General features: G+C 51.8%; 83 protein-coding genes across 90 annotated transcripts; 41 read left to right on the forward strand and 42 right to left on the reverse strand.

Moving 5' to 3' along the window:
• The first annotated feature begins 3462 nt into the window (after positions 1–3462).
• Positions 3463–7658, forward strand: PV06_05595. 2 transcript variants are annotated; one of them, XM_016406617.1, is made up of 4 exons: positions 3463–3869; positions 3937–4146; positions 4209–7543; positions 7596–7658. In XM_016406617.1, exons 1-3 carry the CDS (start codon positions 3767–3769, stop codon positions 6125–6127), a joined length of 2232 nt encoding a protein of 743 aa, XP_016262221.1. In that variant the 5' UTR covers positions 3463–3766; the 3' UTR covers positions 6128–7543; positions 7596–7658. The 2 variants fall into 2 exon arrangements, with proteins under 2 accessions (XP_016262221.1, XP_016262220.1); XM_016406616.1 differs by having other exon boundaries at positions 4209–7658.
• A 7720-nt stretch (positions 7659–15378) lies between these two features.
• On the forward strand, positions 15379–15899 carry PV06_05596 (uncharacterized protein; the record flags this gene model as incomplete). Its single annotated transcript, XM_016406618.1, has 2 exons — positions 15379–15395; positions 15509–15899. 2 exons carry the CDS (start codon positions 15379–15381, stop codon positions 15897–15899), a joined length of 408 nt encoding a protein of 135 aa, XP_016262222.1.
• An 896-nt stretch (positions 15900–16795) lies between these two features.
• Positions 16796–18058, reverse strand: PV06_05597 (uncharacterized protein; the record flags this gene model as incomplete). Its single annotated transcript, XM_016406619.1, has 1 exon — positions 16796–18058. The coding sequence occupies exon 1, from the start codon at positions 18032–18034 to the stop codon at positions 16796–16798; it is 1239 nt and encodes a 412-aa protein (XP_016262223.1). The 5' UTR covers positions 18035–18058.
• A 228-nt stretch (positions 18059–18286) lies between these two features.
• Positions 18287–19818, reverse strand: PV06_05598 (uncharacterized protein). Its single transcript, XM_016406620.1, has one exon. It carries the CDS (start codon positions 19720–19722, stop codon positions 18367–18369), a length of 1356 nt encoding a protein of 451 aa, XP_016262224.1. The 5' UTR covers positions 19723–19818; the 3' UTR covers positions 18287–18366.
• A 677-nt stretch (positions 19819–20495) lies between these two features.
• PV06_05599 (uncharacterized protein) lies at positions 20496–22565 on the forward strand. The gene is made up of 5 exons (XM_016406621.1): positions 20496–20820; positions 20906–21102; positions 21177–21286; positions 21367–21515; positions 21687–22565. The coding sequence occupies exons 1-5, from the start codon at positions 20521–20523 to the stop codon at positions 22413–22415; spliced, it is 1485 nt and encodes a 494-aa protein (XP_016262225.1). The 5' UTR covers positions 20496–20520; the 3' UTR covers positions 22416–22565.
• A 262-nt stretch (positions 22566–22827) lies between these two features.
• On the reverse strand, positions 22828–23910 carry PV06_05600 (uncharacterized protein; the record flags this gene model as incomplete). The annotated part of the gene is made up of 1 exon (XM_016406622.1): positions 22828–23910. The coding sequence occupies one exon, from the start codon at positions 23908–23910 to the stop codon at positions 22828–22830; it is 1083 nt and encodes a 360-aa protein (XP_016262226.1).
• Positions 23911–24313: 403 nt separating this feature from the next.
• PV06_05601 (uncharacterized protein) lies at positions 24314–24851 on the reverse strand (the record flags this gene model as incomplete). The annotated part of the gene is made up of 2 exons (XM_016406623.1): positions 24314–24589; positions 24651–24851. 2 exons carry the CDS (start codon positions 24849–24851, stop codon positions 24314–24316), a joined length of 477 nt encoding a protein of 158 aa, XP_016262227.1.
• Positions 24852–25163: 312 nt separating this feature from the next.
• Positions 25164–28862, forward strand: PV06_05602 (diphthamide biosynthesis protein 2). Its single transcript, XM_016406624.1, has one exon. It carries the CDS (start codon positions 25219–25221, stop codon positions 26938–26940), a length of 1722 nt encoding a protein of 573 aa, XP_016262228.1. The 5' UTR covers positions 25164–25218; the 3' UTR covers positions 26941–28862.
• Positions 26978–30445, reverse strand: PV06_05603. 2 transcript variants are annotated; one of them, XM_016406626.1, is made up of 3 exons: positions 28813–30445; positions 28025–28746; positions 26978–27932 (listed from the first exon to the last, which is right to left on the reverse strand). In XM_016406626.1, the coding sequence occupies exons 2-3, from the start codon at positions 28513–28515 to the stop codon at positions 26999–27001; spliced, it is 1425 nt and encodes a 474-aa protein (XP_016262230.1). In that variant the 5' UTR covers positions 28516–28746; positions 28813–30445; the 3' UTR covers positions 26978–26998. The 2 variants fall into 2 exon arrangements, with proteins under 2 accessions (XP_016262230.1, XP_016262229.1); XM_016406625.1 differs by having other exon boundaries at positions 28025–30445.
• PV06_05604 (uncharacterized protein) lies at positions 29221–30255 on the forward strand (the record flags this gene model as incomplete). Its single annotated transcript, XM_016406627.1, has 1 exon — positions 29221–30255. Exon 1 carries the CDS (start codon positions 29299–29301, stop codon positions 30253–30255), a length of 957 nt encoding a protein of 318 aa, XP_016262231.1. The 5' UTR covers positions 29221–29298.
• Positions 30446–30955: 510 nt separating the features above from the next.
• PV06_05605 (uncharacterized protein) lies at positions 30956–33960 on the forward strand. Its single transcript, XM_016406628.1, has 2 exons — positions 30956–31275; positions 31343–33960. The coding sequence occupies exons 1-2, from the start codon at positions 31221–31223 to the stop codon at positions 33223–33225; spliced, it is 1938 nt and encodes a 645-aa protein (XP_016262232.1). The 5' UTR covers positions 30956–31220; the 3' UTR covers positions 33226–33960.
• Positions 33961–34149: 189 nt separating this feature from the next.
• Positions 34150–36744, forward strand: PV06_05606 (uncharacterized protein). Its single transcript, XM_016406629.1, has one exon. The coding sequence runs from the start codon at positions 34630–34632 to the stop codon at positions 36523–36525; it is 1896 nt and encodes a 631-aa protein (XP_016262233.1). The 5' UTR covers positions 34150–34629; the 3' UTR covers positions 36526–36744.
• On the reverse strand, positions 36700–38174 carry PV06_05607 (uncharacterized protein). The gene is made up of 4 exons (XM_016406630.1): positions 37977–38174; positions 37716–37914; positions 37339–37626; positions 36700–37241 (listed from the first exon to the last, which is right to left on the reverse strand). The coding sequence occupies exons 1-4, from the start codon at positions 38120–38122 to the stop codon at positions 37002–37004; spliced, it is 873 nt and encodes a 290-aa protein (XP_016262234.1). The 5' UTR covers positions 38123–38174; the 3' UTR covers positions 36700–37001.
• Positions 38175–38459: 285 nt separating this feature from the next.
• On the forward strand, positions 38460–40428 carry PV06_05608 (uncharacterized protein). Its single transcript, XM_016406631.1, has 2 exons — positions 38460–39158; positions 39221–40428. The coding sequence occupies exons 1-2, from the start codon at positions 38616–38618 to the stop codon at positions 40361–40363; spliced, it is 1686 nt and encodes a 561-aa protein (XP_016262235.1). The 5' UTR covers positions 38460–38615; the 3' UTR covers positions 40364–40428.
• A 161-nt stretch (positions 40429–40589) lies between these two features.
• Positions 40590–42191, forward strand: PV06_05609 (uncharacterized protein). Its single transcript, XM_016406632.1, has 3 exons — positions 40590–40779; positions 40828–41053; positions 41107–42191. Exons 1-3 carry the CDS (start codon positions 40712–40714, stop codon positions 41398–41400), a joined length of 588 nt encoding a protein of 195 aa, XP_016262236.1. The 5' UTR covers positions 40590–40711; the 3' UTR covers positions 41401–42191.
• A 388-nt stretch (positions 42192–42579) lies between these two features.
• Positions 42580–43581, forward strand: PV06_05610 (uncharacterized protein). Its single transcript, XM_016406633.1, has 2 exons — positions 42580–42728; positions 42786–43581. The coding sequence occupies exons 1-2, from the start codon at positions 42693–42695 to the stop codon at positions 43293–43295; spliced, it is 546 nt and encodes a 181-aa protein (XP_016262237.1). The 5' UTR covers positions 42580–42692; the 3' UTR covers positions 43296–43581.
• A 616-nt stretch (positions 43582–44197) lies between these two features.
• PV06_05611 (uncharacterized protein) lies at positions 44198–45464 on the forward strand. Its single transcript, XM_016406634.1, has 3 exons — positions 44198–44337; positions 44389–44536; positions 44593–45464. Exons 1-3 carry the CDS (start codon positions 44308–44310, stop codon positions 45201–45203), a joined length of 789 nt encoding a protein of 262 aa, XP_016262238.1. The 5' UTR covers positions 44198–44307; the 3' UTR covers positions 45204–45464.
• Positions 45465–45773: 309 nt separating this feature from the next.
• PV06_05612 (uncharacterized protein) lies at positions 45774–49004 on the forward strand (the record flags this gene model as incomplete). The annotated part of the gene is made up of 1 exon (XM_016406635.1): positions 45774–49004. One exon carries the CDS (start codon positions 45774–45776, stop codon positions 49002–49004), a length of 3231 nt encoding a protein of 1076 aa, XP_016262239.1.
• Positions 49005–49812: 808 nt separating this feature from the next.
• On the forward strand, positions 49813–50315 carry PV06_05613 (uncharacterized protein; the record flags this gene model as incomplete). Its single annotated transcript, XM_016406636.1, has 3 exons — positions 49813–50008; positions 50089–50196; positions 50269–50315. 3 exons carry the CDS (start codon positions 49813–49815, stop codon positions 50313–50315), a joined length of 351 nt encoding a protein of 116 aa, XP_016262240.1.
• A 928-nt stretch (positions 50316–51243) lies between these two features.
• On the forward strand, positions 51244–52411 carry PV06_05614 (uncharacterized protein; the record flags this gene model as incomplete). Its single annotated transcript, XM_016406637.1, has 2 exons — positions 51244–51584; positions 51785–52411. The coding sequence occupies exons 1-2, from the start codon at positions 51495–51497 to the stop codon at positions 52409–52411; spliced, it is 717 nt and encodes a 238-aa protein (XP_016262241.1). The 5' UTR covers positions 51244–51494.
• A 230-nt stretch (positions 52412–52641) lies between these two features.
• On the reverse strand, positions 52642–55741 carry PV06_05615 (uncharacterized protein; the record flags this gene model as incomplete). The annotated part of the gene is made up of 5 exons (XM_016406638.1): positions 52642–54191; positions 54254–54363; positions 54424–54552; positions 54622–55496; positions 55555–55741. The coding sequence occupies 5 exons, from the start codon at positions 55739–55741 to the stop codon at positions 53873–53875; spliced, it is 1620 nt and encodes a 539-aa protein (XP_016262242.1). The 3' UTR covers positions 52642–53872.
• Positions 55742–55894: 153 nt separating this feature from the next.
• PV06_05616 (uncharacterized protein) lies at positions 55895–57572 on the reverse strand. Its single transcript, XM_016406639.1, has 2 exons — positions 57264–57572; positions 55895–57153 (listed from the first exon to the last, which is right to left on the reverse strand). Exons 1-2 carry the CDS (start codon positions 57360–57362, stop codon positions 56116–56118), a joined length of 1137 nt encoding a protein of 378 aa, XP_016262243.1. The 5' UTR covers positions 57363–57572; the 3' UTR covers positions 55895–56115.
• A 460-nt stretch (positions 57573–58032) lies between these two features.
• Positions 58033–59402, reverse strand: PV06_05617 (uncharacterized protein; the record flags this gene model as incomplete). The annotated part of the gene is made up of 2 exons (XM_016406640.1): positions 58033–59057; positions 59111–59402. 2 exons carry the CDS (start codon positions 59400–59402, stop codon positions 58033–58035), a joined length of 1317 nt encoding a protein of 438 aa, XP_016262244.1.
• Positions 59403–60229: 827 nt separating this feature from the next.
• PV06_05618 (uncharacterized protein) lies at positions 60230–61402 on the reverse strand (the record flags this gene model as incomplete). The annotated part of the gene is made up of 2 exons (XM_016406641.1): positions 60878–61402; positions 60230–60833 (listed from the first exon to the last, which is right to left on the reverse strand). The coding sequence occupies exons 1-2, from the start codon at positions 61336–61338 to the stop codon at positions 60230–60232; spliced, it is 1065 nt and encodes a 354-aa protein (XP_016262245.1). The 5' UTR covers positions 61339–61402.
• Positions 61403–61565: 163 nt separating this feature from the next.
• Positions 61566–63190, forward strand: PV06_05619 (uncharacterized protein). Its single transcript, XM_016406642.1, has one exon. The coding sequence runs from the start codon at positions 61750–61752 to the stop codon at positions 63010–63012; it is 1263 nt and encodes a 420-aa protein (XP_016262246.1). The 5' UTR covers positions 61566–61749; the 3' UTR covers positions 63013–63190.
• A 178-nt stretch (positions 63191–63368) lies between these two features.
• Positions 63369–65907, forward strand: PV06_05620 (uncharacterized protein). The gene is made up of 5 exons (XM_016406643.1): positions 63369–64143; positions 64201–64343; positions 64396–64630; positions 64687–64796; positions 64865–65907. Exons 1-5 carry the CDS (start codon positions 63559–63561, stop codon positions 65598–65600), a joined length of 1809 nt encoding a protein of 602 aa, XP_016262247.1. The 5' UTR covers positions 63369–63558; the 3' UTR covers positions 65601–65907.
• Positions 65878–68631, reverse strand: PV06_05621 (uncharacterized protein). The gene has a single exon (XM_016406644.1). It carries the CDS (start codon positions 68552–68554, stop codon positions 65957–65959), a length of 2598 nt encoding a protein of 865 aa, XP_016262248.1. The 5' UTR covers positions 68555–68631; the 3' UTR covers positions 65878–65956.
• An 874-nt stretch (positions 68632–69505) lies between these two features.
• Positions 69506–72752, reverse strand: PV06_05622. Of its 2 annotated transcripts, XM_016406645.1 has the most exons (3): positions 72470–72752; positions 72305–72413; positions 69506–72254 (listed from the first exon to the last, which is right to left on the reverse strand). In XM_016406645.1, the coding sequence occupies exons 1-3, from the start codon at positions 72685–72687 to the stop codon at positions 70173–70175; spliced, it is 2409 nt and encodes an 802-aa protein (XP_016262249.1). In that variant the 5' UTR covers positions 72688–72752; the 3' UTR covers positions 69506–70172. The 2 variants fall into 2 exon arrangements, with proteins under 2 accessions (XP_016262249.1, XP_016262250.1); XM_016406646.1 differs by having other exon boundaries at positions 72305–72752.
• A 335-nt stretch (positions 72753–73087) lies between these two features.
• PV06_05623 (uncharacterized protein) lies at positions 73088–75457 on the reverse strand. The gene has a single exon (XM_016406647.1). It carries the CDS (start codon positions 75310–75312, stop codon positions 73183–73185), a length of 2130 nt encoding a protein of 709 aa, XP_016262251.1. The 5' UTR covers positions 75313–75457; the 3' UTR covers positions 73088–73182.
• A 156-nt stretch (positions 75458–75613) lies between these two features.
• Positions 75614–76885, forward strand: PV06_05624 (GTP-binding protein ypt5). Its single transcript, XM_016406648.1, has 4 exons — positions 75614–75831; positions 75884–75903; positions 75953–76171; positions 76226–76885. The coding sequence occupies exons 1-4, from the start codon at positions 75759–75761 to the stop codon at positions 76571–76573; spliced, it is 660 nt and encodes a 219-aa protein (XP_016262252.1). The 5' UTR covers positions 75614–75758; the 3' UTR covers positions 76574–76885.
• PV06_05625 (uncharacterized protein) lies at positions 76784–78997 on the reverse strand. Its single transcript, XM_016406649.1, has 2 exons — positions 78912–78997; positions 76784–78848 (listed from the first exon to the last, which is right to left on the reverse strand). The coding sequence occupies exons 1-2, from the start codon at positions 78955–78957 to the stop codon at positions 76990–76992; spliced, it is 1905 nt and encodes a 634-aa protein (XP_016262253.1). The 5' UTR covers positions 78958–78997; the 3' UTR covers positions 76784–76989.
• A 150-nt stretch (positions 78998–79147) lies between these two features.
• On the forward strand, positions 79148–81342 carry PV06_05626. 2 transcript variants are annotated; one of them, XM_016406650.1, is made up of 3 exons: positions 79148–79310; positions 79365–79496; positions 79564–81342. In XM_016406650.1, exons 1-3 carry the CDS (start codon positions 79215–79217, stop codon positions 80941–80943), a joined length of 1608 nt encoding a protein of 535 aa, XP_016262254.1. In that variant the 5' UTR covers positions 79148–79214; the 3' UTR covers positions 80944–81342. The 2 variants fall into 2 exon arrangements, with proteins under 2 accessions (XP_016262254.1, XP_016262255.1); XM_016406651.1 differs by having other exon boundaries at positions 79148–79496.
• A 1850-nt stretch (positions 81343–83192) lies between these two features.
• PV06_05627 (uncharacterized protein) lies at positions 83193–85926 on the reverse strand (the record flags this gene model as incomplete). Its single annotated transcript, XM_016406652.1, has 2 exons — positions 85374–85926; positions 83193–85323 (listed from the first exon to the last, which is right to left on the reverse strand). Exons 1-2 carry the CDS (start codon positions 85754–85756, stop codon positions 83193–83195), a joined length of 2514 nt encoding a protein of 837 aa, XP_016262256.1. The 5' UTR covers positions 85757–85926.
• Positions 85927–86535: 609 nt separating this feature from the next.
• Positions 86536–89299, forward strand: PV06_05628 (uncharacterized protein). Its single transcript, XM_016406653.1, has 3 exons — positions 86536–87497; positions 87551–87840; positions 87950–89299. The coding sequence occupies exons 1-3, from the start codon at positions 87174–87176 to the stop codon at positions 89073–89075; spliced, it is 1740 nt and encodes a 579-aa protein (XP_016262257.1). The 5' UTR covers positions 86536–87173; the 3' UTR covers positions 89076–89299.
• PV06_05629 (uncharacterized protein) lies at positions 89266–91130 on the reverse strand. The gene has a single exon (XM_016406654.1). The coding sequence runs from the start codon at positions 90533–90535 to the stop codon at positions 89771–89773; it is 765 nt and encodes a 254-aa protein (XP_016262258.1). The 5' UTR covers positions 90536–91130; the 3' UTR covers positions 89266–89770.
• Positions 91131–91324: 194 nt separating this feature from the next.
• Positions 91325–93860, forward strand: PV06_05630 (uncharacterized protein). Its single transcript, XM_016406655.1, has one exon. It carries the CDS (start codon positions 92977–92979, stop codon positions 93436–93438), a length of 462 nt encoding a protein of 153 aa, XP_016262259.1. The 5' UTR covers positions 91325–92976; the 3' UTR covers positions 93439–93860.
• On the reverse strand, positions 91510–92768 carry PV06_05631 (uncharacterized protein). Its single transcript, XM_016406656.1, has one exon. The coding sequence runs from the start codon at positions 92713–92715 to the stop codon at positions 91729–91731; it is 987 nt and encodes a 328-aa protein (XP_016262260.1). The 5' UTR covers positions 92716–92768; the 3' UTR covers positions 91510–91728.
• PV06_05632 (uncharacterized protein) lies at positions 93582–94923 on the reverse strand (the record flags this gene model as incomplete). The annotated part of the gene is made up of 1 exon (XM_016406657.1): positions 93582–94923. One exon carries the CDS (start codon positions 94921–94923, stop codon positions 93985–93987), a length of 939 nt encoding a protein of 312 aa, XP_016262261.1. The 3' UTR covers positions 93582–93984.
• Positions 94924–96605: 1682 nt separating this feature from the next.
• Positions 96606–98615, reverse strand: PV06_05633 (uncharacterized protein). Its single transcript, XM_016406658.1, has 2 exons — positions 97046–98615; positions 96606–96992 (listed from the first exon to the last, which is right to left on the reverse strand). The coding sequence occupies exons 1-2, from the start codon at positions 98483–98485 to the stop codon at positions 96795–96797; spliced, it is 1638 nt and encodes a 545-aa protein (XP_016262262.1). The 5' UTR covers positions 98486–98615; the 3' UTR covers positions 96606–96794.
• A 2308-nt stretch (positions 98616–100923) lies between these two features.
• PV06_05634 lies at positions 100924–102952 on the reverse strand. 2 transcript variants are annotated; one of them, XM_016406659.1, is made up of 7 exons: positions 102910–102952; positions 102648–102840; positions 102507–102536; positions 102316–102410; positions 101553–102179; positions 101376–101427; positions 100924–101256 (listed from the first exon to the last, which is right to left on the reverse strand). In XM_016406659.1, exons 2-7 carry the CDS (start codon positions 102739–102741, stop codon positions 101075–101077), a joined length of 1080 nt encoding a protein of 359 aa, XP_016262263.1. In that variant the 5' UTR covers positions 102742–102840; positions 102910–102952; the 3' UTR covers positions 100924–101074. The 2 variants fall into 2 exon arrangements, with proteins under 2 accessions (XP_016262263.1, XP_016262264.1); XM_016406660.1 differs by lacking the exons at positions 102648–102840; positions 102910–102952 and having other exon boundaries at positions 102507–102569.
• Positions 102953–103682: 730 nt separating this feature from the next.
• On the reverse strand, positions 103683–105246 carry PV06_05635 (uncharacterized protein; the record flags this gene model as incomplete). The annotated part of the gene is made up of 2 exons (XM_016406661.1): positions 103683–105183; positions 105239–105246. The coding sequence occupies 2 exons, from the start codon at positions 105244–105246 to the stop codon at positions 103683–103685; spliced, it is 1509 nt and encodes a 502-aa protein (XP_016262265.1).
• Positions 105247–107961: 2715 nt separating this feature from the next.
• PV06_05636 (uncharacterized protein) lies at positions 107962–111408 on the reverse strand. The gene is made up of 3 exons (XM_016406662.1): positions 111198–111408; positions 108342–111135; positions 107962–108287 (listed from the first exon to the last, which is right to left on the reverse strand). Exons 2-3 carry the CDS (start codon positions 109677–109679, stop codon positions 108057–108059), a joined length of 1569 nt encoding a protein of 522 aa, XP_016262266.1. The 5' UTR covers positions 109680–111135; positions 111198–111408; the 3' UTR covers positions 107962–108056.
• On the forward strand, positions 110132–111160 carry PV06_05637 (uncharacterized protein; the record flags this gene model as incomplete). Its single annotated transcript, XM_016406663.1, has 3 exons — positions 110132–110444; positions 110492–110932; positions 110979–111160. 3 exons carry the CDS (start codon positions 110132–110134, stop codon positions 111158–111160), a joined length of 936 nt encoding a protein of 311 aa, XP_016262267.1.
• A 508-nt stretch (positions 111409–111916) lies between the features above and the next one.
• On the forward strand, positions 111917–113423 carry PV06_05638 (uncharacterized protein; the record flags this gene model as incomplete). The annotated part of the gene is made up of 4 exons (XM_016406664.1): positions 111917–112493; positions 112544–112972; positions 113040–113228; positions 113281–113423. The coding sequence occupies 4 exons, from the start codon at positions 111917–111919 to the stop codon at positions 113421–113423; spliced, it is 1338 nt and encodes a 445-aa protein (XP_016262268.1).
• A 427-nt stretch (positions 113424–113850) lies between these two features.
• PV06_05639 (uncharacterized protein) lies at positions 113851–114215 on the reverse strand (the record flags this gene model as incomplete). The annotated part of the gene is made up of 2 exons (XM_016406665.1): positions 113851–113939; positions 114005–114215. The coding sequence occupies 2 exons, from the start codon at positions 114213–114215 to the stop codon at positions 113851–113853; spliced, it is 300 nt and encodes a 99-aa protein (XP_016262269.1).
• Positions 114216–115086: 871 nt separating this feature from the next.
• On the reverse strand, positions 115087–116769 carry PV06_05640. 2 transcript variants are annotated; one of them, XM_016406667.1, is made up of 4 exons: positions 116630–116769; positions 116147–116369; positions 116017–116093; positions 115087–115961 (listed from the first exon to the last, which is right to left on the reverse strand). In XM_016406667.1, exons 2-4 carry the CDS (start codon positions 116316–116318, stop codon positions 115551–115553), a joined length of 660 nt encoding a protein of 219 aa, XP_016262271.1. In that variant the 5' UTR covers positions 116319–116369; positions 116630–116769; the 3' UTR covers positions 115087–115550. The 2 variants fall into 2 exon arrangements, with proteins under 2 accessions (XP_016262271.1, XP_016262270.1); XM_016406666.1 differs by having other exon boundaries at positions 116147–116769.
• A 592-nt stretch (positions 116770–117361) lies between these two features.
• On the forward strand, positions 117362–118647 carry PV06_05641 (uncharacterized protein). Its single transcript, XM_016406668.1, has one exon. It carries the CDS (start codon positions 117498–117500, stop codon positions 118164–118166), a length of 669 nt encoding a protein of 222 aa, XP_016262272.1. The 5' UTR covers positions 117362–117497; the 3' UTR covers positions 118167–118647.
• A 217-nt stretch (positions 118648–118864) lies between these two features.
• On the reverse strand, positions 118865–122367 carry PV06_05642 (uncharacterized protein). Its single transcript, XM_016406669.1, has 2 exons — positions 122094–122367; positions 118865–121881 (listed from the first exon to the last, which is right to left on the reverse strand). The coding sequence occupies exons 1-2, from the start codon at positions 122186–122188 to the stop codon at positions 118986–118988; spliced, it is 2991 nt and encodes a 996-aa protein (XP_016262273.1). The 5' UTR covers positions 122189–122367; the 3' UTR covers positions 118865–118985.
• Positions 122368–122598: 231 nt separating this feature from the next.
• Positions 122599–127257, reverse strand: PV06_05643 (uncharacterized protein). The gene is made up of 3 exons (XM_016406670.1): positions 124502–127257; positions 123911–124453; positions 122599–123864 (listed from the first exon to the last, which is right to left on the reverse strand). The coding sequence occupies exons 1-3, from the start codon at positions 127156–127158 to the stop codon at positions 122700–122702; spliced, it is 4365 nt and encodes a 1454-aa protein (XP_016262274.1). The 5' UTR covers positions 127159–127257; the 3' UTR covers positions 122599–122699.
• A 171-nt stretch (positions 127258–127428) lies between these two features.
• PV06_05644 (uncharacterized protein) lies at positions 127429–129444 on the reverse strand. The gene is made up of 5 exons (XM_016406671.1): positions 128609–129444; positions 128274–128519; positions 128091–128149; positions 127932–128041; positions 127429–127876 (listed from the first exon to the last, which is right to left on the reverse strand). The coding sequence occupies exons 1-5, from the start codon at positions 128788–128790 to the stop codon at positions 127691–127693; spliced, it is 783 nt and encodes a 260-aa protein (XP_016262275.1). The 5' UTR covers positions 128791–129444; the 3' UTR covers positions 127429–127690.
• A 155-nt stretch (positions 129445–129599) lies between these two features.
• Positions 129600–131032, forward strand: PV06_05645 (uncharacterized protein). The gene has a single exon (XM_016406672.1). It carries the CDS (start codon positions 129937–129939, stop codon positions 130993–130995), a length of 1059 nt encoding a protein of 352 aa, XP_016262276.1. The 5' UTR covers positions 129600–129936; the 3' UTR covers positions 130996–131032.
• A 1263-nt stretch (positions 131033–132295) lies between these two features.
• Positions 132296–134019, reverse strand: PV06_05646 (uncharacterized protein). The gene has a single exon (XM_016406673.1). It carries the CDS (start codon positions 133700–133702, stop codon positions 132434–132436), a length of 1269 nt encoding a protein of 422 aa, XP_016262277.1. The 5' UTR covers positions 133703–134019; the 3' UTR covers positions 132296–132433.
• Positions 134020–134480: 461 nt separating this feature from the next.
• Positions 134481–135849, reverse strand: PV06_05647 (uncharacterized protein). The gene has a single exon (XM_016406674.1). It carries the CDS (start codon positions 135749–135751, stop codon positions 134507–134509), a length of 1245 nt encoding a protein of 414 aa, XP_016262278.1. The 5' UTR covers positions 135752–135849; the 3' UTR covers positions 134481–134506.
• Positions 135850–136601: 752 nt separating this feature from the next.
• PV06_05648 (uncharacterized protein) lies at positions 136602–138677 on the forward strand (the record flags this gene model as incomplete). The annotated part of the gene is made up of 3 exons (XM_016406675.1): positions 136602–137380; positions 137441–138196; positions 138308–138677. 3 exons carry the CDS (start codon positions 136602–136604, stop codon positions 138675–138677), a joined length of 1905 nt encoding a protein of 634 aa, XP_016262279.1.
• A 5849-nt stretch (positions 138678–144526) lies between these two features.
• On the reverse strand, positions 144527–146880 carry PV06_05649 (uncharacterized protein; the record flags this gene model as incomplete). The annotated part of the gene is made up of 2 exons (XM_016406676.1): positions 144527–145238; positions 145319–146880. The coding sequence occupies 2 exons, from the start codon at positions 146878–146880 to the stop codon at positions 144527–144529; spliced, it is 2274 nt and encodes a 757-aa protein (XP_016262280.1).
• A 3695-nt stretch (positions 146881–150575) lies between these two features.
• On the forward strand, positions 150576–151520 carry PV06_05650 (uncharacterized protein; the record flags this gene model as incomplete). The annotated part of the gene is made up of 1 exon (XM_016406677.1): positions 150576–151520. One exon carries the CDS (start codon positions 150576–150578, stop codon positions 151518–151520), a length of 945 nt encoding a protein of 314 aa, XP_016262281.1.
• PV06_05651 (uncharacterized protein) lies at positions 150898–153059 on the reverse strand. Its single transcript, XM_016406678.1, has one exon. The coding sequence runs from the start codon at positions 152967–152969 to the stop codon at positions 151773–151775; it is 1197 nt and encodes a 398-aa protein (XP_016262282.1). The 5' UTR covers positions 152970–153059; the 3' UTR covers positions 150898–151772.
• Positions 153060–153729: 670 nt separating this feature from the next.
• PV06_05652 lies at positions 153730–157984 on the forward strand. Of its 2 annotated transcripts, XM_016406680.1 has the most exons (5): positions 153730–154856; positions 154910–155102; positions 155181–156671; positions 156735–157502; positions 157593–157984. In XM_016406680.1, the coding sequence occupies exons 1-5, from the start codon at positions 154363–154365 to the stop codon at positions 157803–157805; spliced, it is 3159 nt and encodes a 1052-aa protein (XP_016262284.1). In that variant the 5' UTR covers positions 153730–154362; the 3' UTR covers positions 157806–157984. The 2 variants fall into 2 exon arrangements, with proteins under 2 accessions (XP_016262284.1, XP_016262283.1); XM_016406679.1 differs by having other exon boundaries at positions 156735–157984.
• Positions 157985–161339: 3355 nt separating this feature from the next.
• Positions 161340–161911, forward strand: PV06_05653 (uncharacterized protein; the record flags this gene model as incomplete). Its single annotated transcript, XM_016406681.1, has 3 exons — positions 161340–161482; positions 161551–161662; positions 161724–161911. The coding sequence occupies exons 1-3, from the start codon at positions 161423–161425 to the stop codon at positions 161909–161911; spliced, it is 360 nt and encodes a 119-aa protein (XP_016262285.1). The 5' UTR covers positions 161340–161422.
• Positions 161912–161947: 36 nt separating this feature from the next.
• On the reverse strand, positions 161948–165962 carry PV06_05654 (uncharacterized protein; the record flags this gene model as incomplete). Its single annotated transcript, XM_016406682.1, has 3 exons — positions 161948–162153; positions 162236–165787; positions 165871–165962. The coding sequence occupies 3 exons, from the start codon at positions 165960–165962 to the stop codon at positions 162117–162119; spliced, it is 3681 nt and encodes a 1226-aa protein (XP_016262286.1). The 3' UTR covers positions 161948–162116.
• Positions 165963–166258: 296 nt separating this feature from the next.
• PV06_05655 (uncharacterized protein) lies at positions 166259–174074 on the forward strand. Its single transcript, XM_016406683.1, has one exon. The coding sequence runs from the start codon at positions 166413–166415 to the stop codon at positions 173784–173786; it is 7374 nt and encodes a 2457-aa protein (XP_016262287.1). The 5' UTR covers positions 166259–166412; the 3' UTR covers positions 173787–174074.
• PV06_05656 (uncharacterized protein) lies at positions 174040–175818 on the reverse strand. Its single transcript, XM_016406684.1, has 2 exons — positions 175602–175818; positions 174040–175536 (listed from the first exon to the last, which is right to left on the reverse strand). Exons 1-2 carry the CDS (start codon positions 175708–175710, stop codon positions 174170–174172), a joined length of 1476 nt encoding a protein of 491 aa, XP_016262288.1. The 5' UTR covers positions 175711–175818; the 3' UTR covers positions 174040–174169.
• A 148-nt stretch (positions 175819–175966) lies between these two features.
• On the forward strand, positions 175967–178461 carry PV06_05657 (uncharacterized protein). Its single transcript, XM_016406685.1, has one exon. It carries the CDS (start codon positions 176280–176282, stop codon positions 177165–177167), a length of 888 nt encoding a protein of 295 aa, XP_016262289.1. The 5' UTR covers positions 175967–176279; the 3' UTR covers positions 177168–178461.
• Positions 177398–179467, reverse strand: PV06_05658 (uncharacterized protein; the record flags this gene model as incomplete). Its single annotated transcript, XM_016406686.1, has 5 exons — positions 177398–177571; positions 177634–177721; positions 177866–178423; positions 178589–178897; positions 178995–179467. 5 exons carry the CDS (start codon positions 179465–179467, stop codon positions 177398–177400), a joined length of 1602 nt encoding a protein of 533 aa, XP_016262290.1.
• Positions 179468–179880: 413 nt separating this feature from the next.
• On the reverse strand, positions 179881–182309 carry PV06_05659 (uncharacterized protein). Its single transcript, XM_016406687.1, has 3 exons — positions 182102–182309; positions 181762–182004; positions 179881–181714 (listed from the first exon to the last, which is right to left on the reverse strand). Exons 2-3 carry the CDS (start codon positions 181877–181879, stop codon positions 180564–180566), a joined length of 1269 nt encoding a protein of 422 aa, XP_016262291.1. The 5' UTR covers positions 181880–182004; positions 182102–182309; the 3' UTR covers positions 179881–180563.
• Positions 182310–182693: 384 nt separating this feature from the next.
• Positions 182694–184462, reverse strand: PV06_05660 (uncharacterized protein). The gene is made up of 2 exons (XM_016406688.1): positions 184316–184462; positions 182694–184267 (listed from the first exon to the last, which is right to left on the reverse strand). The coding sequence occupies exons 1-2, from the start codon at positions 184374–184376 to the stop codon at positions 182781–182783; spliced, it is 1548 nt and encodes a 515-aa protein (XP_016262292.1). The 5' UTR covers positions 184377–184462; the 3' UTR covers positions 182694–182780.
• Positions 184463–184682: 220 nt separating this feature from the next.
• Positions 184683–188654, forward strand: PV06_05661 (uncharacterized protein). Its single transcript, XM_016406689.1, has 2 exons — positions 184683–187315; positions 187363–188654. The coding sequence occupies exons 1-2, from the start codon at positions 184751–184753 to the stop codon at positions 188434–188436; spliced, it is 3639 nt and encodes a 1212-aa protein (XP_016262293.1). The 5' UTR covers positions 184683–184750; the 3' UTR covers positions 188437–188654.
• A 297-nt stretch (positions 188655–188951) lies between these two features.
• PV06_05662 (uncharacterized protein) lies at positions 188952–190234 on the forward strand. Its single transcript, XM_016406690.1, has 2 exons — positions 188952–189189; positions 189386–190234. Exons 1-2 carry the CDS (start codon positions 189073–189075, stop codon positions 190124–190126), a joined length of 858 nt encoding a protein of 285 aa, XP_016262294.1. The 5' UTR covers positions 188952–189072; the 3' UTR covers positions 190127–190234.
• PV06_05663 (uncharacterized protein) lies at positions 190142–192667 on the reverse strand (the record flags this gene model as incomplete). The annotated part of the gene is made up of 4 exons (XM_016406691.1): positions 190142–191058; positions 191218–192123; positions 192268–192390; positions 192443–192667. 4 exons carry the CDS (start codon positions 192665–192667, stop codon positions 190468–190470), a joined length of 1845 nt encoding a protein of 614 aa, XP_016262295.1. The 3' UTR covers positions 190142–190467.
• A 1602-nt stretch (positions 192668–194269) lies between these two features.
• Positions 194270–195445, forward strand: PV06_05664 (uncharacterized protein). Its single transcript, XM_016406692.1, has one exon. It carries the CDS (start codon positions 194689–194691, stop codon positions 195025–195027), a length of 339 nt encoding a protein of 112 aa, XP_016262296.1. The 5' UTR covers positions 194270–194688; the 3' UTR covers positions 195028–195445.
• PV06_05665 (uncharacterized protein) lies at positions 195062–196085 on the reverse strand. Its single transcript, XM_016406693.1, has 3 exons — positions 195612–196085; positions 195358–195561; positions 195062–195309 (listed from the first exon to the last, which is right to left on the reverse strand). The coding sequence occupies exons 1-3, from the start codon at positions 195795–195797 to the stop codon at positions 195220–195222; spliced, it is 480 nt and encodes a 159-aa protein (XP_016262297.1). The 5' UTR covers positions 195798–196085; the 3' UTR covers positions 195062–195219.
• Positions 196086–196181: 96 nt separating this feature from the next.
• Positions 196182–197733, forward strand: PV06_05666 (uncharacterized protein). The gene is made up of 4 exons (XM_016406694.1): positions 196182–196702; positions 196793–196893; positions 196946–196969; positions 197084–197733. The coding sequence occupies exons 1-4, from the start codon at positions 196683–196685 to the stop codon at positions 197620–197622; spliced, it is 684 nt and encodes a 227-aa protein (XP_016262298.1). The 5' UTR covers positions 196182–196682; the 3' UTR covers positions 197623–197733.
• Positions 197734–197911: 178 nt separating this feature from the next.
• On the forward strand, positions 197912–202084 carry PV06_05667 (uncharacterized protein). Its single transcript, XM_016406695.1, has 2 exons — positions 197912–198320; positions 198646–202084. The coding sequence occupies exon 2, from the start codon at positions 199220–199222 to the stop codon at positions 201851–201853; it is 2634 nt and encodes an 877-aa protein (XP_016262299.1). The 5' UTR covers positions 197912–198320; positions 198646–199219; the 3' UTR covers positions 201854–202084.
• A 424-nt stretch (positions 202085–202508) lies between these two features.
• On the forward strand, positions 202509–204824 carry PV06_05668 (uncharacterized protein). The gene is made up of 6 exons (XM_016406696.1): positions 202509–202867; positions 202920–202931; positions 202995–203290; positions 203345–203850; positions 203910–204142; positions 204205–204824. Exons 1-6 carry the CDS (start codon positions 202753–202755, stop codon positions 204696–204698), a joined length of 1656 nt encoding a protein of 551 aa, XP_016262300.1. The 5' UTR covers positions 202509–202752; the 3' UTR covers positions 204699–204824.
• Positions 204825–205234: 410 nt separating this feature from the next.
• Positions 205235–206918, forward strand: PV06_05669 (uncharacterized protein). Its single transcript, XM_016406697.1, has 2 exons — positions 205235–206279; positions 206351–206918. The coding sequence occupies exons 1-2, from the start codon at positions 205683–205685 to the stop codon at positions 206666–206668; spliced, it is 915 nt and encodes a 304-aa protein (XP_016262301.1). The 5' UTR covers positions 205235–205682; the 3' UTR covers positions 206669–206918.
• Positions 206919–207037: 119 nt separating this feature from the next.
• Positions 207038–212528, forward strand: PV06_05670 (uncharacterized protein; the record flags this gene model as incomplete). The annotated part of the gene is made up of 1 exon (XM_016406698.1): positions 207038–212528. Exon 1 carries the CDS (start codon positions 207294–207296, stop codon positions 212526–212528), a length of 5235 nt encoding a protein of 1744 aa, XP_016262302.1. The 5' UTR covers positions 207038–207293.
• Positions 212529–212943: 415 nt separating this feature from the next.
• PV06_05671 (uncharacterized protein) lies at positions 212944–217400 on the reverse strand. Its single transcript, XM_016406699.1, has one exon. It carries the CDS (start codon positions 217156–217158, stop codon positions 213196–213198), a length of 3963 nt encoding a protein of 1320 aa, XP_016262303.1. The 5' UTR covers positions 217159–217400; the 3' UTR covers positions 212944–213195.
• A 359-nt stretch (positions 217401–217759) lies between these two features.
• PV06_05672 (uncharacterized protein) lies at positions 217760–219029 on the reverse strand (the record flags this gene model as incomplete). The annotated part of the gene is made up of 1 exon (XM_016406700.1): positions 217760–219029. Exon 1 carries the CDS (start codon positions 218933–218935, stop codon positions 217760–217762), a length of 1176 nt encoding a protein of 391 aa, XP_016262304.1. The 5' UTR covers positions 218936–219029.
• Positions 219030–219178: 149 nt separating this feature from the next.
• On the forward strand, positions 219179–221385 carry PV06_05673 (uncharacterized protein). The gene has a single exon (XM_016406701.1). The coding sequence runs from the start codon at positions 219221–219223 to the stop codon at positions 221141–221143; it is 1923 nt and encodes a 640-aa protein (XP_016262305.1). The 5' UTR covers positions 219179–219220; the 3' UTR covers positions 221144–221385.
• Positions 221386–222533: 1148 nt separating this feature from the next.
• Positions 222534–226287, forward strand: PV06_05674 (uncharacterized protein). The gene is made up of 2 exons (XM_016406702.1): positions 222534–222887; positions 223046–226287. The coding sequence occupies exons 1-2, from the start codon at positions 222702–222704 to the stop codon at positions 225752–225754; spliced, it is 2895 nt and encodes a 964-aa protein (XP_016262306.1). The 5' UTR covers positions 222534–222701; the 3' UTR covers positions 225755–226287.
• Positions 226288–226809: 522 nt separating this feature from the next.
• On the reverse strand, positions 226810–228089 carry PV06_05675 (uncharacterized protein). The gene is made up of 2 exons (XM_016406703.1): positions 227366–228089; positions 226810–227261 (listed from the first exon to the last, which is right to left on the reverse strand). The coding sequence occupies exons 1-2, from the start codon at positions 227722–227724 to the stop codon at positions 227189–227191; spliced, it is 432 nt and encodes a 143-aa protein (XP_016262307.1). The 5' UTR covers positions 227725–228089; the 3' UTR covers positions 226810–227188.
• Positions 228090–228630: 541 nt separating this feature from the next.
• PV06_05676 (uncharacterized protein) lies at positions 228631–229599 on the reverse strand (the record flags this gene model as incomplete). The annotated part of the gene is made up of 1 exon (XM_016406704.1): positions 228631–229599. The coding sequence occupies one exon, from the start codon at positions 229597–229599 to the stop codon at positions 228631–228633; it is 969 nt and encodes a 322-aa protein (XP_016262308.1).
• A 4708-nt stretch (positions 229600–234307) lies between these two features.
• PV06_05677 (uncharacterized protein) lies at positions 234308–236200 on the forward strand (the record flags this gene model as incomplete). The annotated part of the gene is made up of 3 exons (XM_016406705.1): positions 234308–235617; positions 235686–235816; positions 235875–236200. 3 exons carry the CDS (start codon positions 234308–234310, stop codon positions 236198–236200), a joined length of 1767 nt encoding a protein of 588 aa, XP_016262309.1.
• Positions 236201–243046: the final 6846 nt, after the last annotated feature.

The following is a 243046-nucleotide window of genomic DNA, read 5'->3' on the forward strand; positions in this document are numbered from 1 at the left end:
TAGCGGTGAAGTGCGTCCAGATTGGCTGCTCTTGTCGAAGTCTTATCGACTCTAGCGTGGGCCGTCCGGGGCGAGTTCAACAAGTCAAATCCACTTCCCTTCTCAGGCTTTTTTTTTCGTCTCGCAGATGATACTTGTAACCGAGCCTGTCGTCTCGCTTGTAGGTGACTATTGGAGATTGTTCAACCAGTCGGAACGACGCTGCTCGTGGAAACGCATATGCAAGCAAGACTTTGCGAGCTTTCCTACCTACCCGTGTGCGGCCAGAACGATCGTTTCGGCACTAAATGGCATGCTCAATTGACAGGAGAGAGCGAGCGGGATCACACACTCACACACTGTTGTTGCATGTGGTGACAAGCATGCCATACCATGGCGGCGTGACTTGTGACAATGGATGGAGATATCGTGGCAGCACGACATTGTACACATGGCCGCCACCTATGCGTATTGGCCTAGCGGTGGACTCACCGCCGTTCATCAAGAGTACCTACCATGGCACAAGGACCGTACCGGATAGGTATCTTTGCTTATCCTAGTCGCACACACACGCAGAGGTCCCGTACTTTGTGTTATAGTGATTGACAATCTGGTACATCTTTGGCGTACATACGGAATACCATGCACGACTAAGTTTACATGTCAAAGTGCGGGTCACGTTCCAACGACTTCTCGACTCCGTCTTGAATTTACAACGTCCGTCCCCTGCAAGAAAACAAACACAGCATTCGTTCGAGCGTAAAGCATTGTTTTCCCTAATCCTGTTCCCTGCATCTTGCCGACCATGACTCTTTAGACTCCCAACACGGGAAGTTGCATTATCGCACATGCGAAGAGTCGATCCTGTCCCATGTGGCGGCGGCAAGTTTCCAGGGTGAGTGAGAGAGTTCAAGCTTCCCAGCCGCGACTCATCGCCATGGTTGCAGGGGAAGATTGAAGCGAGCGACATGGGCAGGCCGCGTTCATCTTGTTATACGGAGTAGCATTTTCCAGACTACCGCCCGCAATTTCTGCCAAAGGTGACATGATGTCGGAGCTGGTGGAATGTGACTGTGATGATGTTCAAATTTCCATGTATGGAATGCTGGGGGAGGTAAAGCCAGTCAGAGGAGGCTGGCGGGGATCACCGACACCCCGACTCGCTAACCTGGAGGTGTGGAGGGTAACGTCCAGGTTTTCGGCCATAGTGTCACATCGCGAGCATTCAACATGAGTGTCATGACGCGCAATCGGGTCAGTAGGCGAGCACAATCGTAGACAGTTGAGGGATGTTTTACTCTCTGAATTGCACTGGGGTCAGAACTGCAGGAACAGTCGCAAGATGATCAGCGATCGGGGGCACAAGTCAATGTCGCCCGAACGTCGCCGAGGTTCTGATGATCCATGTCCGTTTGATCGCCTTGTGGATTACATGCGAGTAAGTACGGATATCTAAGTACAGAGTAGGAGATGTATGTATAGTACGTATGAACATGAGCATTGTCTGTAATCAACTAGTGTGGATATCATTGAAGCGATAATGGCCATCCCCAAAGCTCTCCAGCGTCTTCAGACACTTACTTAGATGTCTAGAACTAAAAAAAGCATACATCGTTATGCACAAGGCCAGAAGCGAGCAAGATCATAAAGCAGAGAGAAATAATGAGGGGAACCAGTACGAGAGAATAGGCAGTACTCGTCCACTACAGTACAGTGCTTGCATGGATCGAGACAAGGGCCATGCAGGGAGGATGAAGTATTCGACCACTTGACCTCGAGAGGGATACCCGGTATCCACATGTCTAATGCACGAGAGCCTCCTTGGCGTCACCGTTGGTCCCCGTCGCTCCCGCGTCCTTCTCGCACCCAGATTGAACTTCACTCATCCTGGGAAGAATCACCAGGCACAACAAGGGTAGCTTCAGCACTAGCCATTCACTTCGGACAATCACCATCCAATCGTTGCTGTTAGTCCAACATTTCCCAACACACCATCGGCTGGCTTTCCTGCCCTCTTTTCGCTCCCACTTGCCCCTCCACTGAGAAGCTCTGCTGCGACCCCCATGCCTACAGCAGTTTTGCCCTGGCCAGACCGTCGTTGGTCTTCGGAGGTCGAGAACAGCCCCCAAGACAGACCATGAGTAACGACTGACACATCTGACACTTGAGAGGGAAGACTTTGAAGGCCGTGGCAAGCCTTGCTTGGGAAGCACCTTGGATGGCAGAAACACAAAAAGTGTTTCCACTGAACTTCACCAATGGAGTCGTAAACACTGTACGGAATACTTGCAATTGCGCCAGTTAACGAAAAAAGTCGAATCATAATGCACTGGAGATCCCACGAGCCTAATGCCGTACTACTGCATCTAACCAGTGGAGCTTTTTGGGCTGGCGATGTGTTGGGTAAGCGAGTCCTCTCTCTCTCTCCCCGCTTTCAACCATGAGGTATACGAGGACATTCCCCCAGCGCAATAAAGTAGGGAAATCCAGCCCAAGTACAGTACACACGGACCATTGCAAGGTGACCTGCATATGAGTGTCTGTGCGTGGAACATGACCTTGGTTCTGGTAACCCTCGTGAATGGGAAAGCCTTTTCCTGGAGATCGGTACCGGCCGGGTACAACCGCCATGGGCATGTTGAGAACCAAACCATAAAGTCGCTTTCTACGACCGGAGAAGTACACCGAATCCACCTCGTGACTTTGTCATGCGAAATGATGGGTCCAGGCCACAACCACTGACGAAGAGAAAAAAGTCATGCTTTGATGCCTGGTGGCTTGCTCTCACTTCCTTGATTAGCCACTACATGGAATCATGTTGAACCGGCCATTCAGAGGTCGGGACTCGTCGGGGGTTGGTATTACATCCCATGGCGATCAACCATCCCACGACCACACACGGCAAAGGGTGGCTTGACCAGGGGGTACATGTTGTACAGGGGGGCAGCATGCATGCTGTTCGAGGTTCGGCGCTAACTGCCCTGTCGTTCAGTACTCGTTGAAGCTGTCGAGTCCTAATCTTAGCCTCGAAGCGCCAGCCCACATGAGGTCGTCCAATCATCTATTCAGCCTCCCACACTTCATGCTCATTCATTCTTGCATGCGATGCACACTATCGGTCGACCGAATTGCCTTGAGGATTGTCGACTTACCACTGACCATGGCTCATTCGACAAGCCCTGCTCATTGTTCAATCAATGCCAAACGACCCTCTCTCCTCCACACTTTTCTATCCCGACCAATCCACGAAGGGTGCCTTCAGACGCAGATGGGATATTCATAGATACAAACCTCCTCCAGCATGCAATCGCCTGTTTCCCTCATTCGCTCTCCGAACCAAAACAATTGTTTCCTTCCCCCATACTGGATCTTTGCCTCGAAGTATTTCAGATGCTCATCTTGAACCTGCATATCACTCAACCCTCCAAGTTCCAAATATAGAATCATTCGTCGTGCCGAGAAGTTTTTCGAGGACCTCTCATAAAACAACATCCTCGGCCAATGTCACCGTGAATCTCCTCCAAGGCAGACCGTTGCCCTCGCTGTTGCTCCCCTTCACAAACCTCGTCGACGGTACCCTCGGAGACGGCTTCGTGCGAACACTGCTGGACAGTATTCGCGACCATTCCCTAGTAAATAATACCTACCTCAACAACAACAGCGCAGCAGTACACGGTTGTGTGTCCTCGTCGTCATCAATCATCTCCCGCCGGCCGAGCGACAATTGTACAGTCAGAACGACAGAATCTCCCCTTGACTCTCTCTCACACACTCTCTAGAGACAACAATGGCTCCCGCGAAGGAGAAAAGGGCTGCGCCCATGGCCAAAGCCTCGCCGTCTGTGGATACGAAGTCGTCGTCGTCAAGGATGCACAGAAGGTCGAGGTCGGGTGAGCTACTCTCCACAATGATTATCGAATCTTTGCTAACGAGTTTTGTTCTTCCTCTCTGCAACAGGTTGCTTTACGTGTCGACTAAGACGGAAGAAGTGTGACGAAGCAAAGCCCAAGTGCAAGGCATGTCGAAACCTGGGCCTCGATTGTGAGTATAAACGGCCTCACTGGTGGATTAACAACGAAAACCGGAGGCAACAGAAAGAGCACATCAAGACCGTCATCAAGACTACCAAGACGAACGAAAAGACCATGGCTGCTGCTCAGAGCGCTTGTACGTCGTCCAGGGCACGTCCTTCTTCTATTTCTGTCTAGCTTGCTGACACAACACTGCAGATGGTACTCGAGGGTCTTCCGACACTTCACCAGATGCATCATCATATGATCCAAACTTTGATCCTTCCTTCGCGACCACGCCTGGGATATTCACTCCGTTCGGACCGGACATGTACATGACCCACGACCCTTACAGCCAAGGTTTCCCATGGGAGGTCGACGTCAAGACCGAGATGCACACGTACGTCAACGATGAACTCACACGTCGGGACTCTTCGATATCGACCTTTAGCACCTGGGTGCCTCCTCCACCTCAGGCCATGTTGCCGTCGTCATCTTACCCCAGTGATGACTTTGCTGCTGCCCAGGCCACCGCCGACCTCTACGAGCAGCAGAGACAAGACTCATGGACGGCCGAGGATCCTGTCTCGTTCAACGTCTTCGACTTCCACCACCTGGGTCGTCAACCCGGGCCTCAATGCTCCATGATCCAGCTCGACGACTGTGACCGTCCGCTCTTCAACCACCTACTCGACAACGTGCTCCCGCTGCTCTTCCCGGTCCTCGAGGCCAACCAGCCTGGGTCCGTCAGGGCGGACGCGGTCTTGCCCGCTCTCGAGAACAACAAGGCCTACCTCCACTCTTGCCTACTCGCCGCCGCCACTCACATGAAGGACACCCGGACGGCGACGACGTACCTCGGCGGCTCGCTACTCGGCGTCGACGACGAGACCATGCGGCACCGGCTCGCGTTCGTGACCATCGTGGTCGACGCTCTCAACAGCGACACCCACCACAACGAGATCCTCGACGCCCTCCTGGGCATGATCTCGCTGCAGGGGTGCGTCGGGTTGACCAGCAACCCGGAAAAGGAGCTGATCCCTTGGCACCAACACTTCCAGACCGCGGCCGACATTGTCCAAAAGCTCGAGCTCCCGACCGTGCTCGAAGGACTGCACGTCACGGGGGGCCACCCTTCCTTCAACATGACCCTGACGGCTTGGATCGACATCCTCGGTGCCACGATGCAGGGTAAAGCCCCCCGCTTCTCCAACACCTACCGCAACATGTTCTTCGCCCAGGCCACTTCGGGGCTCGAGGACCTGATGGGGTGCAACGACCTGGTCATGTACCTGCTCTCCGAGGTGGCCTGCCTCGACTCGCTCAAGACCGACGGCCGACTGGACGACATCTCCCTGTGCAGTCACATCACCTCGCTCGCCCAGACCCTGGACCAGATCGAGCCCGCCGATCCCCCGGAGATCCCTTACTCCAAGGCCGGGGTACTCCGGCCCAAACAACTCACCAAGAACGTCACCGCCGTCTTCCGCAAGGCCGCCCGGGTCTACCTCTGCTCCCTGGTCCCCGAGTACAACCGGCACCAGCCCGCGACCGTCAACCTGATCGCCCAGGTGTCGGACCTGGTGACCCACTTCGTCCCCTCCGGCCCCAACGGCTTCGACCGCAGCCTCGTCTGGCCCTTGCTGATCTGCGGCGTCAACTCGATCCCCGCCTCCCCCTTCCGACGCATGCTCGCCGAACGTTGCGAGATGTTGGGCGAGGCCGCCGACCACGGGTCCTTCGGGAGGATGGTCCACCTCCTTCACGAGGTCTGGCGCCGCAACGACGACATGATCTTGTCCGCTGGCGTCTGTGAAGCCACTCCAGTCACGGCGGGGAGTCCGGGAGGTTCGATCTCGACACCAATCACTGCTTCTGCTGCGACGGCAACAACCACCACCACAACCGGCGGCGTCAATACCGGCCCTGCTCCGGCATCAGGGGCGTCAACGTCGACCTCGACATCGACATCCACAAACTCAGTACCACTACCGCCACCAACAACAACACAACCCTCGTCTTCAACGACGACAACAACAACAACAACAAGCGCAACAAGCACAACAGTACCAAGGAACCAGAACGTCCACTGGAGGGACGTGATGCAACAGATCGGATGGGAATATCTCCTGATATGATGATAAAGGGTATTTTCTCACAATTACATTTCGTCTTGGGGGAAGATACACGGACACAACCCTCCACAATCCTCCTCCCTCACTTCGCGCCCAACGCCCAAGCCCCCCAATGTCGGGTCAACATAAGCTCGCCGGTGGGGAACCCCCGGTCTCTTGACGGAGTATCATCCGCCCCGAACAGAAAAGGTCTTGATGGCCCTTCTTCTCTCTTCACCCGCACGTAGCGGTTCGGCGGATGATACCGAGACCCACTCCACCCCCTTGAGCGATCGACAGAGGCGACGAAGAACGAAGTGAGAGGTGTCTTCCTCTCCCCTTTCCAGGCGAAGCCTATCATCACAGGATGACGACATTCATTTTCTTCTTCTGTTTCTTATCATTAATTCAATCGTTCGTCATCACCACTCATCTGGTCCGACTACTCTCAAGACGACGATGACGATGCTCGGTCGCCCCCGGGGCATTATGCGCCCATTTAGTATGGTATTGTTTAATCTTTTCTGGAAAAGGGTTAATATAATACTACGACGACAACAACAGCAGCAGCAGCTACCACGCAGCTAGCTACCTATCATTACCCATCCATCAATCTCAATCTTGCATCCTGGTCTGGTAACACAAAAGTTTTGTTCGAAACAAAACAAACACCACACTATAGGTACCTAGGTATATATGTACTCCGGGAGTACAGTGCCTTAGGGCAGTGGTTCTTTTTCCTTGGGTACCTGTGGCGCTTGAAAGAAAAAGGCGAGGCCTCTTCCCTTGTTTTTCCCTTTTTTCTTGAAATCTATCGGGGGATCTCGAGAACCCCAGTGTCGTGGGAGGACTTGGTGTTGTCATGTCCCAATTTCCTCGTGACGGCAACGGTGGTGATGGTAACGACGTACGTATGTAGTCTGTCTTCATGTTCGAAATCCCTAATCGACAGGTTCGGACCAGACAAGAGAGAAAGAGATGCGAATATTTTCCTTACACCAACAACTCCCTCCTTATTGAGAATCTTGATACCTAGGATAATGGAGGCTGAAATCTCCAAGGTTTTGCACGAATCTCCTTTCTTTTCCAATGTGGATTGCGTGGATTCTAGCATATGAGAGGGTGGAAGAGTTGTTACTGCGTGAGTAGTGATGATGAGAGAAGGAATGAGACAAGAGAAAGAAGGTCCGATGACTTGATCCAGAGCTCGTTTAGGAGGAGGCTATTCGTTGAGAGTTGATGAGAGATGTGTTTGAAATGAAGCCGGTCAAACATTTACACGACCATCGTAACGGTCCAGAGTGTGCCAGATGAGATATGTGAAACAGTGAGAGCTGTTCGTACTGAGCGAGAGGGCAAGACGAGGCAGAGCAAGGCGGGCCCTGACCGGCCAAACTTTGAAGTGGATGTTAATGTCATGCATGAACCTGGGGAAACGATGTAAGAGTGTTTTGGAGCTGAAATTACGTTACAAGTCCTAATTTAAGGACAGAGCGGAGAAAACCATAGCATAGAACCATCAGAACAATGGTTTCCGAAGCCGGGATGTTCCAGGTACGAAAGAGCCACAGAAAGGATCGTCAGGCGGCGCAGGTGACTCCTGTTTGGTATTGGGCTGACCTAGGCTTCTGCTTTCATGATCGCTGTGGTCATATCTCCGTCTAATTCAGTAAACCTTGTTAGGTCCCTTGTAATAGTCCGAACGCGCTCGCTTGCGGATCACGTCCCGCCGGTAGGAACGAGTATACCTCAGCTCGGCGAGGTCTGCAAGACTTCGATCGTGGCCTGGAGCGATCAGCAGAGGAAGTCGCCTTGGAGCCACTAGAGACACCATTAAGCCCATGTGGAGGGGGTGTTCCACTCTCGGAGTCGTCAATGATAGGAATGCAAGTTGTACAACACAGCAAGCCGTCGCTGCAGAGGTGGTTATGGTGGACTCCCATGACAGCATCAGGGTAATTCCGTGCCTCAAGTCTCAGGCATTGTGTTTTCATGGGTGCCGAATGCTCCGTACGAGGTACCATGGATCGGAAATGATCTTTTCCTTGGACATGCGGCTTTTGTGTTTCATGTGAGCGGGCGACATTGAACTACTGCACGGTATACGAGGCAGAGAGACCGCACGATGAGGAGCAGAGTGACGAGTGTCGGAGGATTAGGACCAACAAAGTATCTCGAAAACCGATGCACGCCCTCGAGGTGGATGCCAATATTGAACAAAGTTGCCCCGGGGCTGATTTTCGGCGGCAGAATCATCAACTAAGTTGATCAGCTGCAGTATCTGAAACGTCGCCCGGGCCGCATGGGAGACGAAGACATGGACTTTGGGATGTTGGATTTTGGAGAGGTAGATGCAAGTATAGGTCAATACGGGCCTTGCGATATTGCCACAGCTTGTTGGTCTGCAGGCCTGGTGAAAAGAAAAAAAGAGGCAACCACTAACCGCTTGTGGCTTTCTCTTGTAGAAAAGGGTGGGCAAGTGCAAGGCATCCAAATAAGAATAGAAGAGCCCAAGTCGTGACGTGCAATGCAGCCGGGACTCTGGGTATCGGAGCAAGACCTGAGACAATCTCCATTGTCGAATATCTCTCGTCTCCTTCCCCCAGAAGTCGCCTTCTGGGGCCCGACTTGACAGTCTCCTTCTCGTCGTAAGATTTAGTGCAGGGATCTCAGCTCGTACGTGCATCCCCACGCCGGTCAATCGAACTCATCCGGAAAATTCTGGTCTGACCTCGAGACGCTCGTCATCCTCTCCGGTAGTTGAGTAAGCACCCGGTCGGCACTACTTGAATATTCGCATACTGGGCGTCCAGTTGAAGTGGCACACTCGACCTGGGACGGCCTATTTGAGGAGACCTAAATAGGCAATGCACACAATTCGTATACCTTGCCGAACACGGGCCTGTGTGAGTATCACCACAGCCCGGATTCCCTTCTTCCACTTAGATCTTCTGCTTGTCACCTACCGCTACGGCTCGACGGCAGAGGCTGTCCGTAATCGTAACCATTGTCCCAGCATGGCCAGGGTTTCCATACGAAGCAGTTAAGCGGTATTTGTTCCAGGGCCGACACTCGTTTATGACTTCTCGTGGCAGCCAAAGTCTGCATCGAGTCTAGTGTGTTGTTCTGTTTTACGATGTTCCTCAAGCCATAATTGCCTGCTCTCGAGCCCGCGGGTCTCGCTTGCATCCTAATGCACGTTACACCGAGGATTCGTCATAACGTCCCGTCCAGGCGTGGTTAAGCTGGTGGTAAGTGAGATAAATCTAGGCGGCAAAAGTCACGGTCGACTGACCAAAAAGCCTTGCATGAAACCCACACTGCATGTCAATGAGAGACAGTAACTTCTGTCTAAAATTGCCACCTTGTGGTCTGCCAAATCGAGGCTAGTACCGGGTCACGGCTGCTGCTTCGGTGGCGAGTTGACCACTTTTGATGAACGCGCGAAATGGATACCCAGTTTCTTCGATGATTGCCTCTATCGATGGTTGTCTGTCTGAGACCTAGAATAAAAGTTATAAATAGGAACGTCTCTCCGTGATAGTTTTGAGTTGGACTCCTTGTCTTCTCATCACCGTAGGATCGTGCATTGTCTTCTTTCGAGGCCTTTGAATTCGCGCGTGATTATCTCCCTGCAAAGCGCTGTCAGATATCTGCTCGACAAGAATCCCGCGATCTCTTCAAACTCATATTGTCTCCTATTCGTTGGTGGGTTGATTCAGCCTCTTCTACCACAATCACCAGTCCTTCGCTGGGGTGACTGGACCACTACCACCCAAATCTGTGCTCGAGACTCTGTCACCCGGTCGCACTGCCAATACTCTATAACTGTCCAGCACGACAGATCTCACCCCACCCTACCTTTGTAATTGTTGTTACTTTTCTCCGTATGTCTGTCGGTTTCATTCCTCTAGTTCCTTGCTTGTCCCTCGAACGCCGCAAATAGGTCACCAGTCCCTCGTCTTTTCCCTTGCACAGTGCAAGGTAGTCACTTACAGGGTAACTGTTCTCTGCGGGCTGACACGGTGCAATTGCGAGAAGCAACTCGGTCGACTTCAGGACTTTCTAAAACCGTTCACCTCCTAGCACCACCATGCCTGGCAAAAGTAAAACGCCGAGCGGCATGCTTGATTCTTACCTTTATCAGACCAACACCTTCACCGACCGCCTAGCTCAACATGGGCATGTCTTAGGACTCGCGACGTCATCAGAAAATGACGCCGCCGCTCTTCGTAGGGCGAAGAACGATATGACAGCAATGACAGACCCAGTGTTGCTGCGACGGGCTCGAGAAGATCAGCAAGGTATGGCATCCATTGTCCATTAAAAGGTTGTTCTTTCTGATACGTATAGGTCTTATGGACGGCTCGCGATCCTACACTTAGATTAACTGGTGGAGCAGAAAGAGGCTCTCGCAGTGATGCAGCCATTTCTCGCTTCTAACGGTCTGGGTTCTTGGGTTAGCGAAGGTTTCAGAGGGTTTCGGCTTGTACGCTGCTAGTTGATCGAACGTGCTTATCACGGCATGTCGTTTCCGTAATGTAAGGAGTTTTTCATTGAGGGCCGGACAGTGTTGAGCAACTTCGCAATGAAATCAACGCGTTCAAGACCACAAAAAGACGTGACGCGTCTGGATAGAGTAAACGCGTAATGCGTCATTCCACGTGACCGTCCTAAAGAGTGTGCTTCCTGTTGGCCTCAATGGGCAACATCATTGAAAATATTCGTATGGCTCTTCAACAATGTTTCATGATTCGACCAATATTCCGTTCGACTGTGAGGCCCAGCTAGACATTATGTGCCAGATCTTCTGAATAACAGAGAATTCATCAGACAATTCGCTGTTGCTTAGGCCCTTCAAAGTCGTCGTTGATCGGCATTACCGGCAATTAGGTACATACAGACTCACTTCTCGAAGAAATGCATTACCGGCTTGGCGTATATGAGAAGTCTCCAAGTACATATCTGACCCTCGAATCAGTCCACCGAACGGAGTACGAGACGAGTATGTGGTAAGCTCTTGGCAGTCTCTCTACAAGGGATCGTTTGTAGGACTCACCGCTTCCCTCTAGCAGGAACTCTAGCTATGAATGTTTCCAGAGGAATCATGCCCGCCATTTTTTCTCTATATGCAGAGATAGCATCCATCGCAGACGAGTCATCAGCTGGCTGCCGTCTCGCATGTCTCAACGAGTATCTGTCAATCACGCAACCATTGACCCCAACCGAAATCCCCGGGAAGCGACCTATATTGCCAGATCTGCATATTATTGTGGAGACCTTATCCAATATGTCCCGCTTGCTATACTCGATCAATGCTCGAATGTCGCCGACGTCCAAGATAGCGGACGATTCTACTGGCTCGCCTTCACAACTCGTCCCACAAGGACAGTACTTGAGAGAATCTGCTCCTGTACTCGTTTGTACTCCACGATCCCACCCTCAATACTCCGTACAACTTGGAGAATTTGTGGAGGTTTATGACAATCTGGAGGACTCGGCGATACTTGGAGAAAGACCTAAGAGGTGTCCTTCATAGCCTATATGTTCCCATCAAAAGTAGGAAGTACCTCTCGATGAACTGCCTACCCTAAAGTCCACTCGCCCTCCTCTCCCGTTCTGCCTCTTCACATATACCTAGGCCTTGACACCCGACAACCATCTCGATCTCTAACGATCAGCCATGACGGATCTCACACACATAGATACCGTCACAAAAGTCGAAGTCGCCGCTCAAGAAGATGTCGAAAAGATATCCCAAACGGATGCTGGGTTCGACAAACAAGCTACAACGAAACTCCTTCGGAAGATCGACCTCGCCGTAATTCCCCTGGTCACGATTTTGTACCTGCTTAGTTTTCTAGACAGGGCGAACATCGGCAATGCTCGCCTGGCAGGACTCGAGGAAGATCTGGGCATGAAAGGTCTCGACTACAATGTGAGTATATGCCTGGCCTCAATGATATACCTACTCACCTTGTACAGATCGCCGTCGTCGCTTTCTATCCGCTTTACATCATTTCCGAAGTGCCTTCCAATCTCATTTTAAAGAAATTGAAGCCTTCGACATGGATTCCCACAATCATGATCGCCTGGTCAATTTGTAACACCTTGATGGGCATCGTACACAACTTCGGCGGCCTCATCGCCGCACGTATATTCTTGGGTCTGACCGAGGGCGGCTTGTTTCCCGGCGTGGCATTCTACATCACTGTAAGTGCTCCTTCACCCAAGAATGTGACATGGAGAGACCTCACATACCACAAAAGCCAACCCGGATCTGACAAGATTACTTAGATGTGGTATAAGCGTCACGAGTGCGGATACCGCATTTCCCTCGTCTACTCGGCTGCTACTGTCGCCGGCGCTTTTGGAGGCCTCCTTGCGCGTGGGATAATGGAGATGGGAGGCGTGGCTGGCAGGCCGGGATGGTCTTGGATCTTCATCCTCGAAGGCTCAGCTACTTTCCTCGTCGCCGTCGCGGCATACTTGCTGATGACGGATTACCCGTCCGAAGCGAAATTCCTGACACCAGCGGAACGAGTCGAGGTGGCCCGAAGACTGGCAGAGGATCGAAATGTGCTCGCCGAAGAGTTCGACATCAAGTATTTCTACCATGCCATTCAAGATTGGAAGATCTGGCTACATGTGTTAATTACGATATGGTGAGTCACATCCCCCCACCCCATGGCGTTTCCTCTTGGCTCATTGCCCCTTGAAGCACGTTCACGCCGGTCTATTCGATCGCGCTCTTCCTCCCGACTATCGTCAGTACGCTTGGCTACGCGAATGAAAAGGCACAACTCATGTCGGTGCCTCCTTATGTGGTGGCTTGCTTCTTCTGCATAAGTAGCGGCATCTTGGCCGATAGGCTACGCACTCGGGGTGTCTTCATGCTCGGTGCCTCGGCCTTGGGAATTTGGGGTATTATTATGACCGTGGCGTCGACAAACTATCACGTCAAATATGCAGGTTGCGTGCTGGCCGCGGCGGGCTGTTACTCGACGGTTCCGCAGGGCGTCGCTTGGAACAGTGGCAACGTGGGCGGTGCGGTCAAGCGGAGTGTGGCGATTGCCTTGCATGTCGGATGGTAAGCCTCTTTCGTAACTCATGCCGATAAGAACGCGAACGGAAAGTTCTTGAGCTAACGAACTTTACGTCTCCCAGTGGTAATATTGGAGGCGTCATCTCCTCGTTCATATTCCTGCCCAAGGATTCGCCTCGTTTTGTCCCTGGGTTCTGCATACTCATCGCTCTTTTGTCCGTGGCATTTCTGGGATCCCTGGTCATGACAATTTACCTGAGACAAGAAAATGCCAGGCGGGATCGGGAGTACAAGGCGCCCGAGGACTACACGGAAGCGGAGAAGCGGTTGGAAAGAGCAAAGGGCGATTCTGCTACCTTTTTCAGATACACTGTGTAGTAGCAGGGCCATCCATGTAAATCTGGAAACTTCACGCTACTTTCTTGTTCCCTGGAAACGCCAGCATCCCAAGGATTATCCCTGCCTCCTTTCGACGACGACATAACGATACCCAATATCGAGCAAAAAGGGAAGGTCGTCAGCCCTGTGTCAATTGTCGGCGACGTTCGGACGACAAGGACGCCCTGTCTAGTCGTTTTGTCTGTAAGGAATTGCATGCATCAACCCCGGACGAGGCACTTCGGGATGGTGTCTAGGTCCTTCAGATACATACATGATTAAGTGCCGTGTTCAGGGGGATGATGAAAAGTGAGGCGATTCTGACACTCCTTAGCTTGAGGTTACTCCTACTCGTATGATACTTGATTGCTCCTCCCATGGTTCACCTCGTCAGTCGTCACGATTTTTTACTTCTCACCCACGGGCGAGTTTGACAGACTCTAGGCATTCGGACGATGGATATGGAGTTGTGTCATGAAATAAATGATAACGGAGGTCGCCTGGGGAATGTCCGCCCGAAAGTACTTGGCAGCTGGGGTTTTGATTTCGATCTCTCAGCCAGCCAGACGTTTATGTTCCACAGAGTATCGAGGAGTGACATGCCATGTCCCATGCTTAGAGCCTACGTGACGCAGTGCGACTCATCAAATCGAGATGAAGTTTGAAGACATACGTCCTTTTCCCGAAGATATGGATTTTGCCAAACAAAAATTCTCCGTATCCCTACGGATGACACCCACCGACTCCCTAATAAGGATAGGATTGCTAGGCGATACCTACCTAGCCACCGCACGGGCGGTCGAGCGGTGACAGCGCCCGATCAAATACTACTACAATACTACCGTACTTACTTGCAGAAAGTACCATTGTCCCCCTGGTCCCTGTTCCCAGAGCAGGGTTTTGGGAGCGTCTCGGTCGTGCATCCCCATACGCGCGCCTTGTCAATCACTTTGACCACATTCGGTGTGTCGCCGTCGAATGACCATTTAGGCTTGCTTTGGGGTTCGTCCCGTTCCGCCCGCGACCAACTGGAGGTAAACTATCGACTTTTCTACGAGTACCAGCAGAAGGATCGTATTTCTTTCGTCGGATGCAAACCAAGCTAATTCGGTCTCGTACAAGTCTCGTGTGTTTGTTTCTTGTCCCGGGAGTGGTGTTGACGCCTTTTTTTGTCCCTTCTCCCTCTGCCGTTGGCCCACGCGGGCGTGGGGGTTATGTCTCCTAGACATCGAATCCAAACGTTTCCCGACGAGCCGTGACGAGGTGGACGGCGGTCGGAACTCACAGTCATGATTCGTTTTCCCCGATGGATGAGGGCCCTTCCTGTATCTTCGACATGACAGTCCCGAAAAGGGGACCGTTCAAGGCTACTGATCACGATGATGATGGTGATGATGATGATTTGGTCATTATTTGACCTTCCACCGTGTACCAGGCCTGGATCTTGGTATAAATAAGACCAAAGCCCTTGGACATGTGCCACGTTTTTGGGATCAGGACATACGTGACATACATGCTCGATACTGAGTACCTACTGGACGGTACATGCGCTTTTCAGCATTCATTGATCTACATTGTACTTCTTGCATGGGTAGGGATTGTACCTAACCTATCATATTCCACGTACCCAAATTCCAGAACGGAAAATCGATAAACAAAGTACTCGGTAAGATACCTCTAGATCACCAAGTCACTTACTTGTTTTAGGTACACCGTATTCAGGTATACGATACCGTTCCTAAACAAGTCTCGAAGACTCGAACCTCCCAACCAACCCCCGTCGGTCACTCGCCTCGCGGTCCACGATCGTCAAGAAACCTCTCAGGAAAAAAGAACGAAAGAAAGAGAAACGATGTCTCAAATCACCAGGTACATATACCACTCGAGTACTCATACATCCCCTTTTTTGGTCATTTAGGTCGTTTTATCATTTTGGTTCCTACAACCTTCCCAATTTGGTCTGATATACCCACTTTCTTCAGGACCGACAGTACTGAAGTGTCATGCGAATATCGACATGCCGCCCACAACAACGACGGCCACGGCGACGGCGACAGCCAAGGCATGTTGAACTCATACATCTACACCACCAGCACCACCGTCTTAGACTTTATCCTCCTTGGGAGACGCAGCACGCGATCCTACTCACGTTCACACGCACGCATACTCGATGCGATGATGACAATGCAACCACAACACCTACGACAACACTCACGACCACTTGACAACGACACCAACGACACCAACAGACACCAGATCGGACGATGCACCAACGTCTCGGAACTCATGACTTTCATGGATCGAATCACGGACGCCAAAATCGTCAGAGAGGCAATCGTCTTTCGTCCCTTGCTTGTCGACAGGGACTATTGACATCTCGACAACACAAAGGGCGCGGAGTATTATCGACAAGAAAACCCTGAAACTGCTTACCCTGGACCCTACGGTACATAAAGTACCTTGCATGCCAGGTACGGGAGGAGTATACCTTTTGGTAGCAAGCAAAACAATCCCCGGTGCTACGAAGGACCAGATGGGAGTTCACGATGATGAAAGATGATGACGATGAAGAATTGATGCTGTGGAATTGCAACGAGTCAAGGGCGAGGGGGGGAAAAGGACCAGGCATACATACAGACTGCACAATTCCAGGGCAGCGCGGGAACAGGGCTGCAGTTGGCTGTTTCATCGTTGTACCCAATAACCATACGCCCAAAAGGACCGCTAAACAATTTTTTTTTAGCCACGCGCGCCCATGTCAGTACTCCGTATTCGTCAAGTACCTACTGTAGGTAAATGGCAGGGGGGCGGAGGAGGGGAGACCGAAAAAATCGCCTATTGGGTCACCGTCAAGGCTACTTCCCTCCTAAAGTAAAAGTAGTTCTCCATTACAAAGGGACGGCAGAATGCACAGCATGGGCACCTTCGGACCCGGCGGTATATACCTGTAGGAAAACAAGGTGCACCACATGACCGAGTAAAAGATACCATGCATACCTTGGCCTACTTTCCTAGGTACCTATCTACGAACGACCCAACCAAAGTGAGGGCAAGAGTAGAGAAATGGGAATGACGATATCCAGTACTCCTATATTCGGTAAGCCCAGAAAAACATTCCAATCTATGTACTTTGTATCTATAGTAAGTAAAGTTTCTACTCTTATTTACCGGTAAAGTCACAAATCTATCAAGAGGCATGGCATGTGTGTGTGTGTGTGTGTGTGTGTGTGTGTGTGTGTGTGTGTGTGTGTCTCCGACAGTACTGCGTACTAATCGGTCCTTTTCCAAAAGTCAAGTATGGAGTCCACTACTTGACTGCCCATGACGATTGGCACATCATGGGCCGCGTCAAAGACTGCAAACTCGACATTCTCAGGTCCCAACAGGGCGGTGGCGTCTTCCTCGACCTCTTGCCTGATGATGATGGGGTCCTTGGCTCCGAGGACGATGAGAACCTTTTTCTGCTTGCCTCCTCCTTCCCCTTCTTCTTGCTTGTTTTGTCGCCGCAGACGTTCGCCCACGATACGCCAACGGTCATGCTCGGTCCTTATGGGCCCGTGTCGGATGCTCGAAATGAAGGCTGGCACGAACCCAGGGTGATTGTCGAGCTGGTGACTGACCGCCTTCTCCACCGTGACATGAGGACGGGCTTTCGATATGATCGCCCGAGAGTTGGATTCGATGTTGACCTCCGCCTGGACGGCTTGAGTCGCGTCAACGGCGACGACGTTTGTTCTGGCGGCGGTGGTCTTGTCCGAACCTTCCTCCGGCGGTGGAGGGGGTGCCAGAGGCGTACGAAGTCGTCGCTTCACGAGACGCTGTAGCAGGGTCTCCGGGATGATGCCCTCGGAGTAGATGATCCGACTCTGGCGGCTGATGTGGTAAGGTCGGAGTAATCCGGCTGGGGCAAACAGGATGAGACTGTCGACGAGATCGCCAAAGTACGAAGTGAAGGTCGTGGCTATGCCGCCGCCGAGGGAGTACCCGACGAGCGCAAACTTGCCGGAGCCCTTGCCCGTCCAGGAGAGTGGTGAAGACGCCAGGACCAGCAGGATCTGCGTCGTGAACAATCTGACGTCGTGTCGGACGTCGTTGGCGGTGTCGGAATAGCCCCTTCCGAAAAGATCAAACAGCATGACCCGACAGCCGTGCTTGTCCACGAGTGCGTTGGCGACCGCGCCCAGGCTCACGGCGGGCGTGCTGATGCCGTGGACGAGAAGTACCTTGCGTCCGTCCTCCGGGCCGAACTCGTAGACCCTGATCGAGCCGTAGGGAGTGTCGACGTCTCTCGCCCCCGGTAAGACGTCGGGCGGGTAGGGTAACTCTCCTTTCTCGGCATCGGACAATCTGGGTAACAATGTCGACCGTGGTGAACGGTATATGTAGCTTTCGTGGGAGCTGCCGAAGAGCCTCGCCGTCAACGCGCCAGCAGCAAAAAAACACGTCCCGGCCAAGAAGAGCCTCCAGTCCGGGAGGCTCGTGGACTTGCTAAGACTCATCATCCTCATGCATCATCCAACAGGAAAGAAAAGAGTACTCTTTTAAGAACTATGTATTCAATAATGTTCCCTTATCAGCCGGGTTCATGTGGAAAAATAATCACGGAGATCTCAGACCTCGGCTAAACTAATTAGCCCAACGATTAAACACTCCATTGGGAAAACCAACGAGTCACGCGAAATCTGGACGAAGTAGTTCGTATAGCTACGACAAGTGATATACTGACAAAGACACCAGAGAGCTTTTACACAAGAGGATGGCTGGTTGGCATGTATGTACAAAACCCTGGGTATCATTATTCACAACACAGCATTATTGCCCTTCCCGTCAGACTCCATTATCACAGCGAGAAATCAAGTGCTTTTCCACCAGACTTGTCCTTGCCTTTACCTCGCTTTCGCTTTTTCCGTTTACCTTTGGGATGAGATTCTTCATCGCTACTGTCTCCCATGTCGGAGTCGTCCCCATCTGTACCGTCTTCGTCGTCATCAGAGGACAGATCATGTTTGGTGCCTGCGGCCCTACCTCCCCCGGGAAGGCCCTTCGCTTCAGTCCATACCTTCACCGTCTGTCCACCTCCGCTGAGCATTCTCCCTTCGATGTCGAAGCCGAGGGCAACAACGCCATCGATATCGTCATGTTTGATGTCCAATTCATTCAAAACGCCATTACGGCCGATCCGCAGGAAGCGGACTCGACCGTCCTCCAGTCCTGCAGCCACAAGCTTCTCGTTCATCTTGAGTTTGCCCTTTCCGTAGCCAAATGGTACTTCGGTCAGGCTTTCAACACCGAGGCCACTTCGGTCCACGACAATCCGCTCATCGAGATCATCCCAGACACCTTTCTCCCAAAGGCTAACCACGCCATCGCCCTGACCGACAAGAATCTTCTCACCGACACTTGTACCACCTTTCTTCAAGCCTTGAATGAGCGTAACACTGGTAAGTTCGATCTCTTGGTCTTCGCTCGTAGCGATCGTACCCTTTCGGAGATCCGTTACCGCAAGGGTCGAACCTCCTACAGTCACCCACTGTTTTGGGAACCCGCTCGTGCTGGTCTCACTGGCGGGCAGAGGTACCAGGGCGTTGACGTGTTCTCCCCCATGTGGTTCCCATATTTGACTCGCCTTTGCCACGATTTCTCTTCCACCCTGCCGTAAGTCTTGCAGGTATAGCTTGCCCGAGTCCGTCCCAAGAAGGAGAGTCTGTGGTGTCAAGGCATGAAGAACCGACGGCTCGTCCAGTTCCGGCAGACCGCGAACCTCTGGTATTGCTATCTTCCCGACGACTTTACCAGTCTCTGTTACGAAGGACTTGACCAACCCATCGGTTCCTGCAGAGTAGCACATCTCGCCATCATGACTGAACGTCAGACATCGACATGAGCCCTTGTGTCTTTTTGTACTCCAGACGGTATCTATTGCGCCAAGTCCACTTTCTGAAGCACTCGCCGAAGACGATCTGCGCAGCGACGAGGATATCGGGGTTGAACCATGGCCATTTACGGGATTTGTAGTGTTGGGTGTAGGTTCGGAACTGTCTTGAGAGGCGCTCTCAATCACATCTGAGTCGGAGGGAAGTTTGTACGCTTGGACATGTCCTGAGGACAAGCCAACCGCGAAAATAGGTTCTGAAGGATGAATGACCTGAGCGAAGAGGTCCGATTGAAGAGGCAAGGTGCAGATCGTGTCGAACATGACGAATAAAGGTGAGGATCACCTCATGATAGATCGTAGGTTTGGACTATCTACTGTAGGTCGTCAGTCAATCAACAGTTGAAGCTTGAACCTTCAATTCTTTGTGTATTGGAGATTGTCGCGTGGGTGAAAAAAATTGGAGATGTTAGGCGGGCAAATGGGGGGCTTGAGCTGCCAAGAATGGGTGCCACAGGCCACAGCTTTTAAGTATAAGCTTAACTAGAGGAGCCTCCATCGACGTCCCTGAAATGGATTTTTTTATTGGTTGTGATGACGGAGTGTGGCCCAAATCGGTGAGCCTTGAGCACCCGATTTAGGTCTCCTACTCCGTGAGCAGGACCCCCGATCACTTACCATGTCTTCAATCCCCCAATGATAGATATATTGTACTGTACATGTTCATCACCAGCGACAGGAACAAGATGTCTTAAGACGTAATCGTTTCTGAGGACGTTCTCCGTTGCCGGATGATCCATTCGCCGTGGATTCAAGTCAAGGTAACACTGCAGACTACGTACGTTTCATCCGATCTCACACGATCTTGTCTCTTCTGGAGCAACTAGTTACTTAGGCGACAGTGGCACCTACGAGTACTCGTTCTTGTCCGCTTACGACGAGCTGGTCGCCTGAGGCACTCTCAGCCAAAACAGAAAACAAATCTCTAACACCTCCATACAGCACTGCACCACCGAGCACAGAGTACGAAGTACCAGCACAGAATATGTTTTGGATGATTGATCACTTTACATCCTGATTTCGACAACCACCCATCCCTCTCTGCATACGGGATTGTCAGCCATGACTTCACCAGAGATTGTCGAAGATGGAGCGATCGATCCTCGAATCGACGAGACTACAGCATTACTCGCCGCTCCATCCACAGCCTCACCTACACAAGGGCAGGCGGAGAACGGCACAATCAACAATAATAAAGATGTCGACGAGGACAAACCCTTACCCAAGGAACAGATCTTCTTCCTCTGCGTTGCGAGGGTCGTCGAGCCCATCGCCTTTTTCAGTATCTTTCCCTTCATCAATCAGATGATTCGCGATACTGGAGTTGCCGAACAAGACGTCGGGTTTTACAGTGGCTTGATTGTAAGGCCCTGCCTCTCTTTCTGCTCTCTTACTGTTGTCTCGATGTCTCTCAAATCCCAAACTAATACATGTCTCTACGCTTTAGGAATCATTATTCTCTTTGACGCAAATGTTTTGCATGATCCCTTGGGGTCGAGCGTCCGACTACTTTGGACGCAAGCCCATCCTGGTCTCGTCGCTGGCGGGCGTCTCTTTCGCAACAGCAATCTTTGGTTTCGCCGGGACTATCTGGGCCATGATCTTGATCCGGTGCTTCGAGGGACTTTTCGCGGGAACCATTGTGTGAGTGCTCCTTATGTAACTCACTGTGTAGGATTCTTGCCAGCCAAAGACTAATACGAGAGCTTCAATTGCAGGACGATCCGAACCATGATCAGCGAAAACAGCACGGCCAAAACCCAAGCTCGTGCATTCTCCTTCTTTGCATTCTCGGGCAACTTGGGAATCTTCCTGGGCCCTATTATAGGTACGTCCTTGACATACTGAGTAGTGTCGAACTCGTTTTGAGATATGAGATCAAGAACTGACATGATCATGGTCATCAAGGCGGTGCTCTGGCAAAACCTGCCACCGTCTTCCCGTCCATTTTTGGCCGTATACAATTCTTCCACGACTTCCCGTATGCCCTGCCCACCATTGTGACCGGTGGGATCGGTGTCATTGCTACCATCACGAGTGGGATTTTTATCAAAGAGGTACGTCTTCGCTCTCGGCCATTACACTTTGCGTTCTCTCCACGGTCGACCCTGGCACCATGCACATGTTCCCCAAGCACAATCTCCCAATCTTCTCTTCCTTCTCTCATGTTGCCATCGACAATCTCAGAAATAAAGCTTAACCCTCTAATTCGGTTGTGTTGATTTCAGACGCTCGTCCGCCATCCCAAATCCTCGTCCGACAAGTCCAAGGAGATGTCGACCCTCGAACTCCTCCGGTCCCCCAACGTGCCCATGACGCTCTACCTCTACGCGCACATCATGGTGCTGGCCTTCTCCTACACGGCCATCATCCCCGTCTTCTTCTTCACGCCCGTCCACCTGGGCGGGTTCGGGTTCTCGCCGCTCCGGATCAGCATCTTCATGATGATCGGCGGCCTCTCGCAGTCCCTGTACCTCCTGATCGTGTTCCCCTGGCTCCAGGCGCGCGTCGGCACCGCGGGCGTCATGCGCCTCTGCGCCCACGCCTACCCCTTCTTCTTCGCCTTCCTGCCCGTGTGCAACGTGTTCCTGCGCAGGGGCATGACGGCGGCCTTCTGGGCCGTCGCGCCGGCCGCGCTGGTGGTGGGCAGCGGCGTCGCCATGAGTTTCACCGCCATCCAACTCGTGTTGAACGACGTGAGCCCGAGTCCGGCCGTGCTGGGCACCTTGAACGCCGTCTCGCTCACCCTGGTCAGCGGCATAAGGGCCTTCAGTCCCGCCTTGTTCTCGAGTCTGTTCGCCACCAGCGTCGGGAGCGGCGTCCTCGACGGGCATCTCATCTGGGTCCTCATGATCGCGTTGGCCCTCGGGTTCGCGGTTGTCAGCCACTGGACGCCGGAGCCGGACAAGGAGGTCAAGAACGGCGCGGAAAACGGGGAGGAAGAACAGCAACAATAAGCCAGTAAAAGATGCATATAATTATTTTCGATTCGATTGCACGGGTATATATATATATATAGTGGGTATGGGTATAACCGTGGCGAGGCCAACGGTACGACAGAGGAAAAGGGAAAAAGGGGCGACTCTGGTACCCGGCTTACTTCGAGATATTACTTTCAAAAATACCACAGTGTGTCTAGGTAGGGTCAAGCACGCGTAGGATTGATAGAAGACAGGCATAAGGAAAGAGAACAATCAAAAGGGTGTTGCGGGTATTCGCCATGGCATACATACAACTTTTCAAAAGCGTGAAACTCTGTCTAGGTACACATCCACCTGTATTCATCTTGCGATGTGGAGTATCAAGCATATACATGTGTTCCATATAAAACCTGTACAGTTCTTCGTCTTAACACTGTCCCTGTCTGACTTATAAATTGGCACGTGCTGGCTCACCAGCCCACGCTCTTCGGATGAGTTCACGAATGGGCTCCTTCTCAACGCTTCTCGGGTTGGGGTATTGATTGCTCACGGCAATCTCGGCGGCCTTGTCGACATCTTCCTCCTTCATACCATAATCCTTCAAGGCACGCTTGACCTTGAGTTTCTCGAGGAGGATGTTGAGACCTTTGGTGGCATCGCCTTCGCTACCGGGTAGGACAGAGGCTAATCTCTCCATGGCGTCTGGGATGGCTGGCGCATTGTATGACAGCGCATGTGGCAGGACGATCGTATGGGTCTCTGCGTGAGGGAGATTGAAAGAACCACCGAGAGTGTGGCAGAGTTTATGGTGCAGAGCCATTGACGAGGACCCGAGACAGACACCGCAGAGCCAGGCGCCGTACTGTGCCTTCTCGCGTGCTGGTTGGGATTGAGGGTTCTGGATGATTTCGGGGAGAGATTCGGCGAGAGCCTTTGTGCCTTCGAGTGCCAATAGCGAGATAATTGGGTTCTTGTTCTTCGCGTACAATGCTTCGACGGCATGGGCGATGGCATTGACTCCCGATGTGGCGCTGAGTCCGACTGGGAGAGTCATGGTCAAGTTGACGTCGTAGATGACTGTCCCGGGTAGGATTTTGGGATCTGACCGCGTGGTTTTGCGCCCATCTTGGGTCTCTCCCAGGATCGGGGTCATCTCACTTCCTGCGTATGTGGTGGGGATGCAAATGTGAGGCAGACCAGTTCTTATTGAGATCGCCTTGCCCAGACCGATTGTAGAACCTCCTCCTATTGACACGACGCAGTCTGCAGACTTGGATTTGAGGAAAGTCATGGCTTCTTCGGTGATGTGGGAGGGCGTGTGCATGGTGGCATTAGTGTAGGTGCCTGCTGGCTCGATGGATCCGGACTTGAGGATCTTTGCGAGGTCTTCTGCTTGACTGACTTGCTGGGGCGTGGAGAGGAGAAGAGGTGACTTGAGGCCGAGCCGCTTTACTTCGTCAGGGAGTTTGTTGATACTGCCAGGTCCGAAGACTACTCGGCCTGGGTTGGCGTTGTACTCGAATGGGTCCATTGTCGTCTTGTTAGGTTGGCTTATGCAGCGAGGATTGCTCGAGTAGTTGAAAAAGGGATGTGGGAGAAGAGAGACAAGAAGTGCGGCGGGTGCGAATATGGAAAGGAAGAGACGAAGATTGTTGGCGGCGGTGGTGGTATGAGTAGAGGGTATTTAGGACCCCGCACAGTGCATCATCGGATGAGGGTTTCTTGCCCGCGCTGCTAAAGTCCAGGCGCCGTGGGGCTCAAGGCACCGGCAAAGACACCTAGAGTCATTGCCTGTGCTCTCACCATGACCCCAGCATTTATCCGAAGCCTGGAGCATTCCGAGAAGACTTCGAGCATGGGGCTGACAAAGCTGGGTCTAGCTTCGTTTCGTTTCCGCACTCAACCTGTAGAATCCTATTCCACACATGATTCTTTTATTGAAAAGAAAAGCCTGGCCAGAGATACAAGACAATCGCAAGGGCCCAGGTACCGGCCAGGATCTGAAATGCTTGTATCATCCTATTCGAGGCGGTAATGCCTTCGTTGTAGTCGTGGATGAAGGGGACTTTGGCCTTGTTCTTCCAGAATTCCGCCATATGTCGATACGCCAGGGCAATACCGACTGCATTCAAGACACTCAGAAACAATGGGAACTTTCTACCTCCTGTGCCGATAGCAAGAATGATAGACGAGACCACAGAGGAGATCGTCTGGTGGTTAAGTCAGTACATGGGATACAGAAATGAGAGGTGGGCAAAGGGGCCAGCGTACCGCCACAGCTCCGCTCGTTTGTGTCGTTCTAGTCTTGTGCAATTGATTAGCCGCCGTTGTCGAATACTGCGCTGCTCGTTCAGTTTGCTCTTCTCTTTGCTTGAGATTGTAGATGGCCATGGCAGAAAATAAACCAGTGTAGGCGCCGACACAGGTTTGAACTGCGTGGTACATGGAAAAGATGATTGCAGTTGCCGTCATCTTGACTTTTTATACCGAGATTGTAGGTTCGAGAATCGAGACTCCAAAGGTAAGTACTGAGGGCTCCCAGCAGCTAAAGACCAATTTTTTGAAAGGACAAGTAGTTGAGATGAATCCGATGCACACCGAAGAGATTGAAGCTCATCTTCGTCATCTCATGGCCAGCCAGGCTTCTTCTAGGTACGAGTAGCGGGCCAATGAAACGTGATCTCAGACCGCTGACTAAAATTCAACGCCAAGCGGTGGCCAGTCTTCAAGTATCGTCGAGTGGCATGCGACCAAAATTTTGCGTCGTGAGATACTCTGCTGGAACTTCAGGGCGAGATCAACAGGTATATTGGGTTTTGACCCTGTAGGCTCCTCAGACATGGCAGAAGAACTCACTGCTCCCCCAGTGCTCTCGACACCGGACACGTACATCCTGAACGAAGGCATCCCAGAGGCTGTGCGAAACAATGCCTCAGAAAGTCTGTCTGATGAGGAAGTCAATGTCAGATATGAAATCGACAGAACGATCCAAGAAATTCGCGGCAGGAAATGGCGACGAGTAGCTTTGCAATTCCCCGATCATATGCTTCCACACTCTGCTCGGGTCTACCAACTCCTCTCGCGGGGATTGCAAGCACCAGCACCGGCACCGACAGGGAACATCGCCACGGAGCGCCCCGAGCCACTCGAGACTGATATGGGAAGTTTGAGTGTCCACGAGCACAACGGGCCCGTGAAATTGACTATCCTCGGCGACACCTCATACGGATCTTGCTGTGTGGATGAGATCGCGGCCGAGCACGTCGATGCTGACGCTGTCGTTCACTACGGCCGAGCCTGCCTTTCGCCAACAGCAAGGCTACCAGTTCTGCACATCTACACCACCATGCCCCTGGACTACGACGACGTCGTGGCCAAATTTCAACAATCCTACCCAGATCCGAACACAAAGGTCATTTTGACCGCAGACGTACCCTATTCGGCGCATGTATCTCCATTGACCCAGAAACTACAAGCCTCAGGCTACTTGGACGTCTTCGCGGCTTCCATCGTCCACGACCCGTCATCTGCTATACCCAATAGAACACTTCCTCCGGCCGTGTCGGAAGACCAAACACGATTATCCGAATGGAGTCTCTTCCACATATCCGATCCGCCGACCTCTCTTTTGCTCACGCTGACATCTCGCCTGTCTCATGTGGGGATCTATAGCACCCAAGGCTCTGGGTCCAACAACAACGCCACCACCACAGCATCAACAACTCTAGAAAACTCTACTCGCCTTCTCCTCCGCCGTCGATACGCCCTGATCACTTCCCTGACAACGGTACCGATTTGGGGCATCTTGATCAACACCTTGAGCGTCAAGAACTACTTGAACATGTTGACACACATCCAACGACAAATCGCCGCTGCTGGAAAGAGATCCTACCTCTTCGTCGTGGGCAAACTCAACTCTGCCAAGATTGCCAACTTTTCTGAAATAGGTGGATGGGTGGTGATCGGATGTTGGGAGAGCTCCCTCGTCGACAGTAAAGACTTTTACAGACCAATCATCACCCCGTTCGAATTAGACTTGGCTCTCCAACCCGATGACAAACGCGTGTGGACGGGCGAGTGGAGGGCCGACTTTGATTCCGTTCTCGAGGATGCCGCGAGGCGTGAAGTAGCGGAGGATCAATCTGAAGAGCCAGCGGACGACCAGCATGGAGATGTCGGGATCTCGTCCGACGGTTCTGAATCAGAATCTGAGCCTCCCGAGTTCGATTTTCGAACAGGTCGGTACGTATCTCGATCTAGGCCTATGCACAAGACGACGGCGACCCGACGCTCGGTGGCTTCGTCATCCGCTGCTGCTAATGGTGGTGCACCTTCGACGGCGCTGACGAAGCGATCAAAAGGCGACGTCATCTCGGCCAACGGCATTGTCTCCCCTGCCGCCGAATACCTGAAGGAGAAGCGAGGCTGGACGGGTTTGGGGAGTGATTTCGTAATCAAATACGAGGAAGACGGAGACGAAGCTGTGGAAGGTGGTCTCGTTGAAGAAGGTCGAACGGGGATCGCGCGCGGCTACACGGTCGGAGAGTCGACTCGAACGTGAATTAGTTTTGCGTGAAAAGGAAAAAAATGATAATGTGCACTGAGGAAGATTCGATATTTCAAGGTACGAGCAGTCTCGCCAGGTGCACTATGTCCTCTGTATCCTCAAGTTTCCAGCACGACTCGATGACAGCCTTGGTCTTTTGAGCGCCAATGACAGGAGCTGCCTGGTCAGAGAACTTCTTCTCGAGCTGTTCGATGGTCATTGGTCGCGCCACAGACCCTGTCGCATGTTCAACGTGGAACGACTTCTCTGCCAGTCCCGCGCCTTGAGCCGGTTTATACTTGAACGTCAAGTACGCCTCGTCGTCCCTCACCTTGTCGTCCGTCGTGACATTGATCTTGTCTCTTACTGCTCTGACCGTCGCGTCTTGAGCGGCCACTTCGTCCGAGAACTCGGCTGGGCCGGCCGCTCCGTGAACCAGGCCTACCGCGCAACCGTGGTACAAGGAAAAGATGGTCTGGAGTTGGGTCTGGGGATGTCTGACTGAACATAACCGTACGCATTGCGGGTTAACCACGGCCTCGATCGATGCCAGCTTCATATGGAACGGTTCTTTCCCGCCTGCTGCGACGGCGTCTTGGGAAAAGTACCGATGTGCCTCTAGACAACCGTCGATGAGCGGGTGGATTACAATACCACACGGGTACGGCTTGAATGTGTTCTCGAGGATCTGCCATGATTTGCCCCCTTCCTCGGCAAGGGCCGACACTCGACTTTCATCCACAGTCGTCGAAACCAGTTTGAGCCACGATTCGATCGGTCTCGTACAGCTCCCGAACCCTTGGGCCGCCAATCTCGCTGCGAGGATTCCGTTCTGCGCTCCTCGGCCCATGTGTAACGTCTTGCTGTCTACACCGAACATTGCGCGCAGACCCCCTGCCATGGTCGAGGCATGACCCAGGGCTGCAGCGAATTGCGCCGAATCGAGCTTCATTGCTTTTGAGATGGCAGCCGCCGCTGCAAAGTGTCCAGTTGTACCTGTGATGTGCCTGTTTGAGAAGGGGGGTTTTTCGGTCAGCTATAATGGATCTACGCACAACCATTTTATCCGTGCGAAGGAGCGACGACGGCTTGTACTCACCAACCATCTTTATAATGACTGGGCCCTAAAGCGTTGCCCACGGCGCACTGCGTCTCCAAGCCGGCGACGAATGCTAGGATAAAGTCTTTGCCTGACATGGGATGCATTTCAGCCCACGACAAGAGCGCGGCGAGGGGTGTCCCCGAAGGATGAATGACGGTGCGTAGATGGGTGTCGTCGTAATCCGCGGTCGTTATGGAGATGCCGTTGACCATGACCGCGGTGTCGAAACTGGTTCGTTCACGGTGACCTAGTATCGTGCATTCTTCGTTTGTTTGGGTGGTGGTATTGGACGACAAAAGTGCCTTGATCGCTTTGGTCGCAGGTGAGGCGTGGCATGAGCCCAAGCCGCATCCGAGGGCGTTCAGAACGGACCGTTTCGCCTGCTCGATGACCTCTCGTGGCAGTTGATCATAATTCAGTCGTGCCAGGAAGTCGGCCAACTTGAAAGTGTGGTCTACGCTGTCCATGGTTTTTGTTTTGTTGTCCATGGGTCGACTTCTCAACTAAATTTCCCGACGCAAACTTACCGCAGAACTTTTTCCATCGAGACCCTAAATGCGAAATATATTCGAATAAACGGAGACGACACCCACACGTATGTTTTCTGATTTATGGGTGTAAAAAGTACCAGAGGTCGACAGCTGCCACCACTTCCATTTCGGACAACCTCCACTTTCCCCAATCGTGAGAAGTGGATTTGGAGGTACGGAGTAGTTACACTACAATATCCCGAACGAGTTGCGCTGTCAGAGGACTCTTTTGAAATGGGGGTTGATATTTCGTACCAATGTCGAAGGTATTTTATGTGTTGAGATATCGAATTATATAATAAAAGGTGCCATTTTAAAAAATCTTCCAATGAGGTGTTCACTGGCAAGATCCTCCTTCATGACTCGTTGTGTACTTCTTATACCCCACGAGGCTTTTGATGTCATGCTTTCTCGGGTATGAATTCCCGCGAGGCTCATTGATCCTTGTCTCCTCACGGTGAGTAGTTACTATCTTGAATAGATTGGGTCGATCGTCGAGCTATGAACTCATGTCTGGGTCTTGGGAACGTGGAAAGACCGTTGTAATACAGAATGGCTGATGTCACCCATGTCCATCGTACTCGTAGACGGATCCAACAAATGCTCGTTGAGGTCGCGATTCTCGCAGTTGTTTCTTCGCCTGTCTATACCGCAACAACCTCCACGACTTACCGTCTAATCCTCTAGTTGAATCTTTGTAAAGATACAGAAAAAAAACATCAACTTCTCAAGACCAAACAAATGGCTTCAAAGGCGGTCAGCAATCTCATCTCTACAGCCGCTCGACCGACCTCCCGCATCCAACTCGCACGGAGCCACCGTCTTCTGTCGTCGGGTCCGATACAAAACCAAGCACAAACCCTTCTTCAGGACAAAGAGAATGGCTTTGGGTTCATCCGTCACAATCCTCGCACACCGAAGCCACGGACGAGAGGCGTGACCGAGATTCGGGGCCCGTACTACTCTGCCTACGGCAAGCGTCACTTGCAAGACGTGCTCGAGACGATGGGGTACCACATTGACGGCCTCAAGTTCGCCGGCGGAAGTTTCTCCATGATGCCCGAGCACGCCGTGCGTGAACTGGTCGACCTCGCACATCAACACGAAGTCTATGTGAGCACGGGTGGGTGGATGGAACACATCTTGACCCAGCCCGACGCCCAGACGGCCGTCGACAGGTACCTGAAAAAGTCCAAGGACGTCGGCTTCGACGTGATCGAACTGTCTTCGGGGTTCCTGTCGTTCCCACCGGACGACTGGTTGCGGCTCGTGGACAAAGTCCACGGCATGGGCCTCAAGGCGAAGCCGGAGCTGGGCATTCAGTTCGGAGCCGGCGGTGACACGGCGGCGGAGGATCTGGAAGCCACCGGCACCTCAGACCCCGGCAAAGTGATCAACCTGGGCAAGAAGTTCATCGAAGCGGGCGTCGAACGCATGATGATCGAGAGCGAGGGCATCACCGAGAACGTCAAGAGCTGGCGGACGGACGTCATCCAAGCCATCCTTCGAGATCTGCCACAGGAAAAGGTCATGTTCGAGGCCGCCGACCCTCCCGTCTTCAATTGGTATGTTCGCGAGTTTGGCATCGATGTCAATTTGTTCGTGGATCATTCTCAGATCGTGCAGTTGACCTGCCTGCGGAGCGGAATCTGGGGCATGGCCGATACCTTTGGGAAGATTGTTAGCTATCGCGATTGAGCGGTAATGACAGTATCTCGTGATATGAATGGGATTGATCAATCATGCCTGCCGAGACGTTGTTTAGTCACCCAGGTAGTGAATAAATTATGAAATGAATCCTTCCTGTTATAGTCAGCGCTTCGTTTTACCTTATACGAACGAGGTCCGCGTCATCAGTTGCTAAGCCCTGTGACACTGCATTGAATTTTTGCCCGGAAGAGTAAATGCGGCTGATGCGGGATTCTTTGAGTGCTGAGAAGATTGTTGGACGGATGCAACCCAAGACGGTTGTTTACCATGCATAGGTATTGCAGGTGCCTAGGTTAATAAAGTAAAAACTGTACTCTGTAAGATGACAGAGGAATCCAGGAAATTATGCAGAGCCTTGTGCATTTCTGGAGGGTCTGGACGGAGTACGTAGACACACCACCAGGCTGTGTACTGCAAGAGTATGTACAGCAGGTGGCCAAAGGGTCCCTCTAACTCGTAATCTCCGTTAACCATTCTCTATTGCTACAGGTTCTTCAAGTGTCAGTGCCACCTCGTTGGCTTCTCAACGGATCGCCCGGATGGACGAATATGAACAAAATACGAGGATTAAACAGCAATTTTCTCCACCCCGTCGGCTTCAACGCGAGAGAATTGACATCATCGTCCTTGGAGCTGAATCTTTTCCTCGTACTCGGAAACTATTTTTGCCATGTCAATCACAAGCACGAGATACACAATTCGATGGAGTCCTGACTGAGCCTTCACTTCCAGGCACTTCCGCATCATGATTCGACAGGCCCTCACAGCACTTGGATATATCCATCTTTTAATGCTCAGTGTACAGCCTCACTGCTCAACGGTAATATACCAGTACTCGCATTCAGGTGTTTATTCATAAGTGGTGTTTTCTTTTCACTGTTACTTTTCCTACTCTTCTCATCCCAGCCCACGTAGACTATCGTGCGGTAGCTTCGATAGGAACCTTGGCCACTATGAAAATCACCCTTCTAACAGCAGTCCTGAGTGGTATATTTGCTACCACGAATGGTAAGTGACATCCGAGGATCCCTTTGCTTCTCGAAGAGTGCCGCCTACTGACACTTTGGGCTCGCAGGGTATGTACTAGATGTCGAAGAGGCCGCCATCGAAACATTCCAGAATGCTCGTCGAGCGCTGCCCAACTCTCCCAAGGGATACACCCCGTCTCGAGTAGATTGCCCTCGAGATGCACCTTCAGTACGGGCCGCTTCGTCACTATCTCCGAACGAGACGGCGTGGCTGGAAAAGAGAAGAAACAATACCGTGACACCCATGCGGGCCTTGTTGAGCCGATTGAATATCACAAATTTTGATGCGGGCCAATATATCGACAACCATGCTAAGAATGCTTCTGCCCTTCCGAATATTGGTATCGCCGTGTCCGGAGGTGGCTGGCGAGCGTTGATGAATGGCGCAGGCGCACTGAAAGCGTTTGACTCTCGGACGCCAAATAACACGGGGGACGGGAAACTCGGTGGTCTGCTACAGTCCGCTACATATCTCGCGGGGCTAAGTGGCGGAGGTTGGCTTGTTGGGTCCTTGTTCATGAACAATTACTCAACGGTCGGTGATTTGCAGACAGACACCAGTGGCTCGGTGTGGGAGTTTGGGAACTCCGTCTTCAAAGGACCCGACACTGGGGGCATTCAGCTTTTTGACACGGCCGAATACTATGGTCATCTGGCCAGCGACGTCGACGGCAAAAAGGATGCGGGATTCGACCTTTCTCTCACCGATGTTTGGGGACGAGCTTTGTCCTTCCAGCTCATCAATGCCACCGACGGTGGACCGAGCTACACCTTCTCCTCGATCGCCATTTCGCAGCCATTCATAGATGCGGATTCCCCATTCCCTATCCTGGTTTCCGATGCTCGAGCTCCCGGGGAAAAGTTGATATCTGGAAATGCGACCATCTACGAGTTTAATCCATTCGAGATGGGCTCATGGGATCCGACCTCCTACGGCTTCGTTCCCACCCAGTATCTGGGTACCAACTTCACAGCCGGCCGTGTTCCAGACAATGATCAATGTGTGATTGGATTCGACAATGGTGGTTATATCATGGGGACTTCATCGTCCTTGTTCAACCAGTTTATTCTCAATTTGAACCAGACTGACATCCCCGCAAGCCTGAAGGGTTTACTCGCCGACGTCCTAGGGGACATTGGCCAGGACAACAACGACATCGCAGACTACACGCCCAACCCGTTCTTCCACTACAACCCCGAAACCAACCCTTCGGCAAACTCGACTCGCCTGACTCTTGTCGATGGAGGTGAAGATCTGCAGAATGTCCCACTACATCCATTGATCCAGCCTAACCGACATGTTGATGTTATCTTCGCCGTCGACTCATCCGCCGACACCAGCAACAGTTGGCCCAATGCCACAGCCTTGGTCGCCACCTACGAACGATCTCTGTCAGATATTGCGAACAACACCGTCTTTCCCAGTGTTCCCGACCAGAACACCATTGTCAATCTCGGTCTCAACACGCACCCGACCTTCTTTGGCTGCAATGTGTCCAATTTTACGGAAGGATCTAATATTCCACCATTGATCGTCTACATTCCCAATTCGCCATACATCACATTTAGCAACGAATCTACATTTACCTTCACCACCAACAACACGTACCGAGACGCCATCATCCTCAATGGTCAAGATGTGGCCACCATGGGCAACGGGACGGTGGATGAGACGTGGCCTACATGCGTCGGCTGTGCTATTTTGAGTCGAAGTCTACACCGCACAGGTACCGACGTTCCGGACGTTTGCCAGCAATGCTTCAACCACTTTTGCTGGAACGGTACGATTGACTCTTCTGACCCGCGACCTTATGAGCCGACACCCATACTTGCCAAGTTGGATATTTCGAGCAAGGGGGTGTCGTCCAAGTTGTTCAATCGCTGGACCGCGGCAGTCGCTGCAGTGATGGCCGTTGCTCCCTCACTATAATACACTTCCTTTTTGGGATCAAGTCCTTGGATTTATGACCCTTGGTGATATGAGGACGCCAAAAAAAACAGTTAACAGTAGTTGGAGTTACACAGCATCACGGCCGAAGGTACACGACAAAATGAAAGGAGGGCTTGTGGATTTGAGCGGGTGCATTCGAACGGCAATTTGGGAAACATCTGTCCAGCATGGAGCATAAAACTGTGATTCGTGTTGATGGTGGGAATATCATGAACTTTTGGACATGGAGTTGGCATCGGAGCTAAATGAGGGATGTAGGTATATATAACCAGATGTGACGAGACCTTCGTTTAGAATACATTTCCATGCAACACAATCTGAGAATTGATACTCCCTAGAATTTGACCATCACCTCGAATAACAGATAGATGTTGTCACCTCTGTTTGTACTCCGGACTTCGAGTGCCAGTCCCCGTGCCGGTAGCCGATCACTCCCTCGTGCCCACGCCCTTCACGCCCTTCACTAATTCTCCCCCTTTTGGTTTTACGACCCAACTAATTAGGTATCTCTAGCTACCAGTACTATAACGCGTACCATATTTTGTGACCATCACCTCTCTAACGTAGGGCACCTCCGTTAGGGATGATTTGGCGGACCCTTACGTAGTACTCGTAGACAGTACTCGGACTTCAGTGCGGTCGCGATGGAGGTGGTGGTGGTGGTTACCTTGTAGTTTCTGATAGTTTTCCGACCAAGGTACATATAGAACAGATAACTCGTCATCTTTCAGCATTATACAAAGTACAGACTCATATTCTTCCCTATACAACTGGTCAAAGTCGGGTCGAATTGAAAACAAAAGCCGAGTTGTGACCGCCGGCAGATTTCCGCCCAAGCGTCGTTGAGCGTCATTGAAAACGAAAAAGATCGACAAATTTCTTTCCGCTGCAAAACGTTACGACCGAATGTGATGTACAGAAAACTTCGTACAACTACCACGAGTCCGTAGTATTGATTCGTTACATCTTTTTGGAACGCCTTTCTTTCTTTCTTCTTCTGTAACACCTCGGCAGGACCAGTACATGTACATATACAACAAACATCAACAAAATAAGACGACAACGTTAAGGGACGATAGAAGACACAATATAATATCGTTGGTTTGTATTTCACCAGGACGAACTTGAGCATCGTATTAGTACCTGTGTATTCCCTACGGATACTCCACACACCAGAACACCGTCGGTCCTGACGGCCATTCTCCCCGGAAAACACCAAGAGGAGGCCAAAAAAAGAGTCATCAAAACACTGGTAGACATCTCGACTAAAAAGTCATGAGAGGTGTCTGCCTTGTACATTGTTAACGGATCGAGAGAAGAGGGGCGAGACGCAGATACCTGATTTTTGGTTTCAAAAGCCCGAAAAAAAGAAAGAAAACGAACATGACGTCCCACGACGACACCATAGAGCGAGGAGACGTGGCTCTCTCCCGACCACGGTCATCCTTCTCGTCATCATCACCCCATGTCCACGAAAAAATCGAGGTCGAAAGCATCGTTTCCAACGAAGAGCCATTACCGGAATTGGAACCTCCACCACATCATCACAAACACCAACACCACCGGGACGACAACGGCGACGACGACGACGACGACAACCTCGATCACGACATCACGTACGAATACCTGACGTTCGACACCGAGGTCCCGCCGTTGCCGGGCCTCGACCTGCGCAAGTACGAATCCGCGCTGACGTGGTCCCCGGCGCACAAGACCACCATCTTGATCCTCTGCTGCTTCTGCACCTTCTTCGCCGCCTACTCGGCCGGCAGCTACTCGATCGCCAGCGTGCCCCAGCGGGCCAAGTGGCACCTGTCCCAGACGGCCTTCAACACGGGCGTGACGGCGTGGGCGCTCGGGTTCGCCGCGTCCCCCATGTTCCTCGCCCCCTTCTCCGAGATCAACGGCCGCCGGCCCGTGTTCCTGGGCAGCGCCGTCGTCTTCCTCGCGGCCCTGATCGCCTGCGCCACCACGCCCTCCTTCGCCGGCATGCTGGTCGCGAGGTTCTTCGTGGGCGCCGGCGCCAGCACCTTCTCCACCATGATCGGCGGCGTCCTGAGCGACGTCTACACCAACGAGGACCGCAACACCCCGATGGCCGTATACTCCGGCTTCGCCCTCGCCGGCACCGCCGTGGGCCCCTTGTGCAGTGGCTTCATCGTCGGCCAGGGGGTGAGTTACCGGTGGGTTTACTATCACCAGATCATCGGTGTGGGGGGACTGTTGGTCGTGGTGTATTTCTTCTTTAAAGAGTCGAGGGGGTCGGTTTTACTCAGTCGGAAAGCCAAAGCCATCAATCACTATTTCGATAAGGTGGATACGTCATCCACCACCACCACCATCAACAACAACAACACTGGTACTGGTGCTGACATGGACAAGGTCAAGATTGAAAAGGCAGAGGTAGAGCAGGAAAAGGGTAAAGATTTATCATCATCATCATCATCATCACCGGCGGCAGGGCCAGAGACAAATCCACAGTCATACAGACACACACCACCAACAACAACAACAAGAACAACAACGCAACGTATCCGTTACAAGGTCGCCGCCGACGAATCCCGTTCGTCCCTTTCGCACATGCTTTATCTTTCGCTCACGATCCCTTTCAAACTCATGTTCACCGAGCCCGTCGTGTTCTTTTTCAGTCTCTGGGCCGCCTTCGCCTGGGCTCTGCTGTACATGACCTTTTCCGTGATCCCCCTCGTTTTCAGCACCCGCCACGGTTTCGACACCGAACAGTCGGGCGCCGTGTTTTCGGCGATCGCCATAGGATCCATCCTCGCCACCGTCGTGTCGGTTTTCCAGGAACGGATCGCCAAGAGACACTGGCCGAAACTCCTCACTTCCTCCCCCGAGGGCCGGCTGTACTTTGCCTGCCTCGAGGCCGCCCTGTTGCCCGTGGGGCTGTTCTGGTTCGGCTGGACGACCTTTTCGAGCGTCCACTGGATCTCCCCGGTCCTGGCCTTGGGTTGCGCCCAGGTGGGGATCTTTGCCATCTACCTCGCCGTCTTCAATTACCTGGCCGACGTCTACCATCGGTACGCCTCGAGTGCTCTGGCCGCCCAGGGTTTCGCCCGGAACCTCTTCGCCGCCGTTTTCCCCCTGTTCACCGACCAAATGTTCAGACGCCTGGGCTACCCGGCCGCCAGCAGCCTGCTGGGCGGCATCGCCGCGATCTTGACCGCCGTCCCTTGGGTCTTGTTGTTCAACGGGGAGAAGATCAGAGCCCGGAGCAAAATCGCCAGACAGATCATGTCGAATCAGAATGGTTCTTGATTCCAAGGGGCCAGATACCTCACAAGGACCGGATCATTTGATATTATTGGGTACGCGTCGATGCTCTCCTACCTGTCATGGGCTTCGATCAAGGATGGCTGGTCTCGCGACCGCGAGAATTCAAGCCGATCACTGATGTATATACTTGTATTTGTACGTACTTGTATATATAAATGTACATAATGCACTACAATACATATACATAACTAATATTCCTTCCTCGGTTTCCAACAGATCAGATCAACCTGAGAATACTTTCTAACACTCGAGATAATGATCGGGTATGATGTGAGGTCAGACCCCGGTTTTACATCCTTTGGTCAAAATGGCATCGGGCTTATTCATCTCTAAAACTTTTCTCATATGGATATATGTGTTGACTGATAATAGCATCCTGGTATACATCTAGTTTGTTTGGCCTACAAAAATCCTCATGAGAAGTCCTTTTCTCGACTGTTGATCTTTGGACGGGCTTCTCAACGAAGACCTGCAAGACGACGCTCTTGTACTTCTGTGAGAGCTCTGCTCCCCGACAAGAATGCGATCACTCCCAGAGCAGACAGTACCGGCAAAGTCTGAAACAGGTTCCACGTGGTGTAGTAGAGAAACAAGACGGCCTCGATACCGAAAATGGACCCCACAAACAAGGCGTGTGAGAGAGGAGCGTCCGAAAGGGCCTTGGAGAGGTGGTTGACGTTACCACCTAGGTATCCCCACTGCGATGGCGATCAAAGAAAGTCAGCATTAGGTTACGGAGTGGCCCTCGGTCATCACACAACAATCAACAAAGGGGTTTTCGACGAGACGACTTACGGCTCCTATCAATGGCGAAAAGGTGGCGATCACAAAAAGTAGGAAGACACTGCTGATCGCGATGCTCGGGCTCTTGGGATCGGTGCGGAAAATGTGATGTATCTCGGGGAGTTTTCCATAACGGACACCTTTGTCGACGACGGGGACTGGAACGTTCGGGTCAAGCTCGATGGTCAGAGGAAAAGCCTCGCTGTTGTATCCTTCTGAAGAGCCGAATGAGGCAATGACAATGGTCGCTGAAAGCGGCGTCGAAGACCGTAGAAATTGAGAGGGTAAATCTTTCTGTGTCTGTAAAAGAGAGAAAAATCCCCAAATGATCAGCCAATTGATCCTCTTATTACCTTTTTCAACGTTCTGAAGGTAAAGGAGGAAATTACCAGTTCGAGCTTTGCTTTTCCCGACTCTTTGATGCTGAAAGGGTATGAGATGTCGAGCTTCTTGGACGAGTCTTGGACCAGGAGGAACGCTTGATGAGGACGTTTGGTCGTCTTGCCGTCTTGCGTGGTCAGGATGACCTTGAGTGTGTCTGCTGCTCCCAACTTCACGGGTTTGGACAGTGCCTTCGAAGGTGCAAGCCTATAGAATCGGTAAAGTCAGATGCTGCCCATTTCAATCGCTGACGTGGACGCTGAACGTACTGCTCCTTGAGGCCTCCTCCAACGCCTGCGCCCTTGGTTGCGACGCTGACAGATCCTTCTGTGAATGTCCATGACGCAGCTACAGCAGCCGAAGGGAGGACGCAGAATAGCAGGGCGGCCTGCGACAGCAGACCTTGCAATCTCATTGTTGCTGAATTTTATAGTCGAATGCAACTCAAGTTCAACGTTCAATGCCCAATGCTCCGTACGGAGTACAAGAACATGTTACGACGTCGCCAGATGGGCTTCTCCAACGCCAAGAGGTTTGAGTTATGTAAGCAGTCCAGACGAGGCTGCGAGGCTGAGCGCACGTGATTTGGCGTCTGAGGGCGGCGCATACGTTTAACCGGCCAATGAGTCGAAGTTTTTCCTTTTGGTAGCATCGTCCGCTCGCACGCCATCGGCGCTTTTTCTCATTGAACGGTTTCGCGATTGACATGACAGTAATCCCCAAGTTCCATCGTCCATGTTACTCAACGAATACTACATGCTGCCACTTATCCCATAGAAGGCGTGATCGTCGTGATACATGATGGAAAACCAAGGTAAGGACCATATAACTATGATTTCCCGTACCCCATATGGCGGAAAGCCACATGCGTGACAAGCTTGCATCAACCTCTAGACCAGCCGGTCACTATGTCGTCCTTCGATATCGAGGAACAAAAGGGTCAGTCATCAAAGTCGGGCCTCGACGTGTTGCCCGGTCCTGGTTCCGACAATGTCGACGACACAGTCCATATCAGAGCCGACAAGCTCGCTCGCAAACTGTCGGCTCGTCAAGTACAGATGATCGCAATCGGAGGCACCATTGGCACCGGTCTTTTTCTGGGTACTGGCAAATCTCTGGCCACTGGCGGCCCAGCCTCGACGTTGATCGCATACGCCATTGTCGGTGCAATTGTCTTTGTGACGATGTTGAGTTTGGGAGAAATGGCCGCGTTTGTTCCTGTCGCCGGATCCTTCTGCACGTACGCCGGCCGTTTTGTTGACGACTCGTTGGGATTTGCGTTGACATGGAATTACTGGTTCAATGATGCTGTTTCTACTGCGTCGGATATAATTGCTCTCCAGCTCTTGCTGCAATTCTGGACGGATAACTTCCCAGGCTGGGCTATTAGTTTGATCTTCCTGATCGTCGTCATCTGCCTCAATCTGATGTCGGTCCGAGTATATGGCGAGGTATGACTCTCTGTGCTGAATGTGAAGGCTCCAACAACGGTTTATCTGACGAAATGTTTTAGGTCGAATACTGGCTTAGCTTGCTTAAAGTCGTGACGATCGTCGTGTTCATCATCATTGGAATAGTGGTCAATTGTGGAGGCAATCGAGACCACAAGTACATTGGCGGCAAATACTGGCACATTGGAGATGCGCCTTTCGTCGATGGCATCGGCGGCTTCGCATCTGTATTCGTCACCGCCTCATTCGCCTACGGGGGAACGGAGTCGATTGCTGTCACCGCGGGCGAAACTAAAAACCCGGCCAAGAACTTGCCAAAAGTTGTGCGGAATGTCTTCTGGCGTATCCTACTATTCTACATACTCTCCATCCTCCTGATCGGTCTGAACGTACCATACAACTACCCCAACTTGAGCGAGAAATCGACGGCCACCAGTCCCTTTACGATCGTGTTCACCGAAGTTGGAAGTCATGTTGCCGGCAGCTTCATCAATGCAGTTATCTTGACAAGCGTCATCTCGGCCGCCAACCACGCCTTGTTTGCGGGCTCGCGCCTCATGTACACACTTGCTGTCGATGGATATGCTCCCAAGGTTCTGGGAAACCTGAACCGATTCCAGATCCCCTGGATCGCAGTCTTGTGCACCTCTACCATCAGCGGGCTCTGCTTCGGGGCAAGCTATATCGGCGCTGGTCAATTGTGGACGTGGTTACAGAACATCGTTGGCGTGTCGAATCAGTTGTCTTGGATCTGCATCGGTCTAGCCTCCTTGCGTTTCCGGGCTGGCCTGAAAGCACAAGGCCTCGAACACCTGCTACCTTTCAAGAATTGGACGTACCCAGTCGGGCCAATCCTAGCAGTTGGGCTCAACTCTGTGTTGGTCCTAGTGCAAGGTTGGTCGTGTTTCAGTCCCACATTCAGTGGGGTGGATTTTGTCTCCTTTTATATCGAAATTCCAATCATGTTGGTCATGATTGTCTTCTGGAAGCTGTTTAAGCGGACACGGTTCGTTCGGTTACACGAGATGGACTTCGTTACCGATCGATACGACTTGAATCCCGAGTACCGGGCAGAGCATGAGGAACTCTCAGAGGCAGGCCAGACGGTCTCGACGAAGAAAAGATGGGCTCAAGCACTCAACGAAGGAGAGGAAGGGACGTGGGTAGGCAGGGTAAAGAAAGTCGGGATGTGGCTGTTCCTATAGTTCAGTATGTAAATTATCGATACCATCGAGCCGAGAAACCAAAACAAGGCTCCTTACGATTTACGACAGATTATATTCCAGAGTTTCCTTCCACGTGTATGGTGTACATGCTATGATCAGCCTCGTAGGCGCATTGCTGTAGAAGTCACGTGTCTACAATCGCCAAGGAGATTTTTCTACTGGAACTATTCGCGACTGCGGGAGAATGCAATTGTCCAGCATTGAACACACGCAGCAGTGGAATGACTATGGAATTCGGACAAGGACTGACTTGAGTTGGAGTTCCTGGGGTCAAAGGGTGCATTATATCTACACCGCTCGTTCTCTGAATCGTGGGTGTCTTTCGACATGGCTACGAAGGCGCAAAATGCGCCTGGCTCAAAACAGTCCGCGAATGCGGGCACTCCCAATCAAACGTATGACTTTGAAATCTGGTCTGGGATATGAGTAGCTGACCTCATTAGTTTGTACCTGCGAAATCTTCCGGAGAAGATCAACAAAAATGAACTTAAACGCGCCCTCTACATGTTATTCACCACCTACGGACCAGTCCTCGATATCGTTACCAGCAGAGTCGGCTCGAAAGGCCAGAGTATGCGCGGACAAGCACATGTTGTCTACAGAGATATCCAAACGAGTACGCAGGCCATGCGAGCGCTGCAGGGGTTTGACTTTTTCGGGAAAGAAATGGTATGTTCAGAATGAAGCCTGCAGACGAAAATCGCCGTTAATCTTTGCCCCAGGTCATTGTCTACGGCAAAGGACTGTCCTCCATAATACCCAAACTTCGAGGCACTTTCGAACCTCCAAGCACAGGCAGTGGTGCAAGCGAGACTACAGCTCTACAAAAATCAATTTTCAACGCTCCGCCTTCTGGACTTTCGGATAGGCCAACAGAGAACGGCCAAACGCAGTCCGAAGTCAACGGTGAACCTCATGGCACCAAACGAACAAGAGAAGAAGAGGAAGACGAGGACGATGAAGTATCAATGGAAGAGGACGAGGATGATGCTCCGATGGAAGAAGATGACGATTGAAGCCTTTGACTCATTCTTTGGAGAGGTATGTCTGCTTTAGGCAGGGTGAATCTACAGTTTGAAGTCTCGGAAAGCGATTCGAGGTCTCGGCACGGATTCGATCTTGACCGGCCCTCAACTCGCACGCCAACATTACATCCAACTTGGAATGAAGCTTTTCAAGAGCCGTTTGATGGTCTGGCTCGATGTGCTGATTTCGAGTGTGGATGACTTTACTCTGCAAACAGCGCACTCGGCACATATAATCCCACCGACGTACCAATCAGACCAAGCCAGAGCAAAAGATACTCCTCCGGGGACAAGTCTCTTTCAGGCTTGAGAACGGAAAGCGCTTCTGGGGTGTTGCAAGGATGTATGAAATATGCGGGTTGGTCAGAGATTGGGTGATGCTGCACCATTAGCGTTCGCATCCATGATTCTTGTGGCGAACAGCTCCCACTTACTGCCATGCTGATTCCTCCCATCACTCCGACAGTACGGAGTGGCTCTTGCGAAGTCTTTGGTACTAGCAAGTCGTATATTTGGTCAAGGCCAAAGTCAGCCTTGCCAGGAATAGGAAGGCATGAGAACCAGAGAACAGGGACGCTGTATATTGGCGATAGGGTGATGGAGAAGTTGACATCTAAGCGACTTGTATCGTCCTTACTGTCAACGACCTGGGACTCTCAGCGAATGTTTAGATTCAAGAGAAAAGTCCATACAGTATCCCGATCGGTTGTTTCAGCTTCCACGATCTTATGCAACTCCTGCTCGTTCTCTCCACTTGCCCTCGTACCTTCAATGAATCTTCTCTGCTTGACTCTTAATTCTTCGTCTGTGCAATGTACACTCAACCAATCTGTGTCATTCAGTTTGTCAAAGCATCGGTTCTCCAGAGCCTTGCACGCAGCACGGAATTCGGGCTCTGTTATCGCCGGAAAGGCTTGTATATACCCCATTTCTCTGCTTGCATCGCGGCCGCCTGTACTGTCCCTATGATCATGGGGGGTTGAAAGCAATGCGAATATGAGTTGACTCGTTACAAGGTATGAAGAAGAGTGATCTTTATGTATTGATCAAACAGTTCTAGTCAGGTAGATGTGGCATGAGAAAAGGTTGCCGCTCATGGCCAAGCATTTGTGACTTCGCTGAGGAGAATCTGTTTACTCCGTGTCCGTACTTTTGTTACAAAGTGCAAATGTAATCCGGGCGCGACCTCGAAATCCCCAAGATCGACGTGTTCACGTAAGACGACGTTTTTTTGATCCGGAATACTTCCAAGGCCTCCCAAACAGAGGCTTCACTTCAAAACGATGTCTGCTAGACCACTTCGAGAAGCGCCTCGAGATGTATGCAAATACTGTCAACCCTTAGTGAGGATCGGGACTCACTCTTTCTCTTTGCAGCTAGACTCAATAGCCAAACAAGAGGAAGCCCTCATCCTACCACATTTCACGGCCGACGATGCGTTGGAAATTGGTCTCTCGATCCGCAACCGCCTGAGAGCCCTGACCCATCTCTCCGCAGTCGTGAACATCTCGCTTGCGAACAGCAACAACCTCCTCTTCCACGCCGTCAGCCGGCCCGGGGTACAACCTGACAATGACATCTGGGTATCCAGGAAGAGAAAAACGGTACTGCGGTGGGGCGTGAGTACGTGGTTCATGCACAACAAGATGCACGGGGACGAGGAGGCTTTCAGGAAGAAGTACATGCTCGGCGAGTCGGCCGGGGAATATGCCATTCACGGAGGAGGTCTGCCCATCAGGGTCAGGGGGGTCGAGGGCATCGTTGCGGTCCTCGTCGTGAGTGGCCTCAAGCAGCACGAGGACCATCAAATTGTCGTGGAGGCTCTGGAAGAGTTCTTGGACGACACAGAGAACGAGCCCAGGTCGCCATCAGGTCCCGAGCCATAACCTGGATTCTGGACGTGTGGTCTACGACTGTGGTGTGTCTATAACGGGAACTACAGGACAGTGTACATACCAAGAACTAATCAATCTCTATCAAGGTAATTACGATCGTCTGGCGCTGGTTGCATGGAGACTCTCGACTTCAATGACGAAGCAGCGGTTTCGACATGTTTTCAATGCAATTTCGCAGTCCTCCTACTGGGTTGAAATGGCTTCTACTATCCAGCTTCTCTTATGATTCAGCTCACAGAACTTGAAACTGTGAATAATATTTCCTACCAACTTTGGCATACAAAAACTAGCAGGCCCGTCTCATTCTTTTTGGTATTGCTTAATCTTCGCCTAATGTAGGACCGCTCAAGCTTATACCGCCTTCCTATCCGATTCGTACATATACCCTGCTGGCAACCAGCAACTACGAATCGATATTGTATTGATAGCAACAGAGGGCAGCTGGCCAAAAACTTCCATACACGGCCCATTCCCAGACTCGAGTACTGCTCTTTGACATGGTCGCAACATTATGCTGGATCTATTAGTAGTTGTCCCTCTGCTCTGCATGCTCATAGCGATTGCGACAGCCCAAGCCACCATCTTTGCATTCATGAAGGTCTACAAATACAGCAACTCCTAAAAACCTTGACGATCTTGGAAGGATACCTAGCGAAATGGCTCAGCTGGCACGATGAGGAATTTCAAGCAATTTGTACAGTATTCAACCAGAATATAGCATTTTCGATTGACACTGCACACGTATCCAGAGTAGTGACATTTGGTCGTAGTGGTACGGAGTCAAGAGATTGTCTTATGGCAGCCTCGTGAAGAATTTAGTCACGTGAAAGGCTGGGCTGTGGTTGAAGGCTTCCGCTCTTTGACGCGGCGGACCGAATGTACCATCACGATCGCATCCTTCACCTTTTCGACGATTGCCAACCTCAAACACCTTTTCCTCTTACAGCATACGGTCACTTATCACTCTCTGTTCCTTGTGCCCACCTGATCGTTCGTTCTCAACATGAACCACTATCCTCAAGCCTGGGGTCGAGTAGGTGGCTTCAATGCTACCGAAGATGAATGAATGCTAACGTCCCCAAAGCCCAGAGACGACGTCTATGGCCCCTATGACTCTTCCTACCTCAAAACTTCGATGCCGACGACTCATACACAGTCTCCTGCCGTGACAGGAACATCGGTGTTGGGTGTTAAATTCAAGGATGGCGTTGTCATTGCTGCCGACAATCTAGGTACGCAGTTCAGGTGTTTGTAGTCCCAAGTCTGCGTGACTGACTTTCCATTGCAGCTTCATATGGATCCCTCGCACGGTTCACAGATGTCAAGCGTCTACGAACATTCCCCCCAAACACCGTCATCGGCTTTGGTGGCGATGTCTCCGACATGCAATACCTCGACCGATTACTACAGTCACTGGACATTCGCGAGAACTACCTTTCCTCGAGCGAACACACTCTCAACGCCAAGAACCTTCACACATACCTCTCCAAAGTCATGTACAAGAGAAGAAGCGACTTCAACCCGCTGTGGAATATGATGTTGGTTGCTGGTTTGGACGACGATGAGAAGCCGTTCCTCGCAAGCGTCGATCTACTCGGCACCACATTTTCAAGTCCGACGTTGGCGACTGGATTTGGCGCACATTTAGCTCAGCCTCTTCTCCGGAAGCTTATGCCCAATGACGAGGAAAGCGTCAAGGACGTCACGAAAGAGATGGCCATTGAAGCGGTCAAGGCAAGTTTGAAAGTACTGTTCTACAGGGACGCCAGAAGTATGGACAAATACAGTATTGCAGTGGTGACCAAGGATGGCGTGGAGCTCAAGGAAGATGAAAAGCTAGAGAACCAGAGCTGGGCCTTTGCTGATCAGATTCGCGGGTATGGTACGCAGACCGCATAGAGGGCGCCCTAGTTAGAGATACGGACCCAAAGCCATACACATTACTCCGTATATGCACGGCGTTTGGCGAATTCTGGTATGTGGCCGGTGGGTTTCTGTAGGCAAAGCTATGTTTAATGAGATGCAACCCAAGTTGCACTGGACTCTACGAGTGCATCTCTCTGACTGTACTGAAAAGGCCTGGGCCCCGGGCGAGGCTGACCTGCGCAATACCACAGTAGGCTATGATTGGTGAAGCCCTGGGCGTGAGTCAGTCGGCGGTTCGTCAATGACGTCCCCGACATGATTTTTTGGAGAACATCGGGCGAGTTTACGAAGAAAATCAGCGCCACTAAGTGAATGTGACTGTTCGATTCAAACATAGAAAAGTAGGGAGTCGTTGCATTCCTGTAGGACACCCTTCCGGCTACTGACTATTATATTCTGTTTAGATTATTCACTGGGACCCTCCAAAATATCTTTCCTTTTTGACAGAGCGTTAAGTTGATCCGCTTGTCATCGAACCGTTCATTACCACCCACCACCCTGGATCGTACCGCCTTGGAACAACCACAACCACAGACAACTGCGATGGAGTCAGCTAATCCTCAGCGACCAGCGGGTCCAAGCAACCGAGGACAAAGATCTAGAAGGAGAGGCCCTCCAAGAACACCACGGCCGGCACAAGATACTCCACGAGTGGCGGGGACAAGAGCCTTTGGTGGCCAACTTACACAACTAGACGCAGAAGCACCAATGTTTGTGCCGGCCTCATTACCCCCAGTGCCTGCAGCTTCGAGCCCCAGGCCAAAGACCTCGAATCCCCGCCCTTCTCGAAATCGAAATGATCAAAGACCTGCAGCCCCAAAACAGCCGCAGTCACAGGCGAGAAGAGGCTCGTTGTCCCGATCTACAGCGCCCGACATTGCATCACGAATACACGAAGATATCTCAAGTGGTGTTTATGAGTGTGCGATATGCACGAATGAAGTGACTAGACATTCCAAAGTGTGGTCATGTCGCACTTGCTGGACGGTGTTCCACATTGGATGTATCAAGAGATGGTCAAAGAATGAAGGCTCGGCCGTCCACCGCCCTGCTGGTCAGGAGGAGGATGACTCTCATTCAGGGAAGCAGTGGAGGTGCCCAGGCTGCAACTTGCCAAAAGACACAACGCCATCATCGTACACGTGCTGGTGTGAGAAAGAGCTGGATCCGAAGACGATTTCAGGCCTGCCACCACATTCGTGCGGGCAGACTTGTGGTCGAGAGAGAACATTTCCCAAACCATGTCCACACCCATGTGAACTGCTATGTCACGCTGGACCATGCCCACCGTGTCCGTCAATGGGACCGACGCAGTCTTGCTTCTGTGGTAAGGAGGAGACCAGACGAAGATGTGTAGAGACAAACTACGAGACTGGATGGAGCTGTGGCTCGGTTTGCGGTGATATCATGCCTTGTGGAGAACACACTTGCCAACGATCTTGTCACGAGGGTCTCTGTGGTGCATGTACCACGGAAGTTGAAGTGAAATGTTATTGTGGGAAAGTGGAAAAGAAGCTACCATGTCACGAGAAGGGCGACGAAAAGGAGAGCTTTTCCTGGACGGGCTGCTTCGATTGTGGTCAGCTGTGTGGGAGGATGATGGACTGCGGAAAGCATCACTGCGAAAAGCCGTGTCATCCCCAAGACGAAAAAGAAGCACACTGTCCCAGGTCTGTTGATGTGGTCAAGTTCTGCCCTTGCGGTAAGACCGCTCTGGCCGAGCTAGATATCGATACTCGAAAATCATGCACAGACCCCATCCCAAGTTGCCAAAAAGAATGCGGAAAGACACTGTCCTGCGGTCACCCGTGCAGACAAACCTGTCATTTGGACGAGTGTGAGCCTTGTACCCTCCAAGTCTCGGTGAATTGTCGATGCGGCCGAAATTCGTTCGAGGTCATTTGCCACGAAGCTTCGGAGGATCCTCCTCAGTGTGGCCGGTTGTGCAAGGCGAGTCTAAATTGTGGTAGGCACGAGTGTGGCCAGAAATGTTGTACTGGAGAGAGAAAAGCCGCGGAACGTCAGGCTACGAAACGGAAGCTGAAACCTCTCGTGGCTGTCACGCGGGTGTTTGACGAAAACATCGAGGCCGAGCATATATGCACTCGTCCTTGTGGACGCCGACTCAAGTGTGGTAACCACGATTGCATTGATCTGTGCCACCGAGGCCCATGCGGAAGCTGCAAAGAGGCTGTTTTTGACGATATTGCGTGCGCATGTGGCAGGACTGTCCTGCAAGCACCTCTACCGTGCGGTACACAACCTCCACCATGCAACTTCCCCTGCACCAGAACCAAGGATTGTGGACACCCTCAAGTGGCGCACAATTGCCATCTCCAAGATGAAGAGTGCCCGAAGTGTCCATTCCTGACAGAAAAGGATTGCCTCTGCGTGAAGAAGACGTTGAAAAATCAGCCGTGCTGGCGGATTGATGTCCTTTGTGGTCTGGTCTGTGGCAAAGCACTCAAATGCGGTTCGCATACATGCCGCAAGACGTGCCACAAGGCAGGCGAGTGTGAGGATGCTCACCAACATTGTCAACAGGAGTGCGGCAAGGCGAAGAAGACGTGTGGGCACCCTTGCGAACAACCGTGCCATGCTCCTTCGACGTGCAAGGAGGACAGACCATGCCCATTCAAGGTCATGATTACCTGCGACTGTCAGCGAAAGAAGGAAGAAGTAAGATGTAACGCACGATCAAGCAATCCTGAGCCTTCTGGACGGCAGACATCACTCAAGTGTGACGATGAATGTGCTCGATTGGAAAGGAATCGAAAACTGGCCATGGCCCTGCATATTTCGGACGACCACACTGACGACCATGTTCCGTACTCGACAGCCACATTACAAATGTACCTCGAGGATGTCGCATGGGCCCATGCGCAGGAAGAGGCGCTTCGACTTTTTGCGGCCGACGAGACACAGAAGAGATATGGCTGCCAACCCATGAAGAGCCGACAACGGAGTTTCATTCACAGTCTCGCCGAAGATTTCGGATTTGATTCAGAAAGTCTCGACCCAGAGCCACATCGTCATGTTGTCCTGTTCAAAACACCCAAGTTTGTTGCTGCACCGATGAAGACTCTAGTACAGGCTGCGCGAGTTAAGCGAGCTCAACTGAACGTCCCTGCACCTGTTCAGAGCGCTCCAGAACGGAAAGCAGATGAGGTCAAGCATGAGTACAATGGATTGATGTTGACCAAACCGAAATTTGCATTGACAGAAGATGAACTCCGGCCTGTGGTCAAAAAGGCAACACCTACCATTGACCTTGACATTGTGTTTCTGCCCAACGACGAAGGAGTGGCTCTGCTCCCGTCCATGTCTTGGGAGACGCCAGAACAGCTTACGACGCTGTTGACCAGCTTACAGCCTACTATTGCCGGCGAAGTGTCCAAACACAATCTGGCAGGGTCGGTGGTACTTTGCCAATTCGACACCACCGGTATAGACATCAAAGTTGTTCAACAGCAAGGAAAACCCAGTGACAATCTGACGAACGGGTGGTCTAAAGTTGCCGCGAGAAGGGCTGCACCAGTACCTGTTCCTCAGGTTAGACCCGTTGGACAAAGACCTGTGTATACAGTACTGGGAAGTCGGTTGGCAGAAGCAAAGAAGAAGAAAGAAGAGAATGAAGCAAAGTTGAGAAAAAGGGTAGAAGCACAGGTTGTGGATGATTGGGAAAAGGAAGTTGAGGAGGAAGAAAGAAATGAAGTTGATAGTGAAAGGGTGGACACTGATATTCCTGGTGAGCCGAGTACGAGTATGGCATGAGGGTATGACTTGGACAGACATTACTCGTGCTGAGTTGGTTCTTATCGATGCAGATATTCAGCTTGTACGGACCATTTTGAGCTGTGATCAATCTGGTACAACAGGTAAGGGCACGCTGGGCTGAATAGAGAGGCTGTATGTACTCGGTAGTGCCGGTGATGCCTGTAGCCCCCTTTGTGGCGCCTATGACAGCTGCAGCCAGGTATGAGTTCTAGGCCATTCTACACTCGTCCAAGGTTCCTCGTTAGGGCCGGTGTCTACCATTCCATAAGGGTATTAGCGATGGGCATCGTCGTGTATCTTCCGAGCTGAAAAAAAAGCGAGACCAATACAAACTCGATTCGCTTGGCCGACGTCAGACCTTGATGATTGCTTCTTCTTCTTTCTTTGCGTCTTGCGTGGCAGCGTCTTCTATTCCTTGTGTTTCCTTTGCGCAATTCATATCACATCCGAAGAATTTCATGTCAAACGATTGAATCCAAGCTTTTACACTACCGTTCCAGCTCATCACTTGGTCGTGGTGGCTCAATTTGGCTGGATCGTTCGGTAGCTGCTTCGTCACCGTGTTACGGCTCCCCGCTTTCATCTTGCTGGTGGCTTCTTGTTCGGTTTGTTGCTTCTCAGGTCCCCAATGTGTCACCTTTTGACATACAACTCTGCAAGACCTACATAAACCCACACTGCCTTGATCATTCTGTCCTTTTCTTCTCTTTCTTTCCCTCACATAACTCACTCTACGCCTTTCGTATCCCTCGAAACCTCACAAAGATCTCACTCGATCGATTAGATTCAAATCCTAAATTTTAAAATGGATCAGCTCAAAGGTGCCTTGAACAGCTTCACCGGAGGTGACAACCAACAACAAGGTCAAGGTCAAGGTCAAGGACAGCAACAGGGTCAGAACCAAGGAAATGGAGGATTTCTAGGTGGTATCGGTGACAAGATCAACACTGCAGCTGGTGGTGGCCGAGAATCCGAGAAGAAGGAGGATGGACTTGACAAGGGTGAGTAAACTTTTTGTCCACCTTGGTACTGATTCGAGAGATCTTGAATAGCTAACTGATGATTCTCTCGTCACATACAGGGATCGACTTTGTTCAAGAGAGATTCCTGGGACAAGGACCACAAGACAATGAGAGTGCTCTTGAACAAGCAAAGGATGACCAGATTGCCAACTTTATCCGAACGCAGTGTAAGTACCCTTATATCTTGTCTGAGATATTGTGCCACGTGGGAAGTGTTAGATACTAATAATATATCTTAGACAAATCGACCACCGGTAACGACTTTCCTATCAAGGACCAAAAATGAGTTTGGAAACTAGCGACTCTCGGTGGAATGGGCCAATGGTCGAAGGATTGCGTTCCAGACAAGGCAAGACAAGATATGACGAAGGAGCTTGGGGTTCGTTCTTCAAAATGAGTACAAGGATGAATTGTACCAAGGGGTCTCTCCAAGGGTGTTACTTGAGAGGTGCATAGAGATATGGTACATTTATCTCTTGAAGGGGTCCAAATACCCGTCACGGAGTAGCATGAATATCAACATGGCATTTTATGGAGTATTCAATGCATACCTAGATTCTCCAGTGTACGATGTTTCGCTCCCAGTTTTTTCCATTGTTTCGTTTCGTTGTGTGCTGGGTAGATAGGGATGGCATTGGGTTCACTCTGTGTGGCGAGTGGTGACTAGTGAGTGGTACATTTTTGACCATTGTTTTCATTTTGGTTGTACCATTAAGATTATTTGTAGTTGCCTCGGACATTAAAAGGACGAGGACTCTGTAGGTAGATACTTGGTGGTCATGTAATCTATTGTAATACTCCGTAGATTCCGTTCGAATACGGAGAAGTCGGTCAGAATACGGAGTAGTGCCTTGACTACCCATTGTACGTGTAGTAGTGGTGTATGTATCTATTTGCGGTACTGTTCGAGTCAAGACCTCGGACTCGGGGTGCGGAACCAGCACTCTGCAAGTCTTTTTACATATTACAGGAGATACTGTACGAGAGTATTGAGCGAGGTCTCTCTTCCTTGCCGGGGAGATTTGTTCTACTCGTGTGAAATGAACCTCGGTTGTTTTACTCCACATTTTGTCCATAAGGAACGAGTATTATACTACTTGGTAAGCCCGTACTCTACTGCTTATCTCTCTTTGCTTTTTCGAAGAAGAAACACAAAAGGTACGGAAATCGAGAAGGAATCGAAAAATCGAAAAACAGAACCTGGGACTTTGGAACAGTGATAAACAAATAAACAATAACCAACCAATACGAGATCGAGTCTAACACGGATCGCACGCGTAACGAGGTACCACCACCGAACTTGTTTCAATATTACTCAACAAACCAGGGGGAAAAAAACCCTTGCTTGACTCAACTTCACCGACCGATCCAATTGGAAGGATAGCCCTGCAGCCAAAAGACAACGACCAAAAGAAAAAGAAGAGTCGACCCACTGGAAGGGAAAAAAAAGAGAGGACGACGAAAAATGGCCGACAATACGAATGTCAAACCAAAGATAACATTGTACGTGGACGTTGTCAGTCCATTTGCCTACCTTGGTTATTATATGCTCAGAGTAAGTAAATTTTTTGCTTTTTTTTCTTTCTTTTTTTCCCCCTTTATTCCTTCTGGTGCGTCGTCGCATACTGCATACATGACCGAGTCATCGTGTCTTGTTACTCGCCATACGTATGCCCATCCAGTCTCCAAACAACCTTGGAAAAACTTGACCCTTTCTGAATTCTGACCGATTTCTTCCTTCTTTGTTGTCATCAGAACCATCCGACCTTTTCCCCGTCTCGGGTGGAAATAACCTACACCCCCATCTTCCTGGGGGGGTTGATGAAACAATGTAACAACACCACCCCCATCAGTATCGCCAACAAAGGGGTCTACATCGACAAGGAGAGACGCCGGTGGACCAGACAGTTCAACATACCGATGAGGACGGAATTCCCCCCGGGGTTTCCAATGTCCACGCCTACCCTGAACGTTCAAAGATTTTTGACCGCGTTGAACTTGACGAGTCCCAAACATTTGGTGACCGCTTTGGATGTCTTGTATGGTACTTTTTGGGCGCCACCCGACACCGACGCGACAGGAACAAAAGTTTGGGAGACTCAAGTCTTTGCCGGCCTCCTGAAAAAAGTCATACCTTCGGAAATCGTCGACGATTGTTTGAACAAAATGTCCACCAAACAAGTCAAGACGGAATTGTCCTCTCGCACACAACAAGCTTACGAGGATGGTGCTTTTGGGTTGCCTTGGTTCCAGTGCGAGACCGTCGACGGACAAAAGGAAGGGTTCTGGGGGTTCGATCACATGGGTCAGGTCGTCAGGTTTTTGGGTTTGAATGAGACCATACAGGATGGGACGACGGGGGAGTTGAAACCTTTGTTGTAGAAGCACCATCGTGAGCATGAGAATGAAAACCATACGAGTATGATTGTACGTATACCGTCTCTCATACAACAAACATACAGCAAAGTAGAGGTCTACCCAGATATGTATATACGACTTTTCCCCTTTCCAATAGTTCACATTTTTCTAATTCAGTACATACTAAAGTCGTTTGACAAGGGTAGTTTTTGATCCGGCTGGTGTTTTGACATTTTCAAAGATGGATAACGAACAGATAGACGTTTTGACTTGAGATAATCGGCCAAATGTGCCGAATTGCTTGTAAACCCATAGTCGCGAAAGGATGGCGGTCGAAAGACATCTTTCGGCCAAATTGTCATCCACGAATGCTCCGTACTGAGCTTGGGTATGTATATATATACACACACACACATGCAGATATGTTTATAAATTCTTCGAGGTTTGAGCATCTCAGGAATTAAACACCCTTCAAGACCATTACAAGTTCTATCATAAAAAGTCACGAAATACAAACCCCAGCATGTCTACGACCCAAAAAACAATCGCCTTGATTTCGGGAGCAAACACTGGCGTAAGTAGTCTCAAGTACCGCCTGCTCGTGAGATTGATTGATCGATCTGACTGACCCACTTTTGCCCTCTTCAAAAAACAGATTGGTGAAGCGACCGCCAGGATCCTGGCTCGAGACCATGGTTTCCACGTCCTCGTCGGTTCTCGGAATCTGGAGGCGGGAGAAAAAGTGGCCAAATCCATCACCTCCCAAGGACACTCTGCCGAGGCCGTCCAACTGGACGTCACTTCCGACGCATCCATCGCCGCCGCGGTCGACAAGATCGAAAAGGATTTTGGTCTCCTCGACGTCCTCGTCAACAACGCGGGTATCTTGATCGACTACGTGCCCGGGGTCAACGAGTCGACCAAGGGCCTCACGACGAGAGAAATCTTCACCCGGACCGTGTCGGTCAACGTCGTCGGCACGGCCTGTCTGACCGACGCGTGCGTGCCACTGTTGCGAAAAGCGGCGGCGGCCCGACACCACCCGCGTGTCGTCTTCGTCTCTTCCATCATGGGGTCCATCCAGGAGGCCGGCGTCAAGACCAACCCCTGGTACCCGCTCGACTACAAGGCCTACGACACCAGCAAGGCCGGGGTCGACATGCTGGCCGTCCAGTACTCCAGGATCTTGGAGGACGTCGGGGCCTCGGTCAACGCCGTGTGTCCGGGTCTGGTCCGTTCCGCCCTGACCAGGTACACCATGGGGGAGACCCCCGAGGTGGGGGCCAGGAGGATCGTCGAGTTGGCCACCGCCGAGGAAGGGGGACCGACGGGTACTTTCACCAACATCCACGGTCCCATTGCATGGTAGAAATTCTTTTTTTTTTCTTTTTCTTTTGGAAGAAAAAATTGGTGAAATCTAGGCGACGGCGCGGTCGATCAAAGGTCGTTGAGGTTTGGAAATTTTCAGGGTCGTATCATCGGTTGTCATACCATACTTCCAATCAGATTCACCAATGATCCGGCATTGTCGATTCCTGCGTTCCAGCAGTCCAGTTTTCTCGCACTTACAGAATCGTCGCGGGCCGAATGTTGCGTGTCGACGAGATCACCGACCGTGACTAGTCCGTCCATTTGAAGCATTCGACTGGCGGCGTATTCCGTCTCCCACGTTGTTTGGGAGGTTGCTTCCCACACTGGTTTTGGTCCGGGGAGTGCCATGCTTCTTGTACTCCCTGAAGAGTCGCAGACACCACCAGTTTTCACACAGGCGGCACATCCAATGAGTAGCCACAGGATCGTCATTCTGAAAACGACACCGTGATCAGCAAAAAAACTGACTTGCCTCGTGTCTCACACAAAACATACCGTCTCCGGGATTCTGCAAAGATCCAATCTTCCCAACATAGACTTGGGTTCGTCAATTCACTTTCACTCCCGTGTCCACCAAACATGCCTTTGAAGGTGACGCAAAAATTCTAGAAACAAGGTTAGCCACCACTCTTGTGTATGTGTGCGGGAAAGAAAAGGTGACCTACAAATAGTATGTGTGTGATTTCTTGACCGTACCCGGCATTGATCGGTGAGTGATCCACGATACACATGATTAAATATACCATGCAAGCTTGTTGTGCCGCGAGATTGTCGAATGGAGACATCCGAGGCATCTTAAAAGCTACCAGTCAGTTCGTCCGGTCTATACTTTTTGTCTCTAAGGGCCAGGTACTACCACACACCTCATTTGCAAGACGATTACATTCCGCCCCGATGGTCCGCCAGAGAAAAGGTTTTGTGTCTGGCGTGCTGGAAGCCAACATCTGTGCGATACCCATGCAAGTTGATAGAGCATCAGGTAGATCCGATGGTGGTGTTGATTTTGTCGCCAGGACATTGGAGTGAGGGTGAATAAACCAAGGGAGTGTCTCTCTCCGACGCATCATGACAGGAAACGCGCGCAACGCTTGGATGACGAGGTCGGCACTCCGGTGAGCTTCTGGTCGCGCGTGACCAGAAACGGTCCTCGCCAGAGGAGTGTCGGTGTCGACGGCAAACGAAAGGCCTCGTTGTGTCCATGTGCACCAGCCAGACGCTTGCTCCACAGGGACGATCCCGCCTTTCGCCGCCGTAGGCGCGGTTTTCGAGCAACCGGGATGGTCCCATATCAAGTCGTCGAAGAGTGATGAGCCGTCAAAGGTACTGAATGCGTCTTGAAACAAGTATGGCTCTGAGTTGACTAATTGGACAAAACCGTCGCTGTTGTCGACGTTGGCTGTAGTCGTCCAGGGCTCGAGGCCGGTCGTGCTGTGCTCAGAGTCGGTCGGTTCGGTGTACATGGTCGGATCACTGCCCGAGAATGTTCCGCCGACACTTGGTGACGTCGTGGGGCTGTAGACTTTGGGTTGATCTATACGTTCGTCCACGGGCGACGACGACCTCGGGTTGCGCGTTGATGCTGATTCATCATAAACGCAAGGCACACCTCTTTTCGTACATCTCAGACACGGTTTCTCGAAGCTACATTTGACCTTTGAAGTGTTGCAAGCCCTGCAAGATCGCGGTCGGCTTGACGTACGACTTCCACAATAGCGGCGATGTCGATTTCGTGAGGACTCTATAGGACGTTATTAGAGGATAGGAAATTTTCCTCACAAATACAAGCAACACCGTACCTTTGATGAATGGTTTATCGCAGAGTGGGCAGAAATGTAGTGTAGACGGTCTAGATGATAGGGTAGGGCTCTTGCCTGGTTCGCAGGACCTCGTCCCTAGATTCATACCCCATACCTCTGTCAAATGACAGAATACACGTCCTATTCCAGAAGAAGATTGAGAATTGATTGAATAGGATGAAGACATCGACGGTGGTGAGATGGATGGATGACTAATTACTCTGCAAACCTCGGGCAATTTGGCCGAATTTTGCTTATGTAAGTCGACTGTTTAAACAGAGAGAGGCAAGGCAGAGAGGCACATCACTTTGCATTTCGCAGATCCTCTATCTTTGACTGGGTCTCACTTATGACTGCTATGGAAAACAATACATCACTTGCATGGTCTATTCTGTGAGTTCAACCGCAGGTCTAACAAGATTCAGTCATTGCAGGAACCTCTAACCTCCTGTAGTCACGCACGATGGCTTTGCAGTCATTCAATCTCGTGTACTCTAGACTATGCTTCTAGTAATGGTCATGATCTCGTACCGTAGCCATGGTAATATTCAGACAAGTCCATCAGGTAATTTTCTCAATCTTCAACACCCCATTCTCCTCCTTTCCATCCTCTCCCTCAAGAGCAATAAAGTCTCCCTTTTCTAGTCTTCGGATCCATCTAGTAGACTCCCCTCTGGCTAGTATGAATGTTAGTCTTGCGCTTGCTGATTCCATCGCCTTGAAAGCCGTCCCGGGCAAAGGTGTGTACGTCCAGCGTCCAAAGGCCCAATTCAACACATAAAGGCTTTGGCCTTCCGAGTCAACCGAGATCCCTGGTTTACTCTCGCCGGTCGAATCGGGAGGGGGTTTGGACGACAAGACAAGGCCTTTGATCCGATAGACTTCGTCCTTTGGTGCCGACAATAGTAGATCCTCAAAAGACTCCAGCACCACTCCTTGAGGCGGCTTGGAGGTGTCCTGATTACGCAGCACAACGCTGAGCACCTCGACCTCTTCTTGATGATGGCCGTGCGAATGTCCATGACCGTCGGTATGGTCATGTTCGGACTCCTCATTGAACTCGATGGCCCCTCGTAGTCCCTGTGCACGAACCATGGCGCCGTCGATACCCATGATCAGTTCGAAGTCGACCCATCCCTTGTCACTTTTCACCCACGCAACTTGGACGTCGAGATCGCCCACACGGTCCAGGGCTTCGTCAAACCTCCGTTCATCCACATGCTCCCACTTGTTGAATACTATCAAGTCGGTGAATTTGGCTTGCATTTTGGCCGTGTAGCTGGTGTCATCGTAGCCCTTCCAATTCTCGACATCAATCACACTGATGACCCCATCCAAGGAGAACGTTCCGGGGTTCTCTCGTGCCACCCTGTTGACCTCCATTGCCAGAGTCGCGGGAAACGCCGAGCCAGAAGTTTCGATGATGATCCTGCTCGGGTTCACCGTGTCTCGAAGTTGAAACAGTGCGTCGCTGAGTTGACCAACGAGGTTGCAACAGATGCAACCGTTGAGAAGTTCTTTCACACCAGATATGGAAGCCGAGCCTGCAAGTTGTGAGTCGACAGCAACATCTCCAAATTCGTTCTTGAGGAGGGCGAGCTAAATAGTTTGCATCAGTAACTCGCATCCAAGCAAGCTCAGATCGGTCTGCCAGAGTAGCCAAATATCTGTGCACTTCGTGAAGGCGACAAAGGAATATCCTTGCTTACCTTGTAGTTTTTGGGCAACTGTGGAATTAAATTCAAGATTAACGTCGTCTTCCCTGCTCCCAAGAAGCCGGTTATGATAGTGACTGGAGTCGGAGCCATTGCTCGTAAGCCCCGAGTTCGTCGTCTGTCCTGTAATTGTTGCTAGAGACGAGAATTTGTTGGGGATTCTCAAGGTACCTAGTATGGCTGATAAGAATAGGAAATGTCTGGTCTAGTACAACAAGCGAGAAAATAGAATTGGTGCTTCCTTGGTATATGTGGTCTAAATTCGCTGAAATTCGTTGTTGAAGTAAGGAATGAATTCTTGCGCGAGGCTTTGATGCCGAATAAATTACAATCAAATTCTGGTGACGTCGGCACATAAAACGTTCCCCAAAGCATGGGAAGGCCGACACGTGATAAATGGAAGTTGTTGTCAACCACTACTCTTCCTGTCGTTTGATTTGATGAGGCAATGAGGAAAGCTACAGGATTTATCTTCTAATAGAAGGCAAGGCAATACGTTACGGTGCACCAGAACACGAACTCTAGACACAGATGCGGTGGTGGCTGATGAAACAATAAGGGGACGGAAAGTCTGTATGAATTGAATCATCCCTGCGACAGGGAGAATATTGGCTTCTGAAAATATTTGTGTATAAGATGTACAAAAGAGTGTGTGATAACAGCAAAGAAATGTCCTGGAACGCACAGGTGACCGAAGCGAGCCATTCAACGGAAACCCCATATCGCGTCCCTTCCAGCCCCATTTGAGTCAATCCGCCTGGTCTCAATATCCAAGCAAGGCGGACGCCCCAGGCTCGCTAGAGATGTAGATGACTTCGTGGTCATCATTGTAACCGTTGAATTTGGTAGCCGAGCATTTGGTGTACGCCCCCATGTTCTCGAAGAACAACCAGTCGCCAATATTGATAACCCCGGGCAGGAAGTAACGGTCGGCAATGATATCAATACCATCGCAGGTAGGTCCCCAGATGGAGTACTCGACCAGTCTCTCCTTGTTTTCTGGCGCAGAGAGGATTTGTGGCACTGGGTGTTGATGGTCGAAAATGATGTTTGAGAAGTTGCCGTAAACACCATCGTTCAAGTAGAGCATGTATGCCTTTTCTCCCTCTTCCTCACTGATCACTTCGCGACGGGCAATGACATTGGCGGCCAACGTGAAGGCGTTGGACGTGTAGTAACGACCAGGCTCTCCAATGACACGCACGTGAGGTGGGAAATGTTCCTCGATAGCTTCATTTAAATTTCCAGCAAACATCTCAAATGTTTCATCAACGAAACCTCCGCCAACATCAAGCATCTTCAGATCATATCCGAGCTCAGCTGCTTCGTCAAAGACATATCGAGCATCTTTGACCGCCTGTCCAAATGAATTTGGATCGCTGGCTCCAGATCCAACGTGGAAGCTGACTCCGACAATGTTCAATCCGAGCTCCTTTGCCAGAGCGAGCAACTCTTTCGCGTCAAGCAGACTCGCACCGTACTTGGCACTAAGGCGGCACAAGCTGGTTGAATCGTCGGTCAAGATTCGAAGAACCAATTCAGCATCGGGGTAACATTCCTTGATCTTTCGGAGTTCATCGGTGTTGTCAAAGGTCATCTGAGTAACTCCGACCTTGCGAGCGTGACGAAGGTATGATTTTGTTTTGCAAGGCTGGGCATAGATGATACGGTTTGGGGCTACGCCAAGACTGAGCACCATATCGATTTCAGCCCTAGATGCACAATCGAAGCCTGTGCCCAATTTCGCCAAAAGGCGAAGCACTTCCCGGTCTGGGTTGCATTTGACCGCTGTTTGAGATCAGCACTGGAAACACAGATCGAGCAAGGGGGATTGGACTAACCGTAAAAGGGCTTGACACGGCCTAGATTGAGCTTCCAACGAAGATGCTGGCGGTAAACTTCACCTAGATCCGCCACGTAAAACGCATCTTCTTCGCCGGGCTCGCAAGTATCAACATTGACACGGTCAATGTGTTCTTGAAGAACTTTCCTAATCAAAGCCTTAGAGGCAAAGCCAGTCACATCGGATTCAACGCCATGATTGTTGTTGGTGTCGAGATAGTCGACTTTATTGTCATTCAAAATAGTGGTTTCTTGGTGGTCAATGGCAATCGCAGAAGGTGCCATAACCATGCACAATCAACGTTAGGGGGGCTTTCTGGATTCTGCTCCTCTGGGGATCTGGCTTTGCCTCACTGACTCTCCCTCACGAGGAGGAAGAACCTCGAGTGGCGACCTATGCGGCAGCTGAACGGGAGGTGATTGTTGCAGGGGGCTTTCAGACTGAAAAGCAGAAAGCGGAATTGACGTTTGGCAGCTCAGCAGGTGGTGGACGAGTGTTAAGAATATGTCGGTGTTTGCAGGATGATGCAGTTTGAAAGCGAAGCGCGAACGATGTCGACGCCGTGGTATAGGGTGCCCTTGGAATGCCAAAGGCGAGTGATTGAGCTGTAGTAGAAAAAGCTGTGCCTCGATCAGACACGACTAATGTTGCTGTTCGAACAAAGTAGAATTGTTGAGGTGTAAAGCTGTTGAAGAGAAGTAATTGCTGTGCTGTTCGATAAGGATTTTTTTATTTTGATTGACGACAGTTTAGTGGGGGGCAAAGGCTCGGGAGGGCAAATGGAGGCCCCAGCAAAAATTCCAAGCCTCAGTGAATCATCGTGCGATCTCAGATGTCAGTGTGAATCAGCGCTAATAATCTGCACGGCCATTTGTGGGCTTTGGTGATCTCGGTCGTGCCGTTCTCGTTGAGTTTTTTGTGTGCGGGAATTTCGGAAGCACGTGACATGGATATATACTGGGGCACTGGGTCCCTCTCCCGCCAACATCAACGCAGCCGAAGGTAGACCTGCAGACCGCCATTGTCGACGAGGTAGTCGTGATAGCATCGGATTCTTGTATTGGCGTGATCTAGGTGACAACGAAGAGCGAGGAACAGCGCAAGATCAGCTTCAGTCTCATCCTTCCGAGGGTCGATAAACGTAGGTGTAGAATTCGATCGTGGGATGTTCCACATCTTGATCAGTGATTGTGTGAGGCAATGCAATATTGAGTGTTTCTGTGAGTTGGAAGGCGGTGTCTTGCATCCGTTCAAAGAAAATTGTATCGGCTTCGTGTCGTCTTTTGAATCCAACCAGCACAAGCACATTTGGTGCACGAGTGGCCAACTGCCTCAAAGTCTCTACCAAGTGGACACTGCTGTCAGGGTTGTAGATACAATCCGAAACCAAGATGAGATCGTAATTCACATTGGAACTATCGTCAAGGCCCGAAGCCCAATCCAACACCTCTGCTTGGACACTAGATCCTGCCAGCGGCGCCGCAGACTTTACATTGCTCGCCAAGATCTCCTGAGCATCTTGCAGGTCGGTAAGGAGCATATCACACTTGACAGATTGAGCGAAAGCGATGCCCACAATGCCACAGCCAGCCCCCAATTCCAGAACCCGTAAATGTCTCGTCTTGCTGGTTGTCAGCAGAGCGGTGAATTTGGTAACACCATCGACCGCCGGAGGGTTGAAGGCTTTGGCAAAGTACATCAAGAAGCCTAGACTAGCATCCCTTGACCTGTTGTTAGTCGATCCGACATAAGGTGAAGTACTCACCAGATATGTCGCGCGATACTGTCGCCCGTTTCTTCCCACATGCAGACTCGGCTTTTGTTGGGCAAGAGCAGCTGCCGTTCGACAATAGGTTCAGTTCGCTGCCTATCAACCATGGCGAAGGCCGGACTCCAGACATCAAGGATCTCGGGAATCCCGAAAGATGCAATAGTAGATGCTGTCTCGTTGGTCGTCACATGGAGTCGAGCAGATCTTGACATGTACTTTCCCGGGCAACCCGCAACGAATTTGAGGGCTCTCGAAGTAGCCTGCCACTTGATAGTCTGTGTATGAAGCACTCCATGAGGACGATTAGTCTCTACAACCTCTACGATGAGGTCAGCATCTAGGGGATAAAGGGAATCGCCCAAATCGGTAGTCACGGCGACCACAGCAGAGATGTCAACCGACTTCTTGCCGACATTGGTCTGTGGTGTGCGCAGAAACCGAATGTAATGGACCATGATCGGTTTAGGGATTCTGTCAAGAAAGACTTCAAGTAAGGGGTGTGAATGACTCTTTGTTGGCTGACTTGGGGTTCTTTTCCTGGTAACGAGTAAAAGTGAGGCGGCCAATCTGTGTTAGCCATTTGCGGCGCCCGCAGAATAGTTTTCCCGACTCCGGAGGCTGGGGGCTATTCAACGCTCGGCCCTCATCGTCCCGCATGATCCCCAGATAATCACCAGCCCGGCACCTGAATCAACCCCTTCTACGTAGTCAACATATCTCCGGTTGCGAACTTAGCCAGTCAGTCACATATCGGTACGGAGTACAAGCATGGCAAATGCCATACCGATGCGCATCGAATCAGCGCCTCGATTCAAGTCTTCCTATAGCGCAACTCTTTGGGAATCCGCGCCCTTCAGCCTTCCAACATGAACAACCCTGAGTTTCGCCAAACCCTTCAACACATCACCCACAACCTCGAGACTGCCAACCAGACTGCGCAAGAGAACATATATACATTCACACAACGCTACATTGACCCTTGTTTGTCCGGATTAAAGTCTTGCGTTGTGGACTGCACCGCACCCTGTTTCCCCAACCGAGAAGACAAACTGCGCCGGAAGAGAGGGAGGTCGCGTGGCAGAGCGGAATATAATTTTGACTTTTATGAGGCATGGGATGATGACGAAGCACTCGCTGAGACCTCCACGGCGTGGGGAAATGATGAGCTGGACAGTCTCTTAGCAGGTCATGGACCAAGAGTAGATCAACCAAAACGACCGAGAGCCATGAGCTATGGTTCTCGAGGACGGCGGAAACCGAACATCATGCAGGGCGAGTCCGATCATGATCCTACCATAATCCCAAGCTCCTCGTATCTAGGCTTCTTGGAACGTCTGCCCTGGAAACTGGGTGCTAGGAAATTACGATATAAGCCCTCGGCGGCAGACTTACAAGAGCACCCAGGAGCCACACGAGTACACCCTGCAGAAGTCGAACCGCTGATTGAAGAGCATGATGAAGACAGTAGCCCCTGGAGGAAAGGACATGGTCGACAAAGAAGTGATACTAACGCTTCTCGATCCACGACCAATTCACTTAGCTCTAGGGGAGATCTGATCATGAGCGACGAGGAGGATGACGCAGTCCCACTTGACGATGAATTTGCATCAGTCATGTTGGCTCGAAGAAATACAAATCAGGGTCTACCGGAAGACCAAAGCAGTGGCAAAGCGAGGACCCCTAGTGGAAAGCGTCCTGGAGCATCTCGCAGGTCGACGAGAACAACCTCTTCCAAGTCGATACGAAGCCCTGGTATGCAGAGTCAGCGGTCTGCTTCGGAGAGAAGTCTTGCACCTCCTGTGTCACCTACTCCCACAAGAGAACGCAGGGAACTGCCCACGATGCTTGATCTTAAGCTTCAAGAGGAGCAGGTGGCAAGAGAGGAAGAGTTGGAGATCAAGCAGAAAAGAGAGGCTGCACAGAGGCTGGCTGTACAGCGAGGCTTGAACGCAGGGAATGCGGTATCTGCGGAAGTCGATCCTTCTGTGAAAGAAGACCAGACAATTGCCAGTGTCGGTGATGAGGTCGATGACGACAGCAGTTCGGCGTCTTCTGAACCCCAAGCCATCGCGGATGGTTCTGCAGATCAATCTCAACGGAGTGCAATGGATGGGAAAGACCCGACATGAAAGGGAGATGTGAGGATTCGCGCAATTGGCAAGAGATGACGGTTCTTGTGTTCGGAACTAATTACGACCTAATGACTTGCAGCATACCTTACCTACCTAATGAATCTTGTCTGTATATGCTGAAATGAGCGAGATATAGTCCTAGTTAGACTGTACAGCCGTGTATTTTTACTTTGCATCACTGTATTATTCTATTCGTACGCATCACTGCTTCATTGCCTCGTCTGGTGTAAGCATCTATATTGTGTAGTTTCTCCTTATCAAAAACCTGACAAGGGTCTGGAGGGGCCGGATGCGGCCGTTATCTGTGGCTGGTCGATAACCTCATTCTCCGCCTGCACTTTCAACACCATAACCCTTGCGACTTGCGCCCGTACTCATTTGTTCCCCTGTGGTTGTCTTGACCGGCAATTACAATGCACTGTTCGAATCGGTTTGATCATTCAGATTCTACGAGACTATGACCTCGACTCGACGGAGTAGACAATCGCGACGATCCAGACATTTCTGAGCGCCCTTCCGCAGACCGAACGACCTCAACCCGTCATGAATAAACCCCCAGCTTCATTTCGCATTGACATGGACGACAAGAAGGCGTGGAGTCCCGAGTCCTCATCCGAACCATCTGCTTTTGAGGGAGACATGCATCAGGTGAAGAGAACATTTACACGACGGCTCACCGAGAGCTTCAAGCGAGACCCGAACGCCAGCGTCACACGATCATCTGTCAGCGCGTCCGACCATCATCATCATTATGATGCCGAGGCCGCGGCGCAGGCGACTGCCATGTCGCCCTTGCTGCGTAGACTCAAGGGTCGACACCTGCAGATGATAGCGATCGGCGGTAGTATTGGAACAGGCCTGTTCGTCGGGAGTGGAAGAGCGTTGGCCTACGGAGGTCCTGCGTCGCTATTAATCTCCTTCAGCCTGACAGGCACCATGTTATATTGCACGGTACAGGCGCTGGGAGAGCTGGCTGTGCTATTCCCAGTTGCCGGTTCCTTTGCGGCGTATTCGACTCGATTTCTCGACCCAGCCTGGGGATTCGCCATGGGCTGGAATTATGCAATGCAATGGCTGGTTGTACTGCCATTGGAAATCGTCTCTGCCTCTATCACGGTTGACTATTGGGTATGCCATGTTCTATTCTATGGTTACACATCGGAGGGGAACTGACAATGACACCAGGTACACAATATTGGCTTGAACGCCGCGTGGGTGTCCATCTTCCTCGTCATGATCGCCATCATCAATTTCTTCGGAGTAAGAGCATACGGAGAGGCTGAGTTCGTCTTCTCCGTCATCAAAGTCACAGCGGTGATAGGATACATGTGCGTATCACCCTCTTAACCATGGTGTACTGCGAGTCTGACAACATTCTAGTTTGCTCGGCGTGCTCGTTAATATCATGGGTGGCGTTGATAGCAACGGCCAACCTGATGGCAGTTACATGGGCTTCCGTCTCTGGCACCATCCAGGAGCCTTCCACAATGGCTTCAAAGGCCTGTGCAGCACTTTCGTAACTGCTGCCTTTGCCTTCGCAGGCACTGAGCTGGTTGGTCTGGCTGCCGCAGAAACAGAGAATCCCAGAAAGACTCTACCAACAGCTATCAAACAGGTCCGTGGCAGGCATTTCCCCGTTCTCAGGTGGACCAATTTTGACAATACATACAGGTATTTTGGCGTATCACACTCTTCTACATCGTCAGTCTTTTGATTGTCGGCACACTCGTTCCCTACGACGATCCACGGCTTCTGAACGGCCAAAGCAACGCTGATACCAAGTATGTCTTTCAGTCGTTCATCGTCGATCTGTTGTTCGCTATATCTAGAACTGACGCTTCCCTTTCAGGGCCTCTCCATTTGTCATATCCATTCAAAACGCCGGCCTAGCCGTCCTCCCCTCGGTGATGAATGTGGTGATAATGATATCAGTCCTGTCCGTGGGCAACTCGAGTATCTACGGCTCCTCGCGTACACTGGCCGCACTCGCCGAGCAACGTCAAGCACCCGCTTTTCTGGCGTACATTGACCGCAAAGGCCGACCCCTCTACGCTATCATCATCGCCACGGCCTTGGGCGTCCTCGCCTTCCTCGCGGCGTCCACGAAACAGCAAGACGCGTTCAACTGGATGCTCGCCCTCTCGGGGCTCTCGTCCATCTTCACGTGGGGCAGCATCTGCCTGGCGCACATCCGCTTCCGCAAGGCCTGGCTCCTGCAGGGCCACACGCTCGACGAGCTCGCCTTCCGCAGCCCCGTGGGCGTCGTGGGCTCCTGGATCGGGCTGGGCTTCAACATCCTCGTGCTCATCGCCCAGTTCTGGACCGGCTTCAGCCCCGTGGGGTACGAGAGCGACAGCACCAGCTATCTCGTCATCAACTTCTTCCAGGCCTACCTGGCCGCCCCCGTCGTGGTGATCATGTACATCGCCTACAAGGTGTACATGCGCACGAGCGTCATCCGGACGAGGGACATGGACCTCTTCACCGGAAAGCGCGAGATGAACGTCAAGAGCCTCGTCGCCGAGGAGAGGGCCGACAGACTTAACTGGCCCACGTGGAAGAAGGTTTATAAATTTTTGTGCTGATCTTTTCCCCCCTCCCGTTCTCGTACCGGTTGGTGGTAGGTCACTGTGCAGGGCACCCGTTGGATTTTATGTTTGCGTCAAAATTACTGGATCTTGGTCAAGGGTATTGCGCATGTATATACCCATGTTAAGTTACGACGTGATGGATTGATGGGTTATGGATATACATTTGAGTCTCGGCGTGAACATTGACCAGTGGATTCTACGAGACATTTCTGGGGCACAGCTTTCGGGTATTACACTGACAAATATGTAAATGTTCGAGATGTCCAAGACATTCAAAAAATATTGACCATTGAATATACTCTATGACATATTGTACCTTGTGAATGCCGTCTCTAGTCTGTCGTGTTTCCTCATCTCGATCCTCTACTCCCTTTGATGGCGGCGATCGCGCTGCGTCGGTGGGCACTCTCGGCGAACAGGGCCCTTACCAGGTCGACGACCTCGTCGGCCGAGAACTCCAGACTCAATTCGCCCTCGGTCCAGAGGTACTTGATGTCGACCAGTGAGCTCTCCAGGATGTTGATCAGGTATTGAAACTTGAGCCAGCTGGAGACGTAGACCGCCGTCATGGGCACCGGACCCTGACCGTCCGGGTCCGAGGCTTCCGCGGCGTTCGGCGGCGACGTCGGGGGTGCACTGAAGAACAAATCTCCAAGGGACGCGACCTGCTGACAAAACGCGGTCAGGCGGCGGGATTCGGGCTCGGATATGTCCTCCATCTCCTCGATCGAGTCGACCATCTTGTTGATGACCATGGCCACGAGCGACCCGACGCTCTGCATGAGCGCCGAAGTCGACAAGACCGGCCGCCACGTCATGTGGAGGGCGCGGATGCGGTCCACCACCGCCGACACGGCGTTTTCGATCTCCTGCGAGTACGGGAACTGCGTGCACGACGTGAACCCCTGGGCGCCCTCGAGGAGGTCCCAGACAATCAGTCGTTGCGTCTCCATCTCCTTGGAGTACGCGAGGCGGGCAAACTTTTCCATCGACGACACGTCCGACGCGACCTTGGGCAGGGGCATGCCGCCTGCAGGGGGGACGCTCATCGACATCTCGCGCAGTCGCTCGGCGATGTACAACGAGTCGTTGTACCGGTGGATGTCGGTGAGCGAGGCTGATGCGCCGCCGCCGCCGCCGCCGCCTCCGCCGTAGTAGGTCGGCGCGGTAGCGCGGAACATGGCTAGGGCCAACGTGGGAAGAGCAAGGAGCCCTCGTGTCGCCGAGGAAGAGTTGAGCGCGTCGTGTGGATTGTCCTGGATGGCTTGAGCGTCAGAAATGTCTCTGCCTATGATCTCCACCAGGTGGTCGGGGATGTCTGTGATGCTGTACAACTCGGTCAGGGTGACTTCTTGCTCTTGGCTTTGTTTGTTCTCTTGTGCACCGTTTACTCGTTTGCTGTTGTTGCCCTTGTCGCTTTTGGCTGCTGACTCTGATTTTGTATCAGCTGCCCCATCGTCGTCCCAACCCCAGGCATCACCCGCATCATCTTCTGCATCTTGGTCCGACGCAGTGCCGTTCTTGTTGTCTTCGCCCTTGACTTCGGCTTGATTGCCGGCATCGTCGTCATCATCAAATCCCCACCCGCTGGCATCTTCCTCTTCTTCTGCTTGGCGGGTTTCATTGCTCTCTGCTTTGTCTTTGTCATCGTCCCAACCAGCATCCCAATCATTGGCGTTGTCAGCATTATCGCCGTTCTCACCTGTTGTAGCAGAGAGAACACGTCGTTCGACTCTTTCGACTTGTCGTAGAGTCCCCTTTGAGTTGGCAAAAGCTTTCCGAACGGCGTCCAGGGTTGCTGCTTTGCGCTTGTTAAGCCACGCCCGAGGAAGGTCGTCCACCCAGTCCTGCAGCTGCTTTTGGCCCTCCCACTGCATTGACTGCAGCTCTTTGTATATGTTTGTGGCCTTGTTTTGAAGTTCGTCCAGTTCGTGAAGCATTGTGAGGTCTGTCGGTAGGCCGGGATTCAGCCAGTCGTTCACGAGCAGAGTCATCAAATCGCCTAGTATAGCTTTGGCTGCCGCAGATTGGATTGTGCTGGCAAAGCGAGTCCGCATAAAGTCGATGAACGTTCGAACAAAGTCTAGGACTAATTCAAGTGATGGGCTTGTTCGGCCCAACTCGAGGCTTAGGGTGTTTCCACCCAGCTTGAAAGCGACCATTTTCAGCCGAGAAGCTTGTCTCAGAGGTTGTAGCACAAGCGCCTTGAGTTTGTCGGTCAATGGCTCTAATGAATCCGTGGAATCGCCGAGCAGATTCAGAGCTCGAATCAGGACGTCGGAATTCGTGGCCGAGCTGTCGCCTTCGGTGGGCGAAACTTCGATGCTGGCCTGGTGTTGCTCTCGATGCACTGAAATCTGGGCGTTCAACTTTGTTTCCAGCTGTACTCTGGCCTTCAACCGAAACTCGTCCTTGAGATCCCTGATGATTGTGGATATTCGAGATCTCAGTATGTGGGCGGTCTTCTTGTCCAGCTCTTGAATCTTCGCCGCGGCTTCGCAGGGATCGCCGCCGTCTTGTAAACACTCTTCCACATCTCGAAGTGCCCGGGTGGCCTTGCTTGCGAGGTCGAGCTCTTTCATCACATCGCCTGTAAACTCAATCTCCGTCTCCAAAAGCTCAACTTTGCGCTGGAAATCTGTCGCCTCTTCTCGTAACGCCTGAACATGCTGATGGTCCTCGACGATGCGTTTCGATTCCTCCTTGCATCGCACGATATCCTCCTGAACCTTTTTGGCTTGTGTGATCCAAGTTTCAACATCCCCGTTGTCATCCTGGTTTGCCGCCTTGATCTCTTCGCTGATTTCACGTTGTGTCTTTGCAATTTGGTCGAGCAGTGAAGGGAGGATTTCGGGAGACAGCTCGGAAGTCAGGAGAGGTTCGGACTGTGGGAATGTGCCATTTACAATAGCCTCACATAGGGCACCATCGTCGATTACACCTGGCATTGTCCTGGCTTGCTTCAGCCTTGAACGATGAACAGGGCGAGACGCTGACTTGGTGGTCCGTCTTGCGCGTGTGCTGGCTACTGGCCAGAAAGTTGAAATGACATCAAAGCAAGTTTCACGGCGAGGCTGAAGATACGAGGCTACCAAGGCTAGCCTCCTTTTAGAAACACCCAGACTCGTTCTGGTTTCTATCACGAAATGAATGATCGTCCTTCCATCGTAGCAAGGTCATGTGAAACTTGGTAACGAAGTATTCATACGGAGTATAATACGCTTTAAGAGAATCGGTACACAACATCCTCAAATTTATCAACAGCAAAGACATAAAACCACTTCAACTCCTCCCGATCGTCGACTCTGTCGGTGCCACTTCCTTCTTCACTCGTAGTAGTAGCACAACTATTCCGGATCCCGTGCTCCGCGTTCCCAGGAATATAGATTGTATCACCACTTTGGACTTCTCGCTCGACCCCATCAATCACGACAACTCCCCGCCCTTGAGTGATGTAGTATATCTCCGCCTGCTCGTGGCGATGCGGACACAAATGGCCCGTTCCAGGCGGACATGTAGCGATGCCGGCAGTGAGACTATCGGTTGGTGTCTTTGATGCCGAGAAGAGCGTGTGCCAGGTCAAATTGCCCCGACGGGATGTCGAAGAACTGCCGTTGTCGGGGAACGTTTCGGGATTCCTCTCGGCGAGCGATGCAGAAGGAATTATGACCGGCGAAGTGGCCATATTGCTGCTGTCTTGGACTATTCAAGGAGAAGGCCAAAGATGAAGATATTTCTCACGGCCAAAAATGTACAAAAAGCCGTCACAGACATTTGCAAACACTTTTATCAAGATCGACCAAGACGTCAGAGCACGAGGGAAATTACTTCCATTCTGGGTTAATTTTATCAGAAAGAGAATCCTGCCTTGTTGGACCGAGGGAGGAGAAGATCAAAGTACTTCAGATACCCAGATGGTTATTTCCAAAATGCAGTTCACATTCATTATACAGCATCACATCAGCCAGTCTTATTTAGTAGCACCCTGATCGAACAACGTCGTCGCAAAACCCATAATGCCCTCTTGCTTTTTGGCCGTCGGAGTGGAGATCTAGTAAGACAAACATTGAAGGAAAAAGCTACCCCTAACCACACGATATTCCCATAGGGGCATACAAGGTCAGACAGGCATGAGTTGACACCCTCCACGACCTATGCCCAGCACAAATACACCTTTATCGCGACTCCTGAGACTGATCCGGCCGTTGGTTGGTGGTTTCGTAACGAGGAAACAATCATCACCACGGATGCATCGACTCATGGCCACCATTACCTGGCAGTTGAGTCACTGCTCTGGTAGACACACAAAGACTCGATAGACCCGACCCAGCTCCCTTGGCGTCAAGCACTATGTCCTGGCTTGAACTCGAGTAGGGATCATCGACTTGAGGCCCTGAAATTGTCAAAGGTACTTGGAAAACCTGGTTCGGTCCGGATCGCAAGTTTGTGACGGGAGCTAGAAGCAGGCTCGCTTTCTCAAAGACCTTGGGCCCTGCCGGGAATGGGAAAGCGAGATACACGCCATGACTTCGACCTATACAGCCACAGCCAAAAAACCAACAGAAATTATTTCTTGTTTCGTTCAGCCTGAGCCTTCTGGTACTTGGCAATCAGTTCCTTCTGCATCTGCATGGGCGCCCTTTCGTAGTGACTGAACTCCATCGAGAATTCTCCTTTGCCCTGCGTTGCAGCTCGCAGATTGCCGCTGAATCCGAACATACCATTTAAACTTGCATCAGCCCAGACGGTAAAGTCATCGATGCCAACTTCGGTATCGTTGATGACGGCATTTCGCTTTTGCAAAAGACCGACAACGTTACCCTGGAATTCTGTCGGGGCGGTAACGACGGTCTTCATGAGCGGTTCGAGAACAACAGGGTCGGCCTGGATGAAAGCCTTGCGGAAAGCCTGTTGCGTGGCATTCTTGAAAGCCATTTCACTGGAATCAGTCATGTGTGTTGCACCGTCGTTGATGACCATGGACGTTCCCAGGACTTTGTGGCCGATCAATGGACCCTTCTCACAAGCTTGTATGAAACCCTTTTCACAAGCAAACAAGAACTTCTCCGAAATTGAACCTCCAATGACTTGCTCCTCGAAGTGGTTGCCCTCGAGTTTGCCGCTTGGTTCCATCCAACCCATGACACGGGCATAATCACCAGCACCACCAGTCTGTTTCTTGAGCAAGTGGTCAAAGTCAACTCTCTTGGTGATTGTCTCACGGTACGCGACTTGTGGCGGACCAGTTTCACAGTCTACCTTGTACTCACGTCTCATCCGCTCGACGTAGACTTCGAGATGGAGTTCTCCCATGCCAGAGATGATCGTCTGCTCGCTTTCGGTGTCAAAGTGTACTCTGAAAGTGGGATCCTCACGCTGGAATCGTGCAATGGCCTTAGAGAAGTTTGGCAAGTCCTTGTTGTTTTTGGGTTTGATACTGAGCGAGATAACAGGTTCGGGGACGTACATGCTTGTCATGCTGTATCCGAGCTGGCCGTCAGTAAATGTATCTCCAGATGCGCAGTCCACACCGAACACGGCGCAAATTTCTCCAGCACCAATTTCATTCACTTCTTCCATTTCGTTGGAATGCATGCGCACAATTCGGGGAATCTTGATCCGCTTGTCGGTTCGAGCATTGTAGACATGAAGGCCTTTTGTCAACTTGCCCTGGTAGACACGAATGTAGGTAAGTTGTCCAAAGTTCGATTCTTCCAGCTTGAATGCCAATCCTACAAAGGGAAGGGAGTTGTAAGGGATCAATTTGACGGGAGCCTCCTTCTGTCGACGATCAAGAGCAGTGTTTGAAACTTCAGCCGGGTTGGGGAGATAATCACAAACACCGTCAAGCATTGGCTGCACGAACTTATCGGCCAAAGCTGAACCCATGAACACGGGGGTAAACTTAAGGGAGATAGTTGCACGACGAATGGCAGCTTTGAGCTGTTCAATAGTCGGCTCCTGCTCGTCCAAAAACATATTGGCCATTTCCTCGTCGACATCAGCAAGGGTTTCGATCAGCATGGCCCTTCGTTCCTGAGCAAGCTGCTGAACCTCCGCTGGAATTTCGTCCTTGGTGACGATGATTTCACCACGGTCGCCTTCAGCATAGTATGTCTTCATCGTAACCAAGTCGACCAACCCTTTGAATTCGTCTTCCGCGCCTATAGGGATCTGAACTGCCGCCGCGGCGATCTTGAGCTTCTTGTTGATCTGCTCCACAGCTTTGAAGGGATTCGCACCCATTCGGTCCATTTTGTTGATGAAACTGATTCGAGGGATGTTGTAGCGTCTCATTTGTCGATCCACCGTTATGGTTTGACTTTGTACGCCTGATACAGCACACAGGATCATTACGGCGCCGTCGAGGACTCTGAGAGCGCGTTCGACCTCAATGGTGAAATCAATATGCCCAGGGGTATCGATCAAGTTGATGTGGTATTTCTCCTCCTTGCCGTTCTCTTTCTTAACCCAATCGCAGAACGTGGCTGCGGACTGAATGGTAATGCCCTTTTCTCGTTCCAGTTCCATCGAATCCATTTTTGCGCCGACGGAGTCCTTGCCCCGTACTTCGTGAATAGACTTGATACGACCGGTATAGAAGAGTACTCTTTCCGTGGCCGTAGTTTTTCCAGAGTCAATGTGTGCCTGCCAAAGTTAGGCCGTGTATGCCAAAATTGCCACGGGTTAAAACTGACTGCTATCCCAATATTCCTCACTTTGGATAGTCGATGGGCCTCTTCCGCCGAGAGGTTGTCGATAATGGTTTCTTGAGAGAGGGAGTCGGGGTCTGAGGCCTCTTCGAGCCTGGAGAGACATGTTAGCATTCAATCCTCAGCTCTGGATGCACGGGAGCCTCGTACATCGCAGCAGCAGCTCCAGCAGCACCCCGCTTCTGTTGCCACCGTCTGTCCAATGACCATTGTATCGACGGAGACTTCAGACTTGCAGAGTATGTTTGAAGAGCTACAGTCGATGCGCAGCGACGGCAGACCCATTGGCGACTGATCTGAGAGACTGGAGTGCGTAGCAGCCCTCCAACGAGGCGGGACTGGCCTCGGAGCGCGTATGCTGCACTCATCTTAAAGGCACACGACACACTTGTCAGTCGAGTGTATAAGAGGCTTAGAGAATGCGCAGCCTGGGTTGACTCGATAGTGTTGCTCCCTACTAAACTTTTTTTCCCGAAGATCGAAGCTCCGCCGAAACAGCCGTAGTGTGGTCCCGTCCAATCCGCCAATAGAAACTCGCCTTCTAAAGAAACAATCCCCTTGTTTCCGGACAAGGCTGAGACTTCAAATTCATTCATCCTCATGTCAGACACCGACCGTGGCAATGAGTGTCGATAAAAGCACGGGAAGGCAAGGACGACTACAGTTTGAGTATTTCGAATGGCGTTATTCCACAAGCACTGGTCTTTCAACTTCGCGATGCTTAGATACAGTTGCAACGAGCCATCCCGTGTATAGTTGGGCTTTGATCTTGGTTTCGAGAATTCAACTACTCCCTAAATCATATCCTCATTCGAATCTGGTCTATTTGCGCTTGCTGAGACTACAACACCCGCGTCCCAAGATTATTCTATTCTTTTCTTGCCTTCTTCCATGTAACCCATATTTGCGGTGCTAATGTTGCGCGACCTCCTGTCCTTCCCACCCTCGGCTGCAATGACTGGCCCAATAACCGGATCCTTGTGGGCCCGCGTGAGGGCATCGTGATAACCGTCAAGAGCAAACTGTGGCGTGTGCAGCTTTGGCCAATTGACGTAGAGCAAACCGTGACCGTAGACGAATTGAAAGCACCAACCCGCAACGACTAGGCATAAGATGACAAGCATACGCAGGGGCCAAACAGCTGCTTCTGGCGGCCGTCGCGTCAGCATAGATATCAAAGTAATGAACAACGAAGCCGCCAAAAGGTAGGGAACCGCTTGTATAACGAGTGGTCGTCGGTCTTTGAAAGTCAAAGAGGATCCAACACCATACGTCGAAGGCAAGTAAGTACCGAGGAAAAGGTCAAATCCGTCTTGCCTAGGCCCGTCCAGGAAGTTGTTTCGGACATATCGAGTGGTGGAGTTGCTAAGGTCTTGGACCATTCCAGCTCTTGTGCGCTTGCCTGTGCGAGTAAAATCTGTCTTTAAAGCCCCAGTACCCGAGTAGGATTTCGAAACAACATCAGCGTTGTCCGCCCAGATGTTTCGAAACATGAATTCGAAAGACCGATCGTCGTCAGCTCTTTCACCTGGCTGCAGGAGACCCAAGTCTTGGAATTGCTGGGTTATAGCCCATCTCCCAAGCATGCTTTGAACAACATTAGTCCTGTCAAGGCAGTCCATGCAGTTCGTCCGGACCACGGCAGTCTGCAATGACCTTATCTCCAGTGCCCCTAACGGATTTCCCGGCATCTCAACACCACGGAAATACTGTCCTTTCCTCAAACCATCTAGAAGCTCATCGAGAAGGAGTTCAGCTCGGTGCCACTTTAAGCCTTTCGTCTCGTTGTGGAAGTCAAAATAGATATAGTGCAATCTGTCCATGCGTTGATGCTGCTGGTCGGCCGTGATTTCATGAAATCTTTCCTCGGTTCGTCGCCCTGGTTCAACAGACTCATCGGGAGACTTCACAAGAATGCGCACCATCTGTTCGTAAGCCTTCTTCACTCGTTCCTCTCTTCCCCGAGCATTCACTAGATTGACCAAGTAATTCTCGCCATAGGTTCTGATCTGTTCGTCGAAGTGCTTCCGTGCCGCATCAACAGCAGATTCAACCCCACGTATTTGGAGTTTGGGTGTATATCGGAGATCATTGATCTCGGCCCAGTACACTGGCACACTCCCACGTGTCTGAACATAGGACAAAATCTGTGTCTCGGCCAGTGAACCTCCAACTTTGCCATTCTGCATCCCTTGGCCACCAGCATACCCAGTTGGCTGACTTGAAAGGTCATTCAACACCACAATTTGCTCGGTCTCATTGAAATTGGAAACATGGCCTTGCTCGTCAATGCCACGTGAAAAGTATCTCGTACCACCCCTGAACCTTGATCTCCTCGTGATAAGGGCGAAGGTGAAGCTGATGGACTCTATCTTCGCTGGCTTAATCTCTAACATGCCGAACATCACAGGGAGAATGTAAGGGTCGGCGCCAGGTTGCTGCTGGCTTTTCAGACCCGCCGAAGCGCCACCTCCTGTCCGAAAATCAATCAGATCGGTCTGAATGAAACGGTTCCAAAAGAACCGGTCATCTGCCCTTTTCCAGAGAGGGTGTGAAAGATCGGACTGCGATTGACGCTGGAAGGCGGAGGTGACATCAAGAGAATACGAAAAGTACATGGGTCCGGTGGCGAGAAGGTTCTTGAGGTAGGAAAGGTAGGTATCCTCGTCAGGATCGTGAACTGGGCGTTCGCGCAAAGGGAGAAACTCCGTAGCGACGACCTTGTAGATCATATGTCCGCGCAGCCTGCCCATGGGCTGCGCCTTCGTTATCACTATGACATATTTGTCCAGTTTGAGCTTGATGATGCCCAGGATACCAGCAATGCTGGAGACCCGTTTCGCGCCCAGGAGAGATCCATCGTTGAGTCTGATGTCTCCAGACGGTCTTTCTACCACCAAGGTCGGCGCAGAGGGGGTGGAAGGCGATGTAAATGCATAGTGACTTGTAGAAGCATGAACGTTGATATCGCGAAAGGGCAGGAGGTTGGCCATGGTGGAAGCAGGCCAGTGTCTTGTGGCAGGATCTCTGTCTTCGCTATCTAAGGCATGTCTTAGGGGATAAACGGGGGCACAGACAAGGCAATCGACGGAAGAGGGAGCTGGCCTGTGGTTATTGGGATCTGGCGGGCTGTGCGGTATTGATGACAACTGAGAAAGTCAGTGCCCTCAACATTCGCGCGCAGCTACCGAGAGACAGAGACAGAACTGGCACCGGCGTCGTCATCCTTGGCACGTTCTCAATCTGTCACCCGCCGCAACTCCTACTAGTATCCGTACTATGAGAGGCCATTGCAGGCATACCACTCACTACCACCACCAAACCCTCAACCGCTTTCGCATCTCGACAATCATAGTCTTTACACCCACGCAACCACTCGATAATCCCTCTCACATTGTGACTTTTACAATTGACCCTCTGTTGGGATCTGAACCCCACGATGGCTGCACGAGCTCCAACTGGCCGACCTGGCGCCGGTGGCAGGTTTGCTCAATTCAAGCTCGTTCTTCTCGGTGGGTTATGCCGGGTCTTCAGATCACTAACAGAATACTGACGATGTTCCAGGTGAATCTGCCGTTGGAAAGGTACTGTGCTTGACGAGTCCGATCCCTTCCAGTGCCTAACTCTGCCTAGAGCTCATTAGTCCTTCGTTTCGTCAAAGACCAGTTTGATGATTACCGCGAGTCAACAATTGGCGCCGCTTTCTTGACACAAACAATCACACTAGATGAAAACACAACGGTCAAATTTGAGATATGGGATACTGCAGGTCAAGAAAGATACAAGTCGCTTGCACCCATGTACTACCGGAACGCGAACTGCGCCGTAGTGGTCTACGATATCACCCAGGCTGTGAGTGTTTGCCACAATCCACAACCTGAAATAGCATACTGACTCTCGACAAAGTCCTCGCTAGATAAAGCCAAATCATGGGTAAAAGAGCTGCAAAGACAGGCCAACGAGAATATCATTATCGCGCTGGCGGGAAACAAGGTGGACGTGGTCAACGAACATCCCGACAAGCGAGCGATCGAGACCGCCGATGCCGAAGCCTACGCCAAAGAGGCAGGCCTGCTCTTTTTCGAGACATCTGCGAAGACGTCGACCAATGTCCACGAACTTTTCACCGCCATTGCAAAGAAACTACCTCTCGACCAGGCAGGTCCCCGCAACCTGAGATCAAATCCTCGACCCGGAGTAGATCTACGCCCCGAGTCGACCGGCACGCAAGGAGGGTCAAACTGCCAGTGCTAAACCACCCGACCGTTTATGGATTCCTTGACTTCATGTATTGAGCTAGCAGGCGTACGGCGGGAGATTGTGGCCAGGAAGGGACGCTGGATAGGGATGGATTTTTGCCACGAACCACAGGCGCCCACCTCAGAACTGGAGATGTACTTGACCGATCGGGACAGTGTATGCCGCAGCAGGCTCATCTCTTTACATCATCTATGAGTTATACTGCAGAGACTGGCGTTGCAAGAATCGATCCGGCCACCCCATTGTCTTGTTACTATCACACTTTAATGCTTAGACCAATATTCGTTTTTACAGATTTACTTTGAGCTTCTGTGGCCTTTTTTCAGGTGGAGCGCATTCACGTTTCCACCCACCGTTTGCGCCGTGACAATTCGCTCATTTGATGCGCTGACTTCAGCACTCTAGGTGCACTACACTGACCCACCACTTCTCGGACCAGACTGATCGCCAACCAGCCCAGCCATCTCCAGCAAGGCTCTCGCACCGTCCTTGTCGCCTCCGAAATTCACACCTCGCCGCCGTGCGGCCTCGGCCTCTTCCCACGCAAGCCGGTTCTTCTGTTTCGTGACTTCATCCTCCCCTGTGCCGGCGGGGAAACTAATTCCCCAGACTTCGAGGGCGTCGATGTCGAATTGGACCTTCTTCGCCTGTGACGTGTCCGGGTGATGGGTCTGGGCCGTCTCGAGGCCCGGGTCGGTGACGAACGCGCCGCTCCCGGCCGATCCGTCGTGCTGGAACGTCGCGGTCGACACGTCGCTGTCTATCAACAGGCTGACTGGACCGAGGATGGGAGGCAGGTGCGCCGTAGATGCGCGAGACTGCTGGGGGATAACGCACCCTAGTGCTATCCCTGACTTTGTGGAGAAGTGGAACCAGGGCAGTGTGCGGTTGTACGGGTTCCCTGGGAACAGGGCCTGGCGGGGGTGTAGTTGGAGAAGGGACGGTCTCGGGTCCGACTGGTCGTGAGATGAAGGTCTGGTTGAGTTTGAATTCGATGATGTCGAGTCGTGCCAGCGTTCAGGGAGGTAAGCACCCAGGGTGATGGACTGGTTGGCGTCCTCGACGGTGGTTCCGGCCACGAGGAGCAATGTGCCGGATTGCCAGGACGTGACTTGGCGTGAGAAAGAGGAAAGGGACGTGCCGTCGCTGGAGGAGGAGTAGATGCGATTGAATCGTGCTCCTGAGGAGAAGATGTTCATGAGAGTGCCGGAGGGGTTGAACAGTTTCAAGGTCATGGAGAGTTGGGAGAGGAGCGTGTCGCTGAAGATTGGCACGTCTTCTTCGGGGAGACGGTGTATTATTGATTGTTTGGCATCTTGAACGAGGACCGAATCCGGCACGTCGCGGTGTTTGTTCAGGTTGATGTTCTTGCTGAAGAGGAAATGTTCAAAGAGGTTGTTAAAGGGGTCGAAAAGCTCCGGGAGTGTCGTTGTCAGGGTCTTGACGAAATTTGAGTATCGAATGCCTTTACTCTGTGGGTCAGGGTCGAATGCGGCGATGATTGAATCCGCAGATGTGCTTAGAGCTTGCAGCCTTTCTTCGTCCAGAGACTCTCCGTAACTGCCTAAGGGAGTCAATGGCTCGATGCCGCCGATGAGTAGAAGCAGCATGACCAGTTTCTTGAAGTTCTCGACCGGGATCATTGCGTGGTGAATCTTGCGGTCCGTCTTCTGGTCATGCTTGAATACTTCGATGGCGTCGAGGGAGTCCAGAGCGGCGAGAGCGAGGTCATCGTCGTCCTCATCCTCGTCATCGTTGAGTGGTTCGTCGATGGCAAATCCCGAGGGATGAGACCTCGAGCCCTCTGCTGCTTGTCTCTGCTCCAGCATATCCTCTGGTAACTGTTCTCGGATCACGTCGTCCATGGACGGTTTGTCCTTGCTCGAAAGGGCCACACTTGCCTTCCGGTCGAATACTGCTAGACTTCGGAACAGCAACTTCGCCTTGTCCTGGTCGCCTCGTCTCAGGACTTTCTTGTACCTACCCGTCATTATCGTGATGACTTTGAGCATATTCTCTCTAGTCAATATGCACGGTGCCAGCCTGGGGAAGGGGAATGCTCCGAGGTAGGTGCACATTTGGTAGACCACGGGTCCAGCATGGAGAGGTTCTGGTAAGGCAAGGAATCGGCATAGTGTATCCTCTTTCCAGTACTCTAGGTCTTCTTGGTGATCGGCTAGACTCTTGAAGTTGTCCTTGTAATGGACAATCTCCAGGGAAGAGAAGCATTTCGAGGCAAAACGAAGAGCTAGCTGGTGGCTTAATTGCTCTACGCGGCTGAGGTATTAGAACACAAATGGAGGGGTTCACTAAATCAAATGTCTCGACTCACCGATCGGGACCTCCGTCGTTGGCTCTGATGACTGCGATTGACCCATTGTTCGTTACCCCATGACTCGGACGGATGTTGAGGTTGGGACGAGGCCTGCCTAGATATGTCATACGAGCTGAGGCATGTGAGAACATCCCACCATGATATGCGTTCCATGGCATGAAGGATCCGCTCGAGTATAAGTACGGTGAAACTTTCATGCGCCAGGATGAGTTATCTTCCATGTCTCTGAAAGAGCAGCCTCACTGCTGGGCGGTGACAAGTCTAACAAGTCCTGCTTGCCCCAGCTAGCATGTTTGATTTATGATGCGGAGATGGACCTGGGGGACACGAACATATCTTCACCCTCGGAGTCGCACTTTTGCGACCACATCTGCGACCATGGCCAGGACATACGCAGTATGTACCGCGACCGAAAACTCGTCGCATTGATGTTGATTGACTCGTCTCTAGGACGCTGTAGCGTCGCTGAATACCCTGCAAAGCAACTTTGCCATCGTTGATGCAATCCGAAAGTCTGGGCGAAAGATGAACGAGCAAGCCATCCCCGAGATGATCGAGTGGCTGCGAAGAATCGGGTACCAAGTATGCATCGATTCAATCTACTGCGAGCCTCACACGAATCTTCACGCGACTGACATGGATTTCGTAGCCTTCTGACCTCAATACACTTAGAGCGCTCCACATAGCTGGGACCAAAGGGAAAGGGTCTACATCCGCCTTCGTTTCCTCAATCCTCACGCAATTCGTTGGGGTAGAGGGATCACCTTCTCTGTCAAAAGTTGGCTTGTACACTTCACCACATCTTCGCTTCGTGCGAGAAAGAATACAGATCAATGGAGAGCCCTTGTCGGAACATCAGTTCGCAAAGTACTTTTATGAAGTATGGGACAGGCTCGAAGCGGCTGCACAAGCAGCAGGTGAAGACCCAGCTTCACCAGCAGCAAAGCCGGTCTACTTCAGATTCCTGACTTTGATGGCTTTCCACACATATGTGAGCGAAAAGGTCGATGCTGCCGTTATCGAATGCGGAATCGGTGGCGCATACGACAGCACAAACATCATCGAGACTCCCGTAGTAACTGGAATCACCAGTTTGGGGATCGACCACGTCGCCGTGCTTGGCTCCACGATAGGAGAAATCGCATGGCACAAGGCTGGCATCATGAAACCGGGTGTGAAGTGTTTCACGGTCAGTAGCCAGTTGCCCGACGCGAAGAATGTCCTTGAGCAGGTAGCCCACGAGAAGGGCAGTCAGCTTGAATACGTTGAAGTTGATCCTGCAATCGCCAGTGGCGAGACGATCCTTGGACTCAAAGCGGACTTTCAGAAAATCAATGCAAGCCTAGCCGTCGCAGTTGCTAAGGAATGGCTGCAGAAACAAGGGTTCGCCGAGGGTGATAGCCTTGAGCAAAGGGTTAAGCTTGGTCTGGAAAGAGTCCATCTGGCAGGTCGGTGCGACACACGTCATGAGCCAGGAATACGATGGTGTATTGATGGAGGGCATACCCTTGAAAGCATCGAGCTTGCTGGGAAATGGTTTGCCTCTCAGCTCGCAACTCTCGGCTCTGATGGTGTGCAGCAGGGATCTCTTCCGCAACCTCGCTTCTTGATCTTTAATCAACAGACTCGCGATGCTGATGCCTTAGCCAAGGCGCTTTTCGATACCCTCTCTACAGCCCTCGAAGATGTTCACCCTTTTACTCATGCAGTCTTTTGTACAAACACTACCTTCAAAGAGACGGGCTTCCGACCTGATCTCGTCTCTGTCAACACAAACGCATCAGACGTTACTGCGCTTAAAGTTCAAAATCATCTCGCGGAGACCTGGGAGCATCTTGACCCCAGCACGCATGTGGATGTCGTACCCACGATCGAGGAAGCTGTGTCCTTGGTGAGAAATTTTGCTGCGACTCAGAAAACTCTTGAGCAAGGCAACAAGAACCACGTCACTGCCCTGGTCACAGGAAGTCTTCACCTTGTCGGCGGCTTCCTTGAAGTCTTCGAAAGCACCAGTAATAACACGACCTAATTGCTTCACTTTACTATTCACTTTCTGAATCATCAACTGATGGACATGAAATTCAAGATATAGACTTCAAAAGTATACGCCCTCATCGGCTATTGAAAGCTAAATTTAAGACCTATTCATCTCTCTGTCTTTATGTATATACGATGCAAGCTATGGCTCACGGTAAAAAACACCGTTTCCAAGGAGTACGAATCATGTATCCATCCCTTCCGTCGCGCGTTAAATCACAACCCGAGTCGTTACCTCCTCTCCCCTCAAATTTAACAGCAATGTCGTCTTATTATCGAGTCTAGCGAAGAAGAACAACATATATTGGCATACTGATGGGGATAGACTCTATCGCAATGGCGCAGACTTCTGTCTAGCACGAATTTTCATGGAGGACAGGGCACAGGGAGACATCCAAAAACGATGAGGAATGTTAGAAATGGACGTCACAATTTTATAAAGGCTCTTATGATAAATCAAGTCTAAGGGAACGCAGAACGGGAGCAAGGGCACTCTGTTTTCCTGCCTCCACCACGTCAGGCTTATTACTGACTGGCGCTGAAGAGCAGCTCATAACACTCCGTTGCACTTTTCATTACGCTACTTATGACCCAGCAGGAAGTCGCTATATACCCCTCGAGGCGAAGAAACAGAAAGAAATCTCCGCTACACTTTTCCTATATGGTTCTCATGGGATTTCTGCTGGCACCACTTGATATGTCAGTAAATCCTGCGTCGCAGCACCAGATTTTACTGCGAGCAATACTGCTCACCACGTATGTGACTGGGGAAGGCCTCTATTACCTTTATGGGAAATCGTTCTACGTGTTGTGGGAGACTCCAGGTCGACGCAACTGTACAGATTCGCACCATCCAGTGAGGCCAACGAAGGCTTCAAGATATACCTTCATGTGGTCGAACCTTACTCCTTTGCTGATTACAGTATTTATATCTTTGCCTCAACGACCACCTACCTGGGGTTGGCCTGGGATCTAAGTCTCCTTGCACAGCAGGCGGGTTGTATCGTCCGGAACGAGGGCGACATACCTAGGGGCTCGCTTCTCGTTCATCGTGCAGGAGCATGAGTGAGAGATTCGAGGTCTGAAGGACTCGGAGGATAGAGGCTTACGCGCCTATTATCGATATCTAACCACCATGTCATTTGGGCGGCGGACCTTGGTTCTCTATCTGTTCCTTCAGTCCAGGTCTCACCAATTACTCTCAGGGCTCAATCGTCTCCGTGATGCCAACAGACGTTGGTATCCTGTTGGACGATGAACCGGGTGGGGCCTGTGTGAAAGGAGACGAACCTTGTGACAACTCTCAAGACCGACAGAGAAAGACTGCACCAGTAGGCTTAACACAAGCTCTTTGCAACAAGGACGGGTATTCGACAGCGAGTGCCAATCACGACTTCAGACGTTGTCAGGGTGACACCAGGTCCGCACACTGGTGCAAATACAACCGAGAAGACGGAGTTTCGACAGTCTCAAACCTTTATACATTATAAGACGAAGTACGAAGACAGATCGGATGCTGAGGCTTGGAGCTATCCTGGAGCTTTGAAAACGAGGGTTTCAAGAGTCAGCGAAACATCTCTGGGAAATAACCGTGAACAGTCCTTTAGTAAGAATGATGGTGATACTATTCATATTCGTGGGCCTAAGAGCTCTCTTCGATCGGGTAGTCGCCGGAGGAAGATTTTTTTCCTCTGGTGGTGTTCGAACTACCAGTGTACTGTACGAACCATGAGATCATGTGGAAGTACAAACAGAGTCTGTTTCGTGAATACCAGGGCACCGAAAGCGGTAGAGACTGGTCCCATGGTGAAACCACCGGCAACTTCAATTTGAATCACGGGCGGCTGCTTACAACCGGAAGGTGACATGTTGAGTCGATATCAGCACCGGTCCAAGATAGTCGCAGAATATTCGCTAAGGTCTCTGGCTTACGACCGCGATCGCTTGCCGGGTGCAACTATTTCTTATTTTTATTGGATCGAATATCGAACTTGCCAGTTGAAAGAAAATTTAGAATGTTGTTGTCATCAATAACAGGATCTCGTGTATCTGGATACATAAATAAAATACTCCGTACATACTAGGTCTTTGGAACGCAGAAAGTGTCATCAAACTCCCTTTACCTGGGTCGCTCACATTTTATTCCTTGGTCGTAGTCTTTTTATACATGTCCTCCCGGAGTGTCGACGTTGTTATTAAGTACTGAACTTCTCGTTGCTGTAAAAAGAATAGATTTGCATTTCACAACTTCCTGCCAGCCGTCGGACTGACTGGACTCACGACACTGAAGATACTTCTTCGCTGGTCTCCGTCCTCGGGCATGGTGCCACCGCCGTCCCCAGTCGGGCTCGGGAGTGTCCCTATCCCGCTGCTCGCGCTCTCGTTCGTGTGCTGGTAGGAGAACCTCTCGTGTTCAGCCCCTCCACGTCCGCCAGCGCCGGCTTCAAGTTCTCTCGGTGACGTCGAGCCCTCGGGTTCTTCGATGATGGGCTGGACGGAACTGCTCTCGCTCCCTTCGCGGCCGTGGTGGCCTCCGAGGCCAAAGGCGAAGCGCGGACGGCCACCACCATGGCCCTGATTCTGACGCCAGGTGTTTTGCGTCGCGGGGAGTGGCCAAGGCGTGGTGGTGTCGCTTGCGGCGGTGGTCGTGCCGCTGCTGCCCGACTCGGCGCTCGCCGTGGATATGTCCTCGGTGAAGCGGCTGTTGCCTCCCGCCGGGTAACGCATGTTGCGCAGCGGGGAAGTTGCCGGGGCGTTTCCGTTGTAGCTCGTCAGTGGGGAGGGGCGGTATTCTTCGCCCGTGGAGCCGCTGTTCGAATTCGAGTTTGAATTCGTATTCGAGTTGCTGTTGGAGTACGTGTGGCCGAAATTCGCATTGTACCCGTAGTCCACGACGGTCGAATGGCGCGGGTGGTCGTCGATGTTGTAGGGCGTCGCGAGCTCGTAAGGAGGCTTGGGCCGCTCGGTCCCGGCCATCTCATGGCGCTGTGCCTGTGGCGGGGGCGTGGGCTCGTCCGACACCGAAGTGTAAGGAACTTGTTGAACTTCTGGGGGCGAAGGGGTCGAGTATTGCTTGTGCGGTGATGGTGCGCAGGAGGCTCCGTTGAGCCAGCGCGTCACGCGCGACGTGCCCGACGAGGACGACTTCTCGGACGAGCCGCTGCGGATGATGCGCCGGCGTCGGAAGAGGAGGAAGATCAAGACGAGGAGAAGGATGGCGATGATGGCCACGGCGACGCTGACGCCAATCACGACACCTTTGGAGATGCCCGAGCTCCTACTCGAGGAGGACTGCTTGAGCGTGCCACTTGACGGGTAAGGGTAGTATTGTTGCGGCGTCTGTCCCGCATATTTGCGTGAGAACAAACCACCCAAGGCGCTGTTGGACCATGCCGCCGTTTCAGTGGCACCTCCATCCCCACCGCCGCCGATGGCTTTGCTGACCGCCGACGGTACCTGATACACGTCCCAGGTGTTTGGGTCATACGTGTTTTGGAATTCGAGCTTGTTCAAGTTGAAAATCTGGATGATGCCTCCTTGGACGCACTCGGCCTGGTTTTGATGTATCCCTCCTATCACGAACATTTGGTCCGGGTAGGGCATTACGCACCTGTGACCAGAGCGACCGTGGGCTTTGTTGCCACTGTAGGCCTTGACCCATTTGAAGGATGGGATTGACAGGATCCAGACATCGTCAGAGGGTTCGTCGCTCGCGTCGAGTCCGTCATAGCCGCCGTAGATGTAGACGTTGAACGAAGAGGAGTCGTTGGCGGCTGCAACCACCGAACAGAACTCTGTCAATTGCCCTGGGGCATCGCCGGTGGTGTTCTGCAGATACCACTTTTGACCGTCAACGTCGTACACCGGCAGTGTCGTCATGAATCCAGGACTTTGCGCCTCACTCTCCGACGTTTGAGACGAGTTTAGTCCGACCGGCCATATCTCTTCGGGTGCGGTAACTCCACCTATTGCCACCAAGACACCTTTCTCCGAGACTGGAATCCAAACCAGCTCTGCGTTCGCGCGTGGCTGGATATTGTCTGGAAGGGTGGTGTTCGTCCATTTCTCGTCCCTCATCACCGACATGTCAACCTCAATCAAGGTATTGGCGGTCTGGTTGGCGGATGAATCTTCATAGTAGATAGGACCCCAATCTGGAGATCGCATCCCACTGAAGTAGAAGCCTAGATTTTCGCTCGGGACGGACACGCCAGCACCATTCGTGATATATCTGGTAACGCCATCAGGCAGAGTGCCTTGATAAAACCCAGGACTCCAGCCGGCTCGATTGGGACCATATTGATACGCTTCATAACCAAGGATCGTGTCTGCGGCTTGAGGAGTTGAGGAGTCTGTCAAAGGACCAAGGCCACTTGTTTACGTTAGCGTTACATGAAACTCGAGATTCCTAGGAGCACTCGCCCATAAAGATATAACTCGTCATTGTTGGCGAACATTGTGCCGTCGACATAGTTTGGAGCGATGTTGTTACCTGCACCGCCAGCTTTGGGCATCTTCTTGAATAGCGCAGATATGTTTGTCGTCGCTGTGTCGAACGGCTGCGAGAAATTGAGTCGAAACATGTCCCCTGCCACGTTCCCATCACTGCTCACCACCGGTGTGGTGCCATCGGCGAACGCAGTCTGCCACCATAGCAGACCACCGTCGAGATAGAGCGCATCTCTGATCACCCCGGCCCTCAGACGAGCCCAATTGCATATTGTGTAATTCTCCTGCACCGATACCGCCGAGGCTGCCCCTGCCAGGAGAATTCCGAGAATTGCACATTTCAGATACGACGCCATGGCGAATCACGTAGAACGGCGGATCGATGTCACCATGTTATATCTCGTGGTCTGATGAAGCAGGCACTGAAACACAAAATGGACGTGCAAGTTTGCGCGGGGGATTTTGTCAAGACTCACAGGATTTCCTCGCAGAGAATGGTCGAACTTGCGATCCGAGACATTTCTCGCATTGATACCTACTGATCTTCACCAAAAGGATATTTGCCACCATCTGGATCGTCATGGCTATGCAATGGGAGGGCGATTGGAACATGGCAGAGTCCTCAGCCATTTGCTTCGTACCAAATGCAGGGTCTGCCGTCTTGCGAAGGGACTGAATGCAAAAAGCAGTCGTTAACATGGATCTTTGCGTCATGGAGAAGTCCGCTTCGAATGAGAGAAGCATTCCAGAGACCACCCTCGTAGACTTCGTTCCTAGCGTTCGATGGCCGACAATCACAACGCAGAACATGGGAAAGGGTAAAGACGGTTCTGGAGTAAAGGGACAATCCCGTCCACATGTGGGCAAAGAACGAAAGTCTACATTGTAACATTGTCATGATGTGCGCCCAAGCAAGGGACAACGGCAGGTGAGCTGTCGAAAGAAAGGAACCGGCAGAGACAAGCGTGAGAACTAAAGCTGCTCGCCCAACCGCAAACCGGTTTTTGCGATGAAGATGGACAAGGAAGACGATGACGGTGGTTGGAACAGAGTTCGGAGAAACGATTCTCCGGCACGTCTTTGCTGCGCTTTTCCCATCTTTCCTCCTCCTCCACCAACAACCACCCGCTCTACCCCTGCAACACCTGCATCACCATCCACTTCGAGGCTCCGGAGACAAACTCCACCGATGCCAACAAGCCCTTTCATCATCATCCTACGAGTATTGCGACCTTCCTGTCTTCGACCAAGGCTAGTACCCTCCGGGCAAAGGCCCCGATGCCAGCCTCCGAAGGAAAAGGTACTGTAGTGCTGATTCCGGCCATTGATTGGCACACCGATGTCTGCATCTGGCAAGGCAGAGATGATCCAAAGCCAGGAACATCATCAAGATGCATAGTTCCGTCCCGCCAACCATGAGGACCGGTATGCAAAGGAAACCGCCGGTGCCATGTGGCGTGTCATTCTGTCAAGACAGCTCCGGAAAGTTGATTCCCAGCCCTTGAGGAAGCCGTGAAGCCCTTCGATGACCGATGACGGAACGCGGTATTCTTTCTTAACTACCCCAAACTGCGATCTTCCTTCTGTATACCTCGCCGGCATTCTGTAGAAATCCGAGAGAGGTCGCGCTCACAGCGTCCTTTTGCTCTTCATTCGTTTTATCTACCTCTCATTTGAACTACCAACATTCGCTCGTACACTCCAGCTATCGCTGGACTGCAGCATGCGTACATGTGAAGGCGGGGGATATTAAAAAAGCGCAAAGTATCCAAGATGCATTTTTCACTCGGACTGTTGGCGGCTTCATCGCTGGCCGTAGCAATAGCATCTGCAGAGGCGCCGACCGCAACGACCATTGAGACGCCGCATCCAGGTCCTCCACCGCCAGTGCTGCAGAATACCACCGTCATAAATGAAACAATCATTGAAATATGTCCACCTCCACCTACTGTCTTTTTCAATGTCACCGACTACGTACCTATCACCGAAACAGCAACAACTACAGTCACCGCCGTTACCACCGCAACATATATCGATACCACCACTCAACCCATTACCATTTTCCAGACGATAATATCAACCACAGTCGTGACAGCGGTTAGTTCAAGAACTGAAGTGTGAAAAGCCACAGACAGCTGACCGAGAAGTAGACGTCGACAGTAACTACGACCGAGACCGAGACCGAGACTGATACAGAGACGTCAACGACTACGACCACGACGCTTTCGATCAGCCCGACAACGGACACTGCGACGATAACCAATACAGCCACAGATACGACGACCGACACGCTCACAGAAACAACGAGCACGACTAACACTGCCACCGAACTCATTTCCGAGTACTTGACAACAGAGCAAGTCACGAGCATCACGCTCTGCCCGACAAGAATAGCCAATCCAACTTATACCGCGAATGAGCCGTACCCTACCGATTGGACGTAAGTACAATGACATTCTCGATCCCATACGGGCTCCGTTCTTGAATAGTCGAGCTGGACCTGCAGTAGGTCAATATCTTAGATTGCATTTTCTAACGAAGCTTCACAGATGGGGTTGTCCCCCGGGTTGGCTTTGTCGACCACAACGACAAAATTGTAACTTTGAAGCCGGTATTCCTGCCGATGGCTTCTATTGTGCTCCCAATGAATGTATACCTGCGGAGGCTCTTCCCGCCTACCTCCCAACATGGGATGCCGACATTTACGGCAACGCCACACCAATCACCAATCCAGGCCTCAATGTTCAAGCCATCGACGACTTTTTCAACATGGGCCCTGAGCAATTTGGCCTTACTTATCAGATCTTCGTCGTCGACGAAGTCTTTACCCTCACATCAACGTTCCTTGAACAGCCTACGCCCACTCTCGCGGCCCGTCAAGCGCAGACCAGTGTCCCAGGAGCCTGTTACCCGTGGTGTAACAACTGCCTCCTCGAAGCACAGTCCAGCGGCAAATCTCCCAAACTTTGCCTACCCGGATCCGCATTCGAAACGTCACTGAATCAGTGTGAGCAGTGCATCAATGTCCATCGCGGCGACGATACAGGCTTTGTCCAGATTGCGCCACAGTTCCAGCAATTCTTAGACTACTGTGATCAATATGCCACAGTTGTCGTTACGACATCTGCGACGGTGACCACGAGCAACGCTGGCGGCACGACGATCAGTGTCGTATCCTCGACAATATCGACTACAGTCACGCCGAAAGCCTCGGCTTCAACGTCGACATCGAGCGGTCCACTAAGCTCGAGTACAACAGTCGTGGCAACGACGGTGACCACGCCAACATCGCCTTCTTCTGCCGCGCCAACTTCACCACCCATCACAACGACGGAGTCAGCGCCATCGACAAGCTACACACAGACCACCGTGGCGTCGACCGACTGGTCTCAAATCACCATCATCATGCCCGTCGGGGACAACAGTACCACGACCGTGTATGGCTCGACCCTACCCAGCGGCAGCGCCACCCTCGTCCTTCCTGAGCCCGTCAGCTCGAGTCCAGTCACTTCAGATGTCACTGGCCCCGCTGCGTCGGGAACCTCGTCGGCATCGCCGGCGACCTTCACTGGCGCAGCTGTCGCCGTGAAATTTGCAGCATCACCCGGACGGAACGCGTGGATGACGATGCTGCTGGACCTACTGGTCCCCACACTCCTTGCACTAGTTTTTTGAGGCAATGAGAAAGTGTGTCGGAATGTGTATAGGGACGGGCCACAAACAAATTTGGACACGCACACGATAGTAGAAGTCCTAGCGGTCGGAGATTTTGGGCCCAGTGGGCCCCCGGAACATACAGTCCGCGAAAACGAAAAAACGAGAGGCAAATTTTTTGTATGTTGGGATGATGATTAACTTAATGTAAGTTGGAAGTAGCAAGAGCAAGTCGAGACTTGAAAGGTAGTCTACCTAGGTTAATATCTATCACCTATCCCCAGAACAACATGCCTCGTTTTGCTTCTTGACCCTGTATAGGCTTATCTTCAAAAGTGCAGGGACCGTCCGTGGGTGCTCTCGCCATTCCTACCAGCAGTAAGAGGTACAATAATGCTCCCTACACACTGTAAAGTCTAGAAGGGTCGTCCCAAGCTCAACGTTCTCTGATAGCAACAACAGCAACAACACTCTCAGCGTCAGACTAGACGGAATTACGGCGGCCTTGCCCCTACCCTATACATGATATACAATTGTGCTCACTCACCTCAAACGCACACACATACACACACAAGGCTCGATCCTTATACGGAGTCTATAACCCCTCCACCCTCTCTCCCGGGCGCGTCGACCTCGCCCCAAGATGTCTTGGGTTGAACCTTCGGGCACCCTCCCCCGAGTTGTTTTAATTTGAGTTTTCTTTTCCTTCTTCCCCGTCAGAAGATTCCCGGCACGAACCTAGCCGTCCTCTTGTGCCACTGCACCCACACGTCGCCAAACTTGTCCCCGAGCATCTTTTCCTCGTCGACGATCCTGCCGCGGACGGCGCGGACCATGACGACCAACATGAAGACGTAGACCGTCCAACCGAACCCGTCCAGCCATGCCCTGGCCGTCGGGGGCATCCAGCAACCCATCACGCCGTCCCAACGCAAAAACACGACGAAACAGCCTCCCCTCACGAGCACGTTGCCCGTGTAGCTCGGGTGCTGCATGTACCGGTACAGGCCGCGGGTGTTGAGCTCCGACGGCTTTTGCAGGTGGAAGGTGAAGTTGCGACCCAGGGCCCCGTAGGCGGCGAGCCGGAGAGGAGCCCCCACGAGGCACACCAGACCCAGGGCGATCGCGAGGTAAGGGGACCAGGTGAACAAGAGTCCGCGGTTGAGGTTTTCGGGCCAAGGGCACAACACCGTACCGTCGTTGGACGCCGAGGTCGGTTCTTTTGCGGTGGCAGCGGCGAGAACAAGAACCATGACGGCGTGGTAAACCGAAAGACCATTGTAGAGGAGTCGACGGTTACGGATGGTGCGGTCGGTCAACACTCCGCGGAGCCTGTCGTCCACGTCTGGCTTCGTCTCCGGGTTGGGGTTGGGTGGCGTCATGGACAGCGACGTGAGGTACCCAGTCAACAGACACGCAAGGGCCAGAGAGACCGACCCGAACGTGAGGTGACCGAGGTCGAAGGTGGGCAGGAGGTTCATTTTTTTTCAAAGGTGGTGGTTTGTATTATTCTTGTCCCAAAAAAACACCCTGTGGCCGAGACAGGGGAGAGTCGATCAAGTATCGAGGAAACGAGTATCCACAAGTAGGGTGGTTTGTTTGTCTTTTGTCGATCAAGTGAGTAGGCCCGGTGTCGTTTGGACGTCGGGGCAATTTTTCTGGTACTGAGCTTGAGGACAAGATTCGATTCCTCTCGTGGGTGAGCAGAATGGTGGGGCAATATAGCTAGGGGACACTTGGAGGGTGATCAAGGGTTTGATAGAGCCGCCGTAACTAAGAACGTGGCCAGATGCCCGAGAGTGGGCGTGTGTGATGGATAATGTGACAAAGGTGTAGTGAAAGTGATCTGGAATGGTGTTTCCCACAGGGTCTTGTAGAGAACAGTAAGGCAACTAACTACCAGGTAGGTCTTGGTTTCGACAGTTCAAGCTCGAGTTGACAGATATATACCTCCAGAATACTCCGTGTGGACATCTGGATAGATGCCGACGAACAATGCGCCTTTTTATTCTTGAGGTACCTACGGAGCAGTGTATTTTTACATGACTCTTCGCCGAAAGTGGATGCCACTCTGATATCCGAACCCGAATACGTAGAGCACAGGTACATAACTAATACCGGGTACCTACATAGGTATGTATAGCAAAGGGTAGATATATTTAGCAACCAGTCTTGTCCGAGCTTGTATGTACATACGTTCCTCCAAGTACCACGCTAGAAATTTGACGCACGTTGGAGCTTGTCTTTTTCAACTATCTAAGGTACCCGTAGCCTCTTTGGTCTACTTGTAGCTTCACGAAGCTTGTGGACGGTCACGGGAGGACCCCATCGTGCCTGATTTGTTTGTTCAGGGTAAACTACCTACCTCCTCCCTACCTAGAGGTATCTTCATTTCCGTACTATTCCGACATGAACCTCAAAAAGCCGCAATGAAAAAAACAAACAAACAAAGGATCAGTAATCGAACATGACGACATTGTTAGTCTTGCTCGGCAGCTTCATATACATGATGCCCTTTTTCCCACCTTTTTGTTTCACACTTGTCCACTCTCCTACCAGGTGTACAGGGAGGTGTACTGAACCCATAGTAAAACCTCAACAGTCGTCAAGGAAGGGGGATGTTTTGTTTGTCTCGATTCGACTGTACTCGTGAATAATAGCCTTGCGACCTCACTCATGTACGTTGATCCGGAACCATGATGACGATATCCGCCGCAGCGTCGAGGATTGTCAGTCGCCCATTCCTCAAGTCATGTTGGTCTTCCGGAGTCGAGCTGTCCAAACGATGGACTTCGCTAGGCTGAGCGAGATCAGACCCAGTCCAGCCAAGCAGGAGAATGACCGGTGACCCTATGAGGTCCTTCTCAACTGCGTCGAAGGTCGCCAGGCACTCTTGTTCCGTTTCGAGGATAGCCAATGTTTCAATCTCTAGAGGCCTCACACCAAGGAGGGACGAAAGAGCTCTGTCAGTCAGGAAGATTGGAAAAGTTCCGGCATCTCTCGGCACTAGATGCTGCTTTTGAGGTGTACGACCGTCCCGAGTAGCGGACCCCTCGTCGCCCCAGCCCGGAGAATACTGCAGGAAACCGGCCGTCTCATCACTGAAGCCGCCGAGGACATGAGGATTCAGCCGCATGTCTATGGACCTTGCATCGACGTCGCAGTCACACCAATCCATGGCCTGATTGCAATATCGGTCTCTAGAGCACGACGGACAAGTCATGCAAAAGAGACGTTCTTGCTTGAACAGAGATGCGAGACAGATCGAGGTGATGGTCACGCGGACGACGACTTGATATGGTGTACCTGGGTCCCTGAGTATGGTCGACCGAAACTCCTGAAGAGTGGTCAGATGTTGTGGCCTTGATACTCGGTCATCGAGGCCGTATTCTTCTTCCAAATCGGCATTCTCTTGCATTGTCATATTGCATGGCGGAGCCATCTGTCTAAGAAATCTCCTCAGCTCTCCCGCGACACTGATTTCGGGATCAAGGAATATTCTCGAGCTATACGAGGTTGCGAGCATTTGCCCGCCGACAACCCGCGGATTTGTAACGAGGAGTATCGTGTGGCGAGGTTTGAGCGGGGCAACGCTTTCGTGAATAGGATTCTCGAAGATGACTTTGACAGGTGCATGTGGATTGGATTGGTCCACGACCATTACAGCAATGGCAGGAAACTTGTGTGAGGTGTCTGTCGAAGTTGTGCTTCCTGTTGTGCCACACGATCAGCTCGAGTCGCCACACGACTCTGCAGGGCCGTGTCTGGGAAAGTAGCAATACCTGAGACACATTTCCCGATCCCCACCACGTACACCACAATCGACACGTTGTGTTGGTACTGCCTGTTTGAATTACTGGCCATCAGGCTCTCGAGCGATGTGACAGCGCCGAGTTCGGCCTGGGTCACCACGTTTCGCAGCATGTCATGGCGTATGAGAGAGGGACATCCTGGCTCGTTCCGAAATATCCTCAATCCGCAGCCAACGTTGCGTTCGGGAAAGAGGCTGGTGGATATACTCGCACTGAGGTCTCTGCTACTGCCTGGCTGCGGCGGTGCTTGCGCTCTCTTGCTCGACGAACAGACGTGGGTAGCCCAGATGGTCACAATGTTGCCCAAGGTCATTTTATATCGGGCATCGAGATACCAGACATTGACCTGGAAGCAATCTCGGTATAAGTTAGCCTTTGGATGGGAGGTTTTTAAATACCCTTCACGTGTTGAGAAGTTGTCAGGTTACCAAGATTTCATCAGTCTCGTCCCTGAGGATGAGTTTGACGCATGCTTTGGCTCCGGTGAGCGTGGGAGATTCGGGGACATGGTATTGCAGATTCAGGACGAGTCCGCTGAAGCAAGCTTGCACTGGTCCTGGTTTCAGCTGTGAGATCTTGAACCTGGGATACTGACTCAACGACATTCTGGTCGTATGGTGATTGGATTCTCCCAAAGTATGGTTTGATTGTGACCGCGAAACAGCGGCAGTCATTGAGACACGTATAGATAGGTGCTTCTTCCTTGAAGATTATTAGCAGAAACAGATGGCGACGAAGAGAAAATAGTTGTAGTATGGCACGCAGTGATGAATTGAGAAAGGAATTGGAGAGATGCTTGCAATGTTTGTTCTGCGTCACACTTCATACAGCCCCTAGTACTTGACTACTGGCCAACCACTTCCGGCTCACGAATTGTGCTTTTTGGGAGCAAGTTCTCGTATTTCATATGTGCACGATTCTCCTGATCTCTATCCTCATCGTGCTACTGAGAACTTCTCTTCTGTTTGTAATTCCAACTTCACATGAATCTCTGAGCTTTCTTCAAGGCGTCTCATCTCTGTGCTATGCTGCTCACTTTAATTTTCTTGACGATTTCTCCTTCATGTTGTCTCATCTCTTTGCTATGCTGGCTCGCATTGATGTCCCTGGTGTCTTGCCTATTTCTTCGACTTGTCCAATTGGAATATTTCTCCTGAGTAGACCTTTCCAGCCTCGTCCTCTGCTATCCAGTAGAGCTCAGCAGGTGGGCATGCTCTTTTAATTGAAAATCCATTCGTGCGCTGGTGTTTGTTCTTCATGTGAGCATGGAAATCTCCTGGTGTGCTTCTGTGGACATCGCAGTTTTTGACGTCGCAAACGAACCTCCACTGCAATGTCTTTGATTCTTTATTTCTGTTGCTGAGGACCGTTGTCGAATTTGGCAACGTTGCCTGCCCTCGGATCGCCTCCGTGATTGGCTTCTTGAGAGGAGCATCCCTCACGGCCTCTTCTCGTCGTTGGCGTTTTGGTGCCGTTGGCCCATCAGAGGCATTGGCTTTTTCGACAGCAACAGCCTTTCTCTTGGCTAGAGCTGGTGCACGACGCCTTGTTGGCGCCGGTGCGTCGTCATCATCGGCGGCGGCGGCGGCGGTTGCGATGGTGCTCGTCTGCTGGAGAGAAGGAACAGCAGGAGGGAGAGAGGGCGCGGGAGGAGAAGGCAGAGCGGGAAAAATGAAGGGAGGCGAGGCCGTCGCGTAAGGAACAGCAGGCACCAGAAGAGAGGCAGGAGCCGCCGCCGCCGCCGGTGCTGCTGCTGCTGCTGTTGTTGTTGTCGCTGTTGCTGCCGCTGCTTCTTTCGCAGCCGGAGAGGGAGGAGGAGGGGAAGGGGACGGCGACCGCAAGACGCCATCCAACGCCGGAGTGTCGACGAAAGCGTCTAGGTCGAAGTACGACCGCATTTGCCGCATGACGGCACGCACCTCCCCGGCCTGGGAGGTGCGGCCATAGTCGCTGATGATTTTTTGGAGGCGAGCCTCCTCTGCCAGCAAAGCTGGCGCGATCTCACTCAACGCCGCGAGGGCGCGAGTCTTCCACTCTTCATCGAATTGAGAAGACATTTTGGGGTGAGTGGATGGAGGAATATGTTTTCGGATAAACATCGGCCGGGAATAACCGGAGCTAAGAAGTTGGAAGCGTGAATAGCCGAGACTAAGTGTGGGATCTATCCGAGTGCCAAGACAACGAACGACAGTGAATGAACAACTGCAAAGTAAGGTAAAGCGAGAGTAAGGCTGTTCACAAGCCCCATTGTCTATGTACAGGCTGAGTGGGATGCAGGCGAACTCCGCTACTAATGGGATTCATGCGATGGGGATGCCTCTCTTGACGAACTCCAGGACAAGGTACCTTCATATGACAGCGATGACCATGGTGTCTGAATGGTGCCGAAATCACTTCTCCTTTGTATTTATCTACAGCTTGCATTCCGCCTTGCTCTCGGCTTCTTTTCATCAATGTGAATATCAATAAGGGGGACACCATCACTAAGGACAAGTATGTTGATCCTGACACAATGGGGGACTGTCGACAGTAACAAGCTCTTCGATGCAACGTGTACGCGCGCCATCTGCAATAGCTGCCGGAATACTATACATACTTGATCACAATAACACGCGTCCATTCCTCATAACTTTGAGCCATATCTTAGTTCTGACGTGCTGTAAATGGACAAAGGTACACTCAACATAGGTAGATACCAAGCTCCCAAAAGGGCGGACAAACATGACATCCCTATGCTTCTCCGTATCCATACGTTGCAGCATTCGCCCTTCCGAATTGAAGTTTCTACAACACCCCAGCATCACCTCGTGTACCCAATTCATTCTCGCAAACTCCTCCAGCAGTCCCAGTCCACCGAGAAGCGTTCCTACAATGATTTTCCAAGCTTTGCGGTGTCGCCTACCACTCCTCAGCGGCCTGATGGCTCGCACCTACATCAACACCACCACATCACACATCTCCCGAAGCTCCTTCAGCACTCTTCTCCAAAACTCGATACGCCCTCAAACGCATTCCCCAGTCCCACAATCCACCCTCTCAAAACCCAGCCAGATACGGGGCATGAAGACTCGCTCGTCCGTCAAGAGATTATGTGAATCGTGCAAGGTTCGTTGCCCTACCACGCCCGCAATTCCATTGAACGAGAAGGAGGGATAGAGAGAGAGAGAGAGAGAGAACTCTAGGGTTATTTTAAAAATTGCACAAACACTGACATTGCTGCTTCTTTAGGCGGTTCGACGGAAGAACCGAGTCTTTATTATTTGCGATAAAAACCCGAAACACAAACAGAGGCAAGGGAAATAGTCGCAATCATCTTTTGGTCAGAAGAGGAAGAAGATGTCACGACTGTAACATATTAGATTATATCACTGGAGCCGAGTCTGTTTGCGGAGGGGGAAGAGCCCATGGTGCATGTCGGACGAATGTTACATCTGCGCAAACCCCCATCCAAGAAAGATACTACCTCTGGACGAGGATTTATAGATTAGACGACGAGTTGCAGCAACCAGGATTGCTAGAAAGGTCGTCCGAGCTTAGGAACAGGCATGTCACATGCAGATGGAAGCAGATACCATCGGGTGAGGAACAAAAGGAACGTGGAACCAGGAAAGCGACATCTCGACTCTCACAAAGCAAGGATCCATTCCATTACAGATCCTCAAAATCAAGTAAAAGAACGCCGTTGTGGTATCATGAGTACTTCGTAGAATCAACTCCTTTGCGTGGCTGCGATCGAGATATCCGCATGGCAAGTTATTTTTCTCATTGGCTATGTAAGAATATCATCACGCCTGCACATTTTCTTTCATGTCAGGCACATTTTGCACCACCCTTGACTTGCTTATACTTCCTTCCATGCCTCATCGCCTTTACAAAAGCACCCCAGATCTTCATAATACGCATTGTTGCTTACGTCGTATCATCGGTCTCACAATAAAACAATGCCAATACCACCTCGTTTCGATTCGTCGGGCTGGTTTCTCTCGTTGATACCGCCATTGATCGGCTTCGTCCTCCAGTTATAAAGGTAATGATGGAGCTGACCGTCACCCGCACCGAACTTCAAATCAGTCAAGAACAGTGGGTTGTCATGCAGCGTCAGAGCATTGAACACGTCAAACTTGGCCTGTAAAAAATGTTTAGCATGGAGTTCATACAATGCTAGGAACAGCATCTGACCTTCTTTGCCTCGATTAATAGATCCTGCACAATCTCCTGCAGTCTGGACTTGAGCCCTTTCTCTTTGGGATTGAAAGCTTGCTCCGTGGCATAGTAATACAGATATGCCGCACGGATCTTGTCATGTTTCTGGCTCGCTGCACCGATGACACTGCTTTCAAGGCAATAAAAGCTAGCAAAATCCGTAATCTTGCCATCGTTTTCTACCACAAAGGACCATACGACCTGATCCTCCGGCTTGTGTCTATTGTAGAACCAGTGCTCGATCTCCGCCTGGTTGAATTCCTGTACTAGCTCAAACCGCTTCAGGTATCGCGTCAGCAGGTCCAAGACAGAGTCGATATCTTTCTCCTCCATGGCGCGCCAACCTAGTGTGCTCGTACTAGGTGGTAGTTGGTTCCGGGCGATCATCTTGGCTGCCGTACTGTTAGGCGGCAGCGGCGAAAAGCCGACTTCATAGAGTTTCAGCCAGTCCAGACTTCGGTGAAAGTAGCGGCAGCTTCCGATCGGGGTAGGGAGGATGACACCGCCTGTGTAGATGGCTTGGTAAACGCCTTCAAGGTGACATCTTCGCGTTACTTCTTTGATCAGGACCGGTGCTAGTCTGCGTGACCGCAGCTTCTTGTGTACACACATGTAGTTGATCTCTACCACGTCTAGTACTCTCTCGCGTATTCGTAGCCTGATCGGGATCCCGAAGATAGTTGCGACAAGCAGACGGCTCGGGCCTTTAGCCCTCACGCCGATATGCCAACTCTTCTTCCAGTCCGGAGATTTCACCGCCCAATCTAGAAACACCGCAGAGTAGTTGAATCTGAACATGGCGTGGTCGTCTTCCACATAGTGTAAGGTCAGGAGGTTATACACCTCCTTGACTTCGGCTTCGTTGGTCATATCAAGTTCAACCCATTCGTAGCCTTCTGGCAACGGTGCGGCAGTCTTGGGGACAAGCTCAGGAATAACCTCTTTGATAGGACCGTCCGGCTTCTCGGAGTCGGGTCTTTCGTCAAATCGAGGGACTGGCTGTGTCTGCCAGAACTTGTAAGATGCCATATCCTTCTGGTTCTTCCCGTTAAGAGACATTCCGCTCAACAATTGTTGTAGGTCCATTTTTCTCAACACGTCGGCAGCCTTCTCAGTTGGCATACCTGCCAGTTCTCCTTTCAGTGTAGGGTTCATCTCGAGCAGTTGCTTGATGTGGTCGTTGGACAGCTTTGCGGCAGGCTGTGAGGAGGAGGAGGAGGATTCCGCGGCTTCGGAGGGCTTATTGCCAGTAATGGCAGAGACTATCTTTGACCTCTTGGACTTTTTCTTTTTCTTCTTCGGTTTCGAGGTTGTCGATTCAACTGCATCTTGTGGTTGCTCCTCCGTCTCCGACTCAGACTCCAGGTGCTCCTCCCGCTCTTCGGGCGAGGTGCCTGGCGGTGCTGGATCTGCCATGGCCGAGTGAAGGATAGTACCAGGGACAACTATCGAAGGAAAGACAACTCAAAAGGGATGTTGAACTATCGAACTAGTATTATTGTAGAAACAGGCAGGGGTGGGCGATGTACACAAACCTGTACTCGTATGTACTTACTAGGTAGTGCAAGGTGGGATAAAGCGAGTTACTCCGCAGACGTCAGTTATTCAGCCAGCCTGATTGAGGGCTTTGGCTTGGCGTGAAATCTCCCCAGAGCCTCGCCAGCCTTGTCGCTCACCTACCGTTCTCATCCTCTTGACTCTTTCTGCCTAAACCAAACGCGCATTTCATACTCTGCATCACCCGTCCCAGAGCTGAGCAACAGTCATCCACCGAACCTGTCACTATCAGGTCCAAGTTGTGTAACCCTGGGCTCTCAGAACGGAATGTCATGCGGACTTCAGCTCCTTGACTTGGTGGTGGCGGAGCCTCGTATTCTCCCCTGGCTAGAATACTTGAGGCCCATCCTGCCCTTGGCCAAGATGAACATAGCTTGTAGGACCCATGCTCCTCTCCCTTGACGTGACGAAGATATAATTACAGAAACACCCCTATGACTGCGTTTGCTCCCCTTCCTTTTTCTTCATCATTCTCCAGTGGTAACAATAGCACTTCCGCCTCAAGGATGGAAGAACCCGGCAAAACATACTTTCTCTGGGACGTTGAAACTGACCCTGCCTGTCAAGTCGCCATTAACCATGCCAAAGCGCGAGCAGAAGTTTCGTCGGAATTCGAAATCTACATGACCGCTAAGCAGTGGATGGATTGGTATGACAAGCTATGCCAGGCCGTGGGCGGTATCGCCACTCTGGGCGCTGGATTCACGTTCACAGTCATCGTCACTCAGTTAGCAGAGCCTGACCCGAACCATCCGAATGGCAGCAAGGTAAAGCATGTACGATTCTGCCTGGCTTTGAGCTGGGTTCTGTTCGTCCTCTCACTGGCCTGCGCCAGTTTTGCTGCCTTGGTCTTCAACGCGAACCGACGATGGTTCACTGACGACTTGAAGATGTGTGTCCTGGATCAGGTGTATCGCAACGAGATGTGGGGCAGATGGGTTGCTCTTGATTGCGAGGAGAGAATAAGTCGCCTAAGCTGGCTTGCAGATCCCGAAAATGCTGGAGCTATATATCCAGAGAATGTAGGTGGAAGGGCTCGCCAGCGGAACGGTTATCGCGATTGTTATGGGGAACCTAGATACAGTTGGATCAGAAGCCAGCAAGGATTTATCTCAGCGGTGATGGTTCTAGTTCTGGAGCTTCTCCCACTTTCTGCATTTATTGCTTCAGCCGAAGCCGTCCGAGCATACGAGAACACATTGGGCTGGATAATTATCGGTTTGATTATTCTCATTACAATGATGGTGTTTGTATTCTGGCTCGCTCAAAATAGGTACGTCTTCCATATTGTTGACCATTTTGCACCAGTGTGGAGGCGGAATCTACTAACCTCTTTCCCTTCTGTCAGTCAATTCATTCGCGACCTGATTTGGCTACACCACAACCAGCAGAGAAAACAGTGCGAATCTGACGGCATGAACTACAAGACAGTCAGAACTAATCTTAGCGTTTTATTGAGATTGAGAGAAGAGGAACCGCCTTCTGGAACACCACGTCTCTAAGATTGTCGATCTATTTCCCGAGATCAAAGTGGTCCCCATTCTGCGGAATGGATTGCTCCCTTCAACTACTTGGCCGACGACCTCCGTTGCCACCTGCGGCTCCCACAACATCATTCAGGTCCCCATAGGATCCAGCCCTAAGGACTTGGGTGGAAAATGGTGGCGGTCCGATTTCTCCAGCATCGAATTGTTCTCGTCCCCGAACTGGACCTTTTTCGTCATAATTCTTCTCTCCTCCGGACCCAATTCAGCCTCACTCATAGCTACTTGCTGTACGGATGGCACGATCTTCCCTGCTAACGACAAATCCAAGGCTCTATCCCCAAAGATATCCACGGAGTCGTTTGTGGCACGCTGTTGCGGATCGGTCAGGATCTTCTCGCTGAAGGGTCGTGTCCAACCAGCCGACTTTGGGTTGGTGATGATGCCTAGGTACTACGGCCTAGTATTTCCCCCATGTTTCTTTCCTTCCCTACATACCCCTAAGATACGAAATGGACAGATCACAAATGAAGATTGTTCTTTGCTCAACGAACCTCGCGTACCCCCTTCATGTAGGCTCTCCTATTTGGCGTAGGTAAGGTATAGCACCGACAGTTCGTCATACAGATGGAGGTTGAGATTGAAACGGGCACCGAGGTTCAATTTCATTCCTACAAATCGGTCTGAAAATGGGGCAAGATGAATGGCCTGGAGCTTTGAATTGTTGAATGGACAATGACGGCACACGTTACACACACATATGTTCCGTCACGGTCTGGAAGGCCGATGGTACGGTTAAAATGCAACATGTCTCGTCGGGTCTCGTTTTGCTCTGATTAAACGTTGGAGTCGGCATCTTGTCATTTTGATAAATACCTTGGTTGGTAGACCTATCGATTTGGTTGCAAACACAACTGGTTCCGTTGGCGATCCGACCCGGTAAGAAAAAAAAAACTCGTTCACCTCATCCTCTACAGTCCACCAAGATCTTGACGTCCTTGTCTTTCTCCTCGATCAGAGGCCGGTACCCATCTTCGGGAACGCGGTCGATCTTGATCTTGCTCGTGATCATCCTCTCGGGCTTCAGGCTTCCATCTCCGAGGGCGCGGATCACACTGGCGAAATCTTTTTGAAGATACCCCAACACTAAATTTTCCGACGAAAAAAAAATTCGAAAGGTGTTAGTTTAGTTGGTGAAAGAAAAAATTAACTCTCGTTCAAACCCAAGTCCAGAATAATGAACGGGAAAAAAGAAAAAAACTTACCACCGACGTATTTCTTCTCCCCAAACACCAAACTGTTGGGTTGGAACGGTACCTACACGATCATGTTAGTCAGCGAGTTTTTGGCTTCTTCAATTTGTGTGTGTGTGTGTGTGTGTGGGTGTGTGTGTGTGAGAGAGAGAGAGAGAGAGAAAGAAAGAAAGAGAGAAAAACACCCACCTCCTTTTCCCATATGGCCAGATTGACAATCGTCCCTCTGGCCCTCACCGACAAGGCGGCACTCTTGATGCTGGCGGGCACGCCGGCCGCGTCGAGGGCCACGTGCGGGCCCTGCCCGTCGCCGCAAATCTCCTTGGCCGCCCTGACCACGTCCTCCCTGGTCGGGTCGATCAGGTGGGTTGCGCCGAAGTGCCTGGCGAAGTTCCGCCGTTCCTCGGCCATCTCGACGACGACGACCGTCTCGGCCCCGCGGGCCCTCAGGCACTGGATCACGCCCAGCCCGATCGGCCCGGCGCCCATCACGATGGCCTGGGTGCCGGGCCCGACGGGGTACTGGTCGACGGCGTGCCACGCGACCGCGAGCGGTTCGACGAGGGCGCCGACGTCCAGGCCGACGCCGTCCGGCAGCTTGAACACGAACTGCGGGTCGACGCAGACGAAGTCGCTCATGCCGCCCCCACCGCCGCTGAGGCCGACGAACCCGGCCCCGTCGCAGCAGTTGATGGCCCCTTCGTGGCAGGGCCCGCAGGAGAAGCAGGCGATGGTGGGTTGAACGGCGACCTTGTCTCCGACTTTGAGGTTCGTGGGGTTTCGCGCCTTGGATCCAATCTCGACGATTTCACCACTCTGTGGCGGTTCAGCATATGGTGCGCTACAAGTCATGGCACAACAAAGAAAAGCTCCTCAGAAAGACATTGAGGGATCAGGAAGAGAGGTTGAGAGAGAAGTAGCAGTAGTAGCAGAAGAGGGGGGGACCATTTACAAATTCGTGCCCGATGGTTATGGGCATAGATTCCTTGGTCACAGGATGTGGTGCATCCTTTGATGGAATAAATGTAGGTGATGAATATTCGTGTACTGTACGTGAGTGATTAATAAGTCAAATAGAGAGAGAGAGAGAGAGAGAGAGAGAGAGAGAGAGAGAGAGAGAGATGTGTATATGAGTATACTTACAGTCAGTCCCACAGATACCACAATAGGCCGCTACACAAAGATTACTCGACGCCTTAGCATTTCGCACTACCAATTTGGCATATCGATGAACGGGCGTCCGAGATGGGCGTGAAATGATGATGCCAGAAAAGAAAAACTCACGCTTAATCTTCACACTCGTCTCTGTACATTCCGGCTCTCCCACGTCATGCTCGAGTCTCAGGTCCTTGATACCATGATATCGTAATGCGCGCATGTTGAGGGAATGGTTTGTAAAGCTCAAAGGGACTCAAAATCCTTATGGAGTAATAAATAGCAATCAGTAGTCGACGGTCAATTGTCACTTGGGAAGTTGCTGAAATCAGGGTGAGCAGTTGTTATTGAGAAACAAGTACAAAGACAAGCACAACCGCCTCAAACGTACAGATATATATATCGTGTATGCGACGAACAGTGCTTCATCCATGACCACTTTCGTTCAAGCAAGGGAGCGAAGGCTGCTTTAATCGCGGCAGAGTACGGGGGAGCCGCAGAGAGCGCTCGTCCGATAGCCCGTTCTTAGGTGCCAGTTCGGGCTAACGGATCCCCGTTAGGCCCCAACTATAGTTGCCTGGCGGAGGATTCACTCAATTTAGCCCCCGTTGTTGATAGAATAGTGTACTTCCAGGGATCCAGACACTTCTCTCAGAGACCGTGTAAGCTGGGGATGAGCTGGATCCTGGCGCGTAGGGTGGCTTTCAAATGGTTGTTCCCCTCTTTTTTGATGACGGCGTGTCGCAACACGTTCCCTGACGTTGAAAGCTGCAGACTCAGTCTTGGTAGTGATTACAGTATCATGTGAGTCCATCGTACCGGAGGCCCGCGGCCTACGCTCCGCGTGCTCGCAGAGGCTGGTGCAGCAACTGTATAGCAGCCGTTGGCCAAGTGGGCATCACGTGATCCGGAACCCAACTACCTGCTGCGTTTACCGCCCTTGACGAGCTACGGAGAATACGTTTGATGTCTACGCATCGAATCAATCTGAATGAAAAAACAGTTTTGTGGCTATATAGAATATTTGTATCCGTGTGCAGTTACATAAGTCTACGAATGGCAATGCAGGATTAGTGAACGGAAGGAGAACTATGTGGATAACGAGCATACTGGGAAAGTGGAGGATCACCAGGCGAGGCTAGTGATGATCTTCAATCCAGTGGTTCACACGCCGTTCGTCCTCCTTCTGACTCTCATCGGCAACTCTCCAGGATTGGAATTGAGGCGCTCAATGTTTTCCAGTTCAAAGTCGCTGGATGGCAGTTCGAAATCATAGTTCTTCACGAGATTCGCAATCACGATGAGCTGCTCAAAGTAGGCAATGTTTCGCCCGATACAAGCTCGGGGGCCCACGCTGAAGGGCAGATGATACCGTGCCATTGTGGCTCTGTCGCCTGTCAGCCAACGATCCGGATTGTAAGTTTCCGGCTTCTCAAACGCTCGAGGGTCGCGAAGCAAGGTATATGTCGGAACCGAGACGGCAACGCCCTCTTGGATGAAACGGCCGGCGATCGTACGACCGCCGGGAGGAACTGTGCGTGGTAGTCCAATGGACTGAGCTGGCCGAAGGCGAAGAGACTCCTCAACGCACGCACGGAGGTATGTCAGGTTAGCAACTGCTTCGTATGTTGGTATGGCGACGTCGCCAAGGTTGGCGTCGAGCTCTTCACGAAGCTTTGCCAGTACCCGAGGATGCTTGTACAGCAGAAAGACCGTGCTTGTAAGCGCAGAGGTCGTCGTATCGCTTCCGGCATTCATGATGACACCGCTTTCAGCCAGGATCTCGCCGAGTTCCAAGTTGAGCTCCTCCCCTTTGTTGTTGACCAGGAGCTTGGCAAAGAAGTCATCTTGTTCCTCGGTCTTGCGCAGCCGCTTCATGGTGTTGTGATACACGATGTCTTCAAACCGGGACCCAGCACGCCTATAGGGATGCCAGGCGAAGAGGCGCGTGGTGTACGGTAGTAGCGGCGCCTCCATGCCTAGACAGGTGTTGACGCTCATGGACCGATGAAGCGCTTCGATCAAGGCGGTCTCGTACACCTTGCCATCTTTCGTCTCGGCCGCTACAGTGTCGTTGCCTCGAATCATGCACCCCAACGACTCCCCGAAGAGCAACTTGGAGATGAGGTCGATGGTGAAATAGTTCAGGTAGCGGCGCATGTTAATGGTCTCGCCGTACGCCGCTCTTTTGTCGATCTCGGAGTTCAGAGTTTGCACCATGCTGTGGACCATTGGTTCCAGACCGACGATGGTTTTTTGCGCAAAGACGTGGGCGAATTTCTTCCTCTTGCTTTGATGTTCAGCCTTGTCGCGAGTATCACCCATGTTACGGTAGGTCCGCGCTCCGCCGTCATACCATCCCTCTTTCAGTAGATTTGCGCCATGCCCGTAGATTTCATTCATCGCGGTCGGGTCACATATAGAAATGTGGTTGGGGGCAATGCGCACATGCGTGCCAAGTGCCTTGTGGGCATTGTGAACAGCAAGATAGTGTTTCTTCCGAATTGCATGTCCGATGCGCCAGAGACTCGACAACCCAGCATACGATGGAGAAGGAAACTGTCGAAGCCCACGCGCATCTCGGAAATAAGAGTATATGGGCTGAAGTATGGGGTAAAGCAGTATGCAGGAAAGTAATATTGGCAAAATCATGCTGCTTCCGTTGCTAATGGATCCGAGGGATATTGGGGGCCGAGGAGTGACTTGCTAGCTGAACTGACACTGTCATGATAGCTGAGCACTGTTCATATATATATACCTGCGACTGTCGATAGAGTCCACAAGCACAGCTCCTTCATCAATGCAAATTCAAGCATGGCCTCGTCCAACCTGTATAGATCTAGGATCACGAGTCGTAACTACTCACGAGCATGGATGACTACCACCCAACATGGCAATCTTTCCCGATTGCCGAGAAGTTAGAGCCATAACTATATGTCTTCCTCATTCCTGGTAGGGCGTAACATTATCCGCATTCGAACAACTCTTGTCAAGGATTTCAAGAACCTGTTGGACTAGTGGCTCAGTACCATCTTCAGGCTAGGTTATGTTTGTGGCTTCCGTATTAGGTAGCCGAAGCCGAAGCCGAGGTGGATCCCCAAACAGCAACATGCTGTATATTCCTTAGGCGACTGCCTTCGAGGAGTTTCTCAGTAACGAGTATCTCGACAGGTATATCCAGATGTGCAGGCCCGTGGGGCGGAAGCGGGGCGAACGGAGACCCCGTGGTGTATCAAAGTCTGGTCTCGCCCATCCAGCTTCTATAAAGCTGCGAGACTGGTCGTAGGTATCCCGAGTTTTCCATCGCATGGTTGTACAATTTTCCCTTAACCCTACACTGCACATCAAAAAAATGTGGACTCTGAGCCTAAAACCCGCCGATGTACCAGGCTCTGCCGTGCCTGCCATTCTTGTTGGCCTGTTTGTGTCATCCGGAGGAGTGCTGTTTGGGTATGCGATCGACACATATCTGGTAGAGGAGCGAAGACTGACAGATTTTGCTCAGATATGACACTGGTATTATTGGTGGAATCCTTGCCATGAAAAAATGGCGAGAGCTCTTCTCGACCGGCTACATCAATCCAGTCGATCACCTACCTGATGTCAACACCGCCCAGCAATCTGAGATCGTGTCGATCTTGTCGGCCGGCACATTCTTCGGGGCTATATTTTCCGCTCCGGCGGCTGACTACCTTGGACGACGTTGGGCCATGATCTTGAACAGTTGTGTCTTCGCCTTTGGTGTCATCCTGCAAGTGGCTGCGACTTCTATTCCGCTCTTTTCAGCCGGACGATTTTTCGCAGGCGGCGGTGTTGGCTTGCTTTCTGCAACTATCCCGCTGTACCAGTCTGAGACGGCCCCAAAATGGATCCGTGGCACCCTTGTTGGCTGCTACCAGCTATCCATCACCGTCGGACTCTTCCTTGCTGCCATTGTGAATAATGCCACGAAAGATCGACATGATACTGGGTGCTATCGCATCCCTGTGGCCGTTCAGTTCCTCTTCGCCATCATTCTTGTCGTGGGAATGCTTCTACTGCCCGAAACACCACGGTACCTGATCAAAGTCGCGAAGCCCAAAGAAGCGGCAAAAGCCCTAGCTCGCCTTCGAAGACTGCCGGAAGATCACCCAAGTATCCAGGAGGAAGTTGCCGAAATACAGGCCAACCACGAATTTGAGCTCGCACTCGGACAGGCGTCGTATCTTTCTTGCATCAAGAAACCCATTCGGAAGAGGCTACTTACTGGCATCTTCCTGCAGGCGCTGCAGCAGTTGACGGGCGTCAACTTTATATTCTACTATGGAACATCTTACTTTTCCAACTCTGGCCTGGAGAACCCGTTCACCGTGTCTGTCATCACCAGCGTGGTCAACATTTGCTCGACCCTACCTGGACTGTGGCTCGTGGAGAAATGGGGTCGTCGAAGGCTCCTCATGTTCGGAGCATTGGGCATGGCCACAAGTCAAATGATAGTCGCCAGTGTTGGGACAGCATTACCGGACAATGTCGCTGCCAACAAGGCTCTGATTGCATTTGTCTGCATCTACATATTCTTCTTCGCTTGCTCCTGGGGTCCCGCAGCCTGGGTTATTACCGGCGAGATTGTAAGTATTCCGACACCAACTGCCGCTTCACTGCCTCTAACATGTCGACCAGTTCCCCTTGAAAGCCAGAGCCAAGGGTTTGTCAATGACGACTGCCTCGAATTGGCTGCTCAATTGGGCCATTGCATATTCGACGCCTTTCCTCGTCAGCAGTGGTCCCGGAAATGCGTAGGAGCTCCGCGTTGACTTGCGCCTTCAGATGATGCGTCTGCTAACTGAGATCGCACGTGCAGAGATCTAGGCTCCAAGGTATTCTTCATCTGGGGCGGCTTTTGCTGTCTCTGTTGGGTCTACGTTTTCTTTACAGTCTACGAAACCAAGGTTCGCCATTCACGTCATCAGGCGGATCAGCTCTTTACTGACAATTTTGCGTGTAGGGGCTCAGCTTGGAGGAGGTGGATGAGCTGTACAATGACATCAAGTATGCCTGGCGTTCACAGCACTACCAACCCTCGTCTACATTCGTTCAGATGCAGGAGGACGTTCAAAGAAAAGCTTCGGTACGGGCAGCTGGAGGAGAAACGAAGACAATTGTCAATTCCAGTGTTCATATCGAAAGCCAGTGATGGTTAATCAAGATTGAAAATGCCACCGTGTCTCACGGTGCAAGCGCCTGGCAACTACAATAGGTGCATAGCTCGTGTCAAGCGTGAAAATTCGGGAGCAAGCACGAAAGGAGAGTCAACGGACGACTAGCTGCAAGGTAAAGTCAGACTGTGTGTTCGAAATTACCCATGAACGAGTCAGAAGGAAAGTTGCGTGGCCCTGATGACAAGATAAACCTTTCTTCCAATATGTTACGAGGGTAGAGAAGTATTGTCATGGGATATATGTACATTAGATTAGAGATTGAGATCCTTGACAATTCCTTGTCGGAGCGTAGTTTCCTCCCTTTATTCGATCCACGCATGAAGCAGGACATTACGGTAATCTATCGGCCTTTGGAGAACTGCATAACAGCACGCGACGCGTCCAAAGCCCATGCCCTTGAACCAGACTCGCCGCCGCCTTCTGGCAACGAGCGGAGTTCTTCGTCTTTACCCGGAGGGAGCCCGACAACCACATCCGCTTTACAAGTGCGCAAGGAGAGAATGTTGAGCTTGGAAGATTTTCCGAGAGGGCCCAAAGCCTCTTGAAACGGTGTGGTCGGGTCCCAACAAGCCTGTGGTAGTCAGTCAATGTGGCATATTTTGGTCGGCGTTGGGGAGGCACATACATCGCCAACGAGCTTTCTATAGTTGAGGTCGCCTTTGAGAACAACGAGGAGTGAGCTTCTCAGTTCGGCAAAAAGACCGGTATTGGATATGGGAAGTCGCCAGAAGCTCCCAGCTTGAGTCCAGAAGTTGCTAGTCTGATACGCCAACCGTCCTTCAGCTCGAAAAGTACGGAGGTCGCCATGAAGGACTTCCAAATGTTGCGGCTGCTCATCATACATCTTGGCAAAATCCCCTGACCCACTGTCATTTGAGTCTTTGAAGAAGTCTAGAGGCCGTTGAATGATGTCGAACAGTTGCTCGATGTCTGTCGGAGTGGCGTCGCTGACGAACCACGGGATTTTTTTCGCATGCATCTTCACGTTTGTCGCAAGCCCGCTCTTCAGGAGATAGCATATCACCACAACATCCACAAAGAGCTCGAATCCAGCATTGTCCAACACAAAGTCCACCGTCCGATGCTCTTCGCCCTGATTCCTTGCCTGCCAGAGGAGATCGAAGGCTCGGTCTAGGTCATTCACCAAAACTTTGTCGCGTCGACGCTTGAATACCTCACTGCCCTGGAGCTGCTGAATGTTCTCGTAGGTGAGCGTGGTGAGAAGGCTGAGGTCCGTCGCGTTGCCCCAAAGGCACTGTTGCATCATGTCCGAGAAAACGGCCCTGTTCCTCTCGACTGCTTCAGGGGATAACACAGTCCCGCTGTCGCATCCGATATTTTCGGTCACATTGACATAGTACGCCGCCATTTCCAGGACAGCATTCTTGGACTGTTTGAATGCGTCCCTCTTTTGCTCTTGAAAAACATCATACGTTTCCCACAATGTCCTACGCGAGAACGATCCGAAGAGTCGTCGATAGAGATAGCACTCGCTGAATAGCCACTCAACTTCATGCCATCGTACCCCCACAGTTGCACTTTGCGCCCCTCGGTCTTGGAGCTCCTGATTGTAGATGGCGACATCACCACGAAGCTCTCCTTCTTCATCCGGCAATGGAGAAAGCGTGCAGTTTTGATGCATTTCTTGCTTTAGACATTCCAGCTCCGCAACAATTTGCATGCCCTGTCTTACAATCTTCGGATTGCTGCGTTCATATTGGTCAATTTGACGTTGGACATCTTTAATGGCATTCGTGACAATTGTTGGCCATCGTTCTCGCACAGATTTGTAGGCGAATGATGCGGGCGATGATGTGCTGCTTTTTGGAAGGCTGGGATCAAATTGCATGTTGAAAATGGCCACAATGCAGAGTTCAAGAATAGGGCATTGATAACTGAAACCCGGTCCTAGAATGCTTGACGAGGTCTTTGTAGGCGTGATTATATACGGGCGACGGGGCATCTGGACGTGGAGATTTCTGGTTCCATGGGGAGGTCAAGGTTAGGTCTCCATGCTACCGTGTTGGCTCTCGTGCTAGACATTGCCGCCAGATATACTCAAGTAGGCATCGCAAAGCCGAAGGCGATAGCTGTGGTGTCCTTACCACGCGATCGAGGTATGGAGGGTCCTCCAGGTTTGTGGCTTGATGTCAAGAAGGCTAACCCGAAAAAGAAGGGCTGATGGGGTTCATTCCCGAAGTCATTCGGCAACCATCGCCTCCCTGGGAAGCTTATCCCGAGTCTCGGCAAAGGTGGGAATTTGTGAACCGGGGAGGGGGACACAGGTATAAGACCAGGGCTGAAGTGGCTGCAGCGAGATCTTTCAGGAGAAGTTGATACTGATGCTGATAGTGAATGAGTATGTTGAGATCGTCCATCCGTCAATCTGTGGTGGCCAAGGTTATGCTTAGATCAATGACTACCGCAAAGCTCGAAGTCACAAACAGAGTTCCGGTGGTTGTTTCACCAAGCAAAGCTGAGGTAGAAGCCGGCCGACTTAGCGAGCGAAACCTAGAACTTGCTGTAAGAAGTGTCCTCCAGGACGGTCTGGTCGTGATCAAGGATGCCATCAATCACGATGTGCTCGACAAATTGAACGCCAAGATGAAAGAAGATGCCGTCACACTTCGCAACGCAGGAGACAGCAGTCCGTTCAACTACACCAAGGGCAACCTTCAACAAGACGCACCTCCTGTTAGAGCCCACTTCGAGCCGACCATATTTCTCAGTAAGTCGATGCTTTCATGGGGTTATACGCCCGTTAACGATGGACAGATTCCCTTGCGACCCAGGTTACCTCTTCGGTTTTGGGTCCACGGCCGAAATTGACCTTTATGTCGGGAAACACCGCGATGCCGGCAACCGAAGACGACGTACCCCAAAGGCAGCCGGTTCATGCAGACTCGGACTTCAGACATCCTTCACATCCTTTTGCGTTGGTTGTCAATGTCGGACTTGTGGACATGAATCCGAACAACGGGTCAACAGAGCTATGGTTGGGAACACACAACACGACCAGCGTTGACGACCAGGAAGGCGCTCATGGGGAACGTGCAAGTGGCAGGATTAAAGAGGCTTTGCTGGAGAGGCGACGTGCAGTTTTGGCTCCCATGCAACCCACGATTTCAAAGGGATCACTCATAATCCGTGATCTCAGGCTGTGGCACGCTGGAATGCCGAACTTGACCCCGGAATTCCGCATCATGTTGGCAATGAGTAAGCTCGCGTCCTGACCAGTGCGACATTGTGCTGACGAGTCAAGTTCATTTTGCGCCGTGGTATCGAAATCAAATGCGCCTGGAGCTCGGCGAAGGCGTTCGATCTTTGGTAGAGGCCGAGAAAGACCTCGACATCCGAGCGGATTTCATTCCAGAGGAGGAAGCAGTGAAGCGGTACCTGCATCGGGGTTTTGGGAACAGCTATGACTTTAGTCAGAGCCCTTGAAGTCTTCCTCCCAATTTTAAACACGTAGGACACTTGCCAAGAAGACAGGTAGTATGATCCAGGATATTGTTAGATACACTGCGTCCATACAAGAGTAAATAGCTAGTTGTCGACAGTCAAAAGTAAACCAAGGCTCAAAGGAAAGTAAGGCAACTTCTGTCTCATTGAGGATGCCGAGAATTGCAGTCGGGCTCGAGTGCGCACACTAAGCCCTCTCTGAAGAATTCGCAGGCTCTCAGGACCATCATATTGATGGAATCTGGAGGTGGAGGGCAAGATGAAGCTTTGGATTCGCTGCTCGAAGTCTTTGCCTGTTGAAGAATTATGCGGCGAGTCCATCTATGCTTCGCCGTAGCTAGCTGTCTCTCATAACGGCAATTAAAGCGAGGCCCAGCAAATCGGGGGGGCTGCTACATCTCTTTCTAGACATCGATAAATATTCACCTAATACAATACCGACACAAGACCTGACTTGAATCAGGCCATATCAACCATGTGCTAGCTGGTGACGAAGCCCAGCAAGTACCCAGCTGTTCTTCATGCCGAGAGCGGCTCCACCAAACTGTGAGTTCATGCTCGGCTCGTCTACCGACCTGCTGACATGTCTATCTACCAGCTTGGTTCGTAACCTGAACATATGGCAAGTATCTGTGATTGACGCGGGCCATTCGTAGTTCAACATGTCTCAAACGTAAGATCAAGTGTACGGCTGTGCTTGCCCTCCCTCTCTACCACCCTTCTCTGTTGCTGATGTCAATGGAAGGCGACGGCGAACGTCCAATCTGTGGAAGATGCCGCGTCGGCGGTCGAGAATGCCATCGACCGGACAAAGCAATCCGCTTCATATTCGGTAATACGACCTTGTCAGCGGGTCGCGATACACCAAGCTCTACGACAGTGGATAACCACCTGAGAGCTATGGACTCGCCGTCACTTGAAATCGAGACGCAGACTTCGACTCTGACTACGGGCCGGCTCCAAATTCTGGCCTCGTCTGACCCTGGAAAAGCTCTCACGGATCCCGAGGTTGCCGAGGCCTTTGCCCATTACATCTCCGTTCTTGCTCCGTGGTATGACTTGAATGATGCCGAAAGGACCTTTGGCACCCTGGTGGTCGAAACAGCGCTGCAAGTGCCGATCCTGTTCAAAGCTATTGTAGCCTTTTCTGCTTGTCATTGGAGTAAGGTAAATGGGTCGATCGCCGAGATCGCGAGCGCTTTCCACGACGCCTGTGTGGAGGACTTTTTGTCTTCAATGGAGTCTCCAGACACAACGCTCAAGGGCAGTAAATTAGCTGCAACTTGCTTGCTCCGGTCATATGAGATCATCAATGGTACATTGTTGCCTTGCAGGAGGGTCCAAATCTCGCTGACTTATTTGCAGGAGGCTCTCGGATAGAAAGCCATCTTCTGGGGGCCTATTCATATGCAGTGAGCGAGCCGATCAATTTCTCCGAGAGAGGCATATCGCAAGCTGGTGCCTGGAACTATCTTCGAGAAGAGATCACCGTTGGTCTTATGCGGCGTCGTAGAGTCCGCATGGGTCAGATTTTCCACAGTCATCTGGAAACCGACCCTTATGATGTTTCACTTCCCAACCGTATAACTTACCTCCTGGCCAAAGTCATCAATTTCTGTTTCATCGAGCCTCATCTCCAGGGTCTTCCAGCAAGCCGGCAAGCCACATGGCGTACCCTCAACTCAGAATTTGTGGCCTGGAAGGCAGAACTCACACCGAGTTTTGCATCGTATAGTTCTGCAGCCAAATCTGGTAATCCATTTCTGTCCCTTTGGATGCTCAGACCGTGGCACGGTAAGTTGGGGTAGCAGCGGATCCCACAAGTCAAGTTTCTGATGCTGACCGACACCTCTGATTCTAGTGGCTGCACAGCAATATCGATCTGTGGTTGAAATCCTGCTGAGTTTACACGACCCTCTTCCACTTGGTGGGCATATCAGCCGCCGGAGCTTCGCCTTCGCTGAGGAACAAGCTCTTGTCATATGTGGGTTGGCATGGACCAACGATGACGACTCGGCGCGTGTCAATGCATATGGACCTTTGGCCTTCTGTGGGTCCTTCCACTGAGTTACTGTACTTCCAAGGCTAATCTACTGGGCCAGGTGGGAGGTATCTGAGCCAAAGACGCCATCAGGAAGCACTGGTGGCATTTCTCCTCAAATCCAGCAACGACACAGGTTGGCCCGTCGTTGATATTGTCAACGATCTTCAGGATCATTGGGCTTCTGAGTATCAAGCATCATAGAGCACCGGCCGATCGATCGGGACTTGTGTGGTTACAGGTAGTGCGCGACTTGCTCGACCAGAAGCCTCGAGTGGTATGATTGTACTACGAATGAGGCCGCCCACGACGCAGCTGGTGAGATACCGAGGCTGCGCAGTTCGAGACACGGCCACTTGGCTCTCAATTGCACCTCGATGAGGTACAAAGCGATGAGTCCTTTGTCGAAATGGAGCAACATGGAGACTATGAGTGCCTTTCATCTCTTGTATCACACCGATTCATGCGGAGTGTATCAAGCTCATGGACTCGAGTTCATCGGTTATCCTGATTGTTCACCGGCGAGGCGCCCCCCCTCCCCCCGGCAATCAAAATCCCCAATCACGGCAAGTGAAAGTCGACAACCATTCGTCTGCAGTCGTCAGACGACAGATGTGGTCACAGCAGTGACTTACCCGGCGACCTGGCCAGTCTTGAGCTTCTGTACAGCTTCGTTCCACTGGCTCAGTGCTACGACCGTGGCTTCGAGATGGAGTTTACCTCGTTGGAAAACATTGGCCACGCACATTCACAACATTGTCCCTTGATGGAGGAGGATCTCTCACCGAGTCTGGCAAAGTCCAACGTCTCGTCGGATGTCGGCCAAGGGATCTGGCCAACGTACCTTCCACGGACTGTCCTCTGCAGATCATTTGGCCCGGGGTTCAAGTCGATATGGTATTTGCCGTCAGGAGGTAGAACCGATACTGTCGTTTCGAGGCATCCAGCGTCATCTAGTCGCCCGCCTCGTAAACCGAGTGAAGGATCCTGGGACATGTCGCCCACTCACCGCATAACTTCGACCAGGATCTGCTGACCGATATGGTTGAGAGCGATCGGGAATTAACGGTACAGCCGAGTATCTCGTCAGTGTCACGACAACCACATTCTAAATCGCGAACGATTCATGCATACTATTTTAGAAACGACCACAGTCGACTCACCGGTCACAAAAACACGCTGTGGACCGCCGTCATGAGGGTGATCTCGAGAACTTGCCTTGACCGGATCACTTCCTCGATGTCGAAAAAGTGCCTCACACCCAGGCTCAGGGCAAAGTTTGCGACGTTCATCATCGATATCTACCACAATGGGCCAAAGACCCCATGGTAGCAATAAGCTGAATACCTTGGCCTACACCGACATGATCGTCGCCCTCGCGAAAGAAAGTGCTAGTGACGAGACTTGGCAACAGGATTTGACGCGCACAACCTTCACAAATAGAGAGCGCAGCCGAGACGAAACTCGAAAGCCTTAAAAGACACGTCGAGTCTTGAATGTGATTTCTGTTACAAGTGACAACTCTACAAGTGTTCACGCCACGCTTCGTAGCCCAAATAAGGCGCATAATAGAACAATTTGATCTACGTCAACGCGTGACATGAGTACCGATACCTACGGTAGGTACTCCGTACTTGCAGTATTTCCCCGCAGTCGTTATTTGGCAGCCACAGATGCTCACAAGGCTGAGATTTAGCCTCTCATTCATTCTTGGCAGCCTCGTGTGGCTGGAGCAAAAGCTGGGGATAGAAAGATCGACCAATGCGCATCATAAAAGTGGAAACAGACCATCATCATCAGATTCCCCGAGCGCAATGGGCGATCATCCAAGTGTCTCAATGTACATCTTTGAGTTCTCTATTTGGTACTGACTTCTCAAAAAAGGGGGTTTCAATCACAATCAGATTATTACCTCTTCTCTGTCTACTAAGTGCCCCCTCCAATGGTCATGTTCACCTGTCTCTGTGCCAATGCATACCTAGACATAAACACACACGCTCGCTAAAGGATTGGAAATTGCTTTTGCCCCGGGAAGCAATCGCAGAACGCTCACAAAACCACATAAATCATATCGCTTTGTTCAATGCCCTGCCCCAAGTCTCTCATGTCACCATTGAACCCCTAATGATTCGTTCCCCTAATCATGCCAGTCATTCGCATGTCGTCGTTCACCCACCAGTAATTAGTCAACTTGTTTTTGTGTCTGTGTTTTTGGCTGTTACACCTCCCTAACTTTTGTACCTCTGCCATTACCCGAGAATAAGAGTCTGTCCAACGTGATCTTCGAGCTAAAGGATGGAGGTTGCTATTACACCGCCGAGGATCGAACGTCTAGACGAGAAGCTTGAAGGCAGCCATGAGGACGGCAGCGAATGCGCCAGTAGTGACACGAGACATGCCAGCAGCTGCGTTGTGGGACTCGGTAGCTGAGGCAGAAGCACTGGCGGCTGTGGCAGATCCTGATTTGGAGGCAGAAGCGGTGGAGGAAGGTGCTGCTGAAGAGGTGGAAGCAGCTGCGGAAGAAGCAGCAGCGGAGGAGGCTGAAAGAACTTCGGCAGTCGCATTACGAGTACCACACTGCTCGTTCTGCTTGCAGACACTCTGGGCCTGGGCATCATTGGGGTTGTTGTTGATACATTGGATGTAGCTCTCTTGACAGATGAAGTAGGGCAGAGTCTGCGTGAAAGCAGTGCAATCGGGGACGGTTCCATTGGCACAGACACAGCTGTAGGTGAAGGTTGTCTGATGGCAGGTTAGATCAGACCGTCAGAAGTATACCAATTGTTGAGTCACTCACATCGTCGCATTGATTCAGAGAAGCACTTCCGCCGCAAATCAACGGGCAAGTGTTTAGCTGCGCATGACACCAGTTGACTGCTCCCGGTTAGTGTCTTGCCATTACGAATCGTTCAGCGGCCTCCTCTTACATGCATCGGTTGAGCTGATTCCAGCGGGGTTGAAAGACGCCGTGGCAGCTGGTGGCATTACTTGAGATGCAGTCGACGTGGCCGCGACCGAAGAAGCGCTAGAGGTCTCGAGGTCCTGCGCATAAACGACAGCGGCGACGGCCGAGGCTGCGAGGAGAAACTTGGACATCATGATGATGGTGGTGGATGTTGGTATGGAGAAAAGACTTGTTGTCTGTCTGCTCTGAGATGCCAAATGTCAATTGATGCTGGGTAAAAGAAGATGATGAGGGACGAGATGGAGGAGTGAAGCTCGTTGGCGGGGAGTGAGATGGAAGGGAGAAAAAAAAAGAAGTTGAGAGCAGTCGCTGGGAGGGAAAGAGCAGGCTGGCTGGGTGTGAAGCGGGCCGGTTGGGATGGAGCAAACGGAAAGACTGAGGAGTGATCAATCCACCGCGATAAGGTGCGATACAGCTGGGGAAAATAGCCACCGTCCGTACGTACCTTTGCTCGGAGGCTGGAATATTTGTGAGGCTGTTGCTAGGGAAGCTACACTGTCTCTCCTCTTATGTATGTGTAGACGACAGTAAACGATGAAGAAGATGAAACCACCGTCAATGGCCGGGCGACGGCGTGGCCTTTGTATTATTCTTGTTTTTTTTTTCCGCAGCGGAAGAGAAGAGGCGGCGGGATTGATGTAAAAAAGCGAGTAGAGCTATCTCGAACTGGGCGGCGACTCACTAGGCCCGGGACCAGGGTTAAGACGCACCTAAAACGCAAGCTAAACGTAGCTAAACGGGGTGCCCAAAGTCCCTATTCGCAGGCGCTCCAGGCGCAACCCACACCTCTAAAACACATTAAGAGCCGCCTCCAATGGCAACCAGTCCAGGTGGCAGAAATGTCACCCACCACCCATTCAGAGCCGCGAATGTTCGACGAGTGTCCACGTAACCCCATGCCTAGCGCAGGGAACCAGAAGCCCCCAACCCAGGCCTGTCGTGACCTCTACAGCTACGAGCTTGCAGCACGAGGGGAGGGGGGGGGTGCATTTCGAGCTACTTCGGTACGAGGACGGAGTAACGATACCAATAGCTCCGGCCGCAAAAATCCCACCACTGAACGGAGGCGAGGCTGGTGTGACGGCCAGCACATTCCGTGCCGAGGTTCCTTGGCTACTGTACAACCTTCCCGCTCATACCGATTCCCAGCACTTTGGATGAATTCGATAAACACAAGAGTACCGACACGTTCTCGTACATTTCGGCACACCTCATTCCTGTGACTTGCCTTCTTGCTTCGTGTCATTTTTGTGAGACTGGGAGATGCACGGTAGGTGACACGGCGGTGCAACTTCAGAAACCTCTCCTTCATCATGGGTCAACAACAAATGGATTTCATGGACAAATTCATTGCCGCCCATGCCGTCCCAAAAGAAGCCCTGGCGCATTTCGCGGCCAACGACTTCACCAACAAACACCTCTCGAACCCTCTCTATCGGCCGATCCCAACCTACTCCCGCGTCCTCAAAGACGACGGCGAAGACTTTTTCTTCTCGCGGACGGTCGCCACGCCGACCACCATCCCGTACCTAGTCACCCTGCAGTTGAAAGATTTCCCTTTTGCCGAGGATAGTCCCAAGGGCACGTTGAAGACAGGCCAAGGGCACAAGGCGGTGGTGAAGGTGCCCGAGAACCCAGACTGTGTCATGCTCCTACACCTCGCCCGCCCGGGGGTCGACGGGCACCCCGCCACCATCCACGGAGGGGTGGCCTGCGCCATCCTCGACGAGATGATGGGCCTGTGCGTCATGCTACACCACCAACATCTCGAGGGGGCCCGAGAATCCCTCTACACCGCCGGGCTGAACGTGACCTACCGTGCCCCCGTACCGACGCCGAGCGACGTCATTGTCAAATGCTGGCTCGAGGGAAGGGAAGGTCGAAAGTGGAAGTCAAGAGGTCAGATCATCAACAAAGACGGCCTGGTCATGACTGAAGCAGAGGGTCTGTGGGTTTTGGCTAGAAACGAAGTCAAGTTATAAAAGGATCGTAGTCCCGTACAGTATGAGCTCGTCGGCGATACGGTGGTCTGACATGTCCCGATCATGGTTTCGAGTTGAATTTCTACGTCAATCGGTGGAACTCATAGACTTGACAGCAGCAGAGTGGACCTCTACGCCACATGTTTTTGGACCTCTTTTTTTTTCCAACACCAAACCACCAAAAGGAACAAACCTTCCGGAGAGCTACTCTGGTTCTCGTATCCGTCGCCCCGTTCATTTTTTCTTACTGATAATGGATCTCTGCTTCCGCTGTCACCCGGCGACAGGTAGATCCATCTCAAGAGTTCGGTATACAGTACATATGGACTGAGTCAAACAAACCTACGCGTATCAGATGGGCCTCGGTGATGATTTTCAACACCTACGGAGTACGCGAACAATGACACTCAACATGGATCAACAAGACCAACGACTATACCACAGATTGACTTATATTATCTAGAGATATAATAGAGGAGACATACAGACCTGTTTCTTTTTGCGTATCTCTGTTTTGTTTTTCCCGCGAGCCATCTCATGGTCAATCATTGTCAACTCCTGTTTAGTAGAGGAGAAAAAGCACCCCGAGGGAGTATATACACGGTGATATGTAGAAGCAAGTGACAAGTGGAGCTACCCACAGAGTCTCCGTATTTACTTTCCTTTGCTACATAAATCCTTCCATTCAACGTGAAAAACACCAGAAAAAAAGACATCATCATCATTAGGTATCATTCGAGTACGACTGTGTGTACACGGGTGCCCAAAAAAACCAACCAAAGGCAAATGCTCAGCTTGTACGGAATACATGATCCTCAATCACTCCCCTTCATACCCTTCACCGACGCTCTTATCCCTCATGACCATGATCTCCTGCATGGCCCTCTCCCCGTCGAGCTCACCCTCGAGGACCAGGCCCTTTTCGTTGGCCAGGTGCAACAGACAGATGAAACAATAACTCGTGCTGATGTCCTTCATCTGCTGCTCCGGGTAGACGCCACGAAGGTCCTGGATGAGTTCTGTGAATTTCAGACCGTCCTCTTGTCCAGCCTGGCCCTGAACACTTCGGTCCGGATCTGCATCACCATCGACTTGCTGCTGCAATTCGCCTTGAAGTTGGTCCTGATCCTGTGACGTTTCATGAGCGTCCACGTCCACGTCCATCATGTCAACATCCTCATCAGCAGCCGACACTTGTTGCTGTTGTTGCTCCTGCTGCTCCTCCTCCTGCTTACTCGTCGGCTTTTCAAACACATTAATAGTCAACAATGCCAATTTCTCACTCATCCCTTTCCACATATTCTCCTTCAACCTCCTCACATCCACCTTCTTCGCCGTTCGCGCATAATTGACATACTCTGGCCTCAAGCGACGCCCGGCCTGCGTCACGAGTTGACTGCCGAAACTGCCCGGAAGTAGATCCAAGACGTTTTGCTGCGCTTGAGGATCCTGGCTAGCTGCACCACCCTCTTGCGAATCCTGGTTCGGCACGCCACCATCTTCCATCATGCCCATGAATCCGTCATTCTGCTGCTGATGCTGCCCGTCCGGTGGAGGTGGTGACAACATTTCTCTCGCGTCCATGAAGGCCTGACCCTCGTCCCCAACGTCCATACCACCGACACCGAGCCCGTCGTCATCGTCGTCAATGGGTAGCGGGCCATCAAAGAACGGCATCTGATCATCGTCGGCGAAGAAGTCGGCATCGTAATCGCCCTTGCGCCCCTCATCTTCCTCGTCTTCGTCAACATCGCCTTGCTGGCCGTTGATAATGGCGAGCCTATTTCTAGCCCCGAAGCCCTCATCAATGACGCCCATCTTGCCCTTACGTCGACCAACGCGACACTTGGGCTTTGTCCATAGTCTCATCAACTTTCTCGGATCAACCACTTCGTCGTCCTTGTCCAGCAGGTTGCGTCCCTTGGTTTTCCATTGCGCCTTGGGTAGACTGATTTGGCTGTTCAGTACCGCCGGCGCCTCAAGCAGCTCTTTCAGATTCTCTGACATGGGACCCAGGAAGTCAATCTCGAAAGGCTCCTTCTCCTTGCGCTGTCGTGACGCTGGCGCATTCTCAGCTTGCGCAGCTTTCTGAATCTTCTGCATGCGCCAGTTCTCCAGTGTCATGAACGCCATCTTGCCTTTTGCTCTAGAGTTGAACGCTTTGTCGAAATACGCCATTATGCTCTCGTGCTCGGCGTCTTCTTGGTACTTGTGCTGCAGAGACAGTGCATAAGCATTGTTGTCACCCTCGAGAAGATTATCGTCCATCTCCCCGGCCTGCACGACCCGCGTCTGCGCCTCGATCGCTGCATCCTTTGCCCACGCCTCACCGCCCTCGCCGAAGCCAACGTTATCGGCCACGTCAAAGCCGCCGAGCAGACCGCCATCGTCGTCATCGTCATCGAAGCCCATGGCATTTGTACCGTCCAGGAATATACCAGTTTGATCTGACAAGTTGATATTCCCATCAAGTGTAGGTGGCGCAGGCGTAGTGGACCCTTTCTTCTGCTCACGCCAGTCGTCTGGCGCCTTCAAGAATGGAATATTCAGGTCACCCGATGGGTCGCCGAGTGTGAACGCCTTCATCGAAGGGCACACGTCCTGGTTGTCGAGAACGCCGAGGTCAGGGAAGAACTTTGCTGCAAGGGCTCCCAAGTCGATTTCTTCGTCTTGCTCTTCGGCATCTGGTGTACGAGTTGGCTCCTCAATCTCTGCCTCATCCGTTTCCGCAGCGGCTTTCGTAGCTTCTGCAACAGCTGCGTCCGCCTCGTCTTCTTGATCATCCTCATCCTGATGCTGGCTTTTGTCTTTGTCCGCCGCTAGCGTCGCATCACCTGCGTCGTCACTGCTATCGAACACAATCCGCCCATCCGAGTCAATGGACAGATGATTCAGCAAGAGACCCTTAGCCCCTCCCTCATCGAAATCTGCCGACGCCTTCTTGAACAGGGGGTCGACTGCGAATTCGAGCTCGAGTTTTTTCCCTTGGAAACTCGCAAATCCCGGTGCAAGTGTCGCTTCATGACTCCGCGCGCTCTTCTTTTTGCTCTTCTTCTTTCCTTCCCCGTCTTCGCCCACACCATCCTCGCCCTCGTCACCTTCTTCGTCATCGTCTTCCTCGCCGTCGTCCTTGTTTCGCTTCTTTCCCTCTGCGCCATCCGCAAGACCACTGAGCAACCGACCAGTCTCGGTGGCCACGCTGTCAACGCGACTTGTGTAGATCTTGACGCACCCATCAAGCGTGCAGCTGGCTTTTTGGAAGTTCACCCCGTCCCCTTCCTTCAGCAAACTCATGTCGTGGAAATAGTCGATCAAGGCGAAATTCCAGGAATTCGCGGCATTGATCTTGTTGTCCGTAGCCATCTTCATCCACTCTTCAAAGTTTGCGAGGATAGGCACGCGCTTCATGGGTGTCAGCGTATCGCCCCGCGGGCTGTTTGCATTTTGGCCTCCGCCGTGATTCTGCTGCTGACTCTGCCTCCTATGCAGCGCGACCTTTTTACGCAGGTGCGCATCGCTCGTGCGCGGTGTGCGGGGGGAGGACTCGGACATGGCTCGACTCCCAGAAGTGTCTCGCCGATCGCGATTGCGATGCTGGTTGATCTTCCGGACGGGACTCGCTGCGGCGCGTATCTCGTTCATGTGGATTTCTTGGAGGGCTTGTCGAGACTGTAGGCGGGCGGCTTTTTCGCCACGATCATCGTTCAACGCCAACCTAGAATTCAGAAGACCGTCAGTAAGAGGAAGGATAACGCGCTTGGAGAATATCCTGTAAACTTGTCTGAGGGCTGAATGCGCGGGGTGCATTTTATTCAATGAGGCATCCATGCATCCAAAGCAACGCAGCTCTTCCAGAACTTCACTCGCGCCCGCCTCGCTTGAATGTATAGGTATTGCAGTGACAATATCAGAGATGTTGTTTCTTACTTTATCGGCGACCCCTTGCTCCTTTCACGAGCCATGTTCATCACCACCGCTTGCCTGCTCGGGCGGCCTCCGCCTTGTGTCGAAACGCGAGGCATGTTGTGTGGTCGTCTTGATTTCGAAGTCACGCTCGAGAGGAGTACTCAGTCAGTCCAATTCACCTCGCGAGGGACGTTCCTCGTGCCACTGGGTCCTAAAGGGGACGACTATTGCAGCATTAAAGGGTCGTCTATGACTCCTTGCACCGGATCTGCCAGTCGTTTGTTGAGGTTCTGTCGTTGTCGTTTACCGCAGGCTGGTGTTTCTCAGACCCAATCACCAGTTATTTGTTGTTACTGTCGAAAATGGTCTAGCTCCTCGTGGCGCCATATCACGTGACTCGGCGCTTTTCTAACTTCCAGATTCGATTACTTTAAGCAAGAAGCTTGGGCTTGCAGCCTGTCTGCCAAAACCACAAATGTCTAATACAGGTGATTATTGTACACTGATGTCTTTGACAACAATGCGATATTGTTAAGGACAAAGGAAAATTGTTTACCAAATCCTATCAAACATTTCTACATCACCACTCCACGCACCATGCTTGCTCATAATCCTGTCTTCCCATGCCTAACCCAGTACCCTTCCAGCCACAGAACTGGCACTTCGGTCCTTGGTTTCGGTATGCTTCAGTCCTTTTCCCTTTTGAATCTCGCCTAGAAGAGCTCCGATATCTCCAGTTCCGGCGCGGGACGGCGCAGGCATTGGTGGCGGTGGAGGTGCACTGTCAGGTGCGCCAGCGCTGGGGATCGGAGGAGGCGGAGGAGGAGCACTTGGTGCCCCAGAGCTAGGCATTGGTGGTGGTGGAGGAGGTGCTGACGGTGCACCACTATCTGGCATTGGTGGAGGAGGAGGAGGGGGAGGAGCATCAAAGGCACCTGGAACAGGTGGAGGCTCCTGGACAGGTGTATCAGGTTTGCTGTCTTTGCTGTCCATAGCTGAAAGTGGCCGTGGTGGTGCCATCGTGCCAAACAAAATGGATGCAAGATGTTTGGCTGACCCAGCGGCTGGTGGATCATCTTCGTTGTCGCTGTCATCATCCTTGTCAGATCCAGCGGCTGACCATTCGTCCTCTTCTGGACGACGCCTTGATTGAGCACCAGTAAATGTAGGCGTCAATGGCTTGACAGCCTCTTGTTGAGCAATCCGGTGGAAGGGATTGGTAGATGGAAGGTCTGTGGCGGGAGCTGGAGGCGGCGCGGCAGACGGGGGCGAGAACTGCTGGCTCTGGGGGACAGCTGGTGGTGAGAAGGCAGGTCTTGCATCTTCTGATCGCTGGGAGAGTTTCCTGAAATAAGGATTTCTAGACTCTTCCGCTGGAGGGCTGGAAAGAGGAGTGGCATCATAGCCACTGCTCGTCGACGGCGCCGGTGGAGGAGCTGCCACAGGCGGAGGTGATGAGATCGAGCTTGTAAGTACTTGACTCGTCGCCGGGGTGCTCTCCTGTGGCGTGATCTGCTCCGGCTCGTCGTCGTCATCGGAAGAAGAGTCACCCAGATTCTCGAGCTGCAATTGAAGCTGTCGTTCCCTCTCTCTAGCGGCTTCAAGTTCAGCTCGCTGCGCAGCAAGCTTCACCTCTTTCTCTTTGGCTTCTTTCTCGGCTGCCTTTTTACGTGCTTTCTCTTCTTGCTTCTTGATCTTGCCGGCTTTGACTTGCTCCTCCAAGGCACGCAAACGGTCTTGAGCAGCTTGACGTTCCTTTTCCAAGTCGTTTTCCTGTTCTTTGGCTTGCGCCCTATACACTTGTCAGTACGAACGCGATTGAGCCAGCGTGGACTTACTCTAATTTCTTGCGCTCTCGCCCCTGTGCCTCTTGTTCTGCCCTGATCTGGGCGGCTGCTTCTTCCTCGGCCCTAGCTTTCGCTGCTGCCTCTTGGGCTTTTCGGTCCGAGAGATCGTAGCTCTCCTGGCGCTGCTTTCGAGTCGGTGGTGGAGGAGGCTTCTTCGCAGATTTAGGACTGGGAGGTGGTACGACACCCTCGTTTGCCAGTCTTTGCTGCCTCTCTTGTTCACGTTTAGCATCTTCTGCTTCTGCTTTGCGTATACGCTCTGCTCGTTCCTGTTTCTCGCGCTCTTGGCGTTGTTGTAGTGTCTCTCCAGACTCCCCAGCGGGCTTGATACCTGCTGCAGCCATGCGTTCCTGAATACGCTTCAAAGCTTTCTCTTTGGCTGCAGCCACACGGTCTTGAGGTGACGTGCCAGCAGTCAAAGACGAAGATGAAGTGGTGGTTGAAGGAGCGGGACGACTTGGCAGATCACCATTGGTGTGTCTCGGTTCGTCACGTCCATACTCCGTAGAAGCTCGAGGAGCAGGGCGTGTTTGCCTATTGTGATCAGCACGAAATGACACCAGTACACAGACATGGACTTACTCTTCCTTGCGGACTTTGGCTGTCCTGCTACTCCTTTGCAAGTCATAGATGAGTTCTTTGACTTCGTCCTCCACACCCAAAGCTTCTTCCCATCGTCTCCGTTCATGTTCCTGGGTAGTATTCTCACCCTCAACGCGAAGACCATCCTCTAGGCTGGAAACAAAGTCTTTGACGCTGTCTTCAACATCACGGGTCATAGTTTCATGTCGTTCTTGCTCGGATTTGACTTTTGAGGTTTCTTGTTCCAAGCGTCTCTGGGCGCCGCTTTCATCATCTGTAGCTGGAGCAGGTCGTCCTGCTAGCTCTGCTGCTCGAGCCTGCATACGGGCTCTTGCTCTGGCTTTGATACGATCAGCCTCAGTGACTGTACCACCAGGGCCTGTGCCGACGATTGTGGAGGTGCTATTTGGGTGAGCCTTGGCATCCTTCAGACGGAACAACTGTAACCTCGCCTCTGCGATACTCTTCTCGATCTTTCGAACATCTGAAGCAAGTGCTGGGAGGCGATCCTGATATCTCTGTAGTTCTCTCCGCATAGATCTTCTTTCAGCACCAGTGTCTGAACCACCAAATCCAGAATTCGGGTGGGTATCGATATCATCCTGAATACGGCGAATCTGCTTGAAAAGCTCCTCGGCCTCTCTTCTATCCCGGCGGTCCAGGACATCATCATCATCGGCCTGACGTTCATCTTGAAAGTCTGTCGCGTCTAAAAGAATCTTCTTCTCTCGAATCTTCTTCCTGATCTGATCTGGTGTCAGATCGTCGTAGGCGCTCTCAGAGACATCAGAGGACTGAGCAGGTGAGGGAGTCCTGCCACCCGCGCCAAGGCGGCGTCTCGCACTGGAACGATATCCGATATCATCATCATTGTTGCGGAACACAGTTGCATCTTTCCGTCCGAAACTTGGAGATGCTGATCCCGCACGGAAAGAGTGATTTTTTAGATAACTGACCCCTGTCTTCTGCGGCTGCAAGAATGCACCTGTTTGTTTCCTGGTTTCAGCATCCTGCGAGAGCAGAGACTTGACGGTGTCGATGGAATTATTGAAGTTCCTCGTTGAAGGCGGAACCAATTCTGGTGGGAGCCGGTTGGGGACAGGATATCCATTCAACTTGCGGTATATCAAGTGCATTGCCACTGCAAATTCGTCCATATTAAGCCTGCCTTTGTTGTTGGGGTCAGACAAGGTCCAAATGCTTTCCAAGTCCCCTCTTTCGAGACCGCTTTGGCCCATGATTTCAATAGCAACATCTCCTGAAATGTAGCCTCTACCCAAACCGTCCCAAGCACGGAAAAGATCATCATATATGCGCTTCTCGTCCTTCGTGACAGCCCAAGGAATTTTAGCCGAGCCTGCCAACCCTTGCGTGGTAAACCCACCCTCACGGCCAGTTTGAGGCATCAACTGTTGGCGCAAAGCTTCAATGTTCGGAAGTCCCGTAGCTGGCGCATTCACAAAGCCCCATTGGCCTGGCAAGCCAGTGGGTTGAGCTTGCAAAGGACCTGTTTGCTGAGGCGACATATTGTTTGCAAACCCCGTCGGCATGGGTGGCATGGGTGGTCGTGGGCCAGTGTATCCAGTTGCTCCTGGGAATCCGGAGGCCTGGGGTTGAAGACCTGGCTGCTGGCCTGGGAAACCAGTGGGTTGCGCTTGAAGCCCAGGTTGAAAGCCTGTCGCCTGATTGTAGAAACCAGTTGGCTGAGAAGTAAGCTGCGACAACAGTTGCTGGTTAGACGCCTGTTGTGGTCGTGGAGCTTGAGGAGCAGGTGGAGACATTGCATTCTGCCTGATGGGAGCATCGAAGTCTGGTACATTCTGACGAGGCGGAGGCAGGGGCTTATCATCAGGAACGCCAAAGGAGATGATATCCACCATGCTGGACACCTCGTTCATCATCTTCTCGGGCAGCGCAGAAGGCAAGTCTTTGCCTGTCAATTTGAGATTGCACAAATACATCGCCAGGGCAAATTCTGGGAACAACAGCTGCCCTGATTTTGTCGTATCCGACAATATCCATATCTGTGACAGTGCACTTCCTGGCAGTTTAGATCTCAGAAGTAAATCCCTGGCCTTTTCTCCGCTCAATGCCTGATCGTCGCCAACAGCTGATTTAAATAGCTGCTCAAATTTCGCCTGATCCGTAGCAGTGATGAACGACAGCCTTATGTTTGGAATCCTGCTCGAACTCTTGCTCGCACCCCTGTTTGATGGAGCTGCACTCGAAGGTCCCGGGTTGAAGGACTGTGCAATCTGGGTAGAAGTCTGCTGGGGACGGATCGGAGCTGGCGGATGAGGTTGTTGTTGCTGCTGCTGTTGAGGTACAGGAGCATTTTGGAACGAGGGCTGCTGCTGGAAAGGAGGAGGCTGCGGCGGCGCTTGCGGGAATTGAGGTTGCTGGCCTTGGTTCTGTCCAGGATAACCTGTGTACTGCGGTTGCTGTGTCGGAGCTTGAAAGCTCTGCTGCTGCCCTAGCCCTGGAAAGCCGGTCTGCTGTGACTGCAGTTGGCCAGGGTAGCCGGTGGGCTGGGGAGCGAAAGGCGACGGCTGTTGAGGAGCTTGATTGAAGGAGCCAAACGACTGTTGCTGTCCAAAGCCAGCGCCAGGGCGGGCACTATTTGAACCGCCCAGGAACGAGTTGGAGGATGAATACATGATGCTTAAGAACAAAACAAACTGGCAGATGAAAGACGAACAAAACGAAGAAGAAACGAGTGAGATGATGGTAATCGGGGTTTGGCGACGACGACTGCGCCAGCAGGTTGACTTGCTTCGAATGACGCGGATTTTGGGGCGGGCTAAATACTCCGTAGGAGATACCTAACCATCAACATGACTAAGCATCTTGGCATCAACAATGCTCGATGTACTCAGAGCGACAATCAAGACAGAATCAGGGAGTTACGCTGCTACTACACAGAAAAGCCAAGTGCGCAGTGTCATGGTCAAAGCCACAATTCAATTACTTGTGTGACAGATATTGGCTCTGTCTGCTTACTGGCTTGCCTCGCCAGTATAACCATGCATTCATAGTCTACACCATGAAGAGTCCTTTGTCTGACTCCAAAACGCCGTCATCTGCTTTCCAATAATCGTACAGGGTATCGTTCGAGCCTTGGTCATAGTTCGCGTTTGCTCCGTCCCCAGCATCGGATGGTTGCTCAGCATAGGGTGTGATGTAGCTGGTTCAAGCTCCGTTTTGACCCACGTTGCCAACCATCTTGCGAAGATCGTACTCTTTCTTGAACCTATGCTTCAGCACATCGAGCTCCTTAATGACCTCCTTAGAGCTAGCGATCAGAGCCTCCTTGGGAGTGATGTCACCATCGGTTTGGATTCGGAGTTCGAAGCTTGCGAAGAGAGGATGCGGGACCTATGACAATCAGGTTACTGTAGTTCTAGCAATGGCGCATGATCTGATAACGAACCTTATAGGCTGCAAACATGACGTGGCTATTCTCCAAAAGTTTCTCACGGAGCATGTTGGCGAGGGTATGGTCTTCCTTGTTGAAGGTGAAGATGACAGTGTTGGGAGTTCCTTGGAAGGGAGTTAGCCACAAAATGGACAAGCTTGTCAATACACTCACGAGTATCGATTTTCTGTTCGATCTTCTTCTCGCCGTCACCAAGTATGAACGCCTCAGTACTATGTCATCGCGTTAGCAAAGTATCTCACTACTTACAGAAATACAAGAGCCCAGCAGCGAAGAACGTGACACAGTTTAATGAAGGATGAGCTCATTTCAGATGTTGTGGTCTCCTTTGCGCACCTGTCCTGATTGTTGATCGCGTTGTGATTGATTCCGGCATTATGATATCTCTTGTTTGAAAGGTGATCTCTCCAAGCTACGCCATCTTGTGGAATGCCGCGCTTTCCTGATCCGGGGTACGTGTCGCCAGGTTTGGGTGAAGATGGGCCGGGGGTCAGTGGTCCTGAATTGATAGTGTCGATGTTGACAGTGAGGGTGTTTCTGACAGTGGTGCCCTTCTCTCTGGTTCCGTCGTTGTTGTCATCGCTGGAGTTTGTGTAAGTAGGGTGGCTTCAACTGGATCTAGAGACACCTTCTAAGGTGACTTGACCATAGAGGAGCAGAGGTAGGCTTACAGCTTAAGATTGTGGAGAGCATTGTTCATACTGCCACGGCGACTGCGTCCTGAGGGACTTGCGGACTTGGTTCTTGCCGGGCTGGTGCCGGGCTGAGCGCGGTTGGGACTTGCAGACTTGTTTCTTGCTGGATTCATGTTGGGTTGAGCAGGGTTAGGGCTCGCAGCTGAAGTGTCATCCATTACACCAGATATTTCAACCCCTCGTGTTTTCAAACAATGTAAATCCGGCTTGGAAAATAGTAACGATCGGTGTTTGAAAATGAGATATGGCGAATGTAGACAATGTTGTGTCGTGGATGATGGTGCAGTCCATGTTACGCCAAGGCGGTGGGCGGTGAAATGAATCAGTAGTCCAGGTGAGGCGAATGGGTTTATTTACCAAACATAGGAGATTACCAGATAAAAACTTCTCAGGTCCTTCCTGGCTTTTGTTTGAGGGTCGTCCAACATCCGGCAATGATTGTAATTAAGGTCCAGTATCGATCCTTCTTCATTATGGGCCACGTCCTTCCATCACAAAAACACAGTCGCAATCACCATTCCAAAGCAATGCATCAAAAACAAAGAACTGTACATGAACATACCGATCTGGGGCATTGATGCCAGACATTTTGAAGGCTTTCTGTCTGAATCAAAGGACTGGAAGAAAAGGTCGTGATATAGGAAATTCCACAAACTGGCGCCTTGTCAAAATGGTAAGAGATATCCAAGAGATGGTCGCGCAAGTCTGTTATCTAGATGGAAGGGGCGATTTGGGTTCGAGAAACGACAGAAATAACAGGACAATCACAGAGATGCCACTTCAATCGTACGCGGTTTCACAACCTATTCAGCATGTTGATGGTGGTGATAGACTCAAACTGACACCGGGAAAATGTTGTCGTTGCCAAGAATCACGTGAGGAGTGCTGGGAGAGAAAATCCACCATAAATGTCACTGCCTGCAAACCTAAGGCACAAGTGAGAGACCAGATCCGAGGCATTAAGTAATAACACTATATGTCAATAACAAGTGGTTCGTTGCTCCAACCGCCCCAAGACTCCAGATCCATCCTCAGCTTGGTACCTGGCCTTGACACGCAGTAATTGGCTGTACGTGTCATCAACATCGTATCCGCTCAAAGAGTCATCACATATTCTCAAAGAAATCCGACAGCGTCCGCGGAGATTCAGAAACATATTCACAAGGTCGGAACTATCGGCTTATAAATATAGCTAGGTGCTCGTGCTGGTGCTGGCCCATGTTGACTCTCCTTGCAGAGTGCTACTTCGCATCTGCACCCGTTGTGAAACCTGCCTACACAATACCTACTTTTATCATTTCACCATGACTCCCAACCTCTTTCATACCGACTACCCATGGACGAGTCCAGATGTTCCACTCGTGGTCTCGGCGCCCATGATGAAGATCACGTTGGGCCGCCACGCCGTCTCAGTATCTGCGAATGGTGGCTTTGGGTTCCTTGCAGGTGGATTTGACTTGACTCCCCTGGCTAAGGATCTGGCGGAAGCAGCAGAACTTGCCAAAGCTCAAGGCCTTTCATTGCATAATGGGGCCCTCCCTATCGGCGTCGGGGTTCAGAACTGGGGAAGCGATTTGCGCCTAGCCCTCGATGCTATCAAGAAGCATCCTGTCGCAGCGGTGTGGTTCTTTGCGCCGAAGCAATTAAGTGATTTGCTAGAATGGGCGAGGGAAATCCGTGCGGCCACAGAAAACAAGACAAAGATATGGGTCCAGATCGGCACCGTCGCTGAAGCTCTAGAAGTTGCCAAAACGACGAAGCCGGATGTGCTGGTTGTACAGGGTGCTGATTCAGGTGGCCATGGGCTAGCACATCGAGCAAGTCTTCTGACTTTGTTGCCAGAAATTGTAGACGCTTTGGCTGAAGAGGGTATCAAAATTCCGATCGTCGCGGCCGGAGGTATTATGGATGGGAGAGGCTCTGCAGCCGCTCTAGCACTGGGTGCTGATGGTGTGGCTTTGGGCACAAGGTTTCTTGCTGCAAAAGAAGCTGTCATTGCGAAAGGCTATCAAGATGAGGTGCTACGAGTTAGCGATGGCGGAGTCAGTACAACTGCGACCACAATATACGATGTGGTAAGAAATATTCACGGATGGCCCGAAACATACAATGGTAGGGGAGTTATCAACAGGACGTATCAAGACGCCAAGCATGGAATGAGCAATGATGAAAACGTGCAGCTCTACAAAGAAGCAATGCAGCAAGGAGATTCGGGATGGGGACCTGATGGTCGGATGACAACCTATGCTGGCACAGGTATTGGACTGGTGAGAGAAGTATTGCCTGCAGGTGATATCGTGAGGCAGGTTCAGCAGGAGACTGTGCAACTCCTGCACAAGTCTGCCAAACGCTTCGCGTCGTAGATACTAATAATTTGTGATACCACAATTTCTAAGTCGCTTTCCATTGCCATTGCCTCTGTCCTCGACACCGGGACTGGGCCGTATGACTGTAGTCCCTCTTCACCACTCTATGTCTGGCAGTGCTGCACTTGTGCAAGATAAGGTTGCTTGTTCCCGTATTTCTGCGTAGAAAAAGATCGTGGTTCTCGGTGGTCGCTTGGGCGTGAGCCATCATTCCATGGCGATAGGCACGGATTCTTGCCCGGAGATGGTGTGAATTTACGGAGACGATTGTCATGATGCCGCCGCAACAGGGCCTTCCCCGCCAGGGATCAACTGTAAGGGGCGTTCAATCAGTAACACATCTCAGGAGGATCAAGCAACGTTGATCCAGCGCATGAGAATCTCCCTGACGGCGTGTCGCTGGTTTTTCACCACTCACCATGCAGATGTTGTTTCCATTCAATAAGATCTTTTCCAGCTTGGTCTGACCTCCGCTGTAATCACTGAATGGAACAAAAGATGTCAGCAAGATCTGTATCATTGGTCGTGTCTCCATGGAGAATTTCTCCGGCGGCCTTACAATTCTGTAACATCCTCTAGGACCATGTCTTTTAATATCGTAGTTGCCTCAGGTCAGGATAGTTCTTTCTAAAGGGCTTGGACTTTGATCTGCCTCGGAAAGAATAGGAATCACCACATACTGACATAATCATCAAACCCGAGTAATGTGCCGGCAAATTCTGAACAAATATATCTGTCAGTTTCGAGGTTCTGTAGCCACCCAATACCCGTTGGGGAGAGGGCGCCCGGATGGAAAAGTCGAGACTCACCTTTGTCGCCCTTCATGATTATCCAAATCCTTGAGCCGACACACTTGTCAATAAGTTCTATTTCCTGGAATCAGTATCGAGATTCGTCTTCTTTTTATCATGGCGAAGTCGTACCAAGTGGCAGAAGTTGTGATGCCATGATGTTCGAAATGAAGATTCGTGGCACTGGCTCTCGATGATTCCGGACGGTCGAAGAAGAGAACTGAACTAATGCTGAAGGTTTAAAGTCAAGAAGAATGGTACCAATACTGATTAAATGAGGTCGCGCTTCGCCAGTTCTATCTCGGCCGGTTTTATGTTTGTCTTTCACTTTGTCTGAGGATGAGATTGAACTTTTGCCGAGCAACACGTGACCTTCCCGGCAGCACAACGATCGGATGACTAAGCGGCCTAGAGGGTATTGTCGGTACTCTGTGGATGATCCTTACATACGAGGGAGAGATAGGCAGTATACGTCTAGTGGTAGAGCTTTTTTTTTGATTTGATTATTCTGATTCTATCAATGCATGCTGAGAGAAGATATCTTTTCTTCGTATATTCTAAAACATGTAACCCATTATCGCCATTCGCCAGTCGCCTTTGCTCCGAAAAATGCTGGGATGGACTCGTGAGAGCCAAGCAGCGTATCATTCATCTGAAGGCCTCGATGCTTGAGCTTGTTGCATTGCTGCTCTCATCCACTCAGCCATAGCTGTGGCGCCGTCTTCGCCGCCGAGCATGAGCTTGGCGTTGTTGGAAGCCTCCTCTGCCTTCTCTTTCGCCCGCGCCGCCATGTTCACCTCGAATTCCTTGATCAAGGGGTCCAAAGTCGTTTGAAACGTGGTAAAAGTCGTGGGTGAATTCTCATATGCCTTGATTATGGCGCGCGACACGTCGAGGGCATCCCACATAGCGACATTCACTCCTTCTCCTGCAAATGGTAACATCACGTGGGAAGCGTCTCCCACCAGTGTCACTCCTGTCTTGTGCTCCCATGAATGTCCCGGTGGCAACGTGTACAGCGACCTCAGCAATAACTTTGCATCTGGCATCGTCTTCGTCTCCTCTTCACACGCAGTCTGCAACAGCTCCTTCAATTTCGGCCCAAATTGTCCGAAAAGTTCGTCGTCATTCAACAATCTCTCCTTCGCTTCTGCGGGTGTTCCCTTTACGAGGCCAGAGTCCTCACCGAAATTCTCATTGTCGGTGGAGAGGAAGGCATACATCAGAGCGGAATCTTGCAAGGCACGTTGGCACATGATGCCGCGTCTGTTACCAAGAGATGTGAAGCCTCCAGTGCCGACGTAGTCCGAAAGGGCTGGATATCTCTCTGTCGCCTGCCGGATAGCCAGCATCATGTACTGGAACCCTGCATATGCGGGCTTTGCACTTGTCAATAGCGTACGGACACGAGACCAGGTGCCGTCGGCGCCGACCACGAAATCGAAAGTTCGTTTTCCGAGATGGCCAAAGTTGAGCTCGATTTCCACATTGTGCGATCCTTCAGCGAGATAGCTGGCGGAAGAGAGTTTGTGCTCCCACTGGACGCTATCGACCGGTAACTGATCAAGGAGTAATTTTGTCAAGGAGTTGCGCGAAATCTCTGGGCGATGCTCTGGTCCACCATCGTCCGTGTATATGATGTTCCCTTCTTTGTTGGCGATAATCTGAGCCTCGCTGCACACAGTCGTGTGCGACTTGAACTCTTCCAGGAGATCACACTCCTTCAACGCAGCCAAGCCAGACTCTTCATGCAGGTCAAGCATTCCGACCGGGCTTGCGAGTTCATCATCTGTAGGTTTGGCCCGATACTCAAAAATGGTAAAGGGAATTTGGTGCTTGTGAAGGAGAATTCCAACCGTCAGCCCGGCAGGCCCGCCTCCAATGATAGCAATTCTTGGTTGATGTGTTGACATTTTGAAAAGCACTCCAGCGTCTGGGCCGTGTGACTGACTTGCTGGTACGTTGATCTCGGGGAGAATTGCTCGTGATGGACAGTCTCTCTGCGTCAGTAGATTTGCTTCCAGCACTACTGTATTGGGTTGAACAGAAAGGCAGTGGCTGTGTCTATGGTGATTGATGGATGCACCAACAGGTGTTCGTCTCAGGATGGTCGTGTTGCTGTTCGGATTGGAGGGCTTGAAATTGTGAAAAGGGAAAGAAAGAAAGACCTACTTTGAACTTCTCTGCCTTACTTATAGGTAACATTGAACCAATGTCTCCTTGATCCACGTATCCAATCGATGAAACGGGCTGATGGTCCCTACGTAGGGTCCGTGGTAACATGGGAGGGACATATTGGGTTTCGGGGATTAGAAAATCCCGAGGTCTCCGTCTCCATCGGGCCTTTGAAAACTCCGTCACCACGCAGTTGGGGAGCTGGAACGAATAAATCAAGACCATGAGATGATGCTCAGCTAAGATTATGATCAAAATAAGAAAGAAAAATACCATCGAAAGTTCATGATGTTTGGATCCGATTACTTGGAGATCTTTGAGGTGATCATATAGGCTCTTGGGTCCGCCCACGCAAATCCCATGGTTGATTTTCCAGTCGCGTCGAACTTCACTTGAAACACTCTCAAGGGAAAGATGCCAAATCTCTGCGATGAGTTTTGGGACTAAAATAAAGTGATGAAACTCTTTCGCTTGCGGTGCGGATTACATGTATGACACTTGAATTCACATTGCTAACACAGCATGCAGATGTTGATGAATGTCTATGAAATCGCAACAGCCAGACTCTCGCCGATGTCAAGTGTCCCAGCTCCTCCGTTTTGTCCTTCATTACTGCTACCGTCCAAACTCCCAACGCCTTGCTCATCACACGCTAGACTCAATTCAATCATTGCTTCGTACGACTCATTGTCGGACCCAACGAAGGTTCCGAAGTGAATGCCGACGGTATTTCTCGACTTTACATCACAGTGTATGGCGATTGCATCCGCAGGCGATCCGTGAGAGGCAGAAGGGACATCATGATGCGACAAGCGCAAGCCAATATAGGAGATGAACCCCAGAGTGCCGCCCCTCCATATCGGCACAAACGACAGGTCAAACGGCCCAAACTTGCCTCCAATTTCCTTGAATGCAGGGCATACGGTTTCTGACTTTGTTATTCGCCTGTAACCCGTATCTCCAGCGTGATAGATTGCCCCTCTTCTGGCCTCTTTCGAGGTGGAGGATACTGGCTCGTCTTTGGACGCAATGAATCGCTCAACTACCCAGCCACACCACAACGTACAACCCTGGTCGGTCACGGAGCGGCCAGAATTGTGCTGTGCGGGGACACACGACACTCTGAGGACAAACTCCTCGTCACGCTGCGCATTAAAGTCGGATGTTCCGAATTCACATTCCTGCCACCAGTCCAGCTCGTAAATTTGCTTGTCCGGTATTCCTCCAGACAACATCCATTGCTTGTTACCCAAGGGGACGAAGTACTTCGCTCCTGGAAATTTCTGTGTGATGGCTTGTATAGTAGGCCAATCGAGATGGTCGTAGTGGTTGTGGGAGATGAACACGGCGTCGCAACCAGGCAGATCCTCTACTTGGCATGGACTCTTTTTCATCCTCGCTACGCCCCTGTAGGGTGTCGGACCAGCCCTCGTCGAGAAAATTGGATCAAACAGGAGCCATGTGCTTTTGGCTTCTGGTGATGGTGCCAGGGATGGGATCTCGACCATTACACCCGCATGGCCTAACCATGTGCCGATGATGGCATTCTCTTTGGACAAGTCTTGCTTCGTCAGGCTGGCCTTGCCCCAATCTGGCTTCACGACCCTCATGTCCCGTGCTTTGTGGTGTTTGCGTAGGTCGACACCATACGTGCTAAGTGGGAAAGAGGCTTGCAAAAGCTCTCCCCATGTCGGTGCACCTGCAGATGGCCACGGGTTGATGAATTTAGTGCGGTAGTCGTTGGCGTGATGCGCAGGTCTGCGTGGCGGATCTTTGGTCGTCGACATTGTAGACTGATATCATCTACCTTAGCCTGCCTCCATACCGTCGACAAATCGTTTTATATGTCTAAGATGGGTTCGCTACCTCGTTGGCGCTGCAGCTGTCGTACTTGTAAATGATGACATCGAGCAGGTTGATCGAGACCTCAAGATGCCGGGTTTGATGCCCTAAGGCCAATTTGGGAAGAAAGTGATGCCGCCCTTAGTCGCCCCCGGATCACCCAATAAGGATGCTGGATCGCCATAATTAGGGAACTGATCAATCAATCAAACCTGGTGTGACTCTCGTTCGAAGCTTCAGTCTCGGTTGAAGCGCCATTACCTGGGAATCCTATAACAATTTGCGAATCTCGCAGAATCTCGAGCAGGGCTGGAATCCTGTCTACGCGAGCTATGTCCTTCTATATGCGATACTGTGCAGCAGTGACCATAAAGCATGCTGCTCGTGCACGCCATATCGCTGTCCCAGGATAGAACGAAGTAGAACGGGAGCGACTCAGCTGGATCAGTCTCCTCGAGATGACAGACCACCCACACGTCCGAATTCAAGTCCTCAAGTTTAGGATGCCCGAAGGCTTGGTAAGTTTCCCCCTAGTTTTGCCGCTGTAGACGGTGAGTCTGCCTTTAGTATCAGGATCGGCCTGGTGCCGAAACGCCGAAAAGCTTTGGTAAAATCTTGCTTTGGACTTGGATCAAATGCATAGCGGGCATTATACCACGTCGGCTAGAGAGTTATTGAGCTCTGGCACAGAGGCGTGAATCTCGTGTGCTCAAATAGTAACCTGGTCCTTATTTTTATCCCTTTATGTCACCAACCTTGTGCTGAACAGGAGCCGAGATTTAATGATACCTACCCATGGCTGATCAGCAAACGAGCGAAAACCACCACCTTCTTGGCCTTTCCCTGGACCGAACACCCACATATACCTATGGTTCGATACCCAAACCCCATCGAAAGAACCCCTTTGCGGCGTCGTCTGAGTCGGTATTGCGACGATGGATAGCAAGGGTTGGGTCGCAATCCAGAACATTTCTCCCTTGCACTCAGTGGGTACCTCATTACAGATGGGAATACCTCTCAGGCGACTTTATGGGAGCGGCAACGGTGGCAGCCATCTACGCACCACTGTCTGTTTCATTTGCTTTCATGAGCCATGCCCATCCGACCAGTGGTATGCTGTCATTTGTAATATGCAGCCTCGTCTATGCACTACTAGGTCATTGTCCACAGATGATTATTGGTCCAGAAGCCCCAGGCTCCCTGCTCGTTGGCATAGCAGTGCGTTTGGCAGGCACAGGCAGCACGGGGAACGATCCGGTACGGGACGCTCAATTTGCAGGAGCCGTCACCTCCGCCGCAGGGACGGTACTTCTGGTTGCGGGGCTAGGCCGCCTCGGCTTTCTGAGCTGTATCCTCCACCGTCCATTCATGAGAGGGTTTGTTCTCTCCTTGGGCTTAGGGGTTGTCGTCGAACAGACCACACCGGCGTTGAGGCTGCCAAACTCGACATCAACGCTGGGGCCGCAGGCCAGTATTGCGAAGAAGGTCGGGCTGATAACCGACCAGCTCAAGCATCTTCACTCGCTCTCAGCCATGTTATCAATAACAAGTCTGATAGGGGTCCTGATATGCAGGTACATGCGCCAAAAGTGCCCAAATATTGGTGCGTACCGCTACTAATAGAATCTTTGTAGATGGGCCAAGGTATCCTTGAAACGCCGATGGCCTTCAGTGGTCCTCATCCCGGACAGATTACTGATAGTCCTCTTAGCCGCCTTACTGACATCGGCCTGCAAATGGTCGGACCAGGGCCTCGAGGTCTTGGGGGAGCTCCAGCCCATCCACTTGGATAGCCAATCCTTTCAATGGCCATTCCAGGTGCAGAACATCGAGCCCTTGACAAAAACCATCGGGGCCTGGTTCACACTCGCCATGACTGGACTTTTCGAATCCATGTTGATCATCGAGACTCTCAGAAAAACCGCAAAGAAATCCCACGCCAAAGGCTTTCGTTCTGACATGAACCAGGAGCTGGTCGCCCTAGGTACGGCCAATGCATTGGCCGGCTGTTTCCAAGCCATTCCGGCATTTGGAGGGTATGGTCGAAGCAAGCTCAATGTCGCTGCCGGCGGGAAAACTCCAATGAGCAGTGTTTTCCTCGGTCTCATGATCTCATGCTGCATGGGGTTTCTTCTTCCCGCCTTCTACTATGTGCCCCGGTGTGTGCTCGCCGCACTTTTGTTTGAGGTAGGCCTTTCAATGATGGAGGAATGTCCGGCAGATGTCGCCTTTTCCCTCAAGATGCGTGGCTGGTCGGAGCTGCTCATCATGATACTCGTCGTTTGCGCATCGGTCTTCATTTCAATCTCATCTGGGATGATGTTGGGCTTGACACTTTCCCTGCTGAGCTTGGTTCGGTCCTCAACCAAAGTCAAGATCTCCGAAGGGACGTTAGATCAATTTTTCTCTCATTCATCATCGATCGGCGCACCACCACCAACTTCCGATGATATGATTATGATCATCTAGATGTCTGAAAGACTGACGTTTGCGAATCTGAGACGCCTGGAACGTGAAATTATCACCAAACTCGAGCAGCAAGGCTTCGAAAACGAGCATCGAAAACGGGCCCAAGGAAACATCCTCTTGTTAAAATTCACTCAGACAGTGACCATGGACAATTGCGCCGCGCAAACGCTTCTGGAAATCGTCGAGGATCGCGTGGAACAAGGGGTCAGAGTTTTGTTCTTCTGCAGCGCGGCTTCGGAGAATTGCAGCCTGATTCTGGAGAAGTTGAGTTTGAGCGGGATCTTGAAGCAATGTGGGGGACCTGGTTCGTTCTTGAGTAGCGAGGAGGATGTGATGACCGCGATTGAGCAGGTCGAAAGGGGAGAGATGCTTGGAGATCAGGGAAGTATGATAGATGTGTAGACGTGTATCTTTACATGATATTGGACGTATCTGGTTTACATTCGTGTGTTGCTTTATATATACCAATACAGTAGATTCTTGCAAAATGTCTTGGTAGTTGTGGTAAGGGTTCTTCATGGTTGACACCGTGGTCCCTTTGGAAATCGAATCTCCATCTACCCATTTCTTTTCTTTGTTACTCCAGTAAGCCTGGATAAGACAAGTTGCAACAAGATAATCCGTTCTAATATGCTTTCTACATCGGATCATGGCTTCCAGGTACATCCAAACGTTGGCAGTGTGAAACCACGGGACGTTATATCTCCTGACATCCTCGACAACATGCTACAAAGGTCTCTCACGAAGAGTCAGGGTGGCTACGAGGGCGAGAGACACGAATAGAATGTTTAGGCCTTTTTTGGATAGATGACAGAATTAGCTTATTGCTCTGCACCTTGATGTTGTGCGAGGGTTAGGGTAAAGGGGCAAGGCTCAGGCTCACCATCAGAGTATGTCAAGCTGTTGATGTAAGCGTCGGCGACAATCTTTTGAACGTTTTCAGGGAGTTTGCGGATGGCCTCGACACTGGAGCTGGCTCGTCGTATAATCTGTCATTAGGATAGCAATTAGAATATTGGCTCTTGGACGACCGAAATGCCATGGGCGGCGGCGGTGGTGCTGGGGAAAACCTTACCACAGCCTTGTTCGGAAAGCCATCGAGCTTATCTCTCAGAGTCAATTGCAGCACCTTATGCATCAGTGAGGTTGCAAAGCTCGCACCGATCAATGAACCGAAGCTCTGGGCCAGAAACCATGTTGTCCCCGCAATGGCGATCTCGGAGTGATCGAGGCTTGCGGCAATGTGAACGAACGTGGTTGACTGAGTCGAGCCCATGCCAAATCCTGCGAGATAGACATACAGTGACTCGGTCCAGGCAGTGTTCCCGTGCCAACGAAGACACATCAGAGTGAAACAGGTGATGGAGCAGCAGATGCCAAAAACCGTCAGATATATATATCTCTTTGTCCGAGTGATGAGGGTGCCTCCCAGGATAGTGCCAGTTGCGTTACCAATCACCACCGGCACGATCCGGCTGCCAGCTTTGGACACTGACTCCCCGCCAGCCACCTGGAAATAAATTGGGATCCCATACAAAAGCTGTAAAACATTGGTCAGTGGTTGATTCTTTCCAGGATCGAATGGTCATTGGCTCATTGCTTGGGTGCGAAGACGACCTACCCCGAATTGGCCCGCTGCTTGACAACCGACAATGAGGTACGGGGTGAAAACATCCCGTTTCGAGATCAAATCCAGCGGCAAAATGGGTTCTTTGGCAATTCGACTCTCCGCTACAGTGAATAATGTGACAGAAGCCACAAAGCCCGCAGCCAGAGGCCCCAATACCCTCCAAGACGCACTTTTGGTGCCTTGGTCGAGTAACAGGAGGCAAGTCAAGATCGTGCCGACCAACGCAAAAGCCCCAAGGAAATCGACGCGACCGAGCTTAGAGGCTGGTCTGTTCTCACTTCCTGCCATTGTGACTGGCTCAGGCCGTTCGTGCTCTGGGAGCTTCCACAAGACGAGGGCAAGGCCGACGAGGGCGATGGGGCACTGCGCAATAAAACACCTGGGAAAAGGCACATGGATAGTCAGCAACTGACCCAGAGTACCAAAATATGAGCCTTTTCTCAATATCAGTAGCCTTTATTCTCGCCGGATAACTCACCATCTCCAGCCAATTGAGTCGGCCAACCAGCCCCCAGTTGGGCCGCCGATAGATCTTGCCGTGGTGGCTGTGAAGTTGATATACGCGCGGTACTGAGCGACATACCTCAAAGGCAGCAGATCTTGAAGCGGGGAATGGGATGTCAGTTTCTTACACACAACGCAGTGACCGGCACATCCAAAACGTACCAGCGATCACAATCGATGTCAGGGCAATCATGCCAGCAGCACCAATGCCACTGACCGCTCGGCCAACAAGGACCTGCCAGTAAGTCCTGCTTCCTCCGCTGGACAAGGGTCAGCTGGATCTCGTTCAGCAAGTGAACGGATGGACTTGGACGAACATGAGGAGACATCCAAAGGCAAAACACGTCCAGCAAAATGCAAGGTTGTGCCTTCTGCCAAAGATGTCGCTGATTTTGCCATACTAGGAATATATATGTCTTAGATAGGAGCGTTTGTGTATATACGAGAAACCTGTGTCTCTCATCGATCAGAACTCACCAGGGACTGAGACGCGCACTGCGCCAGGGTGTAGATCGTCAGCAGCCAGACTGCAGATGACAATGCGTCAAATTCGGAGGCGATGTGCTGATTTGTGGCCAGGACGACTGAACTATCGCCGTTGGCAAGAAATACTCCTGGGAGACTTTGGTCAGTGAGTTCTAGTAGCACCTAGCATTGCTGCGGGTTCGTACCCATAAGTAAAATAGGAAACACCGTTCGCATCAATGTCGTAGGAAATGGCTTTTCCGTCTTGTCGTTCTCTTCCGTTACGTCCTCGACGGCCTCGACGTTCCCAATGATGCGTGAATCAAAACTTTTATAGCCATCGTGACTTTGCAATCCGGCTGATTGCTGAAGAAGGGATGTCCTTTCGTAAACCTCCTCGATGATTCCGTGTCGTTCTTGTCCTTGCAATGTCATGGTAATGGATGCTAAATTGATTGGTCTGTACTCTATGGGAAGCTCCTTAGTTCAGCGTGTCAAGTCTTCCAGTATTACATTTATTCGAGAACTTCTCAACCATCGAACCAGGAGACCCATCTTTGGCCATTCTACAGCCAACTGGACAAGCTGTGACAGCCCGGGAAATCATTTTCAGCATTCCCAATGCGAACACGGCACGCAGCATACAACACATGCACACTATCGTGGACAACATGAATCGGGAAAGCGTGAGAAAACAAAAATCCCCACATCGGCGTATCGGCAGAATCCACATCGGTGCCGAAAGACGCAGCGCCGATGAATGAATTCCGAAAACGGTGACAGCGATGACGGGACTCAATCCCGTCAGTTCGACAAAGCCCGAGAGGATGCGGTTGATGAGATGACCATGACCAGGGCTGACACCTCGCACAAGGTACTCTGTATATGAAGGCAAGCGGGAAAGTCGGTGATGGGGATTCCATGGGGCCCCTGCTCCACATGTGGTCAAATGTTGCGAACAATTCTTTCCATCCTCAGCTCATACCCAGATCGATAAAACGGTAGGTACAACCTCTCAAGGCCAACATCACACCGTCTATATCTGCACTCTGTAACGTACCACCGTTGAGCTTGTTGCGCTCCTCCTCAGTGGAAGGGCTCCTGGGGAAGATCAACCATTACGCGACAACGCCAAAGCACGATGCTACGCACCTTCTTCGTGGCCACCGTACTCGTGGCTCTGGCATGGCAAGGGCTGGCCAAGAAGCCAAACATTCTCTTCATCCTGACAGATGATCAGGACTTGCATATGGAATCTGTGGACCACATGCCGTATCTCAAAGTACGTTGCCCCAATCTGCACTTCAACAAGGCACGGTGGTTGTTATATGCGCGACGGAACTGATTTTCCTTTTTCTTTCCCAACCAATCTAGAACCTGATCGTCGACAAAGGGACAACGTACGCTCAGCATTATTGCACGGTAGCTCTGTGTTGCCCGTCACGCGCGACACTCTGGACGGGTTTGGCTGCTCACAACCACAACATCACCAACGTCTCGCCGCCCCACGGCGGATATCCCAAGGTGGTCTCGCAAGGGTTCAACGACGAGAATTTGTTTGTGTGGATGCAGGAGGCCGGCTACAACACGTACTACACCGGCAAGTTGTACAACTTCCACTCGGTCGACAACTACGACAGACCCTACGCCAAAGGTTTCAATGGATCCGATTTCCTGCTCGACCCGTACACCTACCAGTATTGGAATGCGAGGATGTCGCGCAATGGGGGAGAGCCCACCAGCTACGCGGGCCAGTACTCGACCGACGTGGTCGCGCACAAAGCGCTTGGACTGCTCGACGAGGCCCTCAGTCACCCAGATCTCCCTTTCTTTCTGACCGTGGCACCTATTGCCCCCCATTCGAACTGGATACTGGAGCCCGAGAAGAACCTGTCGTATCTGCTCGAACCGGTCGCGGCCCCTCGCCACATGCACCTCTTCACCGACTACAAGATCCCGCGCGACAAGTCGTACAACGCGAAGATCGAGGGCGGCGTCGGCTGGATCGGCGACTTGCCCAAGTTGAACGACACGGTGCTGGCTTACAATGACCACTATCAGCGACAGAGACTCCGAGCCCTCCAAGCGGTGGACGAGATGATCCCTCAGCTGATTGGCAGATTAGAAGAGGCCGGAGAGTTGGATAATACTTACATCTTCTACTCGACAGACAATGGCTACCATATCAGTCAGCATCGAATGAACCCAGGCAAGGAGTGCGGCTTCGGTAAGTCTTGCTTCCCACTCAATCACCCACATCCACAAATGAACGTCCATGTGGTTCCGCCCCGAGACTTTGATTGACCAAGATCTGACCCTTCAGACACCGACATTCATATCCCTCTCTTCGCCAGCGGACCTGGCCTCGAACAAGGCCGTATTGTCGACGTGATCACCTCGCACACCGATTTGAGCTCGACCTTCCTCCAGATCGCCGGCGTCGAACGGCGCCATTTGGACGGATCGCCCATTCCGCTGGGCGACGAGCAGACGGCAGAGGAGGCTGATCCGGCTCGACGTGAGCATGCGGCCATTGAATACTGGGGATATGTGAGATAAAGAAGCCAGCAACCTTTGTTCTGGGTCAAGGCACAAGCTGACCAGTGGGTTGTGCGAATAATACAGGGTATTCCCGAGGGCCAATACGGCGCCCGAACTGACAACAACCGTGAAGCCGGCCAGTGGCAGAACTTCTACCTCAACAACACCTACAAGGGACTGAGGCTTGTGGGGAAGGACTATAGCATATATTATTCTGTATGGTGCACCAACGAGACCGAATTCTATGACCTCGAGGTAAGTTCCATCCGTCGCCTCTTTGCTTGCTCCACCACGACCTACGAGAACCAAAAAAAGCCTTCTTTCCTCCTCTACTGCGCGGCCCCCACGTTAAGCTAGGATGGATCTCTAAGCTAAGGTCCGGTGTGACAACCGCTTAGACCGACCAGTATCAAACAATCAACATGGCGGCAGACATGGCAACGTACGCAGCATCGTACAACATCGCAGGACGGTCACTCGACCAGATCATTCCACGTCTGGACGCCCTCATGATGGTCCTGAAGACGTGTAAAGGCAAAGTCTGCACGCACCCTTGGCGGACTCTGCATCCTGACAAGACGGTAAATGACCTCAAGGACGCACTGGACCGTGGGTACGACGCCTTCTACGCCACTCAGCCCAAGATGACCTTTTATTCTTGTCCAGCCACGTACATGTTTGAGGAGGAAAATCAGCGGTCCATCTCACCCTGGCTGCTGGAGGATGGAGGAGCATTGCCCGGAAAAAACAGTGAATTGAGTCGCCAACCCGAGTTTGATTATACTCTGCACTGGGGCTTGTTAATTTAGGTTAGCTCTACACAGTGCTACTCAGCCTCTCTGTCCACATGCCATGATAGTGTACAATAGCAGTTAATTTTTTGTCATCGAGGTGCTGCCAAGAAGGTCTCTAGGTATCGTTCTCGAAACTCTTTGTTTCCCTTTCGGGCCGACGAGGCTCAGGGTGAATCATAGTTGTACCGTATAATCACCGGCACGGGATGGGAAATCCTTTGCCTCGCTGCGGCGCCGTTTTTCATTTTCACGTCAAGGGATAGAGTCTCTCCGTCTGTGCATTGGCCCCCAGAAACGCACCTTGCGTTTGTGTGTGTTTATAAAAAATCTTCGCCAGTGTCAAAGGCCATTGGTGTTGTGTTGTTCATGAAAGAAAAATCCCATAGATCAGGGAGGAGGAAATTATCAATGTCCTGCCCATACCCAGGCACACGCGAGTACGAGACAGGCGCGGCGGCGTGTTGTTGCACGTAAGAAGACGGCTGATGGCCTTGGGAATTAGTCCAGTGCGACAAATGATGACCGAAAGGCCTAGTAGTGTTGTTGTTGTTGTTGTTGTTGTTGTTGTTGTTGTTGTTGTCAATGAGCTCCCCCTCCTTCTGGTGCGACATGGTCGTCGCTGCCTCGGATGGTGCTGCCTCATGAGGTCGATTGTTGGCGCCCCCGGTTGAGATTGATGAATCAACCGTATATTCCGGATATGAATGTGAAGGGAACTCAAAGTTCAAACGTGTAAAAGTGCCACTGAGTTGATTGAAAGTCGACGAGCAGTTGTTCTCTTCTTCGCCGACTTCTCTAGAAGAAGAATCGCCGGGATTGCAATTGACACACTGACATATGGCGCCGGATACCAGGTTCGAGGCCTGTTCGACATGATCCATGGTGCTGTTGATGATGTTATCCAGCACGTCGCGATACTTTCTCAAGGTCGAATTGGTCTCGGCCAGGATGGCCAGGGCAGCAAAGCAAGAGCGAAGGTCGTTCGCAACTGTCGGGCTCCAGAGGCGAGGGGATTTGAAGAGAATATAACTGCTCAGGCGGACGTAAGATCAGTGTCAGGTTTCATCGTGAGGGGTGGGGACCCTAAGAGAGTGAGAGTGAGCTCTTACCACATGTTCATTCCAGCAATGAAGAGCGCATTGATCATCAGGAACGAGTGGATACAGAGAGTCTTCATGCGCATTCGTTTGAACATCTGACACATGCGACCTGAAGCTTGCAGGCAGAGTTGCATCAGTTCATCTTGTGGCTCGAGAATCCTCAACACAGGCTCGATGGTTTTTCGTATTGAGTCATGGTAGTGTATCAGAACCCAGTCTCGATCAACGTCGGGAACTGCAGACAGAAGAGGTTCAAGTTGTTTGAACTGTTCCAGCAGGGAAGGTACTTCATTTCTGAGGTCGGATCTCGCCTTGCCAACGCTATAGATGTCGACGTAAACCCGAGAGGTGATTCGGGTCAATGCGAAGACGGCGTACGATGCAGGGATAATATCGGTTTGTGATGATGATGAATGCCCATGGCTTGAAGTATGCTTGTCAAGTCGGACGGCTGAGAGGGTGTCGGGAACGGTGTAATCTGTGGGTTGCGTTTCAAGTGTATCGATGTCGTGATCCGCGATGCTGTAAGGACGTCTCAGAGACCACGCTATCCTCCTCTCCATCGAATATACGCTCCAAAACAGCCGACGCCTCGAATGCGCCGTCTCAGGATCTAAATTCCGGTAGTAATGTTCACGGTGCATCCCGATATCGATGGCTGTCCTGACGGCATGTCCAATGAGGTACCAAACCCGAGAATCCAACGATGTTCGGAGTTTGTAGAAGACCAGGAGCAATGTTGACTCAACCTCCCGTACCGGCTGCTCGCCTTTCCACATGCTTTTGAAATCTAGCGCCCTAGCCAGATACTTCTCGGGAGAAGCAGTCGAGTTGTAGCAGGGCCGTGTGAGTTGCAAGACAGTTGCACCAATGGCATAGACCATGTAGAGTAGAAATCCATGGTATTCTGAGCGAGCATCGGCAAGAAAGCCCTGGTGCCTTCTGTCATGCGCGTCGAGGATCTCGGCGAGATTTACAAATGGTGTCCGTCGATGCAGGTTCTTCAAATACATGACCAGTAGTTGCTCCCCAAGCTCGTCGTTTGGAGGGGAATCCCTCACGAACAGGCCGTTGTCGCCCGGGCGATCAGTCATGTGAGACGACTCTCTGACCCAGATGTTATCACCCGAGGCGGCGTCGACACGATGATGTGTATCTGAGGCTGCATGCATAGAACACTCTCCCTCCGATGTGGTGTGTACGGGAAACTGTACCTCTGAAGCCGTCAATGTGTGGTCTTCGCCCAAAACTTGGTCGTCCCGACTGTTGTCAAGCATGCTTTCGTCGTGGTGAGGAGTTTGCGCCAAGGGGCTCAACATTGACGGTGATGCGACAGGCGAAGCTTCGGCGGCGTTCCTGTTGGCCATGATCAGGTCCAGCTTGTCAAGAAGCTCCTGCTTGGAAAGTCTAGCAAATCGTCGCGAAGATGGCGCCGTCCGTTGACAAGTCAGGTTTGCTGCCTCACAGCTTGTACAAGAGGGATATCCAACACATCTTTGCTTGCGACGGTGACATCGCATGCATGCTTTGCGGCTACTTCTGCGAGCTTGTACAGGCATCATGTCTTCCATAATGAGAGTCTCTTCTCACCCCGGGGAAATTGATCTGGTGAGACCAAGAAGGAATTTGGAAACCAGCCTGCGAGCAAAGTCTCCGAGACACCTATTCTTGTGAAGGTTGGTAGGAGAATGTGGGGGTCTCGGGCGGGGTAGTTAGAGTCTACGGGGGACAACGGGGGAAACATCGAGGCACTTGTTCATCCACCTGGGGGCTGCAGCTTCTTATAAGTCGTTGGATATTTTCTATGTCGACAAGTGATTTTCCTTATAGCCTGTCGGTATGAAAAACATTCAAAGACTTGTTCAATTCGCACGGCAGTGAGTGGCAAAATGGAGTAGAGTGGTAGAATGTTGCAGTTATTAAGAGCAAGACGTGTCGTTCAGCTCATTAGACATAATCAAAGACCATCAAGCTCCTCCTGTAAAGTATCTTCCGTGATCTCATCAGTCCAAGCTGGGCTTATAGAAGCATTTATCTTTAGTCTCTAACCCATCCCATTCTTATATTGCTCATGCTTCCAAGGATGACAACAAGTAGTTGAAGTCGTCAGGCACGAAAGGAGTCGGATTTCACCAGGCATATCTGTATCCTTCCAGGCCTTCAAGGACTCGTTTGCCTTCATCAGCTTCTTTGTTGAGTTTTCGAACCCTCCAGGAGAGGATTGGCGCGATAACCACTGTGAGGGAGACGACGCACATGTTGGTAGCCATTCCTGGCAAATAACCAGGGGCATCCTATTCTTCCCAAAATCCGTCAGGAAAATGCTCGCGTCTTTTTCGTCTTTTTCTGGATATGAATCACACTTACCTGTTGACGATAGATTAAACTGGCAATTAAACCTCCTGTGGCACCAAACATGATCTGCAGCCCACTCGCAACAGCACGTTTTCTGCCTTCTCTGCAGTTGTTGGCCTGCCATGCGAGAGTGGACGGGACCAAGCTGTTCACTCCTGCATAACCGAGAAAGATGCCCACTAGCCTTTAATGCTTTGTTAGAAGGCGATCGAATCATTCGAGACTGTATCAGCGCTTACCTTGCAGGAGCAGATTTGAGGTACCCAGTCATTGCGAGGCCGGTCACCGCGATAACACCCTGGAAGACGATGAAGGGCCCGCGCATCTGCAGCTTATCTGAGAGCTTCGCCGTGATCAAAGAGAAGATGACGGCAAATAATGCAGGAGGAGTAGATAAGCACAAGGCCAACACCTGAGAATACCCCAGACTCTTCTTCAAGATCAAGGGCAGGAAGAAACTAAAAGCATAGGCACCCATGGCTGCGCTCATGTACATGTAGGTGCAAGCCCATAGTTTCCAGTCCGATAGAGCCATGAAGGTCGATTTAAAGGTGACTTTGTAGCTCTCGTGGATGCCACGCTCTGCTGACAGCCGATCCGCAACCATTGTCTTTTCATCCTCAGTCAGAAACTTGTTTTTAGGAGAGTCGGGAAAGTCAACAAGGAATATATAAGCGATGATTCCGAGGACAGCCGTGAGGAGGCCTTCAACGATGAACAGCCATCGCCAGCCTACCCAGAAAGGGCTCGTGTGTATTTTTACGATTCCGTACGCAAGGATGTTAGAAAATGAGGACAATCCCATAGAGAAGAGATAGTAGTATCCCAGTCGAGTCTGCACTTCGAATTTACGGTACCATGCCGACACAAGGAAAATCGAGCCTGGGGTATTTCTGGGTCAGGGTTAGCTGGGACTGGGATGGGCAACCTTTCCTCCGACCACAACGGACTTACCCTGCTTCAAAAACACCTAGTAAGACTCGCAGAAGTGCGAGAGGGATCCAGCTCCGCACACAGCCGATCCCAATTGTAACGACGCCCCAGGCGAAGGTGATGAAACCCAAAAATCTCGCACTGCCAATTTTTCGTAGTAAAATGTTGGAAGGTATGTCGAACGCGATGTAGCCAATAAAAAAGGTCAGCATGACGACTGAAGCCCGATACCCGATATCCAGGTTGAGATCCTCATCAAGACCAGCCACTCTTGCTGCCGAAATGTTAGTTCGGTCAATCAGAGAGACTGTGTGCAGGAGCACCACGATCGGAATCAGTCGAAGATCAATCTTGCGTAGGAGTCGTTTTTCCGCTTGCGCATCATAAATGCGATCAGCGTCCGCGACAGCTTTTTCTTTCTCATCGACTGTATGATCATTGACTGTAGGATCGAGGGGATCCTCAACGTGGTAGATCGCCTTCTCTGCCATGGTGAACTTGAATACTCCCTGGACAAGTGGAGTTGAGAGTGTCTAAGGTCACTGGTCCAAGATAGAGTTGCGGGACTGCAGTTGTCTGAAGTCGAGGAATTCTTCGCTTATATACAGCAGGATATATCATCGGGGATTGCCACACCAGCTCCGCTCACCATCAGCGACGAGAACAGGCCCACTTCTCCGCAATGTGCGTCGACATGTCGGGGAAAGGATACGAGCAAACACAGACATGGTCTGAACGGGGTCGAAGCCTGCTTGTCTGGGGAGTCGTGAAGCAGAAGCCCCTAAGTTTGCTGAAGAATAGACAAGACAGACGGCGTGGATTATCGTCGGCGTAAAATGCAAAACCCCGACATGGCGCCCTAACAATACGTGGGTCCCGCTTGAGTCCGTTGCAGGAAGTCGGCCGTCTTTACCCGTCATTACGCACAATGAGACTGTTTAGCAGAGAAGGCTCAAGGCACGTCAACAAAATTTTGTCAAAAGTGGCTTCGGCATAGCTGATCGGGGCCGATGTCTTCAATCACGCCTTCTATATTTGTGGGTCGGCCTTTATCGACCGCCCACTGGGGATCGATGGAACCGACAAAGGACCTTTCAAAACGCACAAGGCTGAAGTCACGTGCATCTTCTCAAATAGGCAATTCTTCGATGTTCACTGCAAATTGCACAAGGCTGTAAGTCATATGACATCGACAGATTAAAGCCAAATCTTCCATGATGAGAAGAATTTTCATGACTGTGGGCTCTCATGCCTATTAAAATAGAACTAATGCTATAAGCATGCCTAATGCCACCTAGACGTAGCGATTGATTTACCTAGGTAGGTAGTCTCCTGGCTGTATGTGTGACACAGACATAGTAATGCAAATCGAGCAGGTGACACTTCCAAGATCAATAGGGACTCATGCTCAACAAGTACCAACATATATTGATGCTAGGAATGCGTGACGCGATCCGGTATGGCATGCCTCATCTGTGCTGACGAATTAATGATCCCCCCTTCAGCCGAATCTGGAGCTTGCAGTCGCGCGTCCAACCTTGGTTGGATTTGAATAACAAAGTCTTACAAACACCGATGCCTGTTGTGCAGAAGATTTACAACATGAATACTCCCCATGCCTTATTCTGAGATGAAGGCACAATTCTCTTCAATATGCAGACAGCCGTCTATCCTGCTCGCCGACGATTTATCAGATCCCCTGAGTTTGGCGGACGAATCGGCACATATTCGTCCGTACTCCGTTGCCTGGCGATCATGGTCTCCTCTGAGCACACCTCACCTTTTGAGACGACGCAGCGGCAGTTTATAAAGCGAGAATGCTGTGATGGTCAAAACGTTCCCTTTGCCACATTATAGCTCTCTCTCTATACGAGAGAACACCTCAAGCCGCCCAACCCAGGCCATCTGGCCCCCCTTGAGATCCCGTCTTCGTCACGCTACAGGCCACACAAAGGCACGAGACTGCTAAGACGACAAAATGCTGATCCTCATCGCCGGGGTATCAGGTCTTCTAGGCAAAATCCTCGCGCGCACCGGTCTCGACAAGGGCCACCAGATCCGCGGCTTCGGACGCTCCCCGTCCAAGATCCCCGTGGACCTTCTGGATCAGTTCGAATCGTTCGTCGAGTGCGAATACTACGAGGAGCGCACCGCGCTCGACAAGGCCGTCTCGGGAGTCGACGCCGTCATCTGCTCCTACACCGCGCACGCCGAGGCCATCTTGGACTCGCAACTCGCACTGTTGCGTGCCGTCGAGCGGGCCGGCGTCAAGATCTACCACGCCCACTCGTGGAACCCGGACTGGTCCAAGACCAGCCTGGGCGACTGGGAGCACTACGACGCATACATTTCCTTCCGCCGGCACGTCGAGCTCACCTCGACCCTCCAACCTGTGTACACCTTCACGGGAATCATTGGAGAATTCGCGGCCAGCAAGGTGGTGGGGATCGCGCACGTCGAGGAGGAGCACGAGAACGACGGTAAGACCGCCGTAATGTCGTACTACGGCGACGGCACCGCCAAGTGGGATTTCACGTACCTGGACGACGCGGCCCGGTTCAGCATCGACTTGGTCACGACGAACCCGAGCGTCCTGGCCGGCCAAGGTGGAATGTTCCGCGTCCACTCGGCTGCGGCAAGTGCCCTGGACGTGGCGAGGGCGTACGAGGAGAACACCGGCCAGAAGGTCACCCTCAGATCCCTGGGGACGGCGGAAGAGTTGCTCCAGAAGTACAGGGAAGCCCGGGCTGCCGCGGCCGCGACCGACACAAGAAAGTACTTCGCCTACGGACCTTACTACGTCCACGCTGCCAACATAATGGGCCTCTGGAAGTTGGACAACCCCGTCAAAGTTGGTTCCGTTGACGCGGTGAATCGTTTGTTTGATCGCCAAATCGAGATACCGGGAGATTTGCTCGAGTGAGACTCGCGGCTATTCGTCCTACGGACGATAGCGAGTACAAGCTCAAGATAGAAGAGATGCTTTTCTGATATAGGTTTGGCAATGGAGAATCGAAGAACACTCAGTATGAGCACTTGATTTACTTCGTACTAAAGGTAGTAATGTAAAATTAACGTCTCGTATTTTAGGAACAAACAGCAAAACTAGAAACAACTTAACCTGTACCAACGCCATGCTTTTGAGACAAAGTGACCGCCCTCATGGTGACCAAAATCATAGCTCGTCATTCATCACGCTCACATTATATTTGCCTCTTGACCAATCCCAAGGATCCCCTCCTGGAACACAGAGACCTAGTCTCCAGAAATAATCCCGATGCGCAAAGAACAATTCCCAGAGTCTATAACGGCGGCCGATGCCCCACATGGTCTTGATCTTTGACTCGTTCGGCGTATCCTCCCCATCAGCACCGTCGAGATCTATCTCGTCCGATGTCGTGCCTCCATCGGCAATGCAAGATGGGTCTTCATCACCCTGGCAACGGTGCAGATCGGCTCGACCGGGAGGTAACGACGACTTTGAAATGTATATCTCGCCAGCGTGCATTCGATAGCCCCATTCTTCCAACGGTAGCAGAGGCACAGGGTCATTTGCGTGCGTGACTCTGCGATATAAGGCTTGCTCGGGACCTGTGGCGTTCAGATTGAAGCGTTTGTCAATGAACTGGTTGAGAGCGAGATTTCCGATGCGTGGTTCACCAAAAGTGGTGACATGAGGGGTCCAGCCGCGAGATTGGAATTCTAATGCGGCGAGCGCGGCTACGGCGCCGCCGAGTGAATGACCGACCAAGACCAACTCATAATCTGGATTCTCATCGAGAGCCTTCTCGACATGAGGGACAATTGTGCACCGAGTATTTCTCCAAGAGGTCATGAACCCAGCGTGAACAGTGCAGTTTACACATTCTGATTCCAATAGAGATCTTTTCTCGGACTGTTTCAACAGTTGCGGAAGAAGAGGTTCTTGTCCATCGTGGGGTTCAGCCGACGCGCAAACAGAGTCGTTGTCGCTCTGGGACGGGAACGGAGCGTATTCGGCAGGGTTGGTGGACAAATCGGCAATGGTATTGGCGATCGAGTACGTGCCGCGGAATGCGACGATGACTCGTCTCCGGAAGGGAGCATGCGACACAGCAATGTAGCCGCAGGAATCGGAGAGGAGGGGTCCGGTGTTCCAGGTGGTAATCAATTCGAAGCCTTCGAAATCGCTACATCGACTAAGACACCTGAAAGGCTTTTGAATTCCACTGGTACCGACGCAGTAGGAGATGTCGACAATGCGAGCGAGTTCTTCGAGTGTTTCGAAGGTTTCCTGGGAAATCTCTTTGTTGCTCGTTCGGATCTCGGTGGGAAAAGCGCCCGCCAAGATTGACCAAATCCACAACAAAAGGCTGATATGTAGGTGCAGCATGGCTGTACAGTCAATCACTGTTCCAGGAAGAGTATCGGCATATTGCGACACCTTTGGGAGGAGCGGAGGAGTGTCGGTGTACGGAATAACAATGATGTTGAAATCACAAAGCGGGAGACTGCGGTATGAGCAGGAAGCGGGATCGGGATGGGGCACTAAGCGTCACGTGAGATTACATCATGCCAACAGGTGATCTGGCTTCGGTGACTACGCACGTGATTTGCGGTTAAAGGGGCAGTTTCAACATGGTTGCTGCTGTGAGATCTTAAGATAATGTTGCGAAGAAAAAGTACGCGTTGAGGTCGTCTCGATATATGCAATAGGATGAGGTGTGTATTAAACATTCAAGTGCTAAAGCTGGGTGACGATACCCTCAACTAAGCATCACATTGAAAAGCCTCGATCAAATCCATCTACTCGTACGGAGAAGAGCTCGCTTAAAAATGACTGTCCAATTCACTGTAATACGTTGTATGAGTTGCCTTTCCTGGATGATACTCGAGTCTCCGTAGGGTCCCAAAGACCATAGTCAATAGTGAATCAATAGATGTTCCGTCCTGCCGATTGACGAATGCCAACAGCCAATGTTGAGCTCCCGCTTAGACGGAGCAAGGCTGAGACTTGGCCTTATCTTGGCACCAAGACTTTCCGACCTTTTCCGCTATGAAGCAACTCTAGTAACAATCTATCCTCCATCCTGACATGATGCAATTCATCACTTGGCTGGCGGGATGATTTCTCCCTAAGATCTGCCAGTGCAGTGCAAGAGTCCTGCTTATGCCATGACTGTAGCGCAACTGCAATTCCAAGCATCTGGACACTACTGAGCCGTCCTTTCCGAGTGTGTTTCAAGGGTCAAGCCGGGTAGGTCAATGCTGTACTCTATGTTCTGCTCGCACGGTATGCGCAAATGCAGATCAGAGACGTTTAAGAGATGCTGAGCTAGGTTTGCGGAATGTACATCTCCTTTATAGTCGATATCAACCTCTTAGCGTGCTTTCGAAACATTCTGCATGCAAAGGCTCCTTCTTTCTCGTTGACTTGAGGATGGTAGGTGCATATACCCCATCAGTTATCGAGGTGGGCCATTAAGATGTACGAGTACGAGCACACCAAAGCTCTCCTCGGGAAGACGGTACAGAGGTGGTCGAAACTGGTCAAAGAAGACATACCATGACCCAGTCTGCCAAGTCTACGGTTTGACACCCTGTGGTGGTCTTGGCCTCGTCGGGAAATCCGACTGTTACACCACATGCATGAGCGGGGGATGTGTGAGGGTCAACGGCCAGATATTGGTAGGTATATTTACCGCATTGCCAATGTGAGATTCGCAGACCTTTTCTTCGGTCACCTGTGATCTCCCATTCCCCCAGAGCTCATCAAGTGAGACACGATGTCGGACCACGTTTCTGGCCAGAGCAACAAGCCTATAAGCAAGCCTGCACATGCTCTCGGGGTTGAAGAGATCGCCCGGGAACTAGACACTGATATCTCAAATGGCCTTCGAGCCCAGGAAGCTCGCCAAAGACTAGAGCAATATGGCCGTAACGAACTCGATGACGGTCCAGGCGTGCAACCGTTGAAGATTTTGTTGCGACAAGTCGCCAACGCCATGATGTTGGTCCTGCTCATGGCAATGATTGTCTCATTTGCGATCAAATCGTGGATCGAAGGGGGTGTTGTCGCAGCTGTGATCTCATTGAATATTGTTGTTGGTTTTCTTCAAGAATTCAAGGCAGAGAAGACAATGGACTCCCTGCGCTCTTTGTCTTCACCGACTGCGAATACTGTACGAGATGGCAGCACCACAAACATTCCGACCGCAGAGCTCACCGTAGGGGACATTGTCGAGCTCAAAGTCGGAGATACTGTCCCTGCAGATGTCAGGTCAGTTGTCTACCACGCCAATTTGAATCTTCCAAACGCTAATTCTCCTCCAGGTTGATCGAATCCATAAATCTCGAGACCGACGAGGCGTTGCTGACAGGAGAATCTCTGCCTGTGAATAAAGATGAAGGATTAATACTTGATGAAGACACGGGACCTGGTGATCGCCTCAATGTTGCATACAGCTCCTCGACTGTGACGAAAGGTCGAGCAACTGGTGTGGTGTTCGCCACGGGCATGCACACGGTAAGTAAAGTCTGATGCTCGGGGTACATAAATCGTCAGCGCAACTGCACCGGGTGATAGAATCTAATCTGGTTGTAGGAAATCGGTTCGATCGCCGCAGCCCTTCGACAAGGCGAATCTAAGAGACGTCCAGTGAAAAGACGGCCTGACGGTACTGCTTCTCCTTTGCGCCAAGTTGAATCATGGACTCTCACATTCAGCGATGCTGTTGGCCGGTTTCTAGGCTTCAACATCGGGACACCTCTACAAAAGAAGTTGTCACGGCTTGCAATCCTGCTCTTCGGGATAGCCGTGGTATGTGCAATTATCGTCCTTGCTGCCAACGATTTCTCCGACAAGTCTGAGGTCATCATCTACGCGGTTGCAACGGGCCTCTCTATGATTCCTGCTTCACTTGTGGTAGTACTCACAATCACCATGGCCGTCGCAACTAAGAGAATGGTAGAGCGCCATGTCATTGTCCGCAACCTCAAGTCCCTGGAGGCATTGGGTGCCGTCACCGACATTTGCTCGGACAAGACGGGAACTCTTACGCAAGGAAAGATGGTCGCCAAAAAGTGCTGGCTCCCCTCTCGTGGCACCTATTCAGTGGGACCGTCGAATGAGCCGTTCAACCCCACCGAAGGAGATCTCATGTATAGTGAAGTGTCCCCAGCAAAGGAAGAGTTGGAAAAAGCCCCCGAACCACAGGCTGGTAGCCATGACGAGTTGGTCAAGGATAATTCTGAGCTGACAGATTTTCTGTTCGTCGCATCGCTCGCCAATATAGCCCGGGTCCACCAGAACAAGGAAGGAGAATGGGTTGCACTAGGAGATCCAACCGAGATAGCAATCCAGGTATTTGCATCACGGTTCGACTTCAACAGAACCAAGTTCCTCGGCGGCGATGCGGCAAAGTACAAAGAAGTTAGCGAGTACCCATTCGACTCAGACGTCAAAAAGATGTCCGTCATCATGGAAGAGGGAGCAAGCAAGCAGCAAAAGGTTTTCACCAAAGGTGCCGTCGAACGTGTTCTTGACTCGTGCACGAAGACCCGGTGGGGGTCTTCCGATGTTGTTGAATTAACCCATGACATGAAGAGCACCATCTTGGATAACATGGAAGCCCTTGCTGCCCAAGGACTCAGAGTGCTAGCATTGGCCAGTCGGCCATACAATGCTCCAAACGGCCAGAAGGCGAGCCGCGAAGACCCGCCGCCTCGAGAAGAGGTCGAGTGCAGCCTCGTTTTCCATGGGCTGATTGGTCTCTACGATCCTCCTCGACCAGAATCGGAGGGAGCTGTGAAGCGATGCCATCGTGCCGGTGTAAAGGTTCACATGCTCACTGGCGACCATCCTGGCACAGCCCGAGCGATCGCAGCACAGGTTGGTATCTTACCCCGAAAGATGGACAACCTATCTGCCAACGCTGCCCGAAGCATGGTCATGACTGCAAAGGAGTTTGATCATTTGAGCGACGGCCAGATCGACGACCTCCCAGCACTGCCGCTCGTTATTGCTCGATGCGCACCGAACACAAAGGTTCGAATGATTGAAGCTCTTCGTCGTCGAAGCGCTTTCATGGCAATGGTAAATATTCCTTTCCACTCGGCAAGTATCAAGACCCGTAGCACTCTTGCTGACACAGCGCAGACCGGTGACGGCGTCAACGACTCTCCCTCACTCAAGATCGCCGACGTCGGTATCGCCATGGGTCAAGGTGGGTCCGACGTGGCCAAAGACGCATCCGACATTGTCCTCACCGACGACAATTTTGCCTCCATCCTCTCCGCCATCGAAGAGGGCCGCCGCACTTTCGACAACATCCAGAAATTCGTTCTGCATTTGTTGGCGGAGAACATCGCACAGGCCTGCACGCTTCTGATCGGTCTCGCCTTCAAAGACAGCTCGGGACTCTCCGTCTTCCCTCTGGCGCCGGTGCAGATTCTGTGGGTCATCATGATAACCAGCGGCATGCCCGACATGGGCCTTGGTCTGGAAATCGCCGCCCCCGACATCCTGGAAAGACCGCCCATCTCCCTCAAGGCCGGGGTCTTCACGTGGGAAGTGTGCTTCGACATGCTCGCGTATGGCTTGTGGATGTCCGCCCTCTGCCTCTCGTCGTTCCTGCTGGTCGTGTACGGGTTCGGCGACGGTAACCTCGGGGAAAACTGCAACGGGTCCTACTCCCGGTCGTGTGACACCGTCTTCCGAGCCCGAGCCACCACTTTCGTCAGCCTGACGTGGTTCGCCCTCTTCCTCGCCTGGGAGATGGTCGACACCAGACGTAGCTTCTTCCGCATGCAACCCAAGAGCAAGCGATACTTTACACAGTGGATGTACGACGTCTGGCGTAACAAGTTTTTGTTCTGGGCCGTCATTGCTGGCTTTGTCACGATCTTCCCGACCATATACATCCCGGTAAGTTCTTGTCCAAGACTCCAAAACAGTTATCCAGCCCTGAGGGAGGGGAAAAATTCAAACCGATCACCACTAACGCGCTCCGTCCAGGTCATCAACCATCGTGTCTTCAAACACACTGGAATTTCCTGGGAATGGGGCATCGTCTTCGTCGAAGCGTTACTGTTCTTCCTTGGGTGTGAGACATGGAAATGGGCCAAGCGCATCTATTTCCGTCGGCGGGCGAAGAAATTGACCATCACACCTGACGACCTGGAACACTTGGCTTTCTCTGACTTTGAAAGACTGGAAAAGGTCCATTGATGCACACACACCGTACTCGGTACTAATTTTTATGAGACATAATTAGCTTCTTGTGCCAAACCATGGAGCCGCCTATGATCTGGCTCAGAACTCGACTAAATGAGATGGATACCAAGATATACAAGAATAGAGTGGGCATGGAGTATATATCAGATATAGATTTACCAAGGTCGTACGAGGTTGTACCCCTTTTCCAGTGTCAGTCTGAAGATCCCTTGGAAACTAAGAACGAGGACATAGCTATAATAAAATATCCACTCTTGTATATGGTTAAGAATGATGTGTACGGTTTGAGGACAGTATACAGGTGGCAAGTTCCTCTATGTACAGTATAACCCATAATGTTGCCCCCTTGAGCGATTTCAAGTTTGGGGGACCGATGCCTCTCCAAGGGACCGACATGCCGAAGATATATATCCATATCTATTGTACCACAGATTCTGACAAATTCCCTGATGGACGAGTGAATCATGATGAAAGAACCAACAATACATATAGTACAAAGTCACCTAGCTCATAAGGCAGAGATTGGACACTTTTGTAAAAGCATGAACCACATCATACGTTTGCAACTCTTTTCATTGAAAATTGACCTGCGGGATCCTCCTCGAGGTTTTGGTGTCGGTGCGGGAGCAAATCGGCTGATTTAGACCGCGAAAGAACCGGCGGCGTTCGCGTTGTGTCCCTCGCCCAAGTTATGGCAGGTGTCACTGACCTGGAAATCGCCGTCGCTGCCGTCCGCGTACCAGTTGCCCACCAGGATCGGACCGCCGCAGTTGTTGGCGGTGTGGAAGCGGACGATCTGGCCGCCGCTGCCGTACGCAACGACCTTGAAGGAGCCAAAGGCGGGGAACCAGGTGGCGCAGGTGTTGTCCCAGACGTTGATCTCGGTGCCGTCACCACCACAGTCGTTGTTGCTGTACCCGTGGATGACGTACGCCGAAGAAGCGGACGAATGACCGAGGCCCAACAGGGCGAGGGTCCGGACTGTGGAAAAACGCATTTTGTTCCTTCTTTTTTCGGCCACGGGTCGAGAAGGTGCTTGGATATTTAGATAATGATTGAGGTTTGAAAAAAAGATGTGCTTCGAAAGTGATGTTTTAGTCGTGTTGTGGTTGTCTTTGATGTTGTGGTTGAGGTTGACCTTGTTGAACGGGGAGTCCTTCTCCCTTTATATACCTTTTGAGGCCGCATGGTTTGTTCGCTCGTTCTTTCTTTCTTCTTTCGTTCGTTCGTGCGTTCTTCGTGCATCGAGTCACTCGGGTCTCACTGGGTGCTCGCCACCACTGGATACGCCGACAATAGTTCCCTCATCTGGCGACTGCGGCGGCGATCTCGCCCCAGACGTATTCCGGCTCTCATCATGCCTGCGAATACGTCTTCTCGGTATCATGGGCGAGCACGAACAGTCAATCACTAATCTCTGAAAAGGTCCACGTTCCCAAGGGGCTGTGGACCATTGGGTATCGATACTTTGTGGCAGTGATGCACACAACACCAAGACCGGAACTGATTGAGGCCAGTAAGACACCCGCTCTCCGATGACGGTAATCCTGTCGATCAGAAAGAAAGTGAGACACACATCTCCATTGCTAAATACGGGTAATGTATCGAAGAACAATATGTAGTGCCAAGACCGGTGCTGACCGCGCTCCACCGTTCATTCCGCCCGCGGTACGGAGTAAAGGGAGGCCTGATCCGCCCGCCTGCTTCCGGGTCTTGGCCATACTTGAGATTCGTGGTGTGGGAACGACGTAGCCTTGGACTTCCGCCTTTGATACGGCCGATACTCGTTACAGTAGATGGGTGATGAAGTGTATTGAAGGTTAACGGTCCTTGACATGTGAATGCAAGTCGTTCGTGATTTAACATGTGCGAAGAACAATAGAATAATGAGAAAATGAATAGAAAAGGAGTCTAACTCGATCATAGACCTCCTCCTAAGCCTAACTCGAAGACAACGCTCGAAGCCTGTCCTGGTCCTGCGTCGTAACCTCGCTCCTTCGAGCGTTGTGCCTGCGGAGCCTTGCCAAGGTTTTTACTGTTTGAACAGTCATTGTCCGCCTTAACATTAAAGAGGGTATATAGACAAGTCAGCAAGATCGCCTGTCGTGCTCGTAGATGTGGTCGGAAAAGGACGATCGTTCGATCACTGGCGACAAGCAAGGTTACGTACGTGGTGTAAGATCTAAGGCCGTGCTGCTCAGCACCAGGTGGAAATTGCAGCTTGCATCGAGGTGGACCAAGATGCTGTGCATAACTACTCGGTATACACGAGATAGGCATACATAGCCCCCCTTAATGATCCATCGAGATGTCAGTCGTCCTTTGCAAGAGGTCTTAAACTGTGGGGTCTTACGTATATCCACTTTCCTACTTCGCCATCCTCTCTTGGTCACAGGACGTTGTAATAATGCTGCCTGCTTTGTATATTCTCTTGTACATCCATTGTCGATGACGGGCTGAAGTTAATCGATTTGTTTGCCAGGATTAGAAGCGGGACGACGTCAATCCCTGATGCTCAAAACATTACTCCACTGTCAGCTTTGGGTCGCCGCAATTTCTTCTGAGGTGGAAAGACTGAACTGGGAAACATTGTGACGGTGCCAGATTCCGAGACCACATTCGCCATTCGGGGAGGACGAGCTGCTTGCCTTGAGACTGGTAGTAAAGTGAATATAAAGCAAGAAGGCCTTTCTCTTCCTCGAAACAATATAAGCAGCGAATCTTTTTGCAGGCTCTCGGGACTTGTTAAAACAAAATACCAAAATTCTGCAAAAGGCAAATTTACATCAAATCACCCTCACAGAACCATAACCACTCAACCTTTGAAACATTCGACGTCATGCATTTCACCTCGCTCCAGAACCTCGCACTCCTGAGCCTCGGCCTCACGAGCACTCTCGGTTCGGCGTACGTCGTGCAGGTCTACGACGACCATGACTGTACACAAAACGGGAGGGAGGTCAACGTCTGGGACAACACGTGTGCCACCTGGATGGGCGGTTTCGGATCGTTCGAGGTCAAGGCCTATGGCTCGTCTGGCCAAAAGGCACGGTTCCACGTCGCGAACAACTGCGGAGGCTCGACCATCGGTGGCGCTTATTTCGCCGACGGGACTGGCTCAGGAAATGCAAACTTTTTGATTGGGACAGGATGTCATGACTTGGGCACCGGGTACACCGCCAATGCTGCTGGGTCTTTTGCTATCTGAGGACGGGCTTGCTGGTATTTGGACCTGCTTGATCCGCTAGGACTCGGGGAAGTGCTCGTATACTTTTGGGACGTCCAACAGATCTAGAATGTCTTTTTTGCCCAAATGTACTGTAACTTGCCAACAATGAAAATACCTGTCTCTTACTAGGTATGATGTCTTAATGTCCCAAGAGTCGTGCTTGTTCCAGCTATTCGTGCGTAGGAAAGTGGAGCAAACGGAACTCGGAGAAACCTTTTATCCCTTTACCCAAAGTCGACGACCTCGGCATTGGATGGTCGAACACAAATACAACGTCTTGTATCTAATCGGAGGACGGACAACATACACTTAGAAAATCTTGTCCTCTTCCACTACTTACAACTCCAAGCAAACAAAAAAAACCATCCATAAAAGAATAGCCATGTCCCGCATCGCCCTCGCAACGTCCATCGCGCACGTTGGAGTCGCCATCGGGCACACCGTACGTGCATACTCTTTTCTTTTCTCGCTACAGAGGCGACCGGTGCTGATTTTCCACGGGGAGGCTAGGCTTTTGGTTTGGACATTTTCTCTCGGGCTCAATGGTCTACCCTCCCCAGACTTCTCTTCGCCTACGCCCGGGTCGGTTGGTACCAAGGTTCCATATTGTTCACTATTGCAGGTATGTGAGCAGGAGGCGAAGACGGGATAATCATTTTCATAATATTGACGCGATAATCAAGGACTACACACGTATCAAATGTCGCAACGTGACCCCTCAACCTGGACTACAGTTGAGCGGGCCATCGCTGGCATCTTGATTGCGCTGTACTGGGCGAGCAGTGCATGGTATTTCAAACACGGGGACAAACCGACTGGCTTGCTTACAGCTGTCGTCGGCGCAATGCAAGCCCTGACATTGGCACAGTAAATACAGGTTTTCAAAGCTAGTTCGTTTTCCCAAATTGCAAGGTCAAGTCTCGCACTAGATATTCATTGTAACTGCGATATAGTCGTTTCAAAAATGGAACCTATTTGTGTATTTGATTCAATACATTGCCCCCGGGAACTGATCATGCCCTATTGACTGTCCCAAATGCAGCTTCAAGCTCTCCAAGAGAATATGTCGATCTCTTTCAAGTCCCCAGACTGATACGTCGTTGCAATCTTGCCCTTCTTGCCGGTCAGCGTTGCTTGGGATAAAGAGGAATATTGCCGCTCAAATATTTTGAACGGTGTATTAGAATCGACCCACCATCTTTTGGCCTTTTGCGCAGGTGTCATTTGCAGAGTCGATACTATGGAAGAAGCAGGGTGCGACGGCTTCACAAAAGGACTTGCGGAAGGCTTGGAGTATTTGATCCGCTTAGGCGTAATAGACGCTTCCGTCTCCAGCGGGATTGGAACTGTAGTTCTGAACGTGGGCTGCCTCTTTCTCTTTTTCGACATTTCAATGTCTTTCGGGTGTTGCAAGGACATGGTAGAAAAGGGCTGTTGCGCTGGGCGGTCGGTCTCTGTAGCCAGAGGCAGACAGCATCCAATCTCGCTATTTGTTATCTCCGGCGATGAGATCTCCGTTTGATTTCGATTGACATGAGGAGTGCCCAGCTCGGGAGAGGGTAATCTAGAAACCTCCCGACGCCATTGTGCAACGGCGCTACCTGATTGCGATACGTAGTGCCGGTCGTGTGCGTCTAGTATAGGTGCTTCAGGGAGGATGATAGGTTGCGGCAGGACCGACACGGTCTCTGTTGCATTGGGGAATGGGGATGTTGCAGCATCAGAGGTGCGTCGTGGCGATTTCCCTTGACCATAGGCGTCCAGTCGTCGAGGTCTGATCAATGTCTCAATCATTGCCTTGGTCACGATACGTTTGGTATGAGTGGGCTCGTCAACCCGTTGGAGATAATACTCATCAAACGTCATGATCCGGGTCTCTTCCTCGGCCGCTTCGTCCAGAAGATACCGCCGAAATCCATGGTGGTGATGATATATCGCATCATCGTAGAGGTAGGAATGCAATCCTTTTCCCATCACCCAGAACTTACTGAGCAAACGGCATGCGTTCTCAAATGCCGTGAAGTCCCCACGGTAATCCGTATAAGCATTTTGATATCTCCTAAAGACAAGGTGAAGATGGATGACCAGAGTAGTCGGCACCTGAGATGGAGAATCGTTCGACTGCAACTTGAAAGGATCCTCAACGTTACCATATGCTGATGAATGAGTAACTGGAGTAGACAATTGTCGTGGAGATGGAGCCGATGTACGTAAGCTCGGGCTCCCATCCCCTGTTGGAGCACTAGGAAGCTTTCCGACGCTGCTTGTGGCGTCCTTCGCGGACGAAGTAGACTTCCTCGATAGCGAAGGCTGCTTGCTTATAGATTTCAGTGCCGTTCGGCAATGATGTCCAAGCTCAGCCACATATGCAGGATCAGAACTGTTTGCTGCAACCGGTGCGGTATACTTCGTTGGGCCTGTCCTGGTATTATCCGCATCGCCGATAACCTCAATTGACTGGTCGTGTGAGGTCAACGCATCCAAAATCACCTGTACTGCTGGGTCACCTTGAGCAGTCTCGGAACCAGACCCCGCGGTTTGACTTTTTGCTTCGACCCTATGGTCATTTCGAGATGGGCTAGAGTCTGCGCGTCGAGACCGGTCCGAAGTGCTGTCTAGTCGTGCTGAGTCAACACTCCGAGACAATATGCCTATTTCGTCTTCAGCCGCATTCACACGCGGACCTTTGTCATCCTTGTTCTCGTTGGTCTGTGGCGCACTCTTCAATTGCTGAACATTCTCATTAGGGATCAAATGTCTATGCCCACTTGCAGGATCACCAGAGCTAGCGTGATTGGGCTGTAACGTGTCGGTTTGAGGAACTGTGCAACTTTCAATGGAAGGTACATCTGAGCTAGCTTGCACTGCAGGCAGTAATGCACAATTGCGTTCATCGTACGAGCAAGGAACACAGCCAGATGATGCTAGGCCAGATTCATCGGTAATATCCGTACCGTTGAAGGCAGTCTTCACAAGGTGAGGTAGAGGACGCTTCAAAATGTAGGGAGTCCTCTCGACCTGGATATTTCTCTTCGATGGACTTGTTGCTTTTTTCGGGCCTGCGAAAGATCCACTGATGGCAGCCGGACTTATACCCTCTAATGTATCTGGAGCTATAGGTTTGGAAGTAGTTGGTTCACCTAGAGATTGGATAGGCACGCGGCGTACTCCTTGGTCCACCTCTGAAACAGCACGATTGGTGACTAGGTCGCTGTGTGGGATAACCGGAAGCCGGCTGATCTGAGATGTTGACTGGGAAAGGAGCGGCTGATTGTCGTTACCGTGGGTCGATGAAACGGACCGTGTCCGTGGAGGCGCCTCGATGTCTATATCTGCCGACTTCACATTGAAATTTCTCCTTTTTCGTGCACTCGGCAAAGGACTGTCTGCAGGTAGTACTTGGCGACGGCGATCTTGTGTTGGTGGGCTCGGTGACCATGATGCAGCAGACACATCTGATTCCTCAGAATCACTTGCAGCATTGACGAGCCTACGCTCTTGGAGTGTCTTTTTGTGGTGGTTGTCTGGGGTTATGGACTTCTGACAAGCCGAAATAGGCTCATTGATAGGTAATTGCTTTTCAACTTGTGAATCCTTTTGGTCTGTGAGAATCATGAGTTGTTCATTAAGATGTATAGGAATTTGGCCTGGAATGACGGTACGTCCCACAAGAGGTGGTTGCCAGCTGTCATCAGACTCGAGTAAGGCTTCTTGGTCCTTGGGGATTTTCTGCAGATATCTAGGGATGTAGCGACCCGACCGGGCCTCTTCTCTCCACCGTCTGAAATGACGCACTAGTGACGTTGGCAGTTGCGAGGGCCTCTCTTTTGACTCGGGCGCGAGCATAGGGTCTGGCTGCTGGGCCGCACCAATTATCTGTTCTCGTTCTTTTGCGGCTTCAAGGTAACTCGGTCCAAGTTCATCCTGCGCACTCTCTCGACCATGTACGCCTTGCTTCCCATCCAAGGCTTTGGTGCTAAGGTCGCCATCGGCTGGAGCGATGTGGTTTTCCGCCGGCTGCGAATTGATGGTGAGACCATGGACGACAGGCTGTGTTACAAAGTTTGTCGTGAGATCTTCCTCGTCCTGGCCAGTGGCTGCATCGCCTTGGTGGAGCCTAGTATCTTTGATGGTAGTCTGCGTTGCACCATTTGTGCGTTCATTGTGCATCAACCCCGTAGTGACAGTCTCTTTATGAATCGCTGAGGGGGACAACCTCTGAGGCTGCTGATCCCAAGTGACATCGTTAATCTGAGTTAAGAATGGCAACTGGGAGACATCGTCATCAGCGTCGGAAGCATTACCTGGACTGAGAGGAGCCTGCGATCGGATCGATCCACTAGGACTGCCTTTGGGTGGATTATTTTTGCGATTCCGTGCGCACCATTGTGTCAATTCCAGCATCTTCTGTTGTACGTCCGGCAATGTTTCCAGTGGCAGGCTGTCGAATTGATCAATTGCTTTGGCGCATTCATTTTCCACGGCTTCGCACGTTGAAATGCTCAAGCGCAGTTGTGGGGTGTCATAGTTACAATCAATGATCAGGGTCGGGTCGGTGACTTGAAGGTTGACCTTCGAGCGGGTGAGGTGGGCTGGCTTGACTCCAGAACGCTCAAGGCCTTCTTGGGTAGCCTTCCTGAACACTGCTGGCAGACAGTGTTTCCCGTCAGTCACTTGGACTGGGGTCGTCTGGGGAGTCTGCATTCCAATTAGCAACCCTGTCCACCAGTCCCCGAGGAAACTACCTCTATCGTGCAAAGTGAGCGGACATATGAGCCATGCCTTTGACAGTATATAGCGTATCTGTCGCTCCCTTGATGCATAAAATACTCAACCATAGGCTGACCAGTCTGAAGGAAGCGCAGGTACTCGGCTAGGCCATCGGCAACGAAAGGACCCAGCCACGCTTCGTGGCTAGCCATCTGGTGCCGCTCCTCATGAGTGTTAGCCGTGACACTTCTGCAGATTTACACAGGAGCCAAGGCCGAACGAAAAGGTCTGAGAGTATCGTAAGATTCGTTTGAGTATGTCCGTGAGAGTTATGAACGTGAGTTTGGGGTATCTCTGAAGGCAGGTGGGCTGCGCAAAGTCGCGTCTGGAGAAATTATTATTCCGGAGACGCGACGGGCTGCCAAGGATGACGTTGAGCATTCTAGCCGAGATCTCCAATACGTGCCATCCATCATTGTCGCCGCCCAAGTGTCTGTGCCAACAATGTGTCTTGAAGCCTGTCAAATCACAGTCTCTTTGTCCCCCGTGAGACATCAACCTTTGGTCGTCCTCGATGCTATCACTATGCGACATCGAGCATGAAGCCTATCCGACGTTATCACAGACACTCTGTGGCCGAGAGGCCGCCAGATTGATGCATCATGCCCTCCTCTACTCAAGACAATCCTAGTCCCTCGGCCTCCTCCATGTTTCTTCCCCTTGGAAGAAGAGGCCGGAGGGACTCCAGATCTTCCTTGTCTAATGAGTTAGATCAAGACGCCCTCAACCATGCCCTCAATACCATCCATACCGCAGCCTCCCAGTCGATCAATCTGACGGTCTTCAACGAGTATACAGATCCTCCTGCGGCCGCCTCGTACCAAGAAAACAAGTCGTTGGCCGGCGAGATACAAGGCGGGATATCAGGGCTCTACAACAAACTCAAGGCTAGTGTGGGCGTCGCGAAAGAGATCGAAGAGCGCCATGAAGAGCATGGTGCATTGGTCCTACCGGACGATATGGCCGCCTCTAAACCCAGCTCGGGGCTGACATCCAAGGCGCAGTCGCCCAGGCTCCATGCCTTCGACTCTCCCTTTCCCGTTGAGCAGGCTCCCTATGCGTTCAAGATGTCCTCTAAGGCGACAAGTGTATCCAAGGTGTCTCTACCATCGACTCCTTCGATCAGATCACCCACTGGCCATCCCCAGCCTTCGGCCCACCTGGCCGATCCTTCTGTCACGAGTGTCAATATCCATGCTGTCGGTGCAGGAGGTCACTCAAGAAATGGTTCAGGTTTCGAGCTCGAGTCGCCCAAAGCGGATCGAAACCTGACAGCTCCTATCGATAGTGACAGTCTCCGGAGAGTTTTTTCCAAGCCTAATACTGAGAATACCGCAACGGATCGGAGTAATCGCCACGTTACCTCGCCTCGACTATCAGCATCACAAAGACCTAACTCTAAATTGACTGTGTCGCATGAGCGTGGGCTGTCGTCGGCGTCCACGCAGAGCCATACGAGCCATCCAGACGCATTGGCCAATTCTCAACAGTCCACACCCATTGTAGATGGGTCTGTTGCCAGAGTACCATCGAGACAGGAGACTGCATCATCCCAGAAACACCACAGCAATCCGTTAGACCTGCTTGCTGAAAATGCCGTTCATCCTGGCAAGAGCCACCCAGGGCCACAGGGGAAACAAGCTGAGACTCCGGTCCTTAAATCGCCTCTTTCAATCACTTCAGACTCCAGGCCCTCTGAAAGACTTGCGCCCCGAATCAGCCAATCCAAATTACCAGGGTTCCGCGCTTCCCGGACGTCATCGTCAGATTCCACAGTTCTAACAGGGATGTCACGTTCAAATCGCGATGACTCTCTAGGTACCGAGCTGGACGATGGCCCACGCGCTTCTCAGGCACGGCCTGTCAACCGGTTGAGGAGTAAGCTTCTAAGCAAGGAGTTCTGGATGCGAGATGAGAACGCCAAGGATTGCTTCCATTGTGGTGAACCATTCACGACGTTCCGTCGCAAACATCATTGCCGAACCTGCGGTCAAATCTTCGATAATAAGTGCACCGTCGTTATTAGCGGAAGCCACTTTGGCGCCAACAGTGCGGTTCGTGTTTGCAAACCCTGCGAATCTATTATCACTTCTCACGACGACGATTCTTCCGACTATTCAGTCGAAGACCTATCCCTCATAGATGCTGGTGTTCGTCCTCGTACGCCGGAACCTGATTTTCTGAATCGGCATCTTGCACGCTCCGACGACGATAATGCCTCTCTGGCCTCCCAATCCTTGGAGCAGATGTCAAAAACTCCTACTATGAGTTTCCCTTTGCGGCGGGCGTTTGAAGGTGCAAATCGGAGTTCGGCTGTCCTTGAGTTCGACACCACGGATCGTCCGTTGCCTCGCCCAAGCTCTTCCAGGTCGTTGAAACCAAGTCACTCTATTGGTCATGGCCACAAGCGACATCATTCTAAGCACCAGCATATCCGAAATTTCAAAGCTTATCACGAAGATCGTGCTCCATTTCAACGGCGCGCTGCCGAGGAAGTTTTGAAAGAGGGCAAGTCGTCTGCTTTCCACCGTGACAGCATCATCGATCCCGATCTTGCACAATATCTCTCTGATGACCCATCCAGTGAGGATGAGCCCTCTATCAATGAGGCCATAGGCGCAGATAAGCTCTCAAGCAGCGGGCCCGGCAACGACAGAACTGCGATCGGTGGTCTCCTCGCTGCTGTGCGAAAGGGCCGATCCCGTATTGGCGATCGCAGCATCGCGGGGTTGTTGAGTCTGGGAAAAGATAATGATGATGTTAGTGTGATTAGCTCTCGCAATGTCGAATCTTTGAGAGGCTCTCGGAAACGAAATCTAAGTGTCTCCAGTAGCATTCACCAACGCACGCCTCGGACCACAAGAGAACGTTTGCAGATAATCATTCCGACTCAGGATGAAGTACAGGATTCTGCGGCCGAGGGCTCCAGCATCTACCGCGGACGGTCAAGGATGATCCGCAGTGCCTCTATGCGTGGAGTGGCAGCTCCAGCAATGGAACTCAACCGTGCCAGTATACAACATGTACACAAGCTCCTGCAGCAGCTTCTCAAAGATGCTGATGTCCCCAAGGTGTCGAGTTGGGAAGATGCTCTTATTCCAATTCTACTCAAAGCTACCGATGACGTTGATCCCGATGTACAAGGTGGTGATGACATAGACATTCGCAACTATGTGAAGCTCAAGAAAATACCAGGTGGTAAACCAGGAGATACAGCCTACATTTCTGGCCTGGTCTTCACCAAGAATGTGGCTCTGAAGAGCATGGCTCGGTCCCATTCAAACCCAAAAATATTGATCATCACTTTTGCTCTAGAATATGCTCGACACGAGCAGCATTTCCTGAGTCTCGACCCTGTCATCAGGCAGGAAAGAGAGTACCTGAATAACCTCGTCGGCCGTATTGCTGCACTAAAGCCTGATGTTCTGTTGGCTCAGCGCAATATCTCCGGACTGGCACTAGAGCTTTTAGAGAAGGCTAAGATTACAACGATATTCAACGTCAAATCGTCTGTTCTCGAAGCTGTTTCGAGATGCACGCGCGCTCGTGTCATGCATTCAATGGATAAGCTCACATCGCAGGTGGATCCCTTCGGCCGCTGCGATTCTTTCGAGGTAAAGACGTTTGTGGCCGAAGGCCGGAAGAAAACATACGTCTATCTATCCGGCTGCCCTCCAGCCCTTGGCTGCACGATCGCGCTGAGGGGTGCAGATCGACAAACACTTACCAAGATTAAGCACGTCACGGAATTCATGGTGTATGTCGTATATAATTTGAAGCTAGAGACCTGCTTGATGAGAGATGAGTGGGCTCTAATCCCGAGTGCGCCGACAGTGCAAGGAGCAGATCCTGGACTTGGATCGGCAAATATGACTTGTAAAGCACCTTCTGTGAGCAATGAAGCTACTCAACCCACAAAGATCAGAGATGGAGGAACAGCCAATGTTGATGGTCTACCAAAGCCAGAAGCGGAAATCTCCAGCACGGATGTTATCTCATCTGAAAAAGACACCACTCCAGTAACGGCCACCAGAATGGACACAGCGGACTCAGTCCACATTCCGGATGACATTCCTGTGCCTACGTTTTATGAAGACCTTGTACTGAAACATGAAACCCGGATCCTCTCAGCATCCCCCTTCGTCAAGTTCTCTCAGCCTTATCTGTTGATGCGTGCCCGCGAATTGGAGAGACGGGTGGTATATCTCAAGAGACTTCGAGACCAGGACTTATCTGCTGAGCAAGCGATGGAAGATAAGGGCAAGTCTGCTAAGTTCACCTTACTTCAACCCGAGATGGTCCATAGACCCTTGGCAGGAGCGAGCAAGAAGGTTAGGGAAATCATTCATGCTGTTCACGACGCTGAGTACGACAAAGCTCTCTACAATTATGAAACTCAGAAGAAGCAGTGGGAAACTTATCTCTCGGGAAACCGCAATCTCTTCGATCCTTTCGCTCACCAGAACATCGTGGTGCTGTTCAGCCTTGTCTCGACTGAAACCTCTGTGCCATGCTCAGGGCCGGATCTCTTGGCCTTCAGCTTCTACAACGAACACGAGACAGAAGCCGAGTTTGAAGCCGATTGCACGCTTGGCCAATATGTTGAGGATCTCTGTTATCGTGCAAATGAAGCCTGCCAATCAGAGGCTTGCGAAAAGAAGATGCACGAGCATCACCGACAGTATGTGCATGGGGAGGCTCAAGTCACGGTTTTTGTACAACAATATCCCTCAAAAATGCGTGGTTTCCAAGATGTCATACTCATGTGGAGTCAGTGCAAGGTTTGTGGCGTCGAAACAACTGTCACTCCCATGTCACCAAGTACCTGGAAATACTCTTTTGGCAAATACCTCGAGCTCTCCTTCTGGAGTGCAGACCTTCATGCCCGAGCTGGGATCTGTCCTCATGACCTTCACCGAGACCACCTGAGGTACTTTGGCTACAAAGATTTTGCCTTGCGCGTTCACTATGATCCTATCGATCTCCTGGAGATTATCGTTCCAAGGATGAGAATCACGTGGAAAGTTGACAACGATCTGATATTTCGCAACGAAGTATATACTCGTTTGGAACAGCGAATCACACGATTCATGGTATCCGTGAAACTGCGCTTGAAGAACATTAATGTCGATGCTGTGTTACCTGAAGCTGCAGAAGCTTGTCGAGCTGAAATTGAGAAACTTACCAAGAGAGCCACCGAAGAGCATGCCAGTTTGATCAAGAAGCTTCAGGAAAGTTATACCAATTCAAGGTACTGGGAGACCATTCCTTTGAATAGCATCGTGCGAGAGAGCCAAGAGAAGGTATCAGAATGGGACACTGTCTTTTCTGATTTCGAGCGTGATTTCTTCCCTTCAGAAAAAGATATTCGCAGACTCGCTACATTGCAGCTCAAGAAAATCTTCCTAGATCGTGATATTTCGGTGACCTCACTTACGACCCAGGACGAGGGAGTGACGACGCCGCCCATGGAAGAGAGAATCGATGAAAAGGAAGAATTGGAAGAGCAACGGCCCAATATGCTCGAATTACGCAGAGGTTCAAAACTATCCCCCGAGAAGACGCAGAATGTTCTCCAGTCTGTTCTCGATGAGCATTCTAACCACGCATCGACGGAAGACGAGTCGTTGTTATCGCCAGCAACCACGCAGACGGATGTCCAGAATCTTCCTTCCGTACTGGATGGACCAAGAAACATTGAAGATGTCAAACACTTGGATCTTGCAATAGATTTGCCAGGCCACCGAGAAACTATGTCTGCCGCTGCTGCGGAGGATTCTATGACCAACGGGCAACCAGAAGTCTTTGTCTCCGAAATCTCTCCTACCCCTTCTCGAAGCACTGACGCGCCTGGGACGCTGCTCACAAGTCCGAAAACACAAGCGGTTGATATGCCAGTGTTGACTGAAGACGGCACTCCATCATCGTCGGTACGGCGAACGGCTGATGGTAAAGCCGCCTCGCCAAAGCTTTCTCGCGCACATTCTCAGCCAGCCGGCGTCATAACTCTACGTCAAACCGCGGGTCAGCCCCCTACGAGCACCCTGTCTGCGATTAACGCTATGAATGGCTTTGGATCTACTAAGAATAGTCCTTCCTTGTCAGCAATCAGCCCTGATTCTAGTCTCTTAATCCCCGACAAAAAGCTTTCTGAACGGTTAGGTCTCTCACAACTTAAGAAGAATACTTTCTCCAAAGGACATTCGCTTATACCACGAGCTATCAAGGAACGGAAAGAGTCACGCGTGTCAAACCTAGCCAAGCACTTCGAACAGCTCAGTCGTGAATTCGAACGCGAGAGAATTAGAGAGAGGAAGTTGAGGGCCGCCAGGAACAGACAGTCTAGGATCTATCCGTTGGCTGTTTCAAAGCCCATCGTTGAGGTCTACAAAGATGTTGACGAGGCAGTTGAAGAAAGGGGTGACTCTGACGACGTCTTTGGCATGGATGAGGCTCCGGACCAAGACCAAAAGTCTGCAAATACTGCGCAGGGTATGGCGCAAATCGACGTTGCTCAACGGGAAGCGCGTCCCTTTTTACCAACAGCGCCTCCCGATAGCATGGAAAATGAAGTCGATGCACAAGTTTCGAGTCACGCGCCTTCTGAGAACGAAGATCGAAGTGATGCTGAAGAGGTTTCGGAAGAGATATACCTCCCAGATTCACCTGAAGATCTGTTACGCATGTCCCAGGAAGACATGGATCTCAAAGAACTTCCCAAGCATGAACGTACCTCACTCATGAAGATGCTGACCAATTTCTGGGCTGAACGATCTGCAAGTGGATGGACTCCGCTTGAGTATCCTCTTGGAGCGTCTGATCATATCTTTGCCGATTGCGATATCATCGTTCGTGAAGACGAGCCAAGCTCCATTATTGCGTTCGCCCTTGACTCCCAAGACTACAAGACCATGCTGCAGGATCTTCAGAATCGCCCTGTCCGCGACAGTGTTCATTATATGGGTGGACATGATCATTCAGACGCTCTACAAGCCGATGTCATGCACTCTTTGCTGCGGAAGACTGGTACTCACCTAAAGTACCAATTTCAAGAAGGCCCGGCCAAGATGCTCTGCAAGATATTCTTTGCCGAGCAATTTGACGCTGTTCGCCGGAAATGCGGCGTTGCCGATAGAATCATCGAGTCACTCTCCAGATGTGCCAAGTGGGATTCGAAAGGTGGAAAGACCAAATCACTTTTCCTCAAGACTTTAGACGATCGATTCGTGCTCAAGTCACTTTCACCTATCGAGACGCAGTCCTTTCTCAAGTTCGCCCCAAACTATTTCCAGATCATGTCCGAAGCGTTCTTCCACGAGTTGCCCTCTGTAATCGCCAAAATGCTCGGCTTCTACCAGATCATCATCAAGAACCCGGTGACAGGTCTCGAATACAATTGGTTTTTGTTGGTGATGGAGAATTTGTTCTACGACCGTATCCCAACACGCATCTTTGATCTAAAGGGCAGCATGAGGAACCGCAAAATCAATGCAACTGGCGAGAAGAACGAGGTGCTCTTAGACGAGAACATGGTTGAGTTCATCTACGAATCTCCTTTGTTCACACGTGAACATAGCAAGAAGCTGCTCCGAAGCAGCGTGCACAACGACACGCTCTTCCTCGCCAGGCAAAATGTCATGGACTATTCGTTGATGGTTGCCATTGACGAAGTGAGGAAAGAACTTGTGGTGGGGATCATCGATTGCATTCGCACATACACCTGGGACAAGAAACTTGAGAGTTGGATCAAGGACCGTGGTTTTGCACGTGGAGGGAAGAACAGGCCCACGGTAACAAGTCCCAAAGAGTACAAAAGAAGGTTTCGCGAGGCAATGAACCGATACGTGCTCGAGGCGCCGAATTGTTGGCACCAGTTCAAACCAGTCAGGGTGGAGAGGAGGATGCTACGCATCGAGGGTGGTGCCGGTGACAAGGACGGAGACGTTGGTGAGAATGAGATTCAAATTCTGTCATAACCCAAAAAGGACGGCAGCAGCATTTGTATTGATTTGTTAGATCAAATCATGTGGGATACGGCAATGAGAGAGCGAATAGTGGCAAGCTGAGATATAGCACGCTTTGTGTATTTTCTTGTATTATGTTGCCTCCTCGCCGGAGCCAGCAGGTGGTGTTAGATATGAGGGAGCTCATCATGAGGTGTGTTTTTGGCATAGCATAGCGACATGGCGTCGATTTGGGTTCACCTATCAGTACATAGTTCCGAGGACATGAGACATAAAACGCATAGCGTGATTCGATTTGATCTATTACTGAGTACTGTGTTACAACATCTAAGGTATCTTTGTACAAAACCCTCCCCCACATAATTCGACGTGAAACAAGATCATCGTGCCCTTCTTCACCTTCGTAGCCACGAGAGGTTGATGTGCTTCGTAAGCCTCGAGCGCATAGCATACATGTAGATAGCAGCAGCAGGCCCCGAAGCCGCGAGTGCGGCAAAAACCAAAAAGACGGCGCTGAGGATCCGTTTCTGGTTCCTCGAATGCTGCACCACTTGACTGTACCTCATGTTGCTGAAACTGACGCGGGAATATTGGGTCGCCCAGCCCAGCCCGGGCAGGTACTTGTCCAGGGTCTCTTCGACGGACTTGCGCAACTTGTACAAGGGCGACGTGACCGAATGCCGCATCTCTTGGTAGTTGCCGAGGGCGAGGTCGGCGACGGTGTGGGCGTCCTCCGTGCGTTCGGCGGTGTACTTGGCGAGCGCCCCGGCGGCGTCGTCCGGGGACTGGTCCAGCTTCGAGAACAGCACCCGGACCGACTCCATGCCCGCGTTCATGCCCTGGCCGTAGAACGGGACCATGGCGTGGGCCGCGTCGCCGACGATGACCACGCTGTCGCCGAAATGGTGGGGGGAGCACTTGATGTTGATCAGAGGCAGGTGCGGGTTTCTCTTGAACTGCGACGTCAGGTCGTCGGGCCGAATGTGGTCGGTGACACCGGGGAAGTATCTGTCAAACACCTCGAGAAGCGCCGAGTCCGGTCCCTTCTCGAGCCTGGAAAAGAGGTCGACGGGCCCGAAAAAGGTGCACACGAATGACCTGTCGAGGTTGGGGAGTGCGATGAACATGAAATCCCCCGCCGGCCAGATGTGTAGGTGGTGCGGCGAGATGGCAAAGTCGCCGCCAGGCTCGGTCGGCGGCATGGTGAACTCGCACCACAGGCAGTCGATGTACTCCTGGAGGTAGTCCGTCCGCGCGAACTTCATCATGTGATATCGAGTGGCCGAATGCGCACCGTCCGCGCCGATCATGAGATCGAAATCCACTTCGACTTCTTTCGGTCGGGCATCCGAAGGGCTGCTGCTGCTGCTGCCGCCGCCGCTGTTGCTTCGGTCGGAGGAGGAGGAGACTTCGAACCAGGCTTTCTTCCTACGAAAGTCGGCCCCCGTCATCTTGTGCCGGAAGAAGAGTTTGACGTTGGGCAGGGACTCGAGTTCATCGAGAAGGACTCGATTGAGAGCGCCGCGGTCGACGGAACGCTGAAAACGACCGTGGACGTCGTACGGCTGAGACTGCTCCGACAGGGCCCCTGTAGGAGAACGAGTATGGATCATCCGACCGTGCATCGGGATGGTCTGTGACAGGACGGTCTCCAGGAGTCCGGGGTTGCCAGCTGATCGAAGTCCATTGATGCCTCGTTCTGAAAGGGCGAGGTTGATGGACCTTGTGAAATTGAGTGGAGTGGTGTCCGTATTCCGTAGATCTTCGAGACGTTGGGGTATTCGTGTCAGCCAGAGAGACGAGCCGTAGGAAATTCAAGAAACTCACCATCTCTGAGTTCATAAATCTCAACGTCGGCACCTCGTCTGGAAGCATACAGTGCAGCGAGAGATCCTACAGGTCCCGCACCAACCACGAGAATCTTCTTCCCCTCCATCGATTTTTATCTTTTATAACAAACACCACGGACACAACAAAGCAACCCCACAAGAACAAAGTCAAAAATCAATGAGAACAGTCTCTCGAAAATAAAAAAGGACTCGGGTATCGACGATATCTAAAGCAAAAAGTTTCATAGAGACGAGGACGGAATAGTCATCACTCCGGGGGATTTCGGCGGATCTATTTTTCCGAGATGCGTCGCATGACTATGAGAAACGTGTGCTTAGCACTCCGTATAACGCAATTGCCTGGTTATATACGAGGTTTGGGATTAGTACTCAGAGTTCAGAATTGGAATTTGCACTTTTGCATTACGAGGAGAGGACATCGATCCGTTGCCATCTTCCCACAGTGTACGAGGAGACACAGCTGACACTGTGACAGCCTTGCCTTGTTGCCTTTTTCATCTTATCTAATCTTCATTCTCCCGGACGAGGCTCGCGGCCGATCTGTTTGCCTTGATCTGCGCCCCCAACACTCCTCTACTCTGCTCCCCGACAAACCGCCTACATTCATCAACAATGGCTATCACGATGTAGCCCCGACATTCTGGATAATCTGGATATGTCCCAGCCCCGTCAAGTCCCAACGCACTCATCGTCGCCCTCGAAATCCTCCTTGCGGCGTACCAGCGGCGGCCCCCAGGCACCACGCAGCCTCCTTCCCTCTCCGCGTTTCGACGACCCCATTGTGGCTTCACACCAGTCCCCCCGCCAGCCTCAGCCCATCGAGTACTCCGAGCACGCTCTCGTCGGAGGCGACGACGATGAGCCAGGGCGGTATGGCACCGTCCATCAGGAAGAAGAACCCGAGGAGACGAACGTTGCCGCAGTCCCTTCCTTTCAGCCCTTCTTCACCCTGATCGAGGACAGCGTGACCAACGAGCACCACCATCCCACGGTCCACTACATCTTCGCCGACGATGACTCGGACATCATCACCGAAGCGGCCTGTCGGAGCCTACAGATTCTCGATCCGGCCCAGCGTACCGCGGGCGGCGGCCCCCAACACCAAGAACACGAAGATCCGAGGCTCCCACCGCCGATCGCAGGGGTCCGCGAGCAATACTTGGTGCTCGACGTGCACCCTCGCTTCCAGTCACAGGGGCAAGACAACTCGGGCTCCGCGGGCGCGGCGGCTCCCTCGTACGAAGTCACCGCGGCCCAAAGCTTCAGTGCGGATTGGCAGGTCCTGCGATCGTGCATCACCACGGCTCCGACCATTGGAGGAGAAGGAGACGATGACGCGCTGATGTTACGCATAGAAGGGCGAGGAAATACACCTGGCGATCGCAATAACCCTGCGACCGCCGCCGAAAACAAGGAGAGCATGGAAGAGATGATCGAGCGGTTCCAGCGTCGCCTGGATGATATCAAGCAGGTCATGGAAGCGACATCCCCGGGAGAAGGTCAAGTGGAAGGAACAGCACCAGGTAGTGGCGTGGACGAATAGGGTTCGTTCATGTCAAGACGAGTTATCATGCCCTTTGACGAACCGCATATGCAATCATATATATACCCCCCGATATTTGTTATGGAGGAGAGGACGGTTGGTGGAGGTGGTCATCCCAGGAAACCACGGCGAATAACTCTCTAGCAACACCTAACAAACTTACGAGACGCAGTCATAATAATGTCAAGAACTTTTTCGCATCACCATTTCCCTCCTCGGATTGGTCCAGATTATGCCTGTTTCTCTTCAACCTGACCCATCTTCCCGACGTCTTTGTTGCCGTCAACAGCCTTTTTCACTGGAGGTGGCGGTGCGTGGAACAACCTCTTGCCACCAGTCACTAGATCTCTCAAGGTCGCAGCGCCGACCAGCATCCACAAGAGGCACACGCAAACCGACGTGATCTGTGTTCCGTGTCAGCCTGTCCCTCCCCAAGATTGAAACCTGGTAATGAATGGCCCCTTACCGCGCCAATGACCCTGAAGAATCTCGACGGCACTTCCACGGCCAGTGCATCACTCGACAGAGCAAACGTGCCGATGGGGAAAGTGAATCTTTGTCTCAATTGTCAGCCCCTCGTCCGTTCCTGATATAGACTTGCTCGCGGCCTCTCTTCTCGGCCCCCTTCCGATCCACCACTCACAAAGAAGCAGAAGAAGAAAAAAAGCCAACGGATGAATATAGCACGTCTGACTTACCCCCACCAGCCCATGTTGAACGGAAACCGACCACAATTCCAAATGCTCGCGACCGCGAGGAACAGCCAAAGCAAGGTGAACCCCCAGAAGATCAAGCAGACAAACACCCCCAAGTTGTACGCCAGGTCGCCGGCGAGGGGATGGATGGTGTCGGTCCGCGGGAATATGATTCGGGCGACCGCGCCCAACTTCGTGATTGAGAGCCCTCCCATGCCGAGTGGGCCGATGGGCATGAAGCACGAGACGATGACCTCTCTGGGTGGAAGTTTGTGGATGGTCAACCGCTGGAAATAAATCACCATGACGAAGAGGGCCGTCGGCACACCCAGACCCCAGAGGACGTACCCCGCGAGGACCGTGACGAGGGCCTGGTGCGGGTGGGGGATGACGCTGGCCACGACGGCCGCCGACGCCGATGCAACGACGCACGCGATGATCGGGAACAGCTGGAGGGCCGTGTATGAACTGAGGGGTGTCTCGTTGTGGCGAGAAGCGACCACCACGAAAGGCAGGTACAACGCCAAAAGGAGGGATATAGTGGCGTCGGCGATCCATAGTCTTTTGTTTTAGGGTGTGGAAGTGTTAGTAACTGTTGGTTTTTTTGGTTTGTTTTTTTTTTCTTTTACATTTTGCATTTTGTAAAAATCACTGAGGCGGGGGCTATCCTGACAATGAACGACCAGGACTGGAAATGAAGACTCAAAGAAAGGATACACATCTTACCCCCAAGCAAAGTATACCGCCCACTCTCCCCAAGCGGGCACACAGACAAAAACCCACATGTTGACGATGGTCGACATGGTGGTGGGGATGGCGCCCAGGAAGAGTCTGGTCTTGGGCCGGTCGATGGCCAGCGTCCAAGTGGCGGGGAATACGAAGAGACGAACCGTCGAGACGAAGAGAAAAAAGAGGAACAAGGCGACGTTGAGCGCAAACACCGCGATCGAGAGCCAATAGAGCCATCTGGCCCGGTAAGGGAACTGGTTGAGAAGGATCGAGACGATTCCAGTACCCATTGTCACCGTGTACCATCTTTCGTGTTTTCGGGTTTGGATACGTCAGTAGGTACTGACAAGGAAAAAACGAAACAAGTTGAAAAGGGGAAAAAGGAGAGGGAAGTAGAACTTACGACGGCGTAAAATACTTGACAAATCTTCTCCATCCACGCTCCTCTTCTTCTACGTTTTGTCGTTCTTGTCGGCTTGGTTGTCGTCCTCCTCCTCCTCCTCCTCGCTCGACGTCGCTCATGATCTCGTCCGTCTTCTCCGGCCCTTTCTTCCCTCGGTGCCGCGGGATGTCCGAGTGGTGCGCCTGTCGTTGTTGTACAGCAGACAGGAGCGCATCACTCGTCACAGTCGTGGCCGTCGTCGACGAGGACGACCTATCGTCACCGTCACCGTCACCACAGACTCCGAGGTCAGGACACCAAGTCTTGAGATCCCCATCGTCCCCGGTACCCTGAGTGAGGGTCTTTGCGAGAGCATCGGCACAAGAGGTGATGAGTCTAGTCAGACCCGGTCTCCGTGCTTCCATTAGTGCCGGTGTTTGTGGTTGTGGCGGTGATGATTGCTGCTGCTGCTGCTGTTGTCGTGCCGAATCCATGACCATCTCATACATGGACTTTCTTTGACCCTCACTCTACCAGACGTAGTTCGATAACACCTTTTTCTGCAGAGCCCACACCAGGTCAGTCAGTCATTACACAAACAGTAACGACAAAGAATAAAAACATCTCCTCGACACTGGACCTTTGTCATTCTTATCACATGCGGTAGAAACAGAGTCCCGTGGGTCATCGTGCGGACGGTGGTCTAGAACAAGCCACCTGGTAACGAACCAAGTAGTGACCCTGCGTCAAGACCAGGGTTGAATATCTAGGTAACCATTCAAGGAAGGTATCACAATACTAAAGAAGACGAGATGTCGACTTAGTCAGCCTCGTGTCCAGCCGAATACGAGGCGCAATCCAAATCTAATTAGGTGGGAGCTTGAGATATCGAGCATGGATGATAAAACGTATCCAATAACCTGTCATTGCAAAACGTTACAATACTTGTAATGAATGGCTGGCGAAGGCAAGTCTGGCCTCTGATATCCCAGTCAGAGTGAGTAACCCACAAGGCTGTGCTCCTTGCAATACTCGAACTGACCTGAGCATAAGATCAAAACGGAGCCCACGCCCTACCACCTGAATGGTTCAGTGTGGCATCACAAAAACCCAATGATGTTGCTAAACGAGTGAAATCTTGCCCAAGACAAGAAAGGTGACCAGTGATAACTCAGCTGAGTGAATATCGACACGGCTTGCACCTGAATGAATCCAATTTATCAATCCCCTTGTCCTTCCTCAATCATCGCAAGTCGTCCTCGAGTCTCCTCGAATGTCAACCTCAAGCTTTATTTCAAGCTGTCCATTCATCATGCGATCTGTGCGAAATAGTTGCCGAACGAAGATGCATTAGTACGCAACAATAGGTAATCGACGCCTGCAGAACTCTATGGCAAGGATGTAGCCTTTTCGCCTGTTGTGGTCCATCCCAGGACATTGAATGTCAATGAGTTACGCGATTCGCCACCCATTTTTGAGACTATCATGTCTTGACGCATTGATGCTGTAGGAATGGCAATTTGCCTCCGAAGTAAGTCGTTTTTGCTATGCTGTCGCATGGCCAATACCAGCGACAGATACCGACAATGCTCAAGGGACGAACAGTCGACCTCTTCCGCGGGCCGAACCTCGCTCAACGCCGCGGCCATAACCACGACTGAAGTTTGCTCCCCGACCTGCAGTCAGGCCATGGTTCCCACGATATCCGGGTGCACGCCCGCCGTTGAAGTTGAGGTTGGGCTGAGCGCCACCGACATTGGCGAGTGGTATGCTGCCCCTACCAAAACTGCCCCGGTCGAAAGAATCAGGATCGATTTCCTCGACGGGAATCTGAGGCTTGTTTTGAGATGGCTGGACCTGAGTGCTGAAAGAAGCTCGTGGAGAACGACCATGCGCACCCTTTCCTCTCCCGTTCACGATGGCTGCAGCACGGGTAGGCTGTCCTCCTCGACTGGAGCCTCGACCCCGAGGTTTGAAGACAACTTCTTCGTCGTCACTCTCGACATCGTGGTAACTGAACAAGGTTTTTGGCTCTCCTGGCGACGCTTTCTTGGTCGGCTCTTTTTTGTTATTGTCCTGTAGTTTCTCTTCCGTATCTTCAATGCCAAGAGCACGGCGCAGTTGATGGATGTTTTTGGTCGGAACACCAAAGTCGCGGGCTAAGTGCATGGTGTCTGCTGAGTTGGTGAGGAAAACCAGGTGGTCCTCCAAGGGAGTGTTTCTCTCGTGCAGGTACCATACCACAGAGTTGAGCAGCGGTTTGAGTGAGGGAGGAACCGGTGTTTGGTCATGTTTGATCATAGTGGCTGATTTAATCTCAGGGCTAGTCTTTGAGCTTTGCAGTCCTGACGAGGCAGGAGACAGAGGTGGTGTGGACGCAGGCGAGGTCGCTGTAGGGTCTTTCGAAAAGTTGAGCTTGTCTAACAGGACCTGCGAAAGGGCATTTGCAGCACCCGCAGTGCCCTTCGCGGTCAGATCAAGCGCGCTCCCTCCCTTCTTGTACTCCAGAGGAACCGTAAGCGCCTCCTCATTTTCGCCCGCTTTCTTCAAGTCATCGTTCAAGTAGTGTGCCTCCACCTCAGCCCAGGTTGAATACTCCTCGTCGGGGCCTTGCAAAGTGACTGGATCGTAGGCGAGATCGTCTCGAGATGAAGTACTGCGATCTAGAAATTTAACAGCCTTGCGCGCGTTCACGCCGATCTGAGAAGGATCCTTCTTGAGGACATGGAGACGGCCAATCGCTGGTCAGGTTAGCATCGTCGCAAATGCAACCCAAATGTAGCCATACTGTAAAGAGGCACAACGAGACAAATCTTGCCTTGTGCCACCCAACTCTCGATCTCTGCAATGTTTCTAGTCAAGGCTGTATCGTCCACCAGACAACGAATAGCGTTTTGTTTGGCCATTTTGTCCGTCGCACGGCCAGGGAAATTCGAGTCAGCGTAGTAGTGTGTGTGGTGTTTTGTATGTAATCAATCTTTTACTTTTCATCCGCGCAAGATGCGGAAGGTACGGTAGCTAGGCGCTACGACTGGGTTTCCTCATATGTGTCAGCGGGAGCGACTCAAGTTCATATGCAGTGAAGAAGCAAGCGACAGAGGAGGAGCAGTGAGGGTGAGGCGCAATACCGAAAGCGAAGACAGTGGCGTTGACAGGTCTTGTAAGAATAGGTACGCATTTTCGCTAGAAATAGACACCGGTCGTTTGCTCTGAGCAGGCGACCTCAAACATATGCGACTGCATCTACGCGATGTGGATTGTTTGACGAGAAGAGTAAACGATGTTCTGCGTCGGCGGAAATGTAAGAAGCAGGATTGTGTGCCGCAGTGGGATGAGATTGCGGGTTGAGGAGGTTGGAATTATTACTTACGGCTACTTTACAGTACATACGCAGTCATTCAGCACTGCCGACGGGCGGCCCATTAAAATATTATGGAGTCTTGCCTATCCATCGCCCGTTTTCCAGTGGCTGCAGGCGTCCGCTTGGGTACAACAGCCTATTACGCAGCAGCCTAAGTCACCCAAAGCACTGCGCCCATATAACCCCGGGAAACCCTAAGAAGCCCCTTGTCTCCCATACCTGCGCCTAGAACCGCGCGCCGTCTTTCGCTTCGGTGTAGACCACCAAATAAGATCTCGTCGTCACCACCACCAGCACCACCTCCTCTACCTCTTCGCAGCCAGTCCCGCCTTGTGTCCCTTGGTGGCTTACATTTCGGACCAGGGTGCGGACCTGACATAAATCAGAGAACAAGTCAGGCATACATCGCCATGCCCATAGACGGTACGATAGATGATTGCTGTCGTTTAGAATACTGTCAAACAACTAATGGCATCATTCTTTAAGACCTCAAACAGCATCCCAGGAAATCCAAACAACTCCGTGTTGCTCATCCCATTCCCAATCACTTCTGCAGAACCACTCCCAAGGCCCTGTCCCCGGGTTGGGCTTTCCTCTAGGTCTCCGAGCAATTCGATCGAGCTTTCAGGACTTTGTTCCCAGCCTCTGTTCAATACCATTCCTCTCTGCATTTGCTTTTCTTCGTCTTCATTCCTGTAAGTGCCGTGCCAGATTTGCTTCAGGGTAGATGAGACGTCTGAGAATCGCATTTCTGATGTCAGAACTTGCTCTTGACCCTCGTCACTGGTATGTATCGTCCAACGGCACCTTCGATGACGATTGAATGAAAAAGACCCAGGAATGTTTCCATGTAAGAATATCTTGGTGGCCACAAGTTGAGTGCTGAATGATTTCGAAGTTTCGGTGTTGGAGGTTCCAGGGAAAGGCAGCGACCGCGGAGCTGGAGAAGATATGAGAATATCAAACCCATGATTGAAGTAGTTGTAGAAGCATTCGTCGCTACTTCCGTTATTACGCTCCTCGTCAAGTTCCGGTTCAACATCAGAGTCTTCTGTGTAGCTTTGCATCGACGACTGGTCTGTGTCAAGCGCCTGAGGATCAAGTGCTGGCGACATACTCGGGAGTCGTCGATTGGAAGGCTTACCCGTGGCGTGTATAGAGATTCGGCGATCACTCTTACGGTAAACAGCATCTGGAGGCCCTAGCTCGGCTACCACATCCTGAGGAGTGGCCTCGCTCAGAGTGAGTGTAAACGAGGGCGTATTCCTGCGTACAAATTCGATTTTACTACCACCTAGCACTTTTACTTCTTCAATCTCATCAGCAATCGTTTCTGCGGACTTGCCGATGAGTAGTGAGAGCCTGGGATACGTCGGGGATTTTGTGTATAGAGTAGATCGTGCCTCTGTCCAGGAAGACCCGGAAAAGATGGCCATGGAAACTGCTGGGCCGGTGGCATTTGATGAAAGTATAGAGACGAAATCTACCTTTTCCGACCAGGATTGATGCTTGATGGGGAAATTAAAGGCCAACCCCGGATACGATAGGATGTATGTTCCAGCTGATCGTCCCTGTTCAGGAGGCAGGTACTCTCCAGCATATGTAGGTCCAAATAGTCGACTGTAAATATGACGAAACGTTGGGCCGAGGGTGGTAGGCCCTTCCTCTGGGTTGGTTCCATCCGTACTCTTAGCACGGCGAACGAGATCGGTGTTCTTATACACAAGGGTTACCGCGGAAAAGTCCAGAACTTCAATCAAGCGTAATCGCTGGTCCGGACCGTCAAATCGAAGCCTTAAGCCGTTGTAAGGGAGATTCAGAATGATGGGCGACGTGATTGGCTGTGCTGCAGAGTATGACAGATCAATGCTGCAGTATGTCTGTGGAGAGGCTTTCAATCTTGTCAAGACACTATGAAGAGATGAGCCGAGTGCTTAAGAAGTCAGCGTGATACATGACTGAGTGCAGGTCCATGTCATACTGATCCAGCCAATACCCCTCTCTGGCTGTATCTGCAAAGCGAGCTTTGCAGAAGGCTCCATGATGTATATGTTGGCATCGATGCAGGATATCCGGGGGGGTATTCGACGACAGACGACGAAATACTGTCTATCTAAGGTTGATCGCGTTTGCTCAAAGATGACACTCAGTGAGAGGCAGTTTGGTCACCGGGAGTGAAGTTGGCATGTGACGAATCACAAGGTCATTCCGTGGCTGACAAGGCTGTCTTATGTAAGCAATGCATTTGTTTATTTCTGTTCCCGTTTAGGCCATCACTCACCGACCGGGGTATTCCCTGCCATCTATTCTCCGACCAAAGCCTTGCATTCTGTACGGATCTTCGACAATACATGCGCTTTCCTTTACTTTACAGAGTTTTTCCTGATCTCGTCGCGCATCGCGGTATACGGCCAATATGGTAGGCTACCAGCGACCGGCGCCTTCAGCACGAAGATCAATGCGTCCTCCTCCTCGCCCACATCCCACTCAGCATGCCTCAATGACGGGTCGCGCCCCGTCTCCAGCAGAGTCGGTCGTCTCGACGGCCGGAACAAAGAGAAAAGAAAGAGATTTTGATCAAGATCATGGTGAGGAGACGAACATTCATGTTGTGGTACGGTGTCGAGGCCGCAGCGATCGAGAAGTCCGAGAGAACAGCGGGGTGGTGGTGTCAACAACTGGCGTCAAGGGCAAAAATGTCGAGTTGTCGATGGGACCAAATGCTATCAGCAATAAGACCTATCACTTCGACAAGGTCTTCTCGCCGGCTGCGGATCAGGCGATTATCTTTGAAGATGTCGTGGCGCCAATATTGAACGAGATGATGACGGGTTTTAATTGCACAATATTCGCATACGGCCAGACGGGAACAGGGAAGACATACACCATGTCCGGCGACATGACTGACACACTTGGGCTCCTTTCTGATGCCGCAGGTATCATACCTAGGGTTCTCTATTCGTTATTCCAGAAACTTGAAGCCGAAGAGGTGGAATGCTCGGTCAAGTGCTCATTCATCGAGTTGTATAACGAAGAGCTGCGAGACTTGCTATCAACAGATGATGCTATCAAGCTCAAAATCTATGACGATTCCAACAACAAGAAGAGCCATTCCGCAACAGTGGTGCAAGGAATGGAAGAGTCACACATCAACAACGCCGCAGCAGGCATTAAATTGTTACAGCAAGGCAGCTACAGACGACAAGTCGCCGCCACAAAATGCAACGACTTGAGTTCGCGAAGCCATACGGTCTTCACCATCACCACCTACGTCAAGAAGCCAAGTGAGAGCGGAGAGGATTACATCTGTTCTGGGAAACTCAACCTTGTCGATCTTGCAGGTAGTGAAAACATTCAGAGAAGCGGCGCCGAGAACAAGCGAGCTGCCGAAGCCGGTCTGATCAACAAAAGCTTACTAACACTTGGGCGTGTGATTAATGCACTTGTGGACAAAAGTGCTCACATTCCCTATCGTGAATCAAAGCTCACGAGACTACTTCAAGACTCCCTAGGTGGCAGGACGAAGACTTGTATCATCGCGACAGTATCTCCCGCAAAGAGTAACCTCGAGGAGACGATTTCCACACTCGACTACGCCTTCCGAGCGAAGAACATTCGGAACAAGCCTCAAGTCAATTCTATGATCTCGAAGAAAACATTGCTTAAGGAGTTTACCAATGAGATTGAGAAGCTCAAGAGTGAATTGATCGCTACTCGGCAACGCAATGGTGTATATTTGACCAACGATCAATACGAAGAGATTACGGTCGAGAGCGAATCTAGGAGGATCCTTAGTGAGGAACAGAAGGCACGCATCGAAACCATGGAGGTCAGCTTGCGCAACAAAGTCCAAGAACTGTTCAATTTAACCAATAATTTTACCACACTCAAACGGGACACTGAGGCAACAAGGTCGACACTAGAGAGTACCAAGAGTGTCCTTTTGAAGACTGAGGCGGTACTGGCCGACACCGCAAGAAATCTCAATGAAGAGACTGTTTTGCGCGAGGCTCACGAAGAAACAGAAGAGAAACTGTTTAGAATCGGCACGGAGCTGGTCTCGACAGTTGGCATGTCAGTAGAAGATGTCCACGAACTTCATGCCAAGTTACGGCGTAGATCTGATCTCCATGCCCAAAACCATGAATCATGGAAGACCTCGGTTGATAGCGTCGCTACTGCCTCTGACCTAGTTGATGCCGAAATTGAACGCTTCCAGGCAGCACACGCACAACTAATACAGGCTAGCAAGGAACGATTGGCAGCCTTTTTGTCGGCCCAGAGAGCTCAACTTGAAAGTTCGGCGAAAGTGGCTTTATCGAAAGCATCAGAGCTCGAAGAAAGTCGCCTTGCTATCAATGGTCAGTCTCTTAAAGCCAAGGATGACATGAATTCTGTGCTAGAAGAGATCAAGGACCTCCGGGAAAGCGTCAAAGAAAAGGTTGGCGAAGGTCTTCAAGGACTGTCAGATGCCGCAGCCAAAATCTCGGCGGAGGTCATGTCCGAGCTTGAACAATTCCATGCTCAGTTGCATACATCCTACAGTGGCCTAGGAAAAGATGTGAAGACAATGTTTGACGAACTTACAAGACAGCTCTCTGCTCAGCGTGAAGAGGCAGACACCTTGAGATTTGCCCTGCAGGAAGCAAACAAAGCGAACATCGAGTCACAGCTGGCAGTCTCGACCCAGCTCCAAACCATCCGAGATGACGAGAGGAGAATCGCGGAAGAGGAGAGGCAGAAACTTAAGGAGCAGATCTTCCAAGTTATTGACGCATCGTCACAGAGACAGCAAGAAAGACTATCTGACAATCTGATTAAGACCCAGACTAATCTTGTCGGTGCGGCCGAGCAATTTGAGAGCTCAGATAAGGACTATCGTGACAAGATGGACAAATGGGCAGAGGACGACACGGGTCTAATGACCATGGTGGTTAAAGCAAGGGAGGACATCAAGACCAGAATGAAAGGGGATTGGACTGTGAGTGCCTGGTGTGTAGTCCGGAACAGTGAACTGACCACTTGCAGGCTATCAATACGCGGAACACCGCCATACAGAAGTCCACCAAAGCCATCCACGAAGAATCTACCAAGATTGTTGATGCCCAGCTAACCCAGATGTCGACTCAAATGGCTGCTTTGGACGACTTTGTGACACGGGCACGTTCGCAGAATGACAACGATCATGCGGAAATACAGCAGAACTTGAACAAGCTCGTCTCGAATGTTGGTGAAGGGTTTACCGGCCTCGAAAACGCCTCTAATGAGCAGAAGATGATCCTGGACAACTTCGAGGAGCAGACCCAATCTCATTCCAATGGAGAAGGGCTCGTCGCATCTTTCCGAGACACCCTTAAGCCGCATTTGCAAGATCTGAAGGCAGAAGTGACGAGGCCAACGTTTAAAGAATACCTACCGACAGGGCAGACACCCCAGAAGCGCGACTGGGAATACCCAACCACCCTTCCGCGTACGGATAATCACGAGTCTATCATTGCAAGACTACGTGGTTTGCCTGATCCAGCACTAGCATCGAGAACGCCAACTTCGCGAACACCTGCCCGCTCCCCGCGCAAGCAAACATCACCCAAGAAAGCGTTTAGCTCTCCAAGCAAGATGACCAGTCCTAGCAAGACGAAAGTCTTTACTGATGTGGATTCGGCCGATACCCAACAACAGCAACAACCCAACTCACAAAATCAAGTCGCCACTACCAGCTTGCCGTTTGATCAAAGCAAGTCCGGTATGGGTTTGAAAGAGATTGACATCAATGTCCTCGGTCGCCCACCCTCTGGCCCCTCTGCTCCGTCGCTAGCAGCGGGAACGGTTGAAGAGAAAGAGCGAGAACGCGAAGGAGGTAGACCTGTTCTGCTGGATTTCAGTAAGAGTCTGGGTCATGGCTCAGGACAGCCGCCGCTTAAGAGACATGCGACTACGAATGCGGTCGTGGAGAGCAAATTGCCGGCCAAGCAGAAATTCGCACGAGCTAAAAGTACAATGACGGGCATGGGAATGAATACAGGGGTTGAGAACTTCAGTCAGTCTGTTGGGCCGACTATGGGAGGAAGAAGATTGAGGAGTATGGTCAATCCCCCAGAGTAATCTTCATGGTTGGAAACAGCAATATGATGGGCGAGCTCGTTGATTGCAAGGTTTTGGCTTGGGTCATTTTTTTGAATCGAAATTGAGTTACGAGATACCCCTATTCCGTTTTTTGGTACGTAGATTACCAGTCGGTCTTATTGATGATGCTGCGAAGAGGCATTGGTTAGGAATATTGTATTGCTTACGGAGTACTCGTACAAGACAGTGGACAGGCCCTTTTTTAAATGAGAAGGAAGTATCCTCTTCTTGAATATAGCAGTGCTTAAGATCTGTGGCTTGGAATATTTCTTCTCATCTCTGCTAGAATCGGTTTTGCTGAATTCTGTGTGTATAGAATAAGAAGAAGTCAATACTGCGTAGAACTACGAGTGCGAGCACGAATACGAATACGATTGTTGGATACAAATCGAGGCTTATCACGATAAGAAAAAAGTCCCCGCATCCAGCGTCATAGGAAAAAGTTGCCCGGGGTTTCAACTCACGACGATAAGAACCAACTTTCCTACGGAGACTTGTAATATACCTGAACGACCTCGACCTCGACCTAGATAACAATAACACACACTCTCCCTCTCTCTCACAAACACACATATACATGTTTCTCCGCATATCTTTCTTGTTCGTAACTACCCAATGACAATGACAATGGAAACGACGCCGAACGTACGCATTCTCGTCATCAACCCCAACACGTCGACACACATGACGGACGCACTGAGGCCGGTCCTTGAAGATTTGCAAATGCCATTTGTATGTATTCTTCTTCTTCCTTGTCAGCCAGCGTCCATGGCCCTTTTTGGCGGGGGGGAGGGGGGGGGTATTGTATTTGTTACTCTCTGGACAAACTGGGCGACCGGTCAAAATATGCTGGACAAGACGAGTGATGGTGGCCCTGGCCCCAGTACTTTTATTGTTGGACTGACCAGACCACGTACGTTGTTCCCAGGTCCAATACACATTCTTCACATCCCCCACACCGGGGATCCCAAGTATAAACTCCCCCGAAGACGCCGCCGAGTCGGCAGAGATCTGCCTCCCTTCGTTGATCCCTCTCCTACCTCACCACGACGCCTTTCTCGTGGCATGTTACAGTCGACACCCTCTCGTCACGCAACTGAAGAGGGAATGCAAAAAGCTCAGTCGAGCGGCGACGGCCGGGTCCGAAGGTCGAGGGGCGAACAAGCACGTCACGGGGATCTTCGAGGCCAGCGTCCTGTCGAGTTTGGCGTTGATCGACGACGCTGAAGGGGAAGGGTTCGGGATAGTGTCGACGGGTAAAGTTTGGGAAAAGGCTTTACAGACTGCGGTCGGAGGGTTTTTGGGTGAGTCCGGAGACGGGGATGGGAACCCCACGGAAAAGTCGAGGTTCTACGGGTGTGAGACGACCGGATTGAACGCGAGCGAATTGCATGATTTGCCGGCTGACCAGGTGAGGGGGAAGATGATGGAGGCTACAAAGAGGGTCTTGAGGAGGGGCCAACAACAGCATGCATCTGAAGAGATTAAGTCGAAATCAAAGGTCAAGGCCATTTGTCTGGGTTGTGCGGGTATGGTAGGGCTGGAGGATGCGGTCAGGCAAGCTTGTGTGGAAGAGTTGGGCCACGAGGAGGCCAAGGACGTGTGTATCGTCGACGGGGTCAAGGCCGGCGTGGCCTTGTTGTGTTCTTTGGCGAGGACTGGGTTTTGAAATAACTAGTGGCTACTTTGGTACTCAAAGAAAAGCATGAGCGAGCGTTACAGGGTACATATACGCATATACATGTACATACAAAGCAAGCAAAAGAGCCAAGCAGAGCCTCGCATGATTTCATGGTTGATGCTGCAGAGGACAGAGTACGACAGACCGAAAGCCTCTCATAGTTGACAGGGGAAAGTAAGTGTACCCAATTAACAACACTGGTGATGTCCATGTCCGTGCATGGTCATGTTCCACGTTCACATATTGTACGGGGTACGTACACGTCATATCCATCAGGCATCTGAACAAAAACAAACACGCTTCGAGGCAATCACCCCAGTCGAGGACGATCACGAGGAAGCTTTGATCATGTCGGCGCCCTTTTCTGCCACGGCGTACGTACTCGCCATGATGTTTCCGGAGACGTGCCCGGGGAAGACGGAGGCGTCCACGACACGAAGGCCCCGGACCCCCTTGACCCTCAACTCGTTGTCGACGACTTCTCCCAAGGCGCACGTCCCGATGAGGTGGTACTGCGTGGCGATGTTGTTCCTGACGTAGTCGATCCGGTCGGATTCGGTGTCCAGGCTGGCTTCCGGGGGTGGCAGTTCACGCCGGTCCAGGGACTTTGCAAGGACCGGCTGTTTGGCGACTCGGTCCATCCAGCTCATGCCGGCGGCCAAGATTTTGGCGTCGACCTCGTTGCGGAAGTAACCCGGGTCGATCTCGGGAGCGGCCAAGGGGTCGGCGGACTTGATGTGGACGGTCCCCCGCGAGAGAGGGTGTTCCAGGCACATGAGCAGAGAAATCTGTTGGCGTCCCGGTGGTGGCGAGGAAAAGAATTGGGTCTGGTCGGACCCCTTGGACACGTCGAGACGGCAGCCTATACAGAAAGTCTGTAGGTTGGCAAAGGTTGGATCTCGGAGTTGATCGACGATGACCTGAGGAGAGGTCAGATACGTAAGCGATCACTCTCTTTGTTTCTTCTATCTTCTTTTTGGGGGGGGGGGGGGGGGGGGGGGGGGGGGGGGGCTGGAGTGGTGGACAACAACGTGTGGCACAACAGTTGGTACTTAACGAGGGGGTGAGTAATTAGATACCTTTTCTTGAGCCTTTTCAAAATCCGTCCTGGCCAGAGATTTGTCTCGAATCTCTTTTATCGTGGCTTCAAGTTCTTCAGGGGAGACGAGCGTGGAGTAAGATACAAACCCCATCATCATCCCGGGGGACGCGTAGGGCCCCTTTGCGCTCTTCTGGTACACGTCCTGTTGCATCTTCATAAACTCTTCGCCGTGGAGAGCGTCGAGCGAGGTGACGCCTGGTTTGAGATCGTACAGTAGTCCGCCGAGGACGTGGTCTTGGAAATTCGCACCGACGCCCTTGTTCTCGACGACGCACTCGACGCCGGCCTTTCGCAGGACGTCCGGGTCGCCGATCCCACTGAGCTCGAGGAGTTGCGGGCTTTGAATGACACCCGCGGACAGAACAACTTCGCGGGTCGCACCGACGGTGTATTTCTGCCCCTTGTGGACAAACTCGACGCCTTTGGCCGTCGTTCCGTCGAGGACGATCCGCGTGGCCTGGGCCTCGGTCAGCACCTTCAGATTTGGTCGATGTAGGTTCGGTCGCAAGTAGCCGGTCGCGGCGTACGACCGCTTCCCCGGGTCGTCCGCGCGATTGACCGCGCCCAGGCTGGAATAGAAGCCCATGTGGTCGCCGGACCAGGCGTCGTGGATGGTCTTCTTGGAGCCCGTCACGGCGTATGCAGCTTCGGCAAAGTCGACTTCAAAGGGAGAATACCAGTCATTGAAACTCGTGTGGATGGGACCGTCTTTGCCGTGGAACTTGTCACCACCTGCGATGGGCATGAATTGGGGATCGTCGTGGACGGGGGTCACGTCTAGGGTCTGATGTTTGCGGAAGTACGGCGCCATACCGTCCCAGCCCCAGCCTGGATTGCCCATGGATTCCCAACCATCGTAGTCTGCTCTGCTTCCACGAACATACTGTTCCGGTGGAGAAACTCAGCTAGGTGTCTCATCATGGCAGAGGGAATTGAAGCGGGACTTGGAAGGCAACAGACAAGAAAGATGACATTCTTGCCAGGGCAAGGAACAGGAAATGAATGGCATGAAGGTCATGAGACGTACCATTAGATAGTTGATACCGGAGGAGCCGCCGAGGATTCGCCCACGAGGCATCGAGTACACCTTGTTCCCGGCGTTGGGCTGAGGTGTCGATGTCATGCACCAATCGTACTCCGGACGACCAATCTAGGATTTTTTGGACTGAGCCTAGAGAAATCTCACACAGCACGTCACTCACCATGGTAGGGTAAAGAGCTGGCGTCGAGACCTTGGGATCGTCCATGCGGTTCTCTCCAGCTTCTAGTACAGCCACTGAGATCTTTGGGTCTTCTGTAAGACGAGCGGCAACACACAACCCTGCTGTGCCGCCCCCGACAACCACAAAGTCATATTGACGTGACACGAGCTCGTCGACCGAGCAGAGGGCATTTGCCCGGCCATTCATACCATAGGTGTTCGCCATGGTGCACGTTGGGCTCTGCACTGCTCGAGAAAGAGACACAAAAATAGAAGGAAGCCACCGACGAGAACAATGTATCTTGTTCGATACCGTCGTGACCTTGTCTACTTGGACGGAAATACCTTTTGGAATTTCGCGAATCCTGTCGAAGTTCGGGACTACGGACTTCAATTCTGTAGCATTTCGGTACTGCCGACTTCAGTTCTGTCGAGTTGGGCACGAGTATTGTCGAGTTCTACCTCCCCCGCAATCACGTAGTATCAGGGTTCAATGAACGCCGATGGTCATGTAGACCGAGGATGATATTTGCGGGGGAGTTGTCAATCACCTGCGAGGGCAGTGCCCGATCCCTATGAGAGGGTAAGCAAGAGAGGAGAGACATTGTCGATGAACACGGTCGAGCATTCGGAATCATGGATGTTCCACGGCCACGATTTATTGGTCGTCACGATTGACTCGCGGAAAACAATATCGCCGGGCCATTGTCTGTGTGTACGCCACGATAGCAGTGAGGAGGCAATGTTGAAACGGCCCAATGTAGCAACCGAACCAGAATTGGCTGGAGCTGAGTTTTTCAACAAGTTTAGAACATGATGAATAATGTCGGTCTGTAGTGTGGTCATCATGCTCCCAATTCTGTGGCTTGCGTCTTGAAGAGAGTCGGCTCGATTTCGTGATTCTCTGCACGTCAGGTTGATGTCCAAAAATAGGGTGGGCCAAAGCACTGAAACTGGCGTAGCTGATGGATTGAGGTTTCAGGGCGTAGTGAATCAATGCGAGTGAGAAGTGAGTAGAGGGTACTCCGTGCTCATGGTCTGGACTGCTGTACAGTATGTACTTGTCAAGGCTCTAGGCGATGGCGAGAGCAAGTTATCTGCACCTTTTACGGAGTACCGCGAGTAGGTTTGGGACGCCGGTATCCATAGGTAGTATCCATATGTAGACGCGGTGGTGGTGTTGTCGTGTTGTCTTGTTGTTGGTGGCTGACGCCGTCAAGGGTCTAAGGGACAAGTAAGTACTGTACCTTTTCTCTCTGGATCTCGGCGTTCCAACATGTGCTTGTTTTTAAGCCGGTGCCACGTACTCCTTTATCCACATATTTACGGTACATCCTTGTACAAGTCTGGCGCCCATCGCCCCTGTCGTTCCTATCCAATCCTACTTCATTTTCTGCTCGTTATGTCGCGTCGAGGCTGTGGCCGTGCATAGATTTTTTTTTCTGGTTCGCTTTGCTAAAATTTCCCACATCCCACCAGATCTCAGATGGCGGCGGCTGTGGCTGTCTCAATCTTCTTACTTGGGAAAATCGGTGGAAGTTTTCTCGGTGCTACATTCCTCCTTGTGGTCCCTGTCTTGAACACCCCTGCATCAGCCTCAGCATCCTGAATCCATATCTCCCAATACGGTGTACACAATCCGTGTGTATTTGCATGTGAACGCCATGTCGTATCTCTATTCAGACCAACGTTCTAGTTCTACTTGGGGCACGTCCCATTCCGAGCCAGTTTTATCAATGCCCATTCTTGTTGAACCCACCTGCGAGCCACCTGAGAATCATCACAGGTACAAGTATATCTCGGGTGGTTTCCCTCTGATGCCGCCAACCACTTCTCGATGCTCTTGATTTGCGCTCCGTCATCACACCGGCCAACATCCTGATTACTGTGTTCGATCGATCCCCATAGACCGTGATACAATCTTTGCCGTCCGTACCCGTACAGCATCTCTTGACACGGGTTTCACCCAATCCCCATTGTCACCTGTTGTGTTGGTTTGTGCAGAATCACCGGAGCTTTCGGCTTCCACCACACGAGCACATTACGAGTACAACTCACATCTACACATTCTCAACGTCAGACCGAATACCTCTCTCCACAAGTCTGTGCGGATACTTCCAGGAACATATCTTGAGACGAGCATCCCCCAAGCTTCAATCTCTCACTCTCTCAACCACACACTTCCGACTCAGCAGCTAGCCTTACGCTATTTGGAAATACATCGGTTCAAATCAACCTCTCTTCACCATGTTCGACTCTCACAACCAGAATCCCTTATCTTCCAAATGTGAACACGGCCTGCGAAAAGCATACCAGAAGGCAAAGGCTTCCAAGTCTTCCAAGCCTTCCACATCAGCGAAATCCACTCCTGCTTCCTCAGCCTCTTCTTCCCGGACATGTTCGGCAGCCTCACTGGCACCAACTGAGCCTGTTGCCGAATGGGCGCACCAAGTTCATTTGATGCAGAATCGAAGATACGACTGGTGTCAAGGTTGTCACCCCAAGGTGTCCACCGCACAGATTCCATCGCAGAAGATCCTGCAGAAACACTTTCAAAATCACGAACCTTATCACGCGTACCAATGAAGTTCGAATCTATTGTGGCATTTTGTTGAATTTAGCATGGAGTTGGTGAATGTCGAGAAAGAATCATATCTTGCATTGGCTTTGGGATGATGTTGATGAATCACGAATGTTGTACATAATGACAGCGGCTACCGTCATCGCTTCGACTATGACTATAATTCAAAGAAACTTGACTCATGACAAAGGCAGTCGTCAATGACCGTTTACTGCCGCAGTCCTGGCCTCTTTGAGCTTTTGGATTTGCTCTCTGAACATGCCCTCGTAGTCTTCTTGTCTGAATACCTTGGCTTCGTCAGTACACATTCAACTTCCAAGGAACACGCTTCATACCCTTGTAGCCTCAAGTGCACTTGGCTCACCCAGTTCTGGATCGGCACCGGCCTTCAACAGGAGCTTGATGATCTCGGCTTCATTCTTGAACACCACTCCTGCCAGTATGGACTGGCCTCGATCATTCAGTCTGTTGGGGTCTGCGCCATGCTGAACAAGTAACGAAGCGAGTGGCTCGTGGCCATGGTAAGATGCCAACATCAGCTGAGTAGCTCTGGGTCAGCCCTGGAGTGAGTACTAGTTCTGGTCCTTACTAGACTATCTCCTTTATCATTGGTCAAATTCGCCGGCAGCCCCTGTGGTAATGCCTGTTCGAAGATGTCCATCTGCCCATGGCGAGCTGCCTCGAAAAACCTTGATGCTAAGGCAATGGCCTCTGGGGGCAATTCATCGGCTGTCTGTGGACCGCCCGTGGCGCCTGTAGGAGGGGCTGAATCCATGGTTATGTTTTTCACTTAGTCCAGAGAGATTGAGCACGCTCTCAACGGGGGATCAAATCTACGAATCTCTTGCCATTGATTACGGAGCAGTCAGCATTGAATATAATTCTAGACAGAAAGCCCCGGTGAATGACGTCGTTGAAGATATCGCTTATTCAATGAGTAAGGTAAGGTGCAACGAACATTTAGCCTAACGTAGAGGCAACAATCTCAGTAACCCGAACATGAATCAATGCACGTCAAGCGTTAGTCCGAGATCCAGCACGATTGATACAGTACGAGAACTCCATCATGGCTTGAGATTCAATCCAAGTATTGAGAAAGCCATCTCCTCGGCCTTTGCTTTTATGGACAGCCTTCCACGTGATCGGTGGACTGGTCTTGCAAGGCTGAAGTGCCGTCTCATCCCGGGCAAGAATCCCGAATGAATATTAGTCATGCTGCGATGGCGTGATTTACGGGCATGATGATTTGTATACAGAAGGAAAATTGACACCACTGTGGAACTGACCACCAAGACCTTTTTCTCACAGCGTGCGGCCTTTGAACCCTTTCCCTACGCTTCTGCGCTCGAGCAGCAGAGAAGCACGCCTTCGCTGCCCCTCCAATTGCTCGCTGATGCAATCATGGGCCCCTCCACATCATTGCGCGGGCCACAGAAATTTGCCCGCCGCCGACAGGTGATCCCCGTCTACAAGACAAAAAGATTTGTCGTTATGCCTGGGCCGTCTTAGAACAACACGAGACTAATCTACAGTACTATATATCAAGCCCCCCGCCGTATTTCTGATCCGTCAATCTTAGCTTAACACAGTCAAAAGAGATACCCTTCGAGCACCGCCTTTTTACCTCTTAACTTCACGCAGTTCCAACACCGCAGTCACTATGGCCGACCGTCCAGAGCCGTACGTACCTAATGAATGATCCTCGAGCAGTTGGCGCAAAGCGACAACCGGCATCCTTCGCATCTTCCGCTAACAACACCGTTGCTACAGTCTCCGTCTGGGTTCAATTGCCCCAAACTTCAAGGCAGAGACCACCAAAGGTCCCATTGACTTCCACGAGTTCATTGGCGACAACTGGGTCGTCCTCTTTTGTAAGAGCTGAGATACCATAACCACTGAGGCGTCGCTGACAATGTCACTTAGCACACCCAGAAGATTTTACGCCAGGTTCGTACCACCGAACAGCCCACTATCCCTACCTCCATCGCACACATTTGGGCTCAAGAGCTTCAAAAGAGATGGGTAAGGCGCAATAAACGAGCAGGCGCTGACAATTCCCAGTGTGCACTACCGAACTAGGTGCTTTTGCAAAGTTGGAGCCCGAATTCGCAAAGAGAGGCTGCAAGTTGATCGGTCTTTCGGCCAACACGATCGACAGCCATGGAGACTGGATCAAGGACATCAACGAGATCAGTGGCAGCAACCTGCAATTCCCCATTATCGGCGACAAGAACCGACAAGTGGCTCTGTTGTATGATATGATCGACCACCAAGACGCCACCAACGTCGACTCCAAGGGCATCGCCTTCACCATTCGATCAGTCTTCATCATCGACCCCAAGAAGACCATCCGAACCATCCTCTCCTACCCCGCCTCAACTGGCCGAAACACTGCTGAGGTGCTCAGAATCGTCGACTCCCTGCAGACCGGCGACAAGCACAAGGTTACTACCCCGATCAACTGGGTGCCTGGTGACGATGTGATCGTCCACCCCAGTGTCAAGACGGAGCAGGCAAAGGAGATCTGGCCTGACATGAAGATTGTCAAGCCATACTTGCGAGTAACTCCTCTGCCCAAGGACAAGACCACCGCAGCTTAAAGGACGGCCTGAAAGAGGAGATGTATCGCGTTAGCAGCGTCAAGAGTTTTAGTACCGTCCACCTTTGCAGATAAAAACAGAAATTTATACATCCTTAAGTCCAATGAAATAGTCCTAGAGTCTCCTCACAAGTGACGACCAACAGTGTTAGGCGCGTAGTTGGCGCTTCGACTGAAGTAGATAGACGGATCCAATCTGTGTATCGATTGCATGTGCTCGTAAACGCGCGGCTTTTGGCAACCCACGATAACAATTCGCATCGCAACCAACGCGGACACAAGAGCAACCTTAGCATGCCAGGGCGCGACATCTCATCCCTTAATCCTGGTCAGGAGGAGGTACTTTGATCTCCTCTGACTCGCCGGTTTGCATCTGCTGGGATCCGGCTTGGCACCGATCTTCGCGGGGCGTGCTGCATGAAGCCTGTCTAGACCTGATGAGGGCAACGAACTCGCTACACAAATCGCAACTTAAATTCTCCTACACCACAGCCTTTGTTGTACAGGCTTGTCAGTCCCTTTCCGGCTTTCGAAGGCCTCTGCAGCGCCAGATAGCACAGACTGTGCTTCTCCCAAGGTCAACAAGTACGCATTTTGGCGTCGGCCCCTATTCTCAGGAAAAGGCCCCTCAAGTGACACCAAGCAAAGGACCTTCTTCAAAGACAGGCGTGATCCCGAGACAGGTTCTTTGTCCTGGCGGTAAGTGTTCCTCCTTTCTCGTCATGCATCGCACTGCCGACTTCCTCCTGTTTCCGATTCTCAATTCGGCTGCCTACTGGCACTTTGGGCGCGCAAGATCCTCGAGGACCTTTCCGAGGTCGCGAGGTCGAGATAGGGTCAAAATTGATATGCCAATAATGCTGGCTCTGTGTCAATGCAGGACTTGAGTTGCTATTTCATACTTCACTTGAGATCTCTCTTTTCCTCTTGCTTTGTCTTCTTTTGCTTTCTACGTTGTTTGACGGCTTAATATTGCTACTTTATACCACCTGATATGCTGTTGGATCGAGCTGATCATGAACAGATTCCGCAGAAAAAGCCCCCGGAAGAACAACAAACCTCTACAGATAGGTGGCTTACGTTTTTGGACATCAAGTTTTGGACTTTCGTCTCCAGAGGAACAATCTTGGCTGCACAACCCCGTCTCTCCCTCAGGCAGCAGTTCAAGATCTTTACTGCGATCATTTGCTCTCTGGTCGAATCAATCATCGAGCTCGGTTGCCGACGAAAAGCTCTGGAGTGGTGGACACCATCACGCCCTCACTGACGATCTTCAGCATCCCAGATTTGGTTCAGCAAACCCTGCTTATCCGGCGAACTCTGCCAGCAAATCCCCCAAGGCCAGTCGGTTGCCACGGTATGTGCCTATTGTAATCCCCGACTTTGCACAACCCTTCGCGAGAGAACTCCGCACGTGCGCATCGGAGTCGGATATTAATAGCCATCGATACTCGACCGCTTCGACTATAAAAGCATTGACGTACGAGGCAGCTCACTCATCAAATTTATCGAATGTAGTTGGCGCACCGAGGACTGCAACGGGCTCAGAGGACAAGAAGGACAACTCGAGCCTGGTTGCACGACAAGAAAATTTCACGATGAACAACAGTCAAGTCAGCCTTACGGCCTCGGATGTCAGTATGGAGGCACCCACCGGCTCTGCCTCGGCCACAAACGGAGCGGGAAACATTGGAACCGCACCAGGAGTCTCTCAACAGGGGACCGCGCCGACAAATCTATCTGGACTGGTGTGTAATGTACACAGAACCACGGGGCAAGAACCACATGCTCTTGTCGGGGCCACGACCACTATTCTGGGCGACAAACTGTACGTTTTCGGAGGCAGGATACATTCTAGAACGAAACCACAATTGACCTCGGACCTCTATGAGCTGGATTTGATTCACCGACACTGGAAAAAGATTGAAGCTGTCGGTGACATCCCTCCACCACGATACTTCCACAGTGTATGCGCACTGGGCGATGCGAAACTGGTCTGCTATGGCGGCATGTCTCCAGCAACTCACAAAAACGCGGCAAACTCGCAGGGTGGGAAGGGCGGAGTTGAACCACAGCCCGAAGTGGTCGTCATGTCGGACATCCATATCTTTGACGTCCCGACACGGAAATGGACGCTGATCTCGACATCAGAAAACCCTCAAGGGCGGTACGCACACTGCGCAGCCGTCTTGCCGTCGTCGGCGGTCTTCACGTCGGCGAACGCGCCATTGTCTGCCATCCAACACAACCCGTCCTCATCGGACCCCCATTCGGGCACTCTGGGCGTACAGCTCGACGGGAGCGGAGGCGCAGAGATGATCGTCGTAGGAGGCCAGGACAGCAGCAACAACTACATCGAGCAGATCAGCGTGTTCAACCTGCGAAGCCTCAAGTGGACCAACACCACCTCGTGGGATCGCAAGTGCGGAGCGTATAAGAGCATGGTGGCGCCCATGACGGGGCTGTCTGCAGAACTAGTGGGAAGAGGAGTTCCCCTCAACGACCCAGAGGCTCTGAAGATGACCAGAAGGCCCGGCACCTCGATGCTGATTTATTCCAATTACAACTTCCTCGATGTGAAGCTGGAACTGCAGATCCGGCTACCGGATGGCTCGCTAGTCGAGAAGCCGATGAGCGGCACCGTGTCGCCGCCCGGACTACGGTTCCCCAACGGCGGCATCATCGACGGTCATTTCGTGGTCAGCGGCACCTACCTGACGTCCTCCAAGCACGAGTACGCACTGTGGGCACTTGACCTCAAGACACTGACGTGGGCGAGAATCGACACCAACGGATCCATCTTCTCGCAAGGGAGCTGGAATCGAGGAATCCTGTGGAACCGACGAAACACGTTCGTCATCCTGGGCCACCGCAAGCGCAGCTTGGTGGACGACTACAACCACCGGCGCATCAACTTCAACCACGTGTGCATGGTCGAGCTCGAGGCGTTTGGTCTGTACGACAACCCGCGAACGGAAACACCCACGTCGTCGTACGTCTCGGTCTCTTCCCCAGTCGTGCCCACCTCGTTGCGGTCCAGCTTGCCCACACATCTGGCCGGTGGACGACCATACAACATCAAGGCCGAACAGTTGGGCCAAGCAGCACTGGGCTTGAGCGAGCTCTCAGACATGGAGATTGTGGCGCTGGGGGGCGAGAAGATTCCCTGTAATTCATTCATCCTTTCCCGACGATGGGGACCGTTCTTCAACCAACTCCTGGCCGAGTCCGCGACCACGAACGAAACCGTGAGCGCGTCGGACGGCGCGACCTTGCGACCCGGCGGTGAACGGTCACAGGCGAGCCGCAACTCGTCACTGACCATCACCCCCAGTGCGGCCAACGGGTTCGCCGGGACGCCGGGTTCTTCTATCGCGGGATCTGCTATCAATACCACGACGACGATGGGAGGGTCTGGGCCGGGGTCCGATCCCATCCTCGACCCTCAGCGCTCACTCAGTCGATCGACGACCCGGACGCTGGTCGAACTGCCCAACCCCACGTCGGTGCCGGCGTCGAACCGGCCACGGTCACTCTACCTGCCGCACATGGCGCAGACGATCCACCTGCTGCTGCACTTCCTGTACACGTCGTCCCTGCCGCCGGTGGGTTACCCCCTCTGCACGCCCCACACGCTCTGCTCGCTCCTCCAGATGGCGCGCCCTTACCAGATCGACGGCCTGCTCGAGGCCACGGTCGAACGGCTCCACGAGGCCCTGGACGGGCGCAACTCGGCCGCCGTCTTCAACGCCGCGGCCATGGCGGCGGGCGGCGGCCGCGGGCTCGTCGGCGCCGTGGGTGGGGGGTCGTTGTCGTCGGGCATGACGGGACGACGGGAGAGCGAAGCCACCGCCGTCGGTGAGCAGACGACCGCCGCGTCGTTGGCCGGCAAGACCGCGGGCCTGAAATTGACGACCAGCTACGAGGAGCCCAGAAGAAGGAAAGGTCACGGCAAGAGCAGTTCAACAGACACGGCGTCCACCTCGACCTCGACCGACGTCTCGCACACGGACCCGGAGATGTCCCCGCTCGACGACCCCGACGTGGGCGGCGGCGACCGAGGGGAGCGAGCCAGTCGGGGCCAGCAGGGTGACAGGGAGATTCGAGAAATGTGGACGGGAGACGTGAGCTCGGTGATTGGGTTGCAGAAACGTGGGTTGAGAGGGTTGATGGAGGGACGTAGGTTGAGGGAACGGGCCAACACGGGAGCGACGGGTGTAGATGGGATGTGATTTTGAATATTGAGGTACACATCCCCTACCATCCAGGACATCTACTTGTAGGTACCTACGGGGGACATACCAACATGCCAGACTTGTGTTGTTTGGTATATTGATCTGGCCACTAAATTTGTAAGTAGTACCAGTTTACTCGGGGCGAGGTTGATACGGCATACATCACCAGGTGTTTATGGAGTATGTTAAATTAACGGAGAGATGAGATAGTAAATAGATACAGTACAGTACTCCTTTTTGCTCGGTTCCTATTCTTTGATTGTGATTTACTCTGTACTCCGTACTCGTGCGGAATATGCAAATAACATGTGCTCTCCTCCGGTGGAAAATGACATGACATCGCGATCAAGATGCCTCGGCTCATTCTTTCAAACTAAATCGATTACTCGTACTCCGTTTTTATCTGTTCGCGACAATCAGATGACCAACTTCAGTAAAATGTCCGCACGAATGAGAACATCGACAAAGGCCGAAGCAGGTCAGCATCGAGCAATACCGCGCCCCCGGTCCTCCATTTTGAACTTACTTTAGGTTGGTAGGGTACGAAGTACGGAGACTCCGTACTGTAAGTAAGGAGAATGGGAAATAATGTGACAGGCCTGTCGTTTGGGTTGCTTGTCATCATCGTCGGTCTGTTGTTGTTTGGCATGTGAAAGGACCACCTCAATCTGCCCTTCTTCACACTGGGCACAAGACCCAACCGAGTCCATGCGCTCGCTCTCTCCCTCTCCTTGTAACTACTACTACTACTGCTACTATTGTACTCATTCCAGACCTTGTAGACTTCTTCTTCTTATTCTTCACATTGTCAAATCAGGCCTTTTGTTTCTCTTGTTGTCCATCGTACAGTTGACCTTGATTTTCCAGACCTAGAAGCGACCATCCCTCTATTCACCATGTCCAAAACATTCTCCCTCGCGGATGTGTCGTCCCATAACAAGGCAGATAATCTCTATATTGTGGTCGACGAGGATGTCTACGACCTCACCAAGTTTCAAGATGAGCATCCAGGCAAGTCACCTTTTCCCGCCGCTGCTGCAAACAATACTAACCGCAATCGCAGGTGGCAAGAAGAGTAAGTCCCGTCCCAGCCGTTCTACAACACACGCGGCGCCCGGTTATTAACCTCGATCGATAGTCCTCCAGCGAGTGGCAGGAAAAGACGCCTCGAAGCAGTTCTGGAAATACCACAATGAGAGCATCCTCAAGAAATACAAGGGCAAACTCCAGGTTGGTTCGTTAGATACCAAGAAGGCTGCGGCACCACCAACGCCCCCGGCTACACCTCCGCCGCAAGAGAAGAAGAAGGTTGTCCCGCAGGCCGAATCTGGAACCGTCGCTCCGGCACCAGGCCCAGGTGCGGCAGAGGAGGCTGAGGCGCTTGATCCCTTCGGCGACCTCATTCCGTTCGGTGACCCCAATTGGTACCAAGGCGTAAGTACACGACCCTGATGGACTCAGAGGATCGTATGCTGACATAGACCACAGTATCACTCGCCCTACTACAACGAAACGCATGCTGCCCTCCGTGCCGAAGTCCGAGAATGGGTCGAATCCGAGATCGAGCCATACGTGACCGAGTGGGATGAGGGCAAGAAAGTCCCAGACACCATCTATAAGCAAATGGGTGAACGAGGCTACCTTGCCGGCTTGCTCGGAGTGAAATATCCCAAGCATCTGGTCAAGAATGGAGTCAAGAGCGTACCTGCGGAGAAGTGGGATTTGTTCCACGAGATGCTCCTGACCGACGAGCTCTCTCGGACTGGCTCAGGTGGTCTTGTTTGGAACTTGATCGGCGGATATGGCATTGGATGTCCACCGCTGGTCAAGTATGGTAAGAAGGAGTTGGTTAATCGCATTCTGCCTGGCATTCTTTCGGGTGACAAGAGAATCTGCCTGGCCATCACCGAGCCCGATGCCGGTTCCGATGTGGCCAACCTCACATGTGAAGCCAAGCTCACTGAGGATGGAAAGCATTTCATCGTCAACGGAGAGTAAGTTCTTGTCGGTTTACTCATGCACGCTACTGGGAAGTGCTGACATTGCCCTCTAGGAAGAAATGGATCACCAATGGTATTTGGTGCGATTACTTCACCACCGCTGTCAGAACAGGCGGTCCTGGCATGAATGGCGTCAGCTTGTTGTTGATTGAGCGCGGAGAAGGTGTCAGCACTCGACGCATGGACTGCCAGGGTGTTTGGAGTTCTGGTACGACGTACATCACATTTGAAGATGTCAAGGTGCCCGTTGAGAACTTGTTGGGCAAGAAGGACCGCGGCTTCCAAGGTGAGCAGGAGCCATCTGACACGGCGTCGGCGTGTTGGGACGAGAACTAACCTCGTCAACAGTGATCATGACCAACTTCAACCACGAACGCATTGGTATCATAATCCAGTGTTTGCGGTTCTCCCGGGTGTGCTTCGAAGAGTCGGTCAAATATGCCTCCAAGAGAAGAACGTTTGGCAAGAAACTCATCGATCATCCTGTGATTCGTTTGAAACTCGCCCATATGGCCCGACAGACTGAGGCCAGCTACGCCTGGTTGGAGAATGTGGTGTACCAGTGCCAGAAAATGGGCGAGACGGAAGCCATGTTGAGACTCGGAGGTGCCATTGCCGGTCTCAAGGCTCAAGCTACGACTACATTCGAGTTCTGCACCAAGGAAGCCGCTCAGATCTTTGGGGGTCTCGCATACTCGCGAGGTGGCCAAGGTGGAAAGGTCGAAAGACTGTACCGAGACACTCTGGCCTACAAGATTCCTGGAGGCAGTGAGGAGATTATGTTGGATTTAAGTATCCGACAGAGCATGAAAGTGCACAAGGCATTGGGTATGAAGCTGTGAAGAGTGATTTTAGTAGAGGGAAAAATGTATTTTGATCTTGTGCATGCGAATATGACTGCAAAGGAGGATTATATGTAACTATTATTCCATGTAGTAGTCTCAATGTGTCGCATCAGTGCCATGGAGGTTTTTTATCTTCTCTTTCTGCGGTGTTCTCATTACACAGTCATACACTCGGTACGTTGAGATGTTGATACTATGGACGATTCGTACAGTACAAGGATCAATTCGTGTGGCTGATGATGCATCGATGTGGAGTTGTGCGTCTCTCGTCGTGAACGGTCAATGGATAAGTTTTAGGTGCGGCAGAGGATGGTGGGTTTGACTGTCCAGCACCTGTTGTTGGTGTGAGGGCTTTGACCACTATACAGTAGTACTGTAGGTAACTCCGGAGCACTAGCATGTGGTAAGAATAGTAACGAGTATTACTGAGTACGAAGGATAGAATGCGTGAGAAGAAAGAAAAGACTTATGCAGGTACGTCACTAGCTGACATGGCCATCAGCATCTCTTTTCTCTTCTACCACCAAGTATTTTTTTTTCTTGCCCACTCGATTCCCGCATTACGACGCCATCCACAATATTCCATCGACTCGTACTCCGTATCGATAGCCGGCTCGTCAATGATGGAATTCTTCCCCAGTTTTCCCTCCCGAATTGTCTCTCCCATCGACTAGCAACCGGTGAATATTGGCTACGAGTACAGCATGCAGCAGCGTTGAGTCTCTCCACCCCATCACCATCTTTTTTGGCTTTTGTCCCTGCGCCTCGATCTGCTCGCCACTTCGGTTCCCTGTAGGTGCCTCTTTTTTTTCCCTTGCCTGCGCAGTTTGTATAACTAGTCGCCTCGTATTCCGTCTGTGTCGGATCTTATTTCTTCTCTCTTGCTCTTCTTTTATATCCCATAATCTGTACCAGACAAACTGTATCTTCATTTTTTCTTTGGACATTCGTTACAAGTCTACATATACAACTACATTCGTCATGCGCCCCGCACAGCTTCTGGCCTTCGTGGCTGCCCTTCCTTCCACCCTTGCTGCCTACAAGGGCTTCAACTACGGCTCGACCGGAAGAGATCAAGCTGCGTTCGAGGCTGACTTCAACTCGGCCAAAAACCTGGCTGGCTCCAGCTACACCTCGGCCCGCCTTTATACCATGATCCAAGATGGCACCACAAACACCCCCATCTCGGCCATCCCAGCTGCCATCAACACCGGCACGTCGTTGCTGCTCGGTCTGTGGGCTTCGGGCGATACATTCGCCAATGAACTTGCCGCCTTGAAGGCCGCGATCGAACAATACGGTAGCTCGCTTGGCCCTCTCGTCGCCGGTATCAGTGTGGGTTCGGAGGATATCTACCGGATCACGCCCATTGGCATTGAGAACCACGAAGGAGTTGGTGCTGGCCCGGCCGTCATTCAAAACTACATATCTCAGGTCCGATCCGCCATCGCCGGTACACCACTTTCAGGTGCACCAGTCGGCCACGTCGACACTTACAATGTCTGGACAAACTCAAGCCAGAATGCTCTGATTGGAGACTGCGACTTTTTGGGTGTCGATGCCTACCCGTACTACGAGGTGAGTTTCTTTTGTAGTTGGAATTTGCATGTTTCACAAAAGAATCATCCTGACTGACACATTATGCACAGACCACAAAGGCCAACAGCATCGGTAACGCCAATGCCACCTTCTGGGATGACTACTCCGTCACCGTCGCAGCGAGCCAGGGCAAGCCAGTCTGGATCACCGAGACCGGATGGCCTGTTTCGGGCCCAAGCAGTGGTCAAGCCGTGGCTTCGGTCGACAACGCAAAGACCTACTACGATGATGTTGCCTGCCACGCATTCGCCAAAGGCGTCAACACCTGGTGGTACATTCTCCAAGACACCGGTGCCAGCCCTAGTTTTGGTCTCGTTGGTGCTGGATCCCCTCCGCCCACGACACCCATCTACAGCTTGAGCTGTTAGACTGGCTTTTGAGGTGGTGAGATGCTCATCATTGTATATGATATCATGAATAAAAGTTGGTAGATGTCGGGGTTGGACAAGGTAATACTCGCCGCGGCACTGCTAGACGATTGGAAATAGATAGACACGATAATGGAATAATGTTTCATGCAACATCAAGTCACTGTAGGGAGCATTTACAGGAGATGAAACTGTCTCGTGCGAGGTCAACTGACAAACAAAACAATGGACAAAACTGTGTACTCGTACTCGTAGATCAATTTGGTGTCGATCCGGGCGCCAATCAGAATCCGACTTCAGATAAAAACAACATGACTAAACCTATTTGGGCATATCAACAACCAGTCTTGTAAACAACCTCGATCGTCACCATTCAAAATCTCATAAACCTTTTCCCTCTATGCTTTGTTTCTCTTGCTCACTAACGCCAGGTCTCCATCGACACCGACTATCCACCCTCGAACAGATAACACCAACGACCCTGCGGACACCGTGATAGAGAGCCCTCCACCAACAACCCAAAGAAACGGTTCCAAATGTGCACCACTTACTCCGTATAGTGACCGTAACCTTTGAAACGAACCAAAATTTCCCATCATCATCGAGCTACCCGTAAATTCCCAACATGGCTCCCAGGAAGCCCGCCAGCCCGGCGAAGCCACGACGCGTCACGCGCGCTCGAGCTGCCGATACAGCCGCGACGCCATCTCTCGAGGAAGCGCCCAAACGAAAGACAGCCACGACCTCCAAAGCGGTCCCGAAAACAACCAAGGCAAAAGCCATAGAGTCAAAGTCTCGAGTCTCGAAGAAAACAGAAACGAAGAGGGCCAAGGCCACGCGACGATCGACTCCAGTCGTCGAAGGCAACGGGAGCGACGACGATGAGGACGAGATCACTGTTGCTGCTGCTCAAACACAGCTGGGAACAACTCGAGCAGCACGATCGACTCGAACCACGACGTCCAATGCCTCGGCCTCCACATCCACATCCACACTCGCGGCTGCGCCTAGACGACGAATAAAAGTCACGCCATTAGATGCCGCCGTTCCAGAGCCCGAACCACAACCTGCCAAGAAGACAGCAGCCAAAGAAAAGAAAGAAAAGTCGACGACGACAGCAGCAACAACCAAGTCAGCTGCTATGCGGGCTAAAAGAAATGTAACGACAGCCAAGGGAGACGAAAAGTCCGAAGAACCCGAGGTCGAGCATGAACCTAAGAGACGAGGTAGATCGACCAAGGCAGCAACAAAGGCAGAGCCTGAAAAAGTTACTTCGGAGCCCATCACGACCGTGCGCAAGACTAGAGGTCGAGCAAAGAAGGAAGACACGGCAGTTGAGCCTGTCGAGCCTGCATCGGCGCCAGTGACGACACGACAGACACGAGCGAGGTCCGGGTCAACAGCATCGGCTACCGCGGCAGGGTCTGCAGTCAACGTTGTCATACCCGCACCAACACGCAAGAGGGTCACTTTCCAAGACCTGCCCGAGGATGATGAGGACGACGAGAAAGAAAACAAGCAGCCTATCACAACCTCCAGAGCGAAAGGCGTGAAGAAAGGCCCTGTTTCTTCTGCTGCGGCGACGAAGAAAGCAGAAACGAATTCAAAGGGAATGCGTGCAAAGCCTATCCGCAAGCCTGCTGCGACCACGAAATCGACTCGTGGCACTACGAGAGCCACAAAGGCCTCGAAAGCTGCCGAATCCGAGACCGAAAAGGTCATGCCGCGAGTGTTGACTCCCAAGAAGATTACGCAAGTCGCCAAAGCAGCGCCCGTCGATAGTGACGATGAAGATGAGCTCGCAGGTGACAAGACTCCCGTACGTGATCTCAGTCTTTCCCCGAAGAGAGGACATGTCTCGCCAATACGACCAATGTCGCCTGTTAAAACACTCGATTTCACACCTGCACTCCAGTCACCGGAGAAACAGAGATCAAACACATCTCCCGGACTCATGAGCCCACCTCGACGAATGCCATCTTCACCGTTCAAAGATATTTTGAAAGAGTCTCCGCGTCGTGCACCAGAAGGCGTGACCATTTTCCGCGCACAAATACAAGATTCGCACAACAACAACAGCTCTTTGGCTTTGAACCCAAAGAATCAACAGCAATTGCTACAGTCTCCAAAACGCGGGTTGGCAGACACCATTGTCTTTCCTCCTTCAGCTATGAAGTCGAAGCAGTCGCCGTTGAAATCAGCACTCATGTCTTCGCCAGCGAGACGTCTGTTCTCTCCATCAAAGCAGAAGACCCCAGCTCGGTTTTCGCCTTCACCTGTCAAGAAGCAAGCTACTCCTGTAGAGCAGACAAAATCACCTGGAGATGTTGACATTGTCATGTCTTCCCACTTTAGACCTTCCATGTCTCCTCAACGTGGCGCTCGGGTTTATAAGATGAGCGATGAAGAGATTGCTCAAGAGACGATGAACGAGATGGACTTTGATCAGTCTGTCTTGAACATTAGGAGCCCACTAAAAGCCGACAAAGTCAAGCCTGTGGCCGAGATGCCAGATGAGGACCTTGAGCTGCGTGACTCCGCTGCACCGAATGAGGACAGATACGACGCAGATGATGCAGTCATTGAACCAGGATCTCTCGTTCCTGCTGATGACCTCGAAACGGATGGAGATTCTGAAGCAGACAACGATGAGACTGTTCTTGATACAGCATTGGTAGAGCAAGGCACCTTCGACGAAGAAATGGAAGACGGGACCGTTCAAGAAGATGCCCTGACAGAAGCCTCAGAGAATGAGAATACTCCTCAGCCCATTCAACAGGTTTCCAGTAAGAAGCTGCGATTACCGAACGCCCTCTTTCACCGTCTGCGAGATATTGATGACGAGTCCGAGGACGAACTCGCTTCGGACCAAACACCAGTCGTGCGAAGCCGTCCTAATGCCAGTGGTGTAACTCTCCACTCACGGCTTTCCACTGGCATCGCACCTCCCAGTGCGTCCAGAGGTCTTGGTTTCACTCCACTTGTAGCACAGGTTCGCGACTGGCGTGCAGCCAGCCCGGAGAAGAGAATGAGCTCGACGAGCAAGACACCTATCTCAGACGTTGTATTCTCGCCGCTCGCACAAGTGCATGTCGCCGGATCTGTCGAGGTGAATAGGCAAGATACTCCAGCAAAGCAGGCACAGAAGAGAAAGTCGGTCGCCGCTCGACTATCCTTTGCATCGTCATCAACAGGAAGTCCAGCACAGCCAGATTTCTTTGGTGAGGGTATGGCTGCCCAAGAGTTCGAGGAACAAACTGAGGAGCTCGCGAAAGATCCTGCCCAGGAGGAAGATCTTCATCAGATCATGCAGCAGCAAGGTGACACTGAAGGAGACGAGAATGCCGATGAGTCGTTGGAAGAAGGACAGGATGACGATTCTGAAGTGTCTAGCCATGAACCTGGCGAGTTGACAACGGATCTGATCAAGTTCACCAATGCCTCCGACACTGCCATGGTCGATTTCAAGGCTCTAGCAAATGAAGCCGAGGGAATGGCTGATGGTGAAGCTGAAGCAACTACTGATGACGAAGAACTTGAACCTACTGTGCTAGCTCATAGGCTTTCGATGGTCGAAGAAGAGCATTCCGTCTTGTCAAATTCTTCAGAGAATTACGGAGACGAAAACTCACCTCCTCGTCCTGCTGCTGCCGCGTTTGAACTCGATGAACCAGTTCCAGAAAGTGAGTCTCACGAATCGGCAGATACAGAAATCATTGGGGGTACAGTCATCGGTGATGCATCAACTAGCGTTGCAATCTCTCCATCAGCAGTTGGACTCACTCCCATGGCTATTGAGAAGAGCATAGAAATGGACTTTGATGTGACTCCCATCCGACCAGATCCAAACGCTACACGAGTTGTGCATACGGTGGCAAAGGTCCCCCTTCGTCCAGAGGGTGAGATTCCCGCAACTTCGTCTCCCATCAAGATGCAACGCAAGCGACCTAGGTCGTTATCCACGTCCAACTCTTTGTCGGCCAAGAGGAGAAGTCTCGCTCTCGGCGGCCCGATTGATACGGCCATCATCAGTGCTATGCGTGCTCCTGTTGACAATGGCAGTGAAACTTTGAGTTCATCACCGCAACGACGCATTCGAAGTGCAGCACCAAGCCCTGCATACACTCTCTCTACTGCCTTTTCGACACCTGGGCAGTATAGTTTTGCAGTTGAAGATTTCGGCGACAGCACACTCGATGGTATCGAACTACCCGAGGAGGAGATGTCGTCGGACCTCGAAATTGAGGATCACCAAGAGGAAACTGAAACCGCACAGCCCACCGCCAACGACGATACGATGATGACAATCGGCTCGTATATCTTCAAGACACCTGCACCTTCGGTGAGAACTGCAAGAACGAGCATGCTTCCTCCTCCGTCTACCGTCATGTCTGTTGCAGCCAACACTACGACACCAAGCTACGCTCGGTCTACCAATTCTAGCAGAAGGAAGAGCATCAGCACACCGTCTCATGCTGCGTCCGATGCGGTTGCAACACCGGCACCGGCTACGACACCCGCTACAGTGTCAAAAAGCAGAAGCAAAACGCCATCAACGAGTTTGAAGAGCAAGACTCCGGCGCGAACACCACTCAAAGCCATCAGCGACGGACCCCTCAACGGTGCCGTTGTCCACTGTGACATTCACACGAGTGAAGGCAGTGATGCTTCGGCAATTTACGTTGATCTTCTCACGGCCATGGGGGCACGCTGCGTCAAGGAGTGGCGATGGAACCCGCGAGCCGCCCAGAACGAGGCAGCCGAGACTCCTGGTCACAATGGCCAGGTCATTGGCATTACCCACGTCATATACAAGGACGGCGGTAAGAGGACGCTCGAAAAGGTTCGAAGTGCAGGAGGCCAAGTCCTTTGTGTCGGTGTTGCATGGGTTCTCGAGTGTCATCGCAAACAGTCGTGGGTGGATGAAGGCCTGTTTTCGGTGGACACTGGTATCATGCCCCGTGGAGGTTCAAGGAGGAGAAAGAGTATGGAACCTCGGATGTTGAAGAATGAAGGTGGCCATTTGAGTTCAAAGAAGAGAAAGAGTCTGCCGGCCAGTCATTTCACCTATCAAGACGCAAATGTGTCTGCTTGTAAGAATGTGGCCGCTGCTCAGCATGACGAGGAGGATGAAATTTCTTTTCGAGGAGCGGCAGCCGAAGAGGCCAGAGACGAAAACAGCATGGACGAGTCCAACGTCGACCTCGACACTAGTGTGATGCACGCGGACGATGAGCAGGATGACGATTCCGTGCTCGCCGGCCACGACGAGTCAGAAGGTGAGATCAGTTCGGCTTACAATTCACCTGCCGCGGCGACGGCGGGCGAGACCATGCAGTTTTACGAACTGCCAGACGCTTTGGCGACGTCGGCGGCACGGGACGAGTCGTTGTCGTCTTCACCTTCAGGGTCGATGACCGGTCCATCACGGTCCAAAACGGCGATAAATACCAGAACGCCACGGTCGGAAAAGGTGGACCTGAATGTCGATTACGACCCGAGGACCGCCGCGACACCATTGACTCCTTACGTGAGGAGTAAGGGTGTGGTGACGGGCGTCGCCGGTACCGGTGTCGGTGTCGGTTCGGGGACGGAAAAGATGATGATGAGCGCACCTCCGAAACAGACCGGCCGGTCTCTTTTCGACGATGGTGACGACGACGACGACAATCTGGGAGAGGAGAAGACGCAGAAACGGACGGCAAACGACCGGGGCAACGGAGACAAGTTTCGACTAAAGCTGCGTGGGACGAGGGGGGGGGGAGTCGACAGAAGGAGAACTCTGGCGGTCGGCGGTGGCGGTGGTGCGAACGGCCTCGGCTTCAGACCCGTCGTCGGGAGCCCACTGAGGAAGGAGTAGTGATTCCTCTTTTTTCTTCTTCTTCTTCTTCTTCTTCTTCTTTTTGCTTCTGGTTCGTGCTTGTGCTTGTGACCGTACTTGTGTGCGAGCACAACACTTTGTATTTTCTGGTGTTTGTCGAGTGGGAAGGGGACGGGGATTTTTAAATAGACAAACCGTCTCATGGCTGGAGCTCCTCCGTCTCTCTCTCTCTCTCCTAGTCAGTGATCGAGTAACAAGACGTATCGAGATTGAAAGATTCAGGAGTTCAAATTCAAAGGGTCCGGGTCCGAATCTGTTGGAAGGGGGAGGTGGTTGTTACGGACCACCCCACCCACTCACAAATGGCATCGACGCGCAAAAAATGACGATCAAAGAACATTGTCTGTCTACAGGGGAGTCGTAATCACAAACCACCGCCATTCCCACCATCACGAAGCAACATCATTAAGCGTATTTTCTACTCCCTTTTCGAGTACTATATATATACTATGTAAATCCCAAGATCCCGTCCTGTCCCATTCCTAGAAGAGAGAAAAAAAATGGGGTTGCCGACTTTCGCTTCGCATCGCTTTAGACATTTCTCGTTCAATGCGCACGAGAGAAACAAGAAAAAATCAGACAGAGGACCAAAGAAATCCAAAAAAAAATCAAAGAGAACTCGATGACAGAACACATAACGGAACTGTCAATTGATCCAGAGAACCCATTTGACCACCCCACCAACTGCTCGAAACGTACCGGTGACCAGACGCACCACGGAGACGACGGCCCAGATCAACCACAACAAACTGACCACGGTCCACTCGATCCCGGCAAACAGCAACAATCGCAAGAGTCTGATTGGACCTCTTCGCCTGTTTCGCATCGCCTTCTCGATGGAATCGTTCAGCTCCTTCACCGCAAGGGTACTCGTCGTGGTCAATTTCATGCTCAGTTCCCCCGCGTGGTCGGCCGCCGTCCTGATCTGCGGCGTCATCCTGTTCTCGATCATGTCTTCCAACGTCTGGAGTTGCATGTGGAGGCGAGGAGCGACCTCTGTACTGAAGAGGTTGAGTTTCTCGTTAAAGGCCGAGGAGTGATTGTCCAGATTACTCATGATATTCTTGGCCGCCATGATGTAATATTCGCGTTTCTTATATCGCTGACGTTGTGACATGTGCAAGTCCCTGTCTGCAGGAGTGAGTGTGTCGAGATAAAACCTGGGAATCTCAGGCCTTTCCTCTTCCGCACGACGACCAATTTCTCGCGCCTTCACTGTCGAGCTGTACAAGAGAGCTTCAGCACGACCAATGTCACGCCAGGATGTACCAGTACCTTCGGCCTCGTCATCACCAGCATCTGACGTGGTGGGAACACGCGTCAGGTCGCCAGCAGATCGACTACCGTGAATACCCGTCAAGCCTGTCGTTGCACCGAGAGCATTGTTCAATAGCTCCGATGCGTCTCGGGATCGACTTAGGTCAATAGCCGCTCCGAAGCCGTAGCTCTGCTTCCGATCCAGGTCGCTCGGTGGCATTGCATTTCCTGTGTCGAGCTTAGGCAGAGCCAGTCGACCAAGACGCGGCGAATGAGACGAAGACCTATGTTGCGCTGCAAGTCGGGAAATACGATCTGTACTATCCATCCTGACGCCATCAGCACCAGGCGACAATGCTTGTTTCCGTTGCTGCTGTTCCCTATCCCTTTGAAAGGGTGACACGAAGCTTGGGAGGTTGGGATTGTTGTATTGAGGTCGGCCACTGGCAGTTGGGCTGAGCCGCGAAACTGTTGGCGAAAGGCGTTCACTTTTGGTGCTTGACACAGTCGATGACCTTGATCGTGGGTGCATAGGTGGGGGTTGTTTTATGACGATGCCATTGACATTCGTCTCCTTTTCCGAATCTGAACCACCACGATATGAGCGAAGACTAGAGTCAGACATTGATGGCCTATGTCTGTCAGATGGAGGGGGATCACGCTTCCAGATGAAATCCCCAACTCTAGAGACTTCATTACCAACAAGCTCGGCGATACGACCACCCTTGAAGATCCCGCGTAACTTGGAATGATCACTTCCAACAGTACCTGCCGAGCGGGTTGTAACCTTACTGATGGAAAGAGACTTATTGTCGCCCGAGAGTAGCGGACCTAAGTCGTCGGTATGCGTAGATTCGGTCCCAGGTCTTGACACTGAACTCATACCTCTCGTCATTGGGCTAGTGCCACGCGAACCGTTACTGTCTGAATGATACTTGATTTCACCTGCAGATTGATTTGGCTGCACTGATGGACCACGCGCAAAATCAGTAGCGCTGATGTGCTCAACCTCCTTCGAATCTTGCTTGCGGTGGAAAGGGTGAAGGATTGAGGACATGTGCTTCCTTGTTGGCGACGAGCTTCGACTTGGAGGAGGTGAAAGATTGATTGCAATGCTTGGCCAATGCGGAACGGCAGGCGAATTCTGAGCAGTGGCAGTATCGTAGTCGCTAGATGCTCGTGGGGCTCGCTCTTGGTCCAGACTTGAACGCATTGGTCCTCTCATGGATGTGGGACGAGACGATTCGTCCCTATTGCGGGATCGGTTGAGAGGTGAAGCTTTCTTCAGATTTTCAACCTTGAGGATTTTGGTCAAGGCCGAGTGGTCTACAGAGGATCTTTTCGAATTCACAGCCGACGATGGCTGGCTGGAATCATTGATGTGAGGAGACTGTTTGGAGGGTGAGCTGCTGCGAGGTGCGTCCTGATCTTTACCAAGAGGAGAATGTAGCCGTTTGCGCCTGAGCCGCCTACGACCACGTTCAGTACTATTTTGTTCCGAAGACGACAACTCCGATCCATCAGAGTCGCTATCGTGGAACAGCTTGTGCCGTATGCGTGAGCGTTCCCTCGAACTGTCTGATTCTTTGACCTGTAAAGACCCTCTGAATTTGCTTCTGCGTGGATGCTTGTCCACATAATGGGCGGACTTGAATGTGGGAAGCTCTGGTAAAGCAGAAGGAGGAATGTCATCCGTCGCCACCGGTTCCGACTCCTGTTGAGGGGGGGAGTGCCGTTGCTGTAGCGTAGACGGAATGTCTATGGGAGTGTCATGCCGCCAACCAGAAAATTTAAAGTGAGTGTTTGGAGGATATATCAGGTTATTGTCACGATCTTGGATCTTCATTTTGTTCAAGCCTTGCTCCAGCCAATATGCGTCTGCGAGGAGATCAGCAGGATGAGTGACCCAGTCAGAACGCGGCCGAGTCGGTTTGGACAGATAAGGGTCCTGTATTCTGGGGGAGGTGGCACTTTTTGGCTCAACCGGGGAGTCTTCTTGTTCTTGATCATCCGGAGCTGCTCCTTTCTGATCAAGTGGAGGTAGACGAACGCATTCTAGAGGATCATGCTGAGTCTCTGTATGGCTCGAGATTACAGCATCTACCCAGGCCCGAACCTTCTCGACATCGTGCCAGCCATCCGCCTCGCTGTCAAATGACGTCTTTTCCCAAATGCGCAGTTTGCGATTGCGGACGTACTGGAGAGGGTTGTATGCTTTCTGCAATGCTTCGGCTTCGGACGATAGTGGCGGGACACCAGGTCTGCGGATCGGTGGTAGGTGTGAGAGGAGTCGTCGATGCTCGTGTGCAAGTTCGAAGTACAGCTTTGCTTTCTCCACACGCGTCATCGTAGCTGGCGATATTTGATCGGGCATCTCAGTGTCAAAGTCGATAAGATCCTCGTCCAATGCGGGATCCTTCGACTCGGGTCGGCGACTGGCCTGTCTCGCTTTTGGCGACCCAGTTCTCGAATTCTGTCTGTTCGTCGCCAGGAAGGGAGCAATACTTTTCCTTTTCACTGTATTCCTGGGATCGATCGTTGACGCAGTGGAAATCACACGACGTTCACCTTGATCCAACGAGACATATCTTCGACCTGAAGCCAGCCTCCGTCGACCTTCGCTCAAGCTAAGTGCCATCTGTACAATCTGCGCCGGGTCCTGGTCATAGCCCAAGCTCGCACCACGAGATGATTGAACCTCGCCATCGCGGGAGTGTGATGTCGTACTTCCATTCGTTCGAGGCTCATGTTGAGATGAAGACAACGACCTCCGGATGTCCGTACCCGGAATCAAAGAATCGGAGGTTGACTGGTTGTGTACGACGGGTTCTTCTTTGAACTCGCTAGCCAAAGGCGAGCTTCTGAAAGAGGGGTTCAGATTGACATTGTTCCTATATCTTCGTTTGGAGACAGACAGCTCCGAGTCTGTGCTGTCTCTCTTCCTCCTAGATTCGCTGTGAGAAGGTGTCACTAAAGCCCGCGATCCTCGTTTCGCATTCGCGACAGGCTCGAGCAGAAAGCCCCCAGAATTGCGTGGTATCTGGTATGAGGCGGACACATTCTCTTTTCCCCTTTCTCTTTCTTTTTCCTTCCCTTTCGATCCATCACTCCCTATGCTGCTACCAACGGAGAATCGTTCTGATACGTGGCTGCGATCATGGTCGGCGTGATGATTGTCGTCTATGTAGTTGTGAGAGCCCGATGTCAAGGAGTCTGGCCTTGCTGTCTCTCTGGCAGGATCGTGGACAGAACGGAAGGTTGGAAGTGGCGATGGCTTGCGCTGGTCAACATGATCTTCTGAGACCCTGGTGGCAGCTGGGCCATCGGGAGGTCTCGAAGTAGAAGTCGACATTCAGGCACCTGCCCATGGGTGCAGGTGATTTTGTCGTGCTATCGCAGCTTGCTGCGCTCTGGCGACAATTCGATCATTGCGGAGCGAAGACGGGGAAAACGTTCGTTAGGCCCAGGCGTTCCAACCTTTGTAGCCAGGCGCGAGATGGTGACCAGGTTCTAGAAGAAATCGACAGAGTCAAGCGAACAACAATGAATGGCCAGTAGTAAACGAGGGTGCGTCTTGCTGTGCTCCTATGGAGTAATGGTCATTAACTTGGACTGTCAGTCAGTAATGATGATCAAGCGGAGAGGTTGACGTGACGGGCGATGTTTAGCGCCACTGCTGAATACGGAGTATGGATCCAAGCGCCCAAGGTAAGGTACCCTTAGGTAGGGATAGAGGCACGGGTGTGAGTGATCGTACCTACAACTAGTACTGTACGGGTAATAATAGGCTCTACTTCCAAGCGAAGGGCGCCAACGGGTCGTGCCTAGAATTCGCTAGTGAGGGCCGTACCCCATTGCGAGGTACTCACTTCTATATCGTGTATTTTCAGTCTTATTGCTACCAGGTGCGGCGAGTATAAGGAGACGATGAAGAAACTATAGTCACATTAAATCTAGTACTCGCCGTCTATCAGTCTCATCAGAATGAGTTTGGCGTGTTCACTGGTAGGGATTTTATTGTGCCCTCCGTGTCGAAGGCGCTCCCATTGAAACTGCTTCTTACCATCCGCGCTCTTCCACTCTTCGTGGTCGAGATTCCTGGAGAAGTCAATATCCCCCTTAGACGCGACTTGCAGCACTCTGTCCCAGCTCGCACGTCCTTGGCGCCATGGGATTTCCCAATCGTCGCGAGCATGCAGCATTGTTAAGCGTAGCTGAACGTCGGGATTGGCGCCGAGTTCTGCCAATTTATCTGTTGTTTCCCACTTGTCCACGATCTTGCCGAGAATCCACTGCTGAAGGCGAGGGTAAGGAAGTAATGGAGACAGTAAGGGGGGTGTAAGTCCCTTGATGGAATAACTTTCGAGAAGCTCTCTCAACGACGTGAAGCTGGCAATGAGTACCAGGGCCTTGAACGGCGCCCGTCCCAGCTTCAGTACCCATTCATGATAGGTAGCAGTGGCTATGAAAGTTCCCATCGACTGGCCAAAAAGAATAATCCGAGATGGGTCTACCCCTTTCTCTGCGTTGTTGCTATCACAATCAAGTCCTGTGAGGGCAGACAGTATTGCGATCGAGTCTTCGACTACCCCATCTTCGGTCGGGCTGCCCGTGCTCAGACCAAACCCTCGATAGTCGAAAGTAATGACATGGACAGGCTTATCTGCCGTCGAGCTGCTCAAGATTTGTTGATAGGTAGGAGGACGATACGCCGAGGCAAGGTGAGCCGCATTCCCGTGGAAGCTTAGCACAATCGTTGCATCAGGATCCTCTCGGAGGAGTCTGATGCCTTCGGTCTTTCTGGCTTCATTCCAGGGTTTGAGCCCAAAGTTTTCTTGGGTCTTCAACGATTGCTCGTGTCGCCGATAAAGATGAAGGGGAAGAATGTGCCAGGCAAAAAGGGTGACGTTGTCCCGAGTCGTAATTGTAAAGGGCTGAATCTGATGACGCAAAAAGCCAAATTGCTCAGTATTGTTCAGATCCTGGAAATATGTCGGATTGATATTATGAGCATAAGTTGCGTTCCTTTGGACTGTAGGATGTGTCAAGGCCCCGATCATCAAGGCATATATCAGGCCGCATCCCGCAAGAGTCCAGTATACCTTACGGAAGAAGCTGTTGAAGGCCATCCGGGACACATCGGGATGTATGTACTTCGTATGCAAAAGGGAAGAGCAAGTTCACGACCAAAGACTGTGGAATTCGAGTATCTCACAGCACACCATGGTGATTGTGATCTAGATCAGCGAGAAATCGCAGCATGTGTCAGTGACCCCTGCAATAGGCCCTCGCTAAACTTTCCTTTTCCCTCGCCGCAACATTTACCGTGTTTCAATGTCGCTTTCATCTATTCTACACATGCACATTTTCAGGATGCATGGAAGCAGTCCAAGTCTGGCTCTCTCCTAGGTACAATGACGGATCCAGGTCCCCCAAGAAGAACATTGCCGGCGCGAGATCGGGGTGAGTCTCGAGCCAAACGACGAGCTTCGTCCCCGGCTCAGCCTGCTGCCACCTCGACGCCTCGCAAACCTCCAACACCTACACCGTCCGTCGAGCCTCCTCGCCAAAAGCGTAAATATACGAAACGCGCCAGTCTAGTTGAAAAACAAGACGCGACGGAAGAGGGCTTCTCAGCTCGATTTGGGGCTCAAAAGTCTTTGCCAACTTCAAGAGAGAAGCCGCCAACAGTCCTGTCTCCGAATGAATATCAATCCGTCGCCGAAAGTGCAGTCCTTGCCGCCTCACTTCATCGTTCCCGCATGCAGTGGCTATGTGAGGGTGTTTTCAAGAAGTACTGGGTCAAGCCTGTCAAGAGAAAAGGCGTGATTGAGGCACCCCCAAACAATCCCGATGTTAAGTCTATGCAGAAGTTGGGCGCTGCGACAATTACCATTGAGCCACATATATTCGACGTCTATTTCTACATAGTCAGAGATCCATCTGCCCCCCAGCCATACCAGCGTCATGCCAATCAGCACACTGGAAAGCATATGATACCTCCAGCACCACCTTATGGTATATACCAATCACCTGGGCCGCATACAATTCCCCGACCTCCTGCGCCGGCACCTCCGCCTTCGCAGCGATCAACGGGAACTCCTTCGGTCCAAAATACGGCCTCGCAGACTCAGCCAACGCCTCCAGTTGGTCATCCCGCAAGAGTTTCCACGCCAACAGGCCCTCCTGTAAACGCAACGCGACAAGAAGGCGTGCAAAGGCAAGATCAGAACACCCCCATCCCTCCCAACAAAATCCCTGTTGCACCTTCAACGAAAGCACCCACTCCGACACCACAACCGCCTCAAAGGCAACCTAACCCACCTCCCGGGCCCAGCGGGCGACATACCACGACAGACCCTGTCATTCAGATGTTAGCCGCAAGGGCAGCCTCGGACCCGAAACTCAAAGAATTAATGAAAGTTGTGGCAACATCCAAGGCCTCCCCAGAGCAGCTCAAAGAGTTCCAGGCTCACATTGACGAATTTAACGAGGTGGTGCGGCGACAAGAGTCCGAACGACGGGCCAAAAGTGCAGAGCAAGCATCAAACAAGACACCATCGACCCCAGTACCCGTCGGCGGTCCAAGACCTGTTCAGCCCGAATCCAAACCACCCACACCACAACCAGCAACCAATTCACGAATTCCTACTCCTTCTCCTGCGCCGGTGGCCGCTCACCCGTCCACCTATGGTACACCGCAGCATCAAGCACGCCCGACGCCGTCGCCTTCTCCGAACACGACACCTGGAAGTGTCCAGACATTTCCCCAGACTCAGGCTCCGGGTCCAGCGGGATATGGGGGTTATCGACCAATTCCGCCTCCGCCTCCTCCCCGGACGGAACCAATCATTAAACACATCGTCCTTGAGATACAATCATCTGGTGGTCAGCAAGCCTCGAGCGATCGCTGGCTCTTCCCCGAGTATGCGGTGTTGGAATTACGACAGGGAGGACTGGAAATGCTGTGCTCATTTCTCGTCGAACGTCGAGGTTCTGAGATCCTGGCTAGCACGGGGGATGAGTGTCATGCCGAGGGCAGTACATGGAAGGCTGATCAGGAATACTACGAGCCTGTGACCATGACTGTAAGAGCAACTCACCATCGCACAATAGAAACGATTGCGCGTGCAGCCAAAATGCTGCCGCAGGTACAAGAACACATGAAAAATGTGTTGGAAAAGGCGGAACGCGCGCCCCGGGAGTACCTGGTGCATCAACTGCCACGCGAGGATGTGGGAGCGGATACAACGGAAGGGTTCATTGACAGCGGCGTGGAACTTGGCAACGAGTCGCCCTCTGAAGACGACGAATTGAAGGATGTGTATGGTATATGAGTCGTGGTGGGGTTGGTGATCGCCGGTGTTGGTTACAGTCGGCAGGAAGAAGTCGGTACGATGGTACCTGGAGACTCCATGTACAGTTGCCCGCCTAGAGAGGTAACCAGGCCACGTTGATGAAGTTAGCCCGCCCCATTGTGCTCGTAAAGGTTTCGAAAAAGGCACCGAGGATGAAATAGTACGAGTATGAGAAAGGAAGTCAAGCGTCGTGTCTCGGTAGACGAAGTGTTCGATCCTGGCACCGGCTTCAATCAAGGAGGAATTTATTCCTTGTAGTACGGATATGAGTACGGAGTATGCTCCATCCTCGTCTCCCTTGCCTTTCTTTTGCCGTGTCTTCCATCAAGGCCTTGTTGGGGCTATGAATAGAAATCTGACACGTGATCTGCCTCGTAGTTGTACGGAGTAGTCCGCGTCGTAGCATTGGGTGAAGCAAGGAATGTTCGTAGTAATCAATCGTAATAACTTATTGGGGATTGACCTTGTCGTCACAAAGGCGGTCATTATCCGTAATCTTTGCGTCCCTCGTTCCAACCACCACTGGTCGCTTATATCGCTTCAATGCTACTTGAGTATCTAGACCACCCACGACGCCGTGAACTGTACCTGACTTCCAGTAACCGAACACCCTGACGGATAGTATTCTTGGGATTCTATACCAACCACTCTATTTCTCCTCGGTCTCGCATCAAGAGGTAAAAGGAGCCGCGGATCGTCAACCAGTGCAAGGCCCATCAGCCACCCGCCACCTGCCGGCCGGAATCCACAGCCGGTGGTGGACAAGATGATGATGGAAGAGTGTAAAACTATCGAAAGCTTGTAGTCATGCCTTTGCATTTTTGTCTTTTTTTCCATGGCGTGTTGTTTTTGGGGTGTTGAACAGGTTGAATCCACTTCATGCACCCATTTCCCATCCATGTACGGATAGGAGATTCTCGAAGATGCTTCACCAGGCCCAAGTGCACGCCTATCGATGTGCCCATTCATATGTACAGGTATCTAACATGCCTGGAGCCAGCCCCCCAACATAAAGTACAGTAGTAACCATAGGGGTCCCCTGTTTGAGTTACTCTAGCCCATCCCAACTCTTCAGTCCTGCCTGGCTTCTCTGCTTTTGGGCGCCCACTGTTTTCCTCATTCAGCCTAGAGCCTCACAACGTCTTCCTGGTATCCATACAAACGAAGTATCCGTACGAGTAGGAGTTGCTGTATCAGTAGTTGACCCAGATTTATTAACATACTGTACTGCAAGGTCTCTACGGTACTACGGAGTGCTAAGTAGCCTCCCCTGGACTCACTCAACCCAGTCGTTCATCCCACCATCACCATTTACTGCTGTCCCATCCACATCTTATCACTAACCCGCACCCTTATCCATCATCATCATCATCATCATCATCATCATCATCACAATCGTCAATCACCACTCCATTTCCCCCATGAATTAGTTGATGTTCTAAACAACACATCTTTTCCGTATTTGACTGCGGCGTACAACTCTCTTCTTGACACCCTCGGACGCCCTCATCAAAGATTCCATGCAGATGGTGGTCGCATGTCGTTCATTACCCACAATCCCTCTCCTTTCCCACCACCTTCTTTTTCTTCTCCTCTCTCCGATCCTTCGACAAAACCTAGCCAGATAAAATTCTTTCGACCTGCCCAGATGGCCTTGTTTGCCCAACTGGCTGTCTACCCTCCTTTGGCACAAGTCACTGTGGTATCTCCCACCCGAGGCAAAGTACGTATTTTGCTCTTATCTCTGTTCCTTTCGAATTTTTCGTTGTTGAGGATATCCCCGTCCGTCCCCCAGATATCATCGCAGCCTTTTCAAACGCCACTTGCGCATAATGACGTTTTTTTCCTTATGTGTGTCCATCTTACTAACTCAGATCATAGTTCAATTTCACGGTTGTCTTAGAATCTTCAACATCTTTACCAGAGAGGCCGTGGGAGGTATCGATATGGTACGACTACGGCGCTTATTCTGGCACCAGAGCTCCTTGGCGAGCCCTGGATCTCGAATTGGTCGACCATACGCCCGCCGTACTTCATGACGACTCATCAAACTCCAATTATCGATACACTTTTTCTGGTGACCTCGACAGTCCATATGTCTCGCCGGATAAGACCTACAAGGGCCGAAGGGTCCCCTTCACCATTCGCTATCGGATCGATCCTGGCAGTGAGTGGTCGTGGGTCTACCACAATTTCGGCATCAAGGACGGAGAGCTCATTTTACAACCTCCTATCGACCCGAACTTTTTGGGTGCTTATCCAGTCGAGATTGGGGAAGGCTGGATCATAAGAAAGACCCCCAGCGAGACCCCCAACGCTCGACTTTACACAATCGAGTCCTCTCAACCCATTCCCACTCCTAATAAAGGAAATGCTAAACCAGAATCACTTGTTCTCGGTCGGGTGACGCAGGTCTGTAGATGGTTTGGTCTTGTACGGATATGGGAGCCGTGGATGGCACCTCGACATGGGAATACTCTATTTCGCCTGAGTGAACCTGCAGTTCTACTCTCTTTCCTGCGGTCGGACGGTTTACATGTGGTACTGCTGGCGATCAATGGCATCGACGATGTACTCACTCATTTTGGGTCATCCTCGAATGGCGAGATCGTGGTGGAAGCTAGGAATGACTCTGGCAAGGACCGAAAATTCAAGGTGTTGGCTGCTTCAGCTTGGAAATTTGAGCTTGCCAACGCCGCCGTCATGTACGAGGCACGCAGATTGGTTCGGCAGTCGATGGCGTATCATCGATTGCTTGAACAACTCGATCAACTGCCCGGAAACGTTCGAGCAGAATCCATCGATTCAGATACCGTACTCGTCAACAGCAACAGGAACAACACGGACGATCCTACTGTGACACCCCAATGGTTGGAGTCATGGTATGACAGTCTGGCTTACTGTACCTGGAACTCTCTGGGTCAGGATCTCAACGCCGAGAAGATCATGACAGGCTTGGATTCTCTCGCCAAAAACAAGATTCACATATCAACTCTAATCATTGATGACAATTGGCAGTCGTTGGATGGTACACAAGGAGATACAAACCAGTTCAACAGGGGCTGGACAAGTTTCGAGGCGGATCCACTGGGTTTCCCTGAGGGTTTGAGGGCAGCTGTATCCAAAATCCGCAACGCACACCCTGCCATCCGCGATGTCGCCGTCTGGCATGCGCTCATGGGATACTGGGGCTGTGTATCACCAGAGGGCGAGATAGCACAAAACTACAAGACCCTCGAGGTCAACTTTCGCGAAGGAACCCCGATGGCCGGCCAGAAACTCGTGATCCACCCAGACGACATTCACAGAATGTATGATGACTTTTACCGTTTTCTTGCCAGTGCTGGCGTGACTGGAGTGAAGACCGATGTACAGTTTTCGTTGGATCTTCTGGCAGACACTGCCGACCGCCAATCCATGACCAATACCTACCAGTCGGCGTGGACTCAAGCTCATCTGCGTCACTTGACGGGCAAAGCCATTTCTTGCATGTCGATGGTCCCTCAGATACTCTATCACAGCTTTCTACCCACCACTACCCCTCGAATCATGCTTCGAAACAGCGACGACTTCTTCCCCGACGTCCCCACTTCCCACGCCTGGCATGTCTTTGTCAATGCGCACAATGCCCTCTTCGTCCAACACCTCAACGTCCTTCCTGACTGGGACATGTTTCAATCCAGCCACCCGTACAGTGGATTCCACGCTGCCGCCCGCTGTCTTTCCGGGGGTCCCATCTACATCACCGACACCCCGGGTGAACACGATGTTGGCTTGATCCACCAGATGACCGCCCTCAACCCGAGAGGCCAGACGGTGATCCTCCGACCCAGCACGGTAGGCAAGACGATGGGGGTATACGACAAGTACGACGAAAGGGGTGTTCTCAAAATCGGCGCCTACGACGGTAGAACGGCCGTCGGGACTGGTCTGTTGGGCGTGTTCAACATTGCCGAGTCGGAACTGAGCTTCATTCTGCCCGTTACAAAGTTCCCCGGTGTCAATGCCCCCGATTCAGGCGTTTCGGAGCAGAAGTGGATAGTGAGGTCTCACGTCTCTCGACGCATCACGTCTCCGATTCATCCGTCGGACCCCATCAGGCCGGACGGTTTGTTGCAGTGCACGTTGCCCATCCGTGGGTATGACGTGTGGACTGCTCTCCCTGTGCACTCCTTCACATTGCCATCGTCTGGTTCCGAAGTTGACGTTGCACTTTTGGGTTTGCTGGGCAAGTTCACCGGCTCGTGCGCCATAATCGAGTCCTCATTCGATTTGACTGCCGTGGCGGATGATGAGTCTGACCCTCCAGAAACACAATCGGGCTCGCGGTTGAAGATCCACGTCCAACTGAAAGCTCTCGGGGTGTTGGGGATTTGGTTGTCCGATGTCCAATCGAGCTCCCGCAAGGTCGAGGACCTGATGGTCATGATCCAAGGCAAGCCTGTCCCTGAAGATACCGTGCGTCTCGACACGAAGAATGTACCCAAAGAAAGTGGGGTCCTCGAAGTTGATGTTGAAAGGGCATGGAACGAAATGGAACTTGACTCTGGTTGGAGTAACGAGGTTGGCGTGGATATGTTTTTGAAATGATCATTTTTCCCCCTTTCTACCTCATTACGACTTGGGGTTGGGTCCGTTTCTTGGACATTGGATATTGATTGGCAATTTTTTTTTTCACGTTGAGACCAAGACTTGCCCAGCAGAATGCAAACTGTAAAAATGCAAACTGCAAGCACACCTACAAAATAAAAAAGGGGGATCCCGAAATCGGACGAAACTTGGATTCGTCAATCTAGACACTTTCTTTTTGCCGAGTTTGGACCAGGGACCTTGGGACTTTCTGTAGTTGAAAAAGAAAAGGATGAGTTTCTCTGGCCGTGACTAACAGAGTATCGAAGAGTGTCGTTCAAGAGAGACTCACAGCGAGGCGAAGGGATACTTCGAACCGGGTCTCTTTTTTTTATTTTTCGGAATGACCTTTATCCCAGGTACAGAGTTTCCTCTGTCAGAGGGAAGTGAACTGGTTCGAGGGACGTCGACTCCCGACGAGCGAAAAGGGGGCCGGTCGGTATAAACGCCCACGGTGCGGTGGAGAGGTCAGTGACACCACCACCCAAGGTAACACAATAAATATAAATTTTGTATTTCTTTTTTCTCTCTCTTCACTTTGGATCATCACAAAAGAAAGCACTCATCATCATCACGTTTTTCTCTCTTGCTCGATATGTGTGCAAAGGGGAGAAAACCGGGAAATAGATGCGATGGATCAATAAGTACGTACTGAGGTACGATAACAAGGGGGAAGGGAGGGATTTTGGAATCGAGGTGATGTACCTTTTGGTATACGGTGTATATGGCGACCCCGAGTACTTCGTACGTAGAGGTAAGCAACTCACCCGCTCACCCTGAACCCCTGACCACCCATGACCACCCGGGACCCGTCGCTTTGAGACCATGGCCACCATTCATTCGGTCAAGTCTTTGATCAATCAACCAGTCAATCAGTCAATGATGAGGCAAAACACATGACGCAAAAACAAGCAAGTCCAACAACACAAGACACCTGTATACCGACCAGATCTGGTTGCCGGACGACCATCTGTTTTTGTTTCGTAGGATTCAATCTTTGAATTCTTCTTTTTTTTCGGGGTTGGGTTTCTTTTGTTGTCAAAAAAAAAACAAAGAAAACAAGACGCAAAATAAGAGAAGGGAAAAAAGTGCACGAGTACAAACGTGGGTGTCACAACGGCAACAATGCCATTATTACCTTGTGCAAACCCATACATACATCTTTTTCTATTTCTTGCACAGTGTGATGATAGCAATGGTAAATCAGTTCAATTCGCCAGCCCAGCCTCAGCCACCTAATGTCCTCTCGCTCTTCTCTTGAGCCATCATACAAAGTAAGAAATCTCGCGGGGTTCATCAGGGCCAATCCATGGCCAAAGATCTTCTTTGGTCAGGTCATACCCAAGGTAGGTATTTGTGCGCGCGCGTGTGTGTGTGCCTGTGTGAGAACTTCTCTTATTTTGACTCGTCATAAAACCCTTCCTTTTCTAATCTTCGTCGGGCTTCCTCTAGGGCCCAAGTTTGTATCCTATCAAGTTACGAAAACAGTTAGCTTTGTTCTTGTTCCTGTTCGTTGCAGCAAAGTGATGGATGATACGAAAGGGGAAAGAAAAGAAGAAGGAAAAAACGTACGAAGTATCTTCCTTCATGGTATAAGCCGCAATGGCAACGACCCAACAGCCGACAAAGGCCCAGGCTAGTCCCTCCCAACCTTCCTTTTCATACTTTTCACCAGGTCTTTGGCCCCAGAGCCATCCGCCGGGAGGGTCGAAGTGATCGTCATGACCACCACCGTGTCCGTGGTCTCCTCCTCCTCCTGCCGCAGCTGCGTGTCCGTGTGCGCCGTGGTCGTCGTGCCCGGCCGAGTGGGTGCTCGCCAGACGCAATGGCGTCGTCCGCGTCGTGAAAGGCACCAGCGGTGTCGATCGAGATGTGTTGGAAAGGATGGTTTGCGAGCTGCGCGCCGCGAGGCGTGGAAGTCGCGTAAACATGGTGCTCGTCGTCGGGAGTACAACCGAGGAATCAATCGAGGACCGTCTCTTGATAACTCGATGGCGTCTCCTCCGGTATATGATTCAGTAGAAATGATAAAAGCCACCCTCTTCTTTCGGTGGTAGATGCGGGTAATCGGAACGCTGAGGGAAGAGAGTTGGTGGCGGACGGGAGGAAGTGGTGGGTTGCTTGGTTGGTTGGTGGAAACGGGGGCAAAAGGGTTCCTCGATTGCGCAAACCACCCAGACCAAGAATCTTGAGTCAAGGGGAAGCTTGTACAACCCCAGAGGTACGTCTTCCGGTCGATAAAAACCTTGGTCGAGGGGATCTTGGTGATTGTGGAAGCAGTTTGAAGGTATCGACCAATACAACCGTCGGGACTGCGGTGAAGTTCAACTTGAAATGCCAAGCTGATGGTCGAACTGCTTCTCGGTTCATCCCAAATTAGGAAACAGAGTGATGCCGCCCTTACTAACCCTCCACTCGCGCGAAGCTACAAGTACTTGAAGCGATTAATACCCTTGTCTCAACCGATTGTATTGAGGATTGATATATAAGAATTGGTCAATCCGGCGCATAGTCACCCAATGAATGAATCAACATTTTGAGCCGCAGTGATCCTTGGCAGCACAAGCAATGGTTTCAACGAGGCTCCCCAGTACGGGGCCAGGACAGGGCCTCTTTCAAAGCCACATGCTCGCGACTCGCCCTAATGTAAAGATGCTAGACAAAGAAGAACAGCAAAAGCATCCATCAGGCACCAAAGGGTCGACCCATGGTCCGGGCACTGTCGCTGGTAACTGTCATGAACCAGCAGTTTTAAGGCTGCTCTGGTGAAAGGACTGAGCATCTACTTTATCAACGAGTGCTTCTTGTGGCTGACACCTTCCACTGGTGGGGGGCCCTTATGGATTTTTTCTTGCAGCAGCTGCTGCCAGCTCAGACTCCAACTGCATCAGCGGTTCAATATCTTCAAACATGTTCTTGGTTGCCGCTTCTCCTGGGCCAGGCAGCCTCAAGGGCCGACGAGGAGCTCCTCCGTACCCAAAGGTTTCCTGCAGCACGGCTTTGGTCCCTCCCACCCCCATGCGCGTATGGGCCCAATCTCCGGTCGACAAGATACATTGTGCTTCGTAAGCATCTGAGACTTGCCCTCGGGCCCAGAGATCACAGACGCGCACGCAAGACCTCGGTGCAACGTTGGCGCCACCCACGATCATACCCGACGCGCCGGCGACAAGGCCAGGTAAGATGAAGTCTGCGAGACCTCCCAATGTAACATAGCTGGGTTTGCAACCTTTCATGGCGGTCGACACCCTGTTGAGTTTGCCAGTGTCGGCACACGTGAATTTGGTGCCGACCACGTTCTTGTGTTCTGAGGCTGCAATCAGCACGTCTGACGAGAGTTCGATGCCTGCCACAACACTGGGAAAACTGTAGAGGATGATGGGCAGTGGGGCTTTCTCAGCCACGTCGTGGTAGAAACCCACGATCACATCCGCAGATATGGCCGGCCGGAAGTAGCTTGGTGGGAGAACCAGGGCGTAATCGGCACCCGCCAATGCAGCATCGCGACAGAGTTGGACGGCTCCTTTCACCGACTGGTCAGAGCAGCCTGCTATGATGGGCATACTTTTGTATCCGTTTTCGTTCAAGATTGCCCGAGTGGTGTGGATGACCGTCTTTCGCTCTTCACAACTGATGTGCGGCGCCTCGCCGTTGGATCCCATCAAGACAATTCCCTTGACTCCGGCCTCCACCATATGTAGAATATGTCGCCGGTGAGTTGCCAGGTCTAGGACTTCGTCTTGGCCAGTGAAGAAAGTCAGACTGGCGACGTAGATACCTGTGGTCAATGGTCGTGGAGCAGCCATCGTCGAGCGTGTCGCAGAAATCTTCGCTGGCAACAATTTGGCAAGGTCAACTTCTGTTTCTTAAGAGTGACCAGAATCGCAATGTGCCATCCCAAGTGGCTTTTGACACATTGTCAATCAGGTCTTCGGGTGATTCGGATTGTAAGCCCTTGACCGGCCATATACGGCCCAAACTTTTGACATTGTGCCCGTCCGGAGAGGACAAACAAAACAGATACCACCCGTGGTCTTGCAAACCAATCCTTGTCACCGTATGACCTTTACGATGCGGCCGGGGGTCACCACAAGCCCTTGATCAGCTCAGGATGGTGGCTGAGCTAGTGCCGGTTGGTGAACGGTTCGCCCCTGATTGGTCACACGGCCCGAATCGGTGTACAGATGCCAACATCTGCGGGCTAGAGCAGCCGGAAAAGTATCCATACATGTTAGATATCCACCCGTGTTGGTTGACTCAACTATTAGAGCAGCAGAAACCGAGATACTTGAGCAGACTAAGTCATGCCTTTATCGTCACATATGCATTCGAACAAAGACAACGACGGGACAAGAAACTTGTGTTCAGCCATGGCAACTCACTATGCCTACAGTGGGCCGATCGATTGTACCCAGGAGCCCAATGTCAATAATGTCAAGGGCAAGATGGTGATTGTTACAGGTGGTACGATGCTTCAGTACGTCTCTGAAGTATTTCATGGCTGGGCTGAGCATGATTGATAGGTTCACATGGCATCGGCGCGGTCTATACAAGAACGCTCGTCCAAGCAGGGTATGTTACCATGAGGAGAAGGACTATCGTTGGGTAGTACTGATCCTCTAACACTCAGAGCCTACGTGATGATTGGTGATCTCGATACAAAGAGCGGCGAAGCCCTCGCAGGAACATTACAGGAAGGGTACGTTATGCCTTGCCGCAGCTCACATATTCAGTGATTATAAAGTAGCAGAGACCTGACAGGGTGTTTTCAGCCGTGTTTTTGTGTCTCGATGTGATGTGAACAGTTGGGACGAGCAGGTAAAGCTATTCGATAAAGCCATCAGCAGATCCCCTACCGGCCGGGTGGATGCGGTGGTGGTCAACGCAGGTATTGCTACTACGGACGGCATATTTGCGGATGATTGTAAGACAAGCCTACATCAGGAATTGAGAGCCTGAAGGAAGGAATTGACAATTTTTATTTGGCCAGCTGAACAGGATTACCCAACCAAACCGAGCGTCAGGATTCTGGATGTCAACCTAATTGGTGGGATGTACACCATCAAGCTAGCCTTGTATCATTTCCGCCGACAGTATCGACGAGACCTCGCCGCGGGCAAAGAGGCGAGTGATACCTCGCTGATCATCCAATCCTCAATGGCGGGATATCTCGACATGCCGGGATCCCTTCTCTACGCGGCGTCCAAGTTTGGTTTACGAGCGGCGATGGCCTCCCTTCGACACACTACTCCACAGCATCGAACTCGAGTGAATTTGATCGCGCCGTGGTGAGTGAAACCCTCCGGCAGACCTTGTCAGGACATGGGACCTGATGCCTTGGAACACACAGGTTCATCAACACGGGCATGATCCCGGAGCACTTCATGGACCTAATTGCTTCCAAGGGCATTGCTTGGGCCTCGGTCCAAGATGCGGCTGGAGCTCTCATCGCCATCATCGCCAATCCCCTAGTGAATGGTACAGTGTCTTCCAATCTCATTGTTCATACGTCGGGTTTGCGAATCAACAGCATCCTAACCACTATCGACATTTCATAGGTCGTTCGTTCGCCGTCGTGCCGCGCAAATGGGCCCCTCGTGGCTATCTGGACATCGATCAAGATGACTTGAAGGAAGGAGACCGCCTGGGAGAGTGGCAGGGTCTTCTGCTGTCTCTGGGGGATGAACTGGCGAATCTGAATTGAATATTAAATCGACCACGTTGCTGAAGCGGGCTGATATTTGTAAGAGTTGCATACACGGTCCCCGTAGAGAATAACGTAAAACTGTTGAAGGCATGACTAGGAACCTTGATGACTGGTCCAGACTTACTCCGTATGTGCTCAATCAAACACAAAAGACCGAAAGACGTAGATCGAAAGTTTACAGAAGGCGGTGGATCGCCCACCTCTTTTCTTTCTGCACAGTGGATTCAAGGCCAAATGCTACGCATTACCTCTCAAAGCCGCTGATGAGTTTCGCAGTTCTTTCAGGAGCCATGACCTGAGTACCCAGTGTTATATGTATATCTTAAGTTCTACGATCCATTCCTTCCATGTCACCTTTTGCCCGCCATTCGCGCAACAACTTCATAAAGGCCGGTGCTCCACCACCGTAACCCGACTCGCGTGCGGCGGCAAGATCAGCGGCGCCTTCGTTGTTGTAGTATCCCGGCGTACACTCGGCCAGAAACTTGAGGCGCGGCTCTGCCAGCTGCAAGATAGTTTGGACCCAATTCTCCTCGGCCTGGGCGGTGGGCTCGACGCTCTTGATTCCCTGCTCGAGGCAAGTCTCGATCACGTACGCCAGTTGCCAAGCCGTCTCGCTGGCCGCGTACAGGAAGTTCGGAGTCAAGGTGGCCTGAATGTTGTGGATGAAGAAACAATTTGGGAAGTGACGGGTCGTGTAGCCGTGCATCGTACGTGGGCCGTGGCGCCACGCCTCGGTCAACGTCAAACCACCTCGCCCGTAGAGCTCCATGTTCGAACGGTGGGCGAAGGAGGTGCTGTGTTCGAAGCCGGTCGCGTAGATGATCAGGTCGACCGGGTAGTGTCTACCGTTGGCCAGCACTCCGGTCTCATCGACGCCCTCGAGACTCTTCCCCCCGGTGTCGACCAGGTGAACGTTGGGCCGATTGAAGGTCTGGAGATACTCGTCGTGGAAGCAAGGCCGTTTGCACATGACGTTGTACCACGGTTTCAGGGACTCGGCGGTGGCCTTGTCTCGGACAACCTCGTCGCATCTCGCGCGGACGGCTTCCATCTTTTCGTAGTCGACGAGCTGTCGCAACGCGGCGGCTTCGGCGGGTGACAGTTTCGGGTCCATCTGGCCAAAAACGTCGGGTAGAATGTCTGTCCACCCATCGCTGACCATGTCTTCGGACTCCCGAATGCCGTTGCAGAGATTGTTGAAGTTGACGTTCCGCCGTCCTTGCCACCCTGGCGTGAGCGAGGCCGCCCACGCCGAGTCGGTGGGCTTGTTGCCACGCACGCCGATTGACGAAGGCGTTCGCTGGAACACGTACAGCTCTTTAGCCCACCGTCCCAGATGAGGTACGATCTGGACAGCCGTCGCGCCGGTGCCAATGATCCCGACGCGCTTGTCGACGAGCTTGTGTAAATTGCCTGCTGAATCGCCGCCGGTGTAACCATAGTCCCACCGTGACGAGTGAAAGGCTCTGCCTTTGAACCGCTCCATTCCCGGGATCCCCGGGAGTTTCGGACGATGTAGAGGTCCTGCACAAGGGATGACGAATTTTGCTCGAATCTTGTCGCCCAGGTTGGTCTTGACTGTCCACGACGACGTCGCGTCGTCCCAGTGCATGCTTTCCACCTCGGTTTGGAACAGGGTCTTTTCGTACAGCCCGTAATGGTGGCCAATTCGTTCCGAGTGTGCGAGGAGTTCTTTCGCCCCGGCGTACTTTTCCGTCGGCATGTAGTTTGTCTCCTCGAGCAACGGCATGTAGATGTATGATTCAACGTCACACTGTGCCCCGGGGAAACGATTCCAGTACCTACGGGTGACGGTCAGCATCGTCTCAATTAACGACAACTCCACTGGACGGACCATGTACCCCCAAAACCACCGGCCTTGTCGACCAGTCTCAGGTTGGTGACGCCTTTGTCGAGCAGACGAGCGGCCACGATCTGAGCACTATAACCACCACCCAAAATGAAGACATCAACTTCGTCGCTCAAAGCGTCTCGCGTGAATCCAGGTTCTACCCAAGGGTCTCGAAGGTACTTGGCGAATGGCCCATCGGTCTCAATCAACTGGAACTGGTTCAGGCCACCACGGGCCTTTACCTCATGGCTACGCTTGTCACGTTCCTCAATGTATCGACACTTCAAGGCTTCCGGATCGAAAGGCAGTTTGGAGGGTTGGACTACCTTGGGGATTTTTGAGTCAAGGTAGGCTTCGACAGGTTTCGGACCCATCAAATCCGTGGTTGAGGGAACAGTAGTGTCGGCAGCCATATCGTGCATATGCCTGGGAAAAGAATCTGTCACGTTGTTCTTGTGGCAATCGGTTCTCATTACATGTCTGCTCGTCAAACATAGGTATTAATTTTATATTAAGACTATACTCAATCAACATGTCATTGAGTCAGCATAACGAGCCACAAAGCTAAGCGTTCGAACATCCTCACGAACTGAGCTCAGGTCTCGTTGTTTTGGCCGGGAACTACATCCAATCAGAATAGTAGCGCTTCATGGACATCGGCAACAGCTCACGGGCCGAGCGAGCAGGTCAATCTTCGCAGGATTGCCGCGCCCCTGGCCGTCCACGAACATCCGGAATGAATTCAGGACATGCACATTGATCAAGTGGGCCGGGGCGGCCTTGTCATGGACTTGATTGCACCGTTGCCTCCTAGGACCACGCAGATAGCTATGTTGTTTCCCTCCGATCCCAAGTCCGACGCGGCTAATTGGTCCTTGCAAGGATATCAATACTGAATGAGGCGGAAACAATGCTGATCTTAGAGATATAGATATAGCTTTGTCTTTCTGCAATGGGGCTGGAGAAGTTGATCATCACGGGCCGGTCTATATGCGAGCTTTCACGATACATTGACCTCCGGCTGACATTGGTTGTGTCACAATCTGTGGGCAAAAAGGAACGTCCGAGTATCTTTCAGATTCGTTCAGATTCGTTCAGAATGGGTTCGATTCAGGAAGTTGTCGATTGTGATGTCTTGGTGGTGGGAGCCGGGCTCAGTGGGATCTCCATGCTGTACAAATTACGAAAGCAGGGGCTGGTAGCGAAGATATTCGAGGCAGGGGACGATTTCGGCGGGACATGGCATTGGGCAAAGTATCCCGGTGCTCGAGTTGACTCCGAGTTTCCGTTCTACCAGTTGAACATCCCAGAGGTCTGGAAGACATGGGGGTTCACACAGAGATTTCCGCACCAACAGGAACTGCGAGATTACTTTCGACACGTCGACAAGCAGTGCGACCTACGAAAAGACACATACTTCAACACTCGAGTGGTTGAGGCTGTCTGGAACGAGGAGATGGGAAGATGGACTATATACACTGACTCTGGAAGATGGGCACGGGTAAAGTATCTAGTCGTGGCTAGCGGGTCACTGGACAAACAGTATACCCCAGAGATTCCAGGACTGGCCGACTTCAAAGGGGAGATGTACCACTCTCGTTCCTGGCCACAAGGCACCAGCCTGGAAGGAAAAAAGGTTGCAGTCGTCGGTGCTGGCGCTACAGGTATCCAAGTGGTGCAAGAGACGGCGAAACAAGCGAGCGAGCTGACGGTGTTCATCCGTCGACCCAGTACGTGCCTACCGATGGGTCAGCGGGACATCACAGACGAAGAAAGAGCGTCTCAGATCGGCAAATACCCAGATTTGTTCCGTGACTGTCGCTCGTCGTGGTCAGGGTTCCCCTTCAAGCCTGGTCCTAAAGCTGTAGAGGCCACGCCGGAGGAACGAGAAGCTGTGTTCAACGAGACCTGGAGCCGAGGGGGTTTCGCCTTTCTGACTGCGTATTCTGACCCCCGGACCGACCCTGTGGCCAACAGGATGGTCTACGACTTCTGGGCGAAGAAAGTCCGCCAGAGGATCTCGGACCCTGTCAAACGCGAGATCCTCGCACCCGAGATTCCCCTGTACTACTTTGGAACAAAACGTAGTCCACTCGAACAAGACTACTACGAGATGCTGGACAGGGACAATGTCAAGGTAGTCAGCTTGAGGAGCAATCCTTTTCAGAAACTACACACGAAAGGTGCTGTGATGCAAGATGGGAGCTCCCATGAATTTGATGTACTCATCATGGCCACCGGTTTTGAGAGCTTCACGGGATCGTAAGTGCCCTTCAATGCTGAACAAAGAAATTACTCTTCTTTGAAGTTACTGATAAATAATCTTGCAGCCTTTATGGCCTCGGCCTCAAGAATCGCCACGGGATTGATATAAAGGACGTGTGGGCCGAGGAGATCCACACCTTCCTAGGTCTCCTCGTACGCGATCTTCCCAATTGTTTCGTGGTCTTCGGCCCTCAAGGTATGTCAATGATGAAAGATTGATTTGGGAAACCCAGCTGACGCATATTACCAATTAGCACCAACCACGCTGTACAATGCCCCCACGACCATCGAGTGCCAGACTGACATAGTCACCGATCTTATTGTCAAGACGGAGCAACGAGGAGCAAAGTCAATTGAAACGACAAAGATCGCCGAACAGGAGTGGGCGCAATTGTTGGATTCGCAGTTTAGACAGTCGTTGGTGAAACATACACCGTCTTGGTGGACTCGAGCCAATGTTCCCGGGGCAAAGACCCAACCTTTGACATACCTTGGAGGACTCATGGAATACGAGAAGTTATGCCTCACAGCCATTGAGAGTGATACAGGGTTGGTGTACAAAGGGGTTGTCGGGCATTAATGCTACGCTGATGGTCCTTTTTCGTTCGAGTTCAGAAGCAATTCGTGAGATAGCAATAGTCAGGAAATCATAGATCTATACAGTGACAGGCATAAATGATGAGCGGTAACCAAGGAACGAAACCGACATTATCAACATCACATGGTAGAATGAGGTGGTGGCAATTGTGCTACTTATTGCACATCGAGCGGGAAATCTTCACGTTTCTGACCCACTTTCTGATCAACACATTGCACCTCCATCCACGGTGTAGACCGATCCCGTCGTCCAACTCGAGTCGTCACTCAAAAGGAAGACGAAAGTTTTGGCGAGTTCCTCCGGGGTGCCTAACCTGGGGATGGCTAGCGATCTGTGCATTTCCATTGCTGGAATGTCCTTCTTTCCTGCTTCCTGAAGGATACGATCCATCAGAGGTGTCTGTACAGGCCCGCTGGGAGACACTCTTTTAGCATTATAACCACTTTAATCACGGGCCACTCGGTACTTACGGCGCCACTGCATTCACGCGAATACCTCGACTGCCGCTCTCTCTGGCCGCACACCTAGTCAATCCCAAAACACCGTGCTTGCTGACGGAGTAGGCCATGACTCCCGCACGACCTGAGAGGGCCGCGGTACTGGCTGCGTTGACGATGGCAGCGCCTTGCTTCATGACCCGGAGCTGGGCTCGCAAACAATAAAACATGCCCGTCAGATTGACCTGGATGATCTTGTCCCACGTCGAGTTTTCTGTGTCAGTGAAGTTGCGAAAAATCTTGTCGTCGCCCTCGATGCCTGCCATGTTGACTGCTCCGTCGAGTCGGCCGTAGGTATCGACCGTGGATCGAATCCAGTCATCCACACAATCGGAGTCGACCACGTCTACCACTGTGGCGGTTACTTGCGCACCTTGGGAGCGGAGATCCTGGGCAACCTGCTTGAGTGCGGGTCCTTGTATATCGGCAAGTGCCAAACTGGCTCCATGCCGGGCACTTTCATGGGCAACAGCACGTCCAATGCCGCTGGCAGCGCCAGTGATGGCGACGACCTTGTCCTTGAGGGTTGACATGTTATGACAGAAAAGGGGTTCGCGCTCCTTTGACAGTGCCCCCAAAGTTGTGCAAGCCTGACAATGGCCAAGTTGGATTCAGTTAATTTCGACGAACAGATTCCACGCAGATATATAGGTCCGAGTCTGTAGAACAATGCCGGTCTTGAAGCTGCTTACTAGTAACAGTTTATGAGCATAGCTTAGTCGAGCATTTGGATGGAGGTTGTTTCTCTTCCCGAGCATAGTACAACAGCAAACCTAGAAAAAGGAGGTTGCAACCCTAGTCCGGTACCACGAGGGGTGACTGATCTCATGGACTGACTCAAGACACAGGCGCATGACACAAGTGAAAGATGTCTTTAGAGCCGGCGGCCCGGCTCTACCTCCGAATAGATTGCCTGGACGTGGCACCTTTCTCTAGGTTGCCGTTTCGGGCAGGCTAGATGTTTCACCTCAAGGCATTGGAAAGCCATATTCTCGGGCTGAAAATATGCGGGACCGAGTGCTAGCCGTCTAACTGACTTCAGAAACAAGAGGCTTTACTCGAGGAGCACCTTCTCCCTCATCTGTTACCATCTCGGAACAATGGCTTCCCCATGGACTAGCAACATCTCATTCAACGCTTTTTTCAATGTTGTCAATGGAGAATTGCGCTCCTCCAAGGCCAAGTACCACGGCATCGACCCTGCAACAAAGCAGCCTAACTGGGATGTGCCAGTTGCCTCCCTACAAGATGTGGAAGATGCTGTAGCTGCTGCCAATAGCGCACATATGACGTGGAGAACAACCACCTGGCAACATCGTATCGAGAAGATTACTCAATTTAAGGAGAGTATCGAGGCTCATCGTGAGTTCTTCTACTTCCACTTGCACGGGCTCATATGCAGTAAATCACCTGAACTGACATGATCTCAACAAAAAGAGGAAGACTTCATCGATCTCTTGTGCAAGGAAACCGGCAAGCCTCGTGGGACAGGGACTGGAGAGGTTGGTCGGATGTCAGCTTTTTTTGACTGGCACATCAAACTCAAGCAGCCTCGAGGTGAGGAACTTGACTTGGTCAACAAGCATGTGAGGCACGAATTCGTACCTCTGGGCGTTGCAGTGGCTATTTGTCCATGGAATTTCCCATTCATGCTGAGCCTGGCCAAAATTCTCCCGGCGGTGCAGATGGGAAATGCTGTGATTGTCAAGCCGAGTCCATTCACACCGTAGGCGCTACCACTGATATACCAAAGGCGCTAGCTAATACGTTGATGTCAGATACACAGCACTTAAGGTGGTCGAGATTGCCAACCGGATCTTTCCACCTGGTCTGGTACAAGCTCTTGGGGGCGATGACTCACTGGGACCAGCACTTGTTGAGCACGCAAACGTACACAAGATCAGTTTCACGGGATCCATCGCCACTGGGAAGAGGATTATGGCTGCAGCTGCAAAGACCCTGAAGAGGGTCACGCTGGAGCTGGGCGGCAACGATCCCGCAATTGTCCTTCCGGATGCTGACATCGCGAAGGTGGCACCTATGGTTGCGCTGGTGAGGTCTCAATCTCAAGCTTGGGGAGCTGGAACTTCGCTAATCACATGCTTAGGGTGCCTTCAATAACACCGGTCAAGTCTGTGTTGCCTCAAAGCGAATTTACATCCATTCATCGCAGTATGAACCCTTCGTTGAAGCTCTGGTTCAAGCGACCAAGGCTCTGAGAGTCGGTGGATCCCACGACGAAGATGTCAAGCTCGGTCCGGTGCAAAACGAGTCGCAGTTCAATCGAGTCAAGGCATTTTTTGAAGAGAGCAAGGACAAAGGCTACAAGTTCGCGCTCGGAGCCGGTGACGTGGAAGAGTCTCCAGGCTTTTACATTGCTCCAGCGATTGTCGACAATCCACCCGAAGATAGTATGATTGTGCAAGAGGAACCGTTTGGCCCGATTGTGCCAGTGTTGAAGTACGACGGCCTGGACGAGGTGATCCATCGGGCCAACAACACTAAAGCTGGACTGGGCGCAACGGTATTTGGGACGGATGACCGACTCTTGCAGAGAGTGGCCAACGAATTAGAATGTGGGAATGTCTGGATCAACAGCAACCCATCCATCAGTCCAGAGGTGCAATTCGGAGGGATCAAAGAGAGTGGCATCGGCACAGAGTTCGGGACGCTAGGAATTCTGGCGTTTGCCAACATCAAGGCAATCTCCACCGCTAAAAACACAAGGCCAAGTACTACATAGAATGCCAACCTGAGGGTTTCAAATCGTTTAACCTGGGGTCCGAAGTCTCATCCTCTCCGGAAAGGTCATACTCGTACTCGTATTGTCCCTCATCGTTGCATCAACTTTTCGTCCCAGAGCTTTCTCCACGGATGCCTCTTCCCATCGACATCGTGCCCAAAGCCGAATCTGCGGGGTCTAAACTAAATGCAGACCTAATGGATCCTGAGCAGGGGTCCATTACAATACGAGCCGCCCGCAAGCCGTGATTGGCCGATCGGCCCGGCAAGGCTGCGAATCTGTTCGTGGCATTCCGGTCACCGCATCCGAACAGGCCTCAGGTTTCGCTGCTCCAGGTTGTGCGGGACGACTAGTTCTCCGCGATTCGTCTCCACGGGGGCTTCGTGATGGTCAAGGTCCGCCAGTACGTCTCCCAACGGATTGTTGAAACCCGAGAAGGCCCCCCGCCCTCCCCCTTCCCCCCTTGAACAGACCAAGTATATCTGTTCGACCATGGAATCTAGATTCCACCGTGACACTCACTACACTCGACGACCAAACACGACAGCTGGATCTCTCCCATCTTTCGAAACCTCTTTGCGCCAGGATGCAGCTCGACCAGCAGGCCACGACTGGCTTCGAACATGTAAAGCAACGTCAATTCCGTTTCTACAACGTGCTCGTCACGGCACTCATGGCTACGGGGTCCTTCGGCGCTGGCTACGCTGCTTCCATCATCGGGACGACCTTGGCCCAGCCCTCCTTTCTCTCCTACTTTGAGCTGACCACGCGCCCCGACGGCACCCAGCTCACCGCGACCACGAACGGCCTCTTCTTCACCGGCGGCGTGCTGGGCGTCGGGACCATCTCGTGGATGGCCGACCGGTGGGGCCGCCTCTGGGCACTCCGCGTGTCCAGCGCAGTCTGCCTCGTGGCCAGCGCCTGCCTGGCGGGCAGCGTGGGCATCGGCATGTTCATCGCCTTCCGCACCTTGTCCGGCGCGGGGGTCTTCATGTTGGTCGGGGCCATCCCCATGTGGATCAGCGAGACGGCGCCCCCGTCGGTGCGCGGCTTCCTGGGCGACTTCCACAGCGTCGGCATCCTGTTTGGCTACGCGTTGGCCTCGTACGTGGGGTACGGGTTCTATCAGCTCCCCCCGACGGACGACATGGCCTGGCGGGGTCCCTTCGTCGTGGGCTGCGGGCCACTGGCGTTCCACCTGGTCGCGCTGTTCTTCCTCCCCGAATCCCCACGATGGCTGATGATGCAGGGCAGGGCCGAGCTCGCGGAGCGGACACTCCGCCGCCTCCACACCGCCGACGAGGCCGCGGTGGAGATGCGCCAGATATCGGCGGCGATCGAGGTGGATAGGCACCTCGACAGCTCCTGGGCGTCCATGTTCCTGAGACCGGCCTACCGCAAGAGGATCCTGATCAGCTCGAGCGTCGTCGTCATGGTCGAGTCCGCCGGAGTGTTGGTCATCAACAACTACGGCCCTTCCATCTACGGCAGCCTGGGTTTCGACACTGATCGACAGCTGGTCTACAACATGGGGTACAACACCATGTCCGTCACCGGTGGCCTCATCTCGCTCCTCATCATCGACCGCATCAAGCGACCCAGGATGTTGGCCACGGGCCTCACCGGCGCCTGTGCTACGCTCATCGTCCTGGCCGCCATCCTGGCCAACAACGACCCCACCGCCCCCGGGGTCGACAAGGACGCGCTGCGTGCCGGGGTCGCCGTGATTTACATCTACACCCTCACCTTCGAATTGTTCCTCAACGGCACCATGTTCACGTACATGGCCGAGCTGTTCCCGACCCACATCCGCTCCAAAGGCCTGGTCGTCACCACCGCGTCACTGACCGCCATCAACATTCTCTGGACCCAGGTGGCCCCTACCGCCTTCGACGCCATCGGCTGGAAATTCTATCTGTGTTTCATCATCCCGCCCATGCTCTTCGCCATCCTCGTCTGGTTCACCTTCCCCAACACGCTCGGCGTCCCGCTCGAGGACATCGCTCGCATCTTTGGGGACCACGAGGAGAGCTATATGTGTGAACTTACAGAGTCCTCGGCCGGAGAAAGGCAGCCCAACAAGGAAAAGCCTGCAAACGAAACGGAGGCTGCCGTCGAGGTCTGCCACTCGGCCTAGACGATGGTCTTGTGGGTTGAGCATGCAGCGCAGGTCAAGTTGAGAAGCGCAGACGAGGGGTCTCGACGGCCGTGAAGCGGTATCAACGTGCCGCCTGGCCAATGAATGACAAGGCAATTAGGAATGTATGACAATATAGCCGGTTGATTTTGATTTGTTACAAGATCGAAAATCATAGGAATTGAACCATGAACCTCAAGGTACGGTCGGTAGTCACATAAAATGATCACATTTCAGCATAGGCCAATAATCTCCGTACCTGGTACCAATAATAGATGTCTGCGGGAGATCCAATCCTCTGAACGACGGAGGTGTGCTGATGAACCCCTACCTCGATCTGTATCTTGAACGTGTGCGCTTCGCCGCTGAGCAATATTAGAAATCGTCCATGGGCCAGCTCGATCCGGCCATGGTCTCAGGGAGGTGTGTAAAGTCCAACCAAGGATCCTCGACGGCTCCCATGGCGCAAAATTCGAGGTCAAAGGTTGGCACCGCCGACGACGGGAATTGGAAATCGAGCCAGCCCTCGGCAACATTAAAAAAAGACGAGGTGTAGTCCGGCTGTTGGCATGCGTTCATGTTGGACAGGATGGCCGCGGCGGTGGGCTGCTCAGACTCACCGTTCGCTGGCGCCTCAGCCGACGGAGAGTCGACGCTTCGCAGAGACGACCCGGGTGATGAAGGTCGAGGGTGAGGGCTTCGTGGGTGTGCCATCTCACTGCCACGACGATCCCGGAATCGCCCTTCTTGGCTTGTCAGAGGGAGATGGCCACGCTTCTCCTCGTCTTCGGGACGGGCTGCGTGCTGGTGATGCCTCGAAGAATCCCGTGAGGCCTCATGCTGCTTGGCTCGAGACAAGATGTACTCGACGGTCTGCAGGACCCAGGCCGGCGCGTGTTGTCGTTCGGCGAGGATGTACAGCATCGCCCTGCACTGGTCCAGCTGCGCTGCGGCCTTTGTGCGCACCGTCTCGTCGTCGTGACAGAAGAGGTCCAGGGTGTGGGATATGCTGACAGGCATGAGCGAGCTGACCACAGTGGCGGGCAAAAAGACGAGCTGGTCGGCATTGAAGAAGTGCATGGCCGTGCGTGTGATTTCCTGGGCCGAATGTCTCATGCGGGTTCGCGACTCTTGTTTCCGGCGTTGCTCAGCTGCACCTGGGGTGCCTGTAGTCGTAGACCTGGAAGGTAGCACCTGAGGGCGATGGAGCGTCATCAGAGCGGTGTGGTAAGTTATGCACAGCATTGCCCGGTGACTCAGCTCTGCTCTACGCCACTCCGTAATGTCAGAAGGCAAGGGTCCTGCGTGCCACAGATCCCCCGGAACCTGTTGTCGCCAATGGCTGAGCTCTTCATCGCACGCAATGAGATCAGCCACATTCACGAGACCTCTCCTCGGAACCACGTGGTTCCATTTGTCTTCCATTTGCTCAGCCGAGCGGAGCCCCGTTG

Source organism: Exophiala oligosperma (genome assembly GCF_000835515.1).
Source record: "Exophiala oligosperma strain CBS 72588 unplaced genomic scaffold supercont1.5, whole genome shotgun sequence".
Classification (NCBI taxonomy): Eukaryota; Fungi; Ascomycota; class Eurotiomycetes; order Chaetothyriales; family Herpotrichiellaceae; genus Exophiala; species Exophiala oligosperma.

What these genes read in the sequence shown, in the direction of transcription:
- PV06_05595 (XM_016406616.1), top strand. Translation starts at nt 3,767, where the DNA reads ATGGCTCCCGCGAAGGAGAAAAGGGCTGCGCCCATGGCCAAAGCCTCG. An exon ending in GCACAGAAGGTCGAGGTCGG is followed by an intron (nt 3,870 to 3,936) that starts GTGAGCTACTCT and finishes TCTCTGCAACAG; the next exon opens with GTTGCTTTACGTGTCGACTA. An exon ending in GGCTGCTGCTCAGAGCGCTT is followed by an intron (nt 4,147 to 4,208) that starts GTACGTCGTCCA and finishes ACAACACTGCAG; the next exon opens with ATGGTACTCGAGGGTCTTCC.
- PV06_05598 (XM_016406620.1), bottom strand. Translation starts at nt 19,722, where the DNA reads ATGTTCGACACGATCTGCACCTTGCCTCTTCAATCGGACCTCTTCGCT.
- PV06_05599 (XM_016406621.1), top strand. Translation starts at nt 20,521, where the DNA reads ATGACTTCACCAGAGATTGTCGAAGATGGAGCGATCGATCCTCGAATC. An exon ending in GGTTTTACAGTGGCTTGATT is followed by an intron (nt 20,821 to 20,905) that starts GTAAGGCCCTGC and finishes TCTACGCTTTAG; the next exon opens with GAATCATTATTCTCTTTGAC. An exon ending in CTTCCTGGGCCCTATTATAG is followed by an intron (nt 21,287 to 21,366) that starts GTACGTCCTTGA and finishes ATGGTCATCAAG; the next exon opens with GCGGTGCTCTGGCAAAACCT.
- PV06_05602 (XM_016406624.1), top strand. Translation starts at nt 25,219, where the DNA reads ATGGCAGAAGAACTCACTGCTCCCCCAGTGCTCTCGACACCGGACACG.
- PV06_05603 (XM_016406626.1), bottom strand. Translation starts at nt 28,515, where the DNA reads ATGGACAACAAAACAAAAACCATGGACAGCGTAGACCACACTTTCAAG. An exon ending in AGTCATTATAAAGATGGTTG is followed by an intron (nt 27,933 to 28,024) that starts GTGAGTACAAGC and finishes CTTCTCAAACAG; the next exon opens with GCACATCACAGGTACAACTG.
- PV06_05605 (XM_016406628.1), top strand. Translation starts at nt 31,221, where the DNA reads ATGAAAATCACCCTTCTAACAGCAGTCCTGAGTGGTATATTTGCTACC. An exon ending in TATATTTGCTACCACGAATG is followed by an intron (nt 31,276 to 31,342) that starts GTAAGTGACATC and finishes TTGGGCTCGCAG; the next exon opens with GGTATGTACTAGATGTCGAA.
- PV06_05606 (XM_016406629.1), top strand. Translation starts at nt 34,630, where the DNA reads ATGACGTCCCACGACGACACCATAGAGCGAGGAGACGTGGCTCTCTCC.
- PV06_05607 (XM_016406630.1), bottom strand. Translation starts at nt 38,122, where the DNA reads ATGAGATTGCAAGGTCTGCTGTCGCAGGCCGCCCTGCTATTCTGCGTC. An exon ending in GGAGGAGGCCTCAAGGAGCA is followed by an intron (nt 37,915 to 37,976) that starts GTACGTTCAGCG and finishes CCGATTCTATAG; the next exon opens with GCTTGCACCTTCGAAGGCAC. An exon ending in TTTCGCCATTGATAGGAGCC is followed by an intron (nt 37,242 to 37,338) that starts GTAAGTCGTCTC and finishes TCGCCATCGCAG; the next exon opens with TGGGGATACCTAGGTGGTAA.
- PV06_05608 (XM_016406631.1), top strand. Translation starts at nt 38,616, where the DNA reads ATGTCGTCCTTCGATATCGAGGAACAAAAGGGTCAGTCATCAAAGTCG. An exon ending in CGGTCCGAGTATATGGCGAG is followed by an intron (nt 39,159 to 39,220) that starts GTATGACTCTCT and finishes GAAATGTTTTAG; the next exon opens with GTCGAATACTGGCTTAGCTT.
- PV06_05609 (XM_016406632.1), top strand. Translation starts at nt 40,712, where the DNA reads ATGGCTACGAAGGCGCAAAATGCGCCTGGCTCAAAACAGTCCGCGAAT. An exon ending in GCGGGCACTCCCAATCAAAC is followed by an intron (nt 40,780 to 40,827) that starts GTATGACTTTGA and finishes TGACCTCATTAG; the next exon opens with TTTGTACCTGCGAAATCTTC. An exon ending in ACTTTTTCGGGAAAGAAATG is followed by an intron (nt 41,054 to 41,106) that starts GTATGTTCAGAA and finishes TCTTTGCCCCAG; the next exon opens with GTCATTGTCTACGGCAAAGG.
- PV06_05610 (XM_016406633.1), top strand. Translation starts at nt 42,693, where the DNA reads ATGTCTGCTAGACCACTTCGAGAAGCGCCTCGAGAT. An exon ending in TTCGAGAAGCGCCTCGAGAT is followed by an intron (nt 42,729 to 42,785) that starts GTATGCAAATAC and finishes TTCTCTTTGCAG; the next exon opens with CTAGACTCAATAGCCAAACA.
- PV06_05611 (XM_016406634.1), top strand. Translation starts at nt 44,308, where the DNA reads ATGAACCACTATCCTCAAGCCTGGGGTCGA. An exon ending in ATCCTCAAGCCTGGGGTCGA is followed by an intron (nt 44,338 to 44,388) that starts GTAGGTGGCTTC and finishes ACGTCCCCAAAG; the next exon opens with CCCAGAGACGACGTCTATGG. An exon ending in CATTGCTGCCGACAATCTAG is followed by an intron (nt 44,537 to 44,592) that starts GTACGCAGTTCA and finishes TTTCCATTGCAG; the next exon opens with CTTCATATGGATCCCTCGCA.
- PV06_05616 (XM_016406639.1), bottom strand. Translation starts at nt 57,362, where the DNA reads ATGGCTCCGACTCCAGTCACTATCATAACCGGCTTCTTGGGAGCAGGG. An exon ending in AGTTGCCCAAAAACTACAAG is followed by an intron (nt 57,154 to 57,263) that starts GTAAGCAAGGAT and finishes CAAACTATTTAG; the next exon opens with CTCGCCCTCCTCAAGAACGA.
- PV06_05619 (XM_016406642.1), top strand. Translation starts at nt 61,750, where the DNA reads ATGAACAACCCTGAGTTTCGCCAAACCCTTCAACACATCACCCACAAC.
- PV06_05620 (XM_016406643.1), top strand. Translation starts at nt 63,559, where the DNA reads ATGAATAAACCCCCAGCTTCATTTCGCATTGACATGGACGACAAGAAG. An exon ending in TACCAACAGCTATCAAACAG is followed by an intron (nt 64,631 to 64,686) that starts GTCCGTGGCAGG and finishes CAATACATACAG; the next exon opens with GTATTTTGGCGTATCACACT. An exon ending in CAAAGCAACGCTGATACCAA is followed by an intron (nt 64,797 to 64,864) that starts GTATGTCTTTCA and finishes CTTCCCTTTCAG; the next exon opens with GGCCTCTCCATTTGTCATAT.
- PV06_05621 (XM_016406644.1), bottom strand. Translation starts at nt 68,554, where the DNA reads ATGCCAGGTGTAATCGACGATGGTGCCCTATGTGAGGCTATTGTAAAT.
- PV06_05622 (XM_016406645.1), bottom strand. Translation starts at nt 72,687, where the DNA reads ATGAGTGCAGCATACGCGCTCCGAGGCCAGTCCCGCCTCGTTGGAGGG. An exon ending in GCTGGAGCTGCTGCTGCGAT is followed by an intron (nt 72,414 to 72,469) that starts GTACGAGGCTCC and finishes ATGTCTCTCCAG; the next exon opens with GCTCGAAGAGGCCTCAGACC. An exon ending in TGAGGAATATTGGGATAGCA is followed by an intron (nt 72,255 to 72,304) that starts GTCAGTTTTAAC and finishes TAACTTTGGCAG; the next exon opens with GCACACATTGACTCTGGAAA.
- PV06_05623 (XM_016406647.1), bottom strand. Translation starts at nt 75,312, where the DNA reads ATGGCCAACCTCCTGCCCTTTCGCGATATCAACGTTCATGCTTCTACA.
- PV06_05624 (XM_016406648.1), top strand. Translation starts at nt 75,759, where the DNA reads ATGGCTGCACGAGCTCCAACTGGCCGACCTGGCGCCGGTGGCAGGTTT. An exon ending in GTGAATCTGCCGTTGGAAAG is followed by an intron (nt 75,904 to 75,952) that starts GTACTGTGCTTG and finishes AACTCTGCCTAG; the next exon opens with AGCTCATTAGTCCTTCGTTT. An exon ending in TCTACGATATCACCCAGGCT is followed by an intron (nt 76,172 to 76,225) that starts GTGAGTGTTTGC and finishes CTCTCGACAAAG; the next exon opens with TCCTCGCTAGATAAAGCCAA.
- PV06_05625 (XM_016406649.1), bottom strand. Translation starts at nt 78,957, where the DNA reads ATGGGTCAATCGCAGTCATCAGAGCCAACGACGGAGGTCCCGATCG. An exon ending in AACGACGGAGGTCCCGATCG is followed by an intron (nt 78,849 to 78,911) that starts GTGAGTCGAGAC and finishes TCAGCCGCGTAG; the next exon opens with AGCAATTAAGCCACCAGCTA.
- PV06_05626 (XM_016406650.1), top strand. Translation starts at nt 79,215, where the DNA reads ATGATGCGGAGATGGACCTGGGGGACACGAACATATCTTCACCCTCGG. An exon ending in CCATGGCCAGGACATACGCA is followed by an intron (nt 79,311 to 79,364) that starts GTATGTACCGCG and finishes ACTCGTCTCTAG; the next exon opens with GACGCTGTAGCGTCGCTGAA. An exon ending in TGCGAAGAATCGGGTACCAA is followed by an intron (nt 79,497 to 79,563) that starts GTATGCATCGAT and finishes TGGATTTCGTAG; the next exon opens with CCTTCTGACCTCAATACACT.
- PV06_05628 (XM_016406653.1), top strand. Translation starts at nt 87,174, where the DNA reads ATGCATTTTTCACTCGGACTGTTGGCGGCTTCATCGCTGGCCGTAGCA. An exon ending in CAACCACAGTCGTGACAGCG is followed by an intron (nt 87,498 to 87,550) that starts GTTAGTTCAAGA and finishes ACCGAGAAGTAG; the next exon opens with ACGTCGACAGTAACTACGAC. An exon ending in CCGTACCCTACCGATTGGAC is followed by an intron (nt 87,841 to 87,949) that starts GTAAGTACAATG and finishes GAAGCTTCACAG; the next exon opens with ATGGGGTTGTCCCCCGGGTT.
- PV06_05629 (XM_016406654.1), bottom strand. Translation starts at nt 90,535, where the DNA reads ATGAACCTCCTGCCCACCTTCGACCTCGGTCACCTCACGTTCGGGTCG.
- PV06_05631 (XM_016406656.1), bottom strand. Translation starts at nt 92,715, where the DNA reads ATGGTCGTGGACCAATCCAATCCACATGCACCTGTCAAAGTCATCTTC.
- PV06_05630 (XM_016406655.1), top strand. Translation starts at nt 92,977, where the DNA reads ATGTCATGGCGTATGAGAGAGGGACATCCTGGCTCGTTCCGAAATATC.
- PV06_05633 (XM_016406658.1), bottom strand. Translation starts at nt 98,485, where the DNA reads ATGGCAGATCCAGCACCGCCAGGCACCTCGCCCGAAGAGCGGGAGGAG. An exon ending in TATTAATCGAGGCAAAGAAG is followed by an intron (nt 96,993 to 97,045) that starts GTCAGATGCTGT and finishes CATTTTTTACAG; the next exon opens with GCCAAGTTTGACGTGTTCAA.
- PV06_05634 (XM_016406659.1), bottom strand. Translation starts at nt 102,741, where the DNA reads ATGCGCGCATTACGATATCATGGTATCAAGGACCTGAGACTCGAGCAT. An exon ending in TGGTATCTGTGGGACTGACT is followed by an intron (nt 102,411 to 102,506) that starts GTAAGTATACTC and finishes ACTCACGTACAG; the next exon opens with TACACGAATATTCATCACCT. An exon ending in GGAGAAGAAATACGTCGGTG is followed by an intron (nt 101,257 to 101,375) that starts GTAAGTTTTTTT and finishes CGGAAAATTTAG; the next exon opens with TGTTGGGGTATCTTCAAAAA.
- PV06_05636 (XM_016406662.1), bottom strand. Translation starts at nt 109,679, where the DNA reads ATGCCCCGTCGCCCGTATATAATCACGCCTACAAAGACCTCGTCAAGC. An exon ending in ATAGAAAGCTCGTTGGCGAT is followed by an intron (nt 108,288 to 108,341) that starts GTATGTGCCTCC and finishes TGACTACCACAG; the next exon opens with GCTTGTTGGGACCCGACCAC.
- PV06_05640 (XM_016406667.1), bottom strand. Translation starts at nt 116,318, where the DNA reads ATGATGTCCAAGTTTCTCCTCGCAGCCTCGGCCGTCGCCGCTGTCGTT. An exon ending in AATCAGCTCAACCGATGCAT is followed by an intron (nt 116,094 to 116,146) that starts GTAAGAGGAGGC and finishes AACCGGGAGCAG; the next exon opens with TCAACTGGTGTCATGCGCAG. An exon ending in CTCTGAATCAATGCGACGAT is followed by an intron (nt 115,962 to 116,016) that starts GTGAGTGACTCA and finishes ACCTGCCATCAG; the next exon opens with ACAACCTTCACCTACAGCTG.
- PV06_05641 (XM_016406668.1), top strand. Translation starts at nt 117,498, where the DNA reads ATGGGTCAACAACAAATGGATTTCATGGACAAATTCATTGCCGCCCAT.
- PV06_05642 (XM_016406669.1), bottom strand. Translation starts at nt 122,188, where the DNA reads ATGCCTCGCGTTTCGACACAAGGCGGAGGCCGCCCGAGCAGGCAAGCG. An exon ending in AGCAAGGGGTCGCCGATAAA is followed by an intron (nt 121,882 to 122,093) that starts GTAAGAAACAAC and finishes TCTGAATTCTAG; the next exon opens with GTTGGCGTTGAACGATGATC.
- PV06_05643 (XM_016406670.1), bottom strand. Translation starts at nt 127,158, where the DNA reads ATGTATTCATCCTCCAACTCGTTCCTGGGCGGTTCAAATAGTGCCCGC. An exon ending in GCCAAAGTCCGCAAGGAAGA is followed by an intron (nt 124,454 to 124,501) that starts GTAAGTCCATGT and finishes TGATCACAATAG; the next exon opens with GCAAACACGCCCTGCTCCTC. An exon ending in CGAGAGCGCAAGAAATTAGA is followed by an intron (nt 123,865 to 123,910) that starts GTAAGTCCACGC and finishes ACAAGTGTATAG; the next exon opens with GGCGCAAGCCAAAGAACAGG.
- PV06_05644 (XM_016406671.1), bottom strand. Translation starts at nt 128,790, where the DNA reads ATGGATGACACTTCAGCTGCGAGCCCTAACCCTGCTCAACCCAACATG. An exon ending in CGAACAGAAAATCGATACTC is followed by an intron (nt 128,042 to 128,090) that starts GTGAGTGTATTG and finishes CTCCCTTCCAAG; the next exon opens with GAACTCCCAACACTGTCATC. An exon ending in TCATGTTTGCAGCCTATAAG is followed by an intron (nt 127,877 to 127,931) that starts GTTCGTTATCAG and finishes TGATTGTCATAG; the next exon opens with GTCCCGCATCCTCTCTTCGC.
- PV06_05645 (XM_016406672.1), top strand. Translation starts at nt 129,937, where the DNA reads ATGACTCCCAACCTCTTTCATACCGACTACCCATGGACGAGTCCAGAT.
- PV06_05646 (XM_016406673.1), bottom strand. Translation starts at nt 133,702, where the DNA reads ATGTCAACACATCAACCAAGAATTGCTATCATTGGAGGCGGGCCTGCC.
- PV06_05647 (XM_016406674.1), bottom strand. Translation starts at nt 135,751, where the DNA reads ATGTCGACGACCAAAGATCCGCCACGCAGACCTGCGCATCACGCCAAC.
- PV06_05651 (XM_016406678.1), bottom strand. Translation starts at nt 152,969, where the DNA reads ATGCTGCACCTACATATCAGCCTTTTGTTGTGGATTTGGTCAATCTTG.
- PV06_05652 (XM_016406679.1), top strand. Translation starts at nt 154,363, where the DNA reads ATGTCGGACCACGTTTCTGGCCAGAGCAACAAGCCTATAAGCAAGCCT. An exon ending in ACTGTCCCTGCAGATGTCAG is followed by an intron (nt 154,857 to 154,909) that starts GTCAGTTGTCTA and finishes ATTCTCCTCCAG; the next exon opens with GTTGATCGAATCCATAAATC. An exon ending in GAAGCGCTTTCATGGCAATG is followed by an intron (nt 156,672 to 156,734) that starts GTAAATATTCCT and finishes GACACAGCGCAG; the next exon opens with ACCGGTGACGGCGTCAACGA.
- PV06_05655 (XM_016406683.1), top strand. Translation starts at nt 166,413, where the DNA reads ATGCCCTCCTCTACTCAAGACAATCCTAGTCCCTCGGCCTCCTCCATG.
- PV06_05656 (XM_016406684.1), bottom strand. Translation starts at nt 175,710, where the DNA reads ATGGAGGGGAAGAAGATTCTCGTGGTTGGTGCGGGACCTGTAGGATCT. An exon ending in GATTTATGAACTCAGAGATG is followed by an intron (nt 175,537 to 175,601) that starts GTGAGTTTCTTG and finishes AACGTCTCGAAG; the next exon opens with ATCTACGGAATACGGACACC.
- PV06_05657 (XM_016406685.1), top strand. Translation starts at nt 176,280, where the DNA reads ATGTCCCAGCCCCGTCAAGTCCCAACGCACTCATCGTCGCCCTCGAAA.
- PV06_05659 (XM_016406687.1), bottom strand. Translation starts at nt 181,879, where the DNA reads ATGGCCAAACAAAACGCTATTCGTTGTCTGGTGGACGATACAGCCTTG. An exon ending in TCTCGTTGTGCCTCTTTACA is followed by an intron (nt 181,715 to 181,761) that starts GTATGGCTACAT and finishes TAACCTGACCAG; the next exon opens with CGATTGGCCGTCTCCATGTC.
- PV06_05660 (XM_016406688.1), bottom strand. Translation starts at nt 184,376, where the DNA reads ATGGAGCCTTCTGCAAAGCTCGCTTTGCAGATACAGCCAGAGAGGGGT. An exon ending in GAGGGGTATTGGCTGGATCA is followed by an intron (nt 184,268 to 184,315) that starts GTATGACATGGA and finishes TGACTTCTTAAG; the next exon opens with CACTCGGCTCATCTCTTCAT.
- PV06_05661 (XM_016406689.1), top strand. Translation starts at nt 184,751, where the DNA reads ATGGTAGGCTACCAGCGACCGGCGCCTTCAGCACGAAGATCAATGCGT. An exon ending in GAATGAAAGGGGATTGGACT is followed by an intron (nt 187,316 to 187,362) that starts GTGAGTGCCTGG and finishes GACCACTTGCAG; the next exon opens with GCTATCAATACGCGGAACAC.
- PV06_05662 (XM_016406690.1), top strand. Translation starts at nt 189,073, where the DNA reads ATGACAATGACAATGGAAACGACGCCGAACGTACGCATTCTCGTCATC. An exon ending in AAGATTTGCAAATGCCATTT is followed by an intron (nt 189,190 to 189,385) that starts GTATGTATTCTT and finishes CGTTGTTCCCAG; the next exon opens with GTCCAATACACATTCTTCAC.
- PV06_05664 (XM_016406692.1), top strand. Translation starts at nt 194,689, where the DNA reads ATGTTCGACTCTCACAACCAGAATCCCTTATCTTCCAAATGTGAACAC.
- PV06_05665 (XM_016406693.1), bottom strand. Translation starts at nt 195,797, where the DNA reads ATGGATTCAGCCCCTCCTACAGGCGCCACGGGCGGTCCACAGACAGCC. An exon ending in ATGATAAAGGAGATAGTCTA is followed by an intron (nt 195,562 to 195,611) that starts GTAAGGACCAGA and finishes AGAGCTACTCAG; the next exon opens with CTGATGTTGGCATCTTACCA. An exon ending in GTGCACTTGAGGCTACAAGG is followed by an intron (nt 195,310 to 195,357) that starts GTATGAAGCGTG and finishes GACGAAGCCAAG; the next exon opens with GTATTCAGACAAGAAGACTA.
- PV06_05666 (XM_016406694.1), top strand. Translation starts at nt 196,683, where the DNA reads ATGGCCGACCGTCCAGAGCC. An exon ending in CAACTGGGTCGTCCTCTTTT is followed by an intron (nt 196,894 to 196,945) that starts GTAAGAGCTGAG and finishes AATGTCACTTAG; the next exon opens with CACACCCAGAAGATTTTACG. An exon ending in CCCAGAAGATTTTACGCCAG is followed by an intron (nt 196,970 to 197,083) that starts GTTCGTACCACC and finishes GACAATTCCCAG; the next exon opens with TGTGCACTACCGAACTAGGT.
- PV06_05667 (XM_016406695.1), top strand. Translation starts at nt 199,220, where the DNA reads ATGAACAACAGTCAAGTCAGCCTTACGGCCTCGGATGTCAGTATGGAG.
- PV06_05668 (XM_016406696.1), top strand. Translation starts at nt 202,753, where the DNA reads ATGTCCAAAACATTCTCCCTCGCGGATGTGTCGTCCCATAACAAGGCA. An exon ending in ACCCCAATTGGTACCAAGGC is followed by an intron (nt 203,291 to 203,344) that starts GTAAGTACACGA and finishes CATAGACCACAG; the next exon opens with TATCACTCGCCCTACTACAA. An exon ending in CATTTCATCGTCAACGGAGA is followed by an intron (nt 203,851 to 203,909) that starts GTAAGTTCTTGT and finishes ATTGCCCTCTAG; the next exon opens with GAAGAAATGGATCACCAATG.
- PV06_05669 (XM_016406697.1), top strand. Translation starts at nt 205,683, where the DNA reads ATGCGCCCCGCACAGCTTCTGGCCTTCGTGGCTGCCCTTCCTTCCACC. An exon ending in ATGCCTACCCGTACTACGAG is followed by an intron (nt 206,280 to 206,350) that starts GTGAGTTTCTTT and finishes CATTATGCACAG; the next exon opens with ACCACAAAGGCCAACAGCAT.
- PV06_05671 (XM_016406699.1), bottom strand. Translation starts at nt 217,158, where the DNA reads ATGTCGACTTCTACTTCGAGACCTCCCGATGGCCCAGCTGCCACCAGG.
- PV06_05673 (XM_016406701.1), top strand. Translation starts at nt 219,221, where the DNA reads ATGACGGATCCAGGTCCCCCAAGAAGAACATTGCCGGCGCGAGATCGG.
- PV06_05674 (XM_016406702.1), top strand. Translation starts at nt 222,702, where the DNA reads ATGTCGTTCATTACCCACAATCCCTCTCCTTTCCCACCACCTTCTTTT. An exon ending in TATCTCCCACCCGAGGCAAA is followed by an intron (nt 222,888 to 223,045) that starts GTACGTATTTTG and finishes CTCAGATCATAG; the next exon opens with TTCAATTTCACGGTTGTCTT.
- PV06_05675 (XM_016406703.1), bottom strand. Translation starts at nt 227,724, where the DNA reads ATGTTTACGCGACTTCCACGCCTCGCGGCGCGCAGCTCGCAAACCATC. An exon ending in ACCATGAAGGAAGATACTTC is followed by an intron (nt 227,262 to 227,365) that starts GTACGTTTTTTC and finishes GTAACTTGATAG; the next exon opens with GATACAAACTTGGGCCCTAG.